The sequence below is a fragment of the Antechinus flavipes genome, chromosome 1, assembly GCF_016432865.1.
Source record: "Antechinus flavipes isolate AdamAnt ecotype Samford, QLD, Australia chromosome 1, AdamAnt_v2, whole genome shotgun sequence".
Lineage (NCBI taxonomy): Eukaryota > Metazoa > Chordata > Mammalia > Dasyuromorphia > Dasyuridae > Antechinus > Antechinus flavipes.
Genome location: NC_067398.1, coordinates 450,502,569 through 450,790,926, shown reverse-complemented (window position 1 = coordinate 450,790,926; position 288,358 = coordinate 450,502,569). Strand labels below are relative to the sequence as shown.

Sequence of the window (288,358 nt, the reverse complement as noted above, 5' to 3'; positions counted from 1 at the left end):
AGTCGGACAGTGGGTAGGTGACTTGCTCAGTATCACAGAGCCAGTAAATGTCTGAGGTCAGATTTAAACTCATGTCTTTCTTACTCTATCCATCATTGCACACCTTCTCTTCCTCCCTTCTCTTTGTCCTCCTCTCCCTCTGTTCACATATCCTTACTGAAAGATACTCTGCCTAAAGGAATATAAATTTTAATCTCTTTAATTTAGCAAGATACCTTGGTGGTTGTGGACTAGATTTTTTTCTTAAAGATCATGGCTTAAAACCAAACAACTCTGATTCTCATCAGTTGGCCCACAATAGGTCTCAGCCTAAATTTTACTTTGTCATTATTTGGGCTCTGATGGCTCAGAGAGTGTAAGGAACAATTATTTCTATTTTGGCCAGAAACTCTGAAGGTTTTCCCTTCCAAGATTGCATTTTTTTTTCTTGAATAGGTAAAAGAAATCATTCTTTGCCTAATTTTTTTTGTACCTTGCCTTATTCACTGAATGAACATTTCCTCAGTCAAACTGTGACCAAGGAAAGAACTCAACTAAAAAAGGCCAAGGTCTCTCATTACATGCAGGGCCATCTTTAGTTGTTCTGATTTACATCTGGTCCCAGATGGCTCTGGAGAGGAAAGTGAGGCAGGTGACCTTATACAGGTGACCTTATATCTCACTTAAATCCAATTTACTTGCAAGTCATGGCATCACCTCCCTGATGTCATGGTCCACTTTGAGACAAACAATAAACCATCTAGCACCTGCCCCTCAATTAGACTATCTGTTTATTTTACTTATGTTCTCTTGTCTCTCCCAACATGCCTTTCTTTAAGTTCTTGGAAGAAAACACTGTATTTCCCAGTTCTGATATTCCTCATGGTTCTTAGTACTCAGTTTCCCTTAATATTCACTGGAATTGGTTAGATAGCTGCAATTTAATTCCAATCCTAATTATCTGGCAAACTGGGAGGATTATGCCTAGATTTTTATAATTTGCAGAGATAACTTCATCTTTTCCACCCCAATTTTCATTTAATTTTTAAAGGCCTTGAATTTAATTTTGCAAAACACTGTACAGTTTATTATTTCAATTGATTCTTATGATAATCATGTAAGGTATGTACTACAGGAATTATTAAACTTATTTTGTAGATGAGGAAACTAAGTCTCAGAGAAGTTAAAATGTTCAAATCCATTTCTTTTAGTCCTCGAGTTAGTACATCAGGCTACGTTCCCCATCCTATCCCCATTGTTAAAATAGAAGACATATGTAGAGAAGTTATAGATTCATAGAAAAGTTTGCTGGAGATCAAAACCCTTGTTGAATCTCCTGGAGAATCTAAAACTTTAATGGCCATCTTAGTGGCCAGAATGCTTCCTCATGTCTTGAAATGGTTCAAGTGGACTGGGCTATAATTTATTGTCATTATCTTGAAGTCAGGGATTTTACCCTTAAGGAAGCAGCTATATATATGTCCTTGGTTTGGGAAAGCTGACACCGGTTAAACTAGCACAGACTTCAGGAGACTCCATCAGTTTTAAGTGATGAGAGAGGTCATCCTTAGGGAGAAACTTAACAAAAGTGATTTGAACAAAAACAGTGACATCAGTGTCTAACAAAGTCAAATTCAATTTGGGAAAATTAATTACAGCAGCAGTAGTCCTACAATGTCTCTCCCTTCACTGCCTCACTAATCTAATTTTCCTACTCCCATCAGCAATATCACTTCACATTTCAGTGCACATCTTAATGGCAGAGAGGGGGAGTCAAATGTGAAATTATCAAGACTTCATTGCTTTTACAAAACACATTTATGAACATTTACTGGAATACTATGAGGTGCCATGAATAATTAAAACATATCTGTTCATTAAAATATAGGAAGGGACAATGATGAAACCTCCTAAACTTGTCCCTTATTTTCTTGCATTCATTTATAAAATTCAATATGCACCAGCAGTTAGTGATCATTAGTACAATTTCAAAAATTTCTGTGATTAATGGGAAAAAGGAAGAAACCGAGATCCTAATCATGACCAAAAGCAGTTAATGTCTGCCTTAATCAATGAACTCTTAGTGAGAGCATAAATCAGCATTTTGCTTGCCAATCTGTTAAGAAGATAATCATTTGTTCACTTCAGTAAGACTTGATAAGTTGATTATCTTGTTACAATGCTAAAGAATTGATTGTAACTTAGCCTCTAGAGGAAGAAAGAGGGGAGGGGATAACCACTTCAAGTACCTATTCTGTGCCATGTGATTTACAACAAACATCTTATTTGATCCTCAGTAGCCTGGTGAGGTAGATGCTATTATGGCCACCATTTTATAGATGAGAAAACTGAGTGACACTGAGGTTAGGCAACTTTACCAAAGTCATATAACTAGGAGGAGTCTGAAGCTGGACTTCATCCCAAACAGTCCTGACTTCAGGTCTAGCCCTCTATCTTGTTGCTTCTATAAGATAAATAAAATATAAACCTTGAAATGAAACCTTAACTACAAAAGTTCAAACACTTTTTGATTTTTATATTGATCAAGTAACATAAATCAAGGGATAACAAGTTAATTCTAATTAACAAATTAATAAATCATACCAGTTATGTAAATAGGATCTTAATTCAAGAATTTTCTAGTTCTTTCCATCTTTATACAAAAATCTAGACTTTAATTGTTAGCATAAATGATACACATATATTTTTCTGAGACCTATTTATACATATGTCAACACTTATTAATAAATATTAATGAAAAAAATCACTTATTACCATGTGCAAAATACTGTGAGTAGTGCTGGAGATACACATTTGTAGACAAAGATAATCCCTGTCATCAAAGAGCTTATATTTTGGTAAAAGGAGACAAGCTGCATAGGGGAATAGTGCCCAGGTATAGATATTCTGTTTTGGAAAAGGATGGTGATTTGATCCATTGGAGATAAATTGATGTATTGTTTTCAGTAGCCTTCATCACCCCATGTCTGGATTATTGTAATAGCCTAAAGATTGCTCCACTTAACACAAATCTTTTTCCACTCTAATTCCATCATCCTTTAAGTTGCCAAAGTTATTTTCCTACAACACAGATGCTACCATGTCACTCCCATACTCAATAAATCCCAGTTGCTACCCTATCATCTTCAGGAAAAATACAAAATGCTCCATATAGCATTTAAAACTCTTCATAATCTATTTTCCCTGTCATGGTTCCATTCTTCTTATACTACTCTCCCAACTCTTTCCACTCATATTCCCATGTATTCTTCAATCTGGTGACAATATCTTCCTTGTGGTTCCACAAACAATAGATTTCATTTCTTGGTTCTGGACATTTTCTTTCACTACTTCTCCTTGTCAGGAATACTCTAATTCCTTTTCTCTGCCTCCTGGATTCCTTCAAGTCTCAAATAAAATCTCACCTTTATAGGAAGTCTTTCCCATCTCTGTAAGTTCTAATGCCTGCCCTTTGTTAGTTTTTATTCATTATTTATATCAAAGTTTCTTTATGGGTTATAATATAACTGAATGTGGGGATCAGGAAAAATTTGGTAACAGTGAAAGCTTTCTGAACACAATGACTAAAAATGAATTAAAAATCAATCAATAAACATTTATTGTGTCTTTTGTTGTTTGTCCTTTATTCTCAAAGAGAACCATGACATCAGGGAAGTGATTCCATGGCATGCAAGTGAATTGGAGGACTGTGCAAGGTCACCTGCCTCATTTTCCCTTCCAGAACCATCTGGGACCAATGGCAAAATATAGATCAAGATGGTAGACATTGTGCCAAGTGCTGCCAGGGAGACAAAAAGAGGAAAAAGGCAGTCTCTGCTATCAAGAAAGCTACAATCTAATAAAAAAGAAAAGAAAAGAAAGAAAGAAAGAAAGAAATTCAATCTGGATTTAAAATATCTAAAAGCACCTAATCCTTTTATTGGGAAATGGTACAGTGGTTAGTGTGCTGGGCTGAGAGCCTGCTGAGAGCAAGAAGATCTAAATTCCAATCTGGCCTTTGACACTAGCTGTGGGACTCTGGGCAAGTCACTTAACCCTGCTTGCCTCAGTTTTACAGAGGAAATGACAAATTACTTCAGTATCTTTGCCAAGAAAACCCCAAATGAAATCATAGAGTCAGACATTACTGAAATGTTTGAACCACAATAAAGGAAGACATGACATAGTTGTGATGCTTTTTTGGTTTTGGAATCAGACCTGAGTTTGAATCTTATGGGCTGTGTGGCCTTGGGCAGGTTATTTAAGTTCTTTCTACCAGTTACCCCATTTGTTAAAAAAAAAAAAAAGGTTAGCAATAGTACCTACTGCACAGAGTGTTTAGAAGAATCAAATGAAATAAAGAGAATTCACTTTAATTTAGTAGTTCTTTCGGACTACATTGCTGAAATCATGTAAAATGCTTTGCAAAGCTTAAAGTGTTATATAAATGCCAACTATTACTATTATTATTAATGTTTCCATGCCAAATAGCTTGCAAAGAATTTGAATAAACTATTTTTATGGAATTATGACTTGCAAAAAAAAAGATCTTCATATCAAAAGAAAGACCTCTAGAAAGTTATTCATATCAAAAGAAAGACCTCTAAAAAGTTATTCATATCCAAGAGCTACAGGAATATATTTGAGAAGATTATTTTATTCTAATTCTTTATATTCTGATCATTTTATTCAGGCATTTAGGGGCATATGGAAAAAGAACATAGTTTCCTGGCAACAGGAAGTTCACAGATCAAAAAGCAACATCCTGAAATTTTACTTGAAAAATGCTAGTTAGATGGGGGTGGTCTTCAAAACAATGGGGTCATATACACTGACTACATAACACACATGCACACACACAAGGAAAACATAACCTTCTGGGAAAACAATTTATATTTTACTTTACATAGTGCTAACATAAATATCTCATTAACATTACCATTCTCACTTTAATCAGATTTTTATATCTTTCTCTTTTCTATAATTTAAACCAGACAGACATGTTCTCATTCACTATTTATTATGCACCCGGTAATCTAAACAAATAACATTTATTAAAAACAATCTTAGTGTTAACCAAAAAAATCTCACTGTGTACCTGAAAGACCACATGCAAACATTTGCCAGTAATTTGTATCTATTTGTGAAAGTGATTTAGACTTGCATATGTCTACTAGAATTTTACTTAACAGTCTTTTCTTATGTAATTTTATTTACATTCTCTATAAGACATACTCATCAGTGCTGAAATGCTTGAAATTGCATGAGACACAACAAACGTGATTTTTGAAGTAATTCTCAAGGAACAGATAGTTGGTGTAGTGGATAGAGCATCAGCCCTGAAATCAGGAGAATTCGAGTTCAGATGTGGCCTCAGACACTTAATACTTCCTGGTTGTGTGACTCTGGGCAAGTCACTTAACCCCAGTTGCCTCAGCAAAAAAAGAAAAAAAATGGGTCTCAACTTATTATTATTTTTTATTTCAAGCAAATTTTTCTTTCCTTCCTTCCTTCCTTCCTTCCTTCCTTCCTTCCTTCCTTCCTTCCTTCCTTCCTTCCTTCCTTCCTTCCTTCCTTCCTTCCCTAAAATACAGATGCTACCATGTCACACATCTTCCTTCCTTCCTTCCTTCCTTCCTTCCTTCCTTCCTTCCTTCCTTCCTTCCTTCCTTCCTTCCTTCCCTTCTATAAAGGTGAAATGCTTGGTGTAAAGATGAAAAAGACACAGTCCCTAACTTTTCAGAAATGTGTAGCTAAGTTATGGAAATAAGGCAAGGTTATAATTAACTATGGTACCAATTAGAATGTGATAAGTTCATAGGCAAGGTATAAACAAATCCCCATGAGAGAATTGGGGTAGGAGGATTAGTTTAATTATCATATTCCTCCTCCTTCCCCAACTCACTTTTAAGCTGGTAAGGTTTCAGAAAGAATGAAACGTGCTAAAAGAGAGTAAGAAAGAGGTCCAAGTCAATGCATGAAAGGCAGAAGGATGGAGGAAAACTGCTATTATTCTTGCCCACTAAGTCACTGAAATGATATGTCAGCAAGCACTAGGCCATTAAATAAAAGAGACTATGCTCCTAATCTCAGCATAAATATGTACAATTTTACTGTCTATATGAAAAACATTTTAAAAATATATTGTCCACTTGGTTCCATTAAAAAAAATCTAGAATATTGGTTGCTTGAAAGGGTATTGGATTTTGACTAACTATAAGCTAAGTATAGCCAGCAGAGAACTGGATTGTCTCTCATCCCTGTCACAAATTAGCTTTGCCCAATTTCTTTGTTTTAAAAAGGAGTTAATAGTCCTATAGTACTTCCCTAAGGACAGTTGTAAACATCAAATGAGTTAACTAATGTGAAAATGAAGAGAGAATCCCCAAACTGAAAATCCTTAAAGGAGAAAACCTCCTTCAACTCGGCCTCAGTGAAGGGACTCCACCCCAAGCACAAACAGTTTCATCTTTGTTATCTGGATAGGGTCGGCTCAGGCCCAAAACCCATTGAATTCAATTTAAATTCTAACCCTAGCTGAAACCCATTGAGGAGCCAACCTGGGACTCCACCCACAAGGCCCCTTCAGCTTGTAGCCAAAACCCCCATTATAAAAGAGCCAAACTAAAATCCTCTCTTTGCAGAGGTTCCAAACATGCCAGCTATGCCATGCTTGGCATCCCAAGGATCCTCTGTCCACTGAAATACAGTTTCCAGAGCCCCTTCTCTTTACTCTCATCTATTTCCTTAACTAGACTAGAGTTTAACTTTACTTCCAATCCTCATAATAAACCTCTTTTATCAATCTAGGTTTTTTGGGTCTGTAAATTCCTTTAGAGAGGACTCTTGTGCCTTGCACTGCCAGAAGGGAATCCCAGAATTCCCTACCCTTGTGCCACCATAACCCTTTGAAAATCTTAAAATACTACATGAATGTCAAATAATATTCTGCATCCATTCTTTCCCAATGTCCAAGTTCTATATGATTCATTGGAGCTATAAATTTATTTTAAAGATATATTTATGTCTTTTGTTTTTGAGACACATTTATTTCAAATAGGTCCCTTCTTCTATACCTAGTAAGTTTTTTTTAACCAATTCCATAGCACATGCCATACACATATACATATTTTTGGTCCTCCATTTGCTCAACTAAAAGATAGAGTGCATTTTCTTATATATTTACAAAGGTCTTGGTCGTTGTAATTATCTTAGTCATTTTATTATTCTTTCTTGTTACTCTATTGTAGCTACTGCATGTTATTTTCTTGTTTTCATTTCCTTGACTCTGCATCTCTCTCTCTCTCTCTCTCTCTCTCTTTCTCTCTCTTTCTCATTTCTCTCTCTCTCTCTCATTTCTCTCTCCTTTTCTCTTTGTCATCTGTCTGTCTATCTATAACATATCAGTCTATTTTTAATTTTAGGTTCTTTTCATAACTTAGCATTCATTAAAAAATTTTAGTTCCAAATTTAGTTCTGAATTCTTCCTTAGCCCCTTCCTCCATTGAGAATTCAAGATACACACACACACACACACACACACACACACACAAAAATTCATGTAAAATATATTTCCCTATTAGCTATGTTGCAAAAAACCAAGAAAATAAAATGAGAAAAATGCTTCAACCTCTACTTAGAAATCATTAGTTCCCTTTCTGGAGATAAATAGCATTTTCATCATGAGTCCTTTGGAATTATGCTGAAAAATTGTCTTGATGAGTGTAACTAAGTCTTTCACATTTGATCATTGTTTTACAATATTACTGTTATTCTGTTTATTTCTCTGCTGGTTCTGCTCATTTCACTTTTCATCAGTTCATACATCTTCCCAAGTTTTTCTGAAACCATTTGTTTCATAATTTCTTACAATATAATAGTATTTCTTCACAATCATATACCACAGTTGTTCAGCAAATTCCCAATTGATGGGCATCCCCTCAATTTCTGATGCTTACTCACCACAAAAAGAGCAGCTAAAACCTTTTTATATCTATAAATCTTTTTCCTTTTTCTTTGATTTCTTTGGGATACAGAATTTGCAGAGATACTGCTGAGTCAAAAGATATGCAGTTTCATAGCCTGCTGAACATAATTCTCCAGAATGGTTAAATCACTTTGCAATTCTACCAACTATACACCAGTGTATCTGTTTTTCTATATCTCCTCCTATAATTGTCATTTTCCTTTTCTGTCATGTCAGCCAATTTGATAGATGCAAAGTAGTACTTCAGAGTTGTTTTAATTTTCACTTCTCTAATCAAGAGTGATTTAAAAATATTTTAATATTATATTATTTTTTTCAATTACATCTAAAGATAGTTTTTGACATCCATTTCCATAAGATTTTGAATTCCATTTTCCCCCTGCCTTCCTTACCACTTCAAGACAGCAAGCAATCTGATATAGATTATACATGCACAATCATTTTTATCATATTTCCATATGAATCATGCTGGGGAAAAAATCAGAACAGAAGGGGAAAACCCTGAGAAAGAAAAAAAAAAAATAAAAAGAAAAACGAAAGGTAAAAATAGTATGATTTCATTCACATTCAATTTTCATAGTACTTTCTCTGGATGTGGATGACATTTTCCATCCAAAATTCAAGAATGATTTAGGTCTTTTTTATATATATGACTATTGATAGCTTTGATTTCTTCTTCTGAAAACTGCCTGCTCATATCATTTGACCATTTATTAGTTGCAGAATGGCTCTTTTAAAAAAAATAAAACTGGCTCAGCTCTCTATATATTTTAGAAATGAAGAAATGATAAAGGTATCAGAGAAATTGGCTGTAATTTCTACCCCATCCCAGTTTCCTGATTTCCTTTTAATTTTGTTTGCCTTGGTTTCATTTGTGCAAAACTTTTTAAATTAACATAATCAAAATGATCAATTTTGCATCTCATAATTCTATTTCTTGTTTGATCATAAATTCTTATTTTTTCCATAGATATAATAAAGAAAATTTTCCCAAGCTCCCCTAATTTGCTTATGATATCACTCTTTATGTCTAAATCATCTATCTATTTTAATGTTATCTTTATATGGGTTACGAGACTTTGGTCTATCCCTTTATTTCTGTCAAATCGATTTCCATTTTTTTTTTACAGGAGTTTTGTTGAATAGTTAATTCTTGACTCCAAAGTGTGGATTTTTGAGTTTTGTCAAACACTAGATTATTATGGTCATTTGCTTCTATATATTGTGTACCTAATCTATTCCATTAATCAATTATTTTATTTCTTATCCAGTACCAGATTATTTTAATAATTACCATTTCAAAACTGCTGCTGCTGTTCTTCCAAATGAATTTTTTTTTCCTAGCTCTATAAACTATTTTTATAGTATAATTGGTTTAGCATTGAACAAGCAAATTAATTTAGGTAGAATCAGCATTTTTATTACATTGGCATGGATTACTCACAAGAAATGAATACTTCTTCAATTGTTTACATCTGTCTTTATTTGTATGAAAATGGTTTGTAATTATATTCATATGGTTCATGGGTTTCTCCTAACAGGTAGACTACCACGTATTTTATATTGTCTCAGTTATTTAAAATGTAATTTTTCTTTTATCTTTTCCTGTTGGATTTTGTGGTAATACATAGAATAATGATAATTAGTGTGGATTTGTTTTATATACTGCAAATTTGCTAAAGTTAATTGTTTCAACTATTTTTTAGTTGATTCTCTATTGTTCTCTAAGTATATCATAATTTTCCTGCATTGGCAATCCAAAAATGCATGTGGTCACTTCTATATTGATTTACATTCTGCTACTTACCAAAACAAGACTTTCTTTCTTGGAGCCACAACTCCTCTTCTACCAGAATCTGTGACCTAGAACTTCTTCCATGTGTCTATAAGCATTCTTTTTCACTCGGGAACTGGATAAATAGTCAATGGAGTTGCCAAATTGCACATAGACCCGAGCCCAGTGGGACAGGAACTCCTTGAATCTCTTTGTGACCAGGTACTCAATTTGCTTACCATTTCTGGGTGGTGAGAGCTCCTGGTACTACTTTAATCCTGCTACCTCCATTGCATCCAAGGCTCACAGCTGATATTGCTATTGTGCTGTGCTCCTGACCAGCCCCAACTCCAGTAGACTTCTTCTTCCTCCTAATTTGTTTTAGTCCAGACATTGTTGGTTATGCTTTTTTAGAATTTGATTAAAATTTAAAGTTGTATAGAAGGGAATATTGGAAGAGTTCAACTAGAATGATCTCTTTACTTTGCCATCTTGATTCCATATTAATCTATTTGAATATCTAAATATCTATGGGTTTGTTTTTTAGTCATCTGCAAAGTTTATGTTGATGCTGCTTACTATTATTTGGGGAAATAAAAGGATTGGCAATTTTCCAGGGCTAGTATAAAGACAGAATCAAATCCATTGATATTGAGGCTCTATAAGGGCTCATTAAATGGGCATAGGATATGCTCTGCTTTTTACCCACTGTGATTATGGGCAAGATATAATGCTTCATCTCTTATGCAATCCCAGGCAAAATCTAACAATTAGATTAAAAATTTTTTTTTTAAGAGAAACACATTATTTCTTAAATAAAATTTTATTTTTTCATTTATTCAGCTTTTTTTTCTCTTTAATCTTTCCCTCTGTTTCTCACTTATATGAATAAAAAAAAAGAGTACAGGATAAAAAGGAAGGAAACCCCCCCTCCCCCAATAAATTCTTATGACAAATAAGCAAACAAAATATCTATTTCTTATTCTGCATACTATTCCATCATTTCTCAATCATAAGGTAAGCAGTGTTCTTCATCAGTAGCCTGAATACCATGGGAGACCTCATGCCTGGAGACCTTTCCCTATTTATCTTCTCTTTTGCCTTGGCTTCCTTCCAATCTTATTTAAAATTTCATTTTTTCTAAGAAGCCCTCCTAATCTCCTTTGATATTAATGTTTTTAATGTCTTTCCTCTGTCTTTCCTTTATCTCTAACTTACCTCTGATACGTATGTATATACACATTTATTTTGCTGAGGCAATTGTGGGTAAATACCTTGCCCAGGGTCACACAGCTAGAAAGTGTTAAGTGTCTGAGACTGGATTTGAATTCAGATCCTCTTGACTGGTACTCTATCCATTGCACCATCTGATTGCTGTTTCTCCTATATATCTTGCTTTTATATAGTTGTTTGCTTACTATCTCTCCATTAGATTGCAAGTTCCATGTGGGCGGAAACTGTCTTTTCTTTTCTTTGTGTCCCCAGTGCTTAGCATAGTATCTAGCAATAATAGGAATGTAATGAATGCTTATTGCCTAATTGACACTCTCTGATAACATCTCTGATAACAAAATTGATTGGAGTCATAAGGTTGAATGACCCTTAGACATAAGCCTGTCTTGTTTCTAGAAGTCAGAACCAAAGGGATCTTTAATGAGTATCTCTAGGAATAAAACTTCAACCATTGCCTGCACATTGAGGTTATTCAAAAGGAATATCATAAATCTTGGGACTCAAATTATATTCATAGTAGTAATAGAGCCAGAATTTGAATCCAGGTCTCTTCACTCTAATTACGGTGCTTTAAAAAACATTAAAAAAAAAAAACTATATTATTTACTGTTTTGGATTTAGGGAGTAGGACAAGCAAACTTTTTCCAAAGTTCTCTACAGTACTGCCTGAGCCCAGTAAAAAAAAAAGAAATTTTGAGGGATCCCTTTGCTGCAATGTACTTGAGGTAGTTTTTTGTTTGTTTGTTTGTTTGATAAATCTTTGTTCAACAATTTATTTCCTAACAAATTGACTATTGCAAACTGTCTGGTGAATTGAATTTGGATCCATAAAAATAAAATATCTAAGAGGTATTGCATTGTACCCAGTACCCATTGTACTACTTAAAAAGCTTTTATCTCCCACCAACCTTGTAAGAAATGTATTATTATCTCCATTTTACAGATGAAAAAACCTAGGGATGTTAAGGGCCTTGTCTAAAGCCACATACCTCATAAATATCAAAGTAATTATAGATACTTTGACAAAGTGGCTATAGTCAAGGAACTAGTCTCTGGCACATCATAGGTACTTAATGGAATGGATGGAATTAAACTAGGTTTTCTGATACCACAACCTGTATACTTTGCAGTGTATAAGGCTTCCTCTAGCTAAAATGTATCTGGTTATGTGACTTCAAGGAAATCTTAAAGAAAAGGTACTCAAATGCTATGGAAAAGGTGATTAAGAAAAACATTTTTAAGCTTTCAGAGAACTTTAGGTCCATTAACAAGTTATAAAGCTCTATGTCCTCCATAAAGGTGGGCATTGATCCTATCCAACTATTTTTCATCACTGTTAATAGCAAAGAGACACATGACTTTTGCATTTATACAGTTGTGAAAGAGAGTAACGCCTTTCCTTTAAAAGGATTTGAGTTATTCTAACTGTGTGTGTGTGTTTCCAATATAGCACCTTTCTTTAGCCTTAAACTTTAGAAAATATATGCCTAAAGTGTGTGTAACCAATAAATCATCAAAGCTATTACAAACATACTTTGCAGCTGCTCTCAGCTGGTTTAGAGCAAAATCAAAAAATAGCTCTTTAGTAATCAGCATTTAAGTAGGTGAATACCAGATATAACAGTGAAGAATTATAATACATACCTCAAACAGGCAAGATTTTATTCCTTCAGCTATCTCCTGAACTAAATAAAAGTTAATTTTTCCCTTTAAAGAAAGATTTCTTTTTACTATTCTGCCAAAGGTGGAGAAAATTCTGGATCTTTGAATTCATATATTCAATTATATTTTCTCTTCCTGTTTGTATGATTTTTGTCAAGAAACCTATTAAAATTAGGTTTCTAGCCCAATACTTCCAGAAAGTGGGAGGTTTGTTCTTGAATTTGTCTCAAGAGATAGGGTGGGTTATTCATCAGCAATAACCAAATAAATGTCAGATCTTGGCAGACAGAGGGGTATCAATTCAATTCCAAGTGAGTCAAGTTTAGATTAATGTACTTATAATTTATACTTAGATATAAATGTAGTTAGATGTAAATTTTCTTGGTATTATCTGATAGTCATTGTTAAACTCAATTTTTAAAATAAAAAAAAAAACATTTTTATTTAAAGTTTTGAATTTCAAATTCTATCCTTCCTTTATTCCTCACCCTCTCTCCTCCCTTAGATGATAAACAATCAGATGTAGGTTATATACATGTGCAATTATGTGAAGCATTTCTCTATTAGTCATTTTGTACCAGAAGAAAAAAAGAAAGAAAAAAGTGAAAAATAATATGTTTCAGTCTGTATTTAATCAATATCAGTTCTTTCTCAGAAGACTGATGGTATGCTTCATCATTAGTCCTTTGGAATTGTCTTGCATCATTGTATTGCTGAGAACAGTTAAGTCATTCACAATTCTTCATGGAACAATATTGCTATTACTGTGTACAGCATTTTTCTGATTCTGTTCACTTCACTGTTCATTAGTTCAGGTAAGTTTAAGTTTTTCTGAAATCATCCTGCTTGTCATTTCTTATATAAATTCAGTTTTGAATTATTATACATTCCATGTGGCTGTTGATTGGTTATTAGTCTTTTTCAATATCAATTACTATGGCATAGTGATTTTTCTCTCCAATGCTATATTGCAGCTTTACTTGTTCTGATAAGATGACCCCATATCATACTCATGTCTCAAACATTTAAAGTATGTCTTATATCTGAATAATGAGGAGATTGTTGGTTCCACTTAATGCTAATCCTTCCTTCCCAGATTATTTCAGATTTGTCCTGTATGTATCTTGTATATACATAATTTTATTTATTTTATTTTTTGCATATTGTCTCTTCCTTTAGAATCAGAGATTCTTAAGGAAAGGAATGGCTTCTTACCTTTTTGTGTGTCCGCAGTGTTTTGTATGGCACTTGGCACAGTGGAAAACTAAATAAATAAATGTTTATTGAATGATCAACTGATTGAATCTGGGTATTGGACAGTGATATGTAGTGATTTATTCCAATTAACTTGATTGTGAACATTGGAATCACAGTCATGATAAGCATTAAAAATAGGCTAAGAAATTTGTGGTATTGAATTTTGGAGTTTATATGTATCTTATTCAAAAACCACCTTTAAGCAGAGTTAAGTGTAGTATTATCTAGCTTAAAATAACAAAATATTTCCCATCTTACTGTCTCCATTTAGATTTGAGGCTCTAATTATGAGGAATTAGAAGTTTTTAGAAAGTAAAGTATTTATGGGTATGACCTTCCTTCCACCAATTTCCCATAATATGAAATGATAATAATTCACATTTATATAGAACTTTAAGGTTTGTAATATGTTTATATATATTATGTCATGAAGTAAAAAGCTAATGATGAAGAAGAACTAATTCATCGTGCAAAGAGTTGCTGTAACCACATAATCATGTCTTTTCACTCAAGTGAATCTCAAGATTTCTTAGAAGAACTTTAGCAACCAATCTATTGTAAATTATACCTAAAAAAGAATTCCCTCTACAGATTCTGACAAGTGGTCATTATACTTGACAAGAGACCATTCAAGGCTTTGCTTAAATTAAAACCTCTAATGAGGGAGCACTCATTACCTCCTGGGGCAGGCCATTCTTTTTTGTGAAAACTATAATTATTATTAACCCAAATCTGATTCTGCTACTTGCACTCACCCTTTGGGGCCAAGTAGAAAAGTAGGAAAGAAAGAACCTAATTCTTTCTACTACTGGAATGAATTCAAGACCTGATAGCTCCCTGGTTTTCATCCTTTGTGACGTTCTGCAATTTAGCATTGTTCTTCTTGGGTCATGGGCATTGTATCACCACAGTCAACTGGAGAGGACTTCCTTTGTCAAAGGTTTATGGTAGTACAGTCATTTAGGGAGAAAACAGTTTTGAAAATGTACATGGTCAAGAAAAAATGTATATAGAGAGAAGCTTTTGAACATCAACACTACCTTGTGACTAAGAGCAAACTGAGGCACCAAATTGGAAAGTATAAGAGTACTGAGTGACTGAATGATTGTAGGAACCTTAGCCAGGGCTCGGTGGCCTGCCCAGCTGCCTGAGTGACTTGCTGCCTGCTTAATGGGCTCTTGTGTGAAGTTGCAGTAAATCTGCCCCCTCATCATCACCTTGGGGTGATTTGCTGTGTGCTGGGGGGCTAGCTGCTTTCAGCAAGTGGGAACTTTATGGCCTAATAGGTGTAAGCAGAGGGGAGGTTTACAGGCCTGATGGCTCTGTTCACATGCTCAGTGAGAATTTAAGCATGCTGAAAAAGTAAATATAGTTCCCCCCAAAATAAATACAGTTCCCACTTGTAACTTGATTTCCTGAAGGGAATATGTCCCACTTGGTTCTTTCCATAGAGAATTTGGAATTTTTTAACCCATTTTCAGAAGTAGGTCTACTGGTGATATCTAGAAAGACCTATGAGTCATTTGAAGATTTTTTTTTAAAGTGGGCAGATGTGTGATTTTTATTTCACAAACAACTTTGTTTTTTCAAATAATATTATACTTATGCATAAATACAGAGGGAGAGAAAAAGAGGCATATGTTGTAAGAAGGAAGCATAGCATCATTTTAGTCCATTAACTTCTTGTAGGAGACTATCTCTTTGCAAGGGAGTCTCCTAAAATTGCCCATTCTTAGTGCCTGCTAAACAGCCTGGAATTAGCTTGAGAATTGTCATTGAAATAAAGAAAAAAATAAGATAAACTCATTTTCCCGATTCTAGAAGAAAGACTTTTAGATATAGAATTAAAAAGAAATGGTTCAAATTCCTCCCCAGCCACTTATAATTAGTTGTGTGATCAAGGACAGGTGTGTGATCATCTGTAGCATATGAACAAGTATAACTTTCAAAGAGGCAGCATGAAAGGATAGTGAAATCTTCTTTTGGTACATACCTAAGAGGCATGCCCTCAGTACCTAACATGGAGGTAACAATGGAGGTCCTACACTCCCTACCACGTGGATTAGATTGTCATAGCCTCCTTTGATTGGCTACACAGCTGGAATAGGTTGTTGCTGGTTACATCTTTAAAACTGGTCAGAACTGAAGAGTTGCTCTTTTTCTGGATCAGTCTTTTCTTTGCTGTTTCTTGTCTGTTCTTTCTTGATGTGTCTTGAGAATAGAGATTCCCCAGTTCACCTATATTGCAGGCGCCATAAACTGAACCCATTGGGGGGAAGAGAAGGGATTTCTTTTTCCTTTTCTTCCTCTTTTTTACTGTAGTTCTGAGAAATACAGTGACAATGTTGGACATGACTGAACGTCTGAACAATTGTGAAATGGATTGAAAATTGGTCTCTAATCAGGAAGGCATACACATGCATATGTGTGTATATGTAATATATACATATACCTATATCAATAGAGAAAAAGAGAGAGAGCATCCTCCTCTCTTCTGCCTCATTATAATCAATGCCTTTAATGCTCAGTTCAAACATTACCATTTATTTTTCATTTTTATTGACTTCTGTGTTTACATCACTTTTATTTCCCAATGTATTTTCTCTCTTCGTCTCCTAAAAACAAATAAAAAATTCAAAAGAGGAAAAAAGTATTGAAAAGATTTGATGTTATATTTAGTGTTCCATAGTTTTTGTTCTTTTTCCTTGTTAAAAAATAATAAAAGAGGATGGAGAGGCAAACATTATATAAAGCCTTTTCTCAACTCTACCATTGCTAATGCTGTACATCCCTAACTATGTTATTGTTTCTGTTTATATTTAAATATATACATATTATCTCCATGAGAATGTAACCTTCTCCAGAACCAAGAACTGTTTTTTTTTTTTAATTTTGTATTCTCATGGTCAGAATAGGGACTGACATATAGTAGGCACTTAGTCAATGGATAATCATTTATCAGTAACATACTTTGTATCCCACTGAGATACAAAGAAAGAAAAAAAATTAAAAACAGCTTTGACTTTCAAGAAACTCACAGTATAATGAAGAACAAAACATACAAATAAACTCTGTTCAGGATAAATTGGAGATAAAACAGGGAAGGCATTAGAATTAAGGCATGCACAAGTGAGCATATCTGCACACATGTACACACATATGCACCATTTGCTTGTCATGGATTGTTGTGAGTTAAGTATTTTGTAAAACTTGAATGCTATATGAATTTAAATAATTATTGTTAGTCTGTTACTAATGTAACATTTTCCTCATAAAAGTACACTGAGACACCAGATTGTAGTTGATCTTATTCCCTTTTTCTCTTTTAGAGAAAGATTCTTTTTGACAGTGCTGAAAATTTTGCCTTGAGGTTACAAAGACAAATCTTATATTATTCTTATAGTAAAGACAACTAAAGAATTAGATAGTAATGACCTTGTTAGCCTATGGAAAACACTAGCAATTCATCTATGAAAATACACCCATTGGTAGATATAAAACACAGTAATTTAAACTCATCATATTTTGCAAAGCCTCAATATATAACAAATTCATTAAAGTCAATGATAAGCTAAGAAACTAAATAATGAATGAACTAAGAAAATTGGATGCATTGTTAATGTAGCTATTATTCACTAAAGATCAAGTTTTTCTTAGATATCCTTGGGTCTCAGGTAGGATGGAGTAGTGCATAGATGACTTGCTTAGATTCAGGAAGACTGGGTTCAAGTCCTACCTTTGATTGAGTGGCTAAACAATCCTAGGCAAACCTGACTGTGCTCTAGGCAATTAGAACCATAAACACTATATAGGCTGCCTTGGTAGGGAGAGTTTGGAAGAACTGTCCAAAGGTCAGATATGCCCCAAAATGGAATGGGCAATCTCGAGAAATCTGATCTCAGACACTTAATATTTCCTAGCTGTGTGACTCTGGACATGTCACTTAACCCCAATTGTTTCAGCAAAATACACACACACACACACACACACACACACACACACACACACTGCTAAATTTAAGACAAACAAGTTCAGTAAATATTTGGGAGTTGAATAAAAGAAAGATGAGGAATGGTAGTGGTGTCTGGTTCTGTGATTTCACCTGTATTAGGTAGTTGCAACTTTCTCCACCAGTGCCGTGTCAACTCTTTACAAACTTAATATGATAGAAAATTTCTTAGGGCCCTGAAAAGCTAAGTTATTTGCATATGATCTTACAAGTGACATGTCCCATTTTTCAGATTGTCATACTGCCTCTTAAATAACTGAAAGAATAAACAAATAACTCCTCTAGGATCTTTTAAAAGCATTGAGGTGAAGTACCATGTTTGAAATGCAGATAAATCTGTGTTTATTAAGATTTTATTAAGAAAAGAAATATATTAATAAAACTAATAAAAGAATTAGTCTTTCTTTGTCCATTATTCAAAATTACTCATTCTCCCAAGTTTAAATCCAGGATCAAACACTTATTGTGTGCAAGTTAGTCAATTCTGTTTGCCTCAATTCCTAATCTGTAAAATGAACTAGAGAAGGAAATGGCAAACCACTTCAGTACCTTTGCCCCCAAAAACCCCAAATGGGGTCATGAAGAATAGGATTTGGCTGAAAAACATAAACATGGATACTTTCAGAAGTTAGAGACATTCACGATCCTAAATAAGCAATTATTCTTTTTTAAAAGGCAGTCAAAGGGTAAAGAGGCATATTTCATTCAGTTTTGGAAGAACTGTCCAAAGGTCAGATGTGCCCCAAAATGGAATGGATAATCTCAAGAAGTAGGTTTCATATCATTGGAATCCTTTGCAAGAAGCTTATTGCTTCTCTTTGGGGATGTTTTAGAGGAAATTTCTGCTCAAGTGTGTATTGGACTAGATGACCTCAGGGGCTCTTTCTAATTATGAGTGTTTGTAACTCTATAAACTAGTATGGAAAGTTCTTTTAAGACTTTAATTAGGTGGTAGTTCTTGACCTTATACTTACTTGACAAATGTACAAACTAACAAACCAGGAAAGACATGAGTGGATGGGGCTGTAGGACACACTTATATAGAACATAAATAACTGAATTTCCTTTGTGCCTCACAATGCCTTGTCAACAGTTTTTCCAAGTGAGATTTCTTGCCAGAGATTGAAATCCCAATTCTCATTGGTGTTCCATTTAAAAACTCTGGCTTTCTTAATGGCTACAAACAGCAGGTAGGTTTGACATTTGCAACTCCAAAATAGGGATGTAAGAGAGAGAAGTGGAGGAAGAATAATAAAGAATGAGAAGTTTTTATTTGAAATTGTCCCAGTGGGCTCTTATGACTTGATTTGGTCCAAATTCTCTTGAATACTTCATAAACCAAGCCATTCCTTTTTTATAAAGTCATCTTTAGATGACCTCTTTGGGGTGATGGTTATGCTTAGCAAAATTCCTTGGTCTTTGTAGTCACTTAATAAATGTTTGCTGACTTCAATCAACTGATACCTGCCTCTAGTCGATCACTCCACACAACTTAAAATATATTTTATGTTCTCTTCTCTACTGTACCAAATGTTGTCTTAGTTAATTTGACATTGAGGTCTAGAAGAGACCTGGGCACAGGACAATATATTCAGGTCAGCAGAAAGTTGGATTTTTATTTTTCAATTCAGCTGGCATTATCAGATTTAGAATTTTTCCATTATGTGTTGCACTTGTAAATTTTCTATACAAGTAACATGAAAAATTGAATGTGGCTCTCAAGATTTTAAAGCTTTTTTGTGCCATGGACTCTTTTTTTTTTTAAATTTTATTTTATTTAATAATAACTTTGTATTGACAGAATCCATGCCAGGATAATTTTTACACGACATTATCCCTTGCAATCACTTATGTTTCGTTTTTTCCCCTCCCTCCCTGCTCCCCCCCCCCCCAGGATGGCAAGCAGTCCTATATATGTTAAATATGTTGCAGTATATCCTAGATACAATACATATTTGCAGAACCAAACAGTTCTCTTGTTGCACAGGGAGAATTGGATTCAGAAGGTAAAAATAACTCGGGAAGAAAATCAAAAATGCAAATAGTTCACATTCATTTTCCAGTATTCCTTCTTTGGGTGTAGCTGTTTCTGTCCATCATTTCTCCAATGAAACTCAGTTAAGTCTCTTTGTCAGAGAAATCCACTTCCATCAGAATACATCCTCATACAATATCGTTGTCGAAGTGTATAATGATCTCCTGGTTCTGCTCATCTCACTTAGCATCAGTCCATGTAGGTCTCTCCAAGCCTCTCTGTATTCATCCTGCTGGTCATTCCTTACAGAGCAATAATATTCCATAACATTCATATACCACAATTTACCCAGCCATTCTCCAATTGATGGGCATCCATTCATTTTCCAGTTTCTAGCCACTACAAACAGGGCTGCTACAAACATTTTGGCACATACAGGTCCCCTTCCCTTTTTTAGTATCTCTTTGGGGTATAAGCCCAATAGAAACACTGCTGGATCAAAGGGTATGCACAGTTTGATAACTTTTTGGGCATAATTCCAGATCGCTCTCCAGAATGGCTGGATTCGTTCACAACTCCACCAACAATGCATCAGTGTCCCAGTTTTCCCGCATCCCCTCCAACATTCATCATTATTTTTTCCTGTCATCTTAGCCAATCTGACAGGTGTGTAGTGATATCTCAGAGTTGTCTTAATTTGCATTTCTCTGATCAATAGTGATTTGGAACACTCTTTCATGTGGGTGGTAATAGTTTCAATTTCTTCATCTGAAAATTGTCTGTTCATATCCTTTGACCATTTATCAATTGGAGAATGGCTTGATTTTTTATAAATTTGAGTCAGTTCTCTATATATTTTGGAAATGAGGCCTTTATCAGAACCTTTAATTGTAAAGATGTTTTCCCAGTTTGTTACTTCCCTACTAATCTTGTTTGCATTCGTTCTGTTTGTACAAAGGCTTTTTAATTTGATATAATCAAAATTTTCTATTTTGTGATTGGTAATGGTCTCTAGTTCATCTTTGGTCACAAATTTCTTTCTCCTCCACAAGTCTGAGAGATAAACTATCCTATGTTCCTCTAATTTATTTATAATCTCGTTCTTTACGCCTAGGTCATGGACCCATTTTGATCTTATCTTGGTATGTGGGTGCCATGGACTCTTGGCAATTTGGTAAAACATATATTTTTAAATGGGCAAATATATTTGAAAATACATAGAACTAAGAAGAAAAACTAATTATATTGAAATGAAATTCTCAAGGTATTTTTTCAATTCATAGACTCTGAATAATATTCTCTGGTATGCACAAATACTTATGTCCAAATGTCTATTAAGGGAGAAGCAGAATTTGGTGGTGGTTTTAGTTTTGAAAAATCTGTTATAAAGGTTGTTGAGCTTTCTGCCTTATTTGAAAATAAAATTAAATCTATTAACATTATTGCATGATGAAGGAGAAAGACTATTAGATTTAGAAGCAGAATAGTTGATACTTGGCCCTACTGTTTCCTAATATGACTGAGGGATTTGCTAAATATTGGGTAACCTATCTTTATCATTTGTAAATGGAACTGATCTGCATCTTTATGTAGCTCAAGAATAGATTTAGGAAGAAGACAAGTCCAATTTTGTTGTATAGACACCATCTCTCTTACTTTTCTTGGTTAATTCATTCATGGTCTTCACCAAAGTATAAAATTAGAAATGTTATGCCTCTTGTCACAATCTTTCATTTGTTTCTGTTTTAACTTCCCTGATTTTCCAAATTGCTGTCAAAAATAAATGCCATTTTGTCTTAAAAGGTAGATTCCTGAAAGAGAAAACAGTAAATTTGTGTATTTAGGATTGTAAATTTCTTTAATATTTCAAAATATTCCAATCTTCTGCCAAATTTGTGTTTGGTCAGATCAGTAGCAATAGAATTGTGCTACCTCAGTTTGGCACTTACTCTGTTGCAGGCACTGAAAATACAGAAATGGCCTCTGCCCACAAGAAGCATGCATTCTTTAAGGGAAGATAACTCATCCAGTATAGGGAGTGGTGGTCAGGAAAGGGAATTTTGGTCTAATTTATCATAGGGATTGTCAATGAAGCAGTAGAGCAGCAGATTGGTAGGCTCTTTGCAAAATCAGTGCAAATATTGTAAGATCAAGTATCTTGTAAGTATTGTAATAGTAATACAAAGAGGTGAAAAGTATGAAGGGAGCCTGAAAATTTTACTCAATCTGTGAAACTTAGTGTTGCTAGTACTATCCCTATAGTCAGGAAACTCTGGGTTCAAATTATTCCAACTGATATTTATCAACTGCACAATCCTTGGTATGTCATTTAACTTCTCTGAGACTCAAGTTTCCTCATGGATAAAATGAAGTTAGACAAGAAAACCTTTAACACTTTTTTTTCAGCTCTAAATAGATAATCAAATCACTCAACTTTTCTCTGATTCAATTTCCTCATATGCAAAATCAGTATAATAATTGTATTTTTCTCTTAGGTTTGTCCATGTACCATGAAAGGTACAGGCATTTGAAAATTTAAAAAAATTATGCAAATGTGAACTATTTTTTTATTATACATACTGTGTAATGGTAAGTAATTTTTGCCTTGATTATTCTCTGTAAGATTTTGCCTTATGGTTATGATTGATATTGGCTGAATATTTATTATATTCTTTAATACATGTAAATTCAAATAGTTCCACAAATGGAGAGAGAGGAGCATGTTAGGTAATGCCCTGGAAAATTTTCAAGTCGTGTAACATTTGTTTTCTATACCATCTTACCTAATGTCTGTCTATATGCTACCATCACATTCTCCTTAATATTCATTCCACTCCTTCCCTCTCCATCTTCCTTTCTACTTCTGTCCCTCTCACCCTTGTCTTTCCCCAACTTCCATACCCTCACTGCAGAATTTTACTCAGGCTTATCTTCATTGGATCATACTTTAACCCTCTTTTCCACTATGACACAGTGGTCCTTCATTTGGAGTCAGAGGAATTATATTCATCTCCTGGACCTGTTCCCAACTACTTGTGTGACCTTAGGGAAATGACAACTTGATAAGTCCCAGTTCCCTCATTTTAAAAATGAAGGAATTAATTTAGAATATCTCCAAGGTCTTTTACAGCTCTTGAATCCTATAGAACTTCTCCATAAAAATTATTTTTCCTCTGTCTCATCTACTCAGGATCTTGCTAACACAACTGAAGTTAATTAACTCATTCACTTTAAAATGGTAATGGTTTAATATGCCTAGCCTTCCCAAGGATTTGATTTGTAACAGTTGATTTCTGAAAAACAAATGTTTTTACTTTCAGCAATTCAACTCCAATTGTTGATATTTAAGAATAGTTTAGGCAGATGGGCAAAAGAACTGGGAACCCTACTCTATAGATCAGTGCCTGATTTATACATGCTCATATTTTCTGCATATGCTCTACTAAGTTTTGCTCAATAGTTTTTGAAAGAAGTTTATTCAATACCAAATTAAAATTTTAGACTCTCAAATTGAATAAACTACTTGGATTATTTAAATTTCTTCCCTATGGAAGATTTTCTTTTTCTTCTACCCAGGGACTACACATTCAACATTTATCTGTCATGGTTCCTGCTGAATTGTTAGCAATAATCCCTGTGGATCCTAAGCAGCAAATAAACAACAAAGAAGGAAACAAGTTTGGGTGGCAGATATATCATGGAACCAACTACCATCTCATATTTTAAATTATCTTTTGAATGCATCTTCCTAGGGCATGCTGGGAGATGTATTGTTGGAAAAAACTACCACCTACAAATTTGTGGGTAAGAATTGAAACTATTAAGTCAGAAGATGGTGGGATTTTGTAATGGGCTGAGGCTTGAGTTGATGCACTGAGGTCCCAAGCACATGAGGCTAAATAGTAATTGGACCATACTCTATTAATATATAAGCTTGGAGAAAGAATGGCCCCCACCCACTCTTTGTGCAAGTCCTGATGTGTTGTATAGGAAATGACGATTTTGGTGAGTGGAGGCAGGGGAGTGGAAAAGGTCCTCCCTGATTTCTCAGGAAAGGAGGTGAAAACACTAAAAAGGAGATAATCACACCCTCCCTGACATCTAAGGAAGGGAGATGAAAAGCACCAAAGGGAAGTGGGGGTTGCTAGCAGGTTTCTGGGCTCAAGGGTCTTATTATGCACAAACCCATCAGCATGGGAACACATAGCACATAGCAACAACGCAGAGACTATTAGTGATGACTCTCCCCACAGTTAGTGCAGGCTTGATGTGGCGTAACAAACATGAATTTTACACCCAAGTAACGGTATAACAAACAATATAAATCAACATTATGATGTAAAAGATTGCCAGAAGTCCTAGAAGGAGAGTATGTAAACAGCAGTCACACATACACCTCTTCAGCAGCCAAGAGATAGTCCAAAACCAATCTATTGTCCATTGCTTCACATATCAGGGAATGATGGCTCAGTGGATAGAGCACCAGCCTTGAAGTCAAGAGGACCTGAGTTCAAATCCAGCCTCAGACATTTAACAATTCCTGGTTGTATGACCATGGGCAAGTCACTTAACCCCAACTACCTCAGCAAAAAGCAAAAAGAAGAAGAAGAGAAACAAACAGGAAGCCAGCTAACAGAGAGTGATCTGAGCTGAGCAAACCGTGGCAAGGCAATCCCAAAAGTCTCTCCTTCCCCTTCCTTTTCCACTCCCCTGCCTCCACCCACCAAAATCGTCATTTCCTATACAACACATCAGGACTTGCACAAAGAGTGGGTGGGGGCCATTCTTTCTCCAAGCTTATATATTAATAGAGTATGGTGCAATTACTATTTAGCCTCATGTGCTTGGGACCTCAGTGCATCAACTCAAGCCTCAGCCCATTACAGGATTTATCTTGTGCAATCCACTATACTGCCTATGGACACACTGTTGTGTTGGGGTGCCCTTTGAGTGTGAAGAATGCAAGTAAAAACATTTTTTCACACCTTTAAAGAATGTGATTAAAGTATATTAAAAAAAGTCATGGGCCAGTATATGGCGCAATGATTTATCAAAGAAGATGTGAATAATTAACTTATAAAATTCTCTTTTTCATGAGTATTGTGAATTAAAATACTAAATCAGACAGAACTGAAATGATTGTCTAAATTAGGATGATTATTGTAGCCCATAACAGTACTCATGAACAGGTCTGTGCCTACTTCATGTCCTTACTCCCACTTACCAGAATTACTTTAACAGTTTCCTAATTGTCCTTCTTCCATTCTGCTCCTCCATTTTCCAATTTGTCCTCTGTACAACTGCTAAATGATATTCCTAAAGTCCAGGCTTGACCATATCTTTCCTTTCCTCAGGAATCTTCAGTGGCTCTTCTCTTGGGTGTTTGGTGTGTAAAACCCTTCACATTTTGGTTCTAGACATTATTCCAGACTAATTATAAGTTACTTTCCCTCATATATTAAATAATCTAGCCAAACTTGCTTGTCCTATATATATCTCCCCATTTTCTTTCTCTTTTTCTTGGCTCAGGCTGTGCCTCATGTCCGGAGCTCTCCCCCTCATTTTCCTTACCTCTTGAACTCTTAATATGTTTCAAATCTTGGCTCTAATGCCACTTCCTTCAAGAGGCTTGTCCTATTTCCCCTTATTGTTAGTTCCACTTCAAATCATTGGGTACTTATTTTGCATGTGACCAATTTTTACTCTTCTGTGACTTCCCCTAGTAAAATATGACCTCTCTGAGGACAAGGATGTTATTTTTGTATATCTCTAGTTGTTTGCATAGTACCTGACATATGGCAAGTTCTTAATTCATGCTTATTGATTAGGCCCTGAAATTAAAAAGATAAAGATATAACCCTGTCCTCATGGAACTTATAACTTATTTTTTAGTATTTTATTTTATTTTTAACTTATGGAATAAAATATGTATTTCCATAAGACAGTATAATAAGATGATTGTACATGAAACTACAAATCTATCATGTGCAACTTGTTATATATTCCTATATGTGTATGTATATATATATGTATATATAAAAGTTATTATATAATTTTTTTTATTCCTTCCTCCCCTTTCCCTCCATTGTACCCTAGAGATAAATCCCATTGCACACAAATAGATATACATAAAATTACGTACTTCTATTTATCAGTTATTTCTCTGGATGTTGATGGTTTCTTTCATCATGTATCCTTTATAGTTAATTTTGGCATTTATAATAGTCAAAATGACTTATTTGCTCAAAGTTGTTCTTAAAATAATATTGCAGTTACTGTGTTGTAGTATATGATTATGATAAAATATTACTGTGCTATAAGAAATGATGAGCTCAATGATCTTAGAATAACATGAAAAGACTTCTATGAAGTGATGAAGAATGATGTGAGCAGATCCAAGAAAATAAAATATATAACCCAGCTTCTTAAACTGTGAGTTACAACTCCACATGGGGTCTCATAATTGAACACTGGAATCATGAATTATGATTTATTATCAGTAAACATTTGTTTTGTATACCTATTTTATATTGCCAATATATCCAGGATCACATAAAAATTTCTTGGGTGAAAAGTTTACTGATAATAAATGATGGACATTTCTGCAATTTCCAGTTCTTTGTCATCACAAAGAGAGTAGTTATAAATATTTTAGAACACGTAGGTCCTTTTTCTTTCCCCCTAATCATCTGTGGAAATAGACATGTTAGAGATTGCAACTTACTACATATATACAAATAGCCATAATGCAAGATTGATAATATTGAATACCAAGCAGAAACACAAAGTTCAAGAAAAAATTGAGTGGGAGAGAACTTATAGCTGGGAGGAACAAGGAAGAGATGGTGAATGAGTTGAAGCTAAAGAGAAAAAGAAGACTTTTGACATGCTTGAGAGGTAGAGAAAATAAGGCATTCCAGACTGGGGGACATACTCCTCATATGCACTCAGGAGATAGCAAGAGAAAATATGGAAAATGATTCCTAATCCTGTTCAGCTGGAATTTAATTGTATAAAACTAGTTATGTAAACAAAATGTAAAATGATAGCAATATAACATTTCAAATCAAATATAGACTAAAAGAACTCCATTAAATAAACTATATAAAAAGCAATAAAAATCATGAGAGGCAATGTAGCATTATAAACAGAGAGCTATTGTTGAAGCAGGAAGACCTGGCTTTCAACATCTTCCTTTAACCCCTATAGGCTGTGTGACCCTGGTCAAGTCAAAACCTCTCAGGCTCAAGGTAATTGTCTGTTAATTGCAGGGAAAATGTAGACCTGCTTTTATAGAGGGACTTCACTCTTCTTAGACTAATGAGCTTACAAGTTCAATCCCTTTTTTAAAAATGATCACTCTGGTTAATATGAAAACATGAACTGACTCATGATCTTTTTATTGATTGTTTTCATGTATATCTTTCAATAAAGTAATTAAGAAAATTCATCTTCTTGGTTAACTGCATCAATGAAATTAACTGAATAATTATTGCTAAAATAACAGCTATTTGTATCTGCTAAGATATACATTAGTTTTGTTGTTTTGTAACAAAGCATATTTGACCACATTATTGTCATTTCACTGAGATTAAAAAGATTTTTGTATCATTAATGAAGCATAATATTTAGAAATTGTTTATTTCACCTTTATTTACTCTTTAACATCTATTTTTGTATATGTTTCATAATGTAACATCTCAGTATGAAAGCAAATGTATATAATTTATAAATAAGAACTTTTTTATATTGATAGGGCTACATTGTCAAAACTGCTTAAAGAATAGTTGCGTGACCCTGAGCAATTCGTTTAATCTCTATTTGCCTCAGTTTCCTCAATTGCAAATGGTAATAATAATAGCACTTACCTTTCAAGGTTATGAGGATCAAATGAGATAATATTTGTGAAATGCTTAACCTCGCACATAGTGTGATGTAAATGTTTATTCACTTTCCTTGTGTAATCTCAAATCAAATCTTTCAGTGTAGCCATAATGAATTTTTATCTGAGAAAGGATAGAATTAAGCCTTCTGTAATCTGGTCTCTCATTGGATTTTCATAAGACAAACCCACATTGATAACAAATTGAATAATATTTCACTATTATTCTAAATCTAGTAATGAGAATGATTTTGTTACTTTCAGGCAAGTCAATTTATATCCAATTTGTTCTCAGTATATTTGTGGATATAGTATACATTTAACTAAGCCATTGTGGATGGGGATACAAGATGAATGCCAAACTTGAATTTGAATGATCAGGTTTGTTCCCTACAAGCCCAGTGCTCTAGAGGAACATTTAAAAAGTAATTTATTCCGCCTGCAGAATAAAAAGCAGGATGTAGGGTGAATATTCGTGGAGATTGAGTTTCAGTGAGCAAGTTGTCAAGAATCATTAACGTGCCACTTATGGGGCCTGACAACCAAATTCTATTTCACAGAAAAGAATTAGCAGGACCATTTGATTTTCACAAATAACCAAAAAGAAGAAGCAAGAGAGAGAGAAACAAGGAGGGAAAAAGCCAAACAAATCCCTGTAGACACCCCTGATTTACAGGAGGGATTCAAAAGTGCCTGCTGTGTGAAAAAGGCACCATTATGGAGAAAATCTACTCAGATTACCGAGTCACAAACAATCAGAAAGGTCTCTGTGATTGACTGTGCCTTCTCAGTATTGTCATACAGCCACAGCAAATTAAGTTCATTTGAGTTGGCTTTGTGGTATGCATCCCATAAAGACCTTTATTTTTTTCACCAGTGACATTCTCTCTCCCCCCCCCCATGATGTACCAATTACTCAGAGAAATTAAAAAACTCTCTCTCTCTCTCTCTCTCTCTCTCTCTCTTCTCTCTCTCTCTCTCTCTCTCTCTCTTCTCTCTCTCTCTCTTCCTCTCCCTCTTTCCCTCTCTTTTTCTCTCTCTCCCTCAAAGTTAGTAACTAGCACAGTATATGAAAATATGAGATCAATTCTCCATATTTGCTGTGGTACTAGCAATCCTAGTTTCTTGTTGAAATGTAAAATTGATTCCAATTTTGTTAACTTTGGTCATTTTGATTTCTAGTGTGAACTTTTAAGGATTTCAAATCATTATTTCTTTATCATTATCTGGGAGATAATCAGTTTATGACTGACAGTCCACAGAGGGGAGTTTTAGGCTCAGGTGTTCTCCAAATTCCTTTGTAATTCAGGGAGAATTGCTTCTACTCTTAGTGGAAATTTGATAGTAAACAAGTCTATTCATAACGCTATTTACTGTCCTTGAGTGTTTGGCTCATGTTTAGGAAACAGGCTCATTCAGCAGGCCCTCTGTTATAGCTTTTCTATTTAAGTTGTATTTTCCCCCTTGCATGGGAATAAAAACAGCATAGCTCAATGCACTTGTTGGATCAGCGATTCTTTATGTGAAACTAGAACTATTCCCACATGCCTCTCTCTGGTGATAGTATTTACCAAAAATCTCTTTAATACTCTCTTTCATATTCTTTAGGATTATATACTTAGGTCTGGAAGCTTCTAAAGTCATTCAGTCCAACCTTCTTCTCTTAAAGATGGTGAAACTGAGACCCAGGGAAGTTGAGTGAATTTGCCCATATTCACTGAAGCAGTAAATAGCAGAGGTGAAATTTGAATCTAAAGCTTCTGACTTTCGAGTCAGAGTTTTTTCCATCACAATCATACTGCTTCTCTTTAGGATGACTCTAAAATACAATATGGAAGTTGCTTGTGCTATAAGTTGACTTTCTAATCACCATTATTTAAAAATAGTTTCTCTAAACAGCTGCCTTTAAAATAGAATCTAAGCTCTTTTAAAAGCATTTAGAAACTTTATATAGGTGGTACAATGGATAGAACACTAGACCTGAAGTCAGGAAAACCTGAGTTTAAATCTGACCTCAAACAGTTACTAGTTGTATGACCATAAACAAGTTACTTAACCCCGTTTACCTCAGTTTCCTCATCTGTAAAATGAAGTAGAGAAGGAAATGGCAAACTGCTCTAGGATCTCTATCAAGAAAACCCCAACTGGGGTTATGAAGAATAAGATGTGACTAAAATGACTGAACACCAACAAGTCTTTCTGACTTTATTGGATTGTAAAACTAAATGCTAAATACTGTGCTGAAAAAAAAACAAAAAAAAAAAAACAAAAAACAACCAACCAAACAATTAAAAAAAAAAACAAAAAAAACAAACCCACTACATTCCCCTGACTTCCTTTCTGACCTAAAGTTGACTTTCTTTCCTTTTTTTCTTCAGTAAGTAGAAATTGCAGAGAACCAGCCTGAAGGGAAGCTTTTGAAGAAGGCTGTGTGTCTCTCCATACACACTTACTGTATATATTTGTTATCTGTTTCAGGGCCTGAGGGCAAGACCAGAATTTCCTGTGCCAAAGGTTCCCAGCTTCTGTCTGTGGGCAGGTATACAAAAGCTCTCTTTTATTTGTCTGAAATAGGCGGTGAGATGAAACATGCTCATTGATGGTTAACAGATCTGTCCCTGAAGACTCTGCTCCTCAGAACATGGCATTTATTTCCTCTGTAAAGCTTTTAGCATTTCAGGTCTGTAAGAGGATTTGGCTGGGAAACCAACTGCTGATTGTCATATTCCTTAGCTCAAAATGTCAGTTACCACTTCCTTTTATTCATCTGCTCATTAAACTTTTTGTATATTTTCTCCCTGATTCTTAAAAATCAGTCATGACATGTGTCATTTCCATACCACTGTATTTCCTTCAAGGAAGGAAGGTACAGATTTGATTGGCTTTTTTTTTTTTTTTTTTTTTTTTTTTTTTTTTTTTTTTTGCTTTTTGACATAAGGGTTTTAAATATCTTTGGTTTTTTTTAGAAAAAGTAAGCAGAACTATATGGGTTTATAGTTTTTTCAATTTAGCTAGCACAGGGATTTGTAAAAATAGAAAGCAAAAGGAACATGTAGAAATGGAAGTCCCGGATTATTCCCAAACCTCACTTTAGCCAATAATATTTTATTCCACCAAATTTATATTCTAAATATAGCAAAACTGGCTGATTTGAGACCTATTGCCTATTTTCTCCTGAACAGCTAATGGAAAATGTGTTAATTTTTAGTAATATAATTTTTAATGACTTCATGTTGCAATGTATATCATATTTCTTGACTTCTTGATGGGCGGGAGTGGGGGAAGAGAATTTGTAACTGAAAATTATTTTCTCATTTTACTGTGCTTCTCCTTATATCATTTTGCCAAGGTCAAACAGACAATATGTTTTCAGAGTTTAGATTTGAATCCAGGTTTTCCTGATATTAAGATATCAATATATCATGTTATCTTTCAAATTCAGCCACCTCATTATAGATGAAATACAAATATTCAGCCGAAGTCATACACACACACACACACACACACACACACACACACACACACACACAGAGAGAGAGAGAGAGAGAGAGAGAGAGAGAGAAAGAGAGAGAAAGAGAGACTATATATAAATCTAAATAAATAAATATCTATAAATGTATATATGTATAATGTGTATAATAAGGAAGGTAAAGGCTTCAATAAATTCCAAACTGGGATTTGAATCTCTAAGCAATTTAAAGTTAGTTGTATCAAAGACACTTTAAGAATCAGAGTTTATCATACAACAAGGCCTGAGTTTTCATGGATTTATTTAGCAGCACCTGTCAGTATTTCATTTTACTCATGATGGAGTGGGGCCTTACACTATCAACTGCTTTTAGTTTTGCCAGAAGCCTTTGTGGAAGATTGGCCATCTGTGTCTTCCCAGATACCTACCCAAGTGCCTCTCAGTCACAGTTCATCCTTGACCCTGTATCCCTTCTAGATCTTCACCTAGTTAGTGACAGGTACTCCCAAGATATCCCATGCATTTAAGTGAAATGTAAACCAGGGCCCCAGATGACAATCTTGAATAGAAGTCCTGGATTTAGCCAACTCTCCTAAATCCACAGTGTATTTTTTCAGGGTAGTTATGGATATAAACAGTTCTATGGCTCAGATCCAAATGCTTCAGACCCACACTTAGGCTTATTAATCTTAAAACAGGTGAGGGTTGTATTCAATGAGAAGGTCATTTATATGGTATTCATTAGTCTCACTGGCCCTTTGGTATACCCTAGATTTTCTGTGCTCTGGAACCCTTAGTATGTATGCCATTAAATCCCAATAGGGCTGTATGTGCTCCTTTGACAAAAGACTGATTTGAAAGGTCCATTTAACCCTGGCTTTGGGCCATCTGAAAGTAAACGGCAATTCATTTTAAAGTTTGATTTGGGGCAGGAGCTGCATTGTTCCTAGGAATTCATCTTTGTAATTTCAATCCCTTTGCTTTAATGGAAGGTAAAAGGAATGGCATTTATGCCCCTGGCAATTCTGCCAATGTCTAACTGCAGAACAGTTGGTACAGAGTAGGCAGCACATAGCTAGTAAAATTCCCTTAGAAAGTGACCTCACCATTTTATGAAGACTCTCTGTACATTTCCGAATGGGCCTCAGCAAGGAGCTGCCACTTTGGCCAAGAGGTGGTTTCCTGAGTTTTGCGTAATATTAAACATATGAAGTCAAATAATTCTGAGCAGCCAACAGAAGCAAAATCTGTTTCTTCTATTAGGTCCTGTGACAAGACCTTATCCCTTGTCTGGTATTAGACTGACATCATAGAGATGTTACAGCAGTGACAGAGCTATATATTAAAATGACCTGACAGAGGAATGCCAATGGCAGAAATAACTGCTGCTTTTCTAAAGAGAAAATCATTGCAGCTATGTTCCTGGTTTTGATTTTCTCCCTTAGCTGTCTGTAATACTGAGGAATTTTCCTCCTTTAAAAAAAACCTAAAAAAACTCTACAGACCAAGTGTAGGGTAACTTGTCCTCTATTAGGACTGGATGACATTTCAGGGTCCCCCTCTCAGCAACTGGCAAGAAGAAAATGATCTGGCAAGCACACACTAACACATGTATTTCAAAATGGCATCCATTCCCTTTTTTATGCCCTGAGCAGAATTCAGATTTGGTCAGCCTCGTTTCCATATCTGGAACTGCTGGAATTTCAAAGACATCTTACTTTTTTCTTGTTGGAAAAACAATATCATTATTTTTGCAATAACTTGATATTCAGTCAAACTTTTTTTCCATGTGTTTTTGCATAGCAAATAAATTCTACTTAACCAAGCCTTTAAAACATGCATTGTATACACACACACACACACACACACACACACACACACAGTAGCAATAGCAGCAGCAATACTAACCAAGAACCCTCAAATCTTCTCCATGATTGTGCTAGACCTCCTACTAATCTTGTGGCTGCTTTGGATAAACCATGCTATTAGGTAGGAGGGGTGTACCTAGTACACTGTGGTATGGTTTCTCCAATATAATTTTGTACACAAAAATCTTAAGAAAACAAAAGCAAAATCAAATAAACAACTCTTCCCCCCCCAAAAAAACCCCTCAAATCCCATCAAAAACCTGGGATCAAATTTGTAATTTTTGTAGATCTGAGGAATATGTTAGAATTTGGAAGTAAAAAATCTAGCTACCACTACCTGGTGAAAAATATTTTCATAGCACTTTCAAAAAGTTTGCAAAAATTTGGTTTTATGGGTCTGTAATTTTTGTTAAGTATTTTTTTTCTTAAAAACAACTCATATACTCAAGCTATGTTTATGTAATCCATCTGGTCAAAAAATTTAAAAATCCAGTTTTCCAAGTGGTAGTTTTGGCTTACACCTATTGGGTATTGCCTCTATTGAGGCAACCAGTTTGAAACTTTTACAGATTTAGTTGACTGTATCTTTTAGTTTTGTATAGATGTTTCTAATATGGAATAGATTTGGAGTCCAGGTCTGAACACTCAGCTCTGTGCCTAGAATTGAAAAGGACAGACAAAACAGGACAAAAATCCAAGCCCATTTCTTAGACTACAGGGCTTTACTTCCTTAGATGCTACCAGGAAGGTATAACCTATCCCAAACTGGAAATTTTAAAAGCAGTCTGTTCCTGTGATGTAACTTGTTTGGATTATACATTCTATGGAAAAGACAACTCCCATCCACATTGTAGTGGAACACAAAATGTCCTTCCCCAGCAACAATGCTTTAGCATCTCCCACATCACTGCCTGGAATTCATCAAATCCTTTTACAGTTAGAAGGGAGACCAATTATATTGAAATAAATATGTAATATTCTCTCTCCAAATTAATAGACCTCTCTGAAATCTATCTCCCGACATGTTAGGTGTCCATGGACCCCACATTAAGAACCCTTGATTTAGAAGTTGAAATAAGAATGAAGGAGTTTGCTTATCTCTCTTGTCCTGTGAAATTGAATAGCAAAAGGTTCAGATTCTATTAGAAGGAGTTTTTAGGGAAGTGTTTTCAGCAAGGGAAATCCAAGTTTCATTTGAAGCAAGGAGGGAGACAAAATGTTTGAAGAAAAAGTCAAAGATATATGGGAATTTTGTTTATTTTAGAAGAGAAATTATGTAATACATGACAGAAGAAGCTATTACAGAAAAATATTGAGAGTGAAATAAACCCAAGGAAAGATAGGGATTTAGTGACTATTCCCTATGAGAATGCAAGAATAGATGGTAGGCACGGGTGTTAATGTCTTTGAAAAAAAAATTGAACAATATTGATGAAAAAACAGGTGGCCAGAAAGTAGATTGAAGGAACTTATTGATAGGGGAAGATTTAGTTTCTGAAAAAGTTTTTGAACTAATGAGTCACATTTTCCAATTGAAAAGTTGGTAGTGTGAGATGGAATTTGATTGTATTTTGGAGAAATTTTGGCAAAGTCAGTAGTATAGAATGAAAATATGGCTGGTCTATACTCCTTCTTAAAACTGAGGTTCTGAGAATAACAAGTTAGATGGGACAGGTATAGAAGGAATCTCCAATGTGTGAAGTCAAGGATGGTTTCTGAGGCATTGCAAAGAGAGCTTGAGAGAATCAGGAGTGCTAGAGAGAAATATCAATTTCAATTTATTTAATTCAGGTTTTAAATTTCAGTTTAAATGAAAGGTTTTTTTAGATTTGATAGTCCACTAGGAAACTATTCTGGTGGGAGTAAGGTTAGGGATCAAATCTTAAATATTGAGCTTATATCACAAAATCAGCTGCCATGTTTTATGGTCTGATAAAAGCATAAATTAAAACATTGGGTTGGGGAAAAAGAAAAAAATTCACAACATAGCAATTGCAACAAGGGCAATAGTCATACAACAGGAAAAACTGCTTAGAGTTCACAAAGTAAAAGAATTTAGCTCAAAGCAGCAGGAGTAATAAAAATGGATGAGCTGGGCAATTGTAGCTGTCAGATGGCAATAGAGTAGTGTTTAAACCTTGGCATAAAAGTAAGCAAATCTGCCCTTGAAAAGAACATTGATTAAAAGACAAGAGTTATATCAATATAGTTGGAGCAAAAATGGTATTTCTAGTACAAATTTTACCCACATAGAAAAAAATGATTGCTAGAAATTGAATATAAGTTTGCTTTAATTCTATTTTTATTTTTAATAAAAACAAACAAAAAAGCTTCTGACATTTTAGAAAAATATACCCTTTAGTGATTTGTTGCAGATATACCTCATGGCTAGTACTACATATTTAGAATTGTAGCGATTGAAAGTTCAAAGCCTTAGATGTCATCTTTTGTTATAAACTCAGGAAAAAATTTTATAGCCATTACTTGAATACCTCCTATGACAGGAAAATTATTATCTGAAGAACCAGTGAATTTTGTGTTTGGGGAGCTCATTTGTCAGTAGGTATTTGTATTAAGCTGAAATCTCTTTCCCCATACTTTTTATTTACTAGGTTGTGTCTACAGTAATTATAAAAAATAATAGCATTTTCTATAATATTTATTACATACCAGCCACTGTGCTAAGTGTTATACAATAATCTCACTTGATCCTCACAACAATTGTGGGTTTTAAGTGCTATTATAATTCCCATTTTCCAATGGGAAGACTGAGGGGAAAAATGGTTGCCCAAGATCACCTGGCTCAGAAATGTCTGAGGCTAGATTTGAATTCAGGTCACCCAAATGAACTCTCTGAACATTAAATTTTCTGCTTTATCAGAAGTGGTAAGTGTTAAGGACAGATTTGAATCCAGGTCTTCCTGATTCCTGGCCTGGAGATTTCTCCATGAGCCGCCTAGCTGTTCTCTAGAATACCACCACTATCAGGATCCCACCCTACACCCTCATGCTCACCCAAAATACAAATGACAAATGGAATAAAAAAAGATAAACTGCATTCAACTATGGAGAGATAATATATGTGTCTACTCTGAGCCCTATCATCATTTAAAGGCAGAGAGGAAATCTAATTAGGTAAGACCCAGGAGTTATATCTATTATGTTTAATTTTAAGAGAATGGAAAGGGGCGGGGGAGAAGTATAATATACTGTTAGGGGAGGAAAGGAAAAGTAATGGAAATTATCTCACAATTATTTTCTCTCTTTTCTTCTTGCATTCTTTTTTTTTTTTTTACAAAGAATTGAGAGAGGAGTGTATTCCACACTATCACTTTAAGTTTAATACAGTTTGCTTTTGTCCCCTTTATCTTCTATTCCTTTCCTTACTCAAACACCTATTGAAGTTTCTTACTTTTTTATTCTTTCTTTCCTTTTAAACAGGTAGTTGCCAAACACTCTTAAAGGTTAAAGTTCATTGTGCTAATGACCAGTCTCTCCCTCCAAAAATTCTGTGTCTTATTCCCTCCCCACTGAAACTCCTCTTCCCTGGGTTCCCTGTTGAATAAAATGTATTCCTGTACCCCTCTGCATGTGTATGTATATTTTACAATTTTTTACCAATTTATATTAAAGTGATGTTCAAATATGCACATCCTACCCTCACAACTTCCTCTTTGTTTGTATAGTCTTCTAAATGTATATCTCAAATATATGAGGCAATTTTCTTCGTCTTTCCCCCTTTGTTTATTCCTTTTCTTATCTTGCTCCTTTCTTCCTTTAAGATAAAGTGCTTTCTATAAGTTATTTTGCCCAATTATATTCCAATAGAGTCAACAATTTAAATGAAATGAATCAATACCTACAAAAATAAAAAATTACCCAGATCAATAGAAGAAATAAAGTGCTCAAATAATCCAGTCTTAGAAAAAAAGAAATTAAACAAGCTACCAATGAATTTTCTAAGAAAAAATCCCAGGACCAGATGGATTCATAAGAAAATTCTACCAAACATTTAAAGAACAATTAATCCCAATATTATATAAACTACATAAGAAAATAGGCAAAGAAGGAATCCTATCAATCTCCTTTTACAGCACCAATATGATGCTGATAACCAAATAAGGAAGAGTCAAAAGAAAGAAAATTATAGATCAGTTTCCCTAATGAATATTGATACAAAAATTTTAAATAAAATACTTGCAAAGAGATTACAGTATTATGTCACAAGGACTATAGAATATGACCAGGTAGGATTTTTAGCAGGAATGTAGGGCTGGTTCAATATTAGGAAAACTATAAATATAACTGACTATATTACTAACAAAGCTAACAGAAATCATATGATTATCTCAACAGATGCAGAAAAAGCCTTTGACAAAATACGGTACCCATTCCAATTCAGAACAGTATAGAATACAGGAATAAATGGAGCTTTCCTTAAAATGATAAGTAATAATTATTTGAAACCATTCCTAGCATTATCTGTAATGGGGACAAGCATGAAGCCTTCCCAGTACAATCAGGAGTGAAGCAAGGAGGCCCATTATCACCTCTATTATTTAATACTGTACTAGAAATGTTAGCTACAACAATACTAAATGATAGATTAAAGGATTTATAATAGACAACAAGAAAATCTACCTAAATTAATTCATTTATTCAGTGCCACACCAATAAAACTAACAAAATTATTTTATAGTACTAGAAAAATAATAATAAAATCCATTTGGGAGAGCAAAAGCTCAAGGATATCAAGAGAATTAATAAAAATGTGAAAGAAGGTAGTCTAGCCATATCAGATCTCAAAATATATAATAAAGCTGTAATTATCAAGACAATCTAGTATGGTTAAAAGTAGAGTGGTGTATCAATGGAATGGATTAGGCACAGATCACATTAGAGTAAATACTCATAATATATTAGATATTCAAGTGTTTGTAACAAAAACTGCTGGGACAGCTGCAATACAGTATGGCAGAAATGTGGTATAGACCAATATCTCACACCACATTGTAAGATGAAGTAAAAATGGATACATAATTTGCATATGAAAGGTGATATGATAAGCAAATTAAGAGAGGATGAAATATTTTATGTCAGATTTATGGTTGAGAAGAATTTAAGACTAAAAAGGTATAGAGAATATGGCAAAATATAAAATAGATAATTTTGATTATATAAAATTAAAAAAGTTTTTGCACAAACAAAACCCCAATGCAATCAAAATTATAAGGAAAGCAGAAAAGTGGGAAAAATTGCAATAAGCATTTTATCTTGATAAAGGACTTATTTCTCAAATATATAGAAAGCTGAGTCAAATTTATAAAAATACATGTCAATTCCCAATTTATAAATGATAAAAGGGATATGGACAGGCAGTTTTCAGAAAAAGAAGAAATCAAAGGTATATGAAAAAAATGTTCTAAATCACTATCGATCAGAGAAATGCAAATTAAAACAACTCTGAGACATCATTTCACTAAAAAGGAAGATGTTTGATGTTGGGACGGTGAAAACTGGGACACTAATCCATTGTTGGTGGAGTTGTAAACTGATCCAACCACTATGGTTCTAGAAAGAAATTTGTAACCATGCCCAAGGTGCTATAAAACTTTTTACCCTTTGATCCAGCAATACCATTGCTATGTCTATATCCCAAATACATTCAGAAAAAAAGGGGAAAAATACATATTTGTATAAAAATATTTATAGCAGTTCTTTTTGCAGTAGCTAAGAATTGGAAATCAAATGGGGAATGGCTAAACAAGCTATGGTGTATTATCTGGAACATTATTGTATATATGGTGTAATATTTGGAATGTTATTGTGCTATAAGAAATGACAAGTAGGATGAAACCCAGAAAGGCCTATATGAGCAAAGGCATAGTGAAGTGAACTAAACAGTAATATTTTTTGATGAAGAGCTATGAATGACTTATCTATTCTCAGGAATACAATGATCCAAAATAATCCCAAAAGACTAATAAGGAAGAGAAAGAACTGATATTGATTGGATACAGACTGAAGCATGCTATTTTTAACTTTCTTTTATATATTTTTCTTTTATTTGAATTTTATGGTATGAAATGACTAATGAGAATATATTTATTACAAATTTATAGCCTATTCTGATTGCTTACCATCTCAGAGAAAAGAGAGGGGAGGGAAATGAAGAAGGGATAAAAGTTGAAACTCATTTTTTTTTTTTAGAAAAAAGCTTAAAAATAGAAAAATAATGAAATACCTTACTTTTTTCATTTTCTGGAATTTAAAAAAAATTTTTATTGTCTCATGGACTGAGAATATGTAGTCATTAATTTATGCTCAGTCAATTTTAGTTTTCAAAGAATCTGTTATTTGGATGATGTTTTATACCTCTTGTACTAAGCTATTAAGTTTTTCTTCTTTATCTCTCATTTAATTTCTAAATTTTTTGCTAGCTCTTTCACATGATTTATAAAATTTCTTAAAACGCTTTTTAAATGATCTCTTGCTTAATTTCTCCTGAGAATTTTATCCAGACTTGTATCCAGGCTTTATTTTATTTTTTGATTCTTTGTTTGCGGATGTTTTAGAATCTTTTTTTTCTTACAGATTTACTTGGGTATGTCTGTGACTATAGTAATTCTTTAGAGTGGGAGTATTTTTTGTTTGTTTGTTTATTCATTCTTTTAATTTTACTCCTTTAATTTATATTCTGGTTTAGGCAATTCTGGAGGGAATGTCTGACCTCTCTTTTTTTTTTTTGTTCTATTTTCTGTTCTCAAGTCCTGCTGGTGCTTTCTTCAGATATGGACTGCTATATATGATGACCATTTGTCTAGAATATTTTAGTGGGGTCTCCTTTGTTGCATGATTTAGACTAAGTGTCCTAAAATATTATGATTCTTTGAGTATCATTGAGGTCAAGAGAAGAGAATACACAGAAAGAAGGTATTTTCTAAGTGCTAAATACTGCAAAAAGGAAGATGATTTAGAAAAGGCCTTTTGATCTAGCAATGAAGAGTCACTTGTGACCTCTTGGAGGGAAGTAGAGTGATGGATTCAGCAGCCATATTGCAAGGGTTAAGCAGAGTGGTTCATGAAAAAATGAGAAAATTCAATATAGACTATTTTTTCTTGAAGTTTGACATCAAAGGAGGTTAGAACTTGAAACAATGGCAGGATCAAAGGACAGGGCTTTTAGAATATGGGAAACCTGAACATATTTTTAGGTAGAGAAAGAGGATTCAGGAGAAAGAATGAGATTGAAAATTAGAAAAAGTAGAGTAAGCTTCTTAGAAAAGGGAAGAAATGGGAAAAGGGAACAAGTATTTTGGATTTGCTACATGAAGGAGACTTGAATTCCTTTAGGATTCCTACTTATTTTTTACAAGCTTCTCTTAAAACCACATTTTGATCCTTCCTATTCAGTCTGAAGATCCTTTACATGACAGAAAATTGAGCAGATTCTGAATCGAATACATCCATTTTTCTCTTTTATCTGTTAATGATTACAGTGTCTGCCTCAAACAGTAGACCAACCCCCTGTTCTCCTTTCCCCCATAAACGTGAATTTAAAAGCCCTTTTTGTTGTCAATAGTATTTTAGATAAGACTGAACTTTTTCAAGGCTTTGGACTCCTTGAGATTATTCTGATACTTGTTTTGTATAGTATTGTATTGCCAACTAGAATTTTACATAATTTTTTAGTCACTAAGAGAAATGAATATTAAAATATGTACTATCTAGAAACTCTCAAGATATTTATTATTTATAATCTTTTTGTGGCTCTTCAGGAAGTTCAATCAATAAGCATTCATTTAGAGCCTACTGTACTCTAGGCATTATGCTAGTTTCTGAGGATACAAATAGAAAATTGAAAGTCTCTTTTCTCAAGGAGCTGAGCTTTTCTTCTACATTATTTGTTAATATAATTCCTTTTGTGCAAGTAATTCCGCTATTGCAATTACATTTCCTCATTTCTGTACCTCACAGGGTTTCATCTTGGCAAATTGGTAATTTTCCAACCTTTTCACAATAGTTCAGACTTGGACAGGCAATCTACTTCAAAACATTTCTCTTATTTTGAATTTTATTCAATATACCTATTAAACTAGGGGAAAAGAAAATATGTATAAATATATGAGGTTAAGTCCTGAAACACAACTGATTTGTAATTTAATTTAGGGGCCGCTTGATTAACACAACTCTAAATAGAATCAGATTGAAAATGCTTAAGCACATTTGTTTGATAACACTGTTCATCTTGATTCAGAGGCTCATCTTAACCTTTCAGTTGCTACGTGATAAATTTAAACCCCAGATTGATTAGATTTTTAATTTCTTGTGACTATGGTCTGAGAGCTATTGCTCTTTGTATTTCAGCACCTAGTAGAGAGTTTTGTCCATAGTTTCTTCATGCATAATGAATCTTTAATTAGATCAATCATGAAGGCAGTCTTCAGCTATGGGATTTTATGAGAATTTCCTCAGAGGGACATTAGAATTTAGGGCTAGAAGACTTCTCTTTAGGGTTAACCCAGCTTTAGAGAGAACGAGTTCCTTAAAGAGGACATCTAGTTCTATCTCCTCCTCTTACAAGTGAATCAATCAGCCCAGAGAGGTTCAGTGACTTAGCCAACATTGCAAAGTATTTTAAGTAGCAAGGCCTGAGCCAGGATTTGAATCCAGGGCCTCTGGCTCCAAATCCATTACTTATTCCACTGTGCCATATGACCTCAAATGACTGTGAAATAATATGACTTCAGAGGGAACAAGGAAAAAAGTGGAAGCGTTTCCATCCTGAAAGTTGGTGCTATTCATCATTGTCCAAAAGTATTCAATAACCCAGTGTTCAGAGAACAGTTGAATGGTGATAGAAAGTAATTCCATGTCATTTCTCATTGTCCAATGGACCCCAGATTACTTTGTCATTGTAATTGTGTGCAAAAATGGATAGGATATCAAATGACCTTTGAATGCAGCCCATTTCTAGAGTGGTTAGTGCCAGGATTCAAGCTGAATATTGTTTTTCTAAATGATGAGTTTGAACATGATGAGGAAATATAATCTCTGGCAGTTTTAAATTTAAGGGAATGCAAGAGTATAGTGATAATATTAGGCACTCAAATACATTTGAAATGGAATAAAGGCACTTTGTTATCCACTACTACTTAACATTGGCCCAAAATGATGTGAAAATTAAGGTACATAAAATCAAAATGATCCCAAGGTGCCACCTTGTGATAGCCAATGGCTCTTGGCCTACCATCCAACTCAGGTCTAATTTTCTATTTATGTGAAAGGGGAGCTCTTGAGCTTTCCAAAGGATTTATATTGCTCCATTTATATGTCAGCACCAAATCTTTCTCCCACAGAAAGCCACAAATCTAGTCTCTAACATGCTGATGTATATTGCTGGACCGAATCTGAAAAAATAAAATGAGATAGACCTAAATTTAGGAAGTTCCCTGAATAGAACAGCTTTCACTTTAGGGCAAAACCCTAAGGACTAATCCCTGGAGAGAAATTGCTCACTTACAATTGTACATATTAAAGAGGAAGTCAGGTAGGTTGGGAATGAGAATTCCCCTTATGACCCTAAGAAAGTAACAGGATAAGCAGTTGAACTTGATATAGTAACTGGTGATTAACGAATATACCTACTATGGGTTACTAAAAATGACTAAACACATATTTCCTTCTTCACAGTTTTCTTGCTATAGTCAGGAAGAGTATACATATATATATTTGTTATATATATATAACATATATATATGTATGTATGTTAAGTATATATGTGTGTGTGTGTGTATTAGGAGGTGATTTTCTTTTATGTTTGCACATGACTTGTGTTTTGTGTGTTGTAAGGAAAAGGAGAAGTTTGGTAAACACTTGTTTGACTTTCCCTGAACTATAAATTGTCTTCTCTCTTGATTTGATTCACTACTTTCTTGTTCTGGTTATAGACATACAGGGGATAGATTGAATGGCTGGGTCAGCTAGAGAAGGCTGCCTGTACAGTAGAACGAGGAGGAAAAGCCCATATCCGTGCCAGTTTATAGAAATTAGAGCAATTTTGCATATAAAATAAGAAACCATAACTAATTAACGCCAGGCAGGTGGTCTCGATGGAAATTTCAAATCCAAAGTAGGTCATTGGGGAATACAGGACTTGGCAAGCGAAACGAGTAACCGAAATCATCCCGTAAGACCAGCCAAGCGAGACCTGGGCCAACTGCCTTTACAAAACAAGTTGCTGGTGCCAGTCATTTCTGGGAAAAAATGAGCCAAGGACAAATGACTGAAGTTCTTAAAATGAGCATGATTACAATGAGACTTCAGGGCTTTTAATTTTTCCCTACAGGGTTTTTGTTAAATGCCAAAGCTATTTTGTAACATCAGAATCTTCAATTCCTGTGCAGTGCAGTGCAAATGAAGCAGGGAAAAAAAGATGGAGGAGGGTTGAGTGAAGCCCCAAACAAAGAGGAGGGTGTGAAGGCTTAGTTCAAGAGAGGCGGAGCTCCAAGGCGGAAACATTTAAGCCCCTAGTGATTGTCAAAAAGTAAAAACAGATCTACCAGCAAGAAGAGAGCTAGCTGAGACTAAGCCAGAATTGCTGAGCTGTGGGAGCAGAAAATTGGTTTTGTTTTGTTTTTTTTTTTTATTGCTGCTGGAGGACCCACAGAGAGAAAGAAAGCAGGGAAGATGAAGGAAGATGAGAGAAAGGGGTGTTCAAGGTGTAATCCTCATCACTGAAATGTGCAGGCCTGGCCTTCTTTGCCTTCCCTCTTACCCCCACACCCCTTGAAATCACAGCATTTTAGAGCTTAAATGAACCTAATAATTCACTTAATCAAATGCTCTCATATAATATAGGACAAAATCAAGGCCTACAGAGGCTAAACGATTTAAATTTAAATTTAAAGCTGAGATTAGAATCAAGCTCTGTAGCCTCCCAAAACTATTTTATTTTCTTTAGAAATGCCCTACAGACAGAAATGGGGGAAATTAAATTTAATTCTAATATTTATTAAGTACCTGCTAGGTGCAGAACACAGTATTAATCAACGCTAACATTTAAATAGTACATTTCAGTTTGCAAAGAATTTTACATGTTATCTCATATGATCATCATCTTAACTGGAGCGAATTAGGTGCTAGTATTATTACTCTTATCTTATAAATGAAGAAATTGAGTCTGAGAGAGACTATGTCTTTCCTTAGGATCACAATATCCAGTAACTGTCTCAAGAGTCAAAGGTCTTCCTGACTCTTCCTCTACTCACTGTACCACCTACCTGCCAATATTTCAATGGATCTGCAATCACTTCAATGTAATGTGTTCTTACGTCAATGTAGATTGTACCTCTTCAACAATTTTTCAATATGGTCCATCTTGGGCCGTTTTTGATTGTGTCCTCCTATAAATCTTTCACAAGATATCTGTTCAAAGTGATAGAAATATCAGATGCCTTTTTTCTTGGTTTTAATATTTTGTACCAAAGTAGCATGAACTGAGAGGGATGATGAATTTTGAGTACAAAAAAAGTAGAGATGCAATAAATCTTCTACAAAGAAATGGATCTCTGCCTTTTTTTCTTTGACTACTCTTATTTGAGTTTCCCCATAAATCTTCCCCAGAGAGTTCCACCAACTTGCTAGGAGCCTTTCCCTAGATCAGGGCTTCTTAAATTTTTTTTCCCACTCATGACCTTTTTTTGCCTCAGAAATTTTATGTGATTCCAGGTATATAAGTATGTAAAATAAATATACAAATCAAACATTTACTGATAATTATAATTTCATGTCATCAGGACATCAAATGAAAAATTCTCTAAAAATCAAAAAATTAATATCACCCAGAGGGTGATTGAAATACACATTATGGCTATAAGTAAGCTGTACCATCTGACCAGTGAAGAATTTTGAAGAATTATAATTTCATTCACTTATGAGATCACAGGTGAGGGTCTCAGTTTAATCACAGTTTAAGAAACTGGATTCTAAGTCATTTGTCATTACAAGAATAGACACCCAAGTGTTCCTTGAATATGCTTTGCTGTTTCTTGACTTCCTTTCTAGTCAACTATCTCCAACTATCTCTCTTACAGTATCACTTATAGTCAGGTATTTCTTTTATTCAATACTTCATTGTTAATGTTTTGCATCCTTTTTAGCATAGTTATTTATGTGATCCTAAAGCCCATTTTGTTGGGGACTGAAGTATTCTGTGATTCACTCATATAGTACCACTGAAAGATTTAGCTTGGCATTTCTAGCAGATGGTTATAAATGAAACTTGGCCATAGGACTTTTAGCAAGCAGTGGCAACTTTCTTTACAACAACATGGAGAGCAGAAATCTCTATTTCAGATTTTACATTTCTTGGGAGGGAATGAGCTTTCAGGCTCTCTTATTGTATTCTTTTCTTTTCTCCTTTCTCTCTAAAAGATCCTTAGGATTGGAAACAATAAGGAGGATAAAATAAACTAAGAAGAATCAAAAGGATTTGAATTTAAGACTTTGTTACCCTAAAGCCCTCTCTTTAGTCATGGTGTCATGTTGTCATTCAATTTATAAACAATATTAAATATCAATACACTAAAATTTGCTTTTTAATTACTTGCCATACATTTTTTTGCCATACATTTTATCTTAACACTACAAAATAATGAAGATATATAGTCCACTGTTGAATATAAATTTTGGTACATTGATGTAATAGAATATTAACATGCAATTCAAATTGACATGAGGAACATAAAAACATCTTTAAAAAAAACTGAAAAAAGCAAAGCAAAAGAAAAAAGCAGAATGAGAATAAAGCATAAATTATGATGATATAAGAAGAAAAAATAATAAGAATTAAAGGACAATTGTGATGGAAACTTGAAAGGGATGAATGAAAAATTGTGCTTATCATTGGTTGATTGTAAAAAAATTTTTTTTAATTTGGTGCAGCAAAGTGCTTCATTATCAAGGCTCTTTTCCTTCAAGTCATCTTTCATCCACACAGCAAAATCATTCAAGATTCCTTAAAGAATATGACAACAAAAATAAGTTTTAACAATCTAATGATTATTAACATTACACAGGCTTGTATTGTATTGACTATTCACACGAGAAAAAAAAAGGATGAATACTGTCTGTTCTGAAAATTATGAAAATTATTTGTTTGAATGACCTATGTGTCTTATCTATCAGTATGTATTGTGAGATACATATTACAGATAAACACTGAGTTGAGTCAATAATTGAAAAGGAGAACAGACTCGATTGTCTTTGGAAAATTGCTAAATTTCTATAATTATCCAAATATTCACTTAAAAAGGCCAATTCTGTTGATATTAAAGTAGTGTTCTTATTTGTCATCAGGACATCAAATGAAAAATTCTCTAAAATTAAAAAATTAATATCACCTAGACGATGATTGAAATATACATTATAGTTATAAGTAAGCTGTACCATCTGACCAATGAAGAATTTTGAAGAATAAGAGTTATAAGATGTCATCAAGGAGTTGTATGACAAGAAGAGAAGATGAACTGGCAATACAAGGAATAACAATTCAACAGCTCTAATGCTTTACTTATAAACTTGAATAACCTGGAGAAAAATAGGAAGATCTCCAGCTTTTACCAGGTGGACTTCCTCTGAGAAACTGATAGAGATAAAGACAAGACTTGCAAATGATAGGTAAGAATGAATGAACAGAAACCCGAAAAGTTGGAAGAAAATTTCAAATTTTTGAAATCATAGAATTAAATATTGAATTCAATTTGATTTTTCTATTAAAAATAATTCTGCTTTTATAAAACTTTATTTTCTTTTTGATGACATATTCAAGATATATTTCCAAACAATGGTATCACTGCATTTGCAAGGAGTTTCCTACAATTTTTGGCATATTGATAATAGTGACTGAACTTGATTCAGGGTAGTCCCTTTGTAATATAGGTACAATATTGGAATGAAATGAGACATTTGTAGATCATTTAGTAGCTAATAAAAAGAGTAGGCATAGCATAGAAAGAATTATTCCACAAAGATTCATCATTTAGTTTTGGAAGTTCCCCTCCTCTCTGTATTAAAATGAGTTTAATTAGCATTCAGAATGTGGTGATCCAAATGGTGTTGAAACATTTTCCAAGTTTGAATGACCCTCAAGACTTTTATGTGGGTGACTTTTTATATTCTTATGTGATCAGTAAGTCATGTTAGAGTGGGCTATCTTGAAATCCCACAAAAGGAGACAACATCTGTAACACATGTTGGACCTTCCCTTAGACAAAATGAGAAAGCTGAGAGCTTTGGAGTTGCTGTACCACTTTAATCCAGGGAATGATTATGGCATTGCTGTACCTAGATGCAATCTTAAAGAATTGCAGTATCTCACTCCTATCTCCAGTTAGCTGCAGTTAATATGCTTTATTAAATTAAATCAGAACTCTTCTGAGAGGGTTTCTTCTTTTCTTCTCCTATGTGGACATAGGGTGATCTCATAATCATGCATTTGGAGAATTATTTGCCATTCAATGACAGCTTCAAAATGGATAGAAGGAATTGTCTGTCTGCTTATTGTTTTCAAATTGCTCTAATTCAGCAAGCCCTTATTCTGAAAGTTATAGTGTATAGTCATCATTTAGATATGGAAGTAGACATATGAGGGTGGAGTAATTATTGCTTTTTTCTTGATTGCCTTGTTAGCCCACATCTTGTTATTCTACCATCTCAAAACTAGATGCTTCAATACTTTCCAAAGTATATTTGTTCCAGTATGAATATGAACTGTATATATTTGATCATGTTCTGCTATTCTTCTAACTTTTGTGCTTTCGTACTTTCTCTTGAAACATTTCAGGACTGTTACATTAGAATTCAATATGATGGCTCCATTGTCAAATTAAGAAAAGAGTTTGTAATAGATATCTTCACAAATCTTTCTCAGTTTTTTTTTTTGTCTGCTCATCATTCTTTCCTAAATTTCATCCCTAAATGCCTTTAGGATGATCTGACTTAGTTAGTTTCTGCCAACCTTCCTGTAAACTTATTGTTCCTCCACTGATTCTTGTTTTATGAGATGAGAGTGCTCATAATCTTTCACCATTCTCCTCCATAAAATTTTACAAACAAATTTATATTCTGAACTTGTGCTGCCCTTGGATTCCTTATCTCTATGCTTGGCAAGAAAACCATGGATTTGCTGGATAAGGCTGTTTTTAGTCTCTTTTAGTTTCCTCAATGTGGGAATTTATTTGTATTGGTTAAACTCCCTTAGGAAATGGTAACAGATCATATTAATACCTATTATTTTATCCCTTTGTTCTTTTTTTTTTGACATCAATAACTAGTTAAGCAGATCAGTTTGGAGTCACCTGAACTGTATATTATATCTTTTAATGTTTCTATTCGTCTAATTTACTTTTGATTTTTGCTCTAACAAATCAATTTTAAACTGTACATTGACAACTTATTAGACAATGAACCTTACCATGGCAATCAATCATTTCCTCTATGTGAAATATATTTGATCAAAAATTTTTATGTCTTTGATATCTTGGAAAAATGTATTCCTTAGACTTAGGCATAACATTTCTTTATAATCCAAAAGCCATTGAACCCTTTTTTTATTTGAACAATGTTTCTCAAAATGCTATGTTACCCTTCCTATGCCAATATTTGCTTTAAAGGGGGTACCTAGATGGCACAATGGATAGAGCACCAGCTTGGAATCAGGAGGACCTGAGTTAAAATCTGGTCTCAGACTTTACCACTTCCTAGCTGTGTGACCCTGGGCAAGTTGCTTAACCCCAATTGCCTCAGGAAAAACAATTGCTTTAAAGTCACCAGATATTAAAGAACATACTTTAATTCTGCCCTTATGTACTTGCTAACTGTGTGACTTCCTTAACATCTCCACATCTCAGTTTCCTTACCTGTTGAATGGGGATTCCTGAATTTGATGACTTATAAGGTTTTTCTAGCTCTAAATCTATGATTCTCTCTAATTTTTTTTTTGCAGTTTTACAAGTAAAAAATTAATTCTTCTTTCTCAATCTCTGAAACAAGTGTTAATGCATAGATTGTAATTATATTTGTGGTAGCCATTATGAAAATATTAGTTGAAAGTACTACAATATGAGATTACTAAGTAGACCATGGAATGATATTGTTGTTGCAATATGAGATAAAACCATCTTGACAAAATCCTTTATTTGAAGAATAGTAGTATTTGAGATAATTTTTAAACTCAGAAAGATGCTTTTTCTTAACTTATGGGCCGGCCCTCTACCCACTGCTCCACCTAACTTTTCATTAATTTATGCATCTCCAAAGATAACATGTGAACCATCCTTCTATTTAGTTATGAATTCCAAATTGTCTCTCTTGCTGTTAGCAAGAATTCCAAATTAGTATAATTTAGTTTTTTCAGTATGTCCATTCATTGGTCACCAATGTATTATCAAAAAGTAAATTAATGCTTGGAGTTAATGAAATATTCCATGTTTGTTCTGACCAGGGAATGAGAATATTGTCTCAGTTATTCTAAATGTTCATACCATCATAGGTTCAGTTATTATCTCTTTGCAGATGGTTTCTATATCCAAGCTTCATTTTCTACAGTTTTGCCACCATGACTGCTAAAATGGATCAATACTGCACAAAACTGAAAGTCATCTTGAAATTTGCCTTGTTGCATAGATTGCAAAATACTGGGTGGCTCTCCTCTCTGTACTTAACTAGGCTATTTTTTTGAAAGCAATATATCAGTACATCCATCCATGGTTAAAATATTTCCAGCATGGTAGTATTTCCCAGGACATGTGTTCCACTAGAACAGTTCTATCTGCTAAATCAAACCCAGAAACTATAGGAACACAATTATAAGATACATTTCACACAAATAAAGTCAGAACTAAACAATTGGACAAATAATAATTGTTCATGAGCAGGCTAAGTCAATATAACAAAAAGGACAATTTTACCTAAATCAATTTACTTAATCAGCATCAGGCTAAATTACTAAAAAGTTATTTTATAGAGCTAAAAAATAATAAAATTAATCTGGAAGAACAAAAGGTCAAAAAGAGCAAGGGAATCAATGAAAAAATATGTGAAGGAATGTGGTCTAGCTGCTATTATTTGGTTGTTTTACTCATGTATGACTCTTTGTGATCCCATTTGGAATTTTCTTGGCAGAGATTCTGGTGTGGTTTACTATTTCCTTCTCCAGCTTATTTTTACAAATTAGAAACTAAGGTAAACAGGGTTGAGTGACTTTCCCAGGATCACACAGCTAGTATATATCTGAAGTAGATTTGAATTAATAAATACAAATTTTCCTGAGTCTAGGACCAGAATTTATCTAATGAATCAAATAGCTGCCTGGTAGAAACAGATATCAAATTGTGTTACATCAAAACATTCTGTCTGGCATTGGTTAAAAAAAAGAGTGTTTAATCAGTGGAATATATTGGATATGCAACATACAGTAGTAAAGTATCTTAGTAATCTAGTGTTTGACAAACATAAATATCCAAACGTTGAGGATAAGAACTCAAAATTTGACCAAAATTACTAGAAGAATTAGAAAATGGAATAAATGAGGCATAGATGAAAATTACACCACCATATCTTGAGCTAATTCAAATGAGTAAATGATTTAGAAATTAAAGGTGACATCATAAACAAATTAGGGAAAGAGAATATTTTACCTGTATGATTTATGGAAAAAGAATTTATGACCAAACAAGAGATATAAAGGATTATAGGATATAAAGTACATAATTTGATTATATCAAAATAAAAAGTTTTTGAGCAAGCAAAACCAATGCAGCTAAGATTAAAAGGAAAGCAAGAAACTGTAAAGAAAGTTTACCCCAAGTTTCTCTGCTAAAGGCCTCATTTCTCAAAATATAAAGAGAGCTGATTCAAATTGACAAGAATATAATAAATGGTCAAATTTATAAATGGTCAAAATCTATGAAAAAGTAGTTTTTAGAGGAAATCAAAATGATCTAAACACATAAAATGCTTTAAATTGCTTTTGATCAGAGAAATAATACAACAACTCTGAAGCATCACTTCATACCTATAAGACTGGCTAATATGACAGCAAAGGAAAATGTGGTAAAATAGGGATACTAATGCATTATTAGTTGAGTTGTGAACTTTGTTCAAAGGGCTATAAAACTGTGCATCCCCTTTGATAAAACTACACTACTACTATGTATCTCAAAGAGTTTTTTTTTTTTTAAAGCAAAAAGCACCTATTTATATAAAAATATTTATAGCAACTCTTTTTGTGGTGGCAAAGAATTAAAAATTAAGGCTAGGACCATTTAAATGTTCTAACTATATCTAAATATCCAACTGTGGTATATGATTGTGACTGGAATATTATTGAGTTTCAAGATATGATGAGCAGGATGCTTTCAGAAAAAAATGGGAAAATTTACATGAATTCATGTGAAGTGAAATGAGCAAAACAAGGAGAACATCATACACAGTAACAACACTATTGTATAATGATCACTGGGTTAATGACTTTGCTATTCTTAGCAATAGAATTATCTAAATTGTCTAAAATTATAATGAAAAGTATTATATACCTTCCAAAAAAGAATTGATGTAGTCTAAAGGCAGATTGAAGTATACTTTGTATTTTTTAAAATGGCATTTTATTTTTTCCTCATTCACATGTCAAGAAAATTTTTATCATTCATTTCTATAAGATTTTGAGTTTCAAATTTTTCTCCTCTTTCCCTCTTTTCCTCTTTTGAAGATGATAGGCATTTTCATATAGTATATACATATGCAAATAGTACATACCCATGCTAATCACAATTGTGAAAGAAGAAACAGAAAGAAGGAAAGGCAGAAAAACATGAAGAATACTAAAAAATAAATGAAAAATGTATGCTTCGATCTATATTTAGAGTCCATTAGTTCTTTATGTAGATATAGATAGCAATCTCTGTCATGAGTCCTTTGTACTTGTCTTGGATTATTGTGTTGAGAAGAGCTAAGTCATTCATAGTTGATCATCACACCATATTGTTGACACAGGGTACAATGTTGTCATGGTTCTCCTTACTTTACTTTGTTTCCATTTGTACAGATCTTTTCAGGTTTTTCTGAAATCTGCCTGTTCATCATTTCTTATTACACAATAGTATTCTATTATATTCATATACTACAGCTTGTTCAGCCATTACCCAATTGATGGAATCCCCTCAGTTTTCGATATTTTGCCCCCATGAAAAGGGCTGCTATAAATGCTTTTGCACATGTATTTACTTTTTTTACAATCTCTTTGGGATATAGATCTAGTAGTGGTGTTGTATTGTTAAAACGAAGGGTATACAGGTTTTGGTTGCCCTTTGGTGTAGTGTCCTTTTAGATGTCCCTGTTCAAGCACCAAAATCTAGTGTGCTTCCTAGAGCCCCCAAATTGGGGCACCAAAATATACCATCTGGACAAGCTCTTTGGAGGATCTCAAGACCAACCTTGATCTTAGTGGAGGAGTGAAGTAGGCAGGAGACTCATAAGGATGGTCAAAGATGGAGTGTCCTTATTTCAAGTCCTCTCAGCCCTTAAATACTTTGGTAAGATTACATCATTGCAACACATTAAGCATGTGCCAACTAGAGAATCATCATATCATCATGTCACACTGAGCAAGTGCTAACTATAGTAGCATTACATCATCACAGCACAAGTACAGCACAGTACAAATGCTGACTATAAGTTCTCTGCTATTGATATGTAAATACTTCTTTACTGAAAATATCCCTTGCTTCTAGTAGAACATAGATGATTATGCCCTCTTTGACTTCCAAGGAAGTCTGAGAGCCCTAGGGGATGTGGAGAGCCAAATTAGATATTGCCAGAAGGCTCCTCTGGGCTGAAGGGTCTTATACCTTACTCAGAGTTTCTCTACTATCTGTAGCTCTCTACATTTGGGAATCATTCCAAATTGTTCTCCGGAATGGTTGGATTAGTTCATAATTTTACCAACAAAGCATTAGTATCCCCATTTTCCCACATCCTCTCCAACATTTATCACATTCCGTTTTTGTCATATTAATGAATCTGATAGATGTGAGGTGGTAGCTCAGAGTTATTTTAATTTGAATTTCTACCATCAAAAATAATTTGGAACGATTCTTCATATGCCTATAGGTAGCTTTGATATCTTCATCTGAAAACTACTTGTCCATATCATTTATGAAGCATACTAAAAACTTTATTATTCTTGAATTATTTTTTATTTTCTGTCTGTGTTTTCTTTTGCAACAAGTCTAATATGGAAATATTTTACATGACTTCATATGCATAATCTTATTAAATTGCTTATCTTTTCAAGGAGGAGTAAGAGGAGGAAGTCAGTCCACATTATAATGTTATACACATAATTCTGGTTGCCACATTTAAATCCAGGTCACTTGCAAGTCATGACAATGTCCTCCTTGATATCATGATCCTCTGAAAACAAAGACAAACAACAGCAATGCATATATACATACATACAGATATACATATAAACACAGAAATCTGTATTGATGGACTCAGCCCATTTAACTACATTTCCTAATTTGGAAAATATACATTATTTTTCATGCACTTTGTTTTTTCTTTTTCTTTCTTTCTTTCTTTTTTTTTTTTTTTAGCATTGTTGATTAGTTATTGACTAGTCCCTTCAAATGATTATGGATATCATGAAAAGAGCTTATTAGCATTCCAAGCTATATGTAATTAATACAGTATCATCTGCAAACAAAAAAATCAAATGTAAAAATAATAAAATGTCACTTAAAAAACTTCTTCATTCATAGAGAAACTTTAACCCTTAGTACCTTGGTACCTTAATTTCTTATTTTTAAAATTACAGAGGAAAATTATTTCTGTCCAGATCTTTACTTGGGAGAAATTCAAAAGAGTGTCTAATATTACATACTTTTGAGTTTGAGAAATATTGCAAGTAATAACTTTTATCATGGAACAGTTATTTTGGTTACCTATTAGAACTGAAGCATTTTGACAAAAACAGAGTGCTTCTTTGTGAAACAGTCAGGCCTCATTTCATCAACACTGGAATTATGGAGTAGTAGGTAGAATTTGTGTGTCAGCTGTAGTTTTAGAATCATCCATGTAGAAACTTAAATTGGAATGGTGTATGCATTGGAAAAATTGGGTTTCTCTTTGGATATGTATTCAACTCCAGGCCTTCCAATGACTCCCTTAGGAACTTTCATGAAGTTAATTAGCATAGCTATTCTCATTCATTATAGGAAAAAAAAAAAGGAATACTAATACATGTTATTCAGGCCATTTATTCAATGCATACTGTTTGAGCTCTGACGATGTATAAGATATAGTCCTATGTTAGAACTGCATTGATTCTACTGAGGAAGATAAGACATGCAAAACAAATTACAAGACAAGAAGAAAACAGTAGACAGCAGACACTACATGTTATAATGATAAGAATTAGAGATATAGCCTACCTGACTTCTCTCTGGTGGTAGAAATAGAATCATTATCATGATGGCAATTCAGCCCCTAGAAAAGATAGAGTTATATTGACATATTGTTTTTCCTATAGAAACAATTATATATGGTTTTAATGATGATTAGGTAAAATGTTATGCAGATTTTGCTGTCCTCTAGCTATTTTATCAGGATGAAAATGAGTTTACTTGTATTGTCCATAAGAGAGTCAATGCCACCAATGAGTCTGCTTGATAATAAAAACAAAAACCAAAAAAACAGAAGCTTGTATTAAACATGTCATGGTTTATTTTTTTTAAAAAAATTTATATTTAGTTTTTGGAATAAAGCAAGAATTTCTAAAATATAATAAAATAAAAAGGATGATGTTATATGAAACTGCAAATCTATTATTCACAACTTGCTATTCCTTTCTAATATGTAACAAAATTATCATGTAAATTTTTTCCCTTCTCTCTTCTTTCTTGTCCTAGTGATGGCTACCATTAAACTCATGTAAATCTAAAATCCTTGTCTTCTACACCATAACCCAGTTTTTCTGATTCTGAGGTCAGCTTTCTTATCTATTATACCAAGCTACTTCCTATTATAACTATTTGTCTAGCTTTTATACAATAACTGAAATTTATATGGTACTTTAATATTTGTAAAAATCTTTATAGATTATCCTGAGGCTCATAAGAATATGCTGAAGAAATTATCTCCATTTTAAAGTTGAAATATTGAGATAAAAAAGGGTTCAGGAAGTTGTTTGTGGTCACCTAACCAGCAATTGTCAAAGGAAAAATTTAGACCCAGATTTTCCTGCCTATGATTCTTGCACTGTATATCAATATGCCACACTTCTCACATCAAATCAATAAGCATTTATGGGAAAAAAATGTGATATTGGATGTTAAAATGTTCCATCCGCAGTGTCCTGTGGTAGAAATTATCCTGTTTCAAGCTGTGAGTTCTAGTTCTACCCATGACCCTATCTATGACCATGCTCTTTTCTTAATGTGTGATTATAAAATATATTAATCAGGAGTATAAAATCTGCATATATTACATATATATGTAGATAGTCAGATATATTTTTAAAAATACTTTTATTATCATCCTTCTGATTGCTCTTACCTCAATTAAACAATAAAAAGGAACATCATAAGAAATATACATTATCCTACCATTCCCCCCATTTTTCATATTTATCATAAAAATATTTATCTGCTTCTGGATTTTGTGTCTATCACCTCTCTGATAAGAAGCAAGTAAGGTGAGACCTCTAGATTCATAGTTGTGATTACATTAATCAGAATTCTAAAGTCTTTCAAACTTGTTTTTCTATATAATGTTGATGTCATTGTAGAAATTGTTCTCCTAGTTTTGTTCCTTTCATTCTGCATGAAATCATAAAGGCCTTTCTAGTTTCCTTTGAAATTGTTAATTTTGTAATTTCCTATGAAACTGTAACATCCACACATATATGTGAATGTTATATAAAAGTTATGTATCTAAAATAAACATATATACATGTGTATATATGTGTATGTATTTATAAAAGCATTTGAACATTATATACATTATATTCTTCTATATAAAGAGTCATGAAAGTCATCTTCCATGATAATCTTTAATTATTAAAGCTACAATCATATTAGAAGGTTGGAGATCCCAGAATGGATGAATAGATTGCAGCAACATTGTCACAAGATCTTCAGAGTAATCCCATTGTTATAGCTATTAATTGTAGTTCATGATTCTCTACAAGTGGATTTTTCATTCAATACATAATGCAAAATGATGCCCTTAACTCTTTATCAGAAACTTTTACTGAACAGAAGGTAAAAAAGAATAAAGTATAATATCCCAGCTATAAACTTGAAGCACACCTTCCTATCAATGCACAGATTACCTCTGAAAAAGAATAGGCACAAACTTTCAGAATGTCAGTAAGGAAGCACAATGACTTGGATGGACCCAGGTTAACACGCAACTTTGTACTGTTGACCTTGATGTTCTTTTTCTTCCTCAGAGACAGTGAGCACAATTAAGTAATGGATAGTAGCATTCTTCTTCTTAGCCTCTCTGCTATTCTGCTGGGAGAGGATGCTTCTCTGCCTACTGTTTTTCTTCTGTTGAAACAGCAAAATGGAAACCCTAAGTCTGGCATCTGTTGAATTCTTCTAGCTTTGTTCCTCAGGCAAAGCTCTTAGGCAGAATAATTTCTTTCAGCAAAAATGGAGATTCTAAGCTTAGCATCTATAGAGCATTTCTAATTCAGTTCCTTTGGATAGGTTCTGAGGGATTTCCACCTTGCAGGCTGTAGGGGAAATCTTGACTAATCCTAACAATACAAAGTAGTCCCTAGTTTGAAATGACTCTCTTATATTTCATGGTGAGAAATCCAAATTAATATTTATGCAACTAAATCTCAATGAAGTAATATAATATAAAAATGTTCCCTAATTAGGGGTTTCCAGCTATCAACCTTGAAGTCCTCCTATTAGTCATATTAAATTAGATACTGGGAAACATGACATTTTTGTCCATCTTTCCTGTTGGCCACTTTTTCCGGGTTTTTCTTATAAATGTCTTTTTCTGATCATATCTATTTATAAAGTTGTCAAAATCAAAAAATCATCCTTCTTTCATTTATATGCTGATTCCTGGGTAACATGAAATACAAATTCTCTGAATATCTAACTCAAGTCCCTGAAGTCTAAGAACAGCACATATCAAAAGCATGGAATTGACAAAAAAAAATCAATGATTTTAGTCAATAAAATATGTTTTGTGGATTAATTAGTTCCATGAACAAACTTTTAGAAATATCATATAATCACAGCAAATCTTAAGAGTCCAGATAAGGAAAAAAAATTTTTTTTTGCATATGTGGAGAGTCTCCATAACAAAGAAATCAGGGATTCTTTAGGTATTGCTAATAATAATCTTTAAGTATTGCTTATAATGGATTATTTTAAGTTTGTGGTGGTCATATTCCTCAGGTCAGTTTAAGAGATTTCTTGGAGCATAAAATCAAAATAATAACAATAGAAATTCTTGTCAAGAGCAGGAGAGCATTTATTTTTACTTTAAGTTCTAGGATTGGGATTGATAATAAATATATAAAAGATAATATTGGAATCTTACTGATATTGTTTTATTTTTTTTAGATAAGCCCCACTGTTTTCCTGTACCATTTTTCACTGTACCATTGGGGTGGCAGTCAGGAAGGACAAACTGGGACAAGGTCAAGGTCTCAGCAGTTTCCCATCCACTACTGTATGTGGTTTGGTGTCTTTTTGGCCTCTTGTAGGAGTTGTATGGCTCCAAGAAGATTCTGCCTGGGGGAATCCAAACCACAGGGATTTAATGTTGTCTTTATTTGTCTCTGGAGAATTAGGTCATCAGGGGAGCTCTGACTTATATTGTCTGGCTGTGGGAGTAAGTTGGAAACACAGCTTGAGTTGGTTATGATAACCAGAAAAATTATAGAACTCTATATGGAACTCTAGGCTTGGCTGATTAGCATGTATTCATTTTTTTCCCTAAGGGGTTTTCTTCACATGGATTGAAAGGACAGTTTTTGTTGAAAGAAGCAGTAGCTGAAAAAATTTCAATTTGGAAGGGGTTTCAAGTGGCCCAGCAAAAGATCTTCTTGTTGATCCTGTTCTACTTAACATGCTCATTAATGATTTAGATGAAAGGATAGAAGACATGCTTATCCAATTTTTGAATGATACAAAGCTAGGAGGGATCATGAATACATTTAATGTCAGGATCAGGATTCAAAAAGATCTCAGTAGCCTAGATTGACAAATATGATGAAATTTAATAGGGATACCTGTGAAGCTCTTCAGTTTTTTATTTTTTAAAAAAGAATCACATTATTATAATATAGTTAAGATTTTGTCTGAAAATAGTCCATGTAAAATAACCTTTGAAGTTTGGGTTGACTATAAGTCATTGTAATATGCATCAATAAATGTGTTATATTTAACAATATCTCTTGTGACTGCTACAATATTAATGAAACCTTGGGCTGAAATTAATAAAAGTAATATAGTTAGCTCTAAACTGCATAGTTCTTTTAATGATCCCAAACTTTCCCCAGAAACAAAGGTCTATCATTTTAGTACCAAATTTTTTTTTTTTTTGGTGTTTTTCTTCAGCAATCATAGAAATCTATAATTCTAAAACTAAAGATGAAGGTCACCCAAAGGGCAATGGAAAGATTGATAGTTGCTGTGAGCAGTACACAAGAGATTTAAAATAAGGAATTATGCCAAAAAAGTGGTACATTTGGTATCTATCCAACATCAAGAAGTTATGAAGAAGGATCCTAGCATATTAAATGAAGTAGATTTATGGGAGAACATGGGCATGAATGGAATAAGAAGGATGATCATTGATAGATTTTTATTATCATTGTTGAAGAAAGTACTCCCATTGATGAGATCACAAGGTGAGTTAGAGCACAGTGGTTAGAACCAAGATTTGTAGTACTTGACAATTTTCTTCTTATTTTCAATACTTTTTTCCCTCCTTTATTTCAAGTTATTTTCCTTCTCTTTAATTTTTTTCTATACTCTCCAGTTTATTGGAAGAAATGCAGTAGTCTTTAGGAAAATGGAAGCAATTCTTTAAGAGAAAAATGAAGGACAAAAAAAGATTTTGAGAAAGTGCAATGGAATCTAAATTTGTTGGAGGCTAGAGGATGGGAGAATGTGACCCCAATGATGAAAGGGAAAAGAACTGAACCATTGGAATTATTTTGGGATTAACTAAATTGTGAGAGATTCAATGTTTTTCTCAAATTGGCTAGAATCTAATTGTCTGAAGAATAATAAAGATTATCTGTGGGTGCCATGAAAAATAGGGAAATCTTTTACTGGAAGAGCTGATTACTTTGTATTAGTCAATGATTCCTTGCTGAGAAGCACAAAAATTCTCTTACGTAAACCTAGTATGTCCAGTTGGGAGGAATATTGTCTTCCTGGAGTCTGTGATACAATGCATAGTCCCCTAAGACTTTTCAAACATCGAAACCCATTTCTTTTTTTCTGATAATGTTATCATATATGTTTTCCTTATTAAAAATTCTGCAGTTAACAAACACCAAATAAAATGATCATTTCCACATGTACTGAGAAAGAGGAGAAATGAATCTTTGATATATTGTAGAACTTGATTTAATTTCCAATGAGTGATGTCAACTTCCCTGTCCCTATATCTCACAAGCATTTGCCCATCTTTTCTCAGATTGTTCTTTTAATTCAGACCCTCATCACCATTCATATTATTGCAAAAGCCTCCTAATTGTTCTCATTGTCTCTCAGCTCCTTTCATGAACCTGTTTTTTCACATAGATTCCAAAAATTATCTTCTTAAGTAAAGCATGCAATTCATCCATGCCATTTCTTTGCTCAAAATATTTCAGTGGTTCCTTATTTCCTATAAAACAAAATACAAATTTCTTAATCTAACATCAAAGAAGTTCTATTATCTTGCTCTGATTTCTCTTGTGTTATTGTCATTCTGCTTCATGTACTCCATATTACAACTAAGCTGTTAACTATTTATTACATTCTGTATACAGTCTCTCAGGCTTATCCCTCATTTCTGAACTATACTCACTATTTATTTCCATCTTTCAAAATATTTATCCTTTTTTTCAAGTTTTCAAATCAGATGCCATCTTCTCTGTGTATCCTTCTCTAATCTCCTCAGGTGTCAGCTCTCTCTCTATTCTCTTATACACTTAGAAAATTTTATCTATTCTCCATTTCTCTTATATGTCATATACCTTCATTAGAATGAAAACTATTTGAAGGCAGGAGATGTTTTGTTTTATGTTTTTGTATTTACAAATGTATGTATATGTGTGCCATACATATAGTAGACACTTTAAAATGTATATTGAGTCAAACCGATTCCCAAACTGGAAGAGATCTAAAAGATCGTCTAAAAGATCTAACCAAAACTCAAATACTTCTACAATGAAGTTGGAGAAGTAGTACAAAAATGCTATCTTCAAATTTTTGATGGAGTACCATGAGAAAGAGGGAATAGATTTATTTTACTTGGCACTAGAGCTAGAGATAGTACCAATAGATGGGGAAAAAAATTTTTTTTCCCTGTGGAATAAAGGGAAACATTTCTAATGGAATCATTCTAAAATTGAATGGGTTACCTTGAAGTAGAGTATTTACTACTATAAAGTTCCTCAACTGAAGATGGACTGATCACTTTGATTTCACAGAAAAATAGGAGAAAGGAAGAGAATAGGTAGTTACATATTGCCTACTTGTGCTCAAAAAAAATTATGAGATATGCAAATTTAAAGAATCCACCTCAAATGTTCACATGGCTATTTGTTCCTAACGTATGGTAGACCATCCTGAGCTTGTCTAAGTCTGATCAACTACAGTAGGACATACTGTAACTTGACTCTAACTTAGTGATGTCATTTTGGTCCTCTTTAAGAATGAAGGATAACAACCAACCAATTCTTAATTTCAACGTTGTGCCAAGCACTGTGCTTAGTCTTTACAAATATCATCTTATTTCATCCTCACAGTAACTCCTGTGATGTGAGTACTGTTATTATTTTCAATTTCTAGTGGAGAAAACTGGAGCAAATAGAAATTAAGTGATTTACCCAGAATCACACAGCTAATATTTTTAAGGTGGAATTTGAATTCAGGTCCAAATGATTAAGTGTGGGAAATAGTAAAAAGAATATTGGATCTCAGAGAACTCTGGTAATAAACATAGCGATGTGACTTTTGGGAAAAAACAACTAACTTCATTTAATGTCTTTATGAATACAATGACAGAATTAGAATAGATAATTTTTAAGTGTCCTGCAAGCTTTGAAGCTTAAGGACCTATGAGTCTGACTTCTAATGTCTTTTCTATCTCTAAAGTTCAACAAACCATGTAACTATTCTGTTCAAAAGCTGCCAGTGGCATGTTATTGACAAAGGAGTAAATCCAAAACTCTTTCTCTGGCATTAATGCTCTCCACAATCTGGCACGATCTTACATTTCTGTCTTTATTTTATAGAAAACCCTATACTTTTCAGTAAGACTGAACTACTTACTGTTTCATCAAAAAAGAAATCTTGTACTTTCCTGCCTTAAATTATTCTTTATACTTTGAACATCCGCCCACCTTTTTCTTCCTCTTAAAATCCCCTCTCTCCTTCAAAGACCATCTGAAGTCCTAACTCCTCTATACAACCTTGCTTCACCATCCCAGAGGAAAGAGGTCTTTTCCTCTCTAGATCTTCATCATACTTTTTTTCCCCTTGTACTTCTCTCATGTACTTGGATCATAAATCTAGAATTGGAAGGTCCCATCCAATCTGACACCTTCAATTTATTAATGATGAAAATGTGGCTCTGGGAGATTAAGTGATTTGTCCAAGATTATAGAGTTATTAAGTGCCAGAAGCAAGATTTGAGTCTCAGGTCTTCTGACTCCAAAGCTATTGTCCTTCTCGCTATACCATGCTACTTTTGTGCCATGCTTTATTTTGCATTATAGTTAGTTACATAAGCATCACAAATCCTTTATGCTTTTCTTCCATGAGAACAGGGTTTTATTCAATCACTGTATGTCTTTCAATTCTTATTGTTTGGCAAATAGTATGTACTTACATTTGTTGGATTGAATTAAACTATAAAGGTGTCAGGCAAATAATAAAGATTTATTACTGTGCTCTCTGGAATGGCTGCTCTGTAGACAATAAACTTGGTTTTATCTTAACTCTTTAGCCTTTTCCACTCTTTCTCTTTTCTGGTTCTCGGTGAGACCTGTCTTTGTCTTTACAACACAGCTTGACCTCTCTTTCCAGGACTGGCTGTACTTTTCACTCATGTTTCCCTAATCTTTCACACACTAGTTGATGTAGAGGAATTGAAATAATTCTTATTCCTCATGACTGCTTTCTCTCCTACTATCATATCCATCACTCAATCAACACAGTGATAGTTAATAACTACTGACCTCTAGGAAACTTCTTTTCTTTCCTTAATGAGTCCACTATTCGGATCAGTTTTTGCCTTCTCACCTGTTGCTCTTCTAGGGGACTCAACATGCATATCTATACTTCCTGAAATTTCCTAATCTCATATAGTTCTTCAAGTAGAGCAAGGTTGGAATAAATGAGAAAGTCTCCTTTGATTTTCTTACAATTTTGTTTCTGCCCTGAAGAAAAGGAAATGATCCTGGATGGTTCCTTTTCCTAAGCCAAGTCTTAATCATGGCCATTTTGCATGACTTACTCCTCAAGTGCACCTCAATCATAAAGAAAATAGTTATACTCTTGATCCTGCTATCACCCACAAATGTGTGACTTTTATATTCTGAATTCTGAAATTCCCATATCTAATTATAATTATATTTATGATTATTATTTAGCTAAGCAACAGACATATCTAATTCCACATCTCCCTTTGCCTTCTACCCCTAAAACCTGATTTCTGACCTCACTATGATTTCTAACCCCTCAGTTTCTTGTGCTACCTCCACTTTCCTTCTCCATTCCCCAACTTAGTAAACCAATTTAACTTTACACTGTCCTCTTCTGTTGAGTCATTTTATCCTTTTATCCTATTGCTATACTTGCCCCTTAAAACCTCAATTTTGGATTTCTACCACTATTTGGTGCCTTTACTCTTACAAACGTGATGATGAACGAAACTGGAGGAAATTACAAAACTATGCTAATTGGATGCACTTGCATTTTTAAGCCATCTAAACTGTGAGCCTTCACAACTGCAAGGTAATCCTATATGCTCCCCTAATTATCTTACTGTTCCACTAATCACAGTGGTTCTTGCAAACCTTTTTATCTTTCTTTCTTCAAACCTCCTGTGGTTCTCCCTGCCCTTCTCAGTTCAGAATTTTATCTCATTTTACTGAACAAAATTGAAAACTGAAGTTGTTCCATGAGAGCTCTTCATCGCACATCACTCAGATGCTTTCCTTCATTATCTCCTCCTTCAACTCCCTTCTTAAGTTATGAGGTGGCCTTTGTCCTTCTCATACATGCACAAGAGATCCCATCACACCCTGTTTTCTCTAGCAAATTATTTCCTCTATCATCCCCGTCCTCTTTTGCTTATCTTCAGTTTCTCCCTGTCTCTGGCTGCTTCCCTACTGCTTACACACATGTCAATGTCTTTGCCATCCTTAAAAAACCTTCACTTGCTACATCCATCTCTAATTACTATTTTATATCTACCTTTTTGTGACTAAACTCCTTAGAAGACTGTCTATAGTAGGCACTTTCAGTTTTTTCCACTTCCTCCCTTCTTCTCTCTCTAGTCCAACACCTAACCTTATCAATGAACAACCAAAAAAAATCTCGAAAGTTCCTAACTTCATTGCCAAATCTCATGACCTTTTCTCAGCCCTTATCCTTCTTAAACTCTCTCTAGTCTTTGACATTATTGGTATGTCCCTGGACCTTTTGACATACTCTCTTCTGGTTTTCTTCCTATCTAATACTTCTCAGTTTCCTTTGTTGGCTCTTCATTCAGGAAGCATTAATGTGGATGTCCCAGGTTCTCTTCTTTCCCTTTATACAATTTCATCAACTATCTTCTCTATGTGGATGATTCTCAAATATACTTATCTAATCCTAATCTCTCTGCTGACTTCCAGTATCACATTTCCAATTGTCTAGTGGATATTTCAAACAGGATTTTCTGTAGACATAAACTCAACATGTCCAAAATAGATCTCATTCTAAAAAATGCAAATCAAACCACAACCTTTCCCTCTTCTTAACTTCCCTATTACTGTTGAATGGTATCACTATCTTCCTAATCACCCAAGTTCATAGTCTAGGAGTCATTCTTGACTCGTCACTGTCTTTTACCATTCTCTCCCCCCATTCAATCTATTGCCAATACCTGTTGATTTTACCTTTTTAACATTCCTGGAACATACTCCATTTTCTCTTCAGACTTTCATTTAAAGGTCCTTATCCCTTAAAACCTAGATTATTGCAACAAACTACTGGTTAATTTGCTTGCCACAAATGTCTTCCCAAACCATTCCATCCTCCACTCAGCTGTCAAGGTGATCTTCTTATAAAATGTAAGTCTGATCATGTCATTCCCCTACTCAATAAACTTTATTAGCTCCCTATCACTTTCCAGGATTACATATGAAAGAAAATCCTGTTTAGTATTCAAAGCTTTTCATAACCTTCCCTTTCTCTCTACATTTTCAGCCTTTTTGTACATTATATCCCCTCACCTCCTAACCTTTCTCCCACTATCTTTCTCCTTACACATCTACTCTACAGACCAATGACATTGGTCTGAACAAGATATTCCATCTCCAAACTCTGGGCATTTCACAATCTGACCCCCATACCTGAAATACTTTCCTTCTATTTGGCTGACTCCTGACTTCTCTGGCTTCCTTCAAGTACCAGTTAAAATCTTACCTTCTACAGAAAGCCTTTTCTAATTCCCCCAAATCTAGTATCTCTTCTCTGATAATCATTTCTAATTTATCCTATATATAAATTATTTATCCACAGTTGTTTGTATGTTTTCTCCTCATTAGTATGTGAGATCATTGAGAGAAAATCTTTTATCTCTCTTTATATTTCTAATACTTAGCACAAATCCTGGAACATAGTAGACACTTAATAAATATTAATTAATTGACTAATCTGTCAGTGAGCACTACATTTATAGAATGTATTTTGTGTAATCCACATTTATTTATAAGAAATAATCTTATTTTCAGAAAATGACCATGGCTAAGACTTGCTTTAGGAAAAGGAACCATCCAGGATCATTTCCTTTTCCTCAGGGCAGAAACAAAATTGTAAGAAAATCAAAAGATACTTTCTCATTTATTCCAACCTCCCTCTATTCTTCCCTCCCCACTTATCAGTAGGAAGAAATTAAAGACTTTCAAAATTATACAGGAAAATAACTGAATCTCACTTTTTCCTGGTTCAAGATTTGAATATGATAAACTTGAAATATACTGGGAGACACAAATCAAATGCCTCCAGTGAATGCTGGCCTAGCAGGCTTCTTGCTCTTCTTGTTGGAGAGTAATAAGATTTCCCACTTGAGATTTCCCATGCAGAATGGTGTTGAGGTCAGTTTCTTATTTAAACTCAGAAATTTTAATTTCTAATTGGATATATACAGTTGCACTTATATGACCTTTAAACATTTTAAAGAAGTTATGCTCAAGGCAAAGAGACTACTGTGTGCATTGCCAAAGGCATGTGCAAGGAATAAAGAACACCCAGGATTCAGTATAAACAGGCATTTAATTGCACATCTAGGCTTCACTGATGGTTTTGCACATGCATGTAATTAGGATTCCTTTGAAAGCAGTCAGTCCTTATGCTCTGTATTCCATTTTCCTACAAAGCAAATTAGGAAGGGAAATATTTCAAGCATTTGATTCTTAAATCAGTGTTTTTTTTAGTTCCTTTTTAGTTTTAAATTCCTTTTGTCCTATGGTATTTACAGAGTTAAAAGAATAACCATAGAGAATTCCACATCTGATTCTTATAAAGTATATTAAACAGAATAAACATAACTGGGAGTTGCTTGCAATTATAACATAAATACAATTATAGCGCACCTCATCAGCAAACACACCTCTAGTCCAGAGATGGGGCAATTTTAAGAGGGTCTGAGACCTTATGGGTTAAACACATAATCAAGATTAACAGGATGCACTTCTTTCTCCTATACTGCAAAGGCACCATCTTTAAACCTGTTAATACGATGGGGCAGAAGTCAATATATATCCTAGGAATCAAATTATAATTATATATCCCTACATCTTGAAAATATTTGATTCACAGGTTCCACTTACCTAATCTCTGAGCAAGTAAAAGAGCTTACACTGTCATAATCAGGGTATTTACAGTCTCTATTCCACATGTGGCAGATAATTCCATGCTGTCTTGTATTTTCTGCAATATATATACACATATATACAAATATATATATATATATATATATATATATATATTATTCTTCTTTATATCTTTATATCTTCTTTATATCTTACCTAATAAATAGTCAAGTATGGCATAAAAACAGATTTGGATTATTCAATTCTAGTCATTTAAGTCATCAAGTAACAAGGCAAAATACTTTGGGGATAAAGCTGATTTGACAGATTGGGTTCTCAAAGTCACTCAAAAAGCCAATTCTGATTCATTCAAGGATAAAATTGAATGTTTTGAGCATCATGTCAATGAATAATTCATTGATTTTTTTGCATGTTTATTTCTTTTGCTTAAACATGTTGAAGGGCTTTCTGTGTAAAACAACAACATATATATGCTTTTTTTCTTCTTAAATAAAGAGAATATGGAACCTAGCTGGATACTTTTGACATTGGAAAAGTATAATTTCTGAAAATGTTGTTTTGGGTAAATTCATTAATTTTTTATTAATTAAACAAACTGAGCTTCTCTATCCCCACTATGCACAAAAGTAGTACTGATAAACTTTTCTTTCTTTTTAAAAATTTCTTTATTTAAAATATTTCCCCCAAGATACATTCAAAACAAACTCTTTTTTACATTTGATTTTTATTTTATTTTTAAAGTTCATTTATTTATTTATTTTAATAATTATAGCTTTTTATTGACAGAACCCATGCCTGGGTAATTTTTTGCAACATTATCCCTGGCACTCATTTCTGTTCCGACTTTTCCCCTCTCTCCCTCCCTCCACCCCCTCTCCGAGATGGCAAGCAGTCTTATACATGTTAAATATGACAAACTTTTCAATGGAAGGCTAATGACTTAGATTAGATCCAGGATTCCTTGTTATCTAAGCAAGAGAATTCCAAACATTCAAATTTATTATCAATTTTCTCAGGTTGGTATGTATGAATATGGTCACAGTGAGGCTGAGGATCTGGGTTAGATTCCTGTGTGGGTTGATTAGCTTTGTTCTAGTCACAGTACACCAGCTGGCTAACAGATACATGCTTTTGGTTTTTTCTAGTGCCAGGCAAAGAGCGTGGTTTAATCCTTCCAAATCCTGCTACTAAAAACGAAAAAACTCAGTAAACTCAAGGTCTACACTTTATTCTTGATGGGTCAGCTTCACTATCATGGGAAAGACCATGTTCCATGCTAACTAAAGGAGATGCTATAATCATATTTTGGAACTTTTTTGTGTATCTAAAGACCTATTTATGATGTCTGTTATTAAACAAACAGGATAGCCATATTCACAAAATATGATGGATGGATGGAAACCGAGGGACAATTGTCTTAAAACTTTGGACCTATTTAAATCCTCAATCCAGATATTTCAAGATGGGTATCTGCCTATTAAAATTACTCTTCTTTCCATACCATACCATTGTCCAGAAAGAAACTTACTTTTGCTAAGCCCATATACTTCAGATTATTTCAACATTACTCAATAACATTCTTTGAATAATAGAGTAGTGTATTCTATTCCTGGCAAGCCTCACCTTGATCTGCATTATCATTTAGGCTCCATCTGAAAACACCATTAATTTAAATAAGCAATAGAGACTGAAATAAAATTCCATTCATGCTTAACTCTCCAATGTGGTTTGGAAAGTCTTTCTTCTTAAGCCAGTCTTATGTTACATGCTGGATGGTCTTTGCTTTGACCACCTCATAAAAAGGGGCTCATAAATACTTTTCATGTGTTATTTAAACTAGCGGCACTCCCTAAGGCACTGCATTTTTATTTTAAAAAAATCCTTTGTGTATATCAAGAACATTTCTAAACCAGTAGCAGAGGTAAAAGTACATTTTAACCTGAAAAGATTATGTTCTTTCCATATCAAGCCACAAATTTTCTTGCTCTTTGCTGATAAAAAGAATGCACTTCCCAACAAAATGTCACTTGATTTATATGTTTTCTTTCTAAACATAATCCATTGTGGGATGTAAGTGTAAGAGTTAGAAAATAACATAGCTTTTGCTTGATGCTTTTGACACTGGAAATGTGGGCCAAGAACAGATGGATGCTCTAGAAAAGTCCAAGGCACAGTTGTTTAGAGTTCTGGATGAATTTATTATAATGATAACTTTCCTACTTTCTTCTCTGCTTCCCACCCCTCTTCCCCATCCCCTCCAAATAAAAGATCCCTTAAATTATCTATTTTGTGAGAAGACACAGAAACTATGTTTTGACATAGCTTTCTTTGGGAGGAAGCTAAAGGACTCATTTATTCTTCATGATAGGATCAAAAGGAACCGATATCTCTCTATTTATGTTGTGTTAATTCTTGTGTTGTATGTTTTCCTTTAACATTTGTAGACTCTCAGAGCCTTGAATATGGGATTCTATCCTATTTTCTTTTGTTTTAACATGAACAATATCTTCTATCTTTAAAATTTTTTTTAAATCAAAAAACTTTCTCCTTTAGAATACTAATTCTTTCCCCCTTACTTTTCATGGCAAAATTTTTCAAGTAGTTTACCATCTACATTTCCTTATTGCTTACCCCCTTAAATTATGGGATTTTAGAATTAGATGTGTCATGGGTGTCATCTATTCCAAATTTCCTCTGATATATTTTTTTAACATTATTTTCCTGCTCTCTTCTTGAACACTTCTGTTGATATCAGCTCACTGCTTTGTGAACCTGTTCTTTCCACTGTTCAATAGTTCTAATTGTTAGAAAATTCCTTAGAAGTCTCTTAAGATTTCACAGAAATATTTCTTTCTTTTTTTTCTTAAAGTTCACCAATTATGTTTTTTTTTTTTTTTTACAATTTATGGTCCTTTCTATATTGTCTCCACCTCTTTGTTGAAAGTGTTAATACTGAATATCCCTTTTTTGATTTAACTTTATCCCTTATGGCTTTCATGATACTTTTACTTTCTCATTTAAGGCAATTAATGCTGAACCTGGAATCAATAGGGCTTGGATTTGAAACTTTCCCCCCATAAGACAATGGGCAAGTTATTTTATTTTCTAAGTTTCAGTTTCCTCATTTGGAGAAGGGGGTGGGGCAGCGGAGAGGAAAGACAGAGACAGTGAGAAAGGCAGAGACCCAGAGAGAGTATAATATCTCAAATATTTGCCTTTGTGTATCCCTACATCTTGAAAATATTTGATTCATAGGTTCCATTACCTGAGCTCTGAGCAAGTAAAAGAGCTTACACGGTCATAATCAGGGTATTTACAATCTACTGTATTTTTATTTTAAAAAATCCTTTGTGTATATCAAGAACATTTCTAAACCAGTAGCGCTCTTTGTGAGGATCAAATAGGATAATTCATAGAAGTTCTATACAACTCTTAAAGCCTTGATAAATAGTAAATATTATGGTTATCCTTTCTCTCTATCATACTCTTTTACTGACTTTTTTTCTTATCTATGCATGCTGCTTACAACTCAGCCCTTGTACACCTGCTTAATCTATTATACTTTGCTCTTATACATGCTCTTATATGTGTGTATGTATTTAGGAGAATGAGTATTGGTAATGGTAATGGTGGTTTTGTCCTACTTTTCCCTTCTTATGATTTTAACTTTCATTCATACTTCCAAAATTTATGATTTTGATTTTACTAGTACTCGAGCCCATGTCTTTAATTAACTTTTAGATAGTTCCTGATATCAATGTGACAAATCTGTTGCATACTCCACAGATTTCCCTCTCCTTTCCCCAGACTTCTCTCAACTTCCTTAAGGTCATTGATCAAAGTTCTATCTGCTCTCTAAGTGACAATAATAACTCACTGAAAAAAAACCCTATTTTTTAACAATATTTTTTCTTCCTGCTCCACTCCCCATTGAGGAATAATTTTAAAAACCAGAGAAGACATGCATAATACAATGAAACAGTTTATATATTTGATCAAAATATATGACTCATTCTGAATTTTAAGTCCATCATATCTCTTGCAAGACATTAGTAATATAGTTCCTCTTTAGTCCTTTGGATTTAAAATTTATGATTATACTAATCTAAAATTTTTTGTAAAGATTGTTTAAAGTCTTTTATTTACAAAGTGGTTTTTCTCACTAGGCAATATAACTATGATTTCCATTATTTTATAGATGAAGAAGCTGAGATGTAGAGAACTTTAATGTTGCCCAAGCGCACTGAGTTACCTATTATTTTCCCACTAGTGAACTCATGTTAAGTGAAAATTTTAGTTGGTTCCATAGCCCAGAATATTGGACTAGATCAGCAAACTGCCATTTAGAAGAAGACTAACAATTCAAATTGAAATCAAAGTTATTACAGGTAAGTGTATGGAAATAGTGGTGCTAGAATTAAGCTTCCCTTGTCTATGAAATTTGGAGAAAGGACATTATTATCAGAGCTGCCCAACTGGAATTCTTAGATTATAAAATAAAAATGACAATTATTATATATAACCAATTTGCCAACTTAGCAACAAACATTTAATAAGCACCAATTGTGTGCTAGACACTGTACTAAATACTGAGGTTCTTGTCCTCAAGGAGCTTACAATCTAACATAACAATAAAACATATACCATAATTAATGGTATTTTTATTATGAGAAAAGAGTATTTTAGAACATACACTATATTCTTTGAACCAAGACAGGAGAAATTATGGTACCTTTTAACTATGTGACCACTGAGAACTCACTTTTTTTGACCCTCTATTTTCTCAATTATAAAATAGAAGATTAAATATTTATGAGAGAGGCAGCACAGTATAGTTGATAGAGAGCTGGAAAGAGCCAAAAAAACCTGGCTTCAAACTTCACTTCTAAGACATATTGGTTGATGTGATCTCAGGAAATTCACAGAACCTTTCAATATTTTGACAATTCTCTTTAAATCCAAGTTGCAAAGAACATGCTACCTTCATTGGTAGAGGGAGTTTCCTCATTTCCTTGTTGTCAATACAAAGGAAATAATAATCCTTCTTCATCTCTAGCCCTATGAGAGTGAGCATGGTCTTATGGAAGAGGAGCTGACCTTGGAACTAGAAAGTACTGAATTCATCTCCTACCTCTGATATTTCCTGACTATATTTAGGATAAATACGAGAATGTGGCATGCCAATATTGGAAACCAAATGGCAGAGTAGAGGATGTTTATATTGGGTGTCTAAAAACTAGTTTTAGTCTTGGTCTTGCCACTTATTAGGCAGAGTCTCAACTTCCCCATCTTAGAAATACAAAAAAAAAAACATTAATAGTTGCCTTAACTACCAAATAAAGTAAAGCACACATGTCAAAGTGCTATGATCCTGCCATGATTACTTTCCATGTTTCTCAGATAATGGCAAAAATTTAGAACTAGTCCATAATGTGAATACATTTCAGGAGGAAAATCAATTATCTTTCATGTCTGGATATTTAACAAAAATAGAAATATATGAGAAATAACATCTTTACTTATCAAAACATTCATCTAAGATATAATATCTGAACTATAAAAACATCTTACAAGATATCCTGACTTGCTAACACTACATCTTGTCAGATAACTTAAACCAGGTTGAGGGTAACCAATAGGCCTGGTGATTTGGGGGAATGTCTATCCCAAACAAGTGGAGAATTTTCATGGTAGAATGAGTGGATGAGAACAATTTGTTCCAGAGACTATGAAGACAGCTGAAGTAGTATTGTGAAATGCTTAGATGCTGGTTAGCTATCAAAGAACTAAGAGCATCCATTGCATCCCAAGCCAACACTAGTCATCCTGACTTTTGTCCTGCCACTGGACTTTGATGATCCTGGAAAAGAGAGCATGGCTGAAGATTTTGAGCAATTCTGCTTTATTTACTTAAATCAAATTTCTATGCAAGTGAAGACATTACTTTGTTGGTCCTCTTTGAAAATGAAGGACAAACAACAACAGTAGTTGATACACTGAAGAAAACAGCAAAAAGTGTCTGTATAGCTAAATCTTTTTATATCTACAAATATTTTAAATTGCTTGCTTGTGTGCTTAAAGACAGTGGCAAAAACATAGAAAGTGTCAGAATCACGGAAGAACAGAATCTCAGAGAATTTCTGAGGCTATCTAGCCAAAGACATAAATGGATAAGAATACCCTGTATGATCTGTATGATCTGACAACAAGCAGTTATCAAGCCTTTCTTTGTGTTTTTATTTTTTGAAAAAGTGATTTTTAAAATGCACCTGTGCTCCAGTTAATGACCCTTGTCAACCCCATGCTGCTAAAGTTCCTGGACCCAACCACAACATTTGGCCACTAAAATGATATTCTTTGATGTTGGGTTTCCATGTGCAAATTATAGAAGAGCACTGGGGCAAGTAGATAACTCAAGGAAAAAAAATCCAGAAACACTGCTGCCTGAAAAATGTAAACCATTTATTCTTAATTATTCAGATAATTTTCACAATTCTGTTCTTTATAGTCAGGTAGTAATGGTTATTTACTTCTCTGGAAAGTCAAGTGAATATCTTGCCTAAGCACCTCATTTATTTATTTTTTGCTTCCACATCATAACAATTTCTATTACCTTTCCTTCTAGTGAATTCTAGGATGAGTCATTAATCAGTTCTCAAAATCAATCAAATGAACTTGCTGAAAGAGGTTCTTAAAATGAAAAGAATTTTTGTTTTCTGTAAAATTTCAATAAAACTTAAAGGAAAATTCCATTCTCTCCAAGTATGAGGAAAACACAGGTTTTCCCTTTTACCCTATCCTGCTTACAGTTCCCTGGATCACAATTTCCACCCAGTGGTTTACCACTCCCAGCCTTTAAAAAAATAGTAGCTATTTAAAGTGTTCTGGAGGTTGACATTTTGTTTTACCTTTTTTCCTGCTTTGAAGTCCTTTCTCCATGCTGTGACTAGTAATGGACTATGATATGCTAAAGTTGGAAACAAAGCAGCAGGTCAAAATGAGACACCACCCCCACCCACCAACCCAGTCAGTTACTAGAGCTATGCCATGCTATTCTACAATTCAGATTGTGGTGTGAATACTTCACAGTCTCAGGGGGGCAGTCATTTAAAGCTCTCAAAACATTTGAATGACTCTGGCTAATCCTCAGTATAGCCATTGTAAGATATTCCTACAATTTTGGAGATGGGTGAATGGAGTCACATGGAGGTTAAAATCACAGAGTTAGCAGCAATGAACTGCATGGGCCAAATTATTACTCAGCTGTGAAGGACGCAAAAGAGTCAGTGCAAGAAATCTAAATAATGAAATTGAGAGGTTTGTCCTGTAAGGACATAGAGATACTGCACATTAAAATAATGGGATATGGACATTGAGGGAAAGAACTTTTTTTTAATATAGAATTAAACTAAATGAATAACTCCGAAGTGAGAATCTTGAAACTTACTTTTAATAAATTTGCAAAATTTTGAATACCACTTTAAACAATAAGGTTTAAAAAACCCCTAAAGCCTAGATTTATAAGACATGGTTAAGACAAAGTTGGACAAAAGATGAAAGGTGGATATCTTTTTAAAACTTTAATGAAAAGAGGGAAAATACAATTTTATTGGTTTTTACCAGTATCTAAAGGTAATTTGCATTATTCTAATAATAGTGTAATTACAGTGACATAAATTCAATAATATGAAATTATAAACATTTTTCCATCAATATTGATTGCATCAAGCTCAGTAATATTGTAGACCAGAAGAGATTTTTAACCACTGAGAAACATTTAGAATGGCCAGCAAGACAAGAAATCCCAGTATCAAATTGATAAAGAAGATCTATTGTCCAGATAGTGAAATTCAGTTAGATGATTAATCAATAGATCTCATATGTTAATACATAGGAAAGATTATAAGAGCATGACAAAATCCTGTAAAGAGACTATCAAGAGTTACAATGGGACAATTAAATGGCACAATGGATAGAGCACAATAGACAGAGCACTGGCTCTGGAGTCAGAAAGACTTGAGTTCAAATCTAGCTTTATACACATAACATTTACTAGCTTTGTAATCCTGTTCAAGGCACCTTCTCCTAGTTGTCTTAGGGGAAAAAAAGAACTACAGTTCTAGTGAAGGAAATTACGTATGTATTTCAAAAGGATTAAGAAAAAAACCTATGCTAGAGAAAAAAGAATATACAGAACTACTGTTCAGTGTGGATAGAAGTTAAGTATATTTAAAAAAGACTTAGAAATTATATTGGAGAAAAGAGGATGTACAGAACTATTGCTCAGTGTGGAGAGGATGGTCCTATTCAATATATGGAGAAGACAGATTTGTCCAATTTGTTTTTCCTCCCCTTTTTTCTCTGCCAAGTAGAGTAATCATTACACAAACAACGATAGAACAAAAATGACGAAAGAGAGAGTGATGATCAAGAAGGGTGGGAAGACCAAGAGGATACCCAGATCCCTTTGTTATTTTCAATTCACTTGCCCCAAAGTATAATAATGATGATGACAACAACAACAAAAACAACAACAACAACAAAAACAACAGCAACAACAGCATTTATGTGGTGATTTAAGGTTTGCAAATTCCTTTACAAATATAATTTCATTGTTTCCTCAGAGCAATCTTGGGAATCCTATTTTACATTTGAGGAAACAGGCAAAAAAACTATTGCAACTTGCTATATAGTTGCATATAGCTAGAAAGGTGTGAGCTCAGATTTGAATTAGATCTTCCTGACTTTGAGTGTAGTGCTCTATCTTCTCTACCACCTTAGCTGCTTCTAAATGAACACATTTATGTATTAAAAGAACTGGCAGATATGCTTTTTTTTTTGAGCCCCTATGAGTGAAATATAAAAAATCATGGATAATAAAAAGACCATAAATCTAGAACTGTTAAGTGCTCATAGAGATTATCTAGTTCAATTTCCTCATTGCATAGACAGCGAAAATGAGACCATGGGAGGTTAAATGGTTTGTTCAAGATAAATATAAGGTCATAATACTTTGTCAGAAGTTACAATGAATATGAAGAATTCATTGAAGGATCATAGAATTTATATAAACTGCTGTAGAGTGAAGTAAGCAGAATCAGGAAAAACAATATATACAATTATTACCAGAAAAATGAAAGAGAAATAAATATTGTAATTATTAATGGTCAAGCTTGATCTTAGAAAAGAGCTGAGAAAATGTATCTCCCTTTCTTCATTTCAGAGGAGGGAAATTATGATGTAAAATATTGCATTTATTGTCAGATATGAAGAACATGGAGGCTGATTTTTCAGATTTTTCTAAAAATCTGGTGGTATCTAGGCTTGAAGTCAGGAAGACTTGAGTTCAAATTTAGCTTTACATACTCTGGGTAAGTCATTTAACCTTTGTTTGCATACCTCTCCTCAACTGTAAAATAGGAATAAGGGAACCTACCTTATAAATTGCTATGAAGATAAAATGAGATACTATTTATAAAATGCTTAGCACAATACCTGGCACATAGTAGGTGCTATGTAAATGCTTATCCACCCCTTCAGTCAACAGGCATTTATTAATTACTTACTGCATACCACACACACTCCTAAGTACTGAGGAAACAAGGAGAATCAGAAAGAAACAGACCTTGCCTTCAAAGAGCTTAAATTCTAATAGGAAAAGCATATAAAATGGGAGCTAAAAAGGAAGTTGAAGACAAAGGCATTGAGATATAGTAGAGAAAATCTTATGTCAATGAATTAGCAATATAGTCTAGAAAGGAAGGAAGACATTTTTGACTTCCACCTTAACTTTAACTTACTCCTTAAATTGAAGGTTATGGCACCTGGCGATCAGAAGGTGAAGTTTCAGTAATGAAAAATCCTTCCAGTGCGAGGAGTGATCTTCCACTTTCAAGGTGATGATTTTTTTATGGTAGAAGAGACAAAGTCTTATGAAGATTAGCTAGCAGAGCAATTTGGAAAGGAATGAATCCAGAAAAGAACCTTAAAAGAGGCAGTATTTAAGCTTAAAGGAAAAGAGGGATTGCAAAAGGTAGACATGACAGCATTTCACATAAAGGAACATCAGGCAACTGTTCTATGTTAAACTTAAAAGAAATGGGCGCCACTGTAAGTGAGGATTTTTGCCTATTGACTTAGAAAATAATATTAGCATTATCTATACTTAGTGAGTCTATATATTTATTTTGTTAAATGTTTCCCAATTACATTTTAATTTGATTCTGGTCATACATGGGTTTGTACTTTAATTTGGTTCTAGCTGTGTGACACTAGGAAAGCTCCCTAAGCTTTTTTGCCTCAGTTTCCTTCCTCATCTGTAAAATGAACTCTAGAAGTTGAAATGGTAAGCCATTCCAATGTCTTTGCCAAGAAAACTCCAAATAGGGTCACTAAGAGTTGGATATGACTGAAAAAATTAAATAAAAATAATAAATTAAACTCTAATTGAGATCTCAAGTCTGGAATGGGGACAGGCTATATTTTGATACCTCTCTCCTAGCACATAGAGTTCATGAAAGGGAATAAAGTAAAATAAGTCCAAAAAGGAGTCACATTATTCTGTGTTTGAAATGATGAATAAGGTTTTTAAAATTTCATTTTAAATTTATGAAAATAAATATCTCTATAACATAAGACAATGAAGAAAATGATTGCACATGAAACTGCTCAACTTGCTGTTTATTTCAAATATATGACAAAATTATCATGTAGAAGAATTCTTCCATTCCCCCCCCCATCCTATAGATGGCTACTATCAGACCAAATAGGTATATATGGATAAAATTATTTTGTGCATATTTCTATCTATCAATTGTATTTAACAATAATAATCACTGGTGGCTTTGGAGAAGATGGTTTCAATTGAATGTTATAGTATGTTGTGTCTCATTTTTGGTGACCCCATTTGGGTTTTCTTAGTAAAGATACTGGAATAATTCACCATTTCCTTCTCCAGTTCATTTTACATTTGAGAAAACTAAAGCAAATAAGGTTAAATGACTTGTTCCAGGGTCACACAACTACTAAGTGTCTGAAGCCAGATTTGAACTCAGAAAAATGTAGAACTTTTTTAGGGACCCTAAACTCTTCCCTAGAAATAAAGACTACATCAATATTATTTTGGTGGCTGTTTTTGGTGGAATATTATAGTCTTTGAAAAATTGAAAATATATAACAATACAGAGAAATGGCAACATGTTAACATTATATCAAAGAACTACAAAGAAAAACCAAAATAGAGAATGTCATCACAAACTATGAATTGAAAAAAAAAGGTGCCCTATATATGTGAAGAGCAAGAAATAATTTTTGGGCAGCAAGGGGTCTGATGGTGTCTTCACAAAGTCAGATGAAAAGCGAAGAAGTCTGCTAATACAGGGGATCCACTTATGACAATTTTGTGGGAAGACATGTATAAGAGTTACAAAGAATGGACAAGCATAGAAAGTTTATTATCTGCATCATTGGAGGAAATAGATTATAAGATCAGTTTGATTTCTAACATATGCTATGCTGCATTGCAACTGCTGCCATGATTAAATTAAATGAGTTAAGCTTTTTTATAATAGATTATTACTAATGATATTCTCTATTGGGTCACCCAAAGAAAATCACTCAACTTACTCTAAAATATAGGAAATATGAGATCCCACATTGCTTATTATTTGTTGATTATAAAAGAAAGCACTACCTTAAAGGTTTTCTTTCTATAAGTGATCTTCCGGGCATTTGTCAAAATCATACAAGATTTCTTGAAACATATAATAAGAGTTAGCTTTAACAATTGATAATATCTGATTATTAATATCAAATAAGGAACAAGAGTACAGATTTTCTTCATAGATGTTTGCTATTGTCATTGAGGAGGTCTCTGGCACACAGTACAAATCACAGAAGGATTCCTTATAGATAGTAAGATCTTATTGCTTCTAGATAACATTTTGCTAATTATACCAAAATTCCTAACATTGCAGAGCCTACATACTGAATGAAACCCATAATCATTCAAAAGATTCCATACAATTGGATTAAGAATATCTATTGTCCAGACTATGACATGCTATTGAATGGACAACCCATAGAGCTCATCTATCAGGATATATGTCTAGGACAGACACTCCATGCAAACTAATTCATGAGAGACAACTGTCAAAATTTCAGGGTGAGAGCATTTCCATCTGAGCAATTGCAAGTTGTTTGATTGATTATTTTGTTCTTAGCCTAGGCTTAAGAAAGTGATGGAGAAAATGGTAACAATGTAAATTAAATTTAAAAGTTAGTTGCACATATGTTTTTCCCCAAAGACCTGATAAAATTTCAGCACACTCTTGTTTCCATATCATTAAAATTATCAGTGTCCAAATAATTAAAATTAAGGATCACTTAAAATAATAGAGAAGTATGGTTCATGATAACATTAACATACTTCAGTATATTTTAACAAGGGGATGGGTCATTTAAATTATAATTTCAAAGAAGCATAAAATACACATTAGAAATCTACATAATACAAGAGAAATGACTGATCTGATAATGTTTGACTGGGAAAGAAGATGAATAAAAGACAGAAATAGGAGCAGCTAATTAGTACAGTGGTTAGATCACCAGCCCTGGAGTCAGAAAGATTCTGAGTCCAGAATCACATACTTACTGATTGTGTGACTCTGGGCAAGTTACTTAACCCTAACTACCTTCATAAAAACAGATAAAAAAGGAGCCAGGGAAAATCAGAGGACAGTTTTTATATTGTATTGTAATGCATATATTGTCAAGAAAACATATGCTGATTAGGTAAACTCCCTGTAATGACCAGACCCACACAAAATGGGCAGATAAGGATTTTTTTTTTCTTTTGGAGAAAGTACCAACATCAATAGTATAATAGATCATTGACATACTTCTGTAAAGTCTATATCAGTGGTATCAATGTCAAATAAAAATCCTTATGTATTAAACTATGCATAAAGACCCCTGCAGGTTACATTTTGGCTTAGAAAAGCACATGCTAACATTTTCTATGTTTTACTCTATTTTTATTTATTTTATTAAATATTTCCCAAATTTGGTTTGGATAACACTTAAAAGTGGTGCTGATCACATGCAAGTATATATTTAATATTTTTGGTTTATGCTATATATTCTGTTTTATATTATTTGTTTGGTTGATATGGAAACTTTAAAAGTTTATGAAAGAAATCAAGGAGGAAGAAAGGAAAGGAGCAAGTAACAAATGAATTATATTTCCAATAAGAAGTGATACTGGATATAGCTTATGAAGAGCAACTGAATTCTGTTGTGGGACCAATAAGAATGAATCCCTGAGACCATACCAATTGATGAGAATGGGGGTGGGGGAGAGCAGGAGGAGAGAATAAAAATGGCTTCAGGAAATACAAAAATAGGTAGGTAGATATAGATATTGTATATGTGGTATACATATACTGTATAGATATGTAAATATATTTGATGATGTAATATGATAGTATAGACAGAGCATATAAAGATATAGTTAGTATAGATAGAGCTATGTGGGGGGTTGTATTTTTTAATTTGGGAGTCTAACAGGCTAATTGTTTCTCACTACTCTCTATTCAGGTCTCTAGTGATTTTTCCACAAAATCTCTAAGAGTAGTAACACAGAATTTGAACTCAGATTTTGAGGACACACAAAGAAAATTGTTGGGTTTGTTGGAATTGTGCCTTTGATGTCACACTCATCTCACTATGGCATTGTCAACATGAGGGACTATGGGGCTATTACAGTGAAGATAGATCAAAGGCACAATGGGAGTCTAACAACATGGTTAGCACTGACGACCAGAAACTGGCCCTGCTTTGAATTTAGCATTATGGATCCCGTGGGTATTCTAGAAGCATTTATGGAACAACTTCTGTTGGATCCCCTTGCTTTCATTTGTGGCAACACTTAGCAGAGAGTTATTCTTCAAGGCACTCCCATCCTAGGTGCTGTTTGGTTTGCCAAATTGGGAAGTTCCATCTGGAATGTTTGTGGCCTGGTGCACCTAATGGCCAGATGAAGAGGGCCTGGGAATTACAGCCATGAAAGCTGGAGCTAATTCTTACACTGGGATTCCCTTTCAAAGAATATTTTGGACCAGTCTTTCTTTTTCTCCTGATGAATTACATTTTGAGCTGTCCTTCCACCAATGATATAATTAACTTTTTTTGGACCTTGATTTGGCCAGCACCTACATTTTTTTTTTCGAAACCTGTTTTCATTTAATTTCGTTTCCCTTTTCTGTTAAGTCCATTATAAGAAGAGAAGAGAAGAACCTCAGATCTTTGGAAATATATCTTTTCTGTTATTCAGATGATGCAGATTCTTAAGGAAGGAAAAATCTTCTAATTTTCTTATTGTTTCAGGTTCTTTCCTTTTGCTTTTGGAATCCTAATCCATGATCTGACATGTCCCTAGGTATTTGGCATGGACACTTGAGACAATAGTCACTTAATACTATCATAACATTACACAAGACAGAATGCCTGAAATGTACAGGAAAATCTGCAACTGCAGTACTAATATTTTCCACAGGCCTCTCATTCTTCTTTCATCTGTACCAAATATAGTGGCTGATGTTAAAAACTTGTGTGAGGACCTGGCAGGATTCTGAACATTAATGTTGTCTCTGGTCTGGTTTCCAAAACCATTCTAGTAATTTTGAAGCTAGACTGGCAAAAGGAGATTGTTCAACAAGACCCATTGGTGTAATTCTTAGACAGTGGCTTTCCATGGTTGGTTTGGAGTTGATTTTGAAGAGCACAAAGTATGCACAGCAGGCCTTCTAAGTTTCCTGTTTCCTGATGTTAATCCTTCCAGGCAGCTGTTCCTGGATCCATGTGACAAACTAATTATTACTATCTTTAGGGAAGCTCAAGTGTATTCTAAGGATGAGATAAACATTATGACAAAAGTTGAAGAAAACTCCAGAGAGTGAGTCTGTTCCATATCCATTTAGGATCCAGAGGAGTCATTTCTCTTTGCCACCCAGATCATGAAACAATGAATTGCAATCCTATCACTACCAAGATGAGAGATAAAGTGATTCCTGATTAAAATAAATGGTACTCTTTCTTACAGATGTATGAAGCTTTCTTTTACTCAGAACCATACTGAGTTTTGCCTTTTAGATCATACCAGAAGTTGTGCTATTTATTACTTTTTTAAGTACCATTGAGGCAAGCATAGAGAATGTTGTTATTCTCTTCATTAAAAAAAGAGAAATTTCCTGTTAGTAGCTTCACAACAGAAGTAGAAGTAGAATGTGCTATGATTACATGACAAGGCAGGCCAGAAGGATTTAAGGAAGACTCTGGCAAATGTAAACATGACAACAAACACAAGTTTGAAGAAGGACTTTATAGATCCATTGAAATATTAAGTCTAGCAAAATGTTTTGCCCTCATATTTGTTTCAAATTAGTGTTGCTTTTTTTTTCAAGATGACATGTATATATATATATATATATTTAAGAAGCTCCAATATTAGTTACTAATGGATCAAATGCTGTCAGATTCCCTTCCTACTACTCTTAAACAATATGTTTCTCTTGCTACTACTCTTAAACCCTCAATAATTAATGGAAATTATGAATATTTAGAGTCTTTAGATGAAAAAAATGACCCTTTTCATTGATGCACACAATCTCTCACATTTTCTCATACTTAAAGAATCAATGTTAGATTTGGAAAACAATTCAGAGTCATTCTAGTTCAACCAATACCTGAAATAAATTGGAAAGTTCTATCTAGAATATTTGTTGTCTGGTGCACCTAATGACCTCTAAGTGTATACAAGTTATCCTGCACTTAGGAAAAACATCACTTTCTTCTACAGAAACCCATTTCACTTTTAAATAGCTTTCACCACTAGGAAATATTTTCCTAGCATAAAGTCTAATTTGCTTCTTGACACTGTTTGGGGCAGCTAAATGGTACAGTGGATAGACCACCAGACCTAGAGGAAATTGAGTTCAAAGGTGCTCTCAGACACCAGATTATGATCCTGGGCAAATCATTTAACTCTGTTTGCCCTCACTTTCCTCATGTATAAATAAGCTGGAGAAGAAAATGGCAAACCACTCCAGTCTCTTTGTCAAGAAAACTCCAAATAAAGTCACAAAGAGACAGACACAACTGAGCAACAACAAAAATCTTTTCTCTAATAATCCATTTTAGAATTTGATAGAAATTCAAGGTCAAGTTCACAGATTTATAGGTTTCACACTCCACTGTATTCTTTTTTCTTTTCTTCTTAAATTTGGGATAACTTTTGTCCTATTTGAAACTAGTGGCAGCTCTTCCATTCTCCAAATTCATTCCAAGATTTCCTGAGAGTGACTACAATATGTTCCAATTCTTCCAGCAACTAAGATATTATTCTCCTGGGCCTAGAGACTTGAACTCATTGAGGGGAGCAAAGAGCTTTCTATTTCCTTGCTTATTTATTTACCATTATTATCCAAACCTCTGTGTGTGTGTATGTATATATATATACATACACACACACAGAGGTTTGGATAATATATATATATATATATATATATTATATATATATATATATATATATATATATATATATATATGTGTGTGTGTGTGTGTGTGTGTGTGTGTGTGTGTGTGTGTGTGTATGTATATATATACATATATATATATATACATATATATATAATAGCTTTTTATTTACAAGTTATATGTATGGGTAATTTTACAGCATTGACAATTGCCAAACCTTTTTTTTCCAATTTTTCTCCTCCTTCCCCCCACCCTCTCCCCTAGATGGCAGGATGACCAGTATATGTTTAATATATTAAAGTATAAATTAGATACACAATAAGTTGTTTTGACCAATGATCCACTGAGTACTGCCATCCAGCAAGGTATAAAATAGGGTGACAAAGGTTGACAAAAAGGATACTCTGGGAAAACAAAACAAAACAAAACAAACATGAGGATTCTTTTACTAATGACAAAGTTCTCTAAATGCATCTATTCTAAAAAGATGAATTAATTGGATTGATTCCCAGAACACTACAAAACTCGGGCTATAAAATCCTGAATAATTCAAAAAGATGATACACACAGGAAAATAAAAATAAAAAACCAAAGTACACACAATCTGTAACAAATGACCAAACCATTATTTTGCTGTACAAAAAGAATCAGACTCTGAAATATTGTACAATTAGCCTGTGAAGGAAATCCAAAATGCAGGCAGGCAGAAATATAGGGATTGGCAATTCAATGTAATGGCTCTTAGTCATCTCCCAGAGTTCTTTTGCTGGGCATAGCTGGTTCAGTTCATTATGCGCCATTGGAACTGATTTGGTTCATCTCATTGCTGAAGATGGCCAGGTCCATCAGAAATGATCATCATATAGTATTGTTGTTGAAGTATATAATGATCTTCTGTTCCTGCTCATTTCACTCAGCATCAGTTTGTGTAAGTCTCTCCAGTCATCTCTGTAATCATCTTGCTGATCATTTCTTATAGAACAATAATATTCCATAATATTTATATACCACAATTTATTCAGCCATTCTCCAATTGATGGGCATCTACTCAGTTTCCAGTTTCTGGCCACTACAAAGAGACCTGCCATAAACATTTGTGCACATACAGGTCCCTTTCCCTTCTTTATGATCTCTTTGGGATATAAGCCCAGTAGTAACACTGCTGGGTCAAAGGGTATGCACACAAACCTGTATATATTAAAGGTCATTTCTCTTTGCATGGAAAACAAGGAAAACCAAACTGAGAAACTCCAACTTGTCGTATCATCGTTATTAAGCCATTCACCTCTGCAGTGATTCTGTTCATTCTCTTTTACCTAGCAGAATTAAAATTTAGGTCCCCCCTTTTACGATACTTAGTTCTCTTTGCTATCATTAGTTTATGTTGCACTTTACTACTCTTCATGCTATTCTTCTAGTACCCTTAATTCATTTGCATTTCTTTTCTGATAGCTTGCTTTTATTTTCTGTGCTTATCTTTTAAGAATTTACTTTGAGTTCTTTGTGCATTGACTATGTATCAGGGTTTATAGACAAATTTTAATTTTTCCCTCATAAAAACTATTTAAATATTTTTAGAATTTCATTCTTGAGATTTTAAAAGCCCTTATGAACTGATTTTTTTTAACATTTAATACACAAGATCTTACTTATTCTTTCATTAAAATCTTTTGAATTAACTGTCTTAAAATCTACAATGAAAGTCAGACTGGGCTCTAAAAGAAAATTCTGGATAAAGTGTTTACTTCTTCTAAGTTTCCCCAGCATTTATGCCACCAATAATCAGTTTCTTCTAGTTGAAGATAACTAGATTTAGAATAAGGGATTGATTGGTCTTCTACATTTTGGAGAATGATTTTATCATTAAGGCAAGTTCAATAAATTTTTGGCTGCTTTGCATTTGACAGAGAGAAAAGAGCTCCAACAGATGTTCATGGATTTTATTGTTGGTTCCTTTCTTGAATTTTGTATCTTGTCTTTCCCTACATCATAGTTACTCCAACAGTGGTTGTTAAACTTTTCTGATTGTTTACCCATATCACTAAAGAATTTTGTACCTATGTTTTATACATAGTATATAAACATACTTATTCTGCTATTATAGCATGTACATTATAAAACATATAAAAATAGAAATAGAAAAACATACACAAATATAAATGAAAAAAGATAAGATAAAAATATTTGACATATTTTAATGTTATTTACTAGTGATACAAAAACATTGTTCTTAGTAAAGTTATTTTTAATAATTTTTCAGTAAAAGTAATGTTATTGAATATATCTTATTATAATGTCTGAGAATCTTAAGATTAAGACTTTATATATGATGACTTGGCTTTCTGGATTAAATTCAATTTATTGCAATAGTTGTTTTTAAGGACTAGCATCACTGAAGAAGACTTCCAGAAGATATGTTGCTATAAATAGAAGAGTTTATTTCTTTTTTTGCTTACTAAATCATGATACTCCTTTTCTAACCCTATCTTTTGATTATGCAGAAGTGTGGTTTTTTTTAAAATGCAGCTGGCAAATTCCCATTTTTTTCTAAACTTTTGCCCAGTTTATTAGTTTGTGAAAACTAAGTGGAGGATGTTGCATTTTCATTCTTTTAGTTAAAAATGCAGATGGCAAATTTCCATCTTTTCTAAACTACTGTTCAGATTATTTCTTTACATAAACTAATTGGAAGGTATTGCATTTTTATTTTTTAGACAAATAAGTTCAAAATTTACTAAGACTCTTAATTCTTAAAACTTTTTAATGAGTTAGAAAACAATTTTTCTAATCTTTTAAGTGTATGGATATAAAAGTTTTTGTAGGTAAAACATTTGCACAATTTTCAACAACAAAAAATAACATTACAATGGAAACATTTCCAAATATTTGTTTTCAAGATGCTCTCTCCTTAGCATGAACTTCTTTTGAAAAACAGTTACTTTTCTACTTATTGTAGAAAAAAGCCAAAATAAACTTTTAAGACTTTTTTTATACATTTGAGAAACTGATTCTCACATGATGACCAATAACTAGAAAAAGCTTATGAGTTATCATTGCACATTTAAAAAAATTCTTATGTACATTCTGAGAGATAGGGCAGTCAACTAGTCAGTCAATAAGCATTTATGAAGTATTTATTTTGTTCCGGCTCCTTTTCCTGAGTTCAAATCTGACCCACTTACTAGTTATATAAATCTTGGCAAGTCACTTAAGTCTGTTTGTCTTAGTTTTTTCATCTTTTAAAATGAATTGGAAAAGGAAATGATAAATTAATCCAGTATTTTTGCCAAGAAAACCCCGCAAAGAAGTCATAACAACCAGAGAGAAATTTAACACTATTAAGAATATTGTGCAGTTTTGTAAATACCGTTTAAATTGCTTTTCCTCTTCTACTCAATTCTGGATTCAGCTCCCTGTTATATCTGATATAACACACTTCTCTAATGTATACATATACAAAACTGCAGTTTTAGATTTCACAGCTTAAAACTGTCCTTTTCAGGACATCTTATGTGTATTTGTATATAATGTGTAGGAAGAAGACACATATGCAATATGTTTAATATACACATGTATTATGCATTTATATATTGTTATAGAATAACAGCATTTTTATAATACCAATATGCTAGACACTGTACTAATCACTTTACAAATATTATCTCATTTGACCCTCACAACAACAGGTAGGTACTATTATTATTCCTATTTTATAATAGGGAATACTGAGACAGAGTTTAACTGAGTTTCCCAGGGTAACACAATTAGTAAATGTTGGAGTCTGGATTTGTACTTGGCTCTTCCCAACTTCAGATCTAACACTCACTCTATCTACTCTACCACTTATCAGTCATGTTTTTCATGTGTATTAAGTACATTATATTTATGATGATATGTATAGTGTGTATACTAGCATACACTATAAATATGTATATACATGCACACATATTTTTCATATATATACACATATATACAAAAATATATAGAGAAAGAGACAAAGTGGGAGAAAAAAGAGAGAGAAAATAACACAGCCAATGAACTATATATATTTGTTACAGATTGTGTGTACTTTGGTTTTTTATTTTTATTTTCCTGTGTGTATCATCTTTTTGAATTATTTAGGATTTTACAGCCCGAGTTTTGTGGTGTTTTGGGAGTCAATCCAATTAATTCATCTTTTTAGAATAGATGCATTTAGAGAACTTTGTCATTAGTAAAAGAATCCTCGTGTTTGTTTTGTTTTGTTTTCCCAGAGTATCCTTTTTGTCAGCCTTTGTCACCCTATTTTATACCTTGCTAGATGGCAGTACTCAGTGGATCATTGATCAAAATTATCTTGTTGGATTTGAGGATACTTTTAATGATTTTTTCTTTATGTTCCATTGAGTCAAATGCTTTTAAAAACTTCAGTAAACAATAGAGATGATGGGACCTTTAGTTGTGGAACCATAAAGTTCTCTGTAGTAATTCTATAAAAATATATTATTCTACTTTCATCATTAAGCATCAAACCTTGATGCTTAAACATTCTTGGGAAGATTTACAGAGATGAGTGTATATATAAATTTATAATTAGTGGGGATTTCTTAGTCTTTTTGGGAAGAATAAAATATTATTTATGACATTTTCCATTACTTTGACATCTTTCCTTCTCAGAGAAGTCTTGAATGTAGATATTTGAACCCAATATTTAATAAACTTGAAGACACAGATTATTTAGGGAAAAATTCTAATTCAACAAGTTGTGGGAAGCCTGAAAATGGATATCTACCTTTATTGTATTCATCTTCTTTTTTATTCTTTGTTATAGGAGATGTTAAGTGGAAAGAAAAGAGATAAGATAAATTCGGAAATAAAGGTGTATGTGTGTGTGTGTGTGTGTGTGTATTATACACACGCATAATCACACACACACACACACACACACACATATATATATATAAACTACTTTTGCTGATCACTTATTGAAGTGATATTGCCAACTTTTTACATGGGATGCTGTTCATTAATGAGGCAGCATTGAAATGTAGTGCTTTCTGTATCAACAATGATGAGAAATAAGTCACTTTAGAAAATGCTCAGATATTTGTTACATTTTCCTTCTGTTTCTTATTTTCCTTCCAGTTTTCTCTCAGGATGATCTGGCTTGGCAGGATCTCTTTTGCAATTCTCTGGATAGGCATTTTTTTTTCTCAAATGCTTCTTGCTATTTTGCAAGTCAATATTGCTCATAATCTTCCATTCTCATTTTTAAGATTTTACTAGTCAGTTTTTTTGAACGCTAAACCTTTGGCTGCCATGTTTCCCTACTTGGCAAGGAGATGAAGAATTTTTTGGGCAAATGGTTTTCTAGGGTTTTTGGATTGCTCATATGTGGCAAAACTTTTGCCAATTATATGTCTGTAAAAAATAGAGATAGTCAAATTGAATGTCTTCACTTTTGTTTAATTCCCAATTTTCAGACTCAACAGATTACTTAAACAGTTTTCTGCAATTTGATTCTTTCTGTTTGAAGTTAATTTTTTTTTTCCATTATGAAACTTGGATCTAGATTGCGCTGTGAAGAGAGTGTCAAACCTGGAGATAGTAAGCTATGAGTGCAAATCTAGTCTTAGGCACTTACTAGCTATGTGACCTGGAAAATCATTTAATATCTTTGTGCCTTGGTTTCTTCATCTGTAAAATGAAAGTAATAATAACACTTCCCTCCTAAGATTGTTGTAAGGATCAAGTAAGATAATATTTATAAAATGCTTTATAAACTTTAAAGTGCAATATAAATGTGAGCTATGTTTCTTTTTGGTCAAAATTAATATTTGGTGGAATTTCATCAAAATATAAATTATGCTATTGGTATTTATCTGTATAACTCTCTCCTTTTCAACAAGGTGATGACACCTTGATTGAAGATATTATAATGAATTGTGCACTCAGTCTCCTTTTTGGTTTTATCCTTTCTTTTAGTTTGTTATTTCCTTTTCCCTAGCCAGATGACTATAAAGACTATACAGACATATGATTCTGTAAAGATTCTCATGCAAGTACCTAATTATTTCTTAGTTAAATCATAATAACACCAAATATTATTCCTCTTTTTCTTCTTCTTTTTGTCTTTCTTTTTTCTTCTTTCCTTCTTCTTTTCTTCTTCTCCTTCTCCTACTCTTCCTTTTCCTTCCATGGGTAGTGTGCATGTAGTGCTGATTGGCACTCATGCAGCATCTTCTGACTCTCCTTGAAAAAGGTAGTCATAATGTACTATTTTAAGACTACTGAATAAATGTCATAAGATCATAGGGTTATGTCTGCAAGCAATCTCATGGGTTGTCAACTCCAACTGTTTCGTTTTGCAAAGGAATAACCTGAAGACCATTGAGGCCCATTGAGCTTTGAACTCAGATCCTTTAACTCCAAATCCAGTGGTCTTATTGGTATATTATGTTATAGTCTAAAAGCCTTTGGTATCTTTAATTTATTTCCCTGAATCAAGCAATCAATTTCCAAGCATTTACTATATTCCAGGTGCTGTGCTAGGTGTTTGGAAGAGAAACACACAAATGAAAGTCTTTCCCTTCATGGGGAAACATTCTATAAAGAAGAGAAGAACATACAAAATAAAGAGTAGGTAAAGTGAAGGGAGAATGAGAGACTTCTGTAGAAAAAGAAGTTCAAAACCTCATGAACTTATTTATTTGTTTTTAACATTTTAATAACAATTTAAGTATTATTTTCCTTTGTGGTCCTATGTATTTCATCTTATGCTTTAATTCTATGATCTATGTGTGTGTGTATATCTATATATGTATGTATATATGTCCATATCATATATTTGTATATACATACAAACATATGCGCAATCTACACATATATACACATATTCTTAGGAATCCATAATGTTTCACTAGATGGCCAAAGGGGTTTATGAAATGAAAATAGATATCTACATATAACACATATATTATTTTAATGTTTTCAAAGTACTCTATAAATATTATTTCAGTTGATCCTTATAAAAACCTTAAGAACTAGGTGCTGTTATTTCCATTTTACACACGAGGAAACTGAGATAAATAGATTAAATGAATTGTTCAGGGTTACATAGCTCATAAGTGTCTGAAGTCAAATTTGATTTTAGGTTGCATTAAATCCAGTACTCTGCTCATTGAATCACCTAAATACTTCCTGGTGTAGAAGGGCTCACTTACACAGAATTTTCAAAGATTCTAGGGGATGAAGAAAGAAACCAAAACAATGAGAAAGTGCATTCCAGGCATTTGGAACAACCCTATAAAGGAGTAAAGATTGGAAACAGAATGTCATATGTGAGTAGGGGTGTATTGGAAAATGTTTAACAAGTGCTTTCTGGTGACCAGCAGTATGATTTCTGAGAGGCTTGGAGAGACCTACATGAACTAATGCTAAATGAAATGAGCAGAACCAGGAAATCATTATATAGGGCAACAATAAGACTATACAATGATCAGTTCTGATGGATGTGGTTCTTTTCAACAATGAGAGGATTCAGGCCAGTTCCAATGATCTTGTGATGAAGAGAGTCAGCTGCACCCAAAGAGAGAAGTATGGGAGCTAAGTGTGGACCACAACATAGCATTCTCATTCTTTCTGTTGTTGTTTTCTTGTATTTTATTTTCTTTCTCATTTTTTTGTTAGACTATGGGACTCTGCTGAGAGGGAATACAGAGACCACCTTGACCTTTGGTGTATGTTTTGCATATGTTTTGAAAATAAAAAGCTTTAAGAAAAAACAAGTGCTTTCTGGAACTAAAAAAGTATTCATAATGCACTTTTAAGTGTAATCTGCACTATCAGTAATTTTTTCCATCCTTTTCTAAAGTCTAGAAATTAACAAAACAACACATCAGGTCTTGATTTGACTAATTTCTGAGGTATAAATTCTCACATTGAACATATAACAATGGACATTCATGAAATACTTTGAGTTGACTTAAGCAAATCCTTGTATGTGAAGAATATCAAGAAGACCAATTGGCTGGACCACAGAGTGTTTTGTTGTTTTTCAGTTGTTCACTCATGTTCTACTCTTCTTGACTGTGTGGACTATAGCATGCCATGCCCTTCAATTTTCACTTCTCCTGAAGTCTGTCCAAGTTCATGTTCATTGTTTCCACAATACTATCTATCCACCTCATTCTCTGCCATGTCCATTTTTGCCTTCAATCTTTCCCAACATCACAGTCTTTTCCAGTGGACCCTGATATCTCATTAAGTAACTAAAGTTACTTCACCTTCAGAGTGTAGAATGGGAAATAATAAGGTTAGAAAGTTAGATTGCACCCAGATTAAGAAAGTTTTTCAAAAGCTAAACAAAGGAGCTCATATTTTAGCCAAAGGTGATAGGGAGCCATTGAAGTCTATTCATTGGGGAAGTTGATGACAGTCAGCTTATATTTTAGGAAAATAACTTTGGCAATTTCAAGGATAATGGATTTGAGAGGGATTGATACTACGGGCAAAAGACCAATTAAGATAATATTGTAGTAGGCTAAATGAGAGGTGATGAGAAAAGAATAAATTAGACTAAACTCTAACTTGAAACAAATTTTCTGCTGGGGTTTTTTGTTTACCTTCCAATTGAAATCACTAATAATAAAGGTATACATTACTTAATTGAAAAGATAATGTGAGGCTCTTCCAAACATTTTTTCTACTTCATCTTTTTCAGGAAGAGATGGATTTTTCAGATATAAAAAACCCAGATTTACAGCAAAAATGACATTGAAAATTATTTATTTTATGGATTATGGACCTCTTCATTTTGTGAATATTAAAAAAATGGAGGCCGAGAGAGATTAAAAGAGGTATTGTGTCTGAACTTGGAGTTAGAAAACTGAACTCAAATCCTGATTCAGATACTTAGTATTTAATGAATCTTGGATAAGTTACATCAATTCTCTGATTCTCATTTTCCACATGTATAAAAAGGGAATAATAGTAGTGTCTACTTCAAAAAGATTTTGAGAAACAAAGGAGAATAATGTAAATTGAATGTGAGCTAATTTTTTTTTGCCCAAGATTACCCAGATGTGAGTGGCAGAAATGGGATTCAAACTCAGGTAGGTATCTGATTGCAAATCTAACACTCTTTCCTCTCTATGATGTTGAACTGATTTTGAATGCTACCAGCTGTGTTGACCATCTCCCATGCAATAATATTTCCTAGTACCTTTGAATACATAATGAAACTAACTTTATTTCTTTAATATTTCTATATTTGGCTATCTTGGAATATGTTACATCTCTCTAGATTGTGAAATCTGTTGATTTGAAAGCAGCAAAGACTTTCTCACTTTATTTGTATTTTCATTGCCAGTCACGGTGTCTCTCACTTACATGTATTCATTAATTAATTGATATAATTGATTGATAGTGACTTGAGGTTTGAATCTATTTACTGTTTTACAAGAACCTTGTTATATATTTCATTACAGATGATGTTGCTGATATAATTGGAAACAAAAGTATGGATTTAGTGATGCTGTGAAAAAAACAAACAAACTAAGATTGACCTTTTGGAGTATATAATAATTCCTGTACATCTATCTTGCTAGCAGCAGATTTCTTTGTAAAGTATGAAATCTATAGGCTTTATAAGAATATTTTAGATTTTTTTTAAAAAACACAGTTATAAAGTCTAGAAGGAGACAATTTGAATTAGGTTCAAACCTCCCATATTCAGTGGCTTTGCAAAGAAATTCCTTCACAGTTTCTCTGCTTACTCCTCACTATTCTGTAGTTTTAAAGATTTAGAGCTTCTAACACTATGTATTTTGGCTCTCCTGAAATGAAAAAGATTGGTGACAAACTATATCTAATATTTTATAGGGAAGTCATATTTTCTTGATAATTTTATTCTTTCTATTTGAAGTTAGTTTCTTTACAATTGTTTAACTTGCTATATTTTTCTTTTTGGTTAAAATTAGTGTTCAATGGAATTCCATCGGAATGTAATTTATGCTATTGAGTATATTCCATATTTACTTACATACCTTGTCCTTCTGCAAATATTTTAAAGCAAAGTCATGGAAATTATGGGGTGTTATTGCTTCCACAGAGGTAAGTTCTGGTGGTCTTTGCAGCTGGGAACATAATTCTTCCCCTGGTAAGGTCCATAGCTATCATCAACCCAAGTGATTCCTTTCACTCAAGGAACTCATCTTACATATGTGCTGGGCAAGTGGTGAAATACTCTTGAGTTATTAGTACCATTAATTGGAACTTCAAAAAGCACCATGAAACATGTAATGTGCTTATACCCTGACTTTACTAATAGGTAAAGATGAGAAGCTCTGACTGTTTAACCTTCTATTAATGAAACTGGATTTATATCTGTCTAGCCTTCTGGACAGGATGATGCAGAAAAGAGAGTGCTGCCCTTGTGGTCCAAAATGCATTAGTTCATGTATTACCTTAGACACTGATTTGCTATGTGATGTTCCACAGGCAAGTCATAAGTGCCATAAGCCTCAACACTTTTTCCTATGAAATAGGGATAACCATATTTGGTGCTACCTACTTAATAGGATAAAAGAAAGGTTTTAATGAAACAGAGTATGTAAAACTCTTTGAGAATGCCATTTCCCATGAAATTATTGTTTATCTAATTTATATAATTTTCTGTTTAACTTTCTGAATACATTTTATTTGAGTAGAACAGAATGTAAATTCCTTGAGAACAGATTATTTAGCTTTTGTCTTTGTACTACTGGCACATAGTAGATACTTAAATGTTTGTTGAATTTATGAATGAAAAAATTTTAAAAGGGACAGATAATGCTTATAAGGGCTTGTTCCAACTCCTCCCAAAAATGTTTAGATAAAAGTTTTAAAAATATTAATAATAGTGGGAAGTGGAGTAAGGGAAAAGAGAAAAGAAACCAAAGCTCTTCTCAGAAGGAATATACTCAAGTAAAGACTTTCAAAATACTTCTGGAGGACAATCTCCAAGTGTTCTCTCCTGAGATAGCCTGGCTTAAGGTACATTAGGGATAACAAAAATAAAATTATCAAACTATTATGGTTGATTTGTGCTAATATAGCACAAATCAAGATAAGAAGTCTAGATTTGAAAGTAAATCAATCTTTGGAAAAACCCTAAAATGTGGGTGACTCTTTCAAAGGGAGTTGAACACTTAAAATAGTTGAATGTTAGATCTTCATATCCCAAATAAGAATTTTCCAATTGATCCTTTCAATACAAAGAATAAATACATATGCACACATATATGTGGATGCCTACATAGAAAAATTCACACACAGAGACATATACACACATGTATATGTGTAGTTGTAGTCAATTAAAAATCAACCTCTCCCCATGGTGACAGATTAGATCCTGAACATGAATTTCTTCAGTGGATCATTCCTTGAAGTCAATAAATCAATCCAAAGTGAAGAGCCCGGATGAAAATATCCTCAATTAATCCTTTTAGTTATATAGGTCAACCTGAAACTGAAATCATACTTGAACCCTGGATTTTTCCAAGTCCCTGGATTCACACAGAATGAGTATAATTTCAAGGACTGACCTAATTAGGTTACTTGCCCCTTTGTTTTGTTATGGCTTCACTCTGGCAAAATATCTAAATGCAGTTTATGTTCAGGTTTCTAAACACATAGAACACACTCAGTAGCAAACAGACATTTGAAAGTGCTCATAGGAGCTCAAAACTAGATCCAGAAAATACATAAAGGACTCAAGAGATTCACTGGAGCCCCAAATCGCTTTTATAATTTATCCTGATGTGGGATATGTGCATAGTAAATGCTTCTCAAGTGGTTAAAAAAATCAGAATATGGTGATACTCTGTGGGGCTTAGACTCTCCAAGAAAACAAACAAACAAAAGCAACTGCACTGAAGGCAATGTTCCCTCACCCCCCTTATCAAATCTATACTATTCCCAAATCAAATACTATACTGAACTATAATAATAACAATAATATAATGACTATTTAATATTTCTCCTTTGGAAAATCCCCTTCTTACTCTGAAAAAGTAACACTGCTTTGGAAAACCCTTCCTTCTTCAGAAGGTCCCATCTTTGAACTCTCAAATTTTGTAACTCATCAATTTTAGGCTAACCATGAAGCAATCCTCAAGTCTGCTACTTTCCAAGAAACCTACTTTGCAATGAAGACTATATTTTGGAATCACTTTGTCAAGGAAATGGCTCCTATTCTACATAGAAGGTTGATGTTCTCTAAATATTATCTATAAATTATTCTCTTGGACCATATGGTTGAGTACTTTAGTAAGAACTTTATCAGCCCCATCTCTTGGGTTAGGAAAGTTCACTATCAGGCACTTTTTACTCAGTGATCTATCACTGCCATGTGCTTATGTTACAGATTCATATCATCTGCTCCTGGATCAAATTATTTGATTTTTTTTATATTCTTTTTATTTAATTTTTATTTAATAATTACTTTATATTGACACTCGTTTCTGTTCTGACTTTTTTTTTCCCTCCCTCCCTCCACCCCCTCCCCTAGATGGCAAGCAGTCCTTTATATGTTGGATATGTTGCAGTATATCCTAGACACAATATATGTTTGCAGAACCGAACAGTTCTCTTGTTGCATAGGGAGAATTGAAGTCAGAAGGTATAAATAACCCGGGAAGAAAAACAAAAATGCAGATAGTTCACATTTGTTTCCCAGTGTTCTTTCTTTGGGTGTAGCTGCTTTTGTCCATCATTTATCAATTGAAACTCAGGTCTCTTTGTCAAAGAAATCCACTTCCATCAAAATATGTCCTCATACAATATCATTGTCGAAGTGTATAATGATTTCCTGGTTCTGCTCATTTCACTTAGCATCAGTTCATGTAAGTCTCGCCAGTCCTCTCTGTATTCATCCTGCTGATCATTCCTTACAGAACAATAATATTCCATAACATTCATATACCACAATTTACCCAGCCATTCTCCAATTGATGGGCATCCATTCATTTTCCAGTTTCTAGCCACTACAAACAGGGCTGCTACAAACATTTTGGCACATACAGGTCCCTTTCCCTTCTTTAGTATTTCTTTGGGATATAAGCCCAATAGAAACACTGCTGGATCAAAGGGTATGCACAATTTGATAATTTTTTGGGCATAATTCCAGATTGCTCTCCAGAATGGTTGGATTCGTTCACAACTCCACCAACAATGCATTAGTGTTCCAGTTTTCCCGCATCCCCTCCAACATTCATCATTATTTTTTCCTGTCATCTTAGCCAATCTGACAGGTGTGTAGTGGTATCTCAGAGTTGTCTTAATTTGCATTTCTCTGATCAATAATGATTTGGAACACTCTTTCATATGAGTGGTAATAGTTTCAATTTCATCCTCTGAAAATTGCCTGTTCATATCCTTTGACCATTTATCAATTGGAGAATGGCTTGATTTCTTATAAATTTGAGTCAGTTCTCTATATATTTTATATTATTATATTATATTATATTATATATTTCTCTATATATTTCCCCATTTTTCTTCTAGCTCCCTTGTGAGAGCCTTTTTAATCACTTCTATGAGATTCATCTGTGCTGAGGAACAGATGATCTCCTCCTTTGGGGATTCACCTGGGGACTGTCTGTTTTTAGTCTCCTCAGGATTTAGAGTCTGCTCTCTATCTGTGTAGAAGCTGTCAAGGGTTAAAGTCCTCTTCAGCTTCTTGCTCATTCTGTCTAATAATCAAAGACAAACTACCAAAGAAAAACAGAAAAAACTGGAGTCTTTCTTTGGGGGAGGGGCTGGGTATATTATCGAGCTTCCTCTACAGACTGCAGGGGGCAGCAGTGAGGCACTAGCAGGACTGTGTTGCGCGTGCGCTCTGAGATCCCAGAGCGTGCTGAGTCACTGTGGGGAGGAAAGGGGGGGGCGGCCAGGTCCCGGGAGACTCCAGCTGTTTGGGGTTGTATTCTTCACCCCCGGTGTTTTTAGCTTCTCTGCTGGGCTGCTGACTTGCTGCCGGAGCAAAGTATCCAAACCTGTAGCGAAGCTCTCCCCGCAGAGACGGCTGCGATCACTCCCCAGCCCTTCTCCAGTCTGCTCCTGTGCTCTCACTGCCGCTGCCCGCCGCCTGCACCCGATCTAAAACCATCCCAGCCCTCCAGTAAAGACAGACCTTTCTTGGCGAATCTCAAGGATGGCTTCTATTGGTAACTATATGTGGGTTTTTTTCAGTCAAGCATTGATTCAGAGGCTTGTAATGAAGTGGATAGTGAGAGAAAGCGTGGAGCTTATGCAGCTGTGTGCCTCCTCTCCACCATCTTTTTTTTTTTTTAAATTTTTAATTTAATAATTACTTTATATTGACACTTGTTTCTGTTCCGATTTTTTTTCCCCTCCCTCCCTCCACCCCCTCCCCTAGATGGCAAGCAGTCCTTTATATGTTGGATATGTTGCAGTATATCCTAGATACAATATATGTTTGCAGAACCGAACAGTTCTCTTGTTGCATAGGGAGAATTGGATTCAGAAGGTATAAATAACCCGGAAGAAAAACAAAAATGCAGATAGTTCACATTCGTTTCCCAGTGTTCTTTCTTTGGGTGTAGCTGCTTTTGTCTGTCATTTATCAATTGAAACTCAGGTCTCTTTGTCAAAGAAATCCACTTCCATCAAAATATGTCCTCATACAATATCGTTGTCGAAGTGTATAATGATCTCCTGGTTCTGCTCATTTCACTTAGCATCAGTTCATGTAAGTCTCGCCAGTCCTCTCTGTATTCATCCTGCTGGTCATTTCTTACAGAACAATAATATTCCATAACATTCATATACCACAATTTACCCAGCCATTCTCCAATTGATGGGCATCCATTCATTTTCCAGTTTCTGGCCACTACAAACAGGGCTGCTACAAACATTTTGGCACATATAGGTCCCTTTCCCTTCTTTAGTATTTCTTTGGGATATAAGCCCCATAGAAAAACTGCTGGATCAAAGGGTATGCACAGTTTGATAACTTTTTGTGCATAATTCCAGATTGCTCTCCAGAATGGTTGGATTCATTCACAACTCCACCAACAATGCATTAGTGTCCCAGTTTTCCCGCATCCCCTCCAACATTCATCATTATTTTTTCCTGTCATCTTAGCCAATCTGACAGGTGTGTAGTGGTATCTCAGAGTTGTCTTAATTTGCATTTCTCTGATCAATAATGATTTGGAACACTCTTTCATATGAGTGGTAATAGTTTCAATTTCATCCTCTGAAAATTGTCTGTTCATATCCTTTGACCATTTATCAATTGGAGAATGGCTTGATTTCTTACAAATTTGAGTCAGTTCTCTATATATTTTGGAAATGAGGCCTTTATCAGAACCTTTAACTGTGAAAATGTTTTCCCAGTTTGTTGCTTCCCTTCTAATCTTGTTTGCATTAGTTTTATTTGTACAAAGACTTTTTAATTTGATGTAATCGAAAATTTCTATTTTGTGATCAGTAATGGTCTCTAGTTCATCTTTGGTCACAAATTTCTTTCTCCTCCACAAGTCTGAGAGATAAACTATTCTATGTTCCTCTAATTTATTTATAATCTCATTCTTTATGCCTAGGTCATAGACCCATTTTGATCTTATCTTGGTATATGGTGTTAAGTGTGGGTCCATGCCTAATTTCTGCCATACTAATTTCCAATTATCCCAGCAGTTTTTATCAAATGAATTCTTTTCCCAGAAATTAGGGGCTTTGGGTTTGTCAAACACTAGATTGCTATAATTGACTATTCTGTCTTGTGAGCCTAGCCTTTTCCACTGATCCACTAATCTATTTCTTAGCCAATACCAAATGGTTTTGGTGACTGCTGCTTTATAATATCATTTTAGATCAGGTACAGCTAGGCCACCTTCATTTGATTTTTTTTTCATTAATTCCCTTGAGATTCTCGACTTTTTATTGTTCCATATGAATTTTGTTGTTATTTTTTCTAGATCAATAAAATATTTTCTTGGAAGTCTGATTGGTATAGCACTAAATAAATAGATTAGTTTAGGGAGTATTGTCATCTTTATTATGTTCGCTCGGCCGATCCAAGAGCACTTAATATTTTTCCAATTATTTAAGTCTGACTTTATTTGTGTGGAGACTTTTTTATAATTTTGCTCGTATAATTCCTGACTTTCCTTTGGTAGATAGATTCCCAAATATTTTATGGTATCAACAGTTATTCTGAATGGAATTTCTCTTTGTATCTCTTGCTTTGGGTTTTGTTGGTGATGTATAAAAATGCTGAGGATTTATGGGGATTTATTTTGTAACCAGCTACTTTGCTAAAATTATGAATTATTTCCAATAGCTTTTTGGTAGAATCTCTGGGGTTCTCTAGATATACCATCATATCATCTGCAAAGAGTGATAGTTTGGTTTCCTCATTGCCTACTCTAATTCCTTTAATATCTTTCTCGACTCTTATTGCCGAGGCTAGTGTTTCTAATACGATATTAAATAATAATGGTGATAGTGGGCAACCTTGCTTCACTCCAGATCTTACTGGGAAAGGTTCCAATTTTTCCCCATTGCATATGATGCTTACTGATGGTTTTAAATATATGCTCCTGACTATTTTAAGGAAAAGTCCATATATTCCTATGCTCTCAAGTGTTTTTATTAGGAATGGATGTTGGATTTTATCAAATGCTTTTTCTGCATCTATTGAGATGATCATGTGGTTTTTGTTTGTTTGGTTATTGATATAGTCAATTATGCTAAGTTTTCCTAATATTGAACCAGCCCTGCATTCCTGGTATAAATCCTACTTGGTCATAGTGTATTATCCTGGTGACGATTTTCTGTAATCTTTTTGCTAATATTTTATTTAAGATTTTAGCATCAATATTCATTAGGGAGATTGGTCTATAATTTTCTTTCTCTGTTTTCAGCCTACCTGGTTTAGGTATCAGTACCATGTCTGTGTCATAAAAGGAGTTTGGTAGGACTCCTTCAATCCCTATTTTTTCAAATAGTTTATATAACATTGGAGTTAATTGTTCTTTAAATGTTTGGTAGAATTCACATGTAAATCCATCTGGTCCTGGGGATTTTTTCTTAGGGAGTTGATTGATAGTTTGTTCTATTTCTTTTTCTGAGATGGGACTGTTTAGGATATTTACTTCTTCCTCTGTTAGTTTGGGCAAGCTGTATTTTTGGAGGTATTTTTCTATTTCATTTAAGTTGTCGAATTTATTGGCATAAAGTTGGGCAAAGTAACTCCTAATTATTGCTCTAATTTCCTCTTTGTTAGTGGTGAGTTCTCCCTTTTCATTTTTAAGACTAACAATTTGATTTTCCTCTTTCCTTTTTTTAATCAGATTTACTAAGGGTTTGTCTATTTTGTTGGTTTTTTCATAGAACCAACTCTTAGTTTTATTAATCAATTCAATAGTTTTTTTACTTTCAATTTTATTGATCTCACCTTTTATTTTTAGAATTTCAAGTTTAGTGTTTGACTGGGGGTTTTTAATTTGTTCCTTTTCTAGCATTTTTAATTGCAAACCCAATTCATTGACCTTCTCTTTCTCTATTTTATACAAATAGGCCTCTAGAGATATGAAATTTCCCCTTATTACCGCTTTGGCTGCATCCCATACATTTTGGTATGATGTCTCATTATTATCGTTTTCTTGGTTGAAGTTATTAATTATGTCTATGATTTGCTGTTTCACCCAATCATTCTTTAGTATGAGATTATTTAGTTTCCAATTATTTTTTGGTCTACTTCCCCCTGCTTTTTTGTTGAATGTAATTTTCATTGCATCGTGGTCTGAAAAGGATGCATTTACTATTTCTGCCTTACTACATTTGAGTTTGAGGTTTTTATGTCCTAATATATGGTCAATTTTTGTATAGGTTCCATGAACTGCTGAAAAGAAAGTATATTCCTTTCTGTCTCCATTACATTTTCTCCAGAGATCTATCATATCTAACTTTTCTAGTATTCTATTTACCTCTTTGACTTCTTTCTTATTTATTTTGTGGTTTGATTTATCTAATTCTGAGAGTGCAAGGTTAAGATCTCCCACTATTATAGTTTTACTGTCTATTTCTTCTTGCAGCTCTCTTAGTTTCTCTTTTAAGAATTTAGATGCTACCCCACTTGGTGCATATATGTTTAATATAGATAGTGCTTCATTATCCATGCTAGCCTTTAGCAAGATATAGTGCCCTTCCTTATCTCTTTTAATTAGATCAATTTTTGCTTTAGCTTGATCTGAGATCAGGATGGCTACCCCTGCTTTTTTGACTTCACCTGAAGCATAGTAGATTTTGCTCCAACCTTTTACCTTTAACCTGCATGTATCTCCCCGCTTCAGGTGTGTTTCCTGTAAACAACATATTGTAGGATTCTGGCTTTTAATCCATTCTGCTAACCGCTTCCTCTTTATGGGGGAGTTTACCCCGTTCACGTTTATGGTTAGAATGACCAATTCTGTATTACTTGCCATCTTGTTAACCCCGGTTTATGCTTTTCTCCCTTCTTTCCCCTTTCCCCCCCTTCCCAGTATTAAGCTTGTGAGCACCACTTGCTTCTCACAGCCCTCCCTTTTTAGTATCCCTCCCCCCGCCTTAGAGTTCCTCCCCCTATCTTACCCCTTTCCCTCCCAGTTCCCGTATTCCCTTCCGCTTAGCTTATTCCTTCCCTTTTCACTTTTCCCTTCTCACTTTTCAATGAAGTGGGAGAAGTTTCACCATAGATTGAATATGTCTTAAGATTTTTCACTTAAAGCCAATTCTGAAGGCAGTAAGATACCCACTATATTCATCCCCCTCCATTCTTTCTCTCAGATATAATAGGTTTCCTGTGCCTCTTCATGAGATGTACTACCCCCACTTTACCCTTTTTCTGGTACAATGTCCTTTCCACATCAATTTCTAGAACAAGGTATACATGTATTCTTTATACATCTATATATCAAAATATAGTTCCCAAGATTAATCTTTACCTTTTTAGATTTCTCTTGAGTTCTATATTTGTAGATCAAACTTTTTGTTAAGTTCTGGTTTTTTCATCAGAAATAGATGAAATTCGCTTACTTCATTGAATGTCCATCTTCTTCCCTGGAAAAAGATGCTCATTCTCACTGGGTAAGTTATTTTTGGTTGCATACCAAGTTCCTTAGCCTTTCGGAATATCATATTCCAGGCCCTTCGATCTTTTAATGTGGATGCTGCCAGATCCTGGGTGATCCTTATTGTGGCTCCTTGATACTTGAATTGGGTTTTTCTAGCCACTTGCAATATTTTTTCCTTCATCTGAGGGTTCTGGCATTTGGCCACTATATTCCTTGGTGTTTTGATTTTAGTATCCCTTTCAGTGGGTGATCGATGAATCCTTTCAATGTTTATTTTTTCCTCTGTTCCTATGACTTCTGGGCAGTTCTCTTTGATAATTTCCTTGAAAATAGTGTCCAGGCTCTTTTTTTCATCATGTTTTTCTGGGAGTCCAATGATTCTCAGATTGTCTCTCCTGGATCTGTTTTCCAGGTCTGTTGTCTTCCCCAGAAGGTATTTCACATTTTTCTCCATTGTTTGATTTTTTTGGATTTGCTTGACTGATTCTTCTTGTCTCCTCGAGTCATTCAATTCCACTTGTTCAATTCTGATTTTCAGTGAAGTATTCTCTTCACTCACTTTTTTAAAATCTTTTTCTAATTGTCCAATTGAGTTCTTTTGTTCTGTGGAATTTTTTTCCATTTCGCCAATTTTGTTTTTTAGAGAGCTGTTTTCTGTTTCCAGTTCACTAATCCTATTTTTCAAGGATTTTACTTCTTTATCCACTCTCTCTTTAACTGACTTCTCCAGGCTCTTTTGCCAAGCCTCCCTCTCCTTTTCCCAAGCCTCACTCTGCTTTCCCCCTTTTTCTTTTAGCTCCCTTGTGAGAGCCTTTTTAATCACTTCTATGAGGTTCATCTGTGCTGAGGAACAGATGATCTCCTGCTTTGGGGATTCACCTGGGGACTGCCTGTTTTTAGTCTCCTCAGGATTTAGAGTCTGCTCTCTATCTGTATAGAAGCTGTCAAGGGTTAAAGTCCTCTTCAGCTTCTTGCTCATTCTGTCTAATAATCAAAGACAAACTACCAAAGAAAAACAGAAAAAACTGGAGTCTTTCTTTGGGGGGGAGGGGGGGGGAGCTGGGTGTGTTATCGAGCTTCCTCCACAGACTGCAGGGGGCAGCAGTGAGGCACTAGCAGGACTGTGTTGCGCGTGCGCTCTGAGATCCCAAAGCGTGATGAGTCACTGTGGGGGAGGAAGGAGGGGGCGGCCAGGTCCCGAGAGACTCCAGCTGTTTGGGGTTGTATTCTTCACCCCCGGTGTTTTTAGCTTCTCTGCTGGGCTGCTGACTTGCTGCCGGAGCAAAGTATCCAAACCTGTAGCGAAGCTCTCCCCGCAGAGATGGCTGCGATCACTCCCCAGCCCCTCTCCAGTCTGCTCCCGTGCTCTCACTGCCGCTGCCCGCTGCCTGCGCCCGATCTAAAACCGTCCCAGCCCTCCAGTAAAGACAGACCTTTCTTGGCGAATCTCAAGAATGGCTTCTCTTGGAAACTATATGTGGGTTTTTTTCAGTCAAGCATTGATTCAGAGGCTTGTAATGAAGTGGATAGTGAGAGAAAGTGCGGAGCTTATGCAGCTGTGTGCCTCCTCTCCACCATCTTAACCGGAAGTCCTTATTTTTTTTTAAAGAAACAATATTGATTTATTAAAATATTGAATTAATTTCACATGTACTTTGTCTTCCTACTATTTCTATTTGTATGACCATGACTACTGTTATACGCTATCACAACATTCCATATGCAGGCAAATGAAGCAAAGGGTGAAATTTCATCATTGAAAAGTAAACAGGTATTTTGGACAGTGCGATACTGGCAAAGTAATTGATGACATTTATGAGGACCAAGTTCTTTCTCTCATTACAAGACCCTTGCTAGTGAGATATAGATGTAATGCAGAAAGTTGCAAAGGAAAAGGTGATCTTAGTTCTCTTCAACCCAGGACACACACAAACACACACATACACATATACACAAAGATTGTATTTTACATCTCAATGCCATTCACTGTAAGCTCCCTCTTTTCCTGTTTCATTTCACATTCACAAATATTGTCCCCTGTTATTTCTTCCTTTACAATAGTCTAAGAGGTGTCCCATCATCTTGGCAAAGTCAGCCCTTCATATATGCACTTTTCCCAGATAATTGTCCCTACTATCATATTCTCCTCTTTCTTTATTTCTTCCTTGTTACCTACTTTGCACACCGATCTCACAAATTCTTTATAAAAATACAACAAAACTCTCAGTATATCTTAATGTCAATACTAGTTATTGTCCTCCATTCCCTCTCTCCTTCTCAACTAAACTTGAGAAAGCTGTCTATTTCTTATGTCTCTTCTTTCTCTCCTGTCATTTCTCTAAATATGTTGCAATCTAGCTATCAACCCTAACATTTAGCCAAAATGCCCCCTCCAAAGTTAATTATGATGGCTTATTTGTTGAATATAATGGCCTTTTCTCAGTCTTCATCTCTCTTGACTTCTCTGCAAAATTTGACATTGCCAATCACTTTCTTCTCTTGTATTTCCATTCCATCTGTGCTCTTTGTATTTTCATAACACTACTCTTTCTTGATTTTCTTTCTGCATATCTGATCAATCCTTTTTAATCTCTTTTGTTGTTGTTGTTGTTGTTGTTTTTCATCCATGTTAAGCCCATTAACTGCTGAGACACTCCAATACTCTGAGTCCTACATTTCCTTTTCTTTTTCTTTATATTCTCACACTTGGTGATTTTGTTAGCTCCCAATGGGTACAGTGTTTCTTTCTATGCAGATCAATATTTTAAAGCTTTTCATTTTCAAAACATTTGCATAGATACTTTTTAACATTCATCCTTGCAAAACCTTGTGTTCCGATTTTTTTTCCTCCCTTTCCTTCATCCCCTCCCCTAGACAGTAAATAATACAATATATGTTAAACATGTGCAATTCTTCTATACATATTTTCACAATTATCATGCTGCACATAAAAATCAGATCAAAAAGGAAAAGAATGAAAAGGAAATCAAAAATCAAACAACAGAATGAAAATACTATATTGTGATTTACACTCAGTTCCCCCAGTTCTCTCTCTGAATACAGATGGATCTCTCCATTATTATCATCATCACATGATGAGGCACTGGCCTAAGTCACCTTGTTATTGAAAAGAGCCACATCCATCAGAATCGATCATCACATAATCTTGTGGTTGCTGTGTAGAATGATCTCTTGGTTCTGCTCATTTCACTCAGCATCAGTTCCTGTAAGTCTCTCCAGACCTCTCTGAAATCATCCTGCTCTTTCTTTCTTATAGAACAATAATATTCCATTACATTCATATACCACAACTTATTCAGTCATTCTCCAATGGCATCCACTCAGTTTCCAGTTTATGTAGAGTATTTCTAAATCTATATTGCCTAGCTACAAAACAGAAATCATTGCATTTCTCCAAGATCATGCATCTGTTTTCTGAACTTATCTAATACTATCAAGAGCACCATCATTCTTCTAGTCACTTCAGTCAGAAATCTCGAACTCCTCTTTCATTCATCCCACACATCTGTAATCAGTTTCCAAATCTTATTTCTATGTCCACTACATGGTTTTTTGCTCACTGTCATCCATAACCGGAATGTTCTCTTTACCCACCTCTATCTCTTAGAATTCTTAATTTCCTTCAACACTCAGTAGAAACTTTTTGTGGTAGTTATTCCCCCTAATCCTTTTTAGCTAATAGCAATTTCTTCTCTAAGTTTATTTTATGTACCCATTTTGTGTGTATTTTCTGTGTATTTAAACATGCATATGTTGGTATATATACAGAGACATATGTATATACATACAATGAAGTTTACTTACATTAGAATATCAATTCCTTGAAGGCAGGCATTATTTTTTTCTTTTTTTGTTGTTTCCTTCCTTCCTTCCTTCCTTCCTTCCTTCCTTCTTTCCTTCCTTCCTTCCTTCCTCACTTAGCATAGCACCTATAAGAGAATAAGCTCTTAGCAAATCCTTATATAAAATGATTAAAAGTCTGATATAGAAGGGATATAATCAAGTATTTGCATAATTCAGCTGGCCTGGAGTATTAATAATTCTACCACTTTCCATGACAGAATGTTTTTTTTTACTGAATGAGAATAGCTTCCATTGAAGATCATCATGACTTTTTCATTCCCTTTATATTATTTTCCTTTTACTATTCTTTTGACATTTAATTTGGAGACTTTTTTGGACATGAAGGCCATGTACTGAAGATAGACATTGTCTTTGTCAACAAGGAGACTGTTTCTCCACTATTCTAAATGAAATTACTTATTATTTTCACTCAGAAGTAGTTATCCTCCTTTTAGTCCAAATTTTGACACCTACTTTTCCTGCGAAGTAGGTCAAATCACTTCACTTCTCTGAGACTCAATTTTCTCCTGCATAAAATGGGAATAGTAACTTCTGGAGTTCCTACTCTACAAGATTACTGTGAGGATTCAATAAGAAAGTTAAATAGGAAGTGCTTCCTAGGTATTATGTGTGTGTGTGTGTGTGTGTGTGTGTGTGTGTGTGTGTGTGTGTATGTGTTGTTACTTTTCAGTTCATCAATCTCATATAAAATTCATTGTGTAGGTAATATAACATAGTTCAACTTTTACTAATAATTTGGATCCATCAGAATTATTGTGAACTGAGACTTAAGATACCTGTCAAACTTCAGATCTATGGATCACTCAGAAGGCTTCTGTAAATCACTTCCATAATTCCTTTATCATCATGTTCACTGATAAAAGGCTCATTAGAGGAGCCAGGTTACTCATATCTTTACTATTTTGGATGTGTTGTTTGGGTTTACAGCACAATTTGTTTTTCTGCTAGAAGCAGGACAGTAAGATTTCCTTTTTTGATACTATTTTCTGGATACTATTTGTAGAATGTCTCTCCCGGTAAAATGAAAAATTGGGAGTGTCAGTAGAACCCCCAGAAGGAAGTACTGGTTTTGTATTATAGATCTTCTCTGCTGTATCACATTACTCTGCTCACCTCCATTCTTCGATCTGCTTAGTTTATTTAAAACTTTTAAAAACCTGGAGAGAGGGTTTACTAAGCTATAAATAGAATGAGTTATGTTCACTTCTGAGTATGAACAACAAGAATGCAGCTGGTCACAACTGCCAAAATATTAAACTGTTTTCTCTTGGAGATCTTGGGGTAATCCACTGTGGATATATCACCTTTACATTGATATTTTTTTCATGAGTTACAGCTGGTCTCTTGAGGGCAAGGTCTTCTATTTATTTTAAAGAGGAGAAAATACCCAGGTTTTATTTTGAAGATGCAGAATTTCTTTCATTAAACTAGAAAGAGAAATTTATTTAAGTCTACAAATTCAACTTCAGTTCATAGACTGTCATTTTCTATCTTGTGAAATTTGATTACCAGTCCTATAGATCAAAAAGGGGAAAATAAATTTGGGGTCAGTTCAATTTTGGTAGTATTTGAGCAGATCAAAATCCTCATGAAAATAAATGAGCCTTCTTTAAGTTACATACATTGAAAGTGTGACTACACTGTGGCTTTTAGGGTATCTCTACCTAGAGGCAAATTGAGTAGCTGTCAGCATAGTATGATCTGCAGGTTCCTGAATAACATGTCTATATACTGCCTGCCTGCTTTCCCTGCCCCCTTCAATGCATTCTCCCAGTGTTTAAAGTCCTTTACAATCAGGCTCTACCTAACTTTCTAGTATATTATCATTAATACTTTCCCTTTTGCTCTCTCTGTATCTGTCAAATTGATCTACATCAGATTTTATTTCTTGCCTTCATACCTTTGCCCAGCTCATTTCAATATCTTCTTTAACTTTATTTGTATCATTGCTGCAATCATTTAATATCCTTCTTCAGTCTTTTTCAATAAAGCTGAAATTTTTGTGATCCATTTGGGGTTTTCTAGAGTTGTCTGCCATTTCCTTCTCTAGTTCCTTTTAAAGATGAAGAACTGAGGTAATCAGTTAAGTCACTTACCCTGGATCACTAGTAAAGTCTGAGGCTGCATTTGGACTCAGGAAGATGAGTCTTGATTCCAAGTCCCATGCTCTATCCACTGCATCACTTAGCTGCCCCTTAGTATTCCCACCTTTCTTCAAAACCAAGTCCAGAGATTGTCTCCTATATGATGCATCTCCTGATACCCTCCCTCTCACAACTATTAGGGTATCTCTCTTGAATTGCTTTCTATTCACTAATCTGTTTATGAATTAACCCCCTTTGACAGAGCTTAAGACAGAAATGACTGAGTTTTTATATACTGATTTCAGAGTATTGCCTTGTTCAACAGGCATTTAATAAATATTTGTCAAGATGAATTTAATTGAATCATAGGGTTCAGAGCTGAGAAGTGACTTGTTTGAAACTCATGAAAATAGTGAAGGTTGGCAAAATTTGAAGATGACGTCTAGCTATAGATATCTGTTGAATGAGTGCTTTATTCACAAAAATCTCTATGAGGATAGTAATGAAAATAATACTAGTTGCTGATATTTATGTAAACTTTGAAAGACTGCAAAGTACTTTACATGCATTGTTATCTTACTACAAATCTGTGACAGCTATGTGACACAATGGATAGAGTAGTGACCTTGGAATTAGGAAGACTACATCTTCATCCAATCTCAGACACTTACAAACTATGTGACCCTGGGAAAGCTTGTTAGCCTCAGTTTCCTCATCTATTAAAATGAACTGGAGAAAGAATAACAAACTACTATATTATCTTTGCCAAGAAAACCTCAAATGAGGTCATGGAGATTCAAACAATAAAAAGTAACAAACACAACTCTGTAAGATGAATAGGGCAGCTGTTATTGTTTTCATTTACATGTAATTATATGGAATTTGAGCTGGAAAGAACCTAGAGGTTACATGTGAGAAAATTGGGATTTTGCAGTGAGAAAATTGAGATCTGGGTACGTTGAATTACTTGACAATAGTAAATGTTATGTAGATAATAAATAGTATTGGAATTTGAATGCACATCCTTTGTCTCCAAATGCAGATACTCTTTCCATGAGGAATCTAAGGCTCCAATTATCTTTTTTTTTATTGAAGAGGAAACAAGCTCAGAGTTATCTTAATTTTTTTCAGATGAAGTTGAGTGACTTAAGTATACAATTGGGCTGGAATCAAGATTTTCTGAATTTTATGAATACTAGGGCACAAATCTTTCCACTGTACCACAATCTATGATGTCTCAATACCCAGTTACTGAGTAATAGAAAAACCATTTATACATTTCAGGCATTATAATTACAATAATATAAGCTGAATAATTAGTTGAATAATTGTTGAATAATTTAGGCTTAGCTGATATTTTGAAAATGTGAAATTAGTGAATGGGGATAGGGTGGTGGTGAAAAGATTCAATAAGAAGCCTAACAATCAAGACCTCTGATCATTTGAATACAAGGCTATCTTAAATTCTGAAATCTACATTAGATGCTGGGGGATGCTAATGATGGAGAAATCAATTTTTCAACCTCAAGTTTTTCCTTAAAATCTGTTGATATAGAATTGTTTGGAGTGGTGAGTTGTTTTTCCTGCTTCCCGTATGTTACTGTTTTTCATGGAACACAGAAGACTGATTTCCTGTAAGGGCGTTGCAAATAAATATCAAGGTCAGTGACTGGAAGAATTTTTGGAGATACCATGGCACCTCTCTTGACTTTACTGGGCCAAGAAATACTTTCAATGCCTGAAGGCAGGAGTTTTTCAAAACAAGACTGTTCCAAAAAGGGCGTGTGCTTCCTCCATTAGTTTTTTTCTCCCCCCAACCCATTTCTTTTGCATTTTGACTGCTTTGACAAAAATGGAAAGTCCTTGGAGCCTCTGGGATTTCTGAGTTTTCCAAGTATGCTAGGTAATGGAGTCCATAGTGATTTCTCAGTAAGTGATTTGCACACAGATGGGATAATGGACAGAAAGCCCCTTTCTAATAATCTAGGTTTTTATGCAAAATTTGTCTGGCTTCCCCCTTTTCTTGTCCCCCCTCCAGTCCCCCACCTCTTCCGCCTATTCCTCCTGCTCTTTGCCTTCTGCTTCTCTGGATTCGGGGCCCTAAGTGACTTTGATCATTCTTTTCAGATCCCAGGGGAGCAGCCCTTTTAACCCTCTGCATTTGTCTTGACAAGAGGGTTGCCCAGACCCCTCACACAGTGATTTCAGCTAGCAGATGGAGATTCTGTTAATTGGGTTAGTTCTTTCTGATGTCTGGATTCCAGTGGTTAGACATAACAAGACCCTCGCCCTTGTTGGCCTTCTGTCATTTAATTTCCCTTTTTTCTTTCCCCTCATTTCTTTTGATTTTGTTTTATTTTTTGCTTTTATTTTAAAATTGTTAATATACATTATTTTCACATCACTTTCTGTATTTTTGAATTGTATCCTTCCCTCTATTCATTAAACCATACTTTAAAATAGAGAATAGAAAAAGAGATGGAGATAGAGAGAAAAAGAGAAAAAAACTAGTGTCAAATGAAGAGCTAACATATCAACTAAATCTAACTACACACACACACACACACACACACACATTCTGTACCCATATTCCCTCATCTCTTTAAAGAAGGAATTTTTCCCTTATCTTTTTTTTTTTTTGGAGGGAGGGCAAAAATAGTTTTTCTAATCATGTAACATTGTTTCATTTTTGAATTTGCTCTTTCCATCCCATACTGTAGTTGTTTGTTATCTATGTTGTTGTTTTGGTTCTGTTTATTTCACTGTGCATCTGTTCATGTAATTCTTTCCATTCTTTTCCTAATTATTTACCTTTGTCATTGTTTATAGAAAAATAATATCCATTAAACTCATGTTCCACAATGTTTAGGTATTCCCCAATCTATGAGCTTTCACTTTGTTTCAGTTCACTGCAATAACAAACAATACTGTTATAGCATTTTTGGTGTATATGTTATCTGTCTTTTTCTCTTGAATAATTGGAGGAATATGGGAGTACAGTTTATGCCTATCAGTGAGATCTTTGTATCAGCCCCTCAAATATTATGGACACTTAAGTTATTGAAGTTTTTTCTTCCAAATAAATCCAAATTACTTTACAGAATGGTTGGACCAATTCACAACTCCACCAATAGGTATTAGCATTTCTGTCTTTCCCAGCATCTTCAATATTGACTGAGACTATATTTTATCATCCTTGCCAATTTTCTAGGTGGGGAGTGAAATCTCTGATTATTTTCATTTTCATTTCAATTTAATCACTTTCTGTGATTCTTATTCTGGATTGTTCATATCTTTTGACTTCTTATCATTTAGTGATGACTCTTAGTCTTATATATTATTATTATTATTATTAAATTGTAAATTCCATGAGAATCTATGTCTTTTTGTATTCCTAGTATTTATCACACTGCCTAGCACATAGTAGGCACTTAATAAATGCTTATTGACTATTAGTGGATATCACATCTCTACCACTGATATTCAATTTATTCTCCAATGAATTGGCACCTACTCTTCTTATTCCAGCTGTTTTGCTTTTTGTAAGTTCAAAAGCTTTTCAATTTTATTATAATGAAAATCACCAATTTTTATTATTTTATTGCCTTTAGACCTTGTTTTCTTAGGAATTCTCCCTTCCCCTCTCTATCACCCCCACCATTATTATAAAATGTACTTGATTCTGTTCCATTCTAATTATTTTATAATGTGACTTTTCCTATTTAGATCACATACACATTTTTGAGCTTATTATAGTATATAGTGTAAGATACTATTCTATACTCAAATCTTTTCATAGCTTCCTAGTTTTCCCAGAAGTCATCATCTAAGAATTATTTGCCCAAGTTATTTTTATTCTCGGAATTATTGGTTTAGATTTTTTTTTCTGATTCTTTTTAATTTATTCTGTTGTACTGATCTGCTTTTCTAATTTTCAAAGAGTGCAAAGTAATTTTTATTTTTTTACTTTATTTTATAATTCTCCTTTGTATTTATAGACCTTTTGTTCTGCCAAATGAATGTTGTTATAATTCTGTCATATTTTACAATATGTTCCTTTTTTGGTTTGATTGGATTGTAAGTTTATTTAGAAAGTGTTGTCAATTTTATTGAATTGTGGCAGCCCAAGCTTGAATAATGGATATTTCTGCAGTTATTTCATTTGTTATTTATTTCTTTAAAGGGTGTTTTCTAACTGCATTTGTATGTCCTTAATGTGCCTTTATAAATGACCTAACAAATATTTTAAACATGTTTTAGTTTTTTTGAATGAACTTTGCTTTTCTATTATTTCCTCTTGAATTTTATTATCAATGTAAATAGTAATAATAGTAAAAGTTAGCATCCATAAAGCATTTTCAGCACCACCACAAACCTATGAATTAGAATCCATTGATTTTTGTGATTTTTTAAATATGTTGCTATTTTACTGAAGTTATAGTAATTATTTCTTTGCTGATTCACTGGAATTTTTTTTCTTTTTAAAAATATATTTTACTTCATTAACTATTTCCCAATTACATTAAAACTTATCAAATATTCATTAATTTTTGACTCCCATGTTCACTTCTCACTTCTTCATAAGGCAAGCAATATTATGGCAATTATACATTCAGTCAAGCAAAATATATTTCCATATGAACTGTTTCAAAAGAAAAAATAAAAAAAAATATAAAGAAAGTGAAAACATGCTTTAATCTGCACTCAGAATCAATTAATTCTTTTTCTGGAGATAAATTTCATTAAGCATCCTTTTGAATTGTCTTGGATCATTGCCTTGATCCAAGCTATGTCTTTTATAGTTAATCTTCATTAAAATATTGCTATTATTGTCTACAATATTCTGTATTTCTCTTTGCATCAGTTCATAAAAGATTTCTTATTTTTTCTGAAACTATCCTGTTTATCATTTCTTATAGGACAATATTATTCCATTCAATTATCAATCATATATCATGATTTGTCCAGCCATTGGTCAATTGATTTGAGGAATATGAAAATGAATAATTTTAATTAAATGAATTTAATTGTGAAATTTTATATTTTTGCCAATGTTTATCCATTTCATGTAAGTTGTTTTATTTCATGTATTTGGACAATTTATTTCTAATAATTTTATTTATTCTTTATTTGCTTTTAATCTTCCTTTTTATTTTTATTTTAGTTTATTTCTATTTATTTATTTATTTTTGCTGAGGCAATTGGGATTAAGTGATTTGCCCAGGGTCACACAGCTAGGAAGTATTAAGTGTTTGAGTCTAAATTTGAACTCAGGTCTTCCTGAATTCAGGGCTGGTGCTCTATAAACTGCACCACCTAGCTTCCCCTTCCTTTTTTATTTTTGAAAGTGGAATTTTGGTTTCCCACTTTCTCTTTCAAAAATCAAGTTAGTTAATTAATTAAAACAGTTAAAAATAAGCTTAAAGTTTTATATAGTTTTTCACTTTTTGCTTGTGTCTGATTTTCATCATTTATTTTATGGATTTTAATTAGGATTCTTAACTTTTTTTTAAAATTTAAGTTGCATGCTAAATTCATTATTGATCTTTTCTCATTTGTTGATGAAAATGTTTAATGATATACATTTTCATTGAAGGGGCACTTTGGCTATGTGCACCTGTGATAATTAAAAATTTTGAGAGACATAGTTTCTAGGTAATTTAATCATTTTATTATAAGGCCAAAAATTATTTCTAAAAGGATGGTTATTTGGCTGTCTCTCTTAGACTAAAGACTATTAAGATGGTTGGCTTATAATTTATGTACCTTTCCCAAAGAGTAGGTGTTTCAGAGAAGGGCTACAAGGGACATTATGTCACCCTAGGACAGAGAAAGTCTATGAAGTCTCCAGCCTAGAGCTATCTAGACAAAAGGATCTGTCCCTACCCAAGGTTGTATAGAACACAATGAGTTTCCCCATCTTAGATTAAATTCCCTGTAAGGTTGGATGGGGTCTGACCAAGTTTGAGGATAGTTAATACAATCTCTTTATCAGTAATATTCTTTAAAAGATTGAATTTCTAGTACTTTGCAAGAAAGGGAAGATCTAGAATCTCCCCAAGATATTGGTTATGAATATTCTTTCATGTTTTGATTTTATTTGAAGAAATTATCTATTCTTTCTGTGATTGGTTAGTTGGCAACTAATTGGATATTGTTGATTGCAGAGGTAGGGGAGAAAACAAGCATATTATAACTTATACTGTGTGATAGGTACTGTATTAAGTACTTTATACATATCTCATTTGATCTTCACAACTGTGAAGTAGGTTCGATTATGATCCTGATTTTTACTAGTGGGGAAAGTGAGGCAGATAGATGTTCAGTGACTTGCCAGGGTTACAGCTTGTAAGGGTCCAAGGCCAGATTGGACTCAGTTTTTTCAGCCAAGGCTCAGGGCTTCATCCACAAGGCTACTTAGCTGAGGAGAAAGAGTAAGACTTGATTTTGTGGCTGCTGGTACCATCATCAGAAATGGAGAGGCAAGTTTTAGAAGTTAAACTATGGATTTACTTGGGCAAATATTTTGAGTTTAAGATGCCAATTAGGGTGATATAGTGGAGGTATTTAGCAGACAGCTAAAACTATATTCTAGAGTTCTGTAAATGATAATGAAAGCCAGAGGACTACATGAAGTCATCCAAGAAAAGTATTTAGAGAAAGAAGAGAGTTGACAACAGAACCCTGGAGTGAATCCTATAAGTAGGAGTTTGGAGGAAAAGGATGAACTAGGAAAAGAAGCTGAGAAGTAGGCAGAAGGAAGTAAAATGAAAATAAAATTACATCATGGAAGCACAGGGAGGAGAATATTCAGAAGGAGATGATAGTAAGCAGTGTCATATATAGGAAAAAAAATCAATACAAGGATAGAGAAAAGCTGTTAATTTTGGCAATGAAACCTCTGTGAAGTGGTAGGTCATAAGTCAGATATCAAGACATTGAATAGTGATTGATTGGCATGAATGTGGAAGTAACAAAAGTAGAATACTATTTCTAGACATTAAAGATATCTAACTGTTAAATGTTCTGTATGAGTACTTATACCTCAGAAATTGGCAAACACTACAAACTAGGGCTTAGGTTATTGTTTTATTGATTGTCTAGATGATAAAATAATGGAAAAATGATGATTTAGACTAAATTTAGAAATATGTAGTGGGTATAGATACATATTCATGCATACATACACATTTATTTTTTGGAAGAGACAGTTGTTAAACATGCATCAGTATTCTTTTAGATAGGGAGACCTAAGAACATGTTTTTAGTCAGTAGTGATGTAACCAATGGGCATTGTTCACTTTAAAATAAGACAAAAGTGGGAATGTTCAGTGAATCCAAAACCAGAGCTGGGATCCCAAAGCATAGGAATAGAAATTCACCTTGGCAAGCAGGAAAGTCAATTTTTTTCAGAGACTACAACAAAGGAGGAGAGGGTGGCTGAGGACATAGATTCTAAAGTATAGAGGCTGCAGGAGAAGGAAGATAGAGGAGTTTTTGTGTTTAGGGGACACAGGAAGCTACAAAAGGATATTAAGCCACCAAACACTAAAAATACAATTGCATTGCACTTTTGCTTAGGGTGTAAACAATAGATGAATAATGAGTAATTCCAGCCTTTTGGGAAGCCTGGGATCACCTGAAGAAGCTTATTACTTCCAAAATGGAGCAGGAAAAAAAGAAAGAAAATCATCTGTGAATAAGAAGTCATCCATTTAATATTTCTCAAGCTGAAATATAGGCCAGAAAATTCAAGACATCATAAGCCCTTTAACCTTTAACATTTTTAATCTAGTTGGGAAAAAGCCTTAAGATATTTTATTAAAATATTATAGTGACTGACACAAACAAGAGATGTGCAGACTATGACAATGATTTCCTTTTGGGATGATTGAAGAAATCTTATTTTCAAGTTGTCAATCAAACAATTATCTTAGGGAGCAAATAAGTTTTCTATTTTTAAAAAAAGTACCCTCTGGACACATCAAAGAAAATGCTCCCTTTCCCGTAATATAAACTCTTGGGGATATACAACAGTAAAAAGTAGCAATCTTTTCAAGTAGGGTTTGTTTCTATCAATGATCTTCTCTTTCTTAGGTTTTGAGTCCTGTTCATCCTTCTTTTCAGTTGCCAATAAAAACTCGGATATGCAGACAGTGGGACTGTGTGTGTGTCTCTCTTCTTCCTCTGTGCTCCCTCTCCTCTCACTCTATTGCTTTTGACAGAATGTACCAGTTAGCAAAGTTCAGGATTTCCTTTTTCCAAACAACCTGCCTTCAGTCAGCAGGGCCAAAGGTTTCCCAAATTACAAACCATTGCATTTCTTCTGTCACAAGCCATCCTGTCAGTGGGCATAATTGCACGCTTAAGACACGCCAAACAGAAAGAAACAGGAAATGTTAAGAGAGACACTAAAGAAGGGAAGACAAAAGTGTTTTTTATTAACTCTAGTCCTTTGGATTTGTCAAGTAGTGATGCCAATTTAGGATCCGTGGTATTATTACAGCTGAAGCAACTGGGGCTCAGGCAGTGTGGCTGAGTGTTAATGCATGGGGGGTAGCTTCCTACAGTATGGGCAAGTGTCATAAAAATAAACATGACCCCTGCGTGTTCATTCATTCAGGAAACAACTCTGCATCCCAGTTTGAGAACTGCCTCATGTGCATTTGGGCAAGATAGCTCATCCTATGTTCATCTGCCGAAAAGCAAGTTTGACAGAATTTAAAAGCGTATAATTATTATGGAGTTGTGGGTGGAGAAGAATCAGAAGGACTTGTGTTCAAGGTTCTTTCTCCCTTATAGAATGGCTATTCTGCTCTGGGTATATTCATTTAACTTCTCAGTAGCAGGCAGAGAATGAGGGAATCTGTATTAGTAGAAGTTCCTTGCCAGTAGCTCTTCTCTTCACAATAATAATAATATCAAAGGGTTGGTTTTCTCTAACCCTCCCAAAAAAATCCTCCATGAAAACAGGAAGAATAGAATGAGGATAATATTTTTATCTTTGAAACCAAAACTATTACTGTTCAGTTTTTTCAGTTGTGTCTGACTCTTCCTGACCCCATTTGGGGTTTTCTTGGCAAGGTATTAGAATGATTTACCATTTCCTCCTCCAGTTCATTTTACAGATGAGGAAACTGAGGCAAACAGGACTGAGTGATTTGAATTCAGGAAAAGGAGTTTTCTTGACTCCAGGCCTGGCACACTACCCATTGCTGCCTTAGAATCATTAAGGGTGATAGAAAAGTGTCATAGTTGCCCTCCCTTCTAACTAATAGAGAAAGAAAAGAAAGCTCAGAAATTTTATTCTCATTGGGAGCCACAAAATACCTGGTGAAGATAAATATTCTCCTTCCCTTTCCTTAATAATTAGGTAATAGGAATTCTACTTAAATTGGTTTCTAAAGACTAGTTTTAGGAAGAACACAGATAATATTTTACAATTCTTTATCTCTCTATTCTTCCAAAAGTGATTGAACAGATTTTTTCCAAGTTAATATAAAACCTCCATTTTCCTTGCTAACTGAAAATTATGTTAAAATATAGTGTGATACAAAGCTAGACTAGGAGCAAGAATTTTTCAGGCAAGTATGTATCAAATAGGTTAATTTGCTGATCAAGTATGTATGTATTCATCCCTTCTCATTCTAACTTCTGCTCTCTCTTCTTCCTTCTAGTACCAGCTAAAATTCCATCTTCTAATTCACTTTGATCTCAGAATTTTCCTTTTTTTATTTCCAATTTATCCTATAAAATTGTAAGTTTTTATTGTCGAATCATTTCAGTTGTATCCAATTCTTTGTGACCCCATTTTGGGTCTTGGCAAAGATACGGGTGTGCTTTGCCATTTCCTTCTCCAACTTATTTTATAGATGAAGAACTGAGGCAAAAAGAATTAAGTGACTAGCCCAGCTAGTGTCTGAGGCTAAAGTTGAACTCATGAAGATGAATCTTCCTTTCTCTAGCATCAGTGTTCTATCCACTGAGCCACCAGGCTGCTTTTGGTAATAAATAGTTAACAATTACTTATTAAGTGCTATATATCAGGCATAATGCTAAGTGATGAGGATACAAATACAAGCAAAAAAAAATCCTATCCTTAACCCTCATAGAGCTTACATTCTAATTGGGAAAGACACCATGGGAGTTAAAAGATGGTAGTAGAGGCTCTGCAGAAGTATGGTGGGAAAATCTTTTAAAGACAGGAACAGCCAGGAAGGGAATGGGCATAGCTGGTCATGGAACTCAAAGGAATGCACCATTGGGAGAAGGGGACTAGTATTGCATAAAGCTATCTTGTTTGTATATAGTTGTTTCATGTTGTCTTTCCCATTAGACTTTGAGTTCCTTGAGTATAGAAAAAACAAAATAGTTTTGTTTGTTTTGTAGCTTCTTTCTATCTTCAGTGTAAGTACAGTGGCTGACACTTAATAAATTCTTGTTGACTTAATAAAATCTTGTTGATTTTTTAAACTTAATGTATAATAGCAGCAGTATATACACCCTGGCTTGAAGTCATTTTAGAGCCAGTTTTAGAAATCAGATATAGCGAGCAGTAAGGTTGTACAGTGGATAGAGCAGCAGTCCAGTGATCAGGAGGACCAGAGTTCAAATCTGGCTTTAGCTGCTTGACACCTTCTAGCAATATGACCCTAGGCAAGTCACTTAACCCTAATTGTCCAAACAAACAAAACCACCCAACCTGGTTGGACTTTAAAAATTCAGAAGCCTTTGTCAAAATGTCATGTCCTACTAGAAGGGGCTATAGACTTAAAGTCAGAGAACCCAGATTTTAATCCTATCTGGCACTGAGGCTTAGGTAAGTCATGGAACCATCTACAAAATGAGGAGATTAGACTAGGTCCATTTTTAAACTATCTGATTTAAAGTAAAATTTTACACAAATACAGGAATGTGTTTTTGCTTAATCTGTAATTAACACCATGATCTTCATACCCCTCTTCTCCTGTTTCCACACCTTTCATTCTCTTCCCCTAAACCCCATTCATGTGCTTGGTGGTCACTGTCATTTATACACAATAGATGACTAACATTCATTCTTATACAGGGCCAGTTAATAGACTGCATCAGTAAAGATCGGTTTAAGATAGAAAATGAAGACTTTATGCAAAATTATCTTTACTGTTTATGTAATCTCTCTTGTTAAGTGTTTATTTTAGGGAGAGGAGATGGACATTGATGGACAACACCAGTGCAGATCACAAGTCCTTCTTGTTATCACATCCTGTTTAATTCTAGTCTTTGTCTTCTATAAATTCACCATAGAGTAGTGGTTCTCAAATTTTTTAATCTCACTACTCATTGGCAGTCTTAAAAGTTATTGAGAACAATCAAAAAGCTTTTATTTATGTGGAATATAGCTATCAATATCTAGCATATTAGAAATTAAAACTATTCAAAATTTAAAGATATACATATTAATTTATTTTAGGCACTAGGTGATACAGTGTATAGAACTCTAGGCTTGGAGTCAGGAAGAACTGCGTTCAAATAATGGCCTCAGACACTTACTAACAGTGTTGTTTAACCCACTTGTCCTCAATTTTTTCATTTATAAAATGAGTTGGAGAAAAAATGGCAAACCATTCTATTATTTTTGCCAAGAAAACCCAAAAGAGAGTCACAAATAGTTAGACATAACTGAAAATGACTAAACAGCAGTAGCAACATTCATTTTAAAATAACAATAATAATCCTGTAATATGTTAACATATTTTTATGAAAAATAACTATTTTCTAAAATAAAAAAAATTATTGAGCAGAGTGGCATTTTTCTATATATCTTTACAAATTGAATGTCTGCCTTGATTGAAAACAGCTGGATTCTCATATCTGCTTCTGCATTCAATCTCTTGCAATATGTTGTTTTGTTTGAAGTAAATGAAGAAAATGTGACCTCACACAGCTAAGTAGTTGGAAAAAGGAGGAATATTTTAATAGGAAAATAGCTCCTAAATATTATTATGAAAATAGTTTTGACCTTGTAGACCCCTTAAAAGGGCTTTGGGGACCCCTAGTGATTCATGGACCACACTTTGAGAACTAGTGATAAAGAAAATTCATCCCTTTTGGAAACCATTCTCTGAGTCTACCAATCCATTAAAAGCATTAATGTAACTAATCTATGATGCCTCATTTTTGCCATATGTCTGATTGGTTTTTTAAATCATTAACATATAAGTCCATTGGATTTATAGCTGGAATGAATCTTGGAGATTCCTTTAGTCTAATCCCTTAATTCTATGCAGGATGAAACAGGCCCCTAGAAAGGAAATCACTTTTCCAGTTCACACACCCTCACTAGAACCTTCAGATCAGTTTTAGCATGCAAGGTGGCCAAATGTTGACTCACCTGTACTGAGTTCTTCTCTGTTGTTATGACTATCATCTAGGTTATTTATAATTAAATTTTATTTTATTTGGTGTTATGGTAATCCAGTATTTATATCCACTTGACCTTACCAGAGATTTCAGGGTTTAAAGAAATATAAAGTTAAAACTATACATGTTGGCACTGGGGCAGGATTCACAAAATGTGCCTTAAATGTTCAACTTTTCAGACAAAAAATAGCTTGCTATTTTAATTAATTGTACTTGGCAAACAGGTACAAAGCTCAGCTCTTTGTATTCTGCTATGGCTCTAGGGGATGGGTTTTTGCAGCAGGAAGGAGACTGTGATCAATTGAAAAAGTAGGCAATTTCCTGATAGAGACAGAAACATCTTAATCTTTGGATTCATTTACCCACAACTATCAGTTACTAACAAGTTAAACCTGAAATAATATGATTAATAGCAACATTCCAATGATATATATTTTTTTTTTTTTTGGTGAGACAATAGGATTAAGTGACTTGCTCAGGGTCACATAAATAATAAGTGTCTAATGTCTGAAGCCAAATTTGAACACTCAGCGACTCCTGACTCCAGACTGGTGTTCTATCCACTGTACCATCTCACTGCCTAATAATATTCAATTTTAGTCATCTGTAGAAGTCTCCTTGACAAAGAGAGCCCTGAAACTCTCTGAAACTACTCAAAGAAGAGATTCTCCTTGAACCCTGCCTCTGTAAAAGACCCTGCCCAAGGAAAACAGGACAAATAGCTTCATTCTGTTATCTAGAGGAAGCTAGTTAAGTCTTGAGCTGGAGAGTTCCACTCTATAGAATTAAAGATTAGCCCAGAGACTCATTCAATTAGCAGATTTTCCAGCTCAGACCATACCCAGCCCCCATCAAGAGCAATCCCCAGGACTTCCGGTTAAGATGGCGGAGAGGAGGCTCACAGCTGCATAAGCTCCACGCTTTCTCTCACTATCCACTTCATTACAAGCCTCTGAATCAATGCTTGACTGAAAAAAACCCACATATAGTTACCAAGAGAAGCCATCCTTGAGATCCGCCAAGAAAGGTCTGTCTTTACTAGAGGGCTGGGGCGGTTTTAGATCGGGCGCAGGCTGAGGGCAGCGGCAGTGAGAGCACGGGAGCAGACTGGAGAGGGGGTGGGGAGTGATCGCAGCCGTCTCTGTGGGGAGAGCTTCGCTACAGGTTTGGATACTTTGCTCCGGCAGCAAGTCAGCAGCCCAGCAGAGAAGCTAAAAACACCGGGGCTGAAGAATACAACCCGAAACAGCTGGAGTCTCTCGGGACCTGGCCGCCCTCCCCTTCCCCCCCCCCCCCCCCCCCACAGTGACTCAGCACGCTTTGGGATCTCAGAGCGCACGCGCAACACAGTCCTGCTAGTGCCTCACTGCTGCCCCCTGCAGTCTGTAGAGGAAGCTCGATAACACACCCAGCCCCCCCCCCCCCCCCCCCCCAAAGAAAGACTCCAGTTTTTTCTGTTTTTCTTTGGTAGTTTGTCTTTGATTATTAGACAGAATGAGCAAGAAGCTGAAGAGGACTTTAACCCTTGACAGCTTCTATACAGATAGAGAGCAGACTCTAAATCCTGAGGAGACTAAAAACAGACAGTCTCCAGGTGAATCCCCAAAGGAGGAGATCATCTGTTCCTCAACACAGATGAACCTCATAGAAGTGATTAAAAAGGCTCTCACAAGGGAGCTAGAAGAAAAAGGGGGAAAGCAGAGTGAGACTTGGCAAAAGGAGAGGGAAGATTGGGAAAAGGAGAGGGAGGCTTGGCAAAAGAGCCTGGAGAAAGTTAAAGAGAGAGTGGATAAAGAAGTAAAATCCTTGAAAAATAGGATTAGTGAACTGGAAACAGAAAACAGCTCTCTAAAAAACAAAATTGGCGAAATGGAAAAAAATTCCACAGAACAAAAGAACTCAATTGGACAATTAGAAAAAGATTTTTAAAAAGTGAGTGAAGAGAATACTTCACTGAAAATCAAAATTGAACAAGTGGAATTGAATGACTCGAGGAGACAAGAAGAATCAGTCAAGCAAATCCAAAAAAATCAAACAATGGAGAAAAATGTGAAATACCTTCTGGGGAAGACAATAGACCTGGAAAACAGATCCAGGAGAGACAATCTGAGAATCATTGGACTCCCAGAAAAACATGATGAAAAAAAGAGCCTGGACACTATTTTCCAGGAAATTATCAAAGAGAACTGCCCAGAAGTCATAGGAACAGAGGAAAAAATAAACAGTGAAAGGATTCATCGATCACCCACTGAAAGGGATTCTAAAATCAAAACACCAAGGAATATAGTGGCCAAATGCCAGAACCCTCAGATGAAGGAAAAAATATTGCAAGCGGCTAGAAAAACCCAATTCAAGTATCGAGGAGCCACAATAAGGATCACCCAGGATCTGGCAGCATCCACATTAAAAGATCGAAGGGCCTGGAATATGATATTCCAAAAGGCTAAGGAACTTGGTATGCAACCAAAAATAGCTTACCCAGCGAGAATGAGCATCTTTTTCCAGGGAAGAAGATGGACATTCAATGAAGTATGCGAATTTCATCTATTTCTGATGAAAAAACCAGAACTTAACAAAAAGTTTGATCTACAAATATAGAACTCAAGAGAAATCTAAAAAGGTAAAGATTAATCTTGGGAACTATATTTTGACTATATAGATGTATAAAGAATACATGTATACCTTGTTCTAGAAATTGATGTGGAAAGGACATTGTACCAGAAAAAGGGTAAAGTGGGGGTAGTACATCTCATGAAGAGGCATAGGAAACCTATTATATCTGAGAGAAAGAATGGAGGGGGATGAATATAGTGGGTATCTTACTGCCTTCAGAATTGGCTTTAAGTGAAAAATCTTAAGACATATTCAATCTATGGTGAAACTTCTCCCACTTCATTGAAAAGTGAGAAGGGAAAAGTGAAAAGGGAAGGAATAAGCTAAGCGGAAGGGAATACGGGAACTGGGAGGGAAAGGGGTAAGATAGGGGGAGGAACTCTAAGGCGGGGGGAGGGATACTAAAAAGGGAGGGCTGTGAGAAGCAAGTGGTGCTCACAAGCTTAATACTGGGAAGGGGGGAAAGGGGAAAGAAGGGAGAAAAGCATAAACCGGGGTTAACAAGATGGCAAGTAATACAGAATTGGTCATTCTAACCATAAACGTGAACGGGGTAAACTCCCCCATAAAGAGGAAGCGGTTAGCAGAATGGATTAAAAGCCAGAATCCTACAATATGTTGTTTACAGGAAACACACCTGAAGCGGGGAGATACATGCAGGTTAAAGGTAAAAGGTTGGAGCAAAATCTACTATGCTTCAGGTGAAGTCAAAAAAGCAGGGGTAGCCATCCTGATCTCAGATCAAGCTAAAGCAAAAATTGATCTAATTAAAAGAGATAAGGAAGGGCACTATATCTTGCTAAAGGCTAGCATGGATAATGAAGCACTATCTATATTAAACATATATGCACCAAGTGGGGTAGCATCTAAATTCTTAAAAGAGAAACTAAGAGAGCTGCAAGAAGAAATAGACAGTAAAACTATAATAGTGGGAGATCTTAACCTTGCACTCTCAGAATTAGATAAATCAAACCACAAAATAAATAAGAAAGAAGTCAAAGAGGTAAATAGAATACTAGAAAAGCTAGATATGATAGATCTCTGGAGAAAATGTAATGGAGACAGAAAGGAATATACTTTCTTTTCAGCAGTTCATGGAACCTATACAAAAATTGACCATATATTAGGACATAAAAACCTCAAACTCAAATGTAGTAAGGCAGAAATAGTAAATGCATCCTTTTCAGACCATGATGCAATGAAAATTACATTCAACAAAAAACCAGGGGGTAGACCAAAAAATAATTGGAAACTAAATAATCTCATACTAAAGAATGATTGGGTGAAACAGCAAATCATAGACATAATTAATAACTTCAACCAAGAAAACGATAATAATGAGACATCATACCAAAATGTATGGGATGCAGCCAAAGCGGTAATAAGGGGAAATTTCATATCTCTAGAGGCCTATTTGTATAAAATAGAGAAAGAGAAGGTCAATGAATTGGGTTTGCAATTAAAAATGCTAGAAAAGGAACAATTAAAAACCCCCAGTCAAACACTAAACTTGAAATTCTAAAAATAAAAGGTGAGATCAATAAAATTGAAAGTAAAAAAACTATTGAATTGATTAATAAAACTAAGAGTTGGTTCTATGAAAAAACCAACAAAATAGACAAACCCTTAGTAAATCTGATTAAAAAAAGGAAAGAGGAAAATCAAATTGTTAGTCTTAAAAATGAAAAGGGAGAACTCACCACTAACAAAGAGGAAATTAGAGCAATAATTAGGAGTTACTTTGCCCAACTTTATGCCAATAAATTCGACAACTTAAATGAAATAGAAAAATACCTCCAAAAATACAGCTTGCCCAAACTAACAGAGGAAGAAGTAAATATCCTAAACAGTCCCATCTCAGAAAAAGAAATAGAACAAACTATCAATCAACTCCCTAAGAAAAAATCCCCAGGACCAGATGGATTTACATGTGAATTCTACCAAACATTTAAAGAACAATTAACTCCAATGTTATATAAACTATTTGAAAAAATAGGGATTGAAGGAGTCCTACCAAACTCCTTTTATGACACAGACATGGTACTGATACCTAAACCAGGTAGGCTGAAAACAGAGAAAGAAAATTATAGACCAATCTCCCTAATGAATATTGATGCTAAAATCTTAAATAAAATATTAGCAAAAAGATTACAGAAAATCGTCACCAGGATAATACACTATGACCAAGTAGGATTTATACCAGGAATGCAGGGCTGGTTCAATATTAGGAAAACTATTAGCATAATTGACTATATCAATAACCAAACAAACAAAAACCATATGATCATCTCAATAGATGCAGAAAAAGCATTTGATAAAATCCAACATCCATTCCTAATAAAAACACTTGAGAGCATAGGAATACATGGACTTTTCCTTAAAATAGTCAGGAGCATATATTTAAAACCATCAGTAAGCATCATATGCAATGGGGAAAAACTGGAACCTTTCCCAGTAAGATCTGGAGTGAAGCAAGGTTGCCCACGATCACCATTATTATTTAATATCATATTAGAAACACTAGCCTCGGCAATAAGAGTCGAGAAAGATATTAAAGGAATTAGAGTAGGCAATGAGGAAACCAAACTATCACTCTTTGCAGATGATATGATGGTATACCTAGAGAACCCCAGAGATTCTACCAAAAAGCTATTGGAAATAATTCATAATTTTAGCAAAGTAGCTGGTTACAAAATAAATCCCCATAAATCCTCAGCATTTTTATACATCACCAACAAAACCCAACAGCAAGAGATACAAAGAGAAATTCCATTCAGAATAACTGTTGATACCATAAAATATTTGGGAATCTATCTACCAAAGGAAAGTCAGGAATTATACGAGCAAAATTATAAAAAAGTCTCCACACAAATAAAGTCAGACTTAAATAATTGGAAAAATATTAAGTGCTCTTGGATCGGCCGAGCGAACATAATAAAGATGACAATACTCCCTAAACTAATCTATTTATTTAGTGCTATACCAATCAGACTTCCAAGAAAATATTTTATTGATCTAGAAAAAATAACAACAAAATTCATATGGAACAATAAAAAGTCGAGAATCTCAAGGGAATTAATGAAAAAAAAATCAAATGAAGGTGGCCTAGCTGTACCTGATCTAAAATGATATTATAAAGCAGCAGTCACCAAAACCATTTGGTATTGGCTAAGAAATAGATTAGTGGATCAGTGGAAAAGGCTAGGCTCACAAGACAGAATAGTCAATTATAGCAATCTAGTGTTTGACAAACCCAAAGCCCCTAACTTCTGGGAAAAGAATTCATTATTTGATAAAAACTGCTGGGATAATTGGAAATTAGTATGGCAGAAATTAGGCATGGACCCACACTTAACACCATATACCAAGATAAGACCAAAATGGGTCTATGACCTAGGCATAAAGAACGAGATTATAAATAAATTAGAGGAACATAGAATAGTTTATCTCTCAGACTTGTGGAGGAGAAAGAAATTTGTGACCAAAGATGAACTAGAGACCATTACTGATCACAAAATAGAAAATTTCGATTACATCAAATTAAAAAGCCTTTGTACAAATAAAACTAATGCAAACAAGATTAGAAGGGAAGCAACAAACTGGGAAAACATTTTCACAGTTAAAGGTTCTGATAAAGGCCTCATTTCCAAAATATATGGAGAACTGACTTAAATTTGTAAGAAATCAAGCCATTCTCCAATTGATAAATGGTCAAAGGATATGAACAGACAATTTTCAGAGGATGAAATTGAAACTATTACCACTCATATGAAAGAGTGTTCCAAATCATTATTGATCAGAGAAATGCAAATTAAGATAACTCTGAGATACCACTACACACCTGTCAGATTGACTAAGATGACAGGAAAAAATAATGATGAATGTTGGAGGGGATGCGGGAAAACTGGGACACTAATGCATTGTTGGTGGAGTTGTGAACGAATCCAACCATTCTGGAGAGCAATCTGGAATTATGCCCAAAAAATTATCAAACTGTGCATACCCTTTGATCCAGCAGTGTTTCTATTGGGCTTATATCCCAAAGAAATACTAAAGAAGGGAAAGGGACCTGTATGTGCCAAAATGTTTGTAGCAGCCCTGTTTGTAGTGGCCAGAAACTGGAAAATGAATGGATGCCCATCAATTGGAGAATGGCTGGGTAAATTGTGGTATATGAATGTTATGGAATATTATTGTTCTGTAAGAAATGACCAGCAGGATGAATACAGAGAGGACTGGCGAGACTTACATGAACTGATGCTAAGTGAAATGAGCAGAACCAGGAGATCATTATACACTTTGACAACGATATTGTATGAGGACATATTTTGATGGAAGTGGATTTCTTTGACAAAGAGACCTGAGTTTCAATTGATAAATGACGGACAAAAGCAGCTACACCCAAAGAAAGAACACTGGGAAACGAATATGAACTATCTGCATTTTTGTTTTTCTTCCCGGGTTATTTATACCTTCTGAATCCAATTCTCCCTATGCAACAAGAGAACTGTTCGGTTCTGCAAACATATATTGTATCTAGGATATACTGCAACATATCCAACATATAAAGGACTGCTTGCCATCTAGGGGAGGGGGTGGAGGGAGGGAGGGGAAAAAAAATCGGAACAGAAACGAGTGTCAATATAAAGTAATTATTAAATAAAAAAATTTAATTAAAAAAAAAAAGAGCAATCCCCAGCTTGTAGCCAAGGTTTATAAAATGAGCCAACTTGGGACTCAGTCCTTGCAGAGGACCTAATATGCCATGGCATAGCAGCAACCTTTGCCTGCTGAAATGATATTCTCTTTCAGTGTTACCCTCTCTTTATCTTCCTCACCTATTTCCTTAACAAGATTTTTATTTCTCAGTTGGGATTTCTCTACTAGAAACTTTACTTCTTTGTCAGACCTTGCCACCAATGAATTCAGCCTTTCTATTCATGCATAGCAAAGGCTGACTTCCCAACGCCAATAATAAACTTCTTTTTTATCAGTCTGGCTTTCTGTTTTGTAAATTCCTTTAAGAAGGACCTTTGTACTGCCAAAAGGGAGTTCCACAAACTCCCTACCTTGTGCCAAATCCTAGGGGGATTTAGGGAAGCCAAACCTCTTCATTTAGTTCCCTGAACCCTGAACTTGCCACTAACTTCATCATTTAACTCCCTGATCACCAGGAACCCTATTTCATTATTTGGTTCCCTGACCAGGAACCCCCAAATCTAGACGTCCTCATTTGGCTCTCTGACCAGGAACCCCAAAATCTAGACCTCATCATTTGGTTCCCTGACCAGGAACCCCAAAATTTGGATATCATCATCCTGGGCACTGCCATCCCCTTGTTTCCATTTTTACTATTCAAATTTGCTCAAATGCTGAATACTGATAGATCAATACGAGACAAACACTATTCTTGACTTTTACATCATTATTCTATTTGTGGGCTCTACCTAGATCACTTCTATTTCCTTTTTATTTTTCTTTTAAGGGCTAGTTTGGGAAGGGAAGTCTTCTTTCATTCATCCCTGATAGTTTCCTCTCTAAAATTAATGAAGCACTTTTCTTGCACTTTTCTGATACACATAATCATTTTTACTATATTTATTTGGGTATGCGTCATATTCTTCTTCAAGATTGTAAACTCCAGGCCACTAGCTCCGCTTCTAATCCAACATGTCCAGCTATCATCTAGCAGAGCTATTGGTGTGGAGATGTTCTATGGAATGCTTTTGTAGGTGCTGTAGGCCTATTATGACCTGTCTTAAAGATCCCTGTGCTTTAGACCTGAAACTTTCTATATATGCTGTTTGTCTTACTTATAATGTCATTTCCTTGAAAGCAGGGATTACTATATTTTTCCGTTTGTATCCCAAGAACTAGCACAATGCTTTGCACTTAAGAGGCAATTTTTTATTCATTCATTCATTAATAAATATTCATCAGACTGAATTTCAACACTTCTCTTATCTCACCTTACCTTTTGGACAATTACATGCCTGCTTCTCATGGGTAAATCATCTGATTTAAGATCAATCAACAGATAATTATATTCCCATTCTGTTCAAAAAGATCCTAAGGTGTTGTTATGGATACAAAGATGAGAAAAACCTGGCCCTGGTCCTCAAGTAATTTAAAATCTAGTTAGGAGATATAGGTACTTAGATATGGAAAGTTAACCATCAATATACACTTGAATAATTCATCTATTTTTTCATTCACTAATCTAGTTTCTGTGTTTCTCTCTGTCTAAATAGACTGAAACCACATTTCCACAAAGACCTACCTTTTAAAACATAGCAACTTTATGAAATTAAATTTTTTACCCATTATTATAAATAAACGTCATACAAAATAAATTCCCATTTTAGTCATATCCAAAAAAAGGAGATGAATGTGTACTTAAATCTGCACTCTAAGTTTATAATTTCTCTATCTGGAGATAATTTACATGTTTGGTCATGAATCTTTTAGAACTGTGCTGAGTCATTGTGTTGATTGGAGTTGATTGTCCTAACACTTCTATTGTCTTTGTATAATTATCTCTCAGTTCTGTTCCCTTCATTCTGTATCAGTTCACAAAAGTTTTCCTAGGTTTCTCTGAAACCATCCCTTTCAATAATTTGTTAACAAATGTATTTCATTATTTTCATATACTATAACTTTTTCAGTCTTTTAAAAATTAATGGATATTTCTTTAGTTTCTATTTTTTGCTAAAATGATAACATTTACTTGGTATTTACATAGCAATAGTGTGTAAAGCAAATAAGTGCTTTACAAATATTACCTCATTTAAACCTCACAACAACTCTTTCCTACTTTACTGTTGAATAAACTGAGGCAACCAGAATCAAAGTGACTTGCCAAAGAATACACAACTAGGAAGTGTCTGAGAGCAGCTTTAATAACTTAGGTATTTCTGTATGGGTCTTATCTTCTCATTAAATTCCCCAAGGATGCAGGGATTTTATTATTTTTAATATCCTACAATTGCACCTTGTACCAAATGAGTACCAAATAAATATTTGCTGAACCAATGAATTGTATTATGAAGCAGAAAATAGTGTCTTATAATGCTATAATTAGATTACTTTATACATTTTCCATAGTGACAAACTAACCATATAGAATCAGTTCTGGTAATTCACTGCTCTGGATTTCTTCACTCCATTCTTACTGATAAAAGTAGTAGTTATTTGCTCTATAATTTATAAGTACATGGGATTTATAAATAATAATTATAATACAATTTATTTATGTGGCTTCCCTTGTTGAGACATGAGAAGGCATCCAACTTTAAAGGCCATCCAAATCCTGCTGTATTAGGATCCCAATTTGGGTGGGGGGGAAGAGGAGACTAAGGAGACATAGAAATATCAAAGACAAAATCCAAGAGGAAGTATTCAATATTTCACAAATCAATTTTATTAATTTAAACACAAAATTAATGAAGAAAAAATCCTGTACACAATTGTGGACACAACACACTTTTTTTTCAATACAGTAAGGCCCAGAAAAAAAAAAAGTTTTCCCCCGGTCTGCATACTGATTACAGAAATATTAAAAGAAAAGACAAGATTAAAAACAATCTGCCAATCTGTCTTTGCTTCAAGCAAAAAATAAAAAGTCTAATATGGTTGGTAATAAAGCAATTTGGGAAATTCACAAATGACTAATTCTAGTAGCAGCATTATGAATCCTCAGTAAGTGGATGGAGGTGCTTTTTAGCTTTTCTAGTTAGCTGGTGATTTTTTTTTTTCAAGAAGTTAGAGGAAAAAAGGAAATGTAAAAAAAAAAAAACAAACAAACAAACAAAAAAAAAACAAAACAAAAAAAAAAGAAGTTAGAGGAGATGAATTCCTCGCTAGAGTGACTTGAGGAAAAGGGTAAGATATAAGAAAAGAAAAGGGATTTACTGAAAAACTGAATGTCAAAAGCAGAAACTAACTTCCCGGTAGAGAAATATGACAGCCTTTACTTCCCCGTATATGATTATCTTGCTTTTTTAAGTTGATGTGGGGAATAAAAACCAAGAGAAGAGAGAGAAGAAAATAGGAAGAGAGGGAAGGGAAGGAGACAAAAAGGAAGAGAAGAGGAAAAGAGAAGAGAAGCAGGGGAGAGAAGAAAAGAAAAGGACATAAAATTCTGGGATTGGGTACAGATTTTTGCTCAGTTCTAAAGAACTATGATATTTCTTTCTTTAACAAAAGAATGAAAACACTAGAATGATTTGGATTTTCTGATTATATGAAAAATTTAGTAGACTCCAACCCACAAACCATTTTAATAAAATATATCTAGCCTCTATATTCTTTCTGTGGGATGAGGCATTTGATTAATTTTTTTCAAGTAGCTACATATCATATATTAGTGCTGAAATTATAAAAGGGAGGTGTTAAGTTTCCTTCTTTAACTCTTTTGAGAAACTTCAGGGGGAGGAGGTGCTCTGGATATGTTGTTTTTAATAAAGGACTTTTTTTTATTTAGGCAGAAGAACCGAGGGAAAGAAAACAGCTAGAAAAACAAAATAAAACAGAACAAAACAAAATCCTGATTGACACTTGACATCCATGCTTTTGGTCTTGACAAATTTATCTAAAAAAAATCCATTATCTACATATTTATACCCAACCCTTTGATAAGGTGCATCATGAGACATTATGCCCATGCTGCCTCTTATATTTCACTAGCAAGGCATTTCTACCTTTCAATAGCATCTCCCTAAAATGATATGTAAAAGAATCATCCATTATTACAAATTTACACAAAAAATTCTTCCTGTACATGATTGTCTTAGTGATGTACACATCTGTTTAAATTAGACATATTTTAAACTACTTCGCAATGTGCTAAAATCCAAAGACTTGCTGTGTCTATCAGGAGGCTGAGGTTTGAAAGCACCTAACTCCCATCAAAAGTCCTTCCTTTTACTTAATGTCAAAAACACAGTCTGTTCATAAATAATAAGTAGAGATGTACAGAGTACCCTGGGGAGGAGACACCCAAAAGTCAACCTTCTTTACAAGAAAATCACTCCATTGATATTGAGAAAGGAAAAAACAAAACAAAGCAATCCCAGTCTTCATTGTGCAATCAAGTTTGCTGTATTGAAGAAGCAGTTTCTGTCACACTGAAGATGCTATTTATCAAAGCATTTTCAGGATCTTTCTTCCTTCACAGGTTTGAACCGTGTAGCCAATGTGGCAGAGACACATGGTCAGGACATTCTCATGGTTTTTGTCTTTTTCCCATTGGATTCACAGTACTAGAATCGACAGCTGTTCTGAAGGAAAAGGCATGGTCCTCTATTTATTGAAAGGGCATAGGTTAAGACCAATTGCAGCTGCGTATCTGCATGTGGAAACCACAATTTTTTTGGAGTCCAATGCTGTCACAAGATACAGGCCTCCTGTATATTGTCCACGGACATAAGGATGTGGGGGAATTTCAAAGTGCTCTCTGGCTGTTACAGGTACTCCAGTTCTAAGGCGTGATGAAGAGCCATAAGGTCAGAGTGGCTTGAGATCCTCCAAAATGGCATTGCATGCTGTGGATGGCAAAAACAAAAACAAAATTAAAACCATGTAAGAAAATGGAACTTTACCCAATGAGGTGTTTTTTTTTTTTTTTGGCATGCTATCCATCTCTATTTAGACATCAATTAAAGTGTTTTATCATTTCTTTTGTGTTAATTTGGAAACCTCCTATTGACTGCCAATATTATCACATCTATTTTAAATAATAAACAAAATCTCCTTGAATATGAGACTTCATTAGAATGCATTAATTTTAAAACAGTAATTACCTAGAGCCCATTTATTTAAAGAAAATAATATGTAGATTTTAAATGACAATTACTATTAATATAGCACTTTAAAGTTTCCAAAGTCCATTTCATATGTAACTTCATTTGTCCACACAACAATAATGAAGTAGGGTTATTGTTACTACCCTCTCCCCATTTTATAGATAAGAAAGCAGAAAGATTCCATGACTTGATCAGGAACACAATTAGATTTTAAGTAGAAATATCTTCACTGCAATATGGCTCCTGATTTTATTTTAAAGAAAACATTAGCTAGGAATGAAAGTTGGAAAACTTCTGGGCTTTTTGAAATAGTTATACAGCACAATGTCAAAGCTGAAATTATAAATAGCTTGTAGTATGTAACAATTCATGTAATTGTGGTTTGTAGTGATTTAAATATATCAAAACTTAGTTTTGCTCATATCTAAAGTAAATTTATTTCAGTAGTTTATGCTGGTTATTTTTTGCAATGACCTCCAAATGGCATTGCCATATGGGAAATTTTTTAAATGAATGTTTAAGTTGTATTTTTCTAAAGAGAAGCTTAGAAATAGGGGGTTTTAACCGTATATATGTTTGGGCACCACCTGAATAAACCAGAAACAGGAAAAACAGGAAAAAACACAGATGACCTCATTTATGAAGGGTGAAAATATAATTATAAAGTCATACTGCTCAAAACACTCTGAATTCTGATGCATCAGCAAGATATTTTTCTATAAATAACAAAGAGATAACTATCACCTTTCTTTCAGAGGGCAAAGATTTTTTTTAAGCAAAAACAACAACAACAACAACAACACAACAACATGAAACTAAAGTGTAGTTTTTTTTTTAAACAAATGTAGTTCTATGAAATCTGAGCAATGTCAAAATGTAAATTTTTGGCACATTAAAAATAGTACTGCCACCAATTTAGGTATCTGTTTAATTGACTTCTCTTAAAGTCAATATGAAACTTACTACTCAGAATGATCTCAGATCATCTCAACCATTTAAACTGCTGGGGACCACTGGTCAGATTACTTGTTTAAAATATAGAAAAAAAATCACTATATTCATACAATATCTAATTAATAATCTAACTTTCTTTGTATCTTCAGTGTTTAGCACAATGCTTTAGTGCTAAGAGTTTGAGAAATGCTTATTAATCATCACATAAAATCCCATTGTGGGAAGGGACATCTGATATAATTTCATAGGATTTACAGATTTAAAGCTGTAAGCGCTTAATAGATTGAGTCTAACTTCCTCATTATACAGATGAAGAAACTGAGGTATAGAGACATTAAATAATTTGCCCATCATCACACAGATAGTGAGTGACTGAGATAGTTCTTAAGTCCTAGGTCTTCTTGGCTTCAAGTCAAATGCCCTAAGTACTAAACCTCCTCCCTCAATTAGGTCCAACTCTCATCTAATGCATTGATTGCCTCTACGATATCTATAACAAACCTTGGCTTATACAATTCTAAAAGAAGGATTCCTCCCATTTGGGGTTTTCTTAGCAAAGATACTGGAATGGTTTATAATTTCCTTCTCCAGCTCATTTTATAAATGAGGAAACTGAGGCAAATGGGGTTAAATGACTTGTCCAAGCTTACACAGCTAGTAAGTAGGGCCAAATATGATCAAGATGAATAAAGATGAGTCTTCATGATTTCAAGCTCAGTGATTTATCAGCTGTGCTACCTAGCTGCCCCTGTTTTAAGATTGCCATAATTATTAGGAAATTTCTCCTTACACTGAGTGAAAATTAATTCTTTATAACTAATTTCATTAATTCTAATATGGTCTGAATCCCCTCTCTGTTTCCAATATTTCTAGTCCTTCTAGTCCATGATAGATCTTCCAATATGTAGAATTATAAAACTGACAGCTGAAGACAGAGATCTTATCTCACATCCATCCCAGTCTACCCAAGTTTCCTCTTTACCAACCTAAAATCTTTAAACATTTTCTCATTTGACATTTGACATTTCTCAAATGACAAGTTTTCATCAATTATAAGTGGCTTTTAGATTACAAATTCTTTTGAATTATCTAAGACATTGATATCCTCTAAGGATAATTAAGAATTCACTAATCAGTATTAAGTGTATATCTGTGCAAGAAAGTTGCATTCATTTGCCAAGTAAATGATAGGCAACATCATAGAGTAGAATGATACATTTGAAATCAGTGACCCTTGCTTTGAATTCCATCTCTATATTTTTTGGCAATCTATGTGTTCTTTAGCAAGTCAAAATATTTCTCAGCCTGTTTTCTTCTTTATAAAATGACAACATTGGACTGCAAGATCTTTTAGGTACCTTCTAGTCCAAAATTATGACACATTCTTCTAAATATATCAAAAATAGAGTGGTCAAAATTATTTATTTTGCAAAAAAAAAGCTTTTTTAGCATAAAGTCAAATAAGTATATATAATAATAAATACAAATAATTATATTTCAGATTTATTGAATTCTTTGTTCTCCAAAAATATTATATTCACAAACACACTTTTAGTTTTTGTCAGAAATTTGTTATCATCTCAATTGGCTCTTTTCTCTTTCTTTTCATCCTTATAACTAGTTATATAGAAAACCTCCATCATTGGGAGAATGGCTGAATAAACTGTGGCACAAAGAATATCACTGTGATGCAAGAAGTAGTGGATATGAAGAATTTGGATAAATATGCATAGACTTACATGAACAGATACAGAGTTAAGTAAGTAGAACTGAGAAAACATTATACATTATTCCTACAGTAATGAAAAATAACAAAATAAAGCTGAATGTTTTATAACTCTAATGGTTAATCTTGGCCCCAGAGATGAGGAAGTCTGACACCCTTTTTTTTTTTTTTTTTTTTTTTTTGCTAAGGGACCATGCTTTGACAACTGGTTTTACTTAACACTTTTTCTTTGTTAATAAGAAAGCCTCATTGTGGAGCAGGTAAGTTATATCTAGAAATGACCATGAGGTCAAGGCCAAAACCAAAACCATAAAACTTAAGTTAAAATAAATGAAAAAAAAAACAGGAGAAATCCATTTAACTGAAAGGACATTAGGTTCTTGATCCTATGAAGACTGTAGAAGCTGTTCTGCACCCATGTATATATTCTTTAGCAGGGCTTCTTGAACTTTTTCCATTCACAATCCCTTTTTGCTGGAGAAATTTTTATGCTACCCTAGGTATATAGGTATACAAAATAACCACATAAATAAGATATTTACTGATAATTAATCCTACTTTTGTTTCTCCACATTCAATTATAAGACTTCAAATAGGATCTTAAGGCAGAATTTAAGAATCTGGGCTTTAGAGTGTTGGAAGAATTTATGTGGTAGTATAACAAACATGAAAAAATGACAAAAAATTCATAGTTCAATATTTCCAAATAAGAAATCACTTGCAATCATCACTATTTTTCTATAAAACAAAAGAAAACCAGTGAATTCTTTAATTATCTGATTGCAGTCATGTTAATGGAAAGTCAAGAGCCATGATGATAGTTTATATTGATAAAGGATTTTAGGTTTACAAAAGCTCTTTCCTCACAAAAACCTTCAGAGAACATTAGTAAAAGCACTATTAATTTTCTCTTACAGATGAGAAAACGGAACTTAGAAAGAGGTTAAGTGCTTTGCTCAGTGTCATCTTGAAGATTACTGAAGCTATGTGATGCTGAGCTTTTTCTTTTTCTTTTGGCAATCTATGCAGAGTATTTTGGCAATTTGTGATGGAGCACTACTAGACAGCTTAATTTGAAACTCCTAGTGAATAGACTAATGAAGAATTCCAGAGAAATCTCAAATTCCTGCAGCAGATATTCACATGAGCAATGAATGGGTGAACATCTATTAAGCTGCTTACATAAGCACTAGAAATACTGAAAAATGATTCTACCACACTGGTTCAATAAGAACAATGCATTAATCAAGGGATTACAGGAAAGCAATGAATATATAGCTCACCTACATTCCTTAAGCAGAAAAAGCTAGGGAAACTGCTTGAATAGAGAAGCTCATATCATAATCCTCTCTATGTAGGTCACAATCAAACCAAAAACTTTCATAAAGTCCTTAAGAATTTATACAGGCTCACATTCATGCCTCCAGCATTAACTCCATTTTCATTACTGACAAAGAGGGGATCTCAAGAACATAGAAATTCTTTCCAGATTTTGATTGTGAGGAGAAACTAGAAACCACATTATATGAAGAGTGGTTGACGGGTCTGGGAATATTTAGTTAAGAGAACTGGGAGGAGGGGTCATGATTGCTTTCTTTTGACATTTGAAAGTTGGGAAAGGGTTTGACTGAGTCTCTGTTCTAGAAGGTAGAATTAGGAATAATAGGCATAAATTACTAGGACACATATTTAATTCAGTATAAAGCAAAAATACCTAACAATAAGAGCTGTCCCAAAAGAAAAAGAAAGAAAGAAAGAAAGAAAGAAAGAAAGGAAGGAAGGAAGGAAGGAAGGAAGGAAGGAAGGAAGGAAGGAAGGAAGGAAGGAAGGAAGAAAGAAAGAGAAAAAAAGGAAATTGTATGGAATATTTGTGTAATAAAGAATTCCCTAAGATAGGAGGTTTTTCGTCTCAGTTTGTTGGGTATAGACAAAATTTGTATTTTGGGCTAAGACCCAAAGACCATAAAATCTAGGACTAGAAGGGACCTCCATGGATATCTAGTGCAAATCTTCAATTTACAGGAAAGGTCTAGGGAATTAAAGTCATTTGTCCAAGATCACATAGATAGGAAACCTCAAAAATAGAATTTGAACTCATGTTCTTAGACTTCAGACCCAGCTATCTTCCCTCCGCCCCCGACCTGCACCAATGCAGCCTCAGAAAGCCTCAGACAAATTACCTTTGAATGCCTTTGCAGTGCTAGAATTCTAGGAATAACTTAATATCTTTTTAACATCATGAATGAGATCTCATAAAGTGTAAAGGATCTGCCAAACTATAACACAAACTTTTGCCTAAGTTTCATGTTTTTCATTTAAGGTCATAAAATGAAGCCTTGGCATCCTCAGACCAACCCATGGAGATTTACAATCAATGAAAGGAAGTATTGCTTTGGTTTTAGCATCTGAATTGCTAAAATGGTTATAATATTTTAAAGACTGTCATGTTTTTGAGAATAACAAGATAGCTGATTATGGTAACCATCATGAATTTCATTGCTTTCTTTGATCAAGAAGATTCGTAATATAATTCTTACTATCACTATAACACAATTCAATATTTGTGAAAAGGCTTTATATTTCAATGTAGTATTTCAAGTCTAAAAGGACCTTAGAGGTGATAGATCACCTTTTTTTAATAGATAAGGAAACTAAATCTTTATTTGGTTAAATGGCTGGCTCAAGATCATACAACTCATGAGGAACAAAAATAGGATATTGACACATGGATTCCAACTCCAGAGCTCTCCTCTTTTCATCTTACCATAATGGCTACATGATCTTTCTTGCATGATAGATATAGAAGTAGTTCAGGAAACAAAATAACAACCCCCCTCTTCTGCTATACTCATGCACTTAAAAACATTCTGTAGATTTTTATTCTGTCTGAAATTCCCCTCATCCAGCTATATTCACAGGATGGTATGGTTGCTAGTAACATCTTGGCTAATTCTCTTGTTATAAGTTGAAGGAAGAAGATGGTATGATGATAACAGTTAATTCAAGTACTAGTGCTTGAGGATACAACAAAGGGAGTTGCCTCTCAAATTTTTGTCCTTCTGTGAGATTCATACAACTCACTAAATTCATTCAATTTACCACTTCCAGTAGCTACCTAATGATGACCATACTCTGCACCACAAACAGAATCACATTTGCAAAAAGAATACGAATCATTTTTTAGGCATATTAATCCAAAGTGAAATGATGGGCCCCATCAACAGCCAAGTTAAATAATTTTCATTAGCATTAAGCTAAGAATTGTAGCTAGAACTGTGATCCAGAGAAGCTCAAGTCGATACCTTCTTAGCAACTCAGAGTCTTAGAAATGCTTAAAACATTGAGAGGCTTAAATGACATCTATCCGAGAATGGCTTGATAAAGCAGAATCCAAAGCTAATGCTCTGATGACCAGGTTAACAGTCTGATGAAAATGGGAGATAACTTGAGCATGGTAGGGTGGGTTTATATTTTTTACTTTCAATAATTGCTATGGGAGTTGTAAGGCTGCTGGAATTTAAGTTTGGGAATGTGGAATTGCAGTAGGCTTAGCTCACTGGTGTCTAGGAAAAGTAGAGCACCAATATGATGAGCCCCCAGGTTGTCTGAGGGGCAGATTGGCCCACAGCAGAAATAGAGCACGTCAAAGCTCCCATACTGGTCAGTAATGAGATCAGGTGAGTAATTACTATACTCTTAATAAAGGATAGATAGAGAAACAGAGACAGAGTGTCAGAAACAGATAAACAGTCAAAGGCACAGAGAGAAAGAGAGAGAAGCAGACAGAAAGAGATAAAAAAGAGATAGAGATTGACAGAAACTGAGAGAAAGAGACAGTTGGACAGAAAGACACAGAGACAGATTAAATGGAGAATCAAGGTGTCTCTCCCTATTAAAAAATAAAAGAGAGAATTATTATAATGCAACACTTCTAATAAGTGTAGAACTTGAAGTTTCCTGTCAGAATACATAATTCTGAATTTCCCCTATTGCTCATACTTTAAGGAAGTGATGGATGAATGGATAGATGAAAATCTGTTAAATCCTTACTATGTGTCAGAGGCAGCTAGCTGACTCAATGACTGGCTAGAGCTCTGAGCCTGGAGTAAGGAAAACTGGAGCTTAACTTTGGTCTCAGTCATTAACTAGCTCTATGACTTTGGGCAAGGCACTTAACCTCTATTTGCCTTAATCCACTGGAGAAGGAAATGGCAATCCACTCCAATATCTTTGCCAAGAAAACCCCAAAGACACTATGGTGCCCGGGATCACAAAGATTTGAACAGAAGTGAATATCTGAACCACAACAAGGAATTAAAATGCCAAACATGGTGCTCACAGCTGGGAATATAAAAACAAAAGTGAGATAGTTCCCAGCTTAAGAAGCAGGAGACAACAGATAAAGGAGAGCTGGGACAGGAAGATTTGTTCTGGTTTAGTAGTAAGTGATAAGGTACGAAGATTCACAATTAGGTCCCTAATCTGTTGAATAGCAATAAAGTGATGATTTCTCCAACAAAAGTCACCTGCATGAAGATTCTAGTCTATCAACTTTTACTAGTTCCCACACTGTGTAACAGTACCATTAGACTCTTCCAACCTTCAGTACATAGTTTTGGAGGCTATGGTGTGGAAAAGATACTGAAAATTCTCTACTTGGTTCTAAAAAAATAAGTTGAAGACAAGAGTTGGAAGCTAGAAAAAGATTTTGATTTGACATAAAGAAAACTTCCTAATAAATAACTATCCCAAAATAGAACAGCCTTCCTCAGGATTCTCTTTGGCAGAAATATTTAAGAAAAATTTATGGTGTGTTTTAGAGTGGATGCTTGTTAAGGTATTATAATTCTCTGAAAATACAGCTGGGATGAATGTTTTGGGTTAGCAGATACATTGTGTATCCTTATTCTTTGAAATGGCATTATCTATTCATCTAACATATCCAAAGAATCAGCGTGGTATTGTGGGAGGAGACCTTTTTCTAGTCTTAAGCCTGCTACTAATAGATGCATGATGTTAGGTAAACCATTTAATCTTTCTGGGTCTCTTTCCTCATCTTCAAAATGAAACGATTAGCCTATATGATATATAAGGACCATTCTAGCTTATGGATTCTATGTTAGTTCTTGGATTCTAAGGATTCTTGGATTCTATGTTAATTCTTGTGCAAGTTCAAAGACCATTTATTTTTTTTTGGCTGAGGCAATTGGGGTTAAGTGACTTGCCCAGGGTCACACAGCTAGGAAGTGTTAAATGTCTGAGACCAGATTTGAACTTAGGTCCTCCTGACTTCAGGTATGGTGCTTTATCCATTGTGTCACCTAGCCGCCGCCCTCAAAGACCATTTTTGATGTTGTTGGGGGATGCAAAATAAATGTAAGACCATTTCCATGACCTTTGGCTACATCATATACTTGGGAAACATATGAAATGGACAACAATAATTTCACATTTCTGTAGCACTTTAAGACTTACAAAACACTTTTCTCAGAGCTTTGTGAAAAAATATCAGCAATTTTGTTCTCATTTTTCAGATGAGGTAACTGAGTGTCAGAGAAATGAGATGGTTGGCTAATGTTATATAGCCAAATTTAAACCAAGGCCTTTCTGACCTAGGACTGGTTATATTTTCATTACTCCCCTCCAGGAAAATAAAGTAGACTCTAGAAGAAAAGAAGGTTTTAGCCAGATAATAGCCTCCTTAGGAGGAAAAATTAATTGTATGAAATATAGTTTTTGGAAGAGATAAAAATATTTCCTTCCTCAACAAAAACACACTATAAATTATTATCCATCAATCTGCTGTATCATATTGCTCAGTCCATGACTTTAGCATTTAAACAATGTATGTCTTATTAATTCTATGAATCAAGATTTGGGAGAAAAAACATTTTTCTTTGAAGTCTTCATTATTATAGAAGCAATGTGGCATAGTGGATATAAAACTGGTCTTAGAATCAGCAAGATTAGAATTAACTTCTAATTATCTAAGCAACTCTCTAAAAGTGTATTCTATTAACAAGATGCTAGCCTTCATAGGGAGAGGGAATTTCCTTACCCTGGATCTCCCCATCACATTGGATTCACAGGTCTAGTTCCTATTTTTAAATTTCCCTCTCCTGATTTTTCACATAATTATTTGCAATATAAACGAGTTGTACAGTTGTAAAATTACAAAATAAAACACAATTTTTACTTTAAAGGCTTAAAATCCATGTCATTTGAAATGACATGATGGTTGGCTAATGTTATATAGCCAAATTTAAACCAAGGCCTTTCTGACCTAGGACTGGTTATATTTTCATTACTCCCCTCCAGGAAAATAAAGTAGACTCTAGAAGAAAAGAAGGTTTTAGCCAGATAATAGCCTCCTTAGGAGGAAAAATTAATTGTATGAAATATAGTTTTTGGAAGAGATAAAAATATTTCCTTCCTCAACAAAAACACACTATAAATTATTATCCATCAATCTGCTGTATCATATTGCTCAGTCCATGACTTTAGCATTTAAACAATGTATGTCTTATTAATTCTATGAATCAAGATTTGGGAGAAAAAACATTTTTCTTTGAAGTCTTCATTATTATAGAAGCAATGTGGCATAGTGGATATAGAACTGGTCTTAGAATCAGCAAGATTAGAATTAACTTCTAATTATCTAAGCAACTCTCTAAAAGTGTATTCTATTAACAAGATGCTAGCCTTCATAGGGAGAGGGAATTTCCTTACCCTGGATCTCCCCATCACATTGGATTCACAGGTCTAGTTCCTATTTTTAAATTTCCCTCTCCTGATTTTTCACATAATTATTTGCAATATAAACGAGTTGTACAGTTGTAAAATTACAAAATAAAACACAATTTTTACTTTAAAGGCTTAAAATCCATGTCATTATAATAGGGTTTTTTAAAATTGATCCACATTTAATCTCCAAGTTATTTGTCATTCATTTGCCTTATTAGTTTTACGCAATAAATACTTAGACTTCCAATTCCTCTATAAGGATACTTTGCTTCCAAAAACAATCAGATTCTTTTTGCCATCAATATCGCATGCTAGAAGATGAGATGTGGGTTTAGGCCAGGTATAAGATTTTGAGCTAGGACATACCTATAGATCATTTAGTTTACTCCTTTTACTAATGAGAAAAATGATGTCCAGGAAGATGAAATTGTCCAGTAAAAGAAACAGAGTATGGGCTTCAGTGTGGATCCTCTGACCCCAAATTCAGTACTCTATTATTCCATGAATTTTTAACCTTTTTTTTGTTTGTTTCTGGGACCCAGAATGGTCTGGTAATGATGGTCTGGTAAATCTAGCAACCCCTTGTCACAATTGTTCTTACAATGCATAAAAAGAAATTCATAGAAAACCTCAAGAAAACCAATTATATGGACATATAGTCATCTGAATATGTTTTTTAAAAGTTGATATCTAATAGAATAAGAACATCTTTTTTATTCCGTGGCTGGTACAGCACTTCCAAGATTTCCCTATTCTGGGGACAAAAAAATTGCTCTCAGAAGAATGATTTGTCCTATTTATTTGTTTTTTTTTTGACATGTTTTCATAACTGTTCCTCTCTAGAGGGTATTTTTCATTTTTAGAAATGACTGCATTAAATTAAATTACTGAAGAAAGCTCGAGGACTTTACTAGCAAAGAACATAAGGATGATTTCTGCTCCTGTTCCCATTCCATAAACTTCTACCTCATTGACCATTAATAAAGAAAACAAAGGACAAAACTCTCTCTGGTTTGCATTTTTGTACCCTAAATCATTTGTTGCAAGAGAGCATTATTTGAAGAGATAAAAGACATTTCTAGAAAGAAAAGAAGAAATCTTTGTGTTAGTTTGTAAAGGGACATATGAAACTGACAGGTAAACAAAGCCATTTAGAAATGTGGGAGTGAGGGAAAATTCTGAAGAGATGTAAACTAGCATTTGCTTTTACAGAATAACTCAGTATTAAATCTTGTGCTGTAGCTCAACTACTAATTAACTTCATTTAAGTTCGGAAACAAAACAATATAACATGATCTACATTTTGGAAGTATAATTCCCACCCCCCCATCTTTATCATAAAGATCAAATTAGAAGGAATGACAATGTACAAATTTACAGACAGTACTCAATATATATATGACCCTTACTTAATTCTAATTGACATTTTCTTAAGAATTGGGATGTGAATTTCTTTTTGGTAATGAAAACATTTTCAATGCACAAGGGAAGCTTGCTATTTAAAGGAATTCCTTTTGCAAAGCAAAGAACTTCTCTATAGTGAACAATAATTTATTTTATTTTAAGATATAGTGCAACACACCTGTTTTATAGATTCATTTCTCCCCAAATTTAGGTTTTGATAATATTGCTTATTTAAATTAAAGCATCTCTCTTGCAATTTACTGTGAGTAAAAAAAATTAGATCCTTTCTTCTCTATTAGATTCATATAAAAATCATAACTAGTGGAATATTGTGCCTTTACTGAATGACCAAAAGAAATGAATACATAGATATGAAAGAAAAGTAAAATAAAATACTTTATTAAGTGATAGACTCATTACACCTGCATCTTTTGTTGGAACTAGTTGGCATTTTGAAATAAAAAACAGTAGGGAGATGTTTACTGGTTCTGGAAAATATACACTGAGCTCACTTAAATTGGATATTATCATTTTCCTCATGCCTGAAATGCTCTCATTCCTTACTCCTACTTCTTGGATTCTAGAACATTATTCAAAGTTTACTTCATATGTTACCTCTCAAGAGAAATTTCCTGATTCACCCTAATTTGTTAATGTTTTCCCCTTCACTTTGTATGTATGTGTAAGTAGACATTTACATCTTTATCCTACATGAGGCTGATGATTTTGCACATCTCTGCCTTCCTTAAATCAAATTCAAGACATTATCCTTGTGATGTCACCTTTCTTATCAGAAGTGAACAACAATAATAACATCTTTGTAAATCTGTTGCTTTTTCTTGGACAGAATCTAAACTCCCTGAGGGTAGCTTTTTTGTCTTTTAAGCATTTGGTAAGCATTTAGAAGGTTTTTTGAACATCACTGTCTCTCAAAAAAGCACAAATATAACACATATCTTTGGATTTCTGGTACACATACAAATTCTCATTTAAAATATAGACAGATGAATGAAGTGTCATCATATTTGACCTTTAAACCCCTATATCTCTAAGTGTCATGTTTTTGTGTTTTATGAAAAAAAATTGTTTGGAAAGAAACTAAATAATGTTAACTGTTATTGAACAAAATTAAATTCCTATAAATGGCTGAGAAAGGCTGCAAAGAAGATAGGAGCTAAATTTCCTCTCAACTTTCAGGTCAAGCTTCATCATTAATGTTTTTTGAATTTTGTTAAATAAAGATGAGTTTGTTCTCTCAATGGAATAGTTGATTAGTTTTACTGGATTACTTTTCCACCCTTGTCTTTGAAGGGGAAGGGGAAGGGGAAGAGGAAGTGATATATTTGGGAATGAAAGTGATATAAGAGCAAAAGATCAGTAATACTGGAAAAAAAATTAGCAAACATTACATGCAAACTTGATTAATTAGCAAAAATGAAGATTTTCAGAATATATATCAGAAAATATAACAATATTCCAAAAAAGTTATATATATATAATATATACATATATATTTTATATATATATATATATATATGTGTATATATATAAATTAAACACACATATTTAAATGTATACATATATGTATACACATCTAAGTTACATAAAAACTTGGTCTTAGAAAGGCTCTGTAAAAAAATTCACTAACTGTATTCTTGACTTGGTCAAACAGAATTTACTGGTTTTTCCTGGCATTGTAAGTGGCTGGCTTCAGACTCATCACATTGGCCACAACAAGGGGAAAGGCATCATTTTGGTATCTTTAATAGAGATTATCCTGGATTTTTCCTTTCCAGAGAATGCCAGAGTAAAACATACCAGCTTCTGAGGCAGACCCATGCCTTGGCAAGTGACCACTTTGGCAAACACTGATACACTTCAGTCCTGGCTCTCTTTCCTGAAATACAGGCCAGTAATAGGCTCCATGAAGACACTCCAGGAGGTCCAATGTAGCTGAATTGTCACTATCTCCAGAGTTTGCCAAGAAGATGAAATGGATCTGGACTACATTCAGGAGTTACTGTCGGCTCATTAGGAAGTGGTGGGTTTGGAGGTTTCTAAGACAATCTGGGAAATCTCATGATTCACTATACTGCACTCAACTCTGATAGAACAAGCAGATGGGTTTCCCTAGAGTGTCATCGGACAATGAGGAAACTGAGACATTTAGTCTATAATGACGGTGACTTAGACTACCTAAATTACTGAATGTTACAGAATATAATCTATAATTTACTTTGACAATTAGCTTCCTTAGTAAATCTATGATCATCCCCTAGATTCTAAGACCATTTTTGCAAATTCTTGGTAGAGTTGACCTTCATGGATTAAGCTTACTTATATTAACTAATGAGAAGGCAAAGTAAGGAATTTGACCTTTCTCAGCATTTAAATCTAGTTGGTACAGGGAAGATTCTAGGAATTACAGTTTGGTACAGCCAAATCTCAAGTAAACCTGAAATTATCCCAGAAGCTAGGATTGAAATTATACCCATATAACAATACCATGTAAAGGTGTCATTTTGTTCAGTTGTGTCTAACTTTTTGTGATCTCATTTGGGATTTTCTTGAGTTAAAATCCAACCTTAAACACACTAGCTGTGTGACTCTGGGCCAATCATTTAGACTTATTTGCTTCAGTTTCCTCATTTGTAAAATGGACCGGAAATAGAAGTGACAAAGCACTACCAGTGTCTTTGCTAGGAAAATGCCAAATGGGATCACAAAGAATTGGACATGACTGAAACAGGAAACAACAAAACATAGCATATAATAAATAAAATGTGGATTTCTATGGATTTAATTCACTTTTGCTCTGTGAAACATTATCTAAATTTTAATATAATTAATAATATGGTAGGCAAGAGTGAACAATTATCTAGATTAAAGATGGGAAAAACTGAGATACACAAAGATTAAGGGAGTTGTTGCACATTGCTAAGTTAAACCTTTATAGACCAGGATCTGGAAGTAAAGTTAGAGCATATTTCTATAATCAGAGCCAGAACCAAAGTACTGTTGAGGTTTAGAAAGTTTCTTTCAGATTCAAGATAGCCCAACTTTCCTTTTCCCTTGAAGTTAAAACAAAGCTTGACAAAGTAAATAAATATGTGTTTGTTTACAGAAGGGAAAAAGTCCACCCCACTATCTTTAAAGGTACAAAGAAATAAAATAAAAGGCTATGAATGAATTACATTTATCTGCTGGTATGACAGTGAGAATCATCTGAGAAGAGGACACAATGCTTAAGAACGTGGTCCTGTGAATATGCTCAGCTTTTTAGAGGACCAGTGTTCTGGAAAAGGCGATATCACAAGATGGGACACCTTAAGATGAGACAGAGGTTTTACTTATAAAATAAAACTGTAATAGTCCTTTAGATATACTGCTTTTAAAAAAGATCTTCATGGGATATATCAAAAATACATATTTACAACAGAAGTTTTTAATGTATAATTGCAAAAAGCAATAATGTTTCAAAATACACTAACATTTAAAAACAACTGAAACCTTACCTAACACAATGGAAAATGGACAAATTTATTACAATTGTTATTCTTGCAACAACAGAAAAAATTTTAAAAGGTTCTTTTTATCTAAAGTCTACCTTTTTTATAGTATGTGCATCATATTCCTTTTAAAAAAGGGTTGCTGGGGGCAGCTAGATGGTGCAGTAGATAGTGCTGGCCCTGAAGTTAGGAGGATCTGAGTTCAAATCTGATCTCAAACACTTAACACTTCCTAGCTGTGTGACCCTGGGCAAGTCACTTAACCCGAATTGCTTCAGCAAAAAAAAAAAAGCAAAAAAAAAAAGGGGGGGGGGAGGGAGTGTTTCTATGTCCAGTGAGCTATTTTTGTAAAAATGCTTTTGAAATAATGTGTTAGGGCAGAATAAACCAAGAAACCTTTTCCTTCATGTACTGCCTGCATTTGGAAAATTGCATCATTTTGTATTTTCTATTGAATACATTTAAGCTATTATTCCAGAGATGGGAAATAAATGCTTGGTTGAACAGCTGCTATTATTAGACAAATTTAACATCTAAAGGTGAATTCCTCTCATGGGAGTATACTTTTTCCAAAAATATTTCAGTGTCCTTTAAGTCAAGACTTCTTAAACTTTTTCCATTTGTGATCCCTTTTTGACCAAGAAATTTTTATGCAATCCCAGGTATATCTATATATAAAAAAGTAAACAAATAAAATATTTACTGACAATAAATCATAATTTTGCAACCCCCACATTCAGTTAAAGACCCTATATGGAGTCATAACCCAAAATTTAAGAAGCAGGGCTTTAAAAGACCTACTTGCTTAAAAGAAAAAATTACCTTTTTGGCTCCTTGTTCTTCTTCCACACCATCTCCTATAACAACATATACAACTTTTCTTCCAAACCTTTGAATTATTCGCTCAAAACAACTTTCCTTTCCTAAAGGACAGAAATAAGTAGAAACAAACTTAATTTTCTTTTAAAGTTTGGGCAACAGAATGTTAATATAAAATAAATGGTCATACAATGATGTTAAGTCAATAAAAGGTACCTCACATTTTGCTAATGCATATCATATACTTAAGGTTTAAAATTCAACTAGATTATGCCTAAATTAATATGATATATAGAGAAATTTGTTATTTTAGGCTTCCAGAACAAAGAATTAGTTCATCAATCAAATTATCTAAAATTTTATAAATTTCTCACTTTTTTTTTCACATGTGTATAGAAATGACTCTGAAGGAAACATTTCCTCACTAGCAGGACCTGAATAAATATGAACTTGAGGGAACTGGGGAAATCAGACAAAAACCATTTTCTTCTGTCACATGTGTGGGTGTGCATGTACGTGTGTGCATGTGTGTCCAGAGGACAAAGATGTATAATTCTATGGATATGTCTTGAGTCTTAAGATTTTTTTTTTAATGATGCTTAGAGTAAAAGCAAGTTAACCCCCTTTTGTAGTGAGTAAACTCATACCCACATATATACAGCCCTCCCAGAATATCTTTAATGTACAGATGCAAAAAAGCAATAATGTTTTGAACTATATTGACATTTAAAAATAAATGAAAATGGAAAAATATTATTAGAATTACTTGTATTGTAGCAAAGAAAAAAATTTAGGAGGTTCTTTTAATCTAAAGTCTACCATTCTTTTTAGGAAATGCTCATCATATTCTTTTGAAAACAAAGGTTGTCATGTTTTTCATGAGATATTTTTGTGAGAATGCTTTTGAAATAATATGTCAGAGCAGAATAGAGAAATGATGGGAGTTTTTGCTCTGAATGGAAAATCCCATACCTAGACAACCAGAGTTCAATAAAACACTTTCCTAAAAGAAAAAATAGGATCAAGGTAATTCTATACAGACTACCAGCTTATCTGTTCATTATCTTTCTTATGTCAGACCTTCGTTTAGACTACAGTGTCTGTCTGAGGCACTGTCTGCCCTGCACTGCAGTTAATGCAAGCATTGTCTCTTCGTGGAAAAAAAAAAAAAAAACTAGGTCTTTGAGTCCTCTGATGCAAATAGACCTGTTCTAGTGGACAATGGCCTGGCTTATAAATAGGTTTCAAAATGTGAATGGCTGAGCTGTGCCTGCATCCATTTCAAATAAGTATCAGATATACAGAAGAACAAATTACCTGTTTGCTTAAACAAATGTCTGCTTTATATTTGTATTTTGCCTCAAAAACACTCATTTGCATCTGACAGAATGGGATTGGTATGTATATATTCAAAGGACACAATTTCATTAATATGTCTTTAGAAAAATACTAAAACACTTCAAAAACTGATAAACAATGCCTGCTTTATCTATATAAATAAAATATATGGAGTTCTTCTGTTTGCGGCTTGTACCTTCCTTCTTAGACAATCTTTGAATATCCTTGACTGGTCTCCATTGCTGGTATCAAATATAAAATGTTTTGGTATTCAAAGCACTTTACAACTTGGCCCTTTCCTGCCTTTCCAGTTTTCTAATACTATATTTCCCTTTATATAGTTTATAATCCTTGTACACTGCCCTACTTGCCATTGGGGTAAAGCTTAACACTCTAATTCTCAAATCTGTGCCTTTGTATTGGTGCTTCCTCATGCCTCAAATGTTTATCACTTCTGTCTTGTGGCTTCACAGGCTTCCTTCTAGATAATTCAAATTCTACTTGCTGTAAAGGGCTTTCTCCCATTTCCCCTAGTATATGTGCCTTTTACATTCTATATATCTTGTTCATACATAATAATTTACATGTTCTCTCTCTTTAGACTATCTTTATCTATATCTGTACATACACACATATACACATATAAACATACATACATAGGTTCTCCTTGGAGACAGGAATTTTATTTCTAACTTTCTTTGTGCTTAGCATAGTGCTCAGGACATAGTAACAGCTTAACAAATACTTGTTGAATAACCAAATGGACTCAAAGATGACATTTGATAAAGTTGGAACGATGCAAACTGAGCTGGATATGTTGATTTATTAAATAGTATTGGACTGATTTTAAAAAATGAACTCTTGAGGGCAGGAATTAATATATTAACAAAAATTGCTGGAATTTATCTCACTAAGAACAATACTGATAAATATACTGAGAATCTCAATGCAATAATACATTCTTGCTAACTCCTCTCCTCATACTGCTTATCATATCTCCTCACTACTAGATTTTAGCAATAAACTAAATGTTTTCCTTGTCTTTATTCTTTCTCTATCTTAGATCATACTAAATTCCATCTTCATGCAACTTCCCTGCTAAAGAATCTGCAATGTTTTCTAAGGGAAGGGCTTACTACAATAAATACAAACTGTTTTATTATGCCATTCAAACCCTTCTATAATCTAAATTATCTGTCTTCAGGATATTCACACTAATTATAAACACATATATATCCTCACCATTCTCTAAATATAACTTGTTTATGCTCCTCCATGACTGCAGGAGCATTGTCCCTCTTCTTCCTCCCCTCATATATCACTTCTTTTTTTTTTTCCTCTCCTCTCCATCTTTCAAAGTTTACTTCCCATCTTCCTTCCCCTATGATCCTCTTTCACACTATTTTGGTCCAAACTCAGCTTTCCTCTTCTTAACTTTATAATCACTTAATATAAAAATCATATGTTTTAGAAATAGAGTTTCTCCCTAATTATCTCAAATTATTTTCAGATAAGTATACCTTTTTTCCCCCAACTATGTTGTACTCCTAGACCTTTTTTTTTTTTTTTTTGTATATTCCTTATAATTCCTAGGACGATGCAGAATATCAAATAAATACCTGTTGGACTGACTAGTATAAAACAAGCCAACGAATTTTTAAACAAAAAATATTAGTGTAGCTATATTTTTGTTCTACATTAAGCCTTTACCACAGGCTTGTTTTAGTTTATGAAAAAAGGGGTTTGCTCTTTACACTCTAAAAGAAGAAAAAAAGATATTATATTATCCAAAATAGATACTAAGTGAAGTGTAACAAATATGTATATACCATAATCACATTCAGATATATGAAGGCTTATGAAAAACACACAGCTAACTACATGGATTATATGACTTTTATTTCCCTGAATTCTCAAGCCAATTTTGAAAATGAAACAAAATTGCTCAGATGATTCTTCTTTAACTAATTACATAGTCATCAGATAAGGCTTTCATTGACTGTCTTTCATTTTCAGCAGCCTGCAGCAGAAAAGTGGATGATAAAAATAGCTCACCTATTTTTGTCGCACTGTAAATATTTTCGATTGGAAACACAACTCCTAATCCATACAGCAGGACTTTTGCCAGGGCTGGAATAAGTTGAGTAGTTGTTACTAAAATATTCACACAGTTTGTCCTGTGAGAACCAGGGGAAAAAAATGTTGAAAATTAACTTCCCCAAATGAAACCCACCTGAAAGCAAACTATGGATAAACCATAGATATATTTATTTTGCTGTAAACACTCTTTCAATCATTCTGCCATAAATGCTCTCTAAATGTGGTCACTTACCTAGAATGAATCAGTGTCAAGGCTTTCAGTGCAAGTGTTAACCAAGAATCTGTTAGTGCTTCAATTTCTGCCCTTAACTGGAGCCAAGCTTCTCTTTTGGCTGGACCAAGAAGACCTGTTGATTTGATAGGAGTAAGAAGATTGATGAATAAGCACCTACTATGTGCTAGGGATATACTAAGTTCTAAGGTTACAAAAACAAAGATAAAAACTGTCCTTTCTCCCTGGGAGCATATATTTAGAGACAGAGTATTCCATTCTCTCATATGCTACCACCCACCACAATGACAACAACTTGTTATGTAGCATGTTTATCATTATTATTACTATTAATATTTTTACAAATTTCTTTGTTCATGTTATCTGACTTTATTTTCATATTTTCTAGATTAGATGAAGAAACTGAGACTCATGGAAATTTAGTGACTGATCTAAGTCATGTTCCTCACAAATTCTAGATCCTGGATCCAAAATCAAATTTTCTAACTTCAAATCCAATGCTCTTTTTGGCAGAAAAATACAAGGGACAAGATTTTTAAGATGGAATGATCACTGGAGAGAAAATAAACTAACAAGTGCTGTTATAAACAAATGATCTCTAAGAAGTGTAATAATTTTTACATTGAGAATTTTAAGTATCTAACATGCCTGATGGCAGCTAAGTGATAGAGTGGTTAGAATGCTTAGAGCTGGAGTCAGGAAGACTCACATTCCTTAGCTCAAATTTGGCCTTAAGACACTAGCAGCAGTGTGACTCTGGTTAAGTCACTTAACTGTGTTTGCTTCAGTTTCCTCATCTATAAAATTAGCTAGAAAAGGAAGTGGCAAATTACTCCAGTATCTTTCCCAGAAAAATCTAAGTGGGATCATGAAAAGTTGGACATGACTAAAACACCTGAAGAGCAACAACAATCTGTCTCAAACAAAAGTATGATATGTGATATTTACTGTGGCTACTTGCCTCCAACATTATTTTTGTAGGTGTTATAGATTTCTTTTACTCGTCTATAGCGGAAGGCCAACTTTCTCATCCAGTCTACTCCTCCTCGAACGCCAGTTGCTAAGCATAGATTAGCACTGGTTGCTGCAGCAGGAAAGCCATCTGTTCCAAAGTTATATGTGCTATTTAGAGGCAAGAAAAATCCAATGTTAACCAAGAAAAGACTTCATTTCTAATAATCTAAGCAAGTGAAATGCTAAATGAAGACTATTATTTAGATCTAAAGTTTCTTACCTTAGGTCTTGACCATTATCATCGGATGAGACATCATCTATATGAACTTGATCACATTCCTGAAGTGAAAAATAATAATAAAAAAAAGTAACATAATACAATAAACTACAACCAGAACTTTGGAAAAAAACTACCAAAATTTTACTAAAAATGAAAAATGCATCTTTCTTTTTCTTTCTCTTTCTTTCCCCTCCCTCCCTTCCTTCCTTCCTTCTGTTCTTCCTTTTTTTTTTCCTTTCTTTTAAGAACCACCAATTCTCCTCATTGGGGCATTTTCTACCATGTCAATCAGTAGGTGGCAGTCTCGTTAAATCACCATTTTTACCTACTTGCAAGAACTTTAATGTAAGAAATAAGCACTGTCATTAACAACTACTGTTATACGGTTTTCAGAAAACACATTTTTGTGTTTAGAAAGGAAAGTGGTTAAAAACAATTAGCATATGTGTTCCATAAACCTCAGGTACCTTAAGACATCATGCAGCTCAAAGCGAATTCAGTCAATGCCTGAGTATAACTGAAACCAGACATTTTGGTAAATGTAACATGCTAGAAAAATTAAACCTGATGCTAACCGCCAATGAAATTATGACCTCTGATTGCTGTTGAGCCACACACCAACACAGCCTGAGGCCAATGTTTCTGAGGAGTGCAGACAAAAAATCTGTTACTGGTTTGCCATTTATTTGAGAGTTGTGAGTTTTATTCTTTATGTGTGTGTCTTCAAATAAAAAAAACATGAAAGACTGAGAAACATAAATAAAAGTAGTCAAGCTATGCTTTCTTCAGTGACTTATATGTGACTACTGCTACATACTAATATTAAGATCATGAATTCATCATTATATTATGAACATCATATAATGCAAACAGCCTTATGCCGTTCAAAATGAGAAGTTAAAAGTTCTGTACTGAATGTGCACCTGACTGAATATATACACAAAAAAGGCACACACATATGTTCACATGCAGAAATATGGCTATCCATCCAAGCTTCAACATTTGGCTCGCTTTGGTCTTTCAAGTCTTTGTGCCACACTTCATAATTTGTCTCCAAATATGTGACGCATTAGAGGTTTTCATAACATGCGGTTCCATTCAATACTTCATATTTGATGGAGATAGGTTAAAAAAAAAAAACCCAAACAACCATCTAAATCAACAATCCTATGATCTACTAAACTTGAAATTTAAACAGATTCCAGGGACTAAAGCTCTTGACAGATCTCATGTATAGTTAATTCTATAAAATCCATTCTTTTCCTCCTGATAAAACAAAGATGACACATTTTAAGTACTAAAACAAGGGAAGTGTGTATTTTTATGTTACTGGTTCCTCCTGAACAAATTTTTTTTCGCTCTGTGGATTTGTAAGGAAGGGAGGGAGAGATAGAAATGTAAAGAAACTCAAACCAGCTGTTCCTTAACAGAATTAAAATCATGACCCTTGACCTCTGCTCTAAAACATCTATTTTCCAGCCAACCCTCTCTCAGCAAGCAGTGAGATCCAAGGAGGAAAAGACTTTGACCTTGTAACCTTCTCCTCCTCTCCTGAGGTCAACCACTTCAGATAAGAAAAAAGGAAAAGAGTTTATGTGGTTTTACCATATATTGGACTATGAATTTAACTTTTTAAAAAACACAGATCATTATTTTAAGATTTATTTGGGAAACTTTCTAAAGCTATTTAAAAAGTTGTTGGTTTTTTTTCAGGAAAGTAATGATAGCTGTTTACCTTTTTTAGACATTTAGTCTTTTTGATGGTATAACAAAGTCATAGTAGTAAATTTTACCATTTACCCAACCTTAACCTTAGTCTTTAAATTGTTAGAAAGTTATTGTTATATAAAAAAGAGAGCAATGTAAATGACAAGGAAACTCCTTTTTAAGAAGAAAAGGATAGAAAAGGGCATAAAACTGAAGAACCAGAACAGGAAAATAGTTTAAGAAACAGTTTTAACAATTATCTTCCAATCTTAATTTAAAAAAAAAAATCATTAAATAAATGTCTGCTTTTGGGCCTGAGAGGAAAAGAGCACTATGAACAAAGCCTGTTTGGGGGGTAGAAGATGGGAGTGGCCGTAAGCTTTTCTTGACTTAAATTAACTGTAAATCTTTAGGGCTGACAGAAGTCAATTATCTTGTAACTGACTGTTAATGAGGCTATTGTTGCTATCATTCTTAAACATCCTGTGTTTGTTTTCTCCCGCTTTTTTTTTTCCAGGCAGAGGGAGCTATTAGAAGTAGAATTCAGTGGCCTAACTAATTAAGTGTCAGCAATGTTGAGCATCCAGTTATTGAATGCCTTTCACTGCAATTTGATTAAAATTACATTTGAGTGGTGGGACAAGGCAGTCTCTATTCTTTATCAGAACTTTATTTTTTTTAAGTCTCTGGGCAAAAATAAAAAAAATCAAAATTCAAGACAAATAACTTTAGGAAAGTGAGTACATTAAGGGTTGCTTTTTATAAAATATGCATCTTTGTGTAAAGAAAGAAATTACAGGCAATCCCTTTTATCTCAGTAAAAATTCAATTTTACATGCTTTTGGTATGTTATCTATATAAAAACTAATTTTATTTATTTTCTTGTGAAGTATGTGCCAACTCATACCTTGGTAATACACTATTCAAAACAAGAAGACACGATGGCTCATCCCAGCCATGTTTTAATGTTTTACTGGTATATTATCATTATTTTGGCATTCTACAGAAAACTCTCAATGCCCCAAGAGAACAGATTAATGTTAGGGAATGATGAAAAAGAACAGTTTGGTTTTGCAAAGGTTTGCATATTCAGCAATTTCTTTCTGATTTATTTTGTATCTGAAATTCAATACTGAGCCCTTATGTTACAATTGCAGAATGTTTCTAGGATACAATTTAACTGGCTTCTTTTTCTTTTTCTGGAGAGTAGACTGATTGTTTTAGTTTCTCAAATCTGCGCTTTTAAAACCAGAAAATTAGATAGCTGGAAGGCAGGCTTAAGACATTCCAACAAAGCTCTAGGCCATATTAAGTATCAGAGGTACTGTGTATAAATATAATATACATATATATGTATATTTACACATATGTAATATATACATACATATATACACACATATATAATACAGAATGAATGGTGGCTACATAAATACAGGTAACTGAAATGTTGTTATATAGGTTTTTTTTTAATAATTATATAATCAAAACAAAAATGATAAGGAGCAGAAAGAAAAAGGAGGGAAAAATAACAAAAATTCACCATGAAGACAAATCAGCTTGTATATGTAGAGAAAGGAGAGAATTTAATTCAACATTTATTAAGCACTTTGTATAATATGTGTCAATGTACTAGATATTTAAATAATGAATAGAAATACAAAGACAAATAAGAAGAGGGACTCTGCCTGTAAGGAGCTAACAATTTAAAAGCAAAGATAAGAGAAATATGCTAAATTAAGAGCATCCTCATCCCCTGGCCTAACCTCAGAGACTATTCCCTCCCTAGGTGCCCAGATTTTCACCTTGATCATGGCTGCTTTGAAGCCACTGGCAAGTGAGCTGTACTTTCTCACTGACAGCCTAACTTCTGGAAGCACAATGAAAGATACATTTTTGGTGGAGAGAGGTAGAGGTGGTAAAATGGGCAATTGGGATAGAGAGCCACAACACTAAAATAAGTGGTGGGTCAAAAGAAAAAAAAATCAGTAATATTTCACTCAAGTTACTTAATTCTTATTCACTGTGCTCTTTGTCCACCCTTCCCTTCCTTATCCCTAATTTGCTAGTCTAGTTTTATACCAGGGGCATCAAAGCTAAGTCCGCATCCTGAGTGTGGACAGCACCAGACTAAAATGTAATTGGGAAATATTTAAAATAATAAATAAAAATGTAATATAATATAAATAATATTAATATAATAATGTTACTGTTTTCCAAGTTACTAGGAGGCAGCTAATCATACTGCATGGTTCAGTGGCCCCCATTTCTATTTGCATTTGATACCACCAATCAGTATTATAGCATAACTAAACTACAGGAATGGCTTCACCTATCCAGGTGACTTGCTTTGGATTATCAATAGACTATTAATAAATATATTGAGCCAAGCATGTTAAATAAACATACATATAATAAATTTCTAATGAAAGCACGTGTTCATTATCCTATATGCATAGTTCAAAAATATCAGACTTCCATGGGAGAATAAAACTTCAATTTAAAAAATAGACAATGATATTTGAAGAAAGAAGGAGGATTATGACCTATTGTTAAAACAGTATAAAATGATCACATCAATTTAAAAATAAATTTCAGGAGAGCTTATGACCATACTGGCATATTTGGGATAGCTGGGTTGTCTAGTTCAAATAGCAGATCTAAAGCTCATGTATATCAGAGGCTCTGGTGGAAGCTTTATCATTTTTATGAGGTGCTTTATTTTTCAAGGTCTAAACTGTTTAATTATTTTAAAATATATCATACCTAATGATTATAGCATTTTATAGCTGGGTCTAAAGTAACCCATTAATAAAGTCTAGGAGAGAGGAATCTTTGGGGTAAGGGAAGAGTACTAGATCAAATGGATGCTGAAAATTATAACATGCTATTTGCTATAGACTGGTTGATGCATCAGGCTAGTAAGCTGGGCTTTGGATCTACACTCGGGGTAGAGCCTGTCTACTTCTTTAGTATAGACTAAGATTCACTCTGTGATGGGGCTACTCTGAGAAGACCAAGTTGACCCCAGAAATTGTGGGGAAGAAAATGTTCAAGCAATTCTCCAAATTCCATACCATTTTGGGGGTAAAATTTATTCCAACAAGCAGGGATCTTATGAATATTTATTACCAAGTGAACTGAGAACTTGTGAAGGGAACTGCTAAGGGATATTTGAGACTGGTGGACATTCAAAGTCATCATGAATCTCCAGAAACTATGAAATAATTCAAGGTTTAGAAGAGCCCATGTTGGGGACCTTGAAGATTACATATTCCAATAGGCAACTGTATTTTGATGTTCCAGAGAACTGCAAACAGTCCATAATTTCTCCCTGTGGTTCTCAGAATTTAGGATAAATAAAGATAAGGACATAACAAATTCTCACTCAGCCTGCAGTGGCAGAACTAAGAAAAAGCTTTTTGGTACAGGGATGACAATATCAATTCTCTATTTCAGAGTACTCTTGAAAAGGGGGTGAACCTTATTGAGCAAGGCTTCTTTCTTCATAGAAGATATCCAGAAGATATAGGGATAGAGAGGATCTCTGTTCTGAGCTATGATGAGGCAGGACCCTGAAAAGGTGAGAGGGAAATAACTTTCAGCATCTTGAGGCTATCGCTCCTTTAATTCCCCCAAAAAACAGAAGAGAAAATAGATATTGGAACCAAAGAATTTTCAAGAGATGGGGGGAAAAGTTCAGATCACCTTGCTAAGATGTGTCAAAGTTTCATTCTTACTAATGGCTTTGTAAGATGCATTTAAAAAAAATATCTGCAATCACTATTTTATTTAACTTGATTCTCACACACACAGTTGCACACATTCCAAATAGCAGTTTTGTGACAAAACAAAATCGTGACTACCATTTTTTTGACTTTTAATCAGTCAATAATCATCTAAGTGACTACTATGTTCTAGTGAGGCTGTGTCCTAGGATACAAAGAGAAAGACAAGAAATAGGCTGCTCTTTAGAAGCTTATGTTCTACAGTTGAGGAAAGGTTCCAATTTGTATCCAGATAAGTAAATGTAAAGTATATAAAACTAAATACAAAGTGATTTTCCATGGGATAGTAATCAGAAAAGTCCTCTTTTAAAATTTGGCACTTGATATAAGGCTTGAAGGGAATGTGGGGTCCCAAGTGAAGGAAATGGTGAAAGAGAACTTTTTGTGACTATGAAAAAGTCACAAATGCTTCAAGGAAACAGGAAGTAGTTTAGGTATGCTAAACTCTATATGGATGTAGATGAAGTTCCCCATCTTTCATGAAAGACTTTACCAAATATTCCATTCAATATACTGAACTTCACCTCTAGTTTCAAAGTACATGGTTAGAAGGACTTGGCACCCATCTACTATATTGCTTGTAACATCATCAAGATTCATGCTTTTGCATAACTAGCACTCTCCTTTAAATACAAATGTTGCTGATAGATGATTATAGTAAAACATTAAGTAAATACTCCTTTACAGCATAGTATGGACATCTCTGATTATTTTTTATCCTACGTAGGTTATAGAGTTTCAATGTGAAACTGTTATTCTCTCCAATTACATTTTTATCCAATTGCATTATTCTCTCCAATAACATGGACTGAAATACATCTACATCTATCTAGCTCAGATGGTAGCACAGGAAGTCTCTAATCTTAGAATCTTAAAGAGGCATAAGCATCTCTTCATAGTAAAGTATGGAGAAAAAAAGGTCAAGTTGATGTATAAATTTATGAAGAATTACATTTTTTATCTTGCTAGTGTGTGTCTTTCTCCTTTAAACTAACACACTATTGAGAACTTCTTATTTATGACATGTATAGTTATATGCATGTCTTTCTCCTTCTGCTAGATTGCAAGTTCTCTACAAAGTTATCTGTCTTACTGATCTTTGTATTACCCATAGTGTACAAATTTAATATCTTGCTTATAATAGATGCTTAAGAATTTTTTTTAAAAGAATAAGCTGGCAGAGGGAATAGTGTAGGATGATTTTGAAATATGGAGTACTACTAAAGAATATCAGTTCTGGGAGGGAGACCAGTATGAGGGCACTTTCAGGGGCTAAAAGAGAGGTATATTTCAGAGAGAACATAGGGATACTGAATAGGACAGTTGGAACATGCTGAAATTGATTTTAACTTTTTAGGGCTGGCATAAGGTGGGCCCTGGATTTAGAAGCATAGTTGAAAGACTTCTGAGTCATGGAACTAGAAAATTCAAATACTTAAAAAAGAACCCCCCCCCCCAACTCCACAACAACAATTAAAAAATATACCAAAAAAAATCCTCTAACATTCAACCAGAGTTATTCATTGAAATTAATAAAATATTTTCCAATTTTTTTTCTGAGTGTGCCTGGGATTATGCAAGGCAATGGGAAGAAGGAAAATAAACTATACATATTTACACATGTCCCTGTTATCAAGCTAATTTCAGTTTATGAAGGGAGACAGAACATGTCTATGAGATAATAACACAAAATAAAATATAATCTAATGCCAAAATGAATAGTACAAATAACTTCTAGATGGGTAATGACCAGCCCCATTAGTTGTATCAAATCATGCCCACAAAATTCATTCAAATTCTATGACATAGAACCATTATAGCAGTGGGAAGAGATGGCAGCTGAGGAGATACATTCTGGTATCATTGTCTAGGTTGGGATTTTACCCTAAATTATCTGCAAGTTCCTAGAAAGTTACTGAAAATTGCAGCTAGTATGACCATATCTGACCTGAGATCTTGGAAAATCTTCACTATCACATTTTATCATTGAGTTGGTATCATGAAATGGTTAAGTCCTAGATTAGAGTTATGACAGAATAACTGAGATGAATTTGGATAGTAAGCAGAGATAAAAGATTAAATTGACTATGTTCAGCCCACAGACAAGGAAGTATGATGTAGGAGATAAAGCACTGGGTATGGATTTAAAAGGATGGCCCTTCTGCTTACTAGTCACATAACCCCAAAGATTCTCATATCCCTCATCCCTAGATATTAATGCTGTTTCACTGAAATTACCTTATGTTGAATTTGCATATCAATTAATCAACAAGCATTTATTAAACACATACTATGTGCTACAAATTGTGCTAGGCATCCAAATACAAAGAATGAAACAATCCCAATTTTTATGTCTACATTAAGGATTGTATTTTTTAATCTGTAGTTGTGTGTGTCCTTTAAACTAACATGCTTTTGGGAAAGAAAGTGAAGTCCCTTAAATATAGGGGAAAATGGTATTTGCATTCCTGGTACCTAGCAATACCTGGCACTTGATGGGTATTTACTAAATGCTTGCTTATTGTGTGGATTTATGTAAGTCACATAAGCGATCAAGGATTCTGTTTGTTTACATTTTTTCATTTTAAAAATAAAATTGTCACCTATCTTCCTACTTTGTACAATTATAAGGAAAAAAGCTTGGCAAATTTTTATAAATCAAAAAATGCTATACAAATATATATTATCAGCACAGTTATTATCAAGATCTGTTCTCTATTCTCGTGTGATATTCCATTAACCAAATTTTCGGATAATTTTCAGATAATACCACAAATATAGTTTGATGTTTATATAATACTGATTTTCTCTATATTAAAAAGTCTATGATTCATAGAAGAGTAAAATAAATAAAACTGATAAGCTTCCTTAATTTTGGCCCTAGACTCATAAGAATTTAAGCAAGGCCAGTGCTCACACAGATTTTTAAGGAAAAATGAAAACATTAATAATTAATATTTATTTAGCACTTTAAATTTTATAAAGCACTTTGTAACTATAGATGTATATGTATATTCTGTACTTTTTTGTAAATACACAAAGTACTTTATAAACTTTAAATTACTTTACAAATATCAGTTATCTGTGTATGTTTGTGTTTATGTGTACATATACATATACACAAAATCTCATTTGAGCCTGCAACCATTATGGAAAGTAACTAATATAGGTATTATTATTCCCATTTTACTAGAGAGACTGAGAAACAACTTGCCCATTCATGCCCATGTAGCTAATAAGTATTAGAGACAGTATTTGAAGTAGGACTTTTCTAATTTCAAGGCTAGCTTTATTCACTTTATCACACTGATTGTAGAGAAGTTAAATAACAACTTTGCTGATGCTGGCACAAGATAGTCATATGGGGTTTACAGCTCATTCATCAATTTCTGTCTCTATACTACTACTGCTGCTGCTACTGCTCCTGTTGTTGCTGCTACTACTACTACTACTACTACTACTACTACTATTACTTCTACTTCTTTTTCTTCTTTTTCCTCCTGCCCTTCCTCCTCATTATTCTTCTTTTATCTGTCTCTGTCTCTCTCTTTCTTTTCTTTCTCCCTCCTCTTTCTCCTCTCTCCTTACCAACCCCTCATTATTTTTAGCCCTGTTCTTAAATCTAACTTTTTTATGCTCTATCATCATCTCTGGCCTTGTGGCACTGGGCCACAGGCATGTTATTTTGGACCAAGCCCCAGGAATAACTAAGATTTTGCACAGAGTCTAACATGCAAAATATTAAGTTATGGCAGAATTTTTCTGCAAATATTTACATTGCTTTGATAGCATAGTGGTTGTATTTTTCCCTCAAACCTTTCATTTGTGCCATAATTATGTAAAAATATACTATACTATTGAATTTTGTTAGGAACATTAATAGAAAAAGATATTAAGAAAAAGACCATTGTGACGGTCTTAATATCTTTTTCTATTAATGTTCCTAACAAAATTCATCACAATGAATCTTGTTATATTTACTAGTAAAACCTGTCAGTCATAGTGATATAAGAGCTAACACATTAATCCTCTGTATTTCTGAGTTACTTGAGAAATAAGCACAAATAAATCTGTAATCTTTGAATAGGAAGCAGACACACTATAATTTTTTAGGTCGTATACATGTTCTTAAAGGGGGAAAAATGAAGAATGTAGCAAATATTTCCTCAAAGAAGATTAACAGTTACAAAGCCTGAATTTGTTAATTATAGCCTAAATATCCTTTTATATTTGTTTGGTTTCACATTTTGGCATAAGAAAACTAATACCACACTCTTGACTAGAAAGGCATCTTGATGTGGTAGAGAGAGTGCTAGACTTGGAATCAGAAAGACTTCTGACACTTAGTAGCTATGTGAACCCAGTAAAGCCACAAACTCTTCTTCAGTTTCTTCATCTCTAAAATGAGGCATACAATGTTCTTGAAAATCTTTTCTAGCTCCAGACTTATCATCCTATAAATTGTTTGAATACCTTGTTTTGCAAAGAAAAAAAGGAAAAAGAAGAAAAAAAAAAGCCAGTCCCAAACTTGAGAACCGCCCTATTAACGGTCAGACTTTATACCAGTGTGTCTTTTAAGACTAGTTGGAAGTTAGGCAACAAATAGGAAATAATCAGAGGATTCATTTCTTTTGTCATAAGGCAATTTGTATTTACTGCTCCATCATTTCTACTGAATAAAAGAGAAATCATCTATTTGTATACAAAGCTTTAAAAAATAGAGCCAATCCTTTCTAAATATGAAAAATGTTCAATCTTGTGGTAAGCGTAACATTAGGGCCTGTTGGCAGTCATAGTCATAGTAGTTTTAAGGCATATTCACACAAAAAATGTCTCTGTAATGTGTATGTATTGCTTCTGACAAGTGAACAGTAATACTTTAAAATCACATCACCTCATAAAGCAGGCCACTTTACCCTGTACTATTCTAGACAAATCAAGTGATTCAGAAGACTTTATAAGGTGATTAGTATTTGAGTGACATAGATTTTTTTTAAAGACAGCTAGACCCAGAGTGACTTTTGGGGCAACTTCTGGCTTTTCAGATATTTTTAATACTTCTTTTCAGAAATAAAGCAAAGTGGAGAGTTCCTGAGTTTCTTTATGTTTCAGAGATTGAGGATAGAAAGAAAGGCAAGTGGAAGAAGAAAGTGAGGAAAAAGATGTGTGGAATCTTGCTTTTAATCAGCTCTGACATGTAAATGTGAGCCCCTGTAGTTTAGAAACTTTTGATTATTATTCAGTTTACTAAAACCAGATTTTTATTTTTATATTCCTTTAGGGAAAAAAAGATAATTCAATCACTTATAAGCATTTGAAATTACTGATGTGGAATGACATAATTCTACTTCAGCTTCTAAAGGTATGACAAAGCTTCAAATAGAGGAACTAAAAAGCTTAAATGCTGCTAAGACCTGTTTCACTCATTATCAAAAAATTCCTTCCAATCTACAACAGGAATCCATGTGAAAAAGCAGGTTCTATGGTTCGCAGCTTCTCAATACTGGCACTCAATTGGCAGAAGCTGTCATCCCTGTCTCATGTGCACTTTGTGACCTGCACATTTTCTCTATTTTCCCAGCACAATTACTTCATGCTGAAGGGGAAAAAAGGTACAGATTACCTGTGGGTCAGGCACAGGATATGAGAACAAAGGAGAGTTCTTGAAATCTACTTCATTCCACTTGGCAATTTGAGAATGAACAAGTCAAGGAATTATAACAGACTTGGATGAAATTTTTTTCTTTATATACATTTTAACTGAAGTTCTATTTGTAGCAGGTAAACAACAAATGACCTTGATAACATATAACTATTTGTGTGTGTGTGTATGCATGTTCAAAATGATTGAATCAGAATGAAAGAAAAGAAAATTAGATTTCAAGCAGAAAATGCAAAAAAAAAGTTCACCTTATCAGTGTTTTTAGGGGCTGACAAGAATAAAAGTTTACTTTAATGAATTTATTTTAGTATTTTTATGGGATGATATATATATATATATATATGTTTATACTAGCTTGGAACCTAGCTTGTCCAAGACTGATTACATTATGTTATATCAGCTGACCTAACCTATTAACTATTCAAGCTTATTACCCTGTTTATATTGATGGTCATAAGATAGAGTGATATAAAATGCTTAGAGAACCACAGTTATATTATATTTCAACTTTTACTGAGAGCTTCTGTCAATAATTTGTTAAAAGTAACAAACAGAAGTGTTTAAGTTATAGGAGAGTGCTGAATCAAATTACAGATAATGTAAATTTAGAGTGTATTTCAAATCCTAGGATCCCCAAATTTTTCTTCTAGGGTATGAAATGTGATGAATTAGAGAAGGCATTTCCAAGATGCTATTTAAAATGTATTAGCTATACCATATTCATACAAGGGATTTTCCTCTCAAAAATCAACTGGGTTTATTTAATAATGTGGAAAAAAATCATTTGCCTATCAGATTTAGCATGTAATTGACTGGTTCCCTTTCCAAATGTTCCACCTAAAAGGAAGTCAGTACTTAGAAATGTGCAATGTTAATACAATTTATCAATTTCACTGTATTTGAAGAGCTTAGTCTTTTATACTCTAAAAGTTGTCTTTATCTTCTGACCCTGTTATATGTACATAAATACTGTGTGTATTTCTTTCTGTGTCTGTCTCTCTCTGTGTCTCTGTGCCTCTGTATGTGGGGGGAAGGGGAATGAGGAAGGTGACTAATTAAAAGCAGAGATATTTTCTATATATGAAGTATTTAAAAGAAATAAAGACAAATATGAAGTTGGTCAACATTTTGTCTCAAAAATTAAGATATAATTCTACTGAAAATTATAGTACCTATTAAGGTCCTACTCAAGTTAGTGCTTTTAAAATTATTCACATTTTTTTTCCTTATCCAAGCCTCTTAAGTTTTTGTTTATTATAAACATTTAATAGATTTATTAGTTTACCCTTATTTATTATACATACTTAACATTTAGGCGTCAATATTTTTCCAGAGGAGAGCTTCTTAATCCTTCTATATCCTGTGCCTCTTTTGATAGTTTAGTGGAGTCCATTAACTTTTTCTCAAAATAATATATTTAAATAAATAAAAGACATAAGATTACCAAAAGAAGAATTATATTTAAATACAGTTTTCAAAATGTTAAAAAGAAAAGTTCATGAACCCAAAATGGAAAAATCCCTATAGAGAGGAAACACTTTATTTTTTTTCTAATTTTTATGTGAAATTTGTTTATGAATTTAGTATAATGTATTTTAGAGCACTGTTACCAGGTGAATACAACAGCTTCTTTAGCAATTAGTTAAAGAATGAGAATTTTTGTATATATTTGTATAGATATAAATGAAAAGAAATAGAAAAAAATTCATTAATATTTGATAGTCTTATCTAAAAGGTTAATAATATTTGTAGGAAACGGAAAAAATTAAGAGTATAAAGGTTTCATTGGTATAAAAAGAATTGCTATCCAAGGAAGTAAAAAAAAAAGTGAAAGAAAAGAAATTCACTCATATTCATGGCTAATACAAATGTCTTTTCAATGCTGAGGTAGAACTGCTCTTAGAAACATGCCTTTGATTTACTGCTACTCCTATTTCTCAATTTTCAATGGGTTTGCTCATCATTTTGCAAACGTAATTTGTCACTGGCACCAGTCAATGCTCTTTGTAAATTCTGTGGCTTTTCTTTTAGATCTATTATTCCTGCTGAGAGAATCTACTAAAGAAGAATTTTTCATACTGACACCAACTGTAGTCTTGCTGTGAATAACCACATTCCCATAAAAGCCATTCCCTTTATTGCAAACTTGCTGCCAGAAGCAAGGGGAAGACATCCAAACCAGGAAACCTTTTATCTCTTTTTGCAATCACTCCTTTTTTAACCCTTTATTCCATTCAAAGGACTGAAAAAAAAGGGTTTAGGAGAAGGAAGGCACAAGCTCTCCAATGTGGACTTCAATATATATGTGTATGTGTAGAGATAGGTTGTATATGCTTTTTTCTATCAAAAACCATTTTTGATACAAATTGTTAATCTTTTGATATATCTATAAAATGTTGGGAAAAATTATCAGGTCCTTTAATGCATAAAGCAATTAAAGCTCTGAGATGTTAAAAAAAAATCTCTCTCTCGCCCCCTACCCCCATCTTGATAATGGAGAATTCAAGTGATTCCATTCAATCCTTCACTCTAGATAAATTAATCTTTTTTAGAAAATTCGGTCATCTTTCTCTACTGCTCAATGATACTCTACTGCTCGACATTCAAGGCTTTCCATAAAATAGCTCTAACACAGTTCTGAATTGTGTTTTACTTTATATACTCTAAGATGAGTCAAATTGTTCTACTTATAATTTGAAGAAAAGCCTTATGTTTTCCCCATTTCTGAATCTTTGCTCATGTATATCCCACCCTGTTCACAGAACTCTATTTTATCTCTTCCTATTGAAATCCAACCCCTGTAAGACCCGTTTCAAATGCTACCTTACTCAAGAAGTCCTTCTGAGTACTCCTTGTCTTTCTTTCCTTGTAAATCTTAAACTATCTTGTTCATTCTTTCAATAGCAAATATATTCTGTTTTATATCATAATCCATGTTTATATGTCTTCTTTTCCCCCATTAGCATGCAAACTTGTCATCAATATTACTATCCTTCTCCTCTTCCTTATTATTCTACTGGCATATAATTTGGAAAGTCATGGAACAGATGGATTGGAGAAGAGAGAGAATGAGATTATTCTAATAGTCTAGGAGAAATATGAGGAAGGTCTGTGCTTTTGTGATGAAGAGTACTATTTATATGAAGGAAGTAAAGGGGCAGATGTGAGATATGTACATGTAAGGAATTATATCATGATTATAATTTAAATAGCTATATATTTTTGTAAGAGGCAAGAACTATTCAATGATGATTTACTTAAAATTTAGATGAATTTATTTTTGTATATATTTCTTTAATAAGAAAAATAATTTTAGCTTTACCTTTTACCTTTGATAATCTCAATGCTTATAGACCAATCATGTTCTACTCAAACTCTGAATTTTCCTGTATCTCCTCATCTCAAATTACTGTGTTTTCTAGTAATTCCCTATCTCATCAAAACTGGATTAAAATAAATTGAAAAACAAACCAATCTCAAATAAACAATTTGGGAACTTTACCTGAGGCCAGAATCTTGGGCTTGAGAACTTCCCATAGGGACTACAATGGAGAATGGGGAGAATTTCAACTTTTTTTTTTTTTTTTGAGAATGAAGAAATAAACTTTAAAATTAAACAATATCAAAACAAGTTTCCCCTCATCCCACCAAGTCATGCAAGATCACACTAGCAAGAAGAATCATAGCTTTTTTCCACTCCTGTCTTTAAAAATATGTTTACGTATTGAACTGGGTTGTGCTCAGATAGAGACTTTATTGTAATAGTGCTGAAATAGGAGAAGCCTCTCGAGACTGCAACTGAAACACACTTTGGGAAGTTGGAGTTACAGTAGTTTTTCCCCCTATTCAAAGGATTTTTTTTGAACACCTTGTAATTTTTTTTCTAATAAGCAAATGTTCTAGCTAGGTAAAGAAATATAGTTTAAAAAATTACTCTTCCTCCAATTAAAATAATAATGCACACCTGTAAAAATCAAGGATTCTAGGCTAAACCAAAAGCCTGTCATAGATGACAATAAAACGTCATCACAGTTCAGACAGCTAAAATTTAGCTTTCTTTTTACCATGTGTGTCTATGATTGACAACAAATTTCCACATCTGCCTGCTCCTCTACTGTGGATCAGGTATATTTATATCCCCAATAGAGAATTCCCTTCCCTAAGTACTATTCTTTAACTTGCATAAGGAAGAAACAGCATAAAATGTTTCATTCCCCCTCAAAAAATACAACAATGTTAAAGAGGCTCATTGATAGGTGATTTAATAGCAACTTTTTCTGGAGTAATATTCAGTAATTTCTTCCACATCACAACTTTCCCTATCATGGTTTCATTATATCATAACTAGGCATAACAAAGTAATTAGGAGTTACTTTGGAGAGTTTTATGGAAGCTGCAGATGACACAGAAGTTTAGAAACTCAGAATTGCATAAACTATATTATAGTATTATATAACATCAAGCCAAATTTTATAATAAGTTAATCTAAACACCCCATAAAAGAAAAAGAAAAGATTCAAATTTCTTTTCTGGTATGAAGGGAAGGCCAAAAATTTTTATGCAATATTTTCCAGATTGTAGAGAGTCATCATGCTCCTAACCCCTATGATATGGAACTGTATATTATATATAAATTCAGAATTTATATTCTACTTAAGAAAATAAAGCAATTTTTACAACTATAAAGTAAAATAAACATTTAGATAGGAAATAATAGTTGCTAACACAGATGCTTCCTAGAGAATTCTAAGTATTCTAATTCATTACAAACCATTGACTTGTTTATTTAAAATTGTAAGACCCTAGATCTGGTGCTGGAAAAGATCTTAGAAGTCATAGCAGCAGAATCTGAGAGCCTACCTCTTACTCTTAATTTTTCAGATGAGGAGACTAAGGCACAGGAAGATTAAATGTTTTGTACAATACTGCACATTTTAAAGTCATATGGATATGTTTTTTTAATATCAAAGCCAAATCCTCTGACTGAATTAACATTCTTTTCACTATCCCATTCTACCTCCTTTAGATCATCTAATCTAACTCTTTTATTTTATAGACAAAGAAACTGAGACCCATAGAGGTGAGCAATGTGAACAATGTCACATTGACAGTTTCTGACACAACAGATAAGAGTGTCAACCCTATCAGGAAGTCAAGAAGACCTGAGTTCAAATCCAACTTCATATACTAGCTATCTGACCTTAAGAAAGCCATTTAACCCTGTTTGCCTCAGTTTCCTCATCTACAAAATGAGCTGGAGAAGGAAATGACAAATATTCCACTATGTTTGCCAAGAAAACTTCAAATGAGGTAATGAAGAATCTGACAGGACTGAAAAACAACTGAACAACAAATTATAACTGTAGAACTTGTTTCTCACATGTAATGTTTTCCATCCCCCAACTCAATGCCTTTAGACTGGCTGTCCCCCATAAATGGAATGTCTTCCTTTCTCACCTCTACCTCACAGGATTCCTGGCTCCCTTAAAGACTCAGCTTAAATTTCATCTTCCATAGAAAGCAACCCCTTTTGTCTGCTTTACACTCCTTCCCTTTACCCTCTGAGCTTATTTCCCATTTACATAGCATTTATCCTATATGTATGTGTGTGTGTGTGTGTGTGTGTGTGTGTGTGTGTGTGTGTGTGTGTGTATAGTTATTTAAATGATGTCAAACTGTTTGGAATATAAGCTCTTCTTGGGAGAGTAAAGATTGTGTTTTATATTTCTTTTGCATACTTAGCACTTAGCAAAGCCCACCACACAGTATGGATTAAGCAATGCTTCTTGACTGACTGAATACTTATATGTTAGGATTGTTGTGAGGATGAAATGATGTAAAGCACTTTGTAATTAATTATTGTTGTTTTTCAGTCATGTTCAACTCTTGTAACTCCAACTGGAGTTTTCTTGGCAAAGATACTGACATTTGGCCATTTCCTTCTCTGACTCATTTTAGAGATGACGAACTGAGGCAAACATGATTAAGTTCCATGACCAGAGTCACATAGCTAGTACATATCTAAGGTGAGATTTGAACACAGGAAGATGAGATTTCCTGACTTCAGGCCTAGTGCTCTATCCAAACTTCACCTAGATGGCTGCTTTATATTGTATTGTTAGTTACAATTATGAGATTTTTGATTCAGCAAAAGCCTTTTCTGGTAGGCATGATATATCGGTTATATGTTATTCATGTAATAAAGACAGGTATCTAATGCTCTGAGCTGGCAATGGTCAACTTCAATGCTCTCACTTGTAATTGCAGAGCAGATGGCCCAAGAATAAAGAAAGTTTAAAGAAGGTAAGCTGTGAATGTTGTAGGTATGTTTGGAACCCAGAATCTTTTTCCAAAGTTAGTATATTATACTAATACACTAATTAGTATATTTTATATATATGATATAATATAGTATATACAAAAATATATAAAGTTAATATATATTAGTATATATACTATATATATATATATATATAGTATAACTATATATAGTTATATAGTAACTAGTAATTAGTTATTCTTAAATTTACAGCCTTGAACACTTTAGCCCTTTTCCCCACACTGTCTTGAATACACTCCTATCTCTTTCATAGGGTGGTGAGAAGATCCACTGGAGAAGAAAGTGCAAACTATCTAGCATCTTTGCCAAGAAACTTCCATGGTCAGTATTGTCCACAAAGTTATGAAGAGTCAGACATGATTGAATGACTGAACAACAAGAAGTTTAAACACTGGTTTTTAAAATTTTTGGCTTCCCCTTTACCTCATAAAAATTATTGACGATCTCTCAGAGAGCTTTCATTTATATGGGTCATAGCAATTGATTTTTACTGGATTAGTTATGAAAACATCTTAGTATTATTCTGAAAATAGTTTGGATATTTTGGACTTCATGGCATGTTTTCAGACTTGAAAATTATTTGTAAGACTTCAGCTCTCATGTTTTAGTCATCTTTGTAAGTTCCATTGTGCCTAGAATATGGTAGGTATGTAATAAATGTTTATTGAATGAATGAATTTAACATGGTAAATCTTTAACTGTGAGCTAAACTTTTATTATACTTCTGGCACAATTTGTAACAAAATGATTATGAAAGTAGTCCTTAAATATATTCTTATAACTTTTGGTTTTGGGTGAAATTCAAAATATGATGATGATGATAAAGTAATAGGCATAATGTAAAAAGAAGCTAATTCAATAGTAAAAACAACAATGGCAATGGTATGACTGCATTGTCACCTTATCAAATAATACTTTTGGTAAAAAACAATTCTTTTTTTCATGATTAAAATAGGCATTCTCCATTCTATAATATGTGTAGGAGAGAAAAACCATAAAAAACAATGAATAATAAAAGATCACTTCTCTTTACAGCTGGAATATTATATCAGAATCATAATCACAGTTAGAATTAAAAGTCTATCCAATACATACATGAATAAGAATTCTCTCCACAATATACTGCCAAAGTAGTCTTTTAGACCCAAGCTTCTTAAATTATGGGTCATGACTTCATATGGGGTCATGTAACTGAATATGGGGGTCACAAAATTTGGTAACAGTAAAAGGTATCAAATATTCTGGCAAGATTTAATTTTTTGTGCTAAAATAAACAAGTACATATATCTTAGTAGGCAAAATTGCTTTCATATTTAATAAATGGTAAAATTATAGGTATACCAAAGAATTGTTTTAAAATAATTTTTTTGATTTATTAGCAGTAAATTTTTGATTTGTAAATCTATTTTATATATCTACATACCAGAGGTGGCGTAAAAATTTCTTTGGTGAAAAGATATAAGTGGAAAAAATTTAAGACTTTGTTTAAAGACTTCCAGTGCAAAGAAAGCCACAGCCTCTGGAATCAGGTCATTCTAATTTTGGATATCTCTAATTATTAGAATTTTTTTTCTGATATCACACCTAATCTATGTTTGCCATTATCATCCTATTGCTACCATCTCTCCTTTAGAACCAAGTAGAACAAATATGAACTTTCTTATGCTTGATAGCTCTTCAAATATTTTAATATAAGATATTCCAATGCCATGTCTTCTCTAAGATACATATTCCCAGTTCTTAAAAACAGTCTTAATAAGTCATGCTCTTAGATTCCTTTGATAATGCTGGGCATTCTCAACTTGTCATTCCTAAATTGGAGTATCTCAGATTAGAACATAACCCTCTAGTTGATATAGGTAAAGCTAGAGTGGGAATATCAATTCTCTGGTTCCAACCACTATCTCTTATAATATAGCTAAAGATTGTATTAGCTTTCTTGGATACATGACACTATTGACTCATACTTAGTTTGTAGTTTTCCAAAACACTCAGGTCTTATAAAGCAAACTGATATTTAACCTTCCTTCCTCTGGTTAGGAAGCTGATTTTTCTTAACTCAGCTTAAGCAAGCTGGAAAACATCCAGGGGAATTAAGACGTTGTAGGGCATTGAGTTCATATCATATGAGAATTGTTTGAAGGGACAAAACATATTCAGCCTAAAGAAAGGACTCATGAGGGACCTTATACAGTGATGACTGCTTTCATGTATGAGTTGGATTAATTGGTCACTAAGGCAATTTCCAACTCTCAAATTCTGTGATTTTGTGAACTTTCTTTTATTAAATTGGGATACAAAACTATGGCCCATAGGCAAATCCAGCCAACCACCTATTTTTGTAAGCTCAGAAAGCAAGCATTGTTTTTACATTTTTAAATAAAGTTTTGGCAGTGGGCAGATTTGGCCTGTGGGCTTTAATTTACTAACTCTTGGATCAGACCAATGTTCCAGCCCATCAAGATCTTTTTGGATCACAACTCCTTCCAAGTATTAGTTATCTCTAATAAATTATTGCTATTTGTCAATTTAATAAGTACACTCTTATTCAAGTCATTGGGAAAAATATTAAACAACACAGTGCCAAAACTAGATTTCTGGCCTACTACACTTGTTATGTCCTTCCTAAGTGATACAAAATCATTAAGGATTATTCTCTAGGTCTAGATGCATATCAGTTCTCAATCCAATTAATTCTGATATATTAAAGTCTATATTGCTGTAATTTGTTAATAAAAACAGCATGAGACATTTTGTCAAAAGTTTTACTAAATATTATTATCTACACCAAAGTGGATCACAACCACCATTTAAGGTGACATAGCTAATTATGGGGGTGGTGAAAAATCGGGCAACAGTAAAAGATATCAAATTTTCTGTGAAGATTTATTTCTTTATGTAAAAATAAATAAGCACCCATCAAATTACTATGCAAATCTGCTTTTCTCTTTAATAAACAGTAAAGTTTCATATATATATATATATATAATATACCAGAGAATTGCTTTAAAATAATTTTTATAATTATTATTAGTACATGTTTAATTTGTATCCCTCTTTTATATATACTCAGGATTACAGAAAAATTTCTCAGGCAAAAATTGATTCCAAGTAGAAAAAGGTTTAAGAAGTACTGATCCATATGGTAATGTTCTCCTTCCAAAAAAAGATGAGCTTGCTGTGACATGACTTGTGCTTGATGAAGCCATGCTGTTTTTTTGTAATTTGTGTGTAATTTCTTTTCTAGATGTCAACCATTCATCCTTTAATAAAATATTCTAAAATTTTTCTAAGAACTGCTGTTAATTTGAATATCTGTACACTTTTCTCCCTTTTATAAATCAGGACATTTTGACTTTTGTCCATTCTTCACAGACATATATATAAATTTATCTAATATACATATACATTAGATTGTAAGATCCTTGAGAGCAAAGATTCTTTTCTTCCTTTTAGTACTTCTATCCCCAGTACTTACCGTAATGCCTGGCACATAAAAGGTGCTTAATAAATATTTATTTATTGCCTGGCATACATGTATGTATTCACAGACTTTTTTAAAAAATAATTTTTCCTAGCTCTTAGAAAGAAATGAAAAATAGTTACCAAATAATAATATTTTTATAGCACCTACTATTTTTATATACAAATATTACCTTATTCAATCGTCATGACAACCCTGTCAAGGGAAGGCAATGGGATCATTCCCATTTTCCAGTTGAGAAGATCAGAGTGAATAGAGATTACATTACTTATCTAAGATCATATAGCTAGAAAAGTTTGAAGCTGGATTTTAACTCAGGTCTTCCTGATTCCAAGTCTAGCACTCTATCTACTGTATCACTTTAGTTTTCTCGAATTTCTGAATAATAGAAAACCAGCTACTTTCCAGAGCATCCATACAAGTAGACTAACAAAATATTGTTCATAGTTCCATGATCCCCTGGATTTTTAAAGGAAAGTAGAAAAATTTTTTTAGAAAAATTCTAATTGTTTTTGCCTTAATGAGATTGATTATTATGAAATCTGCTTTGCTATAGATTTACATGCCTCACTTTCTGATTTAGAGCTAAGAGGGACCTTTGGAGATCATTTGGGTCAGCTTCATTTTATTTAGGAACATGGTGAATCTCAAAAGGGGAAGATAACCTTGTTCCAAGTTACTAGCTGATGTGTTGTACAACTGGAACTCAAACACTGATCTTTAGACTTGAATAATCCATGACTCTTTATACAATTGCTGAAAGTTTCCTTCTATTCCTGAGAGTATAAGTGCTATATCAGTACAAAGCATCTAATTTAAATTCTGCATCTAATGTGGGTGAATATAATTTTGAAATTTTTCCACTTTCATTACCAACAATACTGAATTGTAAAATTAAAAAAAAATCTTGTTAAAACACTTAATGTATATAACAAATAATCAGCCATCTTTGTGAAATCACAAATTCTGAATGTAAATCTGAAGTCTGGTTCAACTCTTTTGGGAAATTCTAACACTGATGTTATTTGATTAATTAATTAGACATGGTTAAATTCTAGCTCAAGTAATGACAGTATTTTCTTGTAGTAATGCTATGTAGTGGGGAAAATGGTCAGGGGTCTTGCTGAAGTGCTGGAACTTTTAATTCAAGGTTTATTTTTGGCTTTTCACTTTCTACTCTTGTCTTACCCTCTCCCCCCACATCCAGTTCTTTTGTTCACTAGAGAGACTGCTCTAAGGATAGTGTGTGGTGGTAGAAGTAAGGGAACAGGAAAAGGAGAGGTAGAACCCAAAGCAGATTTCATGATAATCAACTTCTTTAAAGCAAAGACAATTAAAATTTTTCTAGGAAGTTTTCTATTTTCCTCAAATAGTAAAAAAGTTGAATGTGGCAAGTCTTCATTATCATACATAATGCCAAAAGTCTGCCTTTAATAAAGTTGGATATGGTGTCAACAATATCAGCAATCATAAGATTGAAGCCAATTGACAATTTTCAAAATCAAAGAGAAAAAAATCCATATAAATCTTATATTATTATTATTTTAAAATATTCAAGTTTATATAAAACTTTTTTTTCCCTCTTTCACCATAGAAATGGCTAACAAGAGCACTAGTCTATGTCAAGTTAAATGAAAACCTTAAGGTTTACCAAAGGCCTTTCCCTCCTGCACTATTTGGAGACATACACTATTGTCTTACAAGAAGGATCTGATAGAAAGAACTCTTTCCCTTTCAGTCAGAAAGAGTAATACTTCTTGTAAAGGAACCGAGAAACTCCAATTCCATAGTGTCACTCTTAATAAATGAATTCCATATAAGTATTATCATATTGCACATGGAGACATTTATTGTAAAATGATCTGTAAGACATTCCTCAGACTCATCAATAGGAAAGTCAGAGTATGTAAGAAAGCTCTAGCTTCTACTCACAGAGAAATCATAAATTCTAAAAATAATTAGACCTATATATCACTCATAAGTGTTCATGTGTTAAACATTTTTAATATCACAGAACAACAAAACCTGCCTCTTTTCTTGGTTTGGGGATGAATGTCAAACAAGATTTATTTTAATGTCATATATGTATTTTTAACAGAAATGCTCTCCAAATTTAGTTTAAAAATGGAAAAGGTTTTATCAATTATTGCATAGGCCTCAAAATTCATTTGAAAAAAAATCTTTATCTTAAGCTGGTTTATTACTCTCTATCCCTTTTAAGTTCACATAGCAAATTACCATTTTGAATACATACCAAGATAACACAAATATTACTGGCAACTCTTCATACAGTGTACTTCACTATGTAGAATATTTAATATGCCAAAGATGTAGAAGAAAAAAGTTAAATTATGCAAAGGGATAACTGGCAGTAACTTAAGTTTTTATAAAGAGAACTAAGGCCAATAGAGTTCAGATATCACACTTCAGGCTAACCAACAAATCGTTAACCTCCTTGAAATTACTTCTACTGTAGACTTAAAATGCTAAAAACATACAATTTAAATAAATTAAAACATTCAAGTTCCCTACCACAACATACTGCTAATTGGAGTGTGAAATCAGGCATTACCACATCATTCCAGCCTGATGAGAAAATTTTGGTTCTTTTAAGAGCATTATACCAATATATTTATTTTTGCTACTAAATAACATTTTCTCAAAGAAACCAAGTATGACCAAAGACACATTTCAATTCTGTCATATTACATATGGATAAAATGAAGTGAAATGAACATAAAGATAAACCTATTTATTCAAATGTTGGAAAAAACTGGAACAAATGCCTGGAATTTCTGACAACCTTTGATATATAATAATATATACCAAAGATATATATATTTTTATACATTTTAAAACATATTTAAAACAAGTGATGATTGCCTCACTAATAAGGAAACACACACATACACACACACACAATCTTAGAGAATCAGCTTTTAGAAGACAAATATTTTGTTTGAGTTAATGTTTCATTAACCTTACCAATCAGTGTCAAAAATTTTGTTTAAATATTTCAACAGTCTTCCTTCTAACCTACTTAACTTTTCATAAATATTCAGCATTAATGTTACTTTTAATTTGATTTTACATAAATATTTTTCATCATTAAAGTACTAATTTTTATATGCTTTCAGGTTTGGAAAAATACTATTTCTAATTCTACACACACGTCAATGTTGTAAACAAATAAAAAATCTCAAACAAACCTGATTGAATTTGTGAGGTTAAAGTATATATGAGGCAAAACCAGTTTTCCCAAATTTTCACTTTCCAACTCATTGTTTTGGCATCTTATAGACATAGATTTGCCATTTTATAAGCTATGGTTAAACCATACCAAATTATGGCTAATTTCTTCTTGATGTGTGCTATTAACACACATTAACATCAATAAGAGTTACATGGTTGTATCCAGGACAAAATTAAAATCTCTTCTGTATCATTAGAAACAAATGGAAACTTAAAAAAAAAAACATTTTAGCATACTACTAAAATACAGAATGCCTTTTGCAGCTCTCTTATGGAGTGAAACACAACCATGAATTAGAAACAGCTTTTGAAAATAAGTATAATTCTTAATCTTTTCTAAAAGTCTGAAAATAAATCCTCAACACTTCACTTACTTTTGGAAATTTTTTTTGTGTTAAGCAGCAATGTCTTACATTTAGTTTTCTTAATGAAAGCAAACACTCCAAAATGCAAGAAATCTTGTATTTTACTTTAAGTGTAAAAATAAATACTTCACTTAGGAATGGAAGAAAAAATAAAGCACATTTAAATAATTTTATTGCACTGTAAGTTGCCAATTCGTCTGTGAGTAGTTTCTTTGCAGATGAAAAGAAATCAAAATATAGGACAGATGTTGAGCAAACCACATTTAAGTTCTGTCACACACTGGCATTTTTCAAATGATTTTGGATCATCTATTAAATAAGGTGCATTTTGCTTGATTTTTAAAAGGGAAACATGAGGAAATATTTAAAGGCCAATTGCTGCCAATTAACTTTGATCAGCAAAAGTTGTATTTGAATCCTTCAGATTCCTTCTCCTGTCTGAAATAACATACATTTATAAAATCTAGCAAAACAACAACTTGATGATTAATGCCTGTTGGCAGCCCTACCACAAGCTTGCTTAACGGCAGGATTTTAAATAAACAACTGTCTATATTAAGATGAGAGTGAAATGTAGCTATGGTCATGTTTTGTCATAATGAAGATAGAAGCAGCAGCCATTTTTGCTTTTAAAAGGTGAACTACCCGAGATCATGGAAGGATCAGGTCCCTTGGTGACCATAAAAGTTTTCACCACAATCTTTCAAAGTTGTCAGGAGGGAAAAAAAAGGCATAAAGTAATAAGAAAGTCATTGGCATCTTGACACATGCAATGCTAGTGCTAGGGATACCAGAAAGCCAAAAAAAAAAAAAACAACCTTATTATCTTGAGAATTGAGCCTGCTAGCAAGCTAGGCAGGTCTGCAATAGAATATAGTTCTGAAAGTAACAACATATGAAAAATAAATGATTTGTTTCTGGTTCTAAGCCTGAACTTCTTAAGGCAACTGAGAAATTCATATTTTCCTATCAAAAATCTGTAGAAGTCAAAGTTTAATATTTAATGTCCTAGATATTAAATTTTAATGCTATATATAATTATGCCATAGCCTACTTTACATACTCATCTACTCAGATAAAAAATATGATGAAGCCTTTGACAATAAAATGTATTGGTGTAGTTGAGTTAAAATTATTTTACTTCATTTTTATTTCACCAGCCCTATTTCCCTTAATATAATACTTTATCGTTGTCTGTCAAGCCTACCATTGTTTCATGTGATATAATAGGGAACAAATGCTAAATGGCTGACATAAAATAATTACTACTTACTTCTAAATCATTAAAGAACAGATGTGTGTCTGCCAGATTGAAAATCATTTCTTCCATTCTCAGTCCAAGTGAAACAGAAGTAGGTGGATCCTAGAAGAAGAATTTTAAAAATTAGCAACATACCTCCTTCTGTTATATGAAATCTTAAATGACTTCAAATGCAATCTGGCTCTCAGTACAGAAGAAGGAACAATAAGACGTTTGGACCACAAGCAAAATTTAAAATGTACTATTGAGTATATTAAATTAATGAGCATCTAAACATTATATTGTAGAAGCAACCAAATGCCTAAAATGTTATTTTATGAGTGTCAACTGTCTCATAAAAAATAATTCTTGACTATAAGACTACACACAATTTAAAATTTAAAGACTAAGTCATATTAAGTGCAACAAAGCCAGTTACAGAAACATTTACTTAAAAGAAAAAAACCCACCCATTACACGATTAATAAATCCAGAAGCCTAACCTATATAAATCTCAATAATTTTGCAATTCAATGAATTTAAATTCTCAATCATAAATACCAAATACAAGCTACAACAAAAAGTTGAATCACAAAGTGAATTATTTTACTCTCAATATATTATAGTAAGAAAATATGAATGTTCCTCAGTAACAGTAGTTACACAGATCTGAGCCATTATGGGAAACAAGTATGATTGCCTTGCCCTTCTTTGATTGCCAGGAGCCAGACAGGCACAGTAACTCTGTCATTCAGATGACAGCTATCCAGTTAACACTACAAGACATAACCGTATCTATGAATCAGAGATGGTTGTCCATGACTGAAATGTACATTGGTTCTTCCAAATAATATTTAGGAATATAATTTGTACCCAATAAGGACTGAAAAGACAGACTGTTCCATCCTCCCTGCCCCTTCCATTCTTCAGATTACTCATAGCTTGCCTGAACCAAGTATATCCTTGGAATCCTCTGGCACTAAGGACAAATCCATGTGTTTTTCATGATGTGAAGTCACTATAACTTCTCCTTTCAGGTCTTTTATTAAATCAAGTAATCCAAGGGTACTATGTTACAACGCTGGTGTATAACTTTCTCTGAGAAAGGAATGAAAAAGGAATACAAAGCATTTTCCTGAGCCTTTATGACAGCCTGACAACAACAGTAATGTCACCTTACATTTGTCATAAATGTTTCAACTTGTTAAGAGTACTTCCATAGCTATCATTTTTATGCTTCTCTTAACAAGCATAAAGTTATTATCCCTGTTTGAAGAAGAAACTGAGGAATGAAAGGGAAGGATTTCACTTTATCACATAGAGCTAGAGAATCTGTCTAATCACAACTATATCTCTCTGCTTTACATAAGATAGGTATTTATAAAAAAGTTGCTGAAGAATATAAACTCCAAAAGCTACTTTTTTTCAAGGAAAATCATGGGTGACAGAAGCACTGTTCATTTATTTTAAATGTCAAGTCTTTGTTCATTTCCTTTTTTTATTCTCCATCTTTCCAAATCCTGTCCCTTGCAGGTCCAGTTGGAGATCACTTCTTCAATGATTTGAGATGTAGGATAGTATACTTATAGAAAGAATACTGAACTAAGAGTCATAAGATCTGAGTTCAAGGCAAGCTCTGCTATTAATTTGCTTTGTATTCTTCTGTCTTTCTGGTCTTATTTTTTCCAATTATAGAATGATAGGGTTGGACTAAATAATTTCTGAGGTCCTTTTCAAATTTGAGATTATAATTTTATGATCCAATTATATCAATTTCATACTTTTCTGAATTTCCACAGATTTTATTCATTACATAAACATTCACTGCAATGCATTTTTACCATATTTCATGTGTGTATTTTCTTATTGTTCAATTCAATTCAACAAGCACTCTGCTGGGCTTGGTAATACACAAGAAAATGAAAAACAGTTCCTGCCCTCAAGATATTTCCATCTTGGTAGGGGTGGAGAGAGGAACTTCTAAGCATATCATAGGCATTTTAAGTTACACAATGGATAGGTTCAGAAGATTTGAGTTTAAATCTTGCCTAAAACACTTATTAGTTGTGTCAATTTGGGAAAGTCACAGGATTTTACCTCTGTCTGTCTCAATTCCTCATCTGTAAAATGGAGATAATAAGATTGCCTCCTTCCTAGAATTGTTGTGAGGAACAAAAAAGAGAGTTTTTTAAAGGGCTTTACAAATCTTAAAGGGCTATATAAATGCTACTATAATGATCATTATTATTATCAGTAGTACTAGTATTGGTAATTAGGTAGTGCTGTGGGTAGAGTGCCAAGCCTGAAGTCAGGAGATTTCTCTTCCTGAGTTCAAATGTAACCTCAGATATTAGCTTTGTGAGCTGGAGAAATTACAACCCCTGTTTGCCTCCATTTCTTAATTTGTAAAATGAGCTGGAAAAGGAAATGGCAAATCATCCCACTATCTCTGCCAAGAAAACCTCAGATGGGATCACAAACAACTGGACATGACTGAAAGGTACTTAACAACAGCAAAAGTACTACTATTATCACGATCATCATCATAATCATTAATTAACAGCTAAATTTACAAACATCTGGTGGGCAGCAGTATGACTAATAAATAATAACAGCAGCTAGCATTTATACAGCCCTTTAAAGTTTAAAAAGAGGATTGCATATGTTAGCTTATTTGATCTTCACAATAACCTTACAAAATTAGTGTTCTTATTTTTCATTTTACAAATGGGGAAACTGAAGTTGACGTAGGTCAAGTGACTTTCTCAGGTCATGCAGCTAATGTGTGTCTGAAGTAAGATTTAAATTCAGTTTCATTCTTATTCCAACTCTAACATTCTATCTGCTATGCTATCAAGCTTTCTCTGCCATTTTTATGCTTCTCAATGATTACAACAGGAGAACATAATTCAACATAACAGATAGAAGTTAGATAACGTACCCCATTTCTTTTGAAGTTTGTCTTTTCAAAACTTTTGTTTTAATAGTAGGCAATAATGAGATTGTTTCTTGATGAAAACAAAATTGTTGCAGTAAGAGGAAAGAGCCTTAGTAACTTATAGCATTACCATAACCAGTATTCTATTTGTATGAGGTCAAAGTTAGATACAAGGCAGCAAATACTGTCAAGCACCATTGGGACGCCATGTAATGGCTCTCTTGTTTTCTAAACAGTGAAGTTTTGAACTACCTTTCAGAATATCACTCTTTCCCCTTATTTCTTAACATCCTTAGTCCTCTAGGAACACATTTGTTTGACAGTACAAAAAGATGAGAGGTGAGAGAAGAAAAACAAACTGTCAGTGTTAGATAAAGAAAATAGGCAAAGCAAGAAAACAAGCCTTTGTGAATTAGTAGAAAGGAATTCAAGAATGTACAGGAATGACAATGTACAGCTGAATCTTAATGAACATAACTGATCCACATGGATAAGTAGGAATTGCCTCTATGTTAACAAAACTTCAAGGAGAGTAGAAAATGTTATCTCAAATTTTAAATTTCAAAGGACTTGAGAGTAATTGTAGAATTTTTTTAAGGCTAAAAGGAAATTGAAGGCTCATCTAATGCAATTCAAACCATCCACCCTACCAAGAAACTTCATCAGTGTACTTGAGTAGTGAAAGAGGATTTTTGGATAATTTTTCCCTATATGATTAAATTTAAATGTTGGTGAGCAATTTTATTTGTAGATGGGATGGTTATCTCTTCTCCTTAATTGCTAGGGATTCTTTTTTTTTTTTTAAACTAATTCTCATGCCAGTTTGGAAGGCAATCACAGAGGTTATATTTTTATATTTCCTATTAATTAACAGAAATGTATGATCTCTCTTTAATTATTAAATAAATTAAGCCTAAACATTTATCTTTGCAACTCCTGACTCATTGCTCCTAGTTCTTGGGCCAACCAGAGGAATTTAGGAAATGCTAATTAGTTTTAAATATCTGTTTATAAATTTACTAGGGTTTGAAGAAACTAAAATGTTTTTATAAGCATTTAACATGAAATAGGACTCTCACAAAAACCTTAGCTTTGGAACATTACTCCTTCAGGTAAGGTAAACTAACTCCTCTAAGGCACAACATATCCTTAAATATGCTGGAGAATTTTAAATGACCAAATGAGAGCAAAATTAATTGGTAATGAAACTCAAATAGCTGTTGCTCAAACAAAATACTAGATTGCTATGTTGACTTATTTTGATTCACTATAGGATCCAGCTAATAAAAATGGCATGATGTGTCAAAAATATATTTAAATTATTTTAAGTAGCAACAATGTAAACCATTACATTTAGTTAAATGTTAGTTCTGAAATATATATTACCCAATTTTGTTACTTAAGTAACATAATTTTCTAAGACATAGCATTATTACTAATCTTACCAATGAATTATTCTACCAGTTTAAAATATGCAACACATTTCAAACTGCTAACATAATTTGTTTCACAGAAAAGAAATTTATTTTATAAGTGTTTTGTCTTCAGCAACCATTTTTTTAATGATCATTTCAAAAAACAGAAACCAAAGTCAAGTTCACAGGTCTGCATTTTGCAGACTTTATTTTCTTCCTATTTTTTGAAAATCATGACAACATTTGTTCTTTGCCATTCTTGTGGCACCATCTTCCCTTTCCCACAAATTTTAAAATATTACTGACAGAATGGCTCAGTAGTCACATTTGTTAGTGCTTCCAGAATCAGAAAATTTAGTTCTCCTAGGCCAGATAACTTAAATATATCATGAACAAATTAGTACTCATTTCCTTCTTATTTGAGTATCAACTCCCTGTCAATTATTTATATTCTTTGTCAGCATCTATTGCTTGATAAAAAAAAATGGTTGCTGAATATGTAAAAGAGAAACTAGCTTGATGGCATAATGGATAGATCACTCAGCTTGGAATCAAAATGTTTCACCTCCATGAGTTCAAATTTTACCTCAGATACTTACTAGTGGTATGACCCTGGACAAGTCCCTTAATCCTGTTTGCCTCAGTTTTTCATCTGTAAAATGAGCTAAAGAAGGAAATGATAAACCACTCCAGTATCTTTTCCAAGAAAACCCCAAATGGGGTCATAAAGAATCAGACATGACAGAAGTGACTCAACAACAACAATTATAAAGAGCCAATGTAGTTTAATCCAGAGAAAGCCATACCAGTCTAATTGCTTTTCTTTTGTTGACAGGGCTATTAAAGAAGTAAATGATGGGAATTCTGTGGATGTAGTTGCTTTAATTAATGAATTTTTTTATAAAGTGTCCTATAGCATCCTTGTGAAAAGGCATGCATTATACAATAATACAATCAAAGAAATTCTGAACCAGGTGAATGGCTGATCTCAGTGAGTAGTTCTTAATGGTTAAGTGTCAAAACGACAGGAGATTTTCAGTGGATTATGTCAGTGATCTGTATTTGGCCCTGTGCTGTTTAATTTTTCTCATCAAAAACCGGATAAAGACAAAGATGACATGCTTTTCAAATTTTCATATGACCAAAAAATACTGTGAGGGATAGATAACTCAGTGGATGAAAGAGTAAGGATCTTAATAGACTAAATGTAAGATAAAATCCAAAAAGGATGAATGTAAATTATTATACTTAAAATAAATTCCACAAATAGAAGTTAGGGAAGGGCAAGTATTCTGAAAAGGGCTTACAATCAAGAGGAGCCCACAGCATAATATAGAAGCCAAATATACAAAACACCAAAAATAAAACAAAACAAAAAATTTAATGAAATTTTGGTTTCATTAAAAGGCATATGATTTCCAGGAATATAAAGGTCATAAGCTCACTATCCTCAGTGCTTGTCAGACAGTAAATTTTTTAAGTTATGGGCTCTATAGTTTAAGAAAGAATGTTGATAGGGTGGAGAGATTTGAGAGGGAACAAGCAGAATGGGGATGCTCTTTGAGTTGACGTTATATGGGTATAAATTGAAGGAACTGGTCATATTTAGTCTGGAAAAGGGAAGGGAACAAGCATATATATGTATAGTGCCTACTATGCTGCCTGACATTGTGCTAAGTATTTTACAAATATCTCATTTAATCCTCATAATAACCCTATGAAGGAGGTGCTATTATTATCTTCATTTTACAGTTGAGGAAACTGAGGCAAACTGAGGGTTTTTTTTAGGTGACTTGTCCAGGGTCTGGCTAGTATCTGAGGTAGGTCTTATCTGTGGGACATTAGAAGCTGTCTGTAAGTATTAGAAAGGCTGTCATACAGAAGATTCATAAGATTAATATAAGAAGGTCATAATTGTTTCAGTAGGCACTACAGACCAGAATGAGTAGCAAAGGATGGAATTTGAAGACAAAAATTCAGACCTGATGTCATGAAAAACTTCCTAAAAAATTGAGCTTCCCCAAAGAGGAATGGCTTTGCCTAGAAAGATAGTGTTCTTCTGGCAAAACAAGGACAACCACTTGTTGCATAATTTCTAATGTCGATTTTTCTTAGTATGGTTTGGACTAAAGAAGGTTGTTGAACTCCCTTTCCAACTACCAAATCCTGTGACTGAGGATTCTTGTTTAATTGAACTTAAAGGATTCTCTATTTTGGTAAGTATTTGTTCTTGTTCCCAAAAGTTCTTGATTTTTCTACCAAGAATAACTGCTATTAAGAATTCAAATATCCAAAGGAACAGTTCTGAAGTCACTTAAAACCATATCCTTTTAGAACAATCATGAATAAACACTCTTTTGTTATCATTCAGTCAATTGTTTTGTTACCACTAAGTTGTGTCTGACTCTTCATGACCTCATTTGGTGTTCTCTTGGAAAAGAATAGACCCTTGCAACTGTGTAATCCAACCATTACATTTTACAGAGAAACTGTGGGTTGAGGGAAATTGATTGACTTGTCCAACATCATGCAACTAGTTAATAATTAAGCTGCATTTAAAATCAAGCAATGACCACTCAAAACTTTCAATGGCTCTTCAGTGACTATTGAATAAAGTCCAAATCTTGCCAAACTCGACTACTTATCATTCTCCAAACTTGTCCAATCTTACCCAAGCATTTGTTATCACTATCCTTTATCCTTAGAATATACTTCCTCTTCCTTTATTTGCTTATTAAAATGCTTATTCATTCTTCAAAGCCCAGTACTAAGACTCCCTGAGATTTCCATACATATTTCCCTTGATGCCCTCTTTTCTTCCTCACCTTCCAAACTGAAAGAACTCTCAATACAACTCTCAGAGAATTCCATTTGTATCTTGCAATTGTCACATCCTTTTAATTTTTTTATTATTTGTTTCATCTTTTTTCATAGTTGCAGGAAAGCAAGACTATTTGAAGGCAGCAATCTTCTACCATTTATTTTTGTACTTCTGACTTATTTACCATAATGCCTTAAATATCTTAGTAAATCTTAATAAAACAGAACAAAGAAAACTGGAGAAGAACTCATATCTATTTTTTAAAATGTTCTTGCATTCTTAGAACCTATATGAGGAATAGTTTTTTTTTTACTCAAATTTATAATGTTTTAATATATGTCACATTTTTCTGATCTGAGAATAAGATATAGCACACTGTTAACAGTTATCAAGTAAATATTGGTTCAAAAACATAATTTAGGAGAAAAATAAGCAAATCAGTTTTAAATTTAATAATTCACATAACAAGTCTTTAACATTTCTTATGTCTTTTATGACAACAGATGCTAAAGTTGTAGCTATGAAATGATTGCTATGAAAACATCATTAAAGTCATAGTAGAATATCCAAGAAGATCAGAGGACAATTAATGATTAGTTTCATCCAATATATGTTCTCTATTTTTCTATTTAATGATGTTCCTCTGTTTTTATAGAAGTGTCACAAGGTTCTTCCTTAATAGTTCCAAACAGGAAGTCAGTGATGGCTGAACCTTCCTGACTGTGATTATCTGGAGCCAAGTCTATTTGGGCAATGAATTCCTGTAGCCTAATTCTGTCCCTCTCACTCTCATGTTTATTTTAAGAAGGAGAGAGAACAAGTATTTAAGTACCTACAATGTACTAGGTTTTGTGCTAAGGGGCTTCCAACTGTTACCTCATTTGATCTTCACAACAATCATGTGAGGTAAATACTATCATTATATTCATTTTACAGTTAAGGAAACTGAGACAGATAGCATTTAAATGATTTGCTCAAGGTCACAAGGTGGTATTCGGGGAAGATTTTGAATTTAAGTCTTTTGAACTTCATTCCAACATTTTATCCACTGCCTCAAGGAAACTTCAATATTTTTATGTTATCTCCAAGAAAAAATGTAAGCTCAATTTGGGATTAAGGCTTTCACAATCTGGCTGTAGCCTATCCTTTTAGGCCCATTACACCTATCCTTCACACATATTCCTACCAGATTAGACTCTCAGCTCTTTGCTGAATTGGGCATTCCGTAGCTTGTCTCTACTCCATTGCTGTGACTGTCTTCATAGCTGTAATGCAGTCTATACCCTTTAGATCCTGAGCTTCTTTCAAATTTCAGTCCATATGCTACCTTCACTAGGAAGTCTTCCCTATCTTTCATATTGTTAGTGATCCCTAACTCCTTAAATAAACACATTTCTTCTTATCAAGTACATTCTGTAGGCCCCAACCCATATTCCTTGAGACTGGGGCTATTTTTCATTATTGTCTTTGCCCCCCAGGACCCTGGCACAGCTCCTTTAACACACAAAGCATTTAATAAAAAGTTAGATGGAATTGGATTGGTATAAAGTTGGAATAGTTTCTACAGATATCATTGCAAAAATATATATAATTTGTGCTATTTATAGATCCCTTTTCATGAAAACAAAGCAATCGGGTGAAATGACTTGAAAAGAGAAAAGAAAATTAAATGTTACATCATTTCTCCAGGAAAAGAATGTGTGAATTACTGTGGCTTTTATGCTAAATAAACAAAAATAAAATCCTGCTGGTAAGGAAAGGCATTTTTTAAAATGTCAATGGCAATTATCCCTTCTTCCCCCCCCCAAATTCTAAACAAAACAAAACTTTGCTAGTATGACATTAAAATACCTCCTTTGCACATGCAAGTCAGTAAAAACAATAAATTAAGAAATTTGCTGCAATTTTAACTTGCCCTTGTTGATAATTTCATTATTTTAACATAAAATTTGTTTTTGTATATGTAAATTTTCATTGTGTTTCTATTTTACATCTATTACTTTTTAATTTTCTTGGAAGCAGAAAGAATATTTGAATCTTTAAAGTTTATTCTTAATATGTATGTACATATACACATACATATATAATACACACACATGTATATATTATATCTTTGATTCCAAAACCAGTACCTACCTCTTTCTCGCCATACATACAAGTATACATATATGTGTATACACACACACACACACACACACACTCACACACATATGTCTCTTTATCTCTATCTATACATCCATCCATCTATCTATCTATCTGAGACTGACAGGTGGAGTCTTGGAATCAAGATTTATATTGAAGACCTGTTCTTTTGACACTTGACCGACAATGTGACCCTGTGTAAAGCACCAAGACACTAGCTGATCAGTAGTGATAGTTTCCTCACTAGAACTTTCTCTACACCAATGATAGGATTGACAAAAAATAAAGCCATCCAACCAACCAAAAATAAAATAAAATTTACTGACTCCATTCTCAATCCTTAATAAATATTTGATGAACTCCTGGGTGTTCAGGAAATAAGGGAAAAAGATAGTGATAATTCATTTTTGTCATGTAAAAATATATTTATACTTGTGAGTGGGATGGCCTGAAAAAATGTCAACAATCATGATTTCTTGCCTGGTTTTAAATATTTTAAATTACATTTTACCATCTGTAAATGAACTAAATGACTATAGTCAATCCTGGAATATTTGTTCTCATAGTCCAGTGCCTCCTTCTGGTATGGAAGTCATCCTGGATTGTTGAGAAATGAGCCAGTGGAATACCAGTTCTAGCATCAACATTAATCAATCAACACTGTTAGCAAAATGTGCTCTCAAATTGTTTTTGCTTTAAACATGGGCCCAGCAATAGATTTCAATTCTGTCACCAAAAGACTAGCTGAGCAAAGCTTTCAGAGCCTTAATATTAAAAGATTGTCTACTGGGTAATTAACTTGTGTTGGCTGCAGTAACTCACACAAGCATACCTAGTAAGATGTTAAGTAGATTATCATATACATGGTGTTACCCACAATAAGAAGAACAAAAATCCTGGAAATGAAGTATCAATAGCCAAAGTAGGCCAATATGATTTCAAAGGATAAGATAAAATCTCATCTGATATCATTTCTAGTTTGGCAATTTCCTGTACCTGGTTCATGAACTTTATGCAAAAATGACATAAACAATAGAAAGGCTATTTAGGATTGGCATAAGTTCCTGCCAAAGGGAAAGTACTTATTGCCTTTCTAGGTTCAAATCACAGTTGGCAAAGAGAATGCCTTTGTTTACATTGTGGTTTACACCCTGGTATAGGTTTGGCTTGGGGAAAGGGAAGGTTTGGAAGCTGTATTGATAAAAGCATTCCAAGGATTCAGGCTTGCTTTGGTGTTGGACAACTACTCGGTGATGTTTATTCTACAATTTGTAAAATAGGCAAGTAAGTTTATATGATATTTGGCTACAATGATCTTTAAAAGTAATTTGCTCAAATCTTTTAGTAAGACAGAAACAATACCTTACAGATTATGGAGGCATTGTTGAACACAATTTTTACATAATGTAACAATCAATCAATTAATAAGCATTAAGTGCCTACTATGTGCCATCACTGTGTTAAGAGTTGGGGACACAAAAGAATCCTTCTTTGCCTGCAAGGATTTCACAGTCTAAAGGGCAGTAAACAAATTAATCTTTTCCCCTTTTTCGTAATGAAACCAACCAGACTTTTATTTGGTCTAATATGAATTTTCAGCATCTATTTCCACCCAATCCCTGAGGTAAATTTAGTGTTCTCTCCTGTCCCAAATCATAGACTTAAATATATCTCTTATTTTGACATCTCTTTATTTCTTATTTACCTTATTTCAAATCTCTTGATTATATATGTCATCACTATATTCACTATTACTTAGCTGTTGTTTAGTTATTTACACTTGTGTCCAATTCTTTCTGACCTGATTTGGGTTTTCTTAACAAAGAAATTAGAGTGGTTTGGCATTTCCTTCTTTAGTTCCTTTTACAGATGAGGAAACCGAGGCAAACAATATTAAGTGACTTGCCCAGGGTTAGACTCAGTAAGTGTCTGAGGCCAAATTTGAATTCATGAAGAAGTACTTCCTTTCTCTAAGCCTAACACTCTATCCATTGTGCTGTTCACTATCTAACCACAATAATAATTCAAATTTGAATAGCTTTTTACAGTTTTATTTTTGTTTTTCCATATATCATCTCAATAGTTCAACACAACTTCATTGTTGTATTGAACTAATGAAGTTCAGAGGAGGTACTATTATTCTAATTTCATAATCAAAGAAACTGAGGACTTAATTCAGGACAGTTTCGATGGATTTGTGATGGAGAGAACCATCTGCATCCAGAAAGAATATTGTGGGGGCTGAATATGGATCACAACATAGTTTTTTCACCTTTTTTGTTATTGTTTGATTGCTTTTTGTTTTCTTTCTCATTTTTTCCCCTTTTCGATCTGATTATTCTTGTGCAGCATGATGAATGTGGAAATATGTAAAGAAGAATTGAATATGTTTTACATGTATTAGAATACTTGCTGTCTAAGGGAGGAAGTTGAGGAAGGAAGGGAGAAAAATTTGGAACAGGGTGATTTGGCAAGGGTGACTGTTGAAAACTATCTTGAATGTATTTTGAAAATAAAAAGGTATTATTAAAAAAAACTAGTCTCTCATATGTGAAAGTGTGTGTATGGATAGATGTGTGTGGGAGGTGTATGGATGTATGTATAAAGGTTGTGATATATATAGTATATGAAATATAGGTTTAATGCCCAGAAAACCTAAAGTTCACAAAATGTCAGCCCAGAAAAGCTTCAAATTCCCCTTCCTATATATGGTGTTTGCTAGGTTACGCTGAGTAACTAAACCTCTAAATCTTTGTCCCTCATTTGTACCTGGTTGCTCTCCTAGACGTCATTACTTCCAGAAATTAATCTTCCTGCAAGATGATCTCAACTCTAAAACTCACATCTCAGCATACCCTTTCTCAGAGGCTCTCTCCCTCTCGCTGATTGGAGAAGGTGACAAGTGAAAATAAGAGAATTCTTCCTTCCTGTGTCTTCCACTTAAGGAGGGGGCCAAGGGCACTACCCAGCTTTAGGATTTCATTGTATCTTGTGTCCACAGGGTACCCATTTTCTTTCACAGCTGATAACCTTGTAAGTTCTTTGAGGGCAGAAACTACTTTTGCCTTTCTTTTTAACTTTAGTACTTAGCACAGTGTGTGACACATAGTAGGCACTTAATAAATGTTCATTGACTGTCTCCCTAGGACTTATGTACTAAGGATTAATATGTAGACTGTTGAGTTCCACATACCAAGAACTTTCCATACTGTAGATATAAATTTATACCCACATTCTTATATAGTATGTGTATGTAATTTGAAAGTATAACATATGTTGTATATATACTCATAAAAATTATATATGTATGTGTGTATATATGTATATATACATACATGTGTGTGTGTGTGTGTGTACGTATACACACACACACACACACACACATACTTATAGCTAGTTACATCCCATAGTAGCTGTGACAAAAATTGTGATTTCAGGGTTACTTTTTTAAAAAAATCACATTTCAGGTACTTTCTCCAGAAGCCTACTTTTGGTTCACACTATGGCTCTTTGTGTACCCAAAATGAATGTCTGTGGAAAATTTAAGGAAAAAGTAACTTTTCTGAAATTTGGAGAATATGAACAAAATTATTTTTCCAAAGTAAAAACAAAGAACAGCTCTCCAAGTTGGAGAACTAAATATTTTCCCTTTTAAAAACTTTAATGAGGTAATTTTTAAATTTGTTATTATTGAATTAGCAATAAATTAGTTACAATTGAATTAGAAAAATACTTAGCAAAACTAAGTATTGCATTCAGATTGTGTGCAGTCAAAAGAACTAATGACAAGGTCAATTTTCACATAATAGTTCACACAAAAATATAAATATCAAAGTCTGAGGTCCTTTCTTTTTATGTATTAGAAATAATAGCCTACATAAATATGGAACTTTATGGTTAATACTGTGCTTTAAGCATTTATGATTAACTATCATTTAAAAGACTTTGTTTTAAAAAAAAATCTGCAGTACAGAATAGTAATTTAATAGATCAGTCAGCAAGACAGTCAACAAGCATCTATTAAATGCTTACCACTCATCAAGAACTGGGCTGAGCACTGGAGATTCAAAGAAAGCGGGGGGGGGGGGAATTTAAAAAATTAAACAAAACAAAAATCAGTCCCTATTCTCAAGGAACTCAATCCAATGGGTAAGTCAACAAGTGAACAATTATGTACCAACAAGATAGATATATGATAGATTTGGCTAATTTCAGAAGAATAAGGAGATCTAAAAAAAGGCTTGTTGCAGAAGGTAGGACTTTAGCTAAGACTTGAAGGAATCCAAGGAAATCAGGAGCCAGAGATGAAGAAGGAGAGAGTTCTAGACTTGGGGGACATTTTGAGACATATCGATTAAGAAACATCAGTAAAGCATTTCAAGGAATTATTTTTAAGAAAATATTATTATGGTTCTCCTTTTATTCATATACATAAATGCATATCTCTCTTTCCCTCCCCAAACCACCTACATTTAAATATACCCTTAATCCATTTAACTCTTTTCCTTCTCTTTTGTTTCTTTGCTTATAAAAAAACAGAATTCTAACCAAAAACTAGCTAAATTATTGTGACCTTATAGATTTAAAGGTATAGAAGCTGAAAAATTATAATTAGGTCAATATAATTATTTCAATTCTGGGAAATTAATAGCATTCTAGAGAAGTACACACAAAGCACAAGTAATAGTGGTATTAAATCTTACTCAAAGAAAATTTGTTTGAATAAACTTTAAAAATAAATAATAATTTGCAAAAGATTAATATGCAAGCTGTTATTTTTGATCTCTCTTGAAGGCATACTCCAGTAAGGTAATCTAAAAAAAAAACACCACATAATCTATGGCATTTCTATTATGCATTGTTAAATTTTAAGAAATCTAAAATTTTCATTTTAAAAAGTTTTATCTTTGGCTAAGGACATTTTGTTATCAATTGTTCTTTAAGGTGTAATTAAGCTTGTGGCTAGAGTACCAGGCTTAGTGCTGGTTTTGCATGTGTGGGATCAAAGATAAGGCCCATAAAATACATTACACTGAACCCTTTTTTGCAATTTAAAGCCACCAACTGCCAAATAATTACTGAGCACAGTAATGGCACAACAGAGAAGCAGAGCTAACAATGAGGGCATGTTTATTAGGATTTGCTGTTCAATGTGAATATCTTATAAATTGTGCTCAAATCAGGTGCAAACTTCTGAGGGAGGTACAGATCAACAGAAAGGAGAAATACCAATGTTGAAACCCTTAAACAATTCTTTGTTTAAAACACTGATATTATAGCCACAAATACTGCCTGAATGGCATTTTAAAGTTCTGCCCTCTCAATGTCTTTGTTTTTTGGAAAACGAAGAAGCTGAAAAACAAGAAAGGGCACTATGGGGACCTGACTTGCCTATTTTCACATAGATTGACAGCTAACAATGGAAGGATTAAGGATAAGCTCTAAAAATTGCTTCCCTTATTTGAGATATAAAGAAATATTTTATGCTCAAAGTCATTCCTCTAAAAAACGGTATTAAAAATGTTATGGCAAATCACACCCCTAACGTACAGCAAGTACACGGTGCCTATCTTTCCATCTACTTGCTGAGAGTTATGATTTTTATAGAATTCCTATCTCATTCTCATTTTCTCAACTAATGGTTATCTTAAAATTCAATTCAACAAAAATATACTAAGTACTTATGATGTACAGAGAGCACATACTCATCAGATTCAACATAGTCCCTGTCCTCATAGAGTTTATGGTCTTATAAACCTGTAATAAATCTCAAATATCAGGCTTATTGAAGTGTAATCTGTCTTAATCTTAAAATAACATCATCCTTATAGAATAATAGGCATCACTTGTCTGAACCATTTATTGCCATGTACATTGTTAGGGGTTAGAGAGGAAACTCTCCTTATTAAAGTAGGTCAGCATCTTTAATTTCTAATTTTAGAAAGGTACCTAGATCACTGAGAAATTAGGTGATTTACCTGATCCATACAGCCTAAGTTCAGAGATGAGAGTGGTTTCTAGGCCAGGATGCTCCTATATCATGCTGCCTCTCAGTAACATGACTTAACTTTTCATATATATATATATATATATATATATATATATATATATATGAAATCTATAAGTACATTTGAAGTTCTTTGAGCAAATTCTTATTTTTTATTTCTTTATATTTTGAAAGGCATAGTCAACTGAAAAAGAATACTGGCCTTGTAGACAAGATGACCAGGTTTGAATTCTTCCTTGATTACTTAATTGCTCTGGATCCTGAGGGTATTGGTTTAATTTCTGCCAACCTTAGTTTCCTCATAAGCAAAATGTAGATAATTACATCAACTCTTAGATTTCATGGAATTGTTGTAAGGCTCAGATTAGAGAGGGTGACAAACCTTAAAGCAATACAGAAATGACAAATTATCATCCTTATTATTTCTTATAGGGCACAATTGAATGTCTTTCAAAATCCATCATTGCTTAATACCTGACTGATATTTTGGTGAAGTAGCTAATTCTAAGAAAAATGGCACAAGTCAAAATCCCTCTATCTCCTTATGGCAACATAACTTTGCTGTTTACCTTTACTGTAAATATAAGGGTCAGCTTTAACAAGGAATACAAATGTTTAATACTAAATACTTTCTTACTATGTAGCTAACTGAGTAAATGCTATAACCATCAAGGTATCTGTAGCTTAAAATTAAATTTACTCATCTGACTAAAGGATTCGGACTTCTCCACAGATGCTGATGGTATCAGGATAGGCTTGGTTGTTCTATTTGTTCAATTTAGCAAATATTTATTAAACAACTGCTCTGTGCTAGGGGCCAGTGAGGAAGAGTGAAAAAAAAAAACAGACCTTGGAGTCAAGAAAACTTAAATCCTGTCTTTGAACAACAACAACAACAACAACAACAACAACAACAACAACAACAACAACAACAACAACAACAACAACAACTTCTTTTTGTTTTTACTCCTAGGTAGGCATAGATTTGATTCCCTAGGGAGATCAGTTTATTCAATTAACTGGATAACCTAAAAATCAACAAAAGCTTTAGTTACCCACTTACTATAGCACCCCCTCTGGGTACACAAAAGTGTAAGGCAACCCTTATGAGGTAGAGAGGTAATCCTTCAGAGTTTTCTGGATTTTGGATACTTTGTGCTGTTTTCTGGAGTTTAGTAGCTGTAATCAGTAATCTTCATTAGACTATTTTAGTGAATTTGTCAAGAGCTATAATATTCAATTTCTCTACTAGCAATATAAAATTATTATAATAGAAGACTAAGTCCCTGAATGTCATAGAATAAAAGAACTTTAGCACTGTTATCACTTCAATGGTCATCTAATTCAAACCCTATCTCAAAGAAAGATCAAACAGTTGTTTATCCAAAGGTCCAAAAGACCTTTAATGAGGAGAAACCTATTGTATCATTTAGCAAAACATTATTTTCCATTTTTAGATTGCTCTAATTATTAGAATTTTTCTTAATTCCAAGATCACATTTTGCTTTTTTTGTAATTTCTAGTCATTTCTCCTTGATCCTGCCTTCTAGAATCAAATAAAGCAAATGTAAACTTTTTTACATGAAATCTTCTATACTCTTTGGAAATTTGAGTTGCAGAAATAAATGATGTTCCTTAAATTTAGATGCATTGGAATATACAGATATACATGTATAAATGTACATATACATGTACATATGTGGTATATATATATAGTGTGTGTGTGTGTGTGTATGTGTGTGTGTGTGTGAGTGTGTGTGTGTGTGTGTGTGTAACAGAGGGTAGGCAGTTCCTAAATTATTAGACACTGCATTATCTATTAGGGGGAACTCCATTGTAGAATATTTCTTTGATAACTACTAGTAGCTGACATATGAGGAATTCCTATATCTGTAAACAGTATCTGCTAGTCACACTCAAAGAGACTCATATCTCACATTTATCTTGGGCTGTCCTTGTTCCATAACCCTTCTTAGCCCCCTCCCATCTAAATTAGTACATGCTACTCAAGTTATCTGAAGTTAAATGGTGGGTATGGATGATATTCAGGCCATACCCTGATATGATTAAGGTATTTGCAATAATTTCATTATTTCCTGTCCCCTTTGAATGATTACAAATTATTAGTGGCTGTCCTTAAAAATTAATAGCTATCAATTTATCTGAGCTTTTCAATCAGAAGAAATATCACAATGCTCATATTTTGTTACACATTTTTTGTACCACATTTTCCTTAGTAAGATAAGTTAGATTTAACAATCTCCAAGTTTTCATTGACTTCTAAAGTTCATATTAGATATTAATGAAGCATACAAACAAAGCTCTCAGACAAAGATGATTTAGTCAGTTCTTTCTGAAATCCTATGCAATCTGAGGATGTTGTGGCACTATCAGTATGATCCTTTATAGCAATATTGTTTAATACCAAACTGCCTAATAATTACTTTGCATACTATGTTTATTTTATATTATGTATGTTTTGATGTTTACATTGCTTGAATTTTCATTAGAGGATGTTTTTAATTTTTCAAATTAGCATATACGTTAGTAACAATTAAAAACTGGTTTATGGCAATCCTTATGGACTTTATTCTTCACATAAAATGCTGTGATTTTTCTTCTCACTACGTGTCATTCTATGTACAACATTCTTTTTCTTTGTTCCCATCAACTTTGTTATGAAACAACATTTCCTCATCACACCCATTATGTGTTCTTCCCACAAATAGGATTACACTGAAGGAGGGACATTCTCAAACTTTTATTTATTTTTTTTGGTGGGGGTACATATTGCCGTAACATGTCCTAATTTTTCATTATATCAATGAGATCCAGTATCAACTTACTGAATGGACTTCTCATTCAATCACCTAACCTACTGTGACTAAGCTAGCTCTCAAGTAACTGGTTCCTATAGAGACAGAACTACTAGTCCATTGTCCAGCATTCATTTCCTTATAACATACATAGGAAAGTACAATCACATATTTAGTCCTATCACAGTGAATCTAAGATCAGTTAAATCAGGCTTGCTACTAAGTCACCTGAGCTCTTTTCTAAAACCTACCAAATCACTGAGAGAATTAATGGAATCATAATAAGCCATTTAGTTTCCTGATAGGGCCAGAGTGTCCATTAACTTCTAGGAGGACTTTTTTGAGAAAAAAAATTTCTTTTCATGTCATATTTCTTACAGGCTTTTGGAAAAGGAGGCTGCTTAAAAGTCTTACTGTCTCTAAGATTTTCTGATGAACTGGATAATAGTTACCAGTTTGTGACATATTTCAAACTATGATCAATGAACTCAAGAATGTGTCAGAACTCCCTTGGCTTTCTACTTCCATCCAAAACATAGAAAAGACCATAAGTATGAAATCCCAATAGCCAACAATTTGCACTACAAAACAAAATGTGCTGATAAAGTTAAAAAAATTATTCTAAGGCAAGATATACATATGGTAAAAATCTGAGGGAAACATCTTTCCTAATATTCCAGATTAGTTTTCCTTAAATATTTGGGTTTAGTAAGGAAAAAATTCATGTGGACCACTAATCCACTAATGTTTTAATTTGTCACTAAGACAGGAAGATTTGAGGGGAAAGTGGAGTTCTTTTCTGGACCAAAAAAAAAACTTTGAATGAAGTCACATTTTAAAATGTTTATTTTTTTGATTTTTAGGGACAGATGCTCTCAATTTTAGAGTACACAAATATCATGATATTTTTAAAGTATTCTTTTCACATGGAACAAGACAAGGAAGGTTGTAGACAGTGTATGCCCAATGCCATAGTAATCCATTCAGTATCAGATCCAAGATTACCTTCCAGTTTCTAAGCCCTTGAAAAATGGTTTTAAAAAGGGAAAAACTTTTTCTTGAAATTATCTCAAAGATTTTGTATAGCCCCTTGAAAAAACTGCTTACATTGTGATAAATGTTTATGAAGCCACTGATATATACCTATCCCAATAGAAAATTCCAAGGCCTTGTCTTAAAGTATCATCTGAAGTTAATTTTGCAATTTGGAATCCAAGGTTAATCCTCAATTCAAAGGACTGCAAAATGGCACATTTATTCCTCAATACTCACCCTTCCATATCTGTTAGCATAGGACCCAGTAAGCAAGGAATGGAAAACAATGATTGTCTCATCCAAGTCCCAGATGAAAACCCTCTGCAAAAATAGAATCAAATCAATGTGTATTTGTACTAATACAGAAATGTATAACTCAAATTAACATTGATATGAAGTTATATTGAAATGTCTCATATGCTAAAAACAATTTTTTTCAGCATTCTTACAGAAAAATAAACAAGCAATGACAGATATAGTTTCTACATACCCATTAAGCCCTATTAAAATAAAATTTTTATATAGGAGAGAGTGCTAGATAGTGATATGTCCACAATTATTTATTTGTCCCCCTGTTGAATGGGCACAATCTCAACTTTTGGTCTGGAATGAAGATACAGGACTATTCTGTCCTTTGTTCCAGTAAAGACAGAGTTTGGTTAAAAAGTAGGTCATCAATTTCTCTTTTGTTACTCAAATGTCTCCTCATTAAAAAAAGAAATTTATTGGAAAAAATTAAGTTAGCATCCAATTTTCCCTTTCTCTCTCTCTCTCTTTTTTTAAAGCCAAGTTTTAGTAGTAGCTACATATCTTGAAGACAATAATTTTATGCCAGATCCTTATCTTGAATGATGTGAGGATTGCTAACAAGAAATAACTATTTGCTCTTGTTGGATTTTAAAGCTTTACAAATGGAGTTATTTGGTAAATTATTAGAATTTTTAAATAATCTTGCATAAATTCTGTCTTATTCCAGATACAACATGGTTGAATTTGGTAATAGGAACTATAAAAATTATGAAGAGAACCTCATGGGATAAAATGCTTTATTTCTATTCTCTTCTTAACCAAACCCTCAACCCCTTACTACCTACAACTACCACTACTAACCATACAAAATGACTAGTAGACTAAAATACTTTTCATTGAACTTCAGGTTGGCAAGCAATAAAAATTATATTGAAATGGCCTGAGAGTTATGAAATTACTTCCTTAAAGGTCTGGTTTTTTTTAAATAAACATGCTAATGGCATGTTTTAATATTGAATTACATTATGTAAAATTATTTTTGATGGCATTGTGAATAATTTCCAGAAATCCTGCTACTTAATAGGTAATTGGGGGAAATGTAAAATTTTATGAATAAAATTGACTTCATAAGCAATAGTTACATAATTTTGCTATCATAGTCTAGGGGAAAATGAAATATCAAGAAAACAATTGCTTTACTATGTAATTTTTCTAACAGATAAAGCAGTACAAAATTATTCTATGGTTCACCTTTTCAAATATACGCAGGTGCAGCATATAGCTGTTTCTTTTGGGCCCAGGCACATAACATACCTCAAGGTCAGAATCTGGTGGTGGTGAAGGGTTATTGTTTCTTCGGCCCCGCCCACGTGATTTCCCATCTGAACCCCGGCGTAACCGATCTGAATCTGAATCTTTAATAGGTGTCGAAGGACTGTGGATTGTACTGTACTCTGCTGAAATACACAAATGACTTTTACCTTTTAGTTTTAATACTATGATACCAATTGTTTTAATTCAAAGGGAACTTTTCAAACACTATTTACATTTCATTTAACCTCAATAGAAGGCAACTACTTTGCAAAAATGTTGGATAGGATGGTAGAATTTTTTTTGAAAGGACAAAAATCTAATTAACATCCATGTGATCAAACAACATCTTAATTTGAAATTGAACAAAATAAATTGCATTCTAAAGTATATTTCATTCTTCCCATTAATGGTTCTGTGTGAATCGATACATGCTCAAATTCAGAGAGGAGCAAACATGCTGTCAAATCCCTCCTAAATTCTCCAAAGGGTATCTAAATGAATAGTACTTAACTATGTCAAAAAAAAAAAAACCCAAACCAAACACATTAATCTGTCATAGTAGTTATTCTTCCAGCTGCCTAACAGTGTAGAAAAGACTTTTGGATTCATAGAAAATAATGAAGAGGAAAGTAGAATCTACTCTGAAGGTCAAGTGTGGTAATATGTAGAATTGCCTCAAATTCTATTAGTAGAAAAATAGTAAAAGAATATTCTACTTTTGTTAGTCAAGTATGGTTTTCTTCTATCGAAGATTCAAACTGTAAATAAATAATCATGTGATGCTTTTTTAAAATTTTTTTTTACTTAATGATTACTTTATAATGACAACATTATTCCTTGCACTCGTTTCTTTTCCGATTTTTTCCCCCTCCCTCCCTCCACCCCCTCCCCTAGATGGCAAGCAGTCCTTTATATGTTGGATATGTTGCAGTATATCCTAGACACAATATATGTTTGCAGAACCGAACAGTTCTCTTGTTGCATAGGGAGAATTGGATTCAGAAGGTATAAATAACCCGGGAAGAAAAACTAAAATGCAGATAGTTCACATTTGTTTCCCAGTGTTCGTTCTTTGGGTGTAGCTGCTTATGTCCGTCATTTATCAATAGAAACTTAGTTAGGTCTCTTTGTCAAAGAAATCCACTTCCATCAAAATATGTCCTCATACAATATCATTGTCGAAGTGTATAATGATCTCCTGGTTCTGCTCATTTCACTTAGCATCAGTTCATGTAAGTCTCGCCAGTCCTCTCTGTATTCATCCTGCTGGTCATTTCTTACAGAACAATAATATTCCATAACATTCATATACCACAATTTACCCAGCCATTCTCCAATTGATGGGCATCCATTCATTTTCCAGTTTCTAGCCACTACAAATAGGGCTGCTACAAACATTTTGGCACATACAGGTCCCTTTTCCTTCTTTAGTATTTCTTTGGGATATAAGCCCAATAGAAACACTGCTGGATCAAAGGGTATGCACAATTTGATAATTTTTTGGGCATAATTCCAGATTGCTCTCCAGAATGGTTGGATTCGTTCACAACTCCACCAACAATGCATTAGTGTCCCAGTTTTCCCGCATCCCCTCCAACATTCATCATTATTTTTTCCTGTCATCTTAGCCAATCTGACAGGTGTGTAGTGGTATCTCAGAGTTGTCTTAATTTGCATTTCTCTGATCAATAATGATTTGGAACACTCTTTCTTATGAGTGGTAATAGTTTCAATTTCATCCTCTGAAAATTGTCTGTTCATATCCTTTGACCATTTATCAATTGGAGAATGGCTTAATTTCTTATAAATTTTAATCAGTTCTCTATATATTTTAGAAATGAGGCCTTTATCAGAACCTTTAACCGTGAAGATGTTTTCCCAGTTTGTTGCTTCCCTTCTAATCTTGTTTGCATTAGTTTTGTTTGTACAAAGGCTTTTTAATTTGATGTAATCAAAATTTTCTATTTTGTGATCAGTAATGGTCTCTAGTTCATCTTTGGTCACAAATTTCTTTCTCCTCCACAAATAATCATGTGATGCTTTTAAAAAGAAATTTAAAAACTACTTTCTTCAGGCCCTGAATCTGAATTTTGTACATACATATGTGTGGTAATATGATTAGCATCTAAAAACTGACTTTATGTTTCTGATACATTTTCTATCATATCACATTTGAAAAATTCTCATTTCCTGCACAAATTAATCATAACAACAATGCTAAATTTTCTGCCTCATTTCTTCTTTTTTTTTTGCTAAATTTTCTAATTGTGTTATTTGCTTTCTTTCTCATTTTAAGACTGTTTCTTATTTTTTTTAACTCAATTCTTATTAGGAAAAACAAAATGAAGAATGGAAAGTTCAATAAAAATAATTTAGGAAATTAAGAATTCTCATAGGTAGAATGCTGCCATCCAGTATGTTTTCCTATTTAGCTTTCAACATTAAAAAGAAATAAGGTTTTGACCAATTGACTTTGAAAATTTTTTTAAAATTTCATCTTTTCATCAAGTTGAAATTTGTCTGAAATGTTTTTGTTTTAGAAATTTTCCTACTTGTTATATGCTTTGGCATTGAAACATATATCTAATGTTTATATCCTTCAAATATTTATTAAGAGATGGCAATCATCTTTCCTCAGTTAAGTTATTGCTTATCTTAATTAAATTACCTAACATTTAGTTAGTTCTTTCTAATTTTTCTGCAAACATTCTTTCTTCCCCCAGTGGCTTTATGATCATTTCATTTTTCCTCTCTGGACATCCTGCAGGGTCTGTGCCTAATTTTTTTTTCAGAATTGTGTCAAAGTGAAATAATATCTCCATTTTAGACTTTAATTTTAAATTTCAAGAACTCAGGTCTTAAAAACTGATTTTTAAAATCACCTTTAAAAATATGATCAACACTGTAATAAAATAGCAATAAATGCATATATGTGTGATACATAAAGATCCTAAGGTTTTCTATGTAACTACAAGAATAAAATTAAAAAAACAAAAAATATTAAATTTTTATATGATAAATATGAAAATAAAGTGTGGTATGTCAAGTAGAAAGCTCATGAAACTTTTGTTTCAGAACCGGTTTCTGATGCATGCTTGCTTTGTTAGCATGAGCAAGCCAAAGCAATTCTCTAAAATCATATACATTGCAGACAAGTTGCTGACCTGAATCAATGGAATCAGTTTCTGCACTAGGAATTATATCCCTTGTTGAAACCACAGGTCTTGACCTCTTCCTATCCTATCTTTATTTCCCCCAAGTCATAAGAGTCAGCATGGCATACTGAAAAGAAAACTTTGCTAGAAGGAAGCAGATATAGGTTATGATCCTGATTTTGACAATGGGTACCCTTCAAGAAGTTATTGAATTTCTTTGGGTCCAAGTTTCTTCCTGTATAAAATGAAGAGTTGTATGAGATCATCTCTAAGGTCTTTTCCAGCCCTGAATTATTTGCTTTTATAGTGACAAAAATTGTCAAAGAATTATACAGTTTTAGAGTTGGAAGGAATCTAGAGTTACTTCATCTGACCCCCTACCTGATGTATGTCAATGTGGTTAATTTTTCCTACCCTTCAAAAAACACATGTTCTCTGGACAGAGAAGCCACTCATCTCCTATTCTGTTCATAAGATGAGCTTAGGTCTAAATATATAGATATCTTTCTGTTGAAGTTTTATGTTGAAAGTCTTCGATACACATGAAAGAGAATCAGAATAACAATGGATATTTAAAAGATATTCAATAAATTTATACAAGTTGAAATCAGATTATATCTTTTTTTCTGCTCTGTTTCCATGGAAAGACAGCAAAAACTTCTACCCTCAAATTTTTTCCAAATGAAATGGTATGGAATACAGGGTTGCTTCCTACCTTTGGGGTCACCTAAAGTATTTCAGTCTATCTGTGTTAAATTGCTTCTTCAGTTATATCAGCTCTCTTCTCACAGACACAATTATGATTTCAAATAAGAATAAAATATCCACTCAGAGACTTGAATGTTCTCTATCAACTGACTTCTCATTTCTAACTTCATTTCTTGCTTCTGTGGAAATGTTTCCTCTTCAGTCAGAATTTTACATTATTGCTCTTTTCCTTTAAGGTGTCTTTATAGATATTTGAAATAGTTTACAGGATCTCTTCTATTCATATTCTTTTCATCCTTAGTAGTAGAACATAAATACTACCTTTAAGAAAACCTGTCCAGCTCTATTCCTTTGCTAATTTATTTGTACCATTACACAATGTTACCTGTTCCTACTAAATACTATATTACATGTAACAGTATCTTCAATGGTCTCTCCCACTGAGACTATAGATATTGTTACCTTATCTTTAAGAGAGACTATAGAATCTTGAATATAGTCTATGAAGAATTATCCATGAAGAGGCCATTTTCAATGTCATGAGAGAGTAAATGAAGTGGGTGCACATACACACACACACATCACTCACATACACACATATTCTCTCTCTCTCTCTCTCTCTCTCTCTCTCTCTCTCTCTCTCTCTCTCTCTCTCTCCCTTCCTCCCTCCCTCCCTCCTCCTTCCCTTCTTTTGTTCCTCCCTCCCTCCTCTTTGAAGAGAGAGAAAAGAAGATGAAGAGGATATTTTTAGAGAAGTGTTTTCATCTTTGTCATTCAAATAAGAGGAAGAAAATTTTTGAGAAGATATTTAACAGGTATCTTGAGATAATTGAATGATGAGACTATGCCATAGAAGTAAAAAGAAGTCATTGTAGTAATAGGCAACTTCTGCAATATTTTTACAGTTTAAACATTGTAAATAATAATTTCTGTCTGCCATTATTGTATATCTTGTTAATGAGTTGCATTGTAGTAATTTTCAGCATTTATTTAAGGAATAAAGGTTGCTAGAGAGACAGAAACAGAAACAGAGAAATAGAGACAAAGGGAAAGTCTCTGTGTATATATGTGGTCCTGATAAGAAAAAAAACATGCTACTCAAAATGTCTTTTCCTCTTCCAACCTCTATAGTGAAATGTCTTCACATAGACTAAACTAACATTCCAACCATGCCTCAGATTATTTCTTTTTCTTATAAATATAAATCAGTTAAATTGAACAAACACTTAATAAATGACTGGTATATACAAGTTGCTATGTTTGGTGTTAAGGATATAAGATTAAAAAAATGACCCAGTCTCTGCTTTCAAGGACTTCATAAGATACATGAGGTTTTAAGAGTTGTATCTAGACATGTGCTATACAAAATAACATAAAACATAAGGAGAGGGGAGAAATTTTCATTTAGGGAAGAAGAGGCTTCAAAAAAAGAGAACAGCTGGGCTTAGTTTTGAGAATGAGAATGATTTTAATAGTATGAGTGAGAAGATTGTGATAAGCACACTGCATTTGAAGTGAGAGAGCCTGGATCTGATCCTGTCTCCATCACTTACTATGTGACTCTTGTCACTTACTATGTGACTTCTGAATATGTCTACCAAAAGAGAGAATGGCCTCTGGGATCCAGGTTAAGCTCAATGTATGAACTTCTGAGGAGTTAATCCATTTCAGGCAGGAGGAATACTCTGAATTAGAGAATGGAGCTGATTGTCGATTTTGACTAAAATTTAAAACATTTCAGGGAAAGAATTATTAAATAAGGTTATATAGGTAAGATGAAGGCAGATTGTGAAAGATACTAAAGTATTTATTCTATAGCTGGTAACTTTTAGTGTAGTACATGAAATGTTCAAAATGGTCCCTTGAAATGCAGGAATAAAAGAAGGGAAACTTTTAAAATTTATTTTTATCTAAGACAATAAAGAGATTATTCTTTATTAATATGTAATATGCACATTGTTAATATTGGCAATATTATTCAGTGGTTCAAAATGCAATCCCCACTTGCTTGATGACTTGTGATATACTTCAATTTATGTGTCCTATGATTATATGCATTATATTATCCAATTTTATTTAAATCAGGAGTCATTTGGGGTGCAAGGATGCATAAGTGATATATAAGAAGATTTCAGGGGGTCCATGAAATTGAATGTGAAAAAATATTACTTTATTTTCTCTAAACTCTAATCAAAATTTAGAGTTTCTTTTAATGATTTAAAAACATTATTCTGAATAGCAATCTATATAGGCTTTGCCAGAGTGCCTAAAAAGTCTGCAACACACACAATAAAAGGTCATGAACCTCTAATAAATAGCCCTTGCAAATCGGATAAGTGATTTACAAAGAGTTCCACAAAGAAAACCTGAATTGAAGATAACACCAATAATTTAGACACAAGTAACTAAGAAAATGATAGATTTAACTCCTCTATTCCTAGAGAACTTTTTATGGTGCATCTCATGAGGAAAATATAATGATGAACTAATTGGATCTGACAAGAACCTGGCTAAGAATAATAAAATGACCAAGAGTATTTAAAAGATAGATCCATATCCTCTGAACAGCAATTTCATGCTAAGTCTATATTCTGTCTATTCTGTCTTGAGATAACAGCTAATGGCATCATTATGAATGACAGGATTTAAAAATTAAACTTTTGTTGCTGAAAACGTTTGTGACTTAGACAAAACTCTATATAAATTTCTCTTGTGTAAGACATTGGTCAGGATGAATGGCAATGACCCTGGATGTTGTGGGAGATCTTGGATTTTTTAAACTAAGCATCTATCAGCTGCCCAACAGAGCTAGAGAAGATCTTTGTTTGTAAGACTGAAATGTAAAATGTTTGAGGTGGGAATCAGGTGAAATAAATCTGGAAAGGTAAGGTAAGTGGAAAGGTAAATGCATGGTTTTTTTTTCTTGAGGGGGAGTATGATAAAAAAAAAATTGGATCCCTCTGTCCCTCTGCATGATAAGTTTGCCTTGATCAGAAAAAAAAAATCTACTTATACATGTGAGAGTAGAAAGAGGGGTGAAGGAGGAAAGAGTATCAGAAGACACTGAATGTTATGAGATGAGCAAGTGATAAAGGGAGGAGAAATCTCTCAGCAAAAGGTCTTACTTGTTTTTCAAGAAAATTTGTGTCAAGGCTTAGGGAGAACCATATATGTGAAAGAAGAGGAAAAGCTTTGGAAAACTTGCTATAGTAAATGGGATCGTGAATCAATTAAAGAGCCACAAAAAGGACTGCTTTGCTGCAGTGAGGACCCCGTTTAAATTAGACAACATACATCTGTTTTGGATTCAATTAACACAGTTGATTTTTCCATAGCTTTTTGTTTAATAGTTCAAGTAGAAGCAAAGGCAGTAGATGGTGGGACTAATACAAGGTGGATATGTGAAGAGGTAAAATTTGTTTTGACAGAACAAGATTGATGATAGGATATGAGATAAGAAATTCAGGGGGAAAAAGGACAATATAAAGATAAACTATTTCACCAAGGAATCAATATGAGGAAAAGGAGGAGAGTTTAACCTGCTGTTGGACAGCAGTGCACAGAATATATAATATGGAATATTCATAAGGGATATTCATAAACATCATGGTTTATATGTACATGTATTTCAATGCCAGAAAAATCCATTTTCCATAGAATGCATTTTGTATGTGTCACCAACATCTCAAATATTAGTGTAAAGGCTCACAGCTTACAGTGGACAACAATATTTTTCAGTCTTACAAACAAAGATCTTCTCTAGCTCTGTTGGGCAGCTGATAGATGCTTAACAAATTTCTCTTGATTGATTATAGTAAACTATCAATTATCTGTAAGTAAAGAATCCACTAGGTGTGTTGTGGTAATTTAGTTGTTTGCTTACCCTAACAAGTTCATGGCTGGCATTTCCCATCAGTAACATGTGGCTCAGTGAATGTATACTCATTTTTCTATAGGCTGAGCAAAACATAATTAGGCAAAACAACTTTTTGGGGGGAGATCTTAAAATGTATTCCAAAGATAAATAAATTTGATTTTGGCTTATACTGTTTTGAATTTTCTAAAGCAAATATAGATATACCTTTTATTACCATGGATAATGAAATGTTGATTATATGTGCATGTCTGTTACCTATTTTAGATTGTAAATTCTTACCGGGTGGGACTATGTTTATTTCTCTTTGTACACCATGTCCATCTGAGCATTCAACTACTTTTTGATGACAACTCAAAATTAAAAAAAACATGTAAAAAGGGAGACAGGAGACAAGTGACTAAACAATATGAAGTATAATATTTAAATACAATTTAAATGAAAGTTTTGGTCATTATTTGATTACAAACTGTCTAAAGAAATCTGTACATCAAAGTTTCTGGATCAGATTGTCAGACATCTACTAATGAGATCTTAAACTAATCTACTCCCATTCTAAAGAAATTGAGGTCCATTTCTACTTAGGAAATCTATCCATTTCTCCTTCAAGGCTCTTCATAGAATTTTTTCTATTTCTACACAAGGTACTTCCCACCTCTTTGGATGGTTTCTTCATCCTCACAAGTCTTTTGGCATTTGATCTAGGATATTTTTTTAACCACATTCTAGAATTTTTTGTGCCATATTTAATTGCATACATATCTTATTTCTCCTATTAGTTTGTAGTCTCTTACTCTGACTCATTCTAGGTCACAATGAACAGTAGGAGACCCAGGACTAGAACAGAGATCACATTATTCACAGTCTAGTTCCAATACATCATATTGCCTCCAGTAAATTAATTATGGCTTGGCTAAAACTAAAAATAATATACACCAAACTGAATATTAATTACCTATTATGTTATAACTATGGTTGATGAGTCTGATTCCTGTTTAAAATTCCAAGATGCTAGATTTACTGGCATTGGTCAAGATGAACTTGACAATTTTAAGAGTTTTGCTTGCTTTTGACTTAGCATGGTCTATAGTCAAAATGACATAATGACTTATTACTAACAGAATTCCATTCATGTACTCAATGGGAAAAATTTATCAAGTAGATTTTAGAGTCATGTTCCCTAAATAAATATATTGCAATTTAATCAATTGAGTATATTAGATGGCTTCTTTGCAGTCCTACCGAAAGGTAAAGTGTTGAGCTAGAATAATTCTGAATCAAGGTAAATACTTTGAAAGCAAGAAGATTTTTAAGTTTATATTTTTGAAGCACGGGGATTTGCAAGCAAATAAAACAGGTTTTTCACATTGCAAAGCAGAAAGCATAGAAAAAATCAAATATTTCAAATACATCATGTCATTTAGATGAGGGAGGGAGTACAATTTTATGTAATTGCTTTGGGGACAAAATGAGTTGTTACTGTATGTGTCAAAATGTCTACTCAAAAGATTGAAAGTGGGTTTTAAAACTAGTTTGTCTCCCTCATAAATGCTCAGGACAGGCAAGAATTGGAAGACTTAAAAAAAAATCTTGAAGATGGCAAAGCCCAAATGTTGGGGTGGATTACAAATTTTTCTTCTGTTGATATTGGCACTCAACACAACCATCCTGAGTAGTTTTCAGAGTTCCAACATATGAAAGAGTGGATACATGCTGGCATTAGGCCTAACATAACTGAAGTAAACTGAGAAGCAGCCTGGGCCTATGACCTTGTGGCTAAGGAGGATTGCTTGTTTACTGGACTCTTTGTATTTGAATCTGAAGGAAGCAAACACATTCAAATTATATGCAGACATGGAATGATGCTGATGACAGTGGGCAATGAGTTAGGCTGCATTTCTGAGAGAAGGGGGCAGCATGAAAGGTTCTGCCACTGTTAATTCTATTTCTCCAGTTGCTCCATATGGAGAAAATTAGGCAAACTGGAGGAAAAGGAAGATAGAAAAGCACAAACAACTCTATTTAAATGCAAATTTATCCAGGTTAATAAAAACTGATTTATTTAGACCTGATAGGCTTTAGAAAAATAAAAGATTGCTTTAGAAAAATGATTTCAAGGAAGTTATGGCCAATAAAGCATTGTTTATGAGGAATTTTTCTCTTTAGTAGATTGTAAGGCCTTTTAAGGGAAGGGACCACGTTTCATTTATTTAGACATTTCTCCTAGTACCTAGTACTATACATTGTACATAGTTCTTAAAAATATTCTTTGAATGAGTGTTTAATGAACACTTGTAGTTTAAACCTTAGAAATGTCACATACAGCTAGAACTAAAAATGCATTCCATTAAGAGATAAATATATTACTCTAATCATTACAATAATGCTTCCCAAACTAAAGGGGATCAGTACAACTGGGCCATAGATAATACAGTGGATAGCATGCTGGGCCTGGAATTAGAAAAACTCATCTTCTTAAGTTAAAATCTGGCCTCACACACTTACTAGATGTTTGTCTAGTCACTTAACCATGTTTGTCTCAGTTTCCTTATCTGTAAAATGAGGAGAAGAAAGTAACAAACCATTCCAGTATATTTGCAAAGAAAACTCCAAATGGGGTCACAAAGAGTAGGACATGATTAAGTGATTCAACAACTACACTTGGGGGAGGGAGAGTAGTGGAAATAAGAATAGTACTTGGTTATTATCCTGCCTATATCATCATGCCATTCTACTTCTCTAGCATCTGACACAACTTTGACCTTTATTGATATAGCTTTTGAAAATCCAGAGTAATTGTTATACCACAGCAAGGGATGAGTATGAAATGTCAGTGAGATATTTTAGCTAATAAAAATATTGCTATTTACTAAATGTGGTTCCAAAGAAGAGATATAAGAACATATTACTTTTCCTTCATTATGGAAAGGACTAGGGTTATAGAACATTCTATAAACTGTTGAATTCAATGACTTGGTTAGTCATTGATTCTAGAGATTATCTAATCCAACCCATAAGAGAACAAGAATTTCTTTCTACAAAATATCCAACAAGTCATTGTCCAATCTTGTTTGAACACTTGATTAAAGAGGAACTCACTACTCCACACAGGATCTATTCCACCTAAGGATAACTATAATTCTAAGAAAGTTTTTCCTTATATTTTTTATTATTTTTATTTTTCTTAATTCTGTCCTCTGGGGTCAAGCAGAATTAATCATTTCATTTTACTACATGACAACCCTTCAAATATTTTTTGGGAAAAAGTCATGCCCTACAACAGCCTTCTAGCCAACACAGAACACAAGATGTTCCCATAAACTTTGAGAAAAAATCTCCTTATTTCTTAATTTTATTGTTTTTCTCAGCAATTCTCTGTTCTGAATTTCTACCTCCATGTCCACTTAACATCTACCCTAATGTGACACTATCTATTGATTATCAAACAACATTTACTTATAATGTGTGATGGAACAATTAGAACTGGAGTGGTTGCCCTATCCTATCCTCTATCCACTTACAACTGATATTTTTAAAATTTTTAAAGTGCTCTACATATAATATCTTTTTTGAGTATACATCAACCTGATGCAGCTAGTCCATATATGGCAGTTAGCTGCACAATAGGTAGAATATTGAATCTGGGGTCAGAATTATTTTAATTCACATTTGGCCTCAAATGCTTACTAATAATGTAAGCCATTTAACTTCCATTTGTGTTGTTTTCCTCCACTGTAAAATGGGGAAAATAATAACCCTACTTACCAGGTCAGTAGGTAGATTGTGAGGATCAAAAGAGATAGTATTTGTAAAGCACTTAGCAGAGTATCCAGAATATAAACTGTTGTTCTCTCTTTCTTCCCCATTGTCTATGTTTTCACAAATAAGGAAACTGAGGATGAGAAAGGTGAGTTATCATATAACCAGGAAGTTTTGGGGTGGAAGTTGGTTTAAAAAGATTTGAGTATAAAGGTTACTAGTTGTATTGAGTAAATAAGTGATCTTTTCTAAGAGTCATTTCCCTCATCTATAAGAGAAAAAAATTCTCTGTTGATTTTACAGGTCTATTGCACTACAATATAGAGAGCACAGGATTTTGAATAAGGACGACCAAAGTTTGAATGCGATTTCAGATATTCTCTGGCTATGTGACCCTGCACAAATCACTTCATTTGTTTTTAACCTCAGTTTTCCAGTAAGGTGGCACTAATAACATAATAACATTTACACCTCATGGGTTTGTTGTGATGTTTAAATGAATTAAAATATGTAAACAGCTTTGCAAACTTTAAAGCGCTATATAAATGCCAAATATTACATTGTGAAATATTGCACATTAAAGTATTTTTAAAAGGAAACTATGATACAAATACATGATAATAGTGTTGTGTGATTGTTATTACTTGGTATTATACTACCCAATGGACAATATTTTCAAAATCACACAATTGATTGAATAATATAGATAATATAAGAGTAGTGTAGTTTATTTTGCTGTTGATTTTTAAAAAGCACTTCATTTGGACAAGCAAAACATAATCTTATAAGATGTTTTCCAAGAAGATATTGAAATATTATCAAAAGATAATACAATTTTCTTTGAGGGAAGCATAAATATATGGTTCAATAATTAATCATTAATAAGTAGCTAGCATTTATATAGTGTTTTAAAATTTAGAAAATTTTATAAATATTGTCTCATTTGATCTTCAGAACAACTGTGTGAGATAGGTACCATCATTATCTCTTGTACATATGAAGAAACTAAGATTAAGTGGCTTAACCTTCAAGTGACTATCACCTCCAAAACAAATATAAAGTCCTCTGGTATGTAAAACCCTTATAACCTGCGCATTCTCTTTCTAGAGTTCTTATACCTTATTCCCCCTGCTCCATTTACCTTGCAATTCAGTGACACTAGCCTCCTTGAAGTTTTTTGAACAAGACATTCTATCTCTTGACACCAGATATTTTCACTGACTACCCTTTTACCTCCTAGCTTTGTTGGATTCCTTCAAACCCAGGGATATTACAAAATCTTTTCAATCAAATCCCTGTCTACTCAGAAGAGAATGGACTAGCCTCATAAAAGAAAAAAAACCAAGCAAATAACAAACTTTGCTCCCCTACAGTGACAAGAAGTTGTATAAATGCCCTGCTGAATTAATCCATCAATAATTGTACCTTGGATAATTGTACCAATGAGCAAGACCTAAAATAGCAGGAAGAACATGGGCTAGATCACATCTGGGAAAGTGCATAATGTTTTCAAAGATACGGAGATACTATCTGATACTAAGACTAATATATATATATACAAAAAAACATAAAACATTACAGTTTCAGAAGAATCAGAATTGCAAGTGCTGAAATTAACATTGAATGAAACAAAAAAGCAAAAGAATTTCAGAAGTTCCAATAAGGCATGGTGAATGTAAAGGGATGAAATATTATTGATAATTACATGTGTAAAAGAATTAGCATTAAAATTGATTCAAGGACAACATGACTAGAAAAGAAGTAAACTCATCATGCAAGTGGGTGACAGTTAAAATGTTGCATAAATACCCATGAAACATTTTAAAACATAAAGGAGAATCTCTAGCATATTTGGTAGGTTTTCTACAAAAGCCTTATAGAATGCCATGGATAATAATAATGTAAGATAAGACAGCAAGGTTCGATCTGTAAAAGTTCTAGTAGAGAGTATGATATCAATAATGTTACGAGTTTCTATTATCTAGAACTGATACACATTCATGTGCAGAATAATCATAATTCATGTTATCATAATTAAACAATATCTGGTACATAATACGAGCTTAATAAATGCTTGTTGATTGATGAAACTGAGGTAATAAAAGATTCTAAGACAGTACTTTATTATTTTATTTCATTCTATTTGTTTGCAAACTGACAATTTTATTATCTTGATAGTTTTCATCAGAGTATTTGAATGCCTAAAATTATATTTTCTAGTATGCTATACAATAAACCCACTGTATTTCTCAATTTATAAACTTATTTATGCCATGAAATTTAGTACTTCATTACATATATAGGCTAGCTTTGTTTTCAAATTGCTTCATGTGTTACTTCTTTCTGCCCAGTAAGATTGGCACTTGATTGAGGAGGAGTGTCTCTTTTACAGTATCCCCAGTGTTAAGCATAATACTAAAAATGGGATTCAGTAAATATATTCGACTTGCATTCCATTAATCAATCAAGAAGCATTTATTAAGCATCTAAAAAGGTTATTCTATTAGGAAATGGAGAGAGAATACCAACAGCAACCACAACAACAAAAGAAAAAAAAAGAGAAAAATTGCTGCCACCAAAGACTTTACATTTTAATGGAGATGAAAAGAAGCATATGAATTAGTACACACTAAATAAATGTAAAGAGAATAAATGCTTATAAGATAGATAAAAGGTAGTTAGGGAGACAAGTACAGTTAGGTGGTGCTGAGAAGAGTGCTGAGTCTGAAATTAGAAAGATCTGGGTTCAAATTTGGATTCAAACAGTTACTAGTGCCTGGGCAGTTAAGTGACTGGGCAAGTCACTTAACCTTGATTGCTTCAGTTTCATCCTCCATAAAATGAGCTGGGGAATGATATAGCATACCACTTTAGTATTTTTGCTAAGAAAAATGAGATCATAAAGAATCAAATGTCACTGAAACCACTGAATGACAACAAGGGAGATATGGTATTAGCAGTTGGAGGGAAAGATTAGAGAAATGTTCCATGTATACGGTTAAGCTTATTCTACATGTTGGAAGGAAAAGAGGGATTCTTTGAGAGTGAGATGAGAAAAGGGTGCATTGCAGGATGGAGGAATGGCCAGCGCAAAAATATAGAACTAGGAATGGAATGTTATATGAGAAAGAGAGTCAAGAAATTTTGTTGAATCATAGAGTGCACAAAAAACAGTAATTAATAATGAGGTTGGAAAACTAGTTTGGGTCCAAGTTGTAAAAATCCTAAAAAAGGAAGAGAAAAATTAATTTATAGTTTATCCTATGATAAGTAGGAAATCACTGAAAAGGTCATTGTCAGAAATGTACTTGGGAAAAATCCTTTTGGCATCTCTGACAAGTGTGGACTGGAGTGGCAAGAGTGTGAGGTACCTCAATCACTATGTAGATATTATGTATGAATGGTACAACATAGTGAATCTAAAGTCAGCTGCAAAGCCAAGAAGACCAAGCTATAAATTCTGCCTTTGCCATGTCCTCCTGGCTGACTGAGTCTAGCTTTAGTTTGTTTAAGTTCTCAATGCTTTAAATAATGATCTAAGACTAGAAAAATGAAGTGAAGATGCTACCTATATTGGTAGAGAAAATTTCCTAGGAATTCCCCATATAAATAAAATCTCAGATCTAGTTTCCATTTCCTATATGCCTTATATACATTCATCTTTGACCATGTTTTACCACCCTGTTAGAATGTAAGTTTCCTGAGGGTAGTCACTGTCTCACTTATTTTTTTTTTACTTGGATCCCCAGTGCAAAGCACAGAATAGGCATTTAATAAATGTTTGCTAATTACATAAATAATTTGAAAGTTACTACTCAATTTTACTAACAGCAAAATCAAATGTGGAAAAAAAGCTGTTCTTTCTGATCTCTTAGACATGTAGATTTAAAAATATATAGTAGAACATTGAATTTAAGAGAATGACTAACCAAGAAATTTCGAATGAAGCATGCTTTATTTTTTACTGAAAACAAAACTAGTAATTAGTAGTCTTCAATAGATACATGAAAATCAGTAGAGAACAACAGGGGAAAGTTAATTGGGCAGATGGATCACAAGAGATACTTGCAAGAGCCTAGGTGGAAAGTGCCGAGTTATTGTGCCTGGAGTTTAGCAAGTGAACAATGTAGTTAGGCAATTCACATATAATTTAATAAATGCTAACTGACTAGATGGGGGAAAAGTTCCACAGAAAATTCTGTAATCATTAGATCATATGACGAAATCACATAGAGCAAGGAGATAAGGATAGATAAGAAAATAAAAATTGGTCCTAGACATCAATGTAGATCCTACCCAGACTAAAGAAGGGAAGATAGTTTGCTTTTCTAGAGATGCAGAGAATTAGAGAAATAACTTGAAGGATGTGATATCTAAGTGGGAGAATACTGACTGAAATGACAATTTAAAGTTAGTGTTGTGATAGAAATCATAGAATATAAATGTTTGAACAAGAATGTCAGGGGACAACTTTTAAGCTCTGTCCTCAACTCACATTCTCTGCAGGCAATATCACATCACTAGTGTATGGCAAGCTATGTCAATTTATGATTGGTCAATAAATATTGATGACATTGAATTGAAAGAACTGGTTCCAAAGAAATAGAATTTGATAATCGGCTTTGGTATATGGACAATAGAGAGAATAATGGAGAAAAGGCCACTCTTGAAGCTAGAAATAACTGGGTACAAATCTCACTTCTGACAAGATACTGGCTCTGTGAACCTAACTCTGGTAAATTCTATAAAGTTATTAGTAGTAGGGCAAGTACCAATATGCATTGGTGGAAAGAATTTCCTCAATAGAATGAAATCACTGACTCCATTTTTATCTCTTACTGAAATATATCTACTCACGGTCCATTCACTACTAGATACATTGATAAAATGTTCTTTGGTCTATCTCAACAGATTTTTTAAAAATTTCATTTTTTTGGTTTTTGATCACCAACATTTCCCAAAACATTCCTCCCTTCTTTTCCATGGAGAAAGCTATACTTTCTTACAAAGTAATTTTTTTTCATGTGAAGCAAAACCAACCCAATAATGAAACCTGATACATATCACACATTTTGCATCTTCTTCAGAAAAAAGTAGAGAGGTGTACATTATTTGCTTTTTAAAAACCAATTTTTTTGTAATTCCAGAGAAACCAGTGTTTTATTTTGTTAGTGGTGAATATTTACATTTATGCTGTTATAATAATTTTGTGTACTATCAGCCTGTTTTTGTTTGTGTTGATTTATGAGTTCCCATAAACTGTATTATGGGTATTCATATCCTTATACTAATAAACTCTTAACAGAGCAGCAATATTTTATTATATTTATATATCACTACTTCTTTAGTCTTTCATCAATTGATTAGTTATCTACTTTGTTTCTACTTCTCTGCCATTATCCTATGAATATTTTGGTTTATATGAGTCTTTTCTTTTTATCACTCAACTCCTTATAACATATGTCTAGCAGTGGCATTTCTTGGGCCTTTTTTTTTTTGATCACCTTGCTTATAATAATTCCCAATTGTTTTTCAGAATAATTTATACATTAGAGTGACCTTCTTTTTACAACTCTTTTAAAAGTGACAAGAGATGGGAATTCTCATTTTTAGGTCTGGTCATTTGATTAAGGCATACTTACTAATGGACTCGACTGCTTCTATCCACTCCACAGTACATTGTATTCACTATTTAGGAATTAATATCTTTTCAAACATTACTTCATACTTGCTAATTTCTACCATTTGGAAAAATGCAATTTGGGAGATTTTCAAATCCCCTTTTGGAAAACATCCAATAAAAGAGATGACATCACAAAGAGATGAATATTCACAAAACTTCTATGCTAGTTCTATGAAATTAGGTGAATCACTCTTCTCCATACAAATTTTTTCCTCCTCCCAAAAAAGCTGTTGGGTTAGACACCTTTAAGCTCCTTTTAACTTTAGAATTCAAAGAGTTCCTATTCTTAAGGACATGCAATTTAAACTTATCATATAAAGGCATAAAGAGTCCAAGTTGTATATGACTTGTTTCAAAAGTTCATTTGTTAAGTTGTTCTCCTGGAAATCATAATTCATTTCCCCACAGCATTACAGCTATGGGGAAACATGACAATTTCCTAAATGGGGTTAACTTCCAAAGCTAACTCATATAAGCATATTTAACTGTTAGTTTAATTGAAATACTGCATGTTTGAAAAAGTGATTTCCATTAGCAGGTAAAGAAGTAGATAGAAATTCTGAACTGAACTTCTAAGTACTTTAAAAGTTTTTTTTGGCTATAGATGTGTCCTTTTTATAAAGAAAAAGCCTGATTTCACTTAGAGACTTGTAGTTTTCCTTGGAGTAATTTTAGAATTTTAGCTGCCATGAGCTAAAAGTGATGAGAGAGAAAAGTGAGGAACATGGTATGTGCATGATTCTTCTGGAAAGAAAAAAGGAGTCAGTACTGGAAGAGTGACTTAAGATAATCAGTTTTCCATTCTGCTCCAGGGCAGGTGGTTGTAGTCTGGACCTTGGGCTTTATGATGAATGAGAGGAAAGTATGATAAACTACATATATATTTACCTAATCTACCTGTCGCCTGTAAGCTTGGTAATTTTAATTTGAGGAATCTCTAAAATACATGACTTACATTTCATCTTTATTTCTAAATTTTATTATTCATTTCAACAAGTATACTTTATTTTACAATTCTTTGTCCTGAATTTCCATTGCTATTTTTACATGAAACTTCACTCAACCAGAAACGTTTTGTTTAAAACATTTCTTGTCATTGTTAAATCTATATCCCATCAGCCTATCAGTTTTTCTTTATTCTAAATACATCTTCTCACTGATCAACTACAATCCTATGCAAAATAAGTGATATGAAGTACAAGAGAGAATTGTAAATATTCTTTCATTCTTTCCTTGTATAGTCTTGGAAGTGACAGAGTAAAAAGAAATCTGAAATTATACTCTCAAACTCTTAAAAACTAATTTGTAGGGGTCCTTTATAATACTCAACAAATTATATCTTTTTAGATACTAAAACTAATCAAACATTGAAGAAAATTCTATATGCCTTGTTGGAAGTGAAGTTTTTTTGTATATCAGAGTCTATATACATTTGAATCACTGAAAATGTCTTCAAAATAGCTGGCTAATCAGTTAAAAGCAAATTTAATTTAGTTATTTGGGCTTCATGTAGACAAAATGATCATTTAAGTGTAAAAGTTTTCACTTTCCATGCCTCAAATTAACAGCTATCAAATCCTTTTTAAAGTTAAATTTCCTCATCAATGGAAAATAAAGGGTAAATTTGATTTCACTGACTTATGAAAATTTCACTTGCAAAGCTACATTTCCATTGGAAAAATAAAATGAATGCTTTAAAAACCTCACTCCAACAACAACAGCAAAAAACAAACATCTGTTTTGTTTTCTCACATCCTACCAGCTCAGTTATTTTAGCTACAAATATTTATTTTGCTGACAAATGTTTCCAAAGTGTTTGTTTCATTTTTTTTACAGTGAAATGGTTTGTTTTTGAGCTTAACAAATTGCAGTTTTGCAAATGTTTCCATGGATGGACTGGTTGCAGGCCCATCTGTAAAAATATGCAAGTATGGACTAAACATTTTGAAAAAATTTCACTCAACAAAAACCAAGTCAATATGCATGCTTTTGAAATGTTTGGACTTTTGCCACAGTTAATGTTTGGTAGATATGGCCTCAGTTTCCAGCATATACCATTCTATTAGCAAAGACAGCTACCTAGTTTTTAACCCTCTCTTACTAAATTCCTTTGAGAGTCTAATGTTCTCATGGAACTCTGCACAAGAATGTTTCAGTGTTGTTGTGAGGCTTTGCTTTACTCTCTAATGCCTTGGCAGGGATCAAAGAAATTGAAGGAGTAAATGGTTTCCCATGCATATTGAATTCCCTCTTATGCTGATTTTTCCTCTCATTTGAAATTCAATATTAGCAAAATTTTATTATACACCACCTTAACCAGTTAAGCATATATAGGCAATCATTGTATTCTACTCATGTCTATTTTATTATCACATTTTTGCATTAAACACAACTTTTTTTTTTTAACATGGTTCAGTAGTTTCTTGTTCAATTTGTAATCAATGTGTATTTCCTTCATTATGTAGGAAAAAGGAATGATTGCTACTTTTTTACATTTCAAAATTGATGCTAACATTAAGAAAAAGATAACATGTTTTTTGTTCAATTCAAAGATTAATTTATATATATATATATATATATATACATACATATATATGTACACACACACACATATATATGTCATTTTATTTTTAGAGCACCAAAGTTTTAAATTATTTTGTTTATTGAGAATTGACTGTATATGTCAGACATATGAAACTTAAGCAAATTAGGATCCTGCAATAGTTTTTAGGTAAAGAAACCTTTTAACACCTATAGTGTTAATACTACTGAAATAACAAATCATAAAAGTAATTATAGTTGCAGTTGTATATATTAAATCATGTATGGTATGTAAATTTGCAGGATAATGAATAAATTTGTATATAGTAAAATCTGGTTCTTTAATTTTTTAAAACATTTGTTGTTTAGTTATTTTTCAATCATGTCCCACTCTTTGGAAACCTTTTTTGGGTTTTCTTGGCAAAGATATCGGAGTACTTTATCACTTCCTTCTCTAACACATGAGGAAACTGAGGCAAACAGATTAAATGATTGATCCAGGATCACATAGCTAGTACATGTCTGAAGCCACATTTGAACTCAGGTCTCCTGACTCTAGGCCTAGAACCCTATCTACTATACCACCTAGATGCCCAGTATAAGCACATAATTTAGCTATTAATTTATGTATACTTTCTATATATAACATAAGGATAAACATGAGGGAGGACATTTAGTTGACTTTTCAGGGAAAAAAAGCTTTTAAAAAATATCCTTTTTATGACTATGTTCTTTCTATCTAAATGGTTAAAATATTTTGATTCACTGAAAAATATTAGGTTACTTCGGTAATGATATGCCTTAAGCTTTAAGGGTTCAGTGCAAGGTAACAACAGGCTGTTTACACTTCAGTGGCTAAGGAATGATATTCTAATGTACTGGTTCAAATCTCATCACAAAAGGAAAACATCTTAAAATCCAATTTTTCTTATTTTTTCATCTCTACATATTTTGAAGGGATAAAAGAAGTGGTCCACTTCTCCTGTAAAAAGGATTAAGCATTTCAGAAGGATATTTAAAATTAGGTAAAATACTTGCATTAAAAAAATTAAGACACGTAATTCTTTAAAAGTTGGTGCTTTCTTCAATCTGTCATTTGATGTAGGGGAGAGGATGAAGAAATAGGAAGGAAAAAAGGAACAGAAGAGAGAGGAGAGAGAAGAGAAGTTGAAGAGAGAGAAAAAATAGAATATGCTTTACGACCATTTCCCCACAATAGTCCACAGAGAATTGCCTTCAGAGAATTGTAAAATTATTTTAAATTTCACAAAGCTTCTCTCTAAAGCAAATGTCCATCTTTTCAATACCAACATTTTTTTCAAGAGAGAAGCAGAATAGTATAGTAGATCGAAGACTGGCCCCCGGGCCTCTGTTCAAATCCGGGCTGTGTGATGCTGTGCAAGTCATTTAATTTTTCTGTGTCTAAGAGACAAATCTCTATGAATAGTAGTTAAAGAACAGATATCAAAGGGGCAGCTAGAGTACAGTAGATAGAGTACCAGCCCTAAAGTCAGGAGGACCTGAGTTCAAATCTAGCCTCAGACACAACACTTTCTTGCTATATGACCCTAGGCAAGTCATTTTACCCCAATTACGTCAGCAAGGAAAAAAAAAAAAAGAATAAAGAACAGATACCAATTTCCACTGGCAGTGGGAGTTTTCTCACTGAGAATTCCACAAAACAATGAAATCCCAAAGCCCTCAAAAGAAAAATCTTTCAAAGACTGCTTATGGTTGTGAGTTGTACTATATACTGAGAAGACTAAAATTAATAACATTACAGTTTAAAGCTGAAAGAGGTCTCAAAAACCATCTAGTCCAATCCACTGTTCCCTGCTATCTTCCTTAGCTATTTTTGTGCTTTTGTCTTTTCACCTTACTTAAAAGCATCAAATATTTTCTTTAATAATATTTAAGAAGAAAACTATGATAGCTAGTGACTCCCATTTCATTTCTCTGGATCTCACTTTTTCCATTTGTAGAATGATTCAAAGCAGATTATCAATGAAATGCCCTTTCAATTCTACAATTTTTTTGTAATTAATGATATTAATCACACATCTTCAAATTATGTTTTTTTTAAATCAAGTGGTTTAGGACTGAATCCTAAAATGAAGGATTTAGAAAGTAGCAGCAAAAGAACTTTTGAAAAAATCTGCTCTAATTATTTTACAAAATGAGGCTTCAGACATATATGCAACTCACTGAATTAATTTAGAATTGAAGGGAAAATCCTATGAAAGACCACACAGGGCTTCTTTTAGTAGTTGTTTAATATCAGATAAGGATCAATGCTTAAACAAAGAAGGCTTTGTATAGTCTTTTAAATGAGAAGATTCACTAAAATTCGGGTAGAAAGTTAGTACTGGCTATGGTTTCTTATATGTTTCTAAGTGATATGATTTTTAAATGATATTTAATACATCACTGAAAATATTATTAAAGAATTTTTTGTAAGATCACTATTCTTGAAATAGATCAATGATGTATTTCGGTCTAGACTTTTAAAATCTACTTATGTTACTCTTAATGGATTACATATGCACATTCAAAGAAGAACACTGATTTCAGCATTTAACTATGAACACATTCTTTATAATAGCTATACTTAGAATGCATGGAAGACAGTTTTAAATATATTAAAACAATTATAAATGAAAGTTTCATGCAGCAAACAGATTTTTAAAAACTATATTTTCGTTTGAAAAAAATCATTAGAATATCCTGTGTGTGTGTGTGTGTGTGTGTGTGTGCATGTGCGTGTGTGTGTATGTCTACATGTAGAGGTTGTGAGAAGGGTTTTTGTAGAGATCTATTCAATTTTCCTATTTTGGTATATAAAAGATAGGCATTGGTTCTGGGATTTCACTAATAAAGAGAATTTCTAGGTCAGGGGTGGAACTTGAACCAGGGTCTTCCTGGTTTCAATAACAATGTTTTATCTACTAACCTATAGACTCTAAGTTTAGCAGAGAGCAGCAAAGTGCTACTGTTTTAAGAACAAATTACTAATTTGTTTTAAAAAAGACATCAAAACTCCCAAAGTTTGAAAAAAAAACCATAATTAAATTATAGGTGTCTGTCATTGATTTTTAGCCAACCAGATTCCACACCATGTACCACAGTAATACACACACACACACACACACACACACACACACACACACACACACATATGTGGAATTTGTTTTTGTAGTCTTATTTTAAGGACCATTCGCTCTCACTGGGCAAGAGCTTTCACCAAAAAGGTGAAAAAGCATAGGTGTTCTTGTACCTTTAAAGATGGTGTTCCCTTTTCTAACATAGGAAAAAGCATTATATTGGCCAACATTACTACAGCAGTTACTTTGTCTACTGAACAATGAACATATTTGATTGATTGCCTTACTAGCAATAAATCATAGACTTGGAATTGGAAGGGATCTGAGGTCACTGAGTCTGGTGGAATGGAAATACCATGAGGTTAAGAGTTAAGAGGGTGTGAGTTCAAATCCCAGTTCTGTTACTTATTAGTGATATGACCTTTGGATTAATTTTCTTCATCTATAAAATGAAAAGTTTGTATCAGATTATCTCTAAGGTCTTTTCTTGCTCTAAGTCGATGATGCTTTACATCAAGTCTCGTTGATGTCATAAGTCCCATCTATCATATGGACTCTAAAACTGAACTTTTCTATGGCACCTGCTCTCTAAAGTTTTTGCTTCCTCTGAAACAAAAGAAAATTGCAGAATACTAATACACATAAAGAATATAACATATAGAATTCTAAATAGTATGTAAAGAATGCTTTTATAAAGAATTTTATATATTATACAGGATACACTGTATAGAATTATAGAATTCTATATATTATATGTAAAATATATAATATATAGAATTCTATTTATTATATGTAAAATATATAATATATAGAATTATATCTATGAATATTATTAATATATTTTTACTATGCCTAAGCAATGATATTATGTTATTGTTTATCATTACTCATCATGGGTATTATATCTTTTAAAATTTTTATGTAAAAATTCACAATTATTTATAACAATAATACCATAATATTATAATCATTACAAATTATTATTTCCTATATTTTAACTTTAAAATTACTTTAAATTAAAAAATAAAAATAAAATCTGTAAAAGAGCACAATACAACTTCATGTTGACCAACCACATCCCCATATTTTGCCAAAACCGCACTAACCATTGAAATACATATAACCAGCAAAAATATGGCCCAAGGAGTAACAAAATTCTGGTAATTACCTGCAGTGGGATCTGTAACTGCTTGACTGGTGATGCCAGATGGTGGTTCTTGAAGCTGGTATGTTGCATTTGTAGAAGGTGTTGTAGGACTGGTGTTGCTGCTTGTCATGTAATGGGATGGGTATGGTGAGCTGTTATAATACTGTGCATATTGACCCTGACCAAAGCTGGTATAAGATGCATATTCCTATGAAACCAAAAGGCAACATAAGAGGATTCTGCCAAAATATTGCATTAAATCTTCTAAATCATAACAGCAAATTCATGTTTATATTTCATTGTTTTCTCATAGTAGGGCAAACAAAATAAACACAGGCTGATCTGTTTATTCTTGTAAACATAACTCTTATGTAAGACTGGGAATGTTTTTTACTCTTTTCCATCCACAATACATATTACTAGCAAAAATTAAACCAGTCACTAAAAGAATACACAATTATATTAATAAATATTTTAAGGTAAAGATAAAAATTTAAAGAAATTGGGGAAAAATCTATTAAAATGAGACTTGACACTAGGAAAAAAGGATCTGTTACCTATTTTATATATTCCAAATTTTTCCCCACATTTTGATTTTACAAATTTACCTGCTGTGAGCTATTAAATCCAGAAGAATTTGTGAGTGAATTATTTCCTGTGTATAGTCCTGATGATGTTGTAAAACTGCTACCTGGAACAAAATATAGTAAAGAAATCATGGTTACTATAGTCCTGATGATGTTGTAAAACTGCTACCTGGAACAAAATATATTAAAGAAATCATGGTTACTAAAAATTTCCAGAGCATTTACTCTCTCAGGACTGTTCTGTGGTATGGTTGCATATGCTGTGATATTCTAACAGTTTTATGTATTAACCTTATTTTGGTTAAAGATTCATTTTAAATGTTTAGTTCATTATTAAGATCTAAAATATTAAGAATAAAGATTTCTTTGATTCCTTTTTGTTCCAAATCCATAATCTTATAAGTCTAAAATTATTAGAATTTGAAACCAAAGAATTTCCTGATTCATCTGAAATTTATATAAACAAAGACAATAAAATTTTAGTTCTAAACCATCATACAATGAGTTTTTTCCCTTTTAAAAATAATACTTAGTTGCATTTATTTCCTTTATTTTAGAAAATCCCAATGACTATATGTATACATATATCTTTTATAATATTCTCTTATGTTAATTAGTAAATATACTAATATACAATTACAAATATATATAAATTAAAGTCCTGAGATAGATTTATTATACATATAGACTCATAAAAAACTTTGGCCAGGACTTGCTACCAATGATCAATCAATTACAGATTACTTCAATGACTACTATAGCAATGCATAAAAATCACAGTACAAAGTTCCTACTCTTAAGAACTTGTCAATAAAATGTATTTGATGGATGCATAAAATAAACCTTGAAAAAGTCACCATAGAAGATTTTTTTAAATGAAAAATATATTATCTTATTGTTCTCAAATACTTTTCAACAACAATTCATTATGATTATATCAAATATACTGAGATAAAATATTTTAAAGATTTTCTTTCATGTTAATGCAATATTCTTTTGTCAAATTATGTATTACATCCAATTAGCACCTCTAAAATCATGAATCTATCCAAATTTTAAAGTTACATTTTGCTAATTCAACAGTAAATCTAATTCATATTGAGAAATTATGTGAATGGTCACACTGACTCAAATGTTGTATTCCTGGTTTAACATTTTAATACTACTAGCTACTTGGGCAAAGATGTAACCTTTTTGTGCCAAGTAAATAAAAAAAAATTTTGTGCATCTAACTTAGCAAATAAGTATACTTAGCATATTTGTATAGCAAAACCATTCCAATCTCAATTAACAATTTTTTTCATGTTAACAAGCAATGGCTATGCCTTTAAAATCATTTTTAGAATGGGCATATGGAGATTTGTTTTTGTTTATTCTATTTCCATAGCTAATAATGATTTTAAATATGAAAGAATTATCTTTTACACAGAAAAAATTTTGAAATGACTGTGTAAATCAGCATTTCCTATAAAAGGATCAGAATTTCAATGCAACACTGGTTTGTTACTTTTAACCATTACACACTATTTAATTTATTTAACTATTGTATGAATATTAAAAGTATACTTTTAAATTATTCCTTCTGCCACCCCCATGGCAGCTTACTCTTTTTGGAATAAAGGCCAGTAGTTGATTTTGAAAACTATTTGTGAAACTATAGATCACTGAGGAATTCCTGAGTAAATTATGCTTTACCATACCAAAATGATACCCAAGTAGCCAGACAGACTCAAAGGTACTTCCATGACTCTGCATTAGCATGTGATACACATTTGTTGGCTGACTATAGATTTCACTGGGATATCACTTAGAATGGTGAAATACTTATTTATTAAACGGTCCCCCAGTGGCATGATAGCATTAATACAACTTTCAAAAGTGTCTTCTTTCCAGGGAGAGTATACTTTGTAGTAGACACTCACACACTGGAAAAATCTTATATAATATTAAGTTTTCCTTTAAATTATAGTATTTTTTAATGTTCCTTATTTGTCTAAAGTAAGATTTAAATTAGCCAGAGACAATCATTGGCATTGATAATAATATATGGACAGGAGATATATAACATGTTACTGATTTGGTGCTTAGATTATTTTACACAATCTCTTCATATATACTTGAACTAAAATCCTAAAAGGGACTTTAAATCAATGATCTGCATCAAAGCTATGATAACTTTCAAACAGTGTACCAAAATTCTGTGTTACTTTGTGGCAATTACTTACATGTGTTAAAGCTTTTCTAAGAGCAGTGACAATTAAGGATTGAAAAAGAAAATGGAAAAAGAAGAGAATCCCAGCAGGATGAAACTGATTGGAACAAATTATTATGACCAAAAAAACACTTTATCTAGTAGGTGTTAACAGCACAGCAAAATTTTAAAAATCAAACACAGAACAATAAATTATTTCTACAGAGGATAGTAATATTCTCTTAATTTAAAAATAGTTAATCTATGCATTACTCAAATCAGAAAAAAACAAATATCATTTCATGTATTTGGTAGAGTAGGGTCTTTAGCATTAGTAAATTTCAATACACAATTGAACAACTAGATGCTTAGAAAACTCTCAAGAGCATGGACATGACCACAGTGGTTATGCAGTCTCAAGTATCACACCATAAGAGTTTTCAGATGTCTTTACCTTGTCATTGGTTCTATTATTCAAGCACAAAGGTCGCAATTATGCTAGCTTTTGTTTATGATGCCAGCTATTTGTGCTCCTAACACAGAGTATGTAGAACAGAAAAGGAATGGAAAGCTTTATTCAATTTTAGTAACAGAATGAGATTAAGGGTTTTTATATGATTCAAATAAGCCTTTTTTCGAAATTGTGGATCTAAGAATAAGGCTTGATACAATGGGTACAATTCTCTTATGACAAATTTAAAGTTGATTTTTTGGTTGTTTATGAGCAAAAGTATCATATAATCTTAGATATTCAAGAGACTTCAAAGCTCATCTAATCTAATTTCCTATACCACATGGAAATCCTTTTCCTAATAGATCATGCTTTTTCCAGATTTTGTAATACATCTCGTAACTGGTAGCATAACCAGTATGGAATAAGTCCACTCCTTTAGTGTATAGCTTTGTTAAAAAATAATTCCTCATTTGTTCCCCTCTATCTTCTGCCTACAATCTTTAATGATTTCCCACTGAAATATATAGATAAATCTAATTTTCCTTTTATCTGTTGATACTTCAAATACGGGAAGGTAGTTTCCTTAAGTTTCTTATACTGTTTCCTTAAGTATCTCCTGTTCAAGGTTACATATTTCTACTTTCTATAGATGTTTCTCATATAATTATTTTTGAAGTACTTTATCTTGGTTACCTTCTTTTGGATTTGATACTACATACACAACATAATTTGTATCCATTTTCCTTTCTCAATTTATACAGCCTTTGCCTTTGTTAAAGCACTTATCATCTCTCACCAGGACCACTACAAAAACATTTTAATTAGTTTCCCAACATCCATTCTCTTTTCACCCAATCCTTAGTACATGTAGCTGCCACTTTGATACTCCTAACACAAGGACACACAAGTCTGATCATTTCACTACATTTTATCTATTTCTTTCATCCCTTTAGTTTGAGTTCAGCAGCTCAAATGGCTCCTTCTAAATTAAAAATCGTCTGTCTGGCTTTCAAAGTCCTTCACAATGTCCAGAAAACCTTTTTGGATTTACTGCACTCTATTACCTGCCTTTCTGCCTCAGCAAAAATTTTGTCCCTTCCCTAGAATATCTAGTTTTCTTCAAAATTAGAATTAAGTATTTCCTTATGTAAATAGCCTTCCCCGACTACATTTACCTGGTTTCTAGTATCCTTTCCCTATAAACAATACATACACACAAACATACAGATACACAGACACACAGACATACATACATACATATACATATACATTTACATTTGGTGCATGTTACATATCCTCTCCCATTGAATATAAGCTCCAAGTATAGAGGGATTGTTTTGATTTTTCTTTTTATTCTCAGCCCTTAACATGTATTGTATACTGTCATCTGAAGTATCATGTTCATTACTGGAAATAATGTTTTAAGAGGGACATTTTCACAAACTAGAGAATATAATTTGTTTTGTTTTTTCAACAAGTATTTATTAAGCATCCACTATGAGCCATATATAATGGGGGATCATTGAGCTTATGGACCATTAAAACCCATAATTGAATTATATCCTGGTGATATACTTCTTATGCTGTGATTATTGAATTGATTTGCTAAATCAGTACCTGTATTAAACTTATTTCTTTTAGATTTCAACTTGTTAGATTAGGTCCATACCCCTTCTCTTGGGATATTTTTTTGAATCTTATTTATACAAGTCAATCAGTTGTTTTTTATTATTTGCAAACTTAATAAAGCTATTTAGTCTACCATATCCTTGCCCAAACATCCCCACTGTTACATCTTTAACAAGAGGTCATTCAGAATCTACATGAAGATTTCCAATGAAGAAGAACCTACTTCCTCTTCTGACAGTACATCAATTTGTTGAATGCTTTAAGGAATTTCATATTTCAAGGTCTGGAACATTTTTTTAATCTACCTTCATCAATAAATCTTACCCTATGTAATCTTATCAAAAATGTAATGAGGTAGGAATGATATTACTCCTACTTACATATTTGATAAAAATTACTGCTAGGCAATCCAAATTAAGTAAATAATATTAGGCACAAAGGTTACATAATTTAAAATTCAGTATTATTTAAACAATAATAAAAAGCCATCAAGTAGGAAGAATCACAAATTATTAGTTTTATTTATTTTATTTTTATTTCTCCATTTTATTTTTATGGCTTTAGAATAGCTGTATTTTCCTGCTAAGGATAAAATAACAAAAGCTAGTGAGTACTTTTCTTCGAGAACATTATATTCTAAGAGAAGGGAACACATACACACACAGATACACATTCACAAACACATGCACATGTATATATATGTGTGTATACATATATATACATATACTCGGACAATCTATATATCTATATCTATCTATCTATTTTTGTAGATAGATAGATAAATATATCAGGAAAGAGAATTTCTATTCAGTGAGTTGGTTTCAGGGGGCAGTGAGTTCATTTGTCATTTCCCAAAGTATAAGTGTTATTTATTTGATTACTATGTTCAAGTAGTAGAAAGCTTGAAAAAGGAGTGGGTGGTGTAGGAAAAACAGGGGGTTAGTTGGAGAGATGATTAAAGCTAACAGAATTGGATAGGGGGTTGACTTAGAGCTACGCTTCAGGAAAATTGCCCTGTTGGCTGAATGGTTGGAGAATGAATTGGTATGAGAAAGAGATTTGAGAGATTGAGAACAAATGTACTACAACTCATCCCTGCCTGCCCATTCTATGTGACTCCCATTTATTGAACACAATATGTTTGGAACTTCCTTCAATTTCTGACATCACAAATACAATAATGGAGTATGTGGGCTAGCCATCATTTGTCCCTTGCTCTCAAGTGATAGACCCATTATCTTTTCTAGTCATATATTTCTAAGATTCTTTATATTTCTCTTTTAAAATTTCTCATTTATAATGTGTCTCAAGTTGTTCACATTTATCATGAATCTATCAACTGATCTTTCAATGGTTCTCAAATTCAATTCTTTTGGGAACTTTACTATTCTATAACTTACAATCATATAGCAACAGAAAAAAAAATCAATGGTATTAAAAAAGGTAGACCTTTGTATTAGGTAAAAACATGCAACCTCTAAGCAGCAATTAGAACTCATTTCTACTTCTTGTCTTATTCAGGATATAATTCACTTTCTGTCCAATGATATGGGTTGTCTATTTATATATCACTGTCTGAACAATAAACATTCTTCACTCATATGTTGTTTTGTTTTATTCTTTAGGAGGATATTAGAAGGGAGCAGATAGGCTTCTCTAGAAGAGATTTCAGAATGGACTGCAATTACATGAAAGCTTTTTACTGAAAGGTGTATGATTAAATGTTATGAAAACTCATGAACATTATACAAGTTCCATCATATTCAGTGTTTATTAACTGTAAAATGCATTCAGTTCAATAGACCAAGATGAAGAAGTATCAAATATGTATCACCTGGCCTCCCCCAATGTAATAATAAAGATAATTTGTCCAATGATTCTCTGATAATTAATGTCAAGGCATAAAACATGGAGGCACATACTTTACAAAAGTGTTTGAAATTGTCATAGATAAGGTTGAACTTTGAAAGTCCAAGTCAAACAGAAATTTCCTATGAGTTTGCAGATACCATTGTTCTGAGGATATCAAGCCCTGTGATACTTCAGAGTTTCTTAAATTAGGCATTCCTCATACTGATCCATATTATAACCTTAAAAAAAAACCTTAGTAGAGTTCTTTTTAGGTTTTGATGGCTAGATTAATTCAATGACTGGTGGAGAAGCTTTGGGTGATAAGACTTCTAATACAATTACAATCTAAGATTTCAGTCTGTCATTAGACAAAGCCTAAAGCTTTTTATTGTCTTGAGGATCTGAAGAGAACTTCCATACTTACTTTGCAGATAGCCTTTGAAAACTGTCCCAATCCATGTTATGATTAAAACATAAGAATACATATTCCATTTTTATCAAAATTTCCCATCAAGGGTATGAAATTATATTTATGCAGTTTATACTTTTCTCAGAAAGTCTGGTTGGACAAGTGTTTTACTCTTCAATTTATAGCTGAGGAAAGAGTCATGGAATGATTAAGTAGGGTACCAGTAGAATCTATTTTCCTTTAATTTAAAACAATATTCACTGCTACATTCCTATTCCCAATCACTATCAATGTAGCTGGCACATAGAAGGCACTTAATTAATTCTTTTCAACTTGAAGTAACTCAGCCATGGTCACAGAACAAAGTAATAACAAAATTGGGGGAAGATACTAGATTTGAAACTCTTTTCCCAAAACTATATTGGATATAATTTTGAGACCCTACACTTCATCTTCATGGACAATACATTTATGATTACTGATACTCATTTATCATAACAAGAAGGGATAGAAATAAAGATATCTGATAGTAATGATAAGGAGAGTAACTCATATTTATATAGTGTTTCAAGATTCATAATTAAGCAAAGATACGAAAGAAAAAGTATCATATCCAAAAGTTGTTTTTAAAATGTTCTTATCTTCTCAAGTTGAAAAATTATTTAAGTAAATGCTTTAAAATGGTAAATAAATGGACTTCTCATTTAGTATATCACAAGGAAATTCTCTTTCATCTTAAATATTACTGATTCCTACAGAGAAAGGGTGGTAGTCTTACCAACCGTAACAAACAAGAAACAGCCTTCTTAGAAGATGCTGTCTGGGCCACCCATTATGATTGCTTTTAACAATAGAAGAAAAAAAAAAAGACTTGATTTCACATTTAAGATGAATTGTGTCGACACATATGGCATATAGTTATCTATAAAGAAAGAAATCTGAAGCATTATGAATAAAATATTATAGGAGTTTTAGTGATTAAACTGTCCAGCTATAATTTCAAACATGATAAAAGCAGTAACTTTTAGGTCAAAGGTCTATTTAGCAAAGAACAAGGACCCACATTAAAGTTAGGAATCTCAGCAAGGATAGGAAGAATGTTGGAACCTGCTGGGGCTTGTCTGTAGTTCCCATGTGGAGGATCTTTTCCTAATACTTAATCAACAAGCGGGAGGCTGTTGTCTCCTGTGTATTTTCCACAGAAGTCCATTTGCTTTCCTTCACTGGCCTCTTTGCCATGGGCTATGTCTATCATCAGAGCACAATATATGTGGCAGACATTAGTGCAGCTCTCTGGGGAAAAACCTATGAAGGCCAGATGGGCTGTTTAAAAATCAAACTTTTCCTGCTTGCTTATGTCACTTGAAAATCCTTGTTAAAATCTTTCCACTTATTTTATAGTTTATCTATCTACACCACACAGTTTTACATAGATGATAAACATTATAAAGTTTTTACATATACTTTTATGGGTAAATTTACAATCTTATTGGTTTAAGTATTTTGACAAAAACTATTCAAATATAGTTAGCAGATCTCTAATACTTCATCATGATCCAATAGTACTCCAAATTTTAAAAACAAAATTATAAAATTTTGGAATTATAAAATTGCTGTTCATTTTTATTTAAATATATATTTTATCACTCTGGACAGCAACTTGGAATTATCCAAAAAGAGGATCTAAAATGTCTAAATTCATTGATTCAAACACTTCAAATTCATTGATTTGCTTCACCAAAATCAAATTTGGAAAAAGATGCCATATATACCAAAACATTGATAACTGCATTTTTTATTCTAGCAAAGAATTGAAGCAAGCCTCATCATCAATTAAGAAATGACTACACAAATTGAGGTATATGAATAAAATAAAATATAGTGCGCTTAAAGAAACTGTAAATATGCAGAAGAGAAGTAGTCAGAAAACATGAATTTATACAAAGTAAGTAAGACCGAGGAAACAATATATACAATTAGCACAACAATGTAAATGGAGGGGAAAAAAGCAAAACTTTTTGAGCATCAAATCATAAGCAAGCTTGGTTCTGAGGAAGAAGAAAAAATTGGCTACCTTCTGTTTTTTGTAGAGATAAAAAAATGGGCATAGGACATTGCATAGACTGATAAATTCAATGATTTCTCAGTTACTTTTTCTGAACTATTTTTCACTCTCTTACAGGGCAGTCCCTGTGATCCCAGGAAAAAAGAGAGGAAAAAGCATTAGTAAAAGTTTATAAAATGTGTTGTTATCAATATTTTGGTATGTATGATATATTTCCATCTTTGACTTTGATGAAGTGTATCACTGACATTGGAGTCTTTGAATCTAAGAATTTGGACATTTTAGCCTGTTTCTTTGGATAACTCCAAATTGCTCTCCAGTATAGTAAAATATGTACTTCTTAAATGTAAATATATATGTGCACATATAATATGAATAAATATATAAAGATGTATAAATGAAAATGATTTTTAAGGCTATCCTTCCTCCTTCCCTTCCTCCCCCATCACATAAACTCTATTCCTCTGCATTTGCCTCCCAGCAAGGTGTCTCAGTGCATCCTGGATCATAACCAGTAGTCTTAACTTTTGTCTTGTCACTGGATTTCTATGATTTTGTGGAGTGAGGCTGATTACTTTGTCTCACTTAAATTCAATTCATGTGTAAAATAAAGATAATACCTTTGTAATATCATTGTTACCCTTTGAGAATAAAGACTGAACAACTGCAACAGGAATCACATATAATGACTTAAAAAAAATCACAACAACCTGTCAATACATGGAGGTATATGTGTGTGGAGGAAATGGACCATCTATCAATATTCTATACTATACTATACCCATGCACACTCCACTCCCATTTCTGCTAAGGAAAAGAGAAGTCTACATATTTTATAAGATTTCCTTTTAAAATATTTAGAAAATGTTAAAAAAATTATTTTTTTGAGCAGAACCAGGACATCATTATACACTTCGACAACGATATTGTATGAGGACATATTTTGATGGAAGTGGATTTCTTTGACAAAGAGACCTGAGTTTCAATTGATAAATGACGGACAAAAGCAGCTACACCCAAAGAAAGAACACTGGGAAACGAATGTAAACTATCTGCATTTTTGTTTTTCTTCCCGGATTATTTATACCTTCTGAATTCAATTCTCCCTACGCAACAAGAGAACTGTTCGGTTCTGCAAACATATATTGTATCTAGGATATACTGCAACATATCCAACATATAAAGGACTGCTTGCCATCTAGGGGAGGGGGTGGAGGGAGGGAGGGGAAAAAAAAAATCGGAACAGAAACGAGTGTCAATATAATGTAATTATTAAATAAAAAATTAAAAAAAAATTATTTTTTGTTTTGCTTTACTAAGCCATACAACTGATTTTATAGCTATTACAAAATGAACTTAATATTAACAAGGGCTTCCATGTAGCCTCTTTCTATCCTCAGAGAGGAGCATGAATTTATTCTTCCACTATTACAAATTGTATAGTAAAAAATCCTATATTGGAGAATTTACAGGGAACTAGCCCATCCAGAATGTATTGGATAAGCCTTCCCTTGGGAAATTTGCTTTCCTGATTTACCTTTGCCAGTTAAGTATTCCATATAACTTTTTTAAAAATCACATCCTTGTTCATTTGCTGTGAGTTACATGTGTGAATGAATGGCAAAGCACTGTTTGATGCTACTACATGATTCAGTTACATGACATTGGAATAGTCAAACACATTTATACAATTTCATCAACATGTTTACCAGTTATTCTAGCATTTAAAGGCCTTTACCATATGGCTCAAGTTTTTTATGCCAGATTTATTCCATTTTGTCCACTTTCATTCAATTTATGCTTCAACTTTGTTTCTAATTTGCTTTTCCCCATACACAACAATCCAATCCCTATTTCCATGCCCATACTCAGACTTTCCCCAATTCCTGGAATCAACTCTTTTCTGCCTCTGCCTTTCACAATTCCCAGCTTCAAAGCTCAGCTGAAATAATGCCTCCTACATTAGAGTTTTCCTATTTCTCCTAGCTGCTGATGCTCCCTTCTAAGTTACTTAGAACTCATTAGTATTTAGGTAATTTTTTTTTTAACAAATTGAAGTGTTTTTTTTTTTTTGATTCCATGTTTTATATAGTTACCACATACCTATAATGCCTAGCACAAAGTTGGTGCTTATTATCTGTCTGTTGATTTTGCTTTTCCTGGGGTTGCCCTATAGTGGGTCTACTTTTTCGTGTTAGATTAGCACAAATAAACTCTCTAAAAATTTATACCATATAATCTGAGTAATAGTTGCTGATCTGCATGCATCAGCAGATGCAGAAGGTTTATATACCATGAGTTCTTACTACATATAAAATTATTGTTCTAGTTCTCTCTATCCAAAATATATCACTTCTCCTTTCCCCTTAGCAAAATGAGCACAAATTTTATATATTTCTTCCCATTGTCATTTACTAGAGGAAGTTTAAAATCCATATTATAGGAAGGTTTTGGAAATATTGCTGTACAGGCTACTACATACAGAACAACAGAATTCTGAAGCATTACCTATTTATAATGAGTTAGTTACTGCCCTATTATATCCAATAAATGCATGTGTGCTAAGCTATAATGATTGACCTTCAATTAAGAGGTTTATCTCTTAAGTGCAAGGCCTAGTTGGCTATTTGTAATGCAATTGAAATGGTGCCTTCCAGAAGATGTTCTGAGGCTTCAATGGTCTGTATTGAGTAATAAAATAAGTATTTTTATGCTACCTTAGAAAACCATATCCACTAAGCATTTAACCTGGCATATTAATAAAAGACTAGAAAATAAATAAAAATATCAGATTGTGGTTTTAGACTATATTAATATGGTCAGAATCATTTCTTCATACAATTCATTCCAAAAGAAGGAGTTGTAGGAAGTCAAAGTATTATTTCTCCTATTTCTTAGATGAGGAACCTTAGACTGAGAGTTAAGTGATTTACTAAAGGGTTACATAACTACTAAGTGTCATTTTGGTCCTCTTTGAGAATGAAGGACAATAACCAAGCAACCATCCAGAGGCAAGATATAAAACTCATATACCAAGTTCTTACCACTATTCTACCTATGATTAAAATCTCTGTATTCTTTCCTAGTTCATTTCTGAGAATTAAATGTTTCCCAAAATTTTAAAATTACATTTTCATATTAAGTACATGGTAAATATTATTGGTATTTTTAAAAGAGAGAAATCACCAAAAATTCCTTTATATAAGAATTACATAGATAGAATCATCAAAAATTGTCTCAAATGATAATTCCTAAATATAATAAAAAATTTAATAATAATATCTATATTTTTGAAAATACCTTTCAACAATCTCAAATGTACAAGTATTTCTACCTTATAGAAACATTATATTATTGGAGTCTCATACAAGGAATCATACAATTAAAGAATAAATTTCAAAACTCCATTGGCAATGACAGTAAAACCAAGTCAAGAAACTTTTGAAACTTGGGGAAGATCTTAGTTTAAAAAATCCAAGATTTCCCACAACATCCAGGGTCATTGCCATTCATCCTGACCAATGTCTTACACTGGATTCTAACTTGAGAGGAGAGAATGAGACTTAGGACTTTGCAAAGATGTACCTCACTTAAACTTTAAATCCAATTCACTTGCAAGTCAAGACATTACACTCCTAATGTCACTGGTTCTCTTCAAGAATGAAGGACTAACAATAACAATAGCAATAACAACAATGTGTCAGGTACTACACTAAGAACCTAAAACATAAAAATAGTCCACACTCTCAAGGAGCTAATGTTATAAATAGAAATACTTTATCAAAATTTTTTTTGGCCTGGGAATGCTTCTGAACAGGAAAATAAGGATGAAAATCACTAATAAATGCAAATAATAGAGGTGGAAAATTCTCCATGTATTAAAATATTTAAAATTTAGTCATATCATATTATATGGGTACATGATTACTATCACAGAATTTAATTTAAATGAGATAATGGTAAAATGCTTTGCATAATTCCTAGCACATAGTAGGTATGTAATAAATGCTTGTTTCTTCATATCCACCCCACAGCAAATGAAATCAAGGCAAATATAATGCCAAAGTATATACAAACCTTGCATTTGGTAGCTGTATGGTGCCTGTCCAGGTTGAGGAGTACTAAAGCTTGTGCCATAGCTTAGAAATCCTGTCTGTCCAGGTGTCTGTGATTGAGACAATCCACCTTCTGTCTTGATGCCTGCCCACAATGCACCTAAATCAGTTAGTAATAGCTTATCTATTTGTTCAGATTCAAAAATTGGTAGAAACACAATAGCATATAACGAGCAATGGTTTAGTCATAAACCAACAAGTAGCAGTTATATGGTCTTATTAAGAATAAAGGAAATGAAAATTTACAAAGATATACTATAATTATACTTTCAAGTTCAAATAAAGGATTACTCTTAAATAGAATATATAATATATAAAATGTTTAAGTTCTTTCACCCAAAATCTGTCCTCTTGAAAAACAAATCTACTTTATACATATTTGTGTTCTTTTGTAAAGCAAATAATAATTAAAAACAGATGAACTTTGATTTATATGTACTATTTATTTTTTTAAAGAGTTGGAAAGGACACTTCTATTATTTGACTTTATTTATGTTATTATTAAAAGGGATTTTGGATGAGGTCAAAAATGAAAATCCAATCATTACAGGTTAAACAAAGCATGCTCAGAAATGACATTCCTGCTTCTTGCCAGCTGTCTACTAACTTAGAACTTGGGAACATAGGAGGTGACAAAAATCCCTAGCTGCTTTACCCACCAAACGAACATTTAAAAATAGAATTATGGGTGCATAAGATTGCCCTATTTTTCTCTGCCCAGAGTAAATGTGATCTTACTAGAAAATTTCTCTTTGAACTCAATAGGAGCTTTGTTATGCACAGAATTAAGAGGCTAACCAACTTTCCTTTTAATATTTTCTTGGAACACATATGCTATATTAAAATAATGAAGAATGATGGATTAGAGAAGAAAAATGTTTACCTAATTTTTTTGGGGGGGGGAATAGGAAGAGGCAGTGGAAAAGAAAGAACACAGAATATGTATCTATCATTTCAATAACATGAGGAATAGTTGTGGAATGTCCTTCTGATACATATCAGCAACTTTTCTGTGATCTATTTCCTTATACAGTAGCTTGGGGAGGTATGACATCTATGGCCTATGGTCACAAAAGGAATATGCTTCAGAGGAAGAATTTGAATTCAGATCTTCTTGACTTGAAGACTATTTTTCTACCATATTATTGAGCCTGCAATCTTTTAAAATGTATACAAAATACATATTTGTCAACAGTTCCCTTTCTCCCTCTTTATACAGTTTTCATATATTTCAAATATTGAATCCCCCCTTTTGCCTAAATCAGAGTTCATATTAGAAAATGGAAATTTTGAATCTTTTGCTTTTTTATTGTTGTATATCTGATTTCATTAGTGTTGCCAATTCCCTTATTGTTATAAGAAAATCTCACTGACAAAACTCTATCAATGGAAATCAATTGTTGGATAATTTAAAGTCTTAGAGAGTTGTATAGGGCTCAAAGTTATCTATCTGATAAATGTTAGAAATAGAGCTTAAACCCAAGCCTTTAGGAGTCTAAGACTGATTCCATCTATACCATGCTGCCTCTCTGTGCATTTTTTACATCATAAACTGGTTCCTGATGCTATCAAAGATCATAAGGTCAGTACTAGAATTTGGTAGCAATGAGACCCAGTCATTACATCTGGACCATGATTAAGAGTAATTATAAATTTGCAATTATTTTTAGTCACAGCCTAGTGAAGAGAAGAAAGAAATCTCTGAAGAACTAATTTGATGGAAGGAGGGAAAGGAAGAACATGAGAAAACTAGAATAAAATTTTCTTTTACATTAAAAGAAAAGCTACCCTTAAGATCTAAAACACATGGCAACCTTATTATTCTTATTTTATTTTGAGGGGAAATTCATTATACTGAAATCAAGGAATTTTCCTAAAGCATTGAAAGAACCAGACTTGGATCAAACCTTTTTATTCTACTCCTCTTGTATCTCTAAATGATATTCTTACAGTTTTAATAATTAAAAAACCTTAAAAGTAAAATATTTGTTATTGAACTCAGGAAAAATGAAGAATAAAAAAAGTGAACAGTAACTAAAATGTCTACATTACTAATTCTTAAACCTGATTCTACTACATTGAGTTACAGAATATAGTCCCCTCCCATCTTTCCCTTCATAATATAAGTAACACATATAAATTAAAAAGATCAATATTTAAACTGATAATTTGATTAAAAATGTCCAAAAACCCACTTCCAAAATGTCTAAAACTTCACATTGAATGCCTGCTGTAAATTAATGTAGAATCTTAAAAAAACTAGTTTATAATTCATATGGGTTAAAGTAAATACCAAGATGCATTATTTTTTTTACACAGACCAAAGTTATCCATAAATCTCCAAATAAGAACATTTTGAATGGATACATGATCTTCAAACATTTCCTGTTTTTGCTTTTTCCAAAAAATACATTGTAGAAGGTAATGTTTGCTTCATTCTCCTGACTGTAGATTATTCTGACCTTTGATAATATTGAGAAAAATACATAGAGAGAGATTGTTAATTTTCTCTTCTACTTCCCCCAATAAAAGTTGGATATCTGAGAAATACATAAAGCCTTATTACCAAAGACTTTACTGATTTTTTCCTTAGAAAATAAAAGTCCACAAAGTGGTATTTTATGAATGAAAAAATAAAGTGCAAGTATATTAAGTGGCTAATGCAAAGAAAAACAACAATTTAAAGAGTACATGTAGACCATGCAACCTGTCACTTATACTATCCAAAAAAATCAACATGTAATTTGATCAATACATACTCAGATTAATCTTGTAGGGAATTTGGAAACCAATAAGGAATTTGAAAACCAAAAAATAAGAAAATACTTTCTGAAAATTTGACTCAGAGCTTAGACTTTCTAAGGCTCCCTTAAGTGAATCTTTTAACTATACAAGCATAAAATACTACATAATGCTGCTAATAATGTACTCACCATACGAGGGGATTCCATATGGCTGTCCTGGCTGTGGGTATGTGGCATATGCTGTCGCCTGTTGCATTCCTGTGGTAAACTGTGTTTGCCCATATGCAGCCATAGTTTGTGAGGAAGGGGTAGGGAGAATATGTGGGTATGGTCTGCTATTTGTCAGAAATGACAGAAAATAGAAAGCCCATGCATTAGATGGAAACATGCAAGATTTCTGAGTATCAACTATGTAATAATTCTGCAATTTGACATTGTAACAGACTGTACTATAGAAAAGAAAAATTCTTCTAAACAATAATTAAAGCAAATTCTCACTTTTAGTAAGAAGTAAATACATTAAACTCCCTGAAGAACAAGATTTGATTTTAAATTATCATTTCACACACGTACTCAATTATGATTTGAAATTAAGTAAAATCTTTCTCATTAAAAATATTAAGAGAAAATACATCTTACTTGGAAGGATATATCTGTGGTGGGGAAAACTGATGTGTTTGTCTTGGGCTGAAGCCACTACTTCCAATTGCTAGAAAGAAGGGAAAAAATGTGGATTGCAATATAGATATATGCATACTTACAGTAATGCATCTAAAATGTTAACTAAGCATTACCAAGTCTTCACACATAGAGAACTATATTGTTATTATATTTTAAGTGATTGTTAGCAGAAGAGAGTGTTAAGCTTTGCATATATTCCAAATGTAAACAAAACAAATTGCTATTGGAAATGTAATAAAAGTAGAAGAAACAACTTGTTTTGAAAAGAATATAAAAGGCTATCCAAATTATCATCCAGACCTAGCAAGAATCCATTGATTTTGAAATGAATTACCCTAGAAACATTATCAAATTTCTCTTTTTAAAACATCATAAGATATATAATATAGATTCTCATTTGTTTACAATGACACAGAAATAACTATAGCTAAGCTTATCTTATAAGTAACTTAAATTTCTTGTTTCCTGTGAAGTGTTCTTTAACATTTCAGAGGAACACAAAATTCAGTATTAGAATGAATATACTTCTGAATGTAACAATCAGAAACATTCAAAAAAAATGATCCAACATCATTTTAATTTACACATAACTGATTCTGCACATTTCAGAAATGTACTTCCTGTAAACAAACATACTTTTTTCTAAATGGACATAATAAACCATCTGAATCACAAATTTATATTTAACATGGGATCCTTTCCCCCAAAAAAGTTCTGAAATGCTTCTTAATCAAACATAAATTATATCTCATCTTTGGTTATGTTGTTTTTATTGTGCCAAGAAACACATACTTCCTTTGTAACTGTTATATTACCACATACACTTTTTATTCCATAATATTCACTGTCACAAAAGTACCTATTTCCATTAATTTTATACTCTTCATATTTACTGAAGGGTCTTCCCTTTCACATAATATTTATCATGAAACCATCAGTAAAGTAAAATCTCTTTGGTTTAATTTTGGTGTAATAGCCAATAGATAGATTTTTAGGCACAGTATTTAAATATCCATTAAATTATCATTGTTATATTACTTAGATGAGCTGTGCAAAATTGCAAGATTAGTAGTTTATTTCTTAGTGAGTACGTAGGAAGAAGAAAAAGCACTTAGTTTTGCTTCATACCTGATCCTGAAAAGTTGTCTAAAGATCCGTCTGCTGCTGTAGTAGCAATCTCACTGCTGCTCATTGGCTCTGTTTTAACTAGAAAATGATATAGTCTCTTTAATGTGTGTAAATCCGTGAATATCCAGAGAGCCATAGGATACACACACACACACACACACACACACACACAAAACCAGAATCAGCTAACCTAAAAATTACAGAAAACAAACAAAAGGAAAAAGCTAGCCGTATTGCTAATATTACTTATAAGTAAAAATTAAGTTTTACAAATATGAAAAAAATGACCCCATGAAAGGAATTATTGGAAACAATAATTCTTTAAAAAATATTGACCAGTCCCACAAACCTTCAGAGTATATCTTCTTTTCTTTAAAACAGAAAAATTAAGATTATTTTAATGAAGATATATATGTATATATTCATATATATACAAATATATTCATATGTAATGAATTATTTGAAAGTTAAATGCTTCCCTTTTTTAGGGAGATAAGTCATATGGAACAAACACTATTTTCTATCATTTGCATGATTAGGAATAGGAACCTCTGGCAAGATACAAATTGACTATAAATTTCTCATCAATTATCTGAGGCAGTATATTCCAATAGATCTGCCATCTCACTGTTGTGACTATTTTTCCAGTGATACAATTCATAATCTATCCATGCTGGCTGTCCATCCTGTGTGACTCTACTCCATGTCCTTCCATAAGTTCATCACAAGAAATAGATCCACAGTTGAGTTCTCTTGATCTATAAATCCATCGATCAGAAAGCATTTATTTGCTGTTTACTATGTGCTAGGCAATGTGCTATATATTTTCAAGGGTTGGAGAATATTAGCTAAAACGGGAACAGGAAATATTTTACGTAGGAGGAGGCACTTTGTTTAGCTCTGAAGAGGCCTAAGAGGCAAGAGTTAGGAAGAACCACAGTTTTAGGCATAAGGAACAACCCACTCAATAGCAAAGATGATAGATAAAATTATGTATTATAGATTATCACTTCAAAAGTCTTTCTATTCTCTTCTGGTATCCTTATCAAAAGTGGTCTTGGTATATGTGTAATTATTTTCATAGTTTTATATAGATGTGAAAAGAGACATATGGGTCTTTAATTATTGATGTTTTTCTGTCATTTTGAGATAAGGCTTTGGATATATTTCTATGCAATTGGTATCTTTATTTCCTTAAGATGTTTTAAAAATTGATATTTCAATACCCTCAAATTTATTGCCTTTAATTTTAACAATTTATATGTAGACTACTCCATATGCCATTTTTTTTGTTTTCTTTAGTAATATTTTAAGTTTCCTTATAAGTTCACTCCCTTCACTGTGGCCCTCCCATATTTTCTTCCTTTTTCTCTTCTTTCCTACCTTTCTCCCTTTCCAAATGGTCCTTCCTGCCAAGTTCAATTCCTCAATATTTACCCTTAATTTCATTCCCTCCTATTTTTTCGAGAAAACTATCCCTTCTTAATATTTTCATCTCTCTAACCATTAATCTTGCTTTATTTATTAACTAATTTCCTGTTACCTACAAATACATCTATATGTTCATTCTTTTTTAAAATATATCCTTCCAAATCTCCATTCTGTGCCATCTTCTTTTTTCAGTATTTTCAATTTACTTTATCTTATCAGTTCTTATGGATTAGATTATTATCTCTATTCATGTGAGTCTAAGATCTACATATCCAACACTAATTTCTTTCCTGAATTCCAGTTCCATATTACCAACTGCCTAATGAATATCTTGAATTGGATTTCTCAAAAGCATGTCAAACTTAACAGATCAAAAATGGAATTCTCTCCACCTCCATCCCATCCCACACTTTACCCAAATTGTTTTATTATTCATAAGATATCTTGTTAGTCATCAAGGATCAAAGCACTCGGGTAACACAACTAATTACTCACTCTTACTCATTCCATATATCCAATCAGACATTAGTCTTGTTGTTTTTACTTTTCTTTAGCATCTCTTTTATGCTCTTTTATGTGTTTTTCTCCATTTACACACTCAATACTCCAATCAAGGTCCTTATTACCTTACCCTGAACTGGTGAAATAGCCTTCTAACTGGTCTTCTTCCCTCAAGTCACTCCCCACTGCAATACATCCTCCATACAGTCACCAAAATGATTTTCCTGTAAAGTATAGATTTGGCCACTCCCTTCCCCTTTGAATAAACTCCAGTGGCTCTTTACTATTTATTATATTGAAGGTCAATCTAAATATCCTTTGATGGTCAAGTAAAATTCTTCACAATTTAGTCTTTCGTAATTTTCTTATCTTTTTGTTCTTTACTACTCTTTACATCCTCCTGTACTCCAGTCATATTGGCCTATTTGCTGCTCCTCACATATAGTACTCCATTTTTAATCTCTATGCCTTTGGGATTGCTGCCTCTATATCTGGATGTTCTTCTTCCTCTCCTATATTTTTTCAGAAACTCTGCTTTCTTACAATGCTCAGCTCAAATCTTACTTAAGAAAATCATTTCCCAGGTCTTCTTTTGCTATTGCTTTTCCCCTTGAGGTGACCTTGCATCCATTCTGAATATACCTTATATACACTTTCTTATGTGTAATTTGAATCACTTACTAAATGGAATCTTCTTGAAGTTAGGAAATATTTCTGCCTTTATATCACCAATGCTTAGCAGTTATTGGCTAAGTGTTTAATATAGTAAGAATTTAATAAATGTTTATGATTTATCTTTTATTTGTTTTCTGCCTAGTTTCATTCTATAAACGTGTTCAGGATGAATTTTCTTAGCTAACTGAGAAAATTAAAGTAATTCATAGACAGTTATATTTAAAAAGGTAAGACAAAAATATTTAAAGGCATAAAAATCTTTGGTTATGCATAAGACTAGAAGGTTTAGCATTTTATGTGTACATGTTTTTCATACTCTGAGGGATTTATTATTTTATCCATAGAAATACATCTTGCCACATAAGCAAATTCGAATTCCTTGAAGCCTTTTTATCTGTGGCAATTTTTAAACATGTTTCTCCATAAATATTTAATATAGTTACTACTCATAATGTTAGAATCCTTCATTTTTTCTTTTAATATTTTTGACACACTAAGATGTGCAATAATACTACCCATCTACTGTCTATCATTCTAAGTAAATGATCAAATAAAATTATTTTTAATCATATATATCTTCACTAATGTATTATATATAACTGCTTAAGTGAAAATTATTATAGTAAACATGAAGAAACATGTTTCAGCAATATGTCTTCTCATCCATCCCCAAAAATATTGTTTTTAATTATTGACGAATAGATGATAATTATGTTAAAGAGACGGGCTTCTGTAACAGTGAGAACCTTGGAAGTACAGAAAACATGGCACAATTTCTCAAATAAAATCCAGGAAATTTCCTCTTATTCAGCTTTGGAAATTTGTTCAAAGGCCTGTCAAATATATTCAAATAGATAAATTAATTTAACAGAATAACAAGCCACTTGAACATCATAATCCCTACAATATATTTTTTATCCATTTTGTTTTCCTAGTGTAAATGATCAGATGAATCAATTCTGTGAATTTCAGTTCAATTCAGTTAGTATAATAAAATTTATAAAAAGGGACATTTGGGAGAAATTTGCCAACAACAATATAACATTATTTTCATGGGATCTTGTGCAGGACTGCTTCAACAACATGGGAGATATCTTAACACCTTACCATCAATATTTACCAAAATAACTAAATACAATATTATATATAATTGTGTCTGTTGTGAATTTTTGAAAACAATTTTGATACACATGTGGATAGTATTCATGAACACATTTTACTAACAAGTTGCACACCTCATTACAAATTATTTACAATAAACCCATCAGAATTTCATATTCTCTAAATGCTTTAATCATTGGTTGATTAAAAATGTAGTCTATTATAGAAAATTTCTTGGGAAAATATCCCTGTTCCTCTCTCAAGTTAAAAATTGAGAATATGTTAATTAAATGAAATGTGGAAGATTTTCAAAGATGTTATAGAAAGCATAACCAATAACAGAATTATTTGTCTTTTTTTCTATTCACTTGGCTATTTTTTGAGATATTAGAAGACTCAATACTTGAAAGTTTTACCATGAATGCTTCACTTTCTTATATGCACTTGCCACTTCTCAATAAAGAACATACTTTGGTTAGAGTCCAAATGTAGTGGTTCCACTATTGTTGCCAATGAAAATAAATCACATAAAAATGCTGGCAGTCATATTTTATCAGCTGCCAGTTTACTGCCTTCTTCTGTTTGTATCTATGAGCATTTAGGGAATAATTTTATTTAGCTGGATCTCAAACTAATCTCTTCTTAGGCTTCGCTCATCTATTTTTGGGGAAATTCTGTTCTTATTACAAGAAGAATAGATGTATATATTGTAGATCATAGAATCTGAGGATTAAAAGGGAGTTCAGAAGCTATGTTTTCTAAAACATAACAAAATGAAACCCCACTATAACAAACCCAAAATATAGTCATCTAAACTTTGCTTGAAAGACTTCCAAAACAAGAGGAATGCAACTACTTAAAGTAGCCTATTATATTTTAGGTCCATTCTAATTATTAGAAAATTTTTCCTGACATCAAATTTAAATTGGCTTATTTGCAACTCTTATTTTTTTAAATTGATTATGCCTTCTAGTTTCAAATAGAATATGTCTGATCCCTCTGCCACAACAGAACTTCAAATACTTCAGGAAAGCTACCATAATCCTCTAGACTTCTTTTCTTCAGTTTTACATTAGTCTTCTCAATCTATGTCCATAGAAAATAGACTTGAATCTTTTTATTTTGGTTGCTTTCCACTATTCTGTACCTAGATCAATTTTCTTGTTAAATTGTAGCCACCAAATCTGAACAAAATACTCCCAGATGATTCCTGAAAGTATATTATTAACCCCTTAATGCAGTCCAAACAATACCACATTCACTTTTTTTTGGCTGTCACATCTCACTAGTAGCCCAGATTGAGTTTGCAATCAACTCTAACTCCCAAATCCTTTTTCAGACAAAATGCTTCCCTATCTTATATTTGTGAAGCTAATGTTTTATATCCAAATGGATATAAAGCCTTTAAATTTATTCTTACTGAATGTCATCTTATTAGTTCCAAGCCATTGCTTCAATCTGTCAAAATGAATGAAATTAAATTAAGTGAATGAATGCAAAGTCAATCACGAAATCCTTTCACTGTGCCATGCATTGTGCTAAGAACTGCACTACCAAGACAGAAGCAAAAAAAAAATCCCTGCCTTCAAGTAATTATATAGGGGGAGACAACACACATAAGGGAGTGGTACCAAGAAACAGGCACTTTGGTGACAAAATTACATAAAATCATAAAGTTAGAACTTGAAGAGATATTAAAGATTAATTTCATTTTTCCAAATGAGGAAATGGGCCCAGGAAGTTCAGGAGCATTTCTAAGATCACACACATAACAATAGATAGGATTTAAATTAAGTTCTCTCTCAATTGCATTACTTCTCTCCCAGGTTATGACCTCAAATAAAGCAAAACAAAGCATTGTAATCTTTTATCCTTCCTACAAAATCTAATTTTGAGACTTGGCTATTTAAGAGAAGAGAAAAACTTGGAACTCTCCCTGACATCCTCTTGAGCCCTATTTCCAATGAATGACTTTACAGATTTTACTAAAATTTTCATCATCTAAAAATCATTAGAGTTACTACTGTGCATGTATTTAAATGACTATGTATGTATAAAGAAGGAGAAGGGAGAAGAGATAGAGAGCAAGAGGAAGGGGAAGGAAAGGGGGAAAGAAGGAGGTAAAGAGATTAATAGAATTTTGGCATCGAAGAGTATTGAAAGAAATTTTTTTTTGAAATCTGATAAGTCTGAAGAATAGCAATCTCATTAATCAAATGAAGAATAATTTACAAAACTATATAGAAATAGGAAATTTGTAAAGATTAGAACACAATAAAATATACTTCACACTAAAATCATATTGAATGCAATCTTTCTCATGGTTTTTGAGTACTAGTTGTCACTTTTATGGCATTTAATTGCTAGTAAAGTGGAATATCAAATACTGGGTATGTATTAAATATATAATCTGTGTTTCATTTTTGAAAAACATAATAAATATTAACATATATTTGTTGTTTTCTTTCCAAAAATTAAGAACTTCCTAAAAATAGCTTCATTCCTAACTGATATCTAGAAAATTCATAGGAATTTAGTCCTTTTTTTTAATCACTATTTTTTTTCAAGATAGAGGAGAAAATAAGTAATAATTAGAAATTTTGGAAATCCTTCTAGGTGAGTATATCACTTATCAATTTACTGTATGAATCTAATGATGTGTTTTAAGACTAAAATATAGTTTTAAATTGTTGCCTAATTTTCAATGCAATATTTTTCTGTTCCTTTTGAAGACAATCAATGGAAAAATCCCCATAAAACAAACATAAGGCTTGAAATGGAAATTTTGTGAAGCCTGCAAGTTCTTTCTTTTTCCAGCATTCTGTCTGTTACAGATATTAAACAGAAATCAAAATAAATCTAATATCCTCATTTAATCTCTTTCAGTGTTCAATTTCCTTAACTATAAGAGGAGGTTCCTTTCTTATTCTAAAATTATATTAAAATTAATATCATTTTCCTTTATGAAAGGAGATCAAGTTTCAGTTTCCTTATTTATCAAATGGAAAAACAAACAGCATCTACTACATGGTGTTGATGTGAAGGTTAAATGAGACCAGGTACATAAAGCTGTTAGTAAATCTTAAAGTAGTACATACATTTTTACTGTTATTATTATCAATCATCAAAATATTCCATATGACATCACTGAGAAGTAACCATTTAGCCTTCCATGAATGTAACCAGTAATGGGAAGTTAATTAATACTTTAAAAAGCAACACCTCCTAGATTTGTTCATTCATTTTATGCTGTGCTGAAATCCATCCCTCTATTTTCTCTCCCATAATTCCTTGTTCTAAACCCTGGAAACACAAGGATAAACTTAATTTCCCTTTCAGCCCTTGAAGATCTGTCAGTCCCTTTAAATATCTGAAGAAAACTCTCAGGTTCCACATTGGACACATTCCAGCTCATCAATACCTCATTTAAAATTTGGTTCTAAGAACTGAACATTATAATCAAAGATGACCTGTCTAGCAAGAGGATAATCAGATTTATAAAAGTAATAATAGCAAGTTTTCATACAGTAACTTTAAGACTGACAGCATCTTCCATATACAATATTTCATTTAGTCCTCACTTTTCTCTTCTGACATTGCTAGGTTCTGGACCTAGAGTCAGGAGGATCTGAGTTCAAATTAAGTATAAATCCCTCAACTTTTATCTGTTCATATCAGGGTTGTTGGGGTATAAATTGAAATATTGATATAGCACTTCGAAAACCTTATAGTGCTCAATAAATGCTTAGATATTATTATCCTCACCCTATGGGTAAGAAAACAGTTTCAGATAGAAGCAACATTGTTTACACAATGGTGATTCCTTATTACCCTGTTCTCTGAGTCATGCCCATGGTTATCTACTTCGTAAAATTGGGAGGTGAACTTTGAGGCCATTTCTCTTATTATTCCAAGTATAGTGCTCTTCTTTACTATACTGTATTACTCAAGCGTCTTGATGATACATTCCCACTTAAAGCCTAGTTTTGGCGTCAGGTAGACCTCAGGCCAATCTCTACTTCAGATATTAACTGTGTGACCCTGGACAGCTCACTGAATCTTTCTGTCTTAGTTCAGTTGTGTCTGATTCAATGACCCCATTTGGAGTTTTCTTGGCAAAGACAATGGAGTGGTTTGGCTTTTTTTTTCTCTAGCTCATTGCGCAGTTGAGAAAGCTGAGGCAACCAAGGTTATTTGACTTATCAAGGGTTACATAGGTAGTAAGTGTCTGAGACCAGATTTTAATTCAAGCCTTCCTGACTCAAAGCTTGGCATTCTATCCACTGCATCACCTAGATACCTAATTTTCCTGTGCCTCAGTTCTGTAAAATGCAGATGCTAATATCCCCTACCTCCTATGGTTGTTATGAGGTTGAAATGAAGTAACATATGTAAGGTGATCTATAATTGATTGATATTATTATTATCAATCTCCTTGTCTTGAAAAGTATGCTTATCTTAATGCAGCATAAAGGAAAAGAAAGGAAATAAAGTTATAAAGTATCTGTTATTTTCCAGGTACTATACTAGTTGCTTTACAAATATTAATTATCTCATTTGATCCTCAAAACAACCCTGAGAGGTACAATATTATTATTCCCATCTTACCAATTGAGGAAACTGAGGCAAACAGAAGTTTAGTGACTTGCCCAAGATCACATAGATGATATTCTGAGACCAAATTTTAACAGGGGATTTCCTGACTCTAGATCTAGCAATCTACCCATTGCTTTACCAGCTATTCTAAAAAATAAGACACAAAATGTTCTTGGAAGTTACATAGCACTTCAGATTTGTATTTAGTGCACAGTCAACTAAACCTATGATTCTTCTTCCATGTAAGGTGCTTTTTAGTCATATCATATATTTGTGCAGTTGATTTTTATAACCCAAGTATAGAACTTTCAATTTATCCCTATCACATTCCATCTTATTAGATTTTATTTATTGTATTAGCCTGTCAAACTCTTCTTAGCTGCTCATTACTGATCTCTCAAACATCTAATCACTCAACATATTAGCAAATCCTCTCACTTCATGTGAAATGCACAAATTTTATTAACATGCCATCATACTTCACCCAAATCATTGATGTTAATGTTGATCAAAAAAGAATTGAGGACACAGCCATGAGATATTACAAGAAATCCCTTCTAGACTGATTCTTTATATTCTATTTTCTTTTTTTAAATTAACACTCCTTGGGAAAAGTCATTTAACCAGCTACAAATGTACTCCACCAAAATCCAATCAGCCATCTAATTCACATATCTCCATATTGTCCAAAAGAATGTGAAAAATGATCACACTCCTTAATGAAATCCAGATACTCTGTCCACAAGTTATCCTGATTTACCTGTCTAGTAAACCTGTCAACTGAAGCCATGCTTGCTATTAGTGACCATTGTTCCAATTTCTAAGTGCTGACATGTCATCCATTTAACAATTAGTTCTAGAATTTTGTCAAAGATGGATGTCAAATTCATTGGTTTTTAGTTTCCCAAGACACCTTTTACTCTATTCACTTTTAAAAAATTAGGATAACATCTGGCTACATCTGGTCTTCTGATATCAATCTTGTTCTACACAGTTTCAAAAAAAATTATTGAAAGGAGTTTAAGAATTGCAATTTCAAATTCTGTCATTCCTTAAGAATATATTTTTTAATGGGAGATTTACAATAATGTAGTTATACTTAATAATTTCTTAATTACATCCTCAGTCAATGATAAAACAGTTTTCTCCTCAATATAAGGAAGATATTATTAAGTAATAGTCAAGTATAGGTTGTAAAACATACAATACATATATAATTTTTTAAGGATAAGAGCCAGAAAAGTTTTAAGATCATACCTAATGTGAAGTTAGTGATTCTAAAAGTCTGTGATATAGAAATTTTCTAGATATTTAGATCTTGTATTGTCTCCAATCATTCAATGCATTCTCCATCATATTTTCTAAATCCTCTTATTCTTCTCCGCAGTCCTTTAGGACATAAAATCTACTCTAAGTGAATGATCCCCCCTCCCCCAAATATCCATTGAAACCAAGATAAAATAGAAGAGATAAGAATAATTTTTGTTTAGGCTTTTTGCTTATTTCATTATACCTTTGTAGTTTTTTTGTAGAGAAAGGCTCAGAAATATGACAAGAATCAATATTAGAAAATTATATAAATAAATTAAAATTTCATTTGTTAAATGTTTACAATGTTCATTAAAGGATTAAGGCCAATATGGAAGAATAAAAAAGATTTTTTAAATGATAGAATCCATATTTGAGAAACTTACATTCTACCAAGGAGAACAGAACACATCGCCACAAATAAGTACACTACCAGGGAGATATTAATAGTGGTGAAATAGAAATTCAAGGAGAAAACACTGTCAGTTTAGCTCAATGGAGATTTCAGGGGTTGCTACCCTAAGGATTATAGGATTGTAGAATAGAACTTGAAAGTATCTTGGAAGTCTGGTCATGAAACATCAGAGTTTAAGTTTGAAGGAAGAAAAGACTTTATCAAGTAACAAAGTGAAGTTTATTTGATTCTGTGACTACCTCCAATAGCTTTAACAGTTTGGGGATTGAACTGGATTAGGTCAACTGTTGAAGTGAAAAGAAAGATTGAGGGCAAAATGTGAAACTTTTTGATAAAGATGGGAGTCTGACCTATTTATGACCACTATATACTTGACTATTACATGATTAGTATACATGACTACTAGGTATCTCCACCTCAATGTTCTATTGATATGTTAATAATTTGAATAGGATTATATAAATCTATGGAGTAATAGGTGGCAGGGAAAGGAAATGAAAGTGCCAGTGAAATGTATGCTGTTTCTCCTCCTGGCCCTATGAATTTATGTCTTTTGGAGGTGGAGTAGAGGAAAGTAAAAGAGTGTTTTTTTTTTTTTTCCTCACTCTCCTTCTGGCCTAGTTCACTTCCATTCTGACTGCCTAACTCACTGTGGAGAACTCCATCCTGACATTGAGGCAAGGATTGATGAGTCTCTTTCTAAAATCTTTAAATCATGAGAAGGTCAAGGCATCTTACTCACTTTCCACCATAAACTCACTATCCTACTTGCCTCTCCATCACACTGCTGCCTCTTCCCTGTGCTAATCTTTCCCCTGCCTCACTATTTAATCTTCCTTTTATTTTGCGGGAATGCAAACTCTTTGAGAATAAGGGTTCTCTTTTTTCCTTGTTTTTATATTCACTTCACTTAGTATTGTGCCTGGTACTTAGTAAACATTTATTAAGTGCTCTATCACCCAGTTACAATTCATATATCTGTTATGGATCTACCCCATGGCAGTTTAGAAGCTCTGTGACCTAAGGCAAATCAATTATACTTTGCCTTAGGTTTTTTTTTCTCATTGTAAAATGATGATAATTTTCAGGATTGTTGTGAAAATCAAATGAGATAATTAAAAAAAAAACTTAGCATGGTACTTAGTGCAAAATGGGTATGCTTATTAAATCAATAAATATTCCTCTTCTCTTCTGTAAAATTCTGTTAAGAAAAAAAAATTTCCAGGGCTGTTGCAAGGAATGATAAATATATACATAAAGCACTTAGCACAGTATTCAGCATAGCTAAGATTTTTAATAAATGCTGCCTTCCATATCTAAGGCAGCCTTTAACAACAACTTTCTAAATCTAGACAAATTCTAAATACTTATACTAACATATAACATAATATATATTATATTTAAAATATCTAATATATCTAAGTATTTTAAATCTATATATTTAGATCTCCAAGCCTCTAATCCCTTCCCTATTCAGTCCATCCTCTGTACTAGTGGTGTCAAATTCAGGGACCACTAAGTCATGCATAAGGGTCTCTGTGATCCTATCTGTCTCTGTCTTCCTCTCTCTCTCCCTCTCTTTCTCTCTCTTTCTCTCTCTCTCTCTCTCTCTCTCACACACACACACACAAATATGCATATGTATATAGACACATTATTAATACATCAACACATTAAAATTAGATAGAAACCATGTTTTAATCTGCTTTAGGTCAAATCCAGGATTGTTCTGGATTGTATGTTTGATATTTCTGCTTTACACAGCTCCCAACCACATACAGTATTTCTAAAGGCTATGTCTGACATCTTATTTGTTCAAGAAGCTTTGCTAAAATATAAGCTTCTATTTTTTTGGTATTTTAAAACCTTCACAATCTGCCTTCAGTCTCTCCAGGAATGGTTAAAGAACATAGAAACTTTCCTTCTCTCTCATTTTTTTGGCTTTGCATTTTACTCCTCTCCTTTTACTAATTTTCCATTTATGAATTTTTTTACTCCCTTTCCTCTAACTGAACCCAAGTAGTACTCTCTGGTCTCAATCAGAGACTCTAGTTTTTTCTTTTCCCAGAGAGTCTGTGCCTTGGGATGTCTTCTAATGAATGTCCAGAAACACCTTAGCCTTGTTTCCCTTTTAAAACTAGATGAATCTCACTTTTGTTTAAAAAAAACAAAAACAAAAACAAAACATTTTTTTTGGATTCACAGATAACATTTGTATGATATCATAGAAAAATGTTGGACTTGGGAGTCAGAAAAGCTGGGTGCAAATCCATATGATACTTATTTGTTTTGTGACCTCAAGCGGATCACTGTACCTATGTGAAATTCAGTTGCTAACTGGCAAAAAACAAAAGGCATGGTGGTGGGGGAAATAATATTATACTTTCTCCTTCCACACTCATAGTTTTGACAGTTATTTCAACATCAATGGCTCTCAAGTCATATGTTTCTCTAATTCATACATTCCTTATTCAGCTGGTGCTTTATAAAACTTAAAATGTAATTAATTACCATTATTACTGATTCTAAGTTTTTTTTTTTAAAGGAACCTGGTCACAGAAAAGATTTTCTTTATTCCATTTTCTTTTTCTTTTCTGCCTAGTGATCAAAAGCCTTTAAAAAAAAACCTTGAAACAATAACATTGATACAACTAATTTCTTACAAAATCGAACATAAGAAAGAAACCATGATTTGAAGCAACAGGTAAGGGTAGTGGAAAGGGTAACTATTATATAAATCTTTAGAGTTTTCAAAAGAGAGTAAATGGCAAGGATTAGCCAATCTAGGAGACAATGAAGCTTCTGTTTCATGAAAAATGAGAGAGCACAAGGCAGTGGATTTGGAATCAGAATGCCAGGGGTGGAATATATCCTTTGCTGTGTATTACTAGTAATGAACAAATCATAGACACTCTTCTTCAGTGTTTCATATTTAAAATGAGAGCTTTCTGATCTAAGTTTCCCTCCCTCTCTTAACCCCAATACTCCATTAGATCACCAAAGCCTTTTCCAATTCCATTCTCCAGATTCCCCAAAGCCCCACACCCTTTATCACTGCCCTAGACTATAGGACATTCTCAGAGGCTAAGATCTCAAGAATTTCCTCTTTTCATTGCCTGGACAGTGAAGGAACTAAGGAAAGCAGTCTCAGATCTTACTGTGGGTGTGGTGGTAATGGTGGAGTCATTTATGGCATTCCAATTGGAATTTCAGTCATTTTTCTATGAAATCTATATCCAAACAGTTGTTTAGTCATATCATTTTTATATAGAACCATAGAATGTTATGGCTAGAAGGGCCCTCAAAGGTTAAATCCAATGCCTTCAATTTAAAGATTAAGGCCCAGAAAACGTGAGCTAATTACCAAAGCCAGGAATTGACACTCCAAATCCAGTGTTCTCTTCACTAAGACCTACTCATATTTATCATTATTATAAATATACAAACCTTTATAATGCTAATATTAGTATGTGAAAACTACTACTTAAAATTTACATTCCTGCCAAGCTAATTTTTCATATGAGCAGATACATTATGTCCCTCTCTTATTAAGACTTGCCATGAGATGTCACTAGACCAGGGCTTCTTAAACTTTTTCCACTTGTGATCCCTTTTCACCTGAGAAATTTTTATATGAACTTGAATAGATAGGTATATAAAATATGTATATAATAAAACATTTACTGATAAAAAATCATAAATCTGTGATTCCTACATTCAGTTACAAGAGCCTATATGGGATCATTATCCATAATTTAAGAAGTTGGGCACTTGACTACTTCCCCAGTCAGATCTCATGCTATCCTCCACCATGTATGAAAGTCAAACTGAATTACTCACTTGTTCCCTTCATATATCTTCTGCTTTCTCACCAACTTCACTTCACTCATGTGGTTTTCCATACCTCTAATTCTTTCCCCTATTACCTCAGTACCTCTCTGATGAAGTCCCCATGGATCCTTCAAGATCTAACTCAAATGTTACCTCCTTTTTGAAACCTTTCTTCATCTATGAGTATAAAATGTTCTTTTCCTCCCTGGATCTTAAATCGCAACTTGGTCTTTTAGTACTCTAATTGAATTCACATTTTCTCTTTTGGATTCACAGATAACCCCATCTCCTATTTTTGCTAAAGAGATTGGGGCCACTCAAGATAAGTACCTTCATTCAAATCTTTCTCTTCTCAAAATCTATCCATACCCAACTAATCCTCTTTGTCTTCATTCTTAGAGGGTGACATTGTTCTTCTCTTTACAAGAGTAAGTTTCCTTTTCCTCTTCCTATACAAGCTTTTGATCTAATTCCTTTAGTCTCGGGATCATTCCTTCTCCTTGTCATGCTTCCTCACTGGCTCATTCCTTTCTGTCTACAAACTTCATGAAGTCTCATTCATTCTAAAAACCTTTTCCTTGCCAAGCTCTCAAGCTGTTGTCTTCCCTTTCTCCTCTCCCTCTCTGCTAAATCCTCAGGAAAAATAATCAATACTTCATGACTTCACATGGTTTACTACCCACTAGAAGAATAAATCAAAGAAGAAAGATACCCAGAATCCAACTCATATCTGAATAGAAAGACAACATGGCATAATGGATAGGGTTCTGAACTTGAAAGCAGAGAGACCTAAGTTTATATTCTAACATATACTAACTATATAATATGGGCAAGTTACTTAACCTCTTAAAACTCAATTTCTTTACCTTTAAAAAGGAGACTTTTGGAATAGATGAACAGTTCTATATTCATGAGCCCATGATCCTTGAGGACTATTTCTACATCTTGAAATTCTTCAGTTACATGACTCTCCTACTTTATAGACTTCCCATTCCACTTTGGGTCAGCTCAAATTATTAAGGAAATCCTACTTTTTTCCCTTTTACTCTCCATTAAACTTAGCCCTGTTTCTTTGTAATTTTTACCTATTGGTCCTATTTCTGTCTTCTGGATCTAAGCAGAACAAGTCTGTTTCTTCCTCATCCTCATTCCTCAAGGACTATCCTTTTGGAATTGTTAAATATAATGTGTTTTTTCTCACTTTTTATCCTGTTAGATCTTTCTGCAACATTTTTCATTGGCAAACACCTCATCTTTCTCAATATTCTCTAAACCTTTGCTTTCAATGTATTGCTATCTCTTTGTTCTCCTATTTCACTCTCAAATCTCTATCATGGCATGTTTGAAATATAGTAATGGAACAGTTTCATTATGGTGTTTCCTGAGCTAATTATATATATATATATATATATATATATATATATATATATATATATATATATATATATATATATACACACTTTAAAAGTGAAAAACAAAACAGTTTTAAAAAAAATCCATTAAGGTAAGCCTGAATATATCCAGGATTTTTATGACTGGTTCTGGTCACATCTTTGTCCTCAGCTTTCTATGAACTCTATGAACTCACAATCAGAACTTCAATTATACCCTCTATGAAAATGACATCCAAAACCATAATTTCTAGTCTCCATTTCACCCTATATGCCAGTCACACATTACTAAATGGCTGCTTGACATCTGTACCTGGATGTCTTTCTGATGATTTCATTTATCTTTCCTGAGTTAAATAAACAACACTCTATTGATACCTTTCAAATTTGTGAATCTTGACTCTCCTCTCTCAGTTACTCGGTACATCCAAACAGTTGTCAAGTACTGTCAATTCTGTCTCCACAATCTCTCTCACATTTGCTCCCATTTTTCCATTCAAACAACTGCTACCCTAATTAAGGGCAGATGTAGCATAGACTGTTAGAATATCATTCAAATTGCCTCTTTTGCCTTGCAATATATTATTTAATACAATTATCAAAATAATACTTTTAAGATACTGATCTAATGATATCATTTCCTTTGTTCAAAAACCTTTAAGAACTCCTTAATAGTTGCTATGGTAAAATACCAGCTATTCTTTGCCTCCATCCTGACTTCATGAATTTTGCAGGCCATTCATTCAACATATGTGGAATACATTCACTCACTAAGAGTTTCTAAAAACTTTTTTCTTCCTTTCTGATCCAGATCAAGTGTACATCTTCCTGAAGGATGTTCTTTATTCTACTCATGTTCTATCATGGACCATATACATCTATGTTATAAGCTGGGTGCTGGTAAATATTGGTAAAATCTTTGGAAGGAAAAAAACCTCCTACACACAATCTACATCTTAAACACTTTCTTAAGTCTATTCAATCAATAAAACAAAAAAAAAAATCAAGCCTCATTTTGTAAAATGACTGATTTCCAAGGTGTCAAAGCTCACAATTAAACTTAATAATCAGCTCTTGCAAACCCCACACCTGTGGGTAAGTAAGAGAAGAGTTTTTAGATGCTAAGTTATAAAAATCAACAACTCAACTATGTTCCCTTTGCTTTCTAACTTTTTCTCTCTTTTTGTTCCCCTCTATATGAATTACAAGCACTTTACCAGAGAGATAATTTAGAGATAAGGAAACTGAGGTCTAGAGAATTTATTTGGTTTGTCTAGGACACAGCTGAGATTAAATTCAAGACTTTTTGACTATTTCTAATACTCTGTTTACTATACTACTTTAATATTAGTTGTGTACCAAACTCTTATTATTTGACATTCAAAACACAATTTCCAATTGAAACATTATTAAATGGTGATTTGGATTTTGAGATGTTTCATAAAAACATTTTTTACTCAAAATGTAGTTGAAATAATATTCTGGATCATAACTGTCCTATTTTCATGAAAATTCAATTAAACATATCCTTTATAAAGAGCATTCTTCTAAGTTCTAGGAGTAGTAAGAAGATATGATATTGTCCCTCCTCATAAGGTGCTTACTAATAATTGAATTCAATTACATAAACATGTACTAATTACTTAATATGTACAAAGTACACAGGTTCTAGGTTTAGAAAGATGTCAAACAACATATACCCTGTAGACAATGGGAAAAAGCAGTCTCAGTTTTTAGAGAGCTTGCATTATCCTTTGAAGATAATATATGCAAACAATTTTGTATATGTCTGATAGTTTGAGGAAGAGGGAAACAACTAAGAGAATCATTAAAAAATATTCTTGAAGATGATAATACATGAGCTAAGATGAGACTTGAAATTAATAATTTTAAGATAAAGAGGTAAGGAAAAGAGGAAATATATTCCGAGCACTGGCAGGGGAATCAGTGGTCGAATAGGATCATGAAAAAGGATGAGCAATATATGCTCATAAGTACTTTTTTAAAATTGATAAGCATTTACTTTATTTTCATTTTTTTTTGTTTTTATTATAGCTTTTTATTGACAAAACATATGCATGGGCAATTTTTTTAACATTGACCCTTGCAAAAACTTCTGTTCCAACTTTTCCCCTCTTTCCCTTCACCCCCTCCCCTAGATGGCAGGTAGTTCCATACATGTTAAATATGTTAAAGTTTATGTTAAATACAAAATATATATACACATATTTATACTGTTATCTTGCTGCACAAGAAAATTTGGATTTAGAAAGAAGGTAAAAATAACCTGGGAAGAAAAACAAAAATGCAAGCAAACAATAACAGAGTATAAGTGCTATGTTGTGGGGAATTTAATATTTTTAAATCGCAATTCCACACCATTGATTGGACAATGTGTGGCAATTTCTAGATCATTTAGAATGTAAAAATGGTGAAGAGAAAGAAGGGATCACAAAAAATACTAAGCATCCAAAATGGAAGAACTAATGGTATTTTCAAACAGCTTGACAAATGTTAATTGATTGATTTAAACTTGAGGTAAAGTTTCTACCTAAGTGTCACAGGAGTCCGTCCTTTACCTTATGCTCGTCAAACTAACATGATAGGGATGATGCCACAAAAATAATGCTTGTCAAAATTTCAGGTGACAAGTAGCAAAGACATATTGGATGATAGAGTTGAAATATGGAAAAATCTCAACAATATAGAACTATGGGTCAAAGTTAATAATATGAAGATGTATAAAAAAGAAATGAGCAGTTTTTGGCCTGGATTAGAAAAAGGAAATTTTTACAAGGATAGAATGGGGGGAAATGTATAAATAATGCAGCATTTATATAATTAATTAACTGGTTCATAATTCATTCAATAAAATACTTTTGGTGAAGCTTTTGAAAAAAGAAATCCGTGGGTTTTAATGGGATCAATAAAGTCAATACTGCAATAAGGCAGCCAAAAAAACTATTCAGGTGAAGATAAAATCATTTCTTAATTTATGATGGATTAGAGATGCTATTAAAGGATTATAAGAAAAATAAAACAAAATTTATTAAGTAGGATTTTATTTCCTTTCTTTGTCTCTCTGGTAAAATACTTATCATTCATAAAAAAGGCAGCAAAAAGAGAGAAAAAAAGGTAAAAAAAGCAAAAATACTCAAAACAGTTGATTCACTGATTATTATAACTTTTGAAACATATTATAGATCAGATAATAGTAAAGTATCTTTTATATTCATCATTCATTCACCCAACTGGCCAACCAATAATACATTCATTCAACAACCATTTATTTAGTTTCCACTAAGTGCTAAGGCTTATACTTGGTATTATGAGGGATTTAAAGAAAATTAAGATATAGTTTTAATCTTCATGAAATCAATAAAAATTGAATATAGATAACCTACCCATAATTTAGAATCTCAACCATATGATTTAAGAAAATCATTAGCTCATTTAGTTAGCCTACAAAATACAAATATATTCTACTCTCAAAGATAATACATACATACTCACATACATATATATCTCATGCCCATTTTCATCAACCCATAAGGACTCACAAAATAAATACATTATATAAATAATTTTCAAAATTTATTAAAAAATATTAGAATATATTTTGTGAATTTGATATTATAAAAGAATATAGCAGAAGAAGACTTGAAGATTTCAATCACTCAAAGGAGGCCAGTGGTCATAGAAAGATGCCCATTTTATCACAGAACATTTTACAAAGAGTTAAGATTCTTTTCAGGAGATGCATGGTAGGAATAAATAAACTAGGGTATATTATCAGAGGAGAACTAGGAATTAGAAGCAACAATGAAGATATCATCAAAGAGACAAATGGCCAGAAAAATGAATTATATGAAGAGCATATAAGCTACCTAAATTTAGAGAACATTGAGTTTTTGCATTTTTATTTGGGGAATATAGTATATATTTGACACTTAAAAATGCATATTGAATATAATTGAATCAATAGATTGAGAGTAAGATGATAACAAAAAGACGTACCCATGCAATTCTCTAGTATTCACATAATGTTAAAATATCTAGAGTGAGATCCCTAGAATATTGAGAGGAATACCAGTAAAGCCTTTATTGCAGAATATGAAGAGAAGCCATATGAGTCAGATGTTGTGGGTCACTCAGAAAATCACAAAAGTCAGAGACAGTCAATATCAGAGGAGTGGTAAAAAGGTAAAGACACTAATGCACTTTGTGGGCAGCTTTGAATTGATATAGCCATTCTAGAAAGCAGTTTGAATAATTTCAACATTACCATGTCCTTTGAATTAGAAAGTCCATTGCAAGGTAAATGCCCCACAAGGACGTAAGTGACAAAAAAGAAAGGATCCGAAAGTAATAAAATATTTGAAGTGGTAATTTTCAAGATAGCAAGTAACTAGAAATAAAATAGATGCTCACTGATTGGAGCATAGCTAAACAAAATAATACATGAATGCAATGAAATTTTATATAGGAAAACAAATATAAAGAAGAATGGAATAACATAGTAGGAATTAATGTAAAATGAAGTAAGCAGAGCCAATTAAACAACATGCACAATGATTACAATAATAAAAAATTGCCCCATGTATGATTTTTTTATAGTTTAGAATTTGGCAATATTCCTAGAGGAATATGATTTTAAATTATCAGAATGATCAAAGACATCTCATTTTTCATTTAATAAATTGTAGCTCAGAAAAGAGAATTTTATTTTCAAGATTTCAAAGGCACTATTTTTGTATCTCCCAGAGTATTGGATCATCAGGAGCATATTTATGTCATCTATGACTGCTGAAGGAAAACTAACAATCCTTGGAATAGTCTTAACTAGTATGTTAATCTGATGCCTTGGTGAACTTCACAAAGTTAGGGAAGGCAAACTCAGAGGGGAAATTAAATAATTTACCAATTGAATAGAAATGTTTTTTGAGACTGAAAGAATTTAAAGAGTTACTGTAATCAAAATTTCCTTCTTAATAAACAATGTTTCAACTGCAGTCCAATTCCTATGATTCACCACGATTCTTTAAGGCATGATTCCCGTCGTATGTAAAGCATTGGAGTGTAAATTCTACCAAGTATCAAAAACTTCAAGTCTAAGTTTCAATATTAGACTGTCTTCTGAAAACCATTCTAATTATAAATTCATTAAGAAAGTTGTCCACAGGTGATGAATACTTTTGACTACATCAGTTAAGCAAAAGTGCCTACAAAGGTATGGAAAAGTAGGTATCTTCATAACCCACACTAAGAAATTAGTGACTCTGTCAGGAGCTCCTTCTCAATTTCATTGTGTTAGAAATCCTTGATATCAACCTCCATATTCTATTCCCTTTCTCTAATATGATTTTTTTTTAAACAGAAGCTTTATCAAATACTTATCAAGGCTTAACCCTCTACCTATATCTGATCCCTTTTGTCCCTCTCTCTTTAAAAAATATACATCTGTAGTAATTTTCAACTCCTTTATAATTTCCTACAAAAATGCTTAATTTCCCCTTTATTCATAAAGAAACTACTTGAATCTACCAGTCACTCAAGATATTGTACTATATGTTTTCTTCTTGTTACTGTTAAACTCATAATGGTGGAAATTTGTCTCCTCTTTCTCTCTTTTTCCTTTCTTCTCTATTCCTTGTAATATGGCTTCTGACCTCAATATTTAACTGAAACTTTCAACTCCAAGTTTACCAACAATATCAAAAATACTAAATCAGATAGTCTCTTATTAATATTCCTCCTTCTTTACCTTTTTGAAATATTTAACATTGCCTTTTCTTGGGTATGATTCTATTTTCATTTCCTATTTATCATGTTGTTCCTCTTCAGTCATCTCTGCTATCATGATCCAGATCCTACCTCCTATATATAGATATACCTCAGGATATGTCATGGGCTTTCTTTTTCTTTCCTTATGTACTTCAGTAATTTTGTCAGCTCTGATAGGTTCAATTATCCTCTCTATGCCAAGGAATTCAATCTCAATATTTATATTTATAAAAATATACACTTACATATATACCTATAGTTAAATGTATATAAACATATTCTTGTAAATGTATTCATACATACAAACAGTAGTTAGAGCAGGATACATACATAGAGACATCTATCTCTGTGTGTGCACAAATAAATGCATGCAAACCTAGGTGTTTTGAATTTCAGGCTGCCATGTAGGACTAGATGTTTCATAAGCATCTTAAAGCTTACTATACCCTAAAACAGAAATCATTATCTTTGCCCCCAAACTCTTCCCTGACCTAACTTTGCTACTTCTCTTAAAGGCACAACTGTCTTTCCAGTCAACCAGGTTCACATTGTAGGACCTATCCTCACATCCTCAATCTTCCTTGCCCCTCATATCCAATAAATTGTCGTATCTTTTCTGTTCTACTTGTACAAATTGTCTCAAATCTGTATTCTCTTCATTCACATGATTCCCACTTTAATTTAGACTTTGCCACTCTTTTAAAAATAATTGCAATGGTTTTCTAATGGGTCATGTATTGCCATGTTGAATAGAAACCTGTTCTATCTGCATTATCCATGTCCCCATTAGGACTTTTCTATAGTGTTTAATTCTTGTCTGTATATTCACATTGATTCTTTATAGAGAGTAGTATTACACAACACTATGATCTTTTTTTCCCCTTTTAATGTCTTGGGGATCCAGAGATACCATTTCAGCTCTGTCCATAATTTTTCCTTTACTACATATAACCAAACTACCAATATAATATTTATGGAGAGAAGTACATTTTTCCATTTGGGGTAGACCAATAAATATTATCTATCACTTTAGTACTTGGAAAGATACAGTATTTATTTCATCAGTAACTACCTTCATTATAGTTCAGCCACTGTGCTAGGCATTTAGAATCCAAATATGAAAATAAAATAGTCCCGACCAATCCTTAATTATCTTCCAACCAATGTACATATATATGTAAATATAAAATAATTTTGAGGAGAATACCAGCAACTATGGAGATCAAGATAGGCAGGAAGTAGCACATGAGTCAAGCCTTAAAGAGAGCTAAGAATTCTACAAGGCAGAAGTAATAAAGAGTGCATTCCTTGCTTAGAATTAATCTGCCATTCCAAGACATAGAAGTAAAAAATGGGATGTCATGTATGAGGAGCAGTTATTTTGCCAATTTGTAGAGTATATCAAAGAGAATAAAGCATAGTAAACCTAGAAAAGTCAGCTGAAGCCAAATAATGAAGTTTTAAGTGATAAGCAGGGGAGATTTTTTTTTTTATTCTATAAATCCAGTACTACTAAGGAACTTCATTATAAATTATATTTTGATTTCAAACAATGGAACTGCTTCATAGATAAAATGCCTCAAAATAAAGTTGCTTTAGTCTCTAGAAGTCACTGGATTAGGTGCTATACAGATTTGTTTTTTTGCTGTAGCATGAGAAGTTATAGTCAATTTTCAATGATTTTGCTATAAATAGCATTCATTAATGGATGGTAACTTCCAAAAAAAATTTTTTAACAAAAAGCATATTAAACTACACAACATATACAAACATTAAAATTATGCCAAACTTGAATTTTCCCACTTCCTATTTTTTTAAATCTTAAAGAAATATTCCTAGCAGAATAATAGCACAATTATAAGCAACTATGTTAATATATTGCAAACTAGAAATGTTTCTACCTTTAATATGTTTACCCTATGTCCACACACACTATAACTATAAAAATTAAATGGATGAAAAATAATGGTAATAAGGAGCTATTCCATATATATCTCATGATATTTAATCACAAAAGCTTTAAACATCTTAATTTTTTTTAAGTTACCTTTAAGTGTTGTTCAATTGTTTTTCAGTTGTGTCCAATTCTTTGTGACCTCATTTTGGAGTTTTCTTGATAAAGGTATTTAAATGGTTTGCCATCTTCCCCCCCTCTCCCAGCTCATTTTACAGATGAGCAAACTGAGGCAAATAAGGTTAAATTATGCGCCTTGGGTCACACAGCTAGTAAATGTCTGAAGCTAGATATGAACTCAGAATGACATTCTAGACCCAGTAAACCACCCACTGTGTCACCTATCTCTTGTACTAAGTGTAGAAATTTGTATGTGACAGGTTATTTGTTTATTTATTCATTCATTCATCTATCTAAATATCTTTACTTTGGGTATGGGCTTACCCAAATGAGAAAGCACTTAATTATTTCAGGTAGATGCAAGTATTTTTTGTTATTCTAAAACAGCATATGGGAAAGCAAGTTGTTAGTAAATTATATTAAATATGTTAAAAATGAAAAAAATGGAGGTTTTAAGATTATCTTAAATATACCCTTCTCAATAATTAAAGAAAAGTCATGAAAATTAAATTAATCTATCATTCCTTCTACATGCAATCATATCTAAAGTTTACTTCAAAATGCATACAATTTAACCACTAAATTCAAGATTCTATCTGCATCATAATATCATAAATACAAGAAAACTCAGATTAGCTCTTTAAATTACCATCAGATGAAGCAGATGAAGATTCTAATTGCATTTAATTTGGCTTCTCAAATAAAAATAGTCATGTGTTTAAAAGTAAACATTTTCTTAAATTTGGTTGAATGTTTATATAGAAAAGAAGATAAAATTAATGGTAAGATTTCTAAGGTAAATAATCTCCACTAAGAATGTAAAAACCAATATAAAATGGTCAATTTTAGATCCAAATTGATGAATGGTAACCAGAGACCAAAAATTAAGATAATAATAAAATTAAATCAGGCTGAATGGGGGTCTTTAGAAATCCTTTTGTAGATGAAAAAACATAGCTTAAAAAAGTTGTGACATGACAGAGGTTGCAGAGCCAACTAATAGAAGAGGTAGAATTAGAATCCAGATTTTCCTTATCCTCATTTACTTGGTTGTGATGGCTAACTAAATAAAAATCTTATAATTAATAAGATCTTATGCTTTTATGCCAGAAATTGCTTCTCACAACTTGAAACAAACAATAGAAACAAAAAAAATTAATGTCATTGTCAAGTACACATTTGAGAATAAAACAAGATTTGAGAAATTCATCTGATTTTTGACCCCTGATATTCATTTAACATAAAGTTAGCTTTATTTCAGCCATTTCCTCCACAGCCTTGACAGATGTTTTGTGCCTGTCAGATAATTTTCATGCACCATCCTCCTCTCTATCTAACACTAGCCTTCTCCCACAATTTTGGAACTATGAATCATGATTAATGTAACTGTCATTGTTTGTGGACTGTTAGTGGTAACACACCGAACTGTGGCTGCACTTATTATCTCTGTAACTTGTCAAACCAAAGGACCCCTCTCAGGCCACCACTCCTCTTTGTGTAGCATCTTCCTCAATAGAATTTAAGCTCATCATATTTCTCCCAAAATAATTTAAATTCCTTGAGGACAAGATCTCTCTTTGCTTTTAAAATATTTGAATCTCCAGAGTTTAGCACCATTTGGAGAACATCTTAAAGGACTTCTTTGTAGATTTTTTTTTCATTCAGTCATTCATAGCTTATATTTTTAGTCTTTAAAGTTTACAAAACACTTTATTATATATTGTACTCTTTGATTCTCACAACTCTTGGAAAAAGAGCTATTATTATCCATATTTTACAGGTGAGGAAACTGAGGAAGGCAGCATATAAATGATGTGTTCACGGTCAACTAGTATTACTCTTAGAGACAATTTGAATTCAGATCTTCCTGACTAAATCTAGTCCTCTATTTGCTGTATTTTATAGCCAATTCATTCCCTAAAATATGTTTTAGAGAGTGAACTAGCTATAAGGTATTTATATACATCTATATGCTATAAGCATATTTCTTAAGAATATTTATCTTCATTCTGAGAAGTCTTGGGAGAGTCAAAAACAACCTAGTTCTGTCACAGAAAATTAACTTTGTTCAGAATGGCAAAAGGAGCATTTCCCCAACTTTCTTCTAATTTCCTCTTTATTTTTTGAAGTTTTAAGTTTATAAAATTATTGTCATTTATGTTAAAAACATTAGCATATCTAGATAAATAATTTTACTTTAAATAGATTAAATCTAATCCCTACTGAAATATTTGGATTGTTTCCCTTTTTCCCATGCTATAATTTTTTCCTTATTTCAGATTTTTAAAATTTGACAGAATTTTGTTACCTAATATCCATTTATAAATTCAGGTTATACTATCTAAATCACTAACATATATGTATTTGTTGAACATTTAATTGTTAAGTTATTTTAGTAGGATCTGACTCTTTGTGACCCTATTTGGAGTTTTGTTTGGGAAGATAATAGAATGGTTTGTCATGTCCTTCTCTAGCTCATTTTATAGATGAGAAAATTAAGGCAAACGGGATTAATACTTGTCCAGTGTCACACAGCTAGTCAGTGTCAGAGACCAGATTTGAACTCAGGAAGGTGAATTTTTTAGTTCCAGGCCAGCTATCCACTTTGCCATCTAACTGCCCTTATTTATTGAACACATTCATGTATAATTTAAAGAATTCACTTTTACCATGCATACAGTTTGGATTATATTCAACTGTAATATAATTTTATATAATATTTTAAAAGATGGTTAACTTATATAAATGTCATAGACACTAATTATGAAACTATCATGAATATACTTATAGTAATTATTTAATATATTGTATTATATAAGATAACATATTAAATTAATAAATTTCCTTTTAATTGTCTATATTTCAGGAACAGGTTTTGAATAAAGGATTCAGCCAGGATGATCTTGGGAGTCAGCATTACTTAGACTCCATAAGATCAGAGAGATGGAACTGGAAGAGGCCTTTAATGATCTATCCAAAATCTTAACTTTTAGATGAAAGAACTGAGGCGCCAAGATATTAAATGACTTTTCCAGGGTCAAGCATGTGATAAGCGGCATAGGTGAGGTTGAAGTCAGGTCTTTTCATTCTCAATCTAAATTGCTTCTTTAAAAGTTATTTTTTCTTTTTTATATCACCTTCATTTGCCAAATTCTAGTTTCTTTCTACTGTAGCACCAGCATTCCCTTAGTCTGCTTGCTTAATATACAACTATTCCTGGGAGGAGTTAGAAATTAGCTTTCATATTAAATAATTAAAGACTTCTTTACATCCACTTTTCCACCAACTAAAAGCATCAAAAGAATAATGTGGCACATTGCATAACAAGTTAGGAAATCCAAAATTTAATTATATTTGCTCTAACTGGCTGTGTGATGTTGGGCCAGTCTCTTAACAGTCTGTGTCTCAGCTTCATCATGGGCAAAATCATAAAACAAGACTAGAAAATATTTAAGGTCCTTTCCAACTTGAAATTCAAGTTACTATTCATAACAGTGAAGTAAGGAAGAGTATAAAGTGTTTGAAGTATAAAAAAGACAACTTGCCTCATAAGTTTGCCTTGGATCATGCAATGCTGTGACTACAGCAATTTCAATAGTGAAATACACTTGTTGAGTATAGATGAAAAAAAAAAACTATGGAATACATATAGATTTTTATTAAGTCTGAACTGCCTTGAAAATTCTCATCAGTTTCCTCCCTTATTCTACTCCCTTTTGACCTTTTTCTCCTCTGGCTAATACATGTCCTTATTTATTATTTCATTTTAACTACAATCATAACTCAAACCAGAAAAATAATAGTGGTGGTGGTGGTGATGTTGATAACAATAACAATGACAACAACAATAAACAGTAACACACAGAGAAAATTAGGACTTGAATGATATGAGAGAATCTAAAGAATATTTATTCATCAGATATAGCCATTGGGGTGGATCCATAGATAGAATTCTGGATCTGGAGTCAAGAAAATCTCAGTTCAAATCTGACACTAAACACTAGCTATATGATCCTGGGTAAGTTGTTTAATCTTTTTTTTTCCAGTTTCCTCATTTGAGGATAATAAAAACACATCTCCCAGAGTTGTTCACACAATAAAATGATATAATGATATAATGTTTGTTAAATCCTTGCCGTCTTGATTTGCAAATCTGAAAGCATTGCATAAATGCTATTATTATTATTACAAAGAAATCAGTACTTGTCTATTCTATATAGAATGAGACTACAAAGGAAAAGCATAGCATTTGAAATCATGGTTCCATGTCTTTTTCATATTTATTTTTTTGATTGACCATGAAAATAGGCACTGGCCTGTGTACTCAGGGCATAAAAGACATGTGTTGACCCCCATAACCAGGGGCTACTACAATATAACACACTGCTTTTTCTTTGCATTCCCTTGTTTTTCTGATGAAATGATGGTGGATGTTATGGAAGGCAAATCCTTGTGTTTTCTTTTTCTTGTAAAAAAAATTAAGATATGCATGAAGAGTGTTAAAGCAGACAAAATGAATGTGGGTAGAGCCAGTATTAAAACGTGTAGGCTCTGTTGCCCTAGTGATTTTTGGAAATGATTTCTAAGGGTATTTCCAATTTTCTTCCTAAATTTCTAAAAAACAAAGCTAAGTTGATCATTGGCTTCTTTCTTCTTTTGAATTGATGTTTTGTTTTGTTTTGTTTTGTTAAGGGCAGAGGTTGACTGCTTGACTTTTTGTTTTTGTAAAGAGTTTAAGATTTGGTTTTTGTTTTGTTTTGTTTTGTTTTCCAGTGTTCCATGTCATTATTATTCACAAGAGACTATGGTGCTTTCCTGGATTTTTGTGAGGATAAAAATGAGATAATTTATGCAAACCTCTCTGTAAATCTTAAAAAGGAATGAGGAAGGAGAGAAAAAACATTTATAGAATATTTACTATATGCCAACACTGTGCTAAGGGCCTTGATAAATATTATCTCATGTATAAATGCTAGCTATTATTATTATTGCTAATTGCAACATTCCCATTTGTTTTGAAGCAGGCAAAAATAACAAGGAAAAATCTATACCAGAGTGACAAGATCATAGAGAGCAGACTTGGGCAACAATAATTAATAATGCTTAATCTTTATTCTTCTAGAGTTGGCCAAGAAAAATGAAGGAAACACATAATGGAAGAGATAAGTATAATAATTAAATAATCTGGTCTAAATCGGATAATAATAATCAGCTTCAAATTCTCCAAAAATTTCTGGATAGTTTTATGCATATAAGAATATAATAAACTATTTACTGTCATTTTTAAAAGGACAAGTTAGTATGGCACATTCTGAAACACGTAGTCTATTCTTTCAAAGAAATGGAAGAACTAAAAATTGCACAGCTCAGCAGGATAACTAAATCCTAGTGTGGGAAATTTATACTAAAAGTGTTATAAATAAATAAATACAAAGTCTCATTTTTACATCACTGCAAGATGTCTGAAAATGTATCGAGTATTTGTTTGAAATGGTTCTGTTACCTTTTTAAATAAAGGCAGGCAGGGTTAAATGACTAGCTCAGGATAACAAAGCTACTAAGTGTCTGAGGCCACATTTTAACTCAGGTCTTCCTTACTTGAGAGTTGATTTTCTGTCCACGGTATCACCTTGGTCTCCTGAAATAGTCATACTAAGGTAGGTGTGTCTCTCTTGTTATTTCCCTTTCCTTATTAGAATTTAGGAAATGAATTTATAATCTCTAGGTTATAGAACAATGTTCAGTTAGCTTGTAGACTGAATTGGGATGATATATTCTTATAGTGTATTGATGGCTCACAAAATAAAAATAATCTCCTGCTATACAACATTTATAAAGCTACACTTCTCCAAATCATCTTCAAACTGATGTAAAATGTATATGCTTAAAGAAGTTTACCATTCCACATGCAAGAAAAACAGCAAACCACACAACACTACAATGAGACACTACAAAGAGAAAGTCACCACACACATGAGATGTATCAAAATGATGAGGCAAGATAGCTTGTAAGATTGTGTTTAAGCAAAATGAGAGGAAAGTTGTTGCTGCTATTTTTAAAAATTATTTATGCTTAAATAACTCATTAAGATCACTTCAACTTATGGTTGAGGCTTTTTACTGCTAAATGGAACTAGAGAGCAAACTGAATTACTGCAAATGTACTGTTTCTTAGTTGCTCACCATGTCAATAGATCTGTTACCATAAGTCTATAACCCACAGGCTTAGAAAGTTGAGATGACACATCCTTAGTGACACAGATACAAAGTGTCAAAGACAGATTCTGATGCTTAAATCTCGTCTCAAAGTCCAGCATTTTACCCACCATCTACTAGATAGTGCATACTGTACAAAGACCTTTAGATAGTTACTTCAATGTTTAAAATGTTTAAAAAGAATGTTTAGAAGGGTTGCCATTCTGTCTGTAATGCTTCTCTTAAGCTCTGCCAGTATCTGTGAATGTCCGCTAACACCTGTGTGTTTGTGTTCACCACAGTCACACAAACCTGCAGTGGTCTGAGTACTCATATTTAAAAACCAGGCTGCAGTGTTGAGCAGAGTCATGTTGTCACCTGAAGGAAAGGCCAAAAGAAAAACAAAAAGAAAACAAGAGCTGTTCGACTTTGTGCTAGATGTCACATAAATTTAAAATTCTTTTGTCTTCCTATAATTCATATAAATTAAATTTAGGTGATTTTTTTAAAAGTAAGTAAGCAAAAAAAATCCTGGATGGAAATTTATTATTTTTAGAGAAGATTTTTTTTGTTTTTCTCAAATAAGAAAACAATTTAACAAATCATTTTATATGAATTATGCAATTATTATCTAAAATCCTACTAAAAATTTCTGTAAGTACAAAAATGTAAATCTCAAATTACATGAGAAACAATTTATTTTATGTAACTGTCTTCTTTACATTATAATGAATTATAGGAGGTACAATTTCTTGAATTTCTATTGGAAACCAAATCTCTGCATTTACCAGTGTACAGAAATTTCAAGTTTTATAGATTACAGTGGCTCACTGTCTCTGCTCTTCTAGGGCCAAAAGTAAGCAAACAAAAGGCACTTACATTAGGTGAGAGAAAGAATAAATACTGTATTTACATACATACACATATGTAATTCGTGTTATTATAACTGTTTTCTATAATGCATCTATGCAAATGTTTAAGTTTTTAAAATGCTCAAGGTATATATTATCTAAAATAGGCAATCAGATAATGGAACTCTATAGATAAATTAAATCTATCATTTAGAAGCTATTATAATTAGTTATAAATATGCATGCAATATAATTTTAACAAGATATACCACTTAGTTTTTATACTAAAATATTTTTTATTTTAAAACATACTTTATAAACAAGTGATTTAACTTTTCTATATACCCATGGCTTAAGGAACAGCAATAGGTAATAAAATATTTTATTAATTACTTTAAATTCTCACATTTTACCAAAATTAGTTATATCTATTAAAGATAACATGAAAAAAGATAATTTGGCATTTTTACTGCTCATTTAATTGAAAAATGGCCAATGACCAGTTATTGCGATTTAAGACTGAACAAAAGAGATAGAAACAAAAATAATCAATAGCAATACTTTTTAATATGCATAAATAGAAAATAACTTATCTTAGAATAATATAGAAAGTTATTAGCAAACATCTCATTTTAGCAATGGGAAAACAATAATAATAAATTAAAAGTGACATTCATGGACATAACTATTTCAAACCATAGCAAAATTTTTAAAAAGAAGTCCATATTAACTAATGAAAATGCCAAGTAAATAATAATCAGAAGAAAAAAAAATAACTCACCTTCTGTGCCATTGGGTGTCATGGAATTGCTATTTATATGAGCGTTATCAAGCTTTGGACCACTGGGGGATTCACTACTACCACTTAGTCGGCTATGTGGGCTGGTTAGATCCTGCATTTCCATAGACCTAAAGACAAGAAGTCTTCCTTTTGACAGATGTATTAAATGCATAACACCATTCTTTAATGTGCTTCCTATATGATATCTTCTTTGAAATACACATGTACACTTTTTCTGTGTGTACATGGAATTCTTCTCCTCAATCCCCTCTTTTTGATAAGCCAAATGGATGTCTTATATTATGGCTTCTGCTAGTCATATTTTAGTGTTAACAGACAATAAGAGATATCAAAGTCTACATCCATCATTTCTAAAACTATGCTATTTAATTACAACTTTACCCCAAACAAACAAGTAGTTCTGTAGGTCACAACTTGATACATCTATTTTTAATGTGGAAAGAAAAATGTCAAACCTTATAAAAATGTCTAAATCCTATTACAAAAATGTTTACAAACACTATTTTTGCAATAAAAAATTACATATGTATGTGTGTGTATATCCAGTATGCATGTAACACACACACACACACACACACACACACACACACCTATAATGTAAAGGACCATCATTTTATTGTAGAATATGCTTCAAAGAAGCAATAAATTAGCATTGTGTACTCCCTCATAATTTACCACTCAATTGTAATTTAATGGGTCTCCAAACCAAATAAAACACTTGAAGCCTACAGTCTAGTGACAGGGAATGAGATATTCCTGATGCATGTGTTTACTCTGGCAAACTACTTAATTGTTCCTCTGTTTCCCTTGAAACAAATGCTGCATTAAAACATTATTATGTTGACTCATTTGTTTGCTTTGTGGATTATATACAGCGTGCCCAATTGAAAAGGGATAAGGACAACATACAGGGAATCCATACAGGCATTAGGCTGCCTTAGCACTTACTAGTACCTCAGCTGTCACTTAGGGAAATAAGAACATTTCTACTTCAATGCTATAATTTCACATTTTTACAATATAAAAACAGTTAAATTCCCTCTGAAAGTTCTTATATTCAGCAGTTAATTATTCTATAAAGGTACAGAAGCCACTAATCATGCTCACTATTATAGAAATGCCAGTTTATATTTTGTAATCTGTTAATAAAGGGGGTAGGGTAAGAAAGGAGGATTTATTTTGAGCAACAACAACAACAAAAAAAAAAGCACAGCTACACATTGATTTATTTTCTAATTAACCAGGACTTCTAATTTAAAAAAAATTCAAGTCCTCTTTTCTCAAAAGAAGATGTATATATTATACATTATACATAATATATACAATGTAGATATGCCTGAATATCAGACATTTATATGTTGTACAAGGTATCCCAAAAATCTTGATGCAGCTTTAGGGTTTAATACCTTAAATTAATATTAACCTTAAAAGCTTAAAACTGTACTAAGACTTTTGGAACAACTTGCACTATTGAAACTGACACATGTGTATATATACACATATATGATGTTGATGCTTTTTACTTTTCACCTACTAACTGAAAGCTATTGAAAGTTAAATTTTTAGCTTAAAGATTTCACTTAACTAGATTGTGCAAGGACAATTAAAATATGCTCAATATATCAAAAAGAACTTTTAAAAGTTCCCAAATATTTTTTCTCTAAGAAACTTATGAAATTCACTTTCACTGCTGAATTCCATCCAAGATTCCTTTAAATCAGTTAATTCTCATTTATTTCAGTTAGTACTTACTTACATGGCCCTGCCAGATATTTACCATGGTGAAATGATTATTGGCTCATGATGCTTTTTTCAAGCTCAGTCCTTATTCCATCTTTTCTTTCAAACAACAACCTTACATGCATGGGAAACTGCTAAATTATTTACAATGAATTTTTCTATTAATAATAAGAAATCAAGAAAGTGTATGCAAAGATTGAGGGGGATATTAAAGTGTCCTCTTCAATAAAAACCCAATATCAATAATGCCCTTACCTGCAACTTGAGGAAACAGCAACATCTGAACTGGTTTGAGATTTTTGCACCTGTGGTCAGGGAGAAAAATTAGACGCTGTTGTTATTCTGCCTCAGTGTCCAGGTTTAATTATACAAAGCACATGGCTGAGGATGACAATACAGCCTTTAACCAAAAGAAAAAAAGAAGGGATATTGCAGCAGTGAAAGACATATTGTCTATAAGTTGAAGTCTCAACTGTTGTTTCCTTTTGCAGGTCTATCCTCCTCCCCGTGTAAGGGGGAAGGCAGCCAAGTGACGGGATAGTGATTCATCACTGGCCTATGACAGCTGCAAACTGGATTACCCCTCCCCCAATCAACATGCAAAGCAGCCTGGGGAAGGCAGCTTAGAAAGGGTGCCTAGGAAAGGTAGCTTTTCACCCAATCAACATGGTTAACAGAAGTACTTGAAGCATTAACCCTCCAGCATCCTCAAATGATCTTTCATCTTCTGTTATCACTGGCTGAAATATATTTCCCACCCACTCCTTTAAGTCTTGACAGTTTCTTATCATTATCAGGTTGAATTCATTCTAGTCTTTTTTTTTTTTTTTAAACCTTCACTAGAACAGTTCCTGGGCAACTTTATTGGCATTAGCCAATTGACTTAAAAAGGAAAAACATGTTTTCCATGATATATTCTATGTAGAGCCGTGCTACTTTTCTGACATAAACATAAACTATCAATATTGTTTCTTTGCCTTCAGAATAAGAATATATTTAGTCTTTAGTTAATTATGAGTCTTTAAGGCTTGACCAGAAAATTAGGATATTTAGTATATCATTCTCAGCTACACAAACAACTCCACACCTAGGTGAAAGAGTGTCATAATGGCCTCTTTTGTTATTAGATGGATTTGCATTTAGTTAGGATGCAATGAATAGTTTAATATGCAGCCTTTGATATCACAGTCCTTCTAGAGACAGTGCAATTTGCCAGCAGGTGATAAAGTTCAGGTGAAGATTGGCTGTTGACTTGGAAGCACAAGGTAAGCTTTCACCAGTGAAGAATATGTATTCTACCTAGTGTTTCCATGCCATTGAATTCCAGATTTTTGATATGTCTTCATTCAACCTGAACTGATATCACTAATGATTATAGAATAGAGAAGAAAAGTAAAACATTTCAAGTGGCATGAATATTAGCCAGGCAAGCATAATCTGTGTTTGAGCTTCATTATTTCTAATTATAAAATCAAGAAACTTTTGGCATAAGAATAAAGTTCTCAAAGTCTTACTGTCTCATAACATTAAATGTTATTTCATTGTATGCATCTCTATTACATGTATATGGAGAAAAACCCTTAATTAAAAATAAATGTAAAGCATTCTATGAAAATCTAAATTTAAAAGTAGTCAAATAAACAAAGTCAGTTTGGGGAAACAGAGACAAGTTTCTATAAATTAAAACAGTCTTTTTAAAAAATGCTTAAACTCAAGATAAAATGATTATGAAATGCAGCAATATGCCTCAAGGATAAATTTTTCCTCTTGTTATTTTTTATATATCTGGAATATATTATAGGTAAGAACTAACTGTTCTAAAAGTGATGTTGGCTTAGTTATATACTATAACTTAAGACTTACACTTAAGACTTAAGACCACTATCTGATTACAATTTTTTTATTGATACTTCTAATTTTATTTTTGCTAGATAGCTATGACTGGTGTTATATAACTTGAAATGATCATATTTATCTTTGAGATTTTAACTTATAAAATTTCAATTTCAAATTAAGATACCACTAAGTATAAAGAAAATTTTAATATAAGCAAAAATGAATCTTAAAACTTCTTTAAAACAAAACAAAACAAAACTTGAAGGTGTTTTCAAGACCACATCTTATTTCAACTGAGCTTGGTTCAAGTTATCATGTACTGCACTTTTTACACTCCGAGATTTCTGAAAGTCCACATCCACGACCTTCATTTCATTAAGTATACTTCAGATATATTCCTTTGTGTCTCAAGGATTATTTAAAACATGTGTTGTGTGTTACTGTATTTAAAAATGACTCTTTAATCAAAATAACTTTAAAACAACTAATCCTCACTTAGGCTGGTCAGCTGAATCCACATAGTGGTCCAGGAAAAATAAATCTACTCTCAAGAATGCGAATGCAGACAACAATTAGACACAGATGTGAGCAAAATTAGTTACAGTTTACAAAATGCTACACTTCACATGCTTTTAGTTTTTTTATATGTAGCCCAACATTACAATACAGTAAGGAAATACACTTTCCTAATGATTTATCCAAAAGGACACCCATTTCTGACTGGTGTTGATTTTCTTTTATGATGACTATATTTAATAAAAAAAATTGTTATATTTAGTAAGGCTTGAAGTTATAATATCTTCCAAAACTGATTAAGGTTATTTTCATTAGGAAATGAAAGAAACAGACACATTTCAATGGACTTTAGAAAAGATACTGTAGTGCATATACTTAATTCAAATTAACACTCCTTTATATATTTATAAAATGTATTCTCTGTAGTGTCCTTATTTAGAGTTTTAAATGATTTCTGTTTAGGCACTTCCTTTAATATATTTCACATGGTCATGTATAATTCAAATGCTTAATTTTAAACATTTTCTTTTTATTTATGAAATAGAACTATCTTATTGTGAGGCTCTTATAAAAGACAAAATGAAATTGATAAGAAAGTCACAGAATTCTACATTTAAGAAATTCAGACTGGTAACATTGACTTCTGATTAGTTAATGAGGTCTTTTAAGTTTGCCTTTTTTCTAATTAAATTTATAATTCTTCACAGATGTAAGTTTTGTTGATGTTCAATTTGTCTCTCTCATTTTGTTAAACCTCACAGAGTACTTCACCAATCCACTGAATAGCCACATTAAATCTGTTAATACCATGCTCTTCAACCCCAGAAATTATTTCCAGAAGGCAAACTTGCTTTGAGAGATCATCAAACAAGACTTAAGGTACACATTTTATCACATTTTCCCTACCACAGAGCTAGGGATGCAGAGGAAAATTCATGACTTTTGCACTGTTTATTATACTTTGCTAAATTACAAATCAAAAGCATCTGACAGAAGATCATGTATGAAGCCAAAAAGTTAATAATGTTCTGTGAAAAGTAAACTGTAAATGGTAAGGGATTCTAAATCTCAGCAGCACAGAGCAAATAAAACATAGGTACTTGTCTAAATTATGGGTTTTCCATAGTTTTTTTGTTTTTTTTTTTTTTGCTTGCTAGAAGCAATTTTTATAAAATGACTGTAATTTAAAACATTTTTAACTGAAAAGAAATTTTCAAAGTGAAAGTACCAAACTTAACCAAATAAATAGACCTGGCAGGCAAGCTAGTTTTGTTCAACCACAGATCAACCCTAGTCCCCACCAAATCTGAAAGACAATGGCTATTTTCTCACCAGACTATTTCATAGGGAAAAACTGTCTTAACGATAATCCTACTTTTCAAGCAGCATGTTTTTCTTGGTGAAATTTGTCTCCAATCAGTAATAAAACTACAACAATTGTATTGTAAAAAAGCAAAAACAAAATTTCAAAAGCATCACTTGACACAGAAATATGTCTTTTAGACTTCACTGATTTTGTTCCCTCATCCTTTACTATTCAATTTATAAATGCTTTCAAATCAATTAATTATGGGATTTCTCCATATCTGACAAATTATATTCTGGTTTTGATCACTTAGTTCAAAGCAAATAAAGCAATGGAATTCTTGTGCAAGCAAGAATAATTAAATAATTGGTCTACATAGAGTCTACAGCTTTCAAAATTTAGTTGACTTGAAAACACTTATGTAAACTTTGAATGAAATACTTTTGACATCTGACTAAATATAAACTGATTTGTGCTTCAAGTATATAACCTTTCCAGTGTATCTTAGTTTTTAGAAAATAACCACAGATTAAAAAAAAAATTCCAAGGGACAATTTTTTTTAAGAAACCATTTATTATATATATTAAACATATAAGAATGGTTGTTCCTTTGGAATTGTATGCTTAAATGAAATGGCAGGCAACCTAATGCTGAACAGTGGCTCAATGAGGCTTCTCTGTCACCGCAAAGTATTTTCATGTTTGAAAATCTACGGCTGTTCGCTCACAGAAAACACTGGGCCTTAGCCGTTAAGGCAGTCAAATACCAAGGATTTGATAGTGGATGAGTGCTCTTTTTCAGAACTATGCTTCCAAAATGAAAGGTAGAGAGCAAAAGATGCAATAAAATAATTATTAATTAAAGCTTATATGAAAAATATTATATGATGACAAAATTTAAGACCATATCTGTGACATATCTAACTTCTTCCTATTTCATCCTTGCCATTCACTTAGGTGTCAAAACATGAAGAAGAAAAGTAACCTAGCAAATACAATGACAGGTCTGAATTTAGGGAAGTGCATATAATGTTAGGCTGAAATCTGATTAAAAATACTTATTGCAACACATCTAAATTTGTAAATAATATGTATTATCTTTGGAGCTGAAATGTTAAATATGATCTTTTAAAAATCAACATCTTGATTTCCAAGTGATAGATATCTATATGTCAAATGAAATGTCAATAATAGTCAAAGATTTTATTCGTATAAAAGTGATTTTGTCAACTTGAAAGGTTCTTTTTTGAGAATTCGAATGTTTTATATTGGTGGGAAATTTCAACTTTATTAAAGAAACGACTTTCCTCCTAGAAAATTTGCTGTCAACTTATCTTTATTTTTTCATTCTCTCAAATTTTAAGCTTTTTCTTCATGCTCAGGTATTGATTTTGCATGGGGCTATGAAAAAGCATTCACTGATAATGCATATATGCATTATAACATATATACAAATGTACCTTTTCCATTCCCTATTATGCAATATTACTTATTAATAATAGAAGTGCCAAATGCTGTCTGAGAAAAATTACAACAACCCTGTGATAGATTTCTATTTAAAATTTACAACGTGACATAAAATACAATGTTAACTTACATGATTTGGGATGATCCATCATTAGAGATTAGAATCACACTAATAGGTAATAACTAGATTACTTAGGATGGCACGTAGGGATTAAGTAACAGAAATTGTCTCACAAATTTGGCCAGTTCTAAGTATTGTTTTTCATTTTAAAAAAAGGAGGAAAAACCTTCAACGGAGAAGGAGGGGGAAGCACAATCCAATCCCTTCTGTTATCTATCTGGGACTTTGCCCACAGGACAGTTTTGGTCAGCCTCCACAATCAACAGCCAACTTGTACTTACAGAGCTCCCGTCTGCTGCATCCACTAGTTTTCCGTTCTCCTCTCCCCTGCTCTGGTTTAACAAATCTCCGCTCCGTGCATGCTTAGATTCCTGGGGGAAGGTGTAGTTTTTGTTCTGACGACCGTGAGGGTAATTTTTAGAAGTTCTCAGTGCAGCCCAAGAACAGAAATGCAGCGTCTCTGGAGGGTAAACCCAAGCTAAAGGCAAAGCTCCCAGATTGCTGCTGGAGGCTCTGACTGCCGAGTGTCTGCGAGAAAACGGTTCCTCGAGGAAGAAAACCACCACAGTGGACTTTAACAGGAAGACTTAAAGTCGGAAGTGGTACTAGAGAGTTTGTATCTAGCACCAACCCCTGAGCCATCAGCTCCCACTGTTCTATTTAGTCACAGCTTTGAGCCGTGGGCTTCCCCCCCTTCCCCCCACAACCCCTACTAAACAGCAGCAGATAATATCTAAGATCCTTAGACAAAGAAACAGCAGAATCTTCATCCCTCCTATTTGTTTGCTCAGTCTTGTAGGTCTGCCCATGTAGCCTAAGGCTTTTTTTTTTTTTTTTTTTGGTTTTGTTTTTGCAACGCAAACCACAGCTATTCTCTTGTCCTAACCTTATTGGTTTAAATGTAACAATTGAAATGAGCACTTTTCTGTCTGACTCAATCTCGCTGCTTTAGAAAAATTTATTATGTAAATGAATGAGCCTCTTGCTATCTGGATAAACAGCTGTGTGAGAATTACTTAGTGGAAGCACTCTGTCAGCACACACTCAGTTCTAACAGCAGCTACCAATACATTTATTTGGGGAGCTGCTGTATAACCGCTTTTAAAACACTTTTCCAAAGATTTTTTGTTGTTGTTGTTGTTATTGTTCTCCCGTCTGCATACTGGTAGAGTCTGATTTTTAAATATTTCTTCATAATCTTTACCCAATTTACAACTTTGGAAGTAAATTTACCTTTTGCTAACTTTTAGTTAGCAAGAAGACACTCCCCGCCCCCAGTAGTCTAACAAATAAAATAAATTCTAACTGGAATCACTACCATTATGGTGAGTCCAATGGAAGCTAGTATGACGGCATTTCCCAACATTCCAAGAACATTACCTTTTCATAAAGATCTATGTGAGCAATTGACTGAAAGGAATTCCTTCTTTAATAGTCTATTTTAAAATCATTTTAAGAGAAAGCTTCTTCTCATAGTTAAAACTTGCAGCTTGCTAGTTGAGATACTTGTAACTAAACACAAAACCTATGAAACACTATACCATTTAAATAAATATTATGATTAAGAATAAAATTTTAAATTGAATTTTTTCAGTTTCCAAAGATTATTGCATTTTATACTGTTAAATGCCTTTAAAAGTTAAAAATCAATTATTTCAATAATGTATTGCAAATATTTAAAAGCATTGGTGAAAAAGCATCTAATTATATATTTTACATGACGAGTCCTAGATCAAAGTCTGAGAACAAATGTCTGTTTTTGCCTCTTTCATCATGTTTTATATTGTAAAAAAAGTGGAATTCTTATAAATTCCTTTCTGTTACATATTAAGGTGTTTTTTCAACTGTTTTTATTATTACATGAAACCTTGTTGTGTGTGTGTGCCAAGACTTTTCTATCAAAAAACAAAGTCTCTTTAAAAACTCACCATGGTAATGATTCATAAAGAAGCACTTGTTAAAATTGGATTGCTACTGGTATATCATATGTTTGCATTAGGCTTTGAGGTCATCAATTAAAATAGCATTTCTTTACCAGTCTGGTTCTTTACATTAGTAGGATGTATTTTTACTTAACTTATGTATGAATGACAACTATTTCAAGTCAAAAAAAATTCAGGAAATACAAGCAAGGAACTTTTTTTTTTTTTCCCAGAAAGGATGCTAATCTAAATTCTTCAGAAAAAAGAGAATACTTTGGCAAAGCTGTAATACAGCCTCAAGTTGTAAACTCACCTAAGATTTCATTTTATATACTAGATAAGAAAGAAATCTTGGGATATTCTTCTATTCATATAGGGAAGCCAGTTTAAATTAAGTAAGTTTCTATTAGACCTAGCCATACCCCCCCAGATATTGTGTTATTTTTACACCTCTATTAGTTTCTTATGCTGAAAACATCAGGTAAGAAAGTTAATTATTCATAAAATATAACAATGAGTGTAATAGAGAGTTCTAATATTGTCCGATGATGTAATGTATTGTTAATTTAATCTAAAATATCAACCACAAAAATGGTCATTACTTAAAAATTATAACTATTTTAAAAGATTCCTTTAAAAAACATCTTTTAAAAACTGTGATAATGAATAAAAAATTCAGCCCTGTATATGTATAGCCTTTCAGCTTTTCCAATAGAGATTTGGAATTTGAACTATATATAATGTAATATTTAACAAAATTGTGATTAAGCATTAAAATCTCAATTTTTTTTGATAGTTTATAGAAATTTATAATCAAAAACTACAGAAAACACTAACCATCTAAGATAATAATTAGCAGGTGTAATATGCAATGGAAGTCACAAATAAATAAGAAAAGTATTCAACTAGATTAAAGTATATTTATCTCATTACTAGATTTTTTAAATTAAAATTTTTATGATTTGTGCTTATATAGCCAAATTAGTTATCTTTAAACAACCTGTACATGTAATCATAAAGAAAAGTATCAAAAGTATCATACATTCAAACTGACCATTAATTGGAATAATGGTATAGCTAATGATTGGCAGTTATAAATATAAAAACTTCAAGTGATTTGGATAAACACATAATACTTATATTAATAGACTTTATCACTGAAGGGGAAATTTGCTACAGCCTGGTATCTGTAGTACAAACTGGAATCTTTTGGAAGTTATAACTCTGAAAATAAATTAAGAAAAAAATAAATTTAGCCATTTCTAGTAAGCTAGACCTGGAAGGAAGGAAGGAAAGAAGCGAGGGAGGAAGGGAAGAAGAAAGGAGGAAGGAAGGAAAGGAAGGAAGAAAGGAAGAAAGGGAGGGAGGAAGAAAGAAAGGAAGGGAGGGAAGAAGGAAGGAAGGAAGAAAAGGAAAGAAGAAAGGGAGGGAGGGAGGGAGAAAAGGAGGGAGGGATAGACAGCAAAAGAAAGAAAGGAAGGAAGGAAGAAAAGGAAAGAAGGAAGGAAGGAAGAAAGGTTGGGAGGGAGGAGGAAGGGAGGGAGGAAGAGAGGGAGGAAAGAAGGAAGGAAAGAAGGAGGAGGGAGAGAGTAAGGAAGGGAGGAGGGAGAGAGGAAAGAAATTGAGGGAAGGAGGAAAAAAGGGAGGGAAGGAAGGAAGATAGTAAGGAGGGAGGGAGGGAAGGAAAAAGGGAAGGAAGGAAGGAAAGAGGAAAGGAAGGAAGGAAAAACTGGTTCAAAAGAAATCAATTCACACTCAATTCATCAGTATATTTGAGTGTTTATATCCTGTTCATATATATATATCCTGTTATCTATTATGTTCACAGTATACTTGCACTTGGATTATCTTTTAGATTTTCAAGATAAACACATAATTTTTCCAAGTGATCAATGAAGGCACATATGAGTATAAACCAATCTTTCCTGCCTGTCAATGGCATAATTTAGGAAATTAATCTCCTGAAAATTAAATGATAATATGTAGCTAATAAAGGCAGGTGATTTTAAGAGGGAATGATGAGTATTAATTTGTTACATCAATTTAGTGCTAAAATATTTGTGAATAGAAGCTCAGAGATCAGTAATGTTTACTGCCCAATTAAAAACAATTATATTATGTTCAGAAGTTCATATTAGTTGCTAAAGAAAAACACTTTCAATAACAAACTTTAGCATAATGTTTGAATGTCATAAAAGGTACAATATTATTCCCTATACTGCACCTCTAAACAGGTTTTATCTTACACAGCAAGCTGTTGCCTAGCTACATGCCTAGGTATAATAAAGTTTGAAATTTTGACAGGCTTTCTTGGAGCTTAAAGATTAAGATTAAAGAAAGAGCCAATCTGTAGTGATTATAAAGATAAACAAAGTCATTATTTCTATTTAAATTCTAAAAGAAAGAAGTTTTAAGGGGCTTCATGAGACAATTCAAAAATTCAATTGCATATACACATATTTCAGTGAAACTTTTTGGGTATATTTTCTACTTAACTTTACAATGAAATACTTTAGAATTAAGTATTCATTTTCTTATCTTTCAGAATAATCCATTAACCTGTCAGAATTTTTAATGCATGTGACATTATTATGCTTTGAGAATAAGTGCATATCACACTGTATCATCTAATCTAAAAAAAATACTGCTAAATAGAGACTAATAATTGTTTTTCTTCCAAAAGAAACATATGTATAACAAAGACTGACTTTTTTCATATTACTTATATCAATTGTTCCTTGAAGTAGTCAGCATTTTAATAATGAAATCATACAAGAGTTTAATTCTAGATTTATCATTTCTTTCTCATTATTTATTTCAAGGCAATATATTTCTGAGTATTCTAGGTATTTTGGTAGAAAAATTCACATAGTGATCAAGGATTTCGCCATGCTTCCTGGCAGCTTCTGTGGTCACTTGTATGACCTATTCTTTCTTCACTGGCATAAGATCTACAAACCAGTACTGTGATCCTGAATTAAACTCTCAGTAGCTGATGCTGAAACTCTACCAAGGAAAACATCCACAATTTATTTTAAGAATATATGAAATTGACCATATTATCTAACAGTATTTAGTTAACTGTCTTTTAGTCACCTCTACCATGAATAGCTTTTAGCAGTGACTGAAAGGAGCCAATTATAAACTCCCAAGGAAAATGATTTTTGATGAATTACATTGGAGCTTTTATGACAACACAATATGGAAATACAACCCATTTCCTGAAATTCTAATGGGCATATCATTTATTGTCAGATATAATAATGTTTGTGGAATAAGAATTCAGAAATTCAATAATGACTAACTATGGAGTTTTTAAAAAATAGTTATTTTAAACTGTGAATACTAAAAAAAAAATCTATTCATTGCAAATAATAGAACAGCAAATTTTTAAATGAAGAACAAAAGGGTAGTTAGCATTTTTAACCTCTCCATTCCATTTACCAAAGTATGTAATATGATTTTCCATGTTAATTGACTTATTCTGTAAAACAACAAAGATAACTACCTTCTAAGAAGTTCTTCTTTTTTTCTTCCTTTTCTTTAAATTATTACAATGAACTGGTCCATATAGTTGAGTTCAATCACAGCAATGATGTAATTTGTTCACTATACATAATATATTAGATTTATATTGACATAAGTCAACCTAGCAGTTTGAGGGTATCTTTTCTTCCACCATTTTTCCTCTGCATAGGCAAAGCAAGTTTGGCATCATCTCTCACAAAATGTAATGAGAGCTGGAAATTCACTTTTGGTATCCCAGTTTTGAATTACAACCCAGTTCACATGGTAAAAAAAAATTCTTTGAATGCAATGAACGTTTCAACCAAGTATGGTAATGAACAACTTATTTTATGAGTATACCATTTTAAAATATTATTTTTCCTAAATATTGACATTGTTGTGTCCCCCAATTTGTATAACACTGTTAAAGTCACTATTCAACAGTAGATGGAGCACTGGGTCATTAATGTAACCTAGGTGAGTCTAGGGCTGTACCACTCTTTTTAAAAGGTGACACATACAAAATTGAATAAATCCAGAAAAGTAGGAGTTGTTTAACTACAACACCTAAATATGTGAAATTTCAAGGAAAATAGAACTAGATTCATTTAAAAGGAATGTTGTTCCTAAAAGCATACCGTGAAGACTGGCTTATAAATTCCTTAAAAAAAAAAAAAATCCTTGATTAACTGAACATAGTATAAATGAGTATCCTTAATTTTGAAGCATTTAATCAGAAAAGATCACTTTTATTATCATGATCAAGAATAGAGAAATATTTGTAATTTATACATATTTCTTATTTTATAAAGGAAAGGAGAAAGTGAATGTGTGAGTTTACAATAAGCAATTTCATGGATAACTTGTTTCATAGTACCATCAATTGCTTCCCTATTGCTTTCTTTAATTTCAATTAAACTGAAGTGATTGGCTTTGATCTTTAATAGCAATTACATTGTGAACACATCATTTGCTCGCTAAGGAAGTAATTACATTTGCAAAGCTCTATAAGTCACGTGACAGATTTTGGGCTCTAGTTTAAATATTTAAAACTGGAAAGCTATACTTGTTGCTGTAAAATGACTGCCATAGTACAAACCTTAGCAAACTGACCAAAACTTTTTCCTTCAAGCAGCATTAACATTCCTCCCCCTCCCCCCCCAACCTTTTCCTTGCAATCTCCCAAATCGGGGGGGAAAAGTAACCTCTAAAGCTGTTTTAGACAGAAGGTCAGAATTCAAAGGATTGGTAACTTAATCCACAGTGCACTGCAATCACATCACTATTGGAAACACAACCAGGAGCACCATTATTCTAGATGTTTTTATTAAGCCCTATCAATAGGTTTACAATCTGGAGGTTTTTCTGTACTGTAAAGTTTATCTAGAATCATATATTCAGGAGATCAAGTTGCCTTTACCATTGAATTTTAGTTTAATAGAATTTTATGATGTAAAATGGTACCCTGTGTTACATGTTAATGAAAGCAACAGCTTCAGTTTGTTTATACAAATACTTAAAGAAGGCACATCTTGGTAGACAAAATGTAAATAAAGCTTAAGCTTTTTAGTCCTTGGATACTTAAAGGGACTGAAATTGGGGAACTATTGAGTTTTGGTGTGTATTGTAATGGGCACAAATTTTCTACCTAAAAGCATCACAATGACATTAAACTAGACCCTGAATCATCATTAATTAGCATAAGAGTTTAGGAAGAAGTAAAATTACAGTTTCTTTCTAAATAAATTAGCTATAAGACCAGTTAGAGATGGAAGAAAGGGAGCAAAATTTTCTATGGATTCAAAACTATTTCATTAATACATTTTAAAGTAGTTTTTTGTTGGCATATCAAAAAACATGCCTGCAAATATGAAGCATGCTCAATACTCGTGGCTTTTGCTCTTTTAAATACTGAATTTTCAAATACTTCTGCTTTATCTTTATTCATAAGAAATAAATCTAAAATCAAATAATAGAATTTTGGGCAACTTGAAAGGTGATGAATAAAATAAGGGCAAATATTTAAGGTAAGTTGATCAATTTTTTTTCTTTAATAATATTTGAATAAGTAACAGGCTTAAATATATGGGTCTGATAAACAAGGACATGGAATACAAACAGCTATTTTGTGTGGTAAAAGGAAAAACAAACAGTTTATAGAGAGGTCAGACTGTTGGTAGAGGAGAATTCTATTGACACTATTATCAAGAGAACTCCTGCTGAGTGATCCATAAAGCCCCAATTAGGCCTAACCTCATGGGAAAGCTGTTCACTTTCCTTCCTGCCCTGCTAGAGACATCTTCCCCAAGAGTACTGACTTGAAGGAGAGGTGTGAGATATAGGTGGGGATGGAGGGAAGAGAAAGAGAAAGGAGGGAGGAGACACACACACACACACAGAAACAGAGAGAGACAGAGTGGGGTGTGGAGGAAGAGGAAGAGGGGGAGGGAAAGAGGGGGGAAGGAGGAAGAGAGACAGGGGGAAGGAAGAGAGAAAAAGAAAAAGAGAAGGGAAGAGAGAGAGAGAGGAGAAAGAGGAAGGGGGGAGAGGGAGAGAGAAGAGAGAGAGAGAGAGAGAGAGAGAGAGAGAGAGAGAGAGAGAGAGAGAGAGAGAGAGAGAGAGAGAAGAGAGAAAGGAAGGAGTTGAAGTCACAGGAAAGTAAAGAAAGAAGCAGTCTTTAAGTCAAAGAATTACCTTAGTTTTGACCATTTCTCAAAAGAGAAGACACAGTAGAAAGGAGATAATAATTCTTAGACATTAAGATCTTTTTAAGACATTAAATATTTGCTATTGCTTTTCATTATAAATATAAATATAATCATTAATGCACAGATTTTTTCTCTTCGTTTTTGAAAATTTTAATAGACTTAAAATTATGTGTATGTATACATGCATGTGTTTATATGTTGAGACATATGTGTAATGTCTGCATTGAATATATATACATGTGTGTATGTACATGGCACAGTTTTCCTGGTGATTCAAAACTACTTTATTCATACGCTTAAAAAAAGTTTTTGTTAGCAAATTAAAAAACATACTTGCAAATATGAACCATGATCAATTTTCATAGTTTTTGCTCTTTTAAATACTGTATTTTTAAAGTGCTGCTTTATATTTATTCATAAAAAAGAACATAGAAATCCCTACTGTGTGATATAATAATTCTATGAAAATCTAAATTACATTTTTGACAAATTAAAAGGTATAAAATTTACTTCTTTCATAACATATTTTTTATTGTTGTAGAGTCATTTCAATAATGTCTGACTCTTTGTAACCTCATTTTGGTGTTTTCTTGGGAAAGATACTGGAGTAATTTTCCATTTCTTTCTCCAGTTCATTTTATATATGAGGAAATAAGGCAAAAAATGTTCAATGATTTGCCCAGGGTCATACAACTAGTAAGTGTCTGAGGCCAGATTTGAACACATGAAGATAAGTCTTCCTGATTATCTATCCATTGTGCCACCTAACTGCCCTTATAATATGCATGTGTTTATGTATGTCATATATACACATGCATATGTATGCACACACACATCCACCACTCCACTAACACAGTACACATCCAAATTGTCTCAATCTTGTTTAGTATCTAGAATTTTAAAAGTAGTATCTCAAAACTATAGAATAGTATAGTATCTCAAAACAAAAT

General features: G+C 33.1%; 1 protein-coding gene across 5 annotated transcripts; it reads right to left on the bottom strand.

Moving 5' to 3' along the window:
- Nucleotides 1–130,905: 130,905 nt before the first annotated feature.
- Nucleotides 130,906–279,844, bottom strand: EYA1 (EYA transcriptional coactivator and phosphatase 1). Of its 5 annotated transcripts, none has more exons than XM_051970054.1 (18): nucleotides 279,553–279,844; nucleotides 274,281–274,330; nucleotides 272,265–272,392; nucleotides 241,331–241,408; nucleotides 240,161–240,230; nucleotides 239,711–239,856; nucleotides 236,740–236,877; nucleotides 224,085–224,167; nucleotides 223,498–223,684; nucleotides 199,509–199,651; nucleotides 198,183–198,266; nucleotides 178,805–178,894; nucleotides 152,937–152,995; nucleotides 152,664–152,824; nucleotides 151,703–151,817; nucleotides 151,426–151,547; nucleotides 148,036–148,136; nucleotides 130,906–132,615 (listed from the first exon to the last, which is right to left on the bottom strand). In XM_051970054.1, exons 3-18 carry the CDS (start codon nucleotides 272,386–272,388, stop codon nucleotides 132,535–132,537), a joined length of 1,782 nt encoding a protein of 593 aa, XP_051826014.1. In that variant the 5' UTR covers nucleotides 272,389–272,392; nucleotides 274,281–274,330; nucleotides 279,553–279,844; the 3' UTR covers nucleotides 130,906–132,534. The 5 variants fall into 5 exon arrangements, with proteins under 5 accessions (XP_051826014.1, XP_051826015.1, XP_051826016.1 ...); XM_051970055.1 differs by having other exon boundaries at nucleotides 236,740–236,862; XM_051970056.1 differs by having other exon boundaries at nucleotides 236,740–236,862; nucleotides 239,711–239,853.
- Between the last annotated feature and the right edge of the window lie 8,514 nt (nucleotides 279,845–288,358).

Bases quoted from the DNA above. Each gene is read 5' to 3' on its own strand.
- EYA1 (XM_051970054.1), bottom strand. From the start codon at position 272,388: ATGGAAATGCAGGATCTAACCAGCCCACATAGCCGACTAAGTGGTAGT. The intron at 241,409-272,264 runs GTGAGTTATTTT...ATCATTTTCTAG, and splicing joins GACACCCAATGGCACAGAAG to TTAAAACAGAGCCAATGAGC. The intron at 178,895-198,182 runs GTGAGTATTGAG...TTCTTCTTCTAG, and splicing joins ATGCTAACAGATATGGAAGG to GATCCACCTACTTCTGTTTC.